Consider the following 288,358-nt stretch of genomic DNA (forward strand, 5'->3'; position numbering starts at 1 on the left):
CGTATATGGTATGACACTGGTGCAGAGGGTTAACAACAGAGTGGTATGGAAAAACTACCCATTATGTATTAAATACTATATTTAATAGGAATATCTTACCAACACTATGCTAACACTAGGGATGAATAATTAGCAGATGATAAGAGCTCTGGTACGTATTATGCTATGATAATTGTTTAAAGTTGAAAGTGATGATGATTGTACAACTAAGTGAAGATAATGTAAGAAACGGACCATTTATCTTGGGATAGAATATATATTAAATGAAGTTAGGAACCCACTACTTAATCAATTAAGCCCTTGACTTGAGGCTTGCTCTTATGAAACTTAGGGTTGTAAATAGGAGGCTGAGCCCTCCTATAATTGTGCCTAAAAGGCACCTCCAGGAAACCTCTTTTGTTGCTCAGATGTGGTCTTTCTCTCTGTAAGCCCAACTCAGCAAATAAATGCATTAACCTCCCCCTGCTCCACACACACACACGAGGGACATGACTCCCAAAGGAATGAATCTCCCTGGTGATGTGGGACATGACTCCCAGGAGTGAGCCTGGCCCTGCCAGTGAGGGATTGAACAAAAGGGGGAAAAAAGAAAGGTAACCAGCTGAAGTCACAGTAGCTGAGATATCCCAAATAGAGTCGAGAGGCCATCCTGGAGGTCTCTCTTATGCAAGCTCCGGCTAGACATCCCACGTGGCCACAGAATGCCATGCCCTTACCAAAAGTAGTTCCCAAATACCTAGGTCCCTACCTGCAATTCTATAAAAGATTCATTCACTAAGTTTTATTTTTCAGAAACTTAAATCCACCAAGTGTTGCTATACTAGACAAGTCCTAAAACCCAGAAGCAACAGCCTCTTTAAGATCAACAATTAGATGCAGCCCCCTTTCCCATACTGTCAACACCCCCTTTAATATGAACAAGTTAAGGTGCTCACTGCCTAGACACCCCTAAAGATGCAGAAAGAGATTGAGAGTAAGGAGTAGCAACAAACAAGATATGATTTAACAAAGGCCTATGAATACTGAAACTTTATATAATTATATACATATTTTTGGATGATGGGGTATTGGAAGGGCCGGAAGGAGATAAATGACATGGTGGAATTGTAGTCTCTAGCATCCCTTGAGATTTGCTCTATCTCTGCTGGTTGAATTGTGCCTTGAGGGTCTTCACCTTTCTGTAAATACCTTGCATTGAATAATCGAGAAGGAACTGAGACGGTGGAACTGTAACCCGTAGCAATTTTAGAAATTACCTGTATAACTGCTTGTTGAGCTGTACATCGAGAGTTGGCATCTTTCTGTATGTATTTTATATTTTACAATAATGGAAATGGCTGAAGTTGTGGAACTGTGAACCATGACATTCTTTGAAATTTGCTCTCTAACAACTTGTGAAATCGTACTTTGAAAGTAATCACTGTTATGTATATATGTTAAAGTTCATAATTAAAGAAATTGAAAAAAAAACAAATATCTAAGAATATCCCATAGTTCACATCGTACTTAACGGTGAAAGATTTAACGCTTTACCTCTTGAAAAGCAATTGTGAAGGGTGTGAGATTTTACCCTATTTGCAAGCTCACAAGTTGGCCTGCCACATTTCATGGAAGCTGCCGGGAAATACGAAACTCCTAGGCCAGAGACAAAGAACTTAATTACACACAGCACAATAGGCAGCAGGAATTTCATATTCTCACTGGTTACCCCTAGACCCCAAGTCCCATAAGGCCTAAATGGATGCTCTGCATGCAATAGGTTTGTACATCAGCTGAGGAACCCCAAGCTTAGGGAACCCCAATCTTTTAAGAGAGGTTGAAAGCAAACATGACCAACTTTTGCTCTGGAAGAACAAATCCTTGAACAGCAAACAAATCCACCCTCTTCTCCAAAGGGGAACACTCTCTCTGTCTTCCTAGGCTGTTCATTGAAAAGATAGTCAGAAGGAAAGGTGTCAGTGCTTCTACTTGTAAGATGTGCCGAAATGTGAGAGACCCAGGGGAATCATTTCCCAGTACTCCTAAGATGGAAAACAAAGCAAGAATATCTACTCGCACCTCCTTAATCTAAGGCATGCAAATTAGAAAAGAAGTAACTTGTTCCTATTTATAGAAGACATGGTTGTTTACCTAGGAAATGCTAAGGAATCTACAAAACAAATACTAGAACTAATTTAGGAAGATTATAGGATATAAAGTCAATACATTGAAATCAATTGAATTTCTATATGCAGCAGCAAACAATTTTTAAAATTCCATTTACAATAGCACCAACTAATAAAATCCTTAGAAATAAATTTTTTTAAAATGCTAGACCTTTACACTGAAAAATACAAAATATGTTGAGAGAAAGTAAAGGTCTAAGTAATTAGAGAGATTGGGCCATGTTCATGAATGGGAAGACAAAATTGTTCAAGTGCCAAGTCTCCCCAAATTGATCCATAGATTCATTGTAATCCCAATCAAAATCCCAACAGATTTTTTTATAGAAACTGACATGCTAATTTAAATTTTATATGGAAATTCATAGGACTTAGAAAACCCAACACAATCTTAAAAAAAAAGAAGCAAAGTTGGAAGCCTTATCACCTATCTTCAAGACTTATCATAAAAGCTATATTAATCCAAACAGTATGGACTGGCACAAGGATCAATGCATAGATCAATGGAACAGAATAGAGAATCCACAAATAGACTCTGCACATCTTGAAACATTTTATTTTTACCAGAGGCATCAAATCAATGGAATGGAGGAAAAGAAAGTCACAAATGGTCCTGTAAGAACTGGATATTAACATGAGAAAATTAAATTTTGGCCCTTGCCTTACACATACACACAAATTAACTTGATATGGGGCGTAAACTATAAAGCTTCTAGAAGAAACTGTAGGAGTATATTTTGTGAATGGGGGCAGCAAGGATTTCATAGACAGGATTAAAAGAAGACAATAACCATAAAAGAAAAAAAAAGTTAAATTAGACTTCATAAAAATGAAAAACTTTAGCTCATCAAAAGGCACTTCTGAGAAAATGAATAGGCAAGTCACAGACTGGGAAAATATTTGCAAAACATCTATCTGACAAAAGGCTAGTATCCAGAATATATAAATCATGCCTACAAATCAATAATAAAAATGCTAACATTCCAATAAAAGTGGGCAAAAGATTTCAAGAGACACTTCACAAAGGAAGATAAATGAATAACAGGAAGATAAATGAGCACCTAAAAAAGTGCTCAACATTGTTTGTCATGCAGGAAATATAAGTCAAAACCATGGTGATGTGCCCCTAGACACCCATTAGAATGGCTAAAATTAAAAACGATGCCTGTACCAATGTCAGTGAGGACCCATGGCTGATGGGAGTGTAAAATGGTGCAACCACTTTGGAAAGTTCTAGCCATTTTTATTTTTAAACTAAAAATATATCTAACCTATGACCAATAATATCGTTTCTGGGTATTTACCCAAATAAACTGAAAGCACAGGTCCACAAGAAGTGTCATGTAGATGTTCATAGCAGCAACCGTATTCATTATTGCCCCAAACTGGAAACAGCTTAGGCGTCTATCAGTAGGAGAATGGGTCATCAAACTGTGACATATTCATTCAATGAACTACTATTCAGCCACCAAAAGGAATGAATGACTGATCCACACAACATGGATGAAGCTCAGAAACAGTACACCGAGTGGTTACCTTGGTGGGGAGTGTAGAGATTGACTGGAAGGGGACATGAGAGAACTTTCTGGAGTGATGATAATGTCCCCGGGGCTTGGGTTATACAGACATGTGCGTTTGTCAAAACTCCTCAGTCGGTATATTCAAGGTTTACGCATTCACTATATGTAGTATTTACCTAAAAAGAACTGTGAGCAAATACTAAACTCTAGTTAATGATATGTCTGCTAAAGTATTTTAATGGTGAATTATACTGATGTCTATAATACACATTGAAATGCATCAAAAAATAAGAGGTATTAATGGATACATAGGTGAACGAATAAATGGAAGATATCCAATAAAGCAGATATCCTGAAATATTAATTGTACAATATGAGTATTAACTGAAAAATTCTTTCATCTTTTCAGTATGCTTGAAATTTTTCATAATAAAATTCTGGAAAAATATAAGGAAAATATTGCTGAAAAATATTTTTACATCCACAAATTTGTGGTAAACATATTTTTGCCCAGTAATGGCATATGCCAGCATGCTTAGTTTTTATAAAAGCAACAGATTTGCGGCAAAAGACTGCCCCAAAGAACAAAGATGACATGCATTAATTGAGGAACTTTCATACAAACTTACAACCTCAAGGCTAATCTTTTCAGTTTTTAGTGTGACATTCTGCCTTCATCAAAGTCATTAGTGGGAATTAGAATGTGATTTCTCTACACGTCTGTTTGCATTTCACAGCTGCTAGCCAGGCTCAGTCAACATTTTCACGTGCTAAAAATTGTAATCAACCCATTTGTTCATTTGAAACAAATAGATGATTACTCTTTGGGAAGGAAATACCTTAAGTCTTAATTGGTAAATTATTAGATCTTACGAACATTAGCCAGTTTTTCTGTTTTCCTCTCCAGACAGACAAAACCTCTAAACTACTTTTTTTTTTCTTTCCTGGAAAATTGTTTATTCTACTCCCCACCTGATTTGTAAATGCCCAATAAAAAGGAATATGCAGTGGATATTTTACAAATGCACACACATACAACACACATACACATACACTCACCACAGAGGATAATGGAAAGAAGGGAGGTATTTCATTTTAGTACAAATGTTATATTTTAAATTGCATTGAAGCCTTTAAAAGCATATTTTAATATGAATCCCAAGAGGCGCGCTACAACCATGGCGTGGTTGGTAAAAGGGACAGCCAATCACATTTGAGGACTTCCCACGCCCACTCAGCTGTGTCCTGGCCATGTCCTCAGGATCTCCGTCCCTCCATAGGAGAGGACCAGGTTGGAAGACACATATTCATCACTTTCTTTGGAACTGGAATGGGACCCCTTAATCGAAGACGTCCTTGCATCTCACCTGAAAGTGGAACAAAGGCTTATGGAAACTTATTGGCCTTCCTCCTCTGGGAAGTCTTCTTGGAAGAGGTGAGCTCTGAGATTAACTGAGAATGACAACAGAAATGAGAACTGTTCTAGTTTGCTAATGCTGCAGAATGCAAAACACCAAAGACGGATTGGCTTTCATAAAAGTGGGTTTATTTGGCTACACAGTTACAGTCTTAAGGCCATAAAGTGTCCAAGGTAACACATCAGTAATCGGGAACCTTCACTGGAGGATGGCCAATGGCGTCCGGAAAACCTCTGTTAGCTGGGAAGGCACATGGCTGGAGTCTGCTCCAAAGTTCTGGTTTCAAAATGGCTTTCTCCCAGGACATTCCTCTCTAGCAAGCTTGCTCCTCTTCAAAACGTCACTAACAGCTGCACTGAGTTCCTTCTCTTTGAGTCAGTTCATTTATATGGCTCCACTGATCAAGGCCCACCCTGAATGGGTGGGACCATGCCTCCATGGGAGTATCTCATCAGAGTCATCACCCACAGCTGGGTGGGGCACATTCCAAGCAAATCTAATCAGCACCAAAACGTCTGCCCCACAAGACTACATCAAAGATAATGGCGTTTGGGGAACACAATACATTCAAACTGGCACAAGAACCAAAAGAGGGAGGGAAAGAGATGGTTCTAGGAGGCTGTGGGTGAGAGTGGGTAGAGAGAAAGGACGCACATACGCTGACAACCATGCATACTGGGTAGATGGCTCGCCTTCCTGCACACCAGCCTGTTGAAAGTAGCCAATGCCGCATGGCATTCCTCTCCAGAGCCTGTCTGATGCTTTGAGATCCTCTAGGATGAGCAATGGACAATCTTGGTAAAGCTGTAAGGCCAATGCCCCACATCCCAAACCCTCGGTCAAGGAACGCCTTGCTTCCCTAGGACCCTTGGCATCTTCTTTAGAAGTTGGCGACTCCCTCTCTCATAGGTGCTCTTCAGCCCAGTATGGCTTGCTGTCAGCATCTGTAGGCTGTGGATATAGGGCTCTTACTTATTTACTTATTTCTTAAAGATGTTCCCTCACTTCTTTATGCTGGAACAAGTGCTAGACAGAGAACTCTTAACCCGGAAAGGTTTTTAAAGAGCAGCAAGAATATGGGAGCCCAGGGCCTGAAGCAGGTGGTACAAGACAGTTCTCTAGAGTGACCAGCTCATCCTGGTTTGCCCAGGACTTTGCTGGTTTTAGCCCTGAAATCCCCACATCCCAGGAATACAGCTCCCTATCCCCCTCCATTCCAGGCAAACCAGAACAGCTGGTCACCCTACAGCTCTCTGGGGCCGTTCAGTGGGACAGTACATTACTGAACCCCTAGCCCTAGACCAGGCACAGACCCCCAGCCTGGGAGATCCCAGAGGAAGTAAAAGTGGCAGAGCTGACATTCTTACCCAGCAGGGTCAGGAGCCTGTCTCTTAGGAGACCGAATCTCGCCAAGAGCTTCTCCCTTCTCTGCTCTCCTGACTGTCCTGGAGGCCGGAGAAGGAGTGGTGGTGAGCACATCTCTTCACTGTCCCCTCTGCTAGCATGGCCACAAAGGAATCTGAGAAGACACAGTTCCCATCCAAGTCTAAGTAACTCTGCCTTCTGGGCAGTTGCTCACAAAAGGGAAGCTTCCATTTTAGCCATCCTCAAAGTTTGGGCCCTAATTGCTTGGCGGCCAGTTGCGTGGCTCCTCGGGCTCTCCGGTGGCAGTGTGACAGGCATGTTAGCTCCGCATCAGACCTGCCTCCCTGGCTTCTACTCTGGCCACGGCAGCAGCCGGGATCACTGCTGCAAGGCACAGTCCACGTGCTGGCCGGAGGGCAGGAACTGGGATCCACACTCACGAAAATGCACACCTTGCAGGTGTGTTCCATATTGCCCACTGGTCAGGTGGGAAAGGAACCCCACACCTCGCCCGGTCTGCCCTTTCAAATCACCACTTCTATCGCCAATTCTACCCCCACCGCCACTCACAATCTTTCCTGGGGCAGGGCACTGGGGGATGACCTTGAGCCAGCATCCCAAGGCTTTCCTTGTGTTGGCATTACCATCTGGAAAATAGATCTGTAACCTAATCATGGAGGCCCTGAGAAACAAACTAACTGAAGGGAACTTTGGGTTGCTAGAGTTGGGATTTTAGGGGTATATAAGAGACCAGAGAGCCTGATTGCCCTGGGCAGGTTTACAAATTGCAATACTTGGTTATAGGTGCTCACTCAGCTGGCATCCCAGGAATGGGGCACCCAGGACATGCAGCCACCCTGAAGCTGGGCATGTTGATGGTGGGGAAGCAGGACTTCCCTTTGGTGATCGTCCCTGAAAACAAGAGATGGAGATTTTGTTAAGCAACTAGTACAGTACCTGGCATGAAGCTGGCTCTCTATAAACAGGAGTGACGGTTGATAATGCTTGCCACTGTCCTTATCTGGGATAGCAGGTTGTTAGGAAAAGAAGCCCCAGTTTATGATAAAGCTGAGAAATTCAAGCACTTTCCCACAATTGTATAGTCAGTTAAGGTTGAAGCATCTGAGATTTATTTGCAATCAGCAGGAACCCTAACTTCAAAGAACATGTGCTTTCTTTCTCTCTTGCTATTGCATCGCATGCCTAGTCTTCTGCAAGTAATAGTGTGAGTGTGTGTCACAATTAACATGGGAGCTCCCAGAAGGCAGGGGTTGTATCACCCCCATCAGACGGAACCTCTTTGAGGGTATGGACTGTATCTACTTCCTGAGGCCAGGAACCATGTCACCCCTGTCTGGGAACACTCTGCTTTTAACAGGGACGAAGGGGACAGTCCCAGAGTCCTGGGGGGTGGGGGGCTGTGACATCCCAAGGTGAGGAACAGCTGTCCTGGGCAGGGAACATAGTGTCGGGTCACAACCCTGTCGGATTGGGGGGCCCCTGCCCCCAGCCTGCTGCTTCCACTCCCCTCGGGGCTGCTGCCTGTGCCTTACACCCCACGCTGTTCCGGAAGCAGGCCGGGCCTCGTGGGAGGAACCAGCCCCCACAGAGCTCCATGGAGACTACAAATAAATGTGTTGTGCTCCCTGCTAATGCCTGAGTTATTGCTTTCCCTTCCCCTCAAACGAAAGGAGCATTTTATTGGTTCGGGTTTAGAAACAAAGCACAAAAAGTGATTTGTTTTTATTTTCTGACATTGTGAAGCTACGTCTGGAGGGGGAAGTGCTAAGGAAGAATGAAGAGGGATGGAGGAGAGAGGAAGGAGGGAAGGCAGGGGAGCTGTCAGGTAAAAGAAGGAAGAAATGATGGGGTGGAGGGCGAGGAGAACTGACAACACACACGGGAGGCTGAGGAGGAAGGCAGAGAAAGATGGCGGAGGAGGAGGAGGGGGAGAGAAGGAAGGAACTGAAGCCTCACAGTAAGATGATGGCACCCATCTCCCCAGCACCACCTCCCAAAGGGAAGGCACCAAGAGCCAAAGACAGCAGTCAATTTCAATGGGAAAAGCTCAGCTCCTGGCAGCGCTCTCCAGCTCAAAGGCCAGGTGCGGGACAGAGTGGCTTGCCGGCCCAGGGGAGGAGGCGGGGTTCTCTTCAGGTTATTCTGACTCTGGGCCACCATCTAGATTCCTGCATGTTTTTCTTTAACTTTGTACCTGGGATTTGGGGCTCTCAGGAGGAGAATGTCATGTTTTCCTCATTTCAAGGAGCAGGGAGAAGAGACATTCTTAAATTCAACTCCCTTGAAATGGCTCTTCTCCCCTGGTTCCTTAAGAGTGCTATTTAATGTTGAGAGCGGAGACGGAGAGGCAGAGAGCTGTGACTCCACGTTGGCACCAACCGCTGTTCCCCAAACCCACTGTGCCCCCACGCTTTGGCCCAAACCATTCCTTCTGCTAGACTGTCATCCCCAGCCTTTATGGCCTGTCAAATGCTGGCTCCCCTTTTATGTTTTCACTCAAACTTTGATTCCTTTCCAAAGTTTTTCATGTCACCTCCAATCTATATTCCCACATCACCTTATATTCACCTTGATCACTATTTTTGTGCTACTACATTTTAATTATCAGTTAATGTTATCAGTTAAGCAATAACTGTGAGCTCTTTGAGGAAAAGGACCGTATCTTATTTACATGGTAAGCATCTACTAGGGTTCAAGGAAGGAGGAAAAGAAGGACGTGCAAAAAGGCAGTATAATAATGCAATGGAAAATACATGAACTGTGAGTTGAGACGGCCATAGATATATATCTCTCCTGTTACTTAAAAGTTGTGTGACCTTGAGAAATAATATTATTTTTCAATGTTATCATGAGAACTAGAAGCAACATACGTAAATTGTTTAACACACAGCCTGGCACACAGTAGGTGCTCAATAAATAGTGATTTTATGTCAGACCTCCTGAATGTTAGTGTCAATTCTCACACACATCCCAATATCCTCCTTACACCCCCATCAGCTCCTCCCACAGACTCTGGACTGTTTTTTTCCAGGAGGCAGAGATGGATTTTTTTCATGGGAGGAACAGTTTTCCTGTATCATTGCCAGAGTCATCAGTGTGTCTGCCACAGGACTGTTGATGGGAGGTGCAAATATGTTTCCTAATTTGAAATGATGGTGTTTGAAATGCCTGGCACTGACTATATTTAGCTCTAAATCCCCGAAATAGCAACAGGGAAGAAGCACCTCCCAGCCAAACATCTCCAGTCCAACTGGAAAATACAACAATTATAATTATTATTTTTATTATCATTATTGTTATTTACTGACTAAATGAATTAATGGCCCTTGGGTATCCATTGGCATCTAGAATGATGGAATCTTAAAATATCTGGACTGAAGAATCCTTCAAAGGCATATAGTCAAATGTAATCTGTTCTACAAATAAGGAAACAGACTGAAAGAGGAGATGTGATGTATATACGCAACATCAGAGCCAAGACTAGGACCCAGAATTTTGATGCTCTTTGTTCTTATATAGAAAAGGGCTTCATGTGAGAGTGTTTATTGACTTTACCTAAGAAGTGAGTCATTCTCTGGTCCATCTCTAGAGCTGTGTCCACCTTTCAGTGTCTTCTCTCAGTGTTTTGGAGGCCATGCAGAGCACTGGGCTGGGAGTCACAGGCCTGCATTTTAGTCTCAACTCTGCATATAACTGTGTGATCTTGGGCAGGTTACTTCACTTCTCTGGGCTTCAGTTTCCTCCCTCACTTATCTATTATTTATCCATCCATCCATCCACTCATCCAGCACAGGTACCTCAGGGATCCTAGGGAAGCAATGGCATCATGCCTGCCTTCAAGGACCTAGAGCACACTGGTAGGTAGTGGAGAGTTAACTGACAAGTCCACAGAGGAGGGTCATGAAGGGCTGGCCACACCCAGAAAGGCCAGCAGAACCATGGAGAACTCAAAGTAATAAATACCTGATGGGCCCTTTCTCTCTGGTATTGAAAGGTAATGAGAAATGGCTGGCGGGCTCCTGCTTGCCCAGCACATGCATGTGTGTTTGCGGGCATACACATAAACACACACCACATCCACTCAGGTGCTCACACACATTGCTTCCTGCCTGTTCCCAGCTCCCCTCATTGAACTCCCCAAAAGCGATTCTGCAAGGAGCTGGGAAAGGAAGTGCCAAAGTTACAGATCAGCTAGAGCAGGTGCTGTGCAGCCCACAGGAAACCAAGGATGCAGGATGCAGGGTGTTCATCAGCCAAGGGTCACTTCCTAGAGGGTAGGAGCTGTACCTCAACACCTCTCAGAATCCCCCAGAGAATCAGGCACAGCATAGGACACATCACTGTGTCCTTGGGCAAGTCTTTTCCCTCCTTGGGCCTCAGTTTTCCCATCAGTAAAATGGGGAAAGGGTGTTAGAATAGATTCCATATGAGGTTTTTTCCAACCTTAAGAATCTGTTGTTTTCTACTATCTAATTTAACCTGTCTGGTCAGTTTATTTAAACAACATAATTACATGGAACCTAGAATAGGGAATGAGATCTTGTTATTCTGGACAGGCTAATGGAATACCCCGATACATCCCAGAGTATTTAGGGCAGAAAATAAAAAAAGTATTTGCAAAGTCCCCTTGAGGGACTGGGGAAAAAAGTGGAAATATTAAACTTCCCCCCTGGGGAATTCCTGATATTCTCACAAGCATTAGTGACTCCCAATTTAATAAGTCAAACCCTCAATCTTGGGGCTTGCCCTTATGAAACTTATTTCTGTAAAAGAAAAGTTAAGCCTTCTTATAATTATGCCTAAGAGTCACCCACAGAGAACCTCTTTTTTTACTCAGATATGGCCTATCTCTTTCAACCAATTGTGCAAATAAACTCACTACTCTCCCCACTACGTGGGACATGACTCCCAGGGATGTAAATCTCCCTGGCAAAGTGGGACATGACTCCCAGGGATGAGCCTGGCCCTGGCATCATGGGATTGAGGATGCCTTCTTGACCAAAAGGGGGAAAAGAAATCAAACAAAATAAAGTTTCAGTGGCTAAGAGATTTCAAATAAAGTTGAGAGGTCATTCTGGAGCTTATTCTTATTCATTACATAGATTTTCCTTCTTGGTTTCTAGTGTATTAGAATAGATAGAAGGTAATACCTTAATCTGTTGAACTGTAATCCAGTAGACTTGATTCTTGATGATTGTATAACTGTATAACTTTTATCATGTGACCTTGTGATGTGAAAACCTTGTGACTGATACTCCCTTTATTCAGAATATGGGCAAATGAGTAATAAAAATAAAAACAAAAAATATATAAATAATAGGTATGGGATATTTTGGGTGTTATTTTTACTTTCATTTTTATTTTTTTCTTCATTTTGGAGTAATGAAAATGTTCTAAAATTGATTATGGAGATGAATGTACAACTATATGATGATGACACTGTGAGCCATTGACTGTATACTTTGGATGGATTATATGGTGTGTGAATACATCTCAGCAAAATTGCATTTAAAAAAAGAATTAAAAAAAGAGTCTGTTGTTTTCTGAATGAGTAATTCCCAAAGACCTTCCTCCTGACTCTCAGCCTAAGTTTTCTTCTTATGTTCTACCCCCGGATTCCAGGGTCTGACGTTTCAACCATCTGACCCCTTTATCACTGCCCTTTCATCTTCCTTCCTTCACTGTCTCGGTCACAATCCAGTCCCCTTCCAGTCTCTTGGAATCTGTTAAACGAGAGCTCCCCCTACAGTTAGGGAGGGGTGCCAGGGACAGCCTTCTCCACTACGTGCACACATACACCTAGACCCGTTGGGGAAACGCAATGATCCAGGGATCCCAAGAGAGATTCCAGCTCTTGTCCAAGTTAATAGGAGAAGGGATGAGAGGAGAGGGACTTAATTTCAATCACAATGTGATTATTGGCCTTTTTGAAGTTTTGCTGAGATTTTTTCACCTGGTTGGCTCAATATTGCTAACCAAATGCTTATCTCACAAATCGGCTTTGGCTGCAATTCAAATTTAATTACATTCTAGTTAAGTGAAAGCAAGAAAGAAAGCAAAAAGAGCGAGAGAGAAAGAGAGGAGGAAAATATAGCATATGTTTATAGATCAGACAACTTTATCTTTGAGGAAGACTCATTCTCTCTTTCCTTAGATCTTCAAATCTCTCCAAGAATAACATTGTGAGCTGGACACAGATGGGTCAGTCCTGAGATAGATGTGAAGCAATAGCAAGCTTCTTGTAGTGTGGACACTGCAGGCCAAGGCTGGGGGAAAGCTGGGGAGTTGGTAGAGTTTGACTCAAGTGCTCCAGCTGCCTGATTCTGTGCCTGGGTGCTCCCCTTTGTTCTCCAATTAGCTACCATCTAAGACACTCAGGCTGTCTCCCTGCACCCCCTATCATATCCTCTCTCAGGAAACTCATTCACACTAAAGTGTACCTGATTGACAACAACTTGCCCTATAGCATCTTAAAATCAAATTTAAAAACTTAACCAGCAAATAAATGAGGGTGCATTGGATGGTTTTGAGAATAGACATATCACCATTTAAAAGGTCACTACAGATCCATGACCTCTGAGGAAGGTGGAGGGGAGAGGGGTATGAGATAAAGGGTGACTTGAGATCTTTGCTACAGGAAACTATGAAGACAGCCAGTTATGATGGAAAGGATGATAATTTGTGGGGAGGGTTGGATGAATTGAGGAGCATCCAATGGTGATGCTCATTAGGCCTCTGGATATTCTTGCCTGGTTCAGAGGAGAGATGTGAACTGAGATGTGCATTTGGGAGCAATTAACTAAGAGTGAAACCCAGGAGCATGGGCAGGTTTGCCCAGGGAGAATGCACAGGGTGAGAAGAGAAGAGGATCACGTGCAGGATACTGGGGAACACCATAATTTATGGAGTGCTCAAGATGCTGAGAAGGTGTTACCCAAGAGGTAGGGAAAAAAGCCAGTGTTGTCACAAAGATCCAGAAGAATGATTTTTAAAAGCACTCAAAAATGTGAGGTGGTAAAGAGAAACCAAGTGAGATACAGATTGGGAGGGAGGGGATGGCCCACTGGATGTGGCCATCACGGGTCATTGGTGTCTTCTGCAAACGTGGCTTCAGTGGGGCGGTTGAGCTGGAATCCACACGCAATGGGTTGAGGGATGAATGAGAGGAGAGGATGTGAGGCCAACGAATGGATGCTGCTCTTTTAGAAAACATGGTTTTTAAAGGCTAATGAGAGGGGAGATGATTAGCTAGAAGGAGCCCTTTATAAAATGGTAGGGTCTTGAACTTGCTTATACACTGAGGGGTGAGTATCAGTGGGAGAGAGTGCTTGATGAAGGAGAGGATGGATTGGTGATGGCACAAGTTCCTCACGGAGACGGAAGGAGACGAGCCCTACAGTCATGGGGAGAAGGGTAAACCTTGGCCAAAATAAGGGACACTTCCTCCTTCATGAGAGAAGGAAAGAGGGAACAGACAAATGTAGCAGCAGATGGATTTCTAATGGGGTTGAAGGAATTAATGTCTAGTAGCCAGATTCCTTACGATTAGCAGGGAAGCCCTGTCACCTACCGAGAGGAAGCTGGGGGAATGTAATGGTGTTCAGAAAAGTTGAGGAACATTAGCACAGCCACCACGGAGAGGGAGACAAAGAGAGGGCCCAAGTCCAAGTCTCAAGATGAGTTAAGGGACCAGATGAGTTGTGCAATCCAAACTCTGGTTCCAGTTTAGTATGCAACTTTTCTCCTTGGGGCTTAGCAGCAGAGAGATAGGGGAAGATGAAGGCTTTCTAGAGGCGTGTAGCAGGAGAACAAGGAGTCAAAGATGCTGGGGATTCCGGAAAGAGGTGGCGCATTTGATGCCCTTTGAGTTGTGTGTTGGGGGGGACAGGTTGTGAATACTGGGTGAAAAAAATAGATTTTCTTGCATGAGTGGAGTGGTTGGAGTCTACCAAATATAGATTGTCCATGAGACATAATTAATCCTAGCTAGCTACTTCCTGACTTTTCTCCCTACCTCTTAGTTTCTTTCCTCATTTAGCTGGGCCCAACATCAATTACAAAGATACGCCTGCAGCCCCTTCTCTCCCCAGAAAATGGTTTCAAATTCAATCCACACTCAAAATAGAAATTATTTTGTATTACATGCTATTTGGAATTCTGTGAGCTTCCTCTTCTCTTCCATTGACACAGATAATCAAAGCCAAGTTATATTTGATCTTCTTAAATAGCGGGTACAATCACATCAACTGAGCAATCTTGTTCACCTTCTGGGTCTCACATCCCCCACCTGTACCATGAAGGAGGTGAAATAAGCTATTCTCAAGCTCCTGCCCAGCTCTAACGATATTCTGAGCTTCTCGTCTCCAGCAACCTAGTCTAGTTAAGCCCAGTCCCACCCACTAGCCATCCCAGCCTAGGTTCCAGCACCATGGGCTGCACCCAGTAGTGTCAGCAGCTCTGTTTGAAAATAGCATACAGCAGCCTGCCAGAACACACAGTCAAAGCTTATTTTAACCTCTCTGGTCCCAAAGTCTCAGGAGAACTGTGTAATTAACCTGGGTCAGGGCTTCAGATCCCTGCTGCCCGTAGCTGGTCAGATAGGTGGAGTGGTGTAAAATTGTTGACAGCCAAACTATAGGGAGGAATCATAATGAGATGTATGGACTGCGGGTTTTTCTGCACTCGTTCACTCTTTCCCTCTTCTTCTTACGCCAGAACTAGTTCCACAAACTCCTAGTGGTGCATTCCCAGTAATATGTAAGGGGTTGCAGGAGGCATGTCTCAGGAGGAATGGGAGCTGGACTGAGTTGGAGATGTGCAGCTCCAGCTCAGCTCTGCCAGGTGTGATCCTAAACAGATCACTTCCCCTCTCTGGGACTTATTCATGAGATGGTTCAGCCAGATGACCTGTAAGACAACCACACAGGTTGTCTTAGCCTGACTTCCCCCAGAAGCAGACCCTGAGACCAGGATTCAAGTGCAAGTAGTTTATTTAGGAGGTAATCCCAGGAAGCATCAGTAGAGGAATGGAGAAATGAGACACAGAAAGAAGCAAATGCATGGTCAGTAAGAGAGCAATTTACCACTATGGGCAATGGGGGTTCAATCCCACTGGGAACTTTGGGAGATAGTGTAGGACATGTGTTCTAGAGTTATTACACTTGAGGGGTGAGGAGATAATTAACCATTCATCATTGACTGGGGACTTCTCTCAGGGTGTTAATTCCCCAGCATGATCCACCTTCTCTGTGTGTTTGCCAAGCACACTCTTAGGACCCGAGAAAGCCCTCTGGCAGGAAGATGCAGGTGCTTGCAATAAGATTCTCTCAGCAGGCACAAAACCAGTGAGTGCTGAGGGGATATGGGCAAAGCACCAACAGCATCTGCCATGCATTTTTAACATAATTAAAATTCTATGACTTCCTTTGGCCAAACAAAGGGTCAGAAGAAATATCCACCCTGGAGGGACTGGTAGGAGAGTTCTCCTTTATACATGGACCCACCCCTTCCTCTAAAGCCGAAAGCCCAAGAGTTCTGACAATCTTTCCTGGATTAAGAAGACAGAAAGCTTGTGATACAGTCTCAGGCCCCCTGGTTACCATGGGCAAATTATTCAGCCTCTGTGAGCTTCGATTTCCACATCTGCAAAGAGGGAATACTGATACTTATCTGGACGAGTTGTCATCAAAATTAAACATAGTGAGCAAGTAGGCAGAAGAAAGAAGCAGGGGATGGGTTGGGGGAATTTCTGGGAACACGGCTCATTCCTTATGCAGGTTGCCCAATATCCATGTTACAGCATAGAAAGGGGTGCAGGAACCAGAGCAAGATCTCAACCAGCTTTTTTTTTTTTTTTTTTTTTTTTTTTTTTTTTTTTTTTTAATCATCATTTTATTGAGATATATTCACATACCACGCAGTCATACAAAACAAATTGTACTTTCGATTGTTTACAGTACCATTACATAGTTGTACATTCATCACCTAAATCAATCCCTGACACCTTCATTAGCACACACACAAAAATAACAAGAATAATAATTAGAGTGAAAAAGAGCAATTGAAGTAAAAAAGAACACTATGTACCTTTGTCTGTTTGTTTGCTTCCCCTACTTTTCTACACATCCATCCATAAACTAGACAAAGTGGAGTTTGGTCCTTATGGCATTCCCAATCCCACTGTCACCCCTCATAAGCTACATTTTTATACAACTGTCTTCGAGATTCATGGGTTCTGGGTTGTAGTTTAATAGTTTCAGGTATCCACCACCAGCTACCCCAATTCTTTAGAACCTAAAAAAGGTTGTCTAAAGTGTGCATAAGAGTGCCCACCAGAGTGATCTCTCGGCTCGTTTTGGAATCTCTCTGCCACTGAAGCTTATTTCATTTCCTTTCACATCCCCCTTTTGGTCAAGAAGATGTTCTCCATCCCACGATGCCGGGTCTACATTCCTCCCCGGGAGTCATATTCCACGTTGCCAGGGAGATTCACTTCCCTGGGTGTCTGATCCCACGTAGGGGGGAGGGCAGTGATTTCACCTTTCAAGTTGGCTTAGCCAGAGAGAGAGGGCCACTTCTGAGCAACAAAGAGGCATTCAGGAGGAGACTCTTAGGCACAAATACAGGGAGGCCTAGCCTCTCCTTTGCAGCAACCGTCTTCCCAAGGGTAAAACTTATGGTAGAGGGCTCAACCCATCAAACCACCAGTCCCCTATGTCTGTGGTCATGTTAGCAACCATGGAGGTGGGGTAGGCGAATACCCCTGCATTCTCCACAGGCTCCTCAAGGGGGCACTACATCATTTTTTTTTTTTTTCCCTTGTTTGTCTTTTTTCTTTCTTTTTTTTTTTTTTTTTTAACTTTCCCTTCTTTTTTCAAATCACCTGTATGAAAAAAAAAGTTAAAAAGAAAACAAACATACAATAAAAGAACATTTCAAAGAGACCATAGCAAGGGAGTAAGAAAAAGACAACTAACCTAAGATAACTGCTTAACTTCCAACATGTTCCTACTTTACCCCAAGAAAGTTACATAATATAGCAACATTTCAGTGAACTTGTTCCTACTACATCCATCAGAAATTAACAGACCATAGTCATTTCTGGGCATCCCCAGAACGTTAAATAGCTTATCTGTTCTTCTTGGATTATTGTTCCCCCTTCCTTAATTGCTCTCTACTGCTAGTTCCCCTACATTCTACATTATAAACCATTTGTTTTACATTTTTCAAAGTTCACATTAGTGGTAGCATATAATATTTCTCTTTTTGTGCCTGGCTTATTTCGCTCAGCATTATGTCTTCAAGGTTCATCCATGTTGTCATATGTTTCACCAGATCGTTCCTTCTTACTGCCGCGTAGTATTCCATCGTGTGTATATACCACATTTTATTTATCCACTCATCTGTTGAAGGACATTTGGGTTGTTTCCATCTCTTGGCAATTGTGAATAATGCTGCTATGAACATTGGCGTGCAGATATCTGTTCGTGTCACTGCTTTCCGATCTTCCGGGTATATACCGAGGAGTGCAATCGCTGGATCGAATGGTAGCTCTATATCTAGTTTTCTAAGGAACTGCCAGACTGACTTCCAGAGTGGCTGAACCATTATACAGTCCCACCAACAATGAATAAGAGTTCCAATTTCTCCACATCCCCTCCAGCATTTGTAGTTTCCTGTTTGTTTAATGGCAGCCATTCTAACCGGTGTTAGATGGTATCTCATTGTGGTCTTAATTTGCATCTCTCTAATAGCTAGTGAAGCTGAACATTTTTTCATGTTTCTTGGCCATTTGTATTTCCTCTTCAGAGAACTGTCTTTTCATATCTTTTGCCCATCTTATAATTGGGCTGTCTGTACTATTGTCATTGAGTTGTAGGATTTCTTTGTATATGCAAGATATCAGTCTTTTGTCAGATACATGGTTTCCAAAAATTTTTTCCCATTGAGTTGGCTGCCTCTTTACCTTTTTGAGAAATTCCTTTGAGGTGCAGAAACTTCTAAGCTTGAGGAGTTCCCATTTATCTATTTTCTCTTTTGTTGCTTGTGCTTTGGGTGTAAAGTCTAGGAAGTGGCCTCCTAATACAAGGTCTTGAAGATGTTTTCCTACATTATCTTCTAGGAGTTTTATGGTACTTTCTTTTATATTGAGATCTTTGGTCCATTTTGAGTTAATTTTTGTGTAGGGGGTGAGGTAGGGGTCCTCTTTCATTCTTTTGGATATGGATATCCAACTCTCCCAGCCCCATTTGTTGAAAAGACCATTATGGCTCAGTTCGGTGACTTTGGGGGCCTTATCAAAGATCAGTCGGCCATAGATCTGAGGGTCTATCTCTGAGTTCTCAATTCGATTCCATTGATCTATATGTCTATCTTTGTGCCAGTACCATGCTGTTTTGGCAACTGTGGCTTTATAATAAGCTTCAAAGTCAGGGAGTGTAAGTCCTCCCACTTCGTTTTTCTTTTTTAGAGTGTCTTTAGCAATTCGAGGCATCTTCCCTTTCCAAATAAATTTGATAACTAGCTTTTCCAAGTCTGCAAAGTAGGTTGTTGGAATTTTGATTGGGATTGCATTGAATCTGTAGATGAGTTTGGGTAGAATTGACATCTTAATGACATTTAGCCTTCCTATCCATGAACATGGAATATTTTTCCATCTTTTAAGGTCCCCTTCTATTTCTTTTAGTAGAGTTATGTAGTTTTCTTTGTATAGGTCTTTTACATCTTTGGTTAAGTTTATTCCTAGGTACTTGATTTTTTTAGTTGCTATTGAAAATGGTATCTTTTCTTGAGTGTCTCTTCAGTTTGTTCATTTCTAGCATATAGAAACATTACTGACTTATGTGCATTAATCTTGTATCCCGCTACTTTGCTAAATTTGTTTATTAGCTCTAGTAGGTGTATCGTTGATTTCTCAGGGTTTTCTAGATATAAGATCATATCATCTGCAAACAATGACAGTTTTACTTCTTCTTTTCCAATTTGGATGCCTTTTATTTCTTTGTCTTGCCGGATTGCCCTGGCTAGCACTTCCAGCACAATGTTGAATAACAGTGGTGACAGCGGGCATCCTTGTCTTGTTCCTGATCTTAGAGGGAAGGCTTTCAGTCTCTCACCATTGAGTACTATGCTGGCTGTGGGTTTTTCATATATGCTCTTTATCATGTTGAGGAAGTTTCCTTCAATTCCTACCTTTTGAAGTGTTTTTATCAAAAAGGGATGTTGGATTTTGTCAAATGCTTTTTCAGCATCTATTGAGATGATCAATTGATTTTTCCCTTTCGAGTTTTTAATGTGTTGTAATACATTGATTGTTTTTCTTATGTTGAACCATCCTTGCATGCCTGGAATGAACCCCACTTGGTCATGGTGTATGATTTTTTTATTGTGTCTTTGGATTCGATTTGCAAGTATTTTGTTGAGGATTTTTGCATCTATATTCATTAGGGAGATTGGCCGGTAGTTTTCCTTTTTTGTAGCATCTTTGCCTGGTTTTGGTATTAGATTGATGTTAGCTTCATAAAATGAGTTAGGTAGTGTTCCATTTTTTTCAATGTTTTGAAAGAGTTTGAGTAAGATTGGTGTCAGTTCTTTCTGGAAAGTTTGGTAGAATTCCCCTGTGAAGCCATCTGGCCCTGGGCATTTATTTGTGGGAAGATTTTTGATGACTGATTGGATCTCTTTGCTTGTGATGGGTTGGTTGAGGTCTTCTATTTCTTCTCTGGTCAGTCTAGGTTGTTCATATGTTTCCAGGAAATTGTCCATTTCTTCTACATTATCCAGTTTGTTGCCATACAGTTGTTCATAATATCCTCTTATAATTTTTTTAATTTCTTCAGGATCTGCAGTTATGTCACCTTTTTCATTCATTATTTTGTTTATATGGGTCTTCTCTCTTTTTGATTTTGTCAGTCTAGCTAGGGGCTTGTCAATCTTGTTGATCTTCTCAAAGAACCAACTTTTGGTGATATTTATCCTTTCTATTGTTTTTTTGTTCTCTATGTCATTTATTTCTGCTTTAATCCTTGTTATTTCTTTTCTTCTACTTGGTTTAGGATAGGTTTGCTGTTCATTTTCTAGCTTCTTCAGTTGATCCATTAGTTCTTTGATTTTGGCTCTTTCTTCCTTTTTAATATATGCGTTTAGTGCTATAAATTTCCCCCTTAGCACTGCTTTTGCTGCATCCCATAGGTTTTGGTATGTTGTGTTCTCATTTTCATTCGTCTCTATATATTTAGCAATTTCTCTTGCTATTTCTTCTTTAACCCACCGATTGTTTAGGAGTGTGTTGTTTAACCTCCAGGTATTTGTGAATTTTCTAAGTCTCTGATGGTTATTGACTTCTAATTGTATTCCATTGTGGTCAGAGAATGTGCTTTGAATAATTTCAATCTTTTTAAATTTATTGAGGCTTGTTTTATGTCCCAGCATATGATCTATTCTGGAGAAAGTTCCATGAGCACTAGAAAAGTATGTGTATCCTGGTGATTTGGGATGTAATGTCCTGTAGATGTCTGTTAAATCTAATTCATTTATCAGATTGTTTAGGTTTTCAATTTCCTTATTGGTCTTCTGTCTGGTTGATCTATCTATAGGAGAGAGTGATGTGTTGAAGTCTCCCACAATTATTGTGGAAACATCAATTGCTTCCTTTAGTTTTGCCAATGTTTCTCTCATGTATTTTGTGGCACCTTGATTGAGTGCATAGACATTTACGATTGTTATTTCTTCTTGCTGAATTGCCCCTTTTATTAGTATGTAGTGGCCTTCTTTGTCTCTCAAAACATCCCTGCATTTGAAGTCTATTTTATCTGAGATTAATATTGCTACACCTGCTTTCTTTTGGCTGTAGCTTGCATGAAATATTTTTTTCCATCCTTTCACTTTCAGTTTCTTTGTGTCCCTGTGTCTAAGATGAGTCTCTTGTATGCAACATATTGATGGTTCATTTTTTTTGATCCATTCTGCGAATCTATATCTTTTAATTAGGGAGTTTAATCCATTTACATTCAACGTTAAAACCGTGAAGGCATTTCTTGAATCGGCCATCTTATCCTTTGGATTATGTTTGCCATATTTTTCCCTCTCTCTATTAATATCCTTTATTGTACCCATACCGAATCTCTTTAGTACTGAACCTTTCTCCAAGTCTCTCTGTCCTGTCTTTGTTTCTCTGTCTGTAGGGCTCCCTTTAGTATCTCCAGTAGGGCAGGTCTCTTGTTAGCAAATTCTCTCAGCATTTCTTTGTCTGTGAAAAATTTAAGCTCTCCCTCAAATTTGAAGGAGAGCTTTGCTGGATAAAGTATTCTTGGCTGGAAATTCCTCTCTCTCAGAATTTTAAATATATCGTGCCACTGCCTTCTCGCCTCCATGGTGGCTGCTGAGTAGTCACTACTTAGTCTTATGCTGTTTCCTTTGTATGTGGTGAATTGCTTTTCTCTTGCTGCTTTCAGAACTTGCTCCTTCTCTTCTATGTTTGACAGTGTGATCAGTATATGTCTCGGAGTGGGTTTTTTTGGATTTATTCTATTTGGAGTTCGCTGAGCATTTATGATTTGTGTATTTATGTTGTTTAGAAGATTTGGGAAGTTTTCCCCAACAATTTCTTTGAATACTCTTCCTAGACCTTTACCCTTTTCTTCCCCTTCTGGGACACCAATGAGTCTTATATTCGGACGTTTCATATTATCTATCATATCCCTGAGGTCCATTTCGAGTTTTTCAATTTTTTTCCCCATTCTTTCTTTTATGCTTTCATTTTCCATTCTGTCATCTTCCAGGTCACTGATTCGTTGTTCAACTTCCTCTAGTCTTGTACTATGAGTGTCCAGAATCTTTTTAATTTGGTCAACAGTTTCTTTAATTTCCATAAGATCATCCATTTTTTTATTTAGTCTTGCAATGTCTTCTTTATGCTCTTCTAGGGTCTTCTTGATTTCCTTCATATCCCGTACTAGGGTCTCATTGTTCATCTTTAGTTCTTTGAGTAGCTGCTCTAGGTGTGTGTCTTCTGGTCTTTTGATTTGGGTGCTTGGGCTTGGGTTATCCATATCGTCTGGTTTTTTCATATGCTTTATAATTTTCTGTTGTTTTTGGCCTCGTGGCATTTGCTGACCTTGATAGGGTTCTTTTAGGGTTTGTAGACCAGTTGAAGTCCTTATCTCTAATTTATCAGATCTACAGCTTCGTGGAGTACACTTTCTCTAACTAACCAGCAGGTGGCGACCACGAGCCACCTGTTCTCCACAAGCCAGATCTCCCCTGCTTAGCCTTTTTGGTGAGTGGGGGAGTGAGTCTTGTGGGGCCCAATTGGTGTCCCAAGCTTGCGTGTGTAGTTGGTGTTGCCTGCCCTGTATGTGGGGCGTGTTTCTGGGCAGTCGGGGAGGGGGGGGTGGCCCTAACAATCAAATCTCCCTGATGATCCTAGAGTTTTAAAGCTACTGCAATAGTCTAATCCTTCAGTTCAGTCCTGCCACAGTTTGTCTCTGCCACTGACCCACAAGTCTTTGGTATTGGCGTATGGCTCCTGAGATTTGCAAGTGGGCCCCTCTTCCAGGCTGTGCACCCCGGGTCCTCTGTTGAGGGATGACTGTGCTATGTCACAGGTGAGTGCCGTCCCCCCAGGGCAGTTCTGGGCTGCTGGGCTGTGTTGGGAGGCTCCCAGTCTGCTCAAATGATGGCTGAATGGGGCTCTGTTAATTCACACTGCTCCCCCTTCCCAGCTCTGGGACATTCAGCTGAGGTTGCAGGGAAGGCTAATGTCCACGCCCAGTTTTGTGGTGTGTGCCTGTTATTTGAAGCACTTCCGTCACACTGGGTTGTCTGGGGCAGCTCTGGGCTATGGGGCTGGCGATGGGCAGGAGTGTTTCCTGTCCACCAGGATGGTGGCTGTGAGCGGACACCCCCCTTTTCTTGGGAAGTTGTGTTGTTTAGTGAATTTTCTCAGCCACTGGATTATTGCCTTTTGTCTCAGAGCTCTCTTAGTTCTGCTCTTGACTTGACGTGCCCAAATTTCAATTCTTTGAAGCTTTCTGTATTGAGCTTCTTAGAGTAATTGTTTTAGAAAAAGCAAAAAGGATTTAAAAAAAAAAAAAAAAAAAAACCGGCCCTCCTCAGAGATCTAATGGGTTATTGAAATGCTAATAGACAAAGCAACCAGGGCCATTAAGGAAAGGTGCACAGGGCAGAGAGATCAGCCTTGCTTCGGGATTTGCATATGCGCCTCAAGGCCTGATCTCCGCCCTTCCCCTTTCTGTGTTCACCAGAACTCCAAAAATCCTCTGCTTTTACTTTGGAGCTTCTCGTGTTGTTTTCCTTCTATGCCCGTCTCCTCTCTGCTGGGCTGGCTGCTCTCAGAGTCTCTGGTGTCTGGCCTCAGTCTATCTATGGTTGGAGTTTGAATCAGTAGAATGAGTTTCCGATAAGAGCAGCCACTGCAATTCTCCCTTCTCCTTCCTGGAGCTGACAGCCCCTCCTCCCCCGGGACTGAGCCTGGCAGGGAGGGGCGCGGGTCCCCTGGCCGCAAAAACTTACAGATTTCGCTGATCTCAGCAGTTCCACGTTTTCATGAGTGTTGTATGAAGTATGCCCAAAGACAGATTGCTCTGTGGTGTCCAGTCCACGCAGTTCCTGGCTTTTTACCTACTTTCCTGGAGGAGTAACTAAAACATACAGCTCACCAGTCTGCCATCTTGCCCCGCCTCCATCGCCCCTGGACTTTTAATGCTTCTCTTCCAAAGATGGGGCTTGCTCTCGGCCACAAGGCTGAGCTGGGGCTGGACCAGGCTGGGCAGGCATGTGGGGCTGCCCTCCTGTGACTCACCTCCTGCCCTGCTCAACCAGCTTTTATAGTGGGACATGAGAGCTGTGGTAGTAGGAAGACTCTGAGTTCTGTTGAGAACATATTCTTGGTGGGACCTCTGGTTTGAAGAATCATATGTCAAACCAGATATGCTGTATATAAGGGTAATAGGGCTTAGACTCAAAGGAGAAGGACCCACCAAAGTTGGGAATCATATTCCAGGGTAGTCCCCACAGGAAAACCCCCAAATGAGCCATGACCAGGGCAAACATTTGGGGTAACCCTACTGGTAGGTGTGTAGGATTCTCACCAGAAACTGCACTTAGAGATGAAGCCAGCAGCAAATTTTCATTCCAAATCTTACTTGATGGGATTGGGAATGTGGCACATCGACTATGGCCATCCTTAGTCAAAACTGGCATAACTGGGAATCAGGTTTATGCAGGGGAATAACACAAGTATCTTCTTTGTTTGATGAGAAAAATGTTGGGGGTAGAGAGAAGTGATTTTTGTGCCTTCCAATCACATTCTTGGACTTGGATGGACACTGAGAAATTGGAGGTTTGCATGGAAGGACCTAGAAGAGGGTCTCCATCAGGGTGACATGTTGGAAGAAAGGGGAAGGTTTAGGGATTCAGAGATAGGCATGTCTATACAGTGCACAATATTGGGAATTGATGTCCAAAGTATTAGGTTCACGAGAACAGAGAGGAGAATAACAATAATGGGACACCAAGTGGTGAGTTAGCAAAGGAGAGAAAGCAGGACAAAACAATAGTGCATAGAGGATGGAAGACCAAATATTTACGAAGAGAAAAGGAAAGTCTTGTGTGTGGACCTGTGGGCAAGAGGGAACTGTGACCCATGCTGAGCCAGTTTGGTTGTGGTTACTGGTAAGGACTTTGATTGTTCCCTGGGGCCTGCTTTGCTGAGCCTACCACCTTAGCACCAAGCCAACCCAAGTATCACTGTGCTAGAGTCAAATCTCATTCCACTCTCATCACACTGTGTCGTGATAAGCAATCCAACTCCATCTCATCAAAGGCCTCTCTCCCCAACAGCCACTGTAAACCACCCTCAGCACAAATGGCATCTGACAGCTGGGGGCAAGGAACAGGGTTAGAGAAAAGAGAGATTCTGTCAGTGGGGAGTCCACCAAAATGGAGAGATGCGGACAAGTGGGGACAGAGGGAAAACCTTGGGAAAAGAGGAAGACAAAGAGGAGAAGTGAATAAAGAGGAGGGTTGTGATGCATAAGAATAAATGGAGAAACTCGTTCAGCAAGAGAGGTGTCCCCTTAGTTTCCAGAGTGGTTATTGCTCTACTCAGTGGTGTACTGTGTACCAAGCAGATGGAGAGCTGTCCATGACTCAGAGGAAGCTGCCCATGAGAGACCCAGGCAGCGGGCCCAGGAGGGTGACACCCCCACCCAAGAGTGGCAGCCGTCTGCCCCACTGTGTGAGGACACAACATGAGCCTACTCAGCTGTGCTTCCAGCACACTCAGTACACCTCCCCATTGGAGCCCTCATCACTCTGGATTACAGTTAGCGGTTTGTCTGTCTTCCTTCCCTGCGAGCCTGGGACTTCTTTGAAGGCAACCACCTTGTCTTATATATTGTTTATCTCTGAGAAAACTAAGATCTCTCTGGAACATAATGGGTATTTAAAAACATTTTGCAACTAAGTCATTTGTGCACAGGGATGTTGCTGTGTCTTTGTGTGGGTGCATGCATGCATGTGTGTGAGTGTGTTGCACAGATGTGAGGATGGAGGGTGTGAGGGCAGAGAAGTCTGGAGGAGAGGTCAGGAGATAGAGGAATGCAACTCTATCTTAACATGGAGAGGTGTTCCCATGCAATATTTCTTAAACTCCTCTTCTCTGACCAGTGCAGAAGAGTGAACTGGGATGCATGTTAAAAATACACGTTGTCCTAGGCTGGGACCCACTGAATCAGAACTGCAGCTATGGGCCTAGGAATCTGCCTCCTGTCTCATGCCACAGGCGATTAGGACAGTCAGCCAGGTCTGAGAATCACTGTTCTACTGGCATCTATTGCATTTACAAACAACCGATTCACAGAAGATCAGGACTCGGAGGGGCCTCTGAAAGCATATGAGACAAATCTTCGCTTCACAAACGCACGCAGCTGTCGGGCACTGCGGTGAATTAGGCGAGGGTGCGCGGCCCGCAGTGCGGACTGCTGCAGCGCCCCCCGCCCCGCCCCGCCCCTTGCACCCAGCCGCGCGCTAATCCCGCCGCCGCCGGGGCTCTCTCCCGCCTCACGTTATCCAGCTTCAGGCTGGTTATAAATGACTACAGCGTCGAGATGGTGACCCCGTCCCTAGCATATTAGTCGCTGCTCGTTGATGGATTCCCCTGGTAAGGGACTGCACAGGCACAGGAAGTAGATTAAAAATATAATGCATTACATTGAAATTTAACACAATGCTGTACAAAATATTCAGCGGGATCTGCATATTCACATCCCCCCACCCCCTCAATTTCTCCTAGAGGTTCCCATCGTACCCCTCTTGTTAAGCTTCCATCACTGCCGGACAAAGACATTTAATGACTTGAGGGGCTGGGAGGACCTTCCAAATGTCATCTAATCCAGCTCCCTGTTTGTGGGCCAAGGATATTGAAATCCTGAAGGGTTATTTGCTCTGCCCTTAAACTTGGTGAAGAGAGAAGGAGGAAGGTTGATCTAGACCTGTTGGGTAGTTTCCATCTCACCTTTGACCCACTCAGTTGTGTCTTCTTTCCAGCTGGGTCTTTCATGTTCAAAGCTCTTTCTCTGAGCTAGAAGCAGAAGCCGAGCTTTCTCTGTTGTCCTCCACCTTCCCCCTCAGCTGATTTCCTGGCCTCAGAACAAGCCCGGCCGCCTTTTCTGTTTCATTAGCATCTCTCTCACTTGATTGGGAGCCGAGCTCATGGGGGATAATGTTAGATAAATGCCGAGTCCCCAGAGGCTTCAAATGGTGGTAGGACAGGTAGAAAAGAACTTGATGTGTTGAAAAGAATGACAGCCAAAGAATCCCATTTAATTTGATGGCGCAATGAATATTTAAAGTTGTATAGAGAAATACAGGAAAGCAATCAGGCTTATTCAGGCGTGTGCTCCGGGGAACAGAGTATGCCGCTCCCCATGTGTTGGCAATGCTGGGATGGGAGCTGGGGGAAAGGGGGGGTGCACACATAAATAGTCCATATTCTTCCCATTCTTTGTATTGAGGTGGAAAAGAGCTTACCAGTGCAGTTCAAGAAGAAAAAGGGGGAAAAAATCCTCCCAGATAATTATCATAACGTGCTGACACCCTAAACAGTTCCTTTTTAAATTTGAATTTCTAATATCATCGCTTTGGAGATTAAAATATTGAGACATGAATCCCTTGGCAAGTGATTCTGGAATCCAACACGCTGTGTGATAAAGGCACCTGCCACAGAAACTGGAGAGGACATAAATCTCCCACTGTATGTGCGGAATGCCTAATGGTGCCACCCTTCCGGCAGAGCAGGGTCACAGAAACCTACCAAACTGCCACACCAAGAGCAGGTGACTCATTATAAACAGGTATTTTCATTTTATATCAGTCATTATGTCAGATCCTGGCACTAGAGAACTGGGTGAGATACAACCTCTGCCTTCAAAAAGCTTCAGTCCCTCAAGGAACTTTATCGTGACAGTAAAATGACAACCTACACAATGGAAGGAAATATTTGGAAACCACATATTTGTTAAGGGTTTAATATCCAAAATATATAACAAAATCCTTCAACTCAACAGGAAGAAGTCAAACAACCCAACCAAAAATGGGCAAAAGACTTGAATGGACATTTCTCCAAAGAAGATGTACAAATGGCAAGAAACACATGAAAAATGCTCAACATCATTAGCCATCAGGGTTTCAATGCAAATTGAAACCACAATGAAATACCATTTTTCACCCACTAGAATGGCTACTATAAAAAAAAAAATTACAAGTGTTGGAGAGGATGTGGAGAAATAGGAACACTCATTCACTGCTGGTGGGAATGTAAAATGATGCAGCTGCTGTGGAAGACAGTTTGGCAATTCCTCAGAAAGTTAAGTATAGAATTACCATATGACCCAGCAATCCCACTTCTAGGTATATACCCAAAAGAATTGAAAGCAGGGACTTGAACAGATATTGTCACACCAGTGTTCACAGTGGCATTATTTACAATTGTCAAAAGATGGAAGCAGCCAATGAATGGATACACAAAATGTGATATATGCACAAAATGGAATATTATTCAGCCATAAAAAGGAATGAAGTTCTGATACACGCAACAACAGGGATGAACCTTGAAGACGTCATGTTAAATGAAATAAGCCAGACATAAAAGACCAAATAGTGTATGATCTCATTGATATGAAATAATTAGAATAAGCAAACTCTTGGTCACAATCTAGAATATAGGTTACCAGGAGATAGAGTGGAGATAGGGTATAGGGAGTTAAGGCTTACAATATACAGAGTTTCTATTTTGAATGATGGAAAGGTTTTGGTAATGGATAGTAGTGATGGTAGCGCAACATTGTGAATGTAATTAATGGTACTGAAATATATATCTGAATGTGATTAAATGGAAAAATGTTAGGTTGTATATATGGTACTAGAATAAATTTTTTTAAAAAAATCTATGGAATTGCACAGCACAAACAGTGAATCGTAAGTTAAACCATGACCTATAGTTAACAGTACAATTATATAAATGTGCTTTCATCAGTTGTAACAAATGTCCCACACCAATGTAAGATGTTAATAATAGGGGGTATTGGGTGGGAATCCTGTATTTTATGCATGATTGTTCTGTAAACCCACAACTTCTCTAATAAAAAAAAAAAAGATTAAAAAATAAAAATCATAAAAACCTAGCCAAACAAAAACCTTCCAGTCCTCTTGGGGAGACAGAAATGCCTGTACACCACACCATGATGCTAGTCCAGCACAGAGCACAGAAGGGGAATCTTTTCATACAGATTGTGGGGAGAGGGGAAGGTTTGGTATTAATCACTATAGCAGTTGCTGCCAATGCCCTGCTCTTATCTCCTGAGCTTCAGCCACTACATAACTAAGGTGCTACTATGAACACCTGAGTCTTCATGCCTGCGGGCTTTTCCTGGTCAAGGGAGCCAGATGTGCTGGAGAGTTCCTGTCCCTGCAAGCCCTCAGCCAAGGGCAGGGGGCAAGTAGGTGGGTAAATACCACCCCGCCCCACCCCTTGCAAGGATAACTCAGGGTGTGCATCCCAGTGCCTCCCAAGAATCCCCAGCGGGAACGAGCTCCAGTTGGAAATACTTGGCTTGATAACACACCCTGTATTGGATGCTTTCCCTTTTTTCACTTCCCACTCCCTCACTAACATTTTCTAGGTCACCTCCCATATAAAATACTTGTGCTCAAACCCCTAGCTAAAGGTTTCTGGGGGAACCCAAGCTAGATCAATAACAACAGCTGCCTTTTATTAAAAGTCAACTATCCCAGGCATTGCTCTGGTTTTCATATTTTATATTCTGTTTTACAACAATTCCAAAAGGTAGGAATTATTGTTAAAATTTTACAGATGAAGAAACCGGGTTTGGGATGTGAAAGTGACTTTTTCAAGGTCACAGAAAAAGTTAGAGACCTGGAGTAAATCAGGTCCCTAAGACTACCAGTGATTGTTCCTTCCTCTCTCATGCCAGAAAGTGTGATAAACATGATCCCGCTCCCTCCCGCCCCCCTTTCTCTTTCTTTCTCTCTCTTTGTCTAGAAAAAAGTGCCCATGTGCATATACCTGTGAAACTGTCTATCTAATTTCAAGTCAGTCACAATTCCTCTTAGATCATCCATGGGCTCCAGATTAAGAAACATTTTAAAAGGAATAAGACTTAGTAAGAGGAGACAATGTAAGTCCCTGGAGATTTGGGGGTGGGTAGGAAAACTAGGAAGGAGATATAGTTCAGGAAAGGGCAGCAGGGAGCAGAAGACAAATGCATCATAGTTTGGTCAGTTGGTGGGACCAGTGAGGTATGGAGAAAGTGGTTGACTTGGGGAGATGTGGGAGGCAGATTCTCCGGTTGAATGAAAGGAATGTTTGGGGAAATAGCCTAATATACCAATAGAATCCAAACCCCAGATGAGGATGTGAGGGCTCCTATCTAGCCTCAATCATGGATTCTTACTCTGAACCCTTTTACCAACCTGAGCTCTTGGTTATTTGACCTCAGTACCCTCTTCCCCAAGGCCTGCCTCTCTACCCCACTTCAGCCATCCATGCACCCCACCACATCCTGGGCTTTGACATCAGGCAAGACAGTCCCATCTAGAAAATGGAAATCGCCCTAGGTATTTCCAACAGAGGGGAATTTAATACAGGGATTTTTTTTATCAAAGGTGTGGGTTAGATTGAAGAAGCAAAAAAGGGAAAGGTGCTATTACTCAGAGAAAGGTAACTGAAGGAAGCCCCAACTGCCCACAGGGCTGAAGGAGCAAAATGGGAAAAGTGATGGAATCCAGATTCCATGGTCCTATAGTCCGTAACATGGGGGGGACCACTGCTGAAACTGGGCAGAAACCCAGGAGCCCACACCCTTGCTCGCACTGCTCCCACATGCAGAAAATGGCTTCCACCTTCTTCATGCCTTCTAATCTCACGTGGGTGCTTCCCGTCGGCAGGCCCCATGCAGAATCCGGCTGGCAAGGGAGTCTTGGAAATGAGTGTTTCAGGCTCTCAAGCCCTGCAATGCAGGGGAGAGTAGGAAAGGGCAGGTAAGGGTCTCTTGCCAAGCAATGCTTGCCAGGCAGCATTCAGCACAGTCCCCCAAACCTAGAACTTCTATTCTCCTTTGCTCTGATCACAAATTCTTATCTTTCCATCTCTTACTCTACATCTTCTGAATCCCCAACTCCCCATCAGAGCCAGCCTGCCCTACTCTCCTGCCAGCACCCCATCTATCTTCACTTGACTGATTGCCCAGCACCCCACGATCCATCTTTCACAAAAATACTCAGTTCAATGCACGCCTGGTACATTCCTACTCCCTCCTGACTAACCCCAAACCCTACAGCACATACATTCATTCTTTCTGTTCTGGTTCAGAGCTGGACAAAGTTCCATGACCTTGCTGAGCTTCCTCCACTATTTAATGGGTACAATAGGCATCATTGCAGCTTGCTCTCCCTTCTGCCTGAAACACTTTTATGTTCATCCTGTTGCAGGCTGCCAATCTCACCCCCAAGGAACTGCTCCAAACCCTCCTCTCCCCTCAAATCCATGCCTCTCAACTAACAAGGTCCAGACCACACATTTCTCTCCATTCCAAAATATCTCTGCCACCTCCTTACCCTTTGTTCACGTCCTCTGGGCTCTGAGGAAGAAGGACCCCTTCTCCTTTCTAGGATTCGTGTCTGAAGCCTTCCTGCCCTCCCCTTGGAGAATCTCTCTCTTGCCTTCTCTCTACACTGGCTGCTTCACTCTGGCAAACACCCAAGTGTTTCCAGCCCCCAAGGATGTCTTTCCGCCACTCTGATTTCTCCCGAGCTCCCATCCCACCTTCCACCCTCCTTTCACAGCTTAAACTTCTCAAAAAGTATTTTACACTCACCGCCTCTACTTCCTCACCTCCCACTCAGTCCCAACCACCAACAATCTGGTTTCCACGACCATAACACTGCAGAAATTGCTCTCTTGAAGGCCACTAATGACCTCTGAATAGCCAAACCCGACAGCTCTGCTTTACAAGTCACCATCCTCCTAGACCTGTTTCTCTGCTGGGTCAAATACACCATTTAACCAAATTCTGTGCCAGAGTTTCTAGCCAGTGTGACAGGGCTCACTGGTGTGCTTCAGATTGGTCAAAGGCAGAGCCAGCATTCCCCATTCAGCCATATGTGATTAAAATATAGACCTCCATACCACTGCCTGAGTCCCCACATGTCCCCTTCCACTGCCCCAGCTGTCCAAGTCCCTGTTCTGCGACCCCGGGTTGGACCGGCTCATCATCTATCACTGAGAGAGGCAGGGGCTTCTGTTCTAATTGGCTTATACCTGAGCTGTACCAGTTGTTAGGTATTTTCAATATCACCCCTGCTTAATATGCTGAGATATTGATTCCTTTAATACTTGGAACAGCTACATGGGGTGAGGGGAGTCTGAAGAGCAAATGGCCTCTGGTGAAGAACAGCCTCGTCTATTTACCCTCCATGTGCCATGCAGATATGATAATTTTTTTTTTTTTTTTTGAGGCTTGGCATGGGGACATTTGAGAAGAAAAGAGCCAAGCCCCCTCCCCTTCCTTGATTCCCATGATAGGATCCTGTTCTTCTATCCCTCTGTGGGCTTCTTCCCCATCTCCTTACCTGGCTTCTCTTACTAACAGGGTGACCTTGGACAAGTCATTTAATCTTGTTGAGCCTCAGTCCCCTTATACACAAAACGGAGCTCATCAATTTCTGCTTTGCAGGAAGGGTCATGGGTAATGCATGTAAAAGGGCTAGCAGAGGACCAAGCCAAATAAGGGTAAGTTTGTACCCCACCTCTCTCTCACCCTACACGTCCTCCCCTGGGGATCTCCTCCACTCCCATAACCTTCCACCTTCTACCTCTGACTGAGTCTTCCAGATCCATTTGTTGGATTGTGTTCTGGACAAGAGGACCTCAGTGTCCCCAAGTTCTCAAACTCCACATACCATCTCATCATTCCCCAACTCCCCTCCCACCTTCTTCCATCCTCTTCCAAGGACAACAACCATTCTTCCAGTAGAGTAGGCTGTAAAATGTAAAGTGGGTTTTGACATCCTCATCCTCCTCCTTCTCAGACTCTACATCTGGTCAACCCTGGGGTCCTGTCCATTCTAATGCTCACATCTACCCCTTCTACTGTCACTACCATTTAACCCCCTTACCTGGACCCATTCCCCACCCCCTGCCCACTTACCTGGACAATTTCAATAAATTTACATCTGCTTTCCTTTACTTCAGTTCATTTTCCCTCCACCAAACTCCTACATAGCTCTGCTCAAATACTTCAATGGTGCCAAGTTCTCCATATAAAGGGATCTAGACACATCACCTTGGTATTCAAAGCAGCACTCTTCTGGTTTGCTAAAGCTGCCAAAATGAAATATACCAGAAGTGGGTTGACTTTTACAACAGGGATGTATTAGTTCACAAATTTACAGTTCTAAGGCCATACAAATGTCCCAATTAAGGCATCATCCAGGAATCCTGGATGAGTGAAAAGCAGCTCTCATCCAGGGTTCCTCTGACAGACAGCATGGCACATGGCTGGCATCCGCTGGTCTTTCACTCCTGGGTGTCACTGCTTTCAGCTTCTGGTTCTAGTGGCTTCCTCTCTGAGCTTCTGTGAATATTCTCTTAGTTCCTCCAGGGCTTTTGTCCCTCAGCTTTCTCCAAACATCTCTGGGTGTTTTTCACTCTAAACTCTCTGGGCTTTCTCTGTCTTTATCTTCTCATAAAGGACTCCAGTAAAGGGATTAAGACCCACCTGGAATGGGCTGGGTCACATCTCAATTGAAATAACCTAACCAAAAGGTCCCACCAACAGTAGCTCTGCACCCAAAAGAATGGATTAAAAGAACATGGCCTTTTCTGGGGTATAACAGCTTCAAATCAGCACAAGCACCAATCCACTCTGCACTCTCATCTCCCCACTACTCTCTTTAATAACAACAAAACAACTACCATTTCTTGAAAGTTTGCTACATGTCACACAATATTCTAAAGTCACTTATGTCATTTAATCCTCTCATCCAGTCCGTGATATAGTTGTCCTTATTATTCCCACTCCACTGAAGAAGAAATAGAAGCACAGAGAGGTTCAGCAACTTGCAGAAAATAACTTCCCTTAAAAGTGGGGAGACCTGAATTTCAAACCAGAGGGTCTGTATCCAGAGCCCATATCCTAACTACCAGTCTTTCTTCTGCCCTATGCTTTGGCCACACCAGAAAACTCACCATGTCCCCAAGTCCACTTTCCTCTTCTGCCTCTTTGCCTTTGCCTATACTCTTACCCCATCTGGACTGCCAGTTTCTCTCATCTCTATACCGTATAAAATGCTACCCATCCTTCAAGTGTCACTCAAATGTCAATGCCTCCTTGAAGTCTTGTCTGATTTTCCTGCTCAGTGATCTCTCTATTCTGGAAATTTTTACAGACTTTTCCCCAAACTTTTTATTTTTGCCTTATTCTCTTATATTATAGTTATTTGAACACAGCTCTACCAGTGTGTAGGATGGAGCCATAGCTCATCTTTCTCTTTAACCCTTCTCTGTACTTTTTACATGGAACCTAAGGAAGTTTTATTAGATTAAGTCGAATATTGTCCTGCTTGGACCAGCCATGGGTTAGTTCCCGTCCTGCTCTCCAAGTCTCTTTGGAAGGAAAGCCAAGGGCTTGATTAAGGAATGGAAAGAATTTTGTAGTCAGTCAATTCCTGCTGCGGTAAATCTCTTGGGTGAAGGATTCTACGACAGGAACATAAATGATGATAGCTGTGCTTCCACAGCTGACTGGATTATAAAACAAACCCCACACTTACATGCTCTAAACAATATGTAATAGGAAGCAGGGAGAAGTGAAGGAGGGGAGTGAGAGCTGGGATGAAAGAAGAGGCTCCACTCTGTCCATTCTGCAGACTGGGATGGTGCTTTTCCTTGTACTGGTTGTCCTTAAGCAAATTTACTTCACAACCAGTCGGTTCTACCACAGGCTCTGAAGTTAGACTACCAGGGCTAGAGTTCTGGCTCTGCCGCAAGCCAGTTTTCTGACCCAGCAAGTTACTTAACCTGCCTGTGCCTCAGTTTCCATATCTTCAAAATGGGGGTAATATTCTTAACTACCTCATAGGGTTTTGGTGAGGATGAAATAAAATAACCCTTCTCCAGGGCAGAGCTCTGTGGCTAGCACACAGTGCTCCCTAAACTTTGGTTTTAGCATGTTGATGGAAGAGAGAGGACTGGCAGGGCCAGGGTGGTCCAATGAAGCCCTCTCCTGATTTAAGCCCTGTTGTCCATCTTAAATCCTCCTGGGCACTTACTATATAGTCCACAGCATTTTCTGCTTCATTCTCCATCTTAAGATTTGGGGATTCCCCAGCAGGAGGCAGAATATCAATGATGTCAATGGCATCTGTTTTCTCATGTCCTGCTCATGTCACGAGACATGTCTGTTTTCTAACGTGCTCTTTGTTAGATCCTAGAGACACTTTAACCCTGACTTTTCATATTTAGAGAGGGAGAAACTGAGGCCCAGAGAGAGGAAGGGTTGCCCAAGGTCACATTAAAGAACCAGAATCCAAATCCTCTGTTGTCTCTACCACTGCTCATTCTACCACACTGCTTCACGGTTCCAGGGGCTCCTACTTCTGTGCACTAGCCAGTGTGGTTCTCTTGGGCTGCAAGGCCTCCCCAAGGCCTGCTGGGTTGCCTTGCCCTTCCCTTTGCTGGATGTCTCCTGTACTTCAGGCTGCACCATGTAATTTGTCACTTAGTGGCCCCCGGCTAGGGTTGTCCACTAGTACAGAGCTGCCTTGTATACAGGAAGGTCTGGTTTGAGTCAGAGGTTTGCTTTGAGATCCAGTGACATCACTCAACAGCCTTAAACTCTTAAAGCTATCTCATCATCTCTCTGAGACTCAGTGCCTTTGTTTGTAAAATATTGACCTATTTCATGAGATTGTTGTGAGGGACAAGTGAGGTAGCAGTTGAGAATGCTCTTTTTAGAGTGCAAGGCATGGTGCCAGTGTTGGTTTGTGTCTTTTCTCTCCAGGAAGAGACTCTGCCTTCTCCTTCTCTCTTTTTTCCCCTACAACATTTCACAAAGTGCTAGATGATTCTCAGCAAAGACTTTGCTAACTGATTGTGATGTCCCAGGATTGCTTCATTCTTTGATGTGTTAGGAACCCAATCCCAGATTCAGTAACGGGACAAGAGGATGAGACTGTGAAGGGAGCCCCTTGGGCCTGGAGTTAAAAAAAACAAAAAGGTAAACAGAGGGTTGGATGATGAAAAGTAAACTGGATTTAGAAGACAAACTGGAGCTAATGGCTGTAGGTGGTGTTAGTCATTCTGTTAAGGAATTTCGGAATACATATGCATACTAATAGGAATTTAATTTGGCTGCTTCTTACTCCAGATCTGGGAAAAGAGGAGGGGTAGAGGGCACTGCAGAATTGAAAGACACTTACTCTGCATCTCCAGAAAGTGCACTCCAGGGCTTGACTTCAGCTCCTGGGGATGCATTTGCCCAAGTTCTACAAGGTCTGTGGGATAAACTGGAGCTAGGTTGGCTGTTGGTCCTAGGGGAAGCTGAGTGAATGGGGTACAAAGTGTTTACAAGCTCCCAGTCCACTGAATAGACTCAGTAGAGGGAAATCTCAAGTCCTTATTAGACTGTGCCCTAGGAACTCTCTTATTCCACTGGCCTATAAAGTCACTTTTCCAGCCGTGGTGAACCAAGCGAAACTGAGATGTCATCTAATTCATCCCCGGATTAGAATGCACCTCTCCTTTTATGGAGCAGGCTCCACCCTGTGATTCCATAGCTTTAGGCACCTGGCCCTGCCTTGTCATCTAATCTGAATTCCCCTCACTGCTTTTCAAGCTGGCCGCCTCTTTTTCTCATATTCAGTAGACTAAGAGACTCACCACCATCTTTTGCGCAGGGTTCTTCCATTAGTTATGAAGGCAGCGGTGGAAAGAATCATGTACACCAGTCTGAATGTGTTCTTGGTCTTGGTCAGCACCCTGGTGGGTGTGGCCTCCATGCAAATAAGATCTCTTCAAGATGTTACTTCAGTTAAGGTGTGGCCCAACTGAATGAGTTTGGGGTTTAATCCAGATTCCTGGAGTCTTTTATAAGCAAAGTAAAAGCCAGAAGGAGAGAGAAGTCACAGGGAGCAGCACAAAGCTGGAAGTCAACAGGACCCAGAAGAGAAAGGAGAAAATGCTGCTACATGAATTGCTATGTGACAGAAAAGCCAAGAACCCCAGAGATTGCTGGCCCACCAGAAGATACCAACCCTGACAGGAAGCAAGCCTTCTGTCCTCTGAAACCAGGAACCAATCCATTGTTTGTTTTAGCAGCTGGGAAACTAGAACAAAGTCCAGGCCGACTCAGTCTTCTCTTGCCCATGCTGAGGACCTTTCCACCTTCAACCCGTGCTGGAACTCTTCTTGGAAGGTGCTGTGACTCCATTTAGCAAGTGAGTGTTGGAAGTAGACCACAAGCCCAGAAGTGTGCCAGGGGGGACTGGTGTCTGCAATCCAGTAAGAAAGCCAAGGGGTGAGGACAGCAGGCTGGGTCTAAGTGCCAAGGAGAGCTGGCTTAGCCTTGAGGAGACAGTGGATCCTGACTGAGAGTGGGGGTGTGTGAGAACTTTCCTCATATTGGGGTGTTGGCATCATATTCAAGGATGCAATGCAGCCTTGATGGGCAGCATGAAGCATGAGACACAGTCATTCTGCCATGGAGACATGAAAAGTTGTGTGAATAGGTATGTTCTTTATGTACCTGCTGGGAACTCTGTGATGGGAACACTCATCTGCCCTGTCCCTCAGTGCCTCGCCTGTAAAACTGAAACAAAAAGCATGTACTGCGAGCCTTAAAAATGTCATCCCTTTCAAATCAGTGATTCTACTTCAGGGAATGTAGCTTAAGCAAAGAAATAAGAATGTGGGCAAAGATTTAGGTACAAAGATGTTCATCACAGTGTTATTCAAAAGTGAGAATGCCCAAGAATCCAAATGCCCATCATTAGAATGGCTTGTATGCAAACTTTCCCCCTCTCTCTCTCTATTTCATAATTTTATATGTGTCATTAAGGATGATTTTATCATATATTTCTTTGTATATGTACATATATGTGTGTGTATGCTACAAATAACATGTATCAGTGGAAAAAGAGAAGTTCTGATTTTTTAAATTGGAAACAAAATGGAGCCAAAGGGGCTTGTGACTCCCACTCACCCCACCCCCCTCTTGGAAGCCCCCGCTCAGTTTTGTGGTCAAAAGCCAGTACTGTGACAGTGCCCCTATCCTGCCCTCTGGGCTTGCCCAAGGAACAAAGAGACCCAACATCCTTCCCTCTCTATTATCCACCTGTGGACCATCTCCTGGGGGATTTCCCATGGTAAATGGTATCTGCAGACTGGCTTTCTCATAGTCTCCAAAGATGCACCTGGGTTGCACAAGAGTTCTTAGAACTGGGCACGCCCTTAGAAAACACACAGCCAGCCCAGCCCCTTAGAGGGGAAGGGACTTGTCACGTTGCTCATTAGTATAGAGCCACGGTGAGCACCCAGGCTGCCTGACTTCCAGCCCGTACTCAGTTCAGGCTGAGGCAAGCGTAATTTGGGAAATAAACCCATTGCCCTCAGAATTACCCAATGAACCCTAAGGTGCAAGAAATGATCAGATTGAAGGCGAATAGGAATGAAAGGGGTCGTTTAAAGGCATGTTTCCCACAGACCAGCACCACAAATAATAGATAGGAGCTTGCATGATATACTTCTAAGGTACGACACTAGCACAGAGAGTTGACAACAGAAGGGTGTATGGGAAAAATCTACATATTGCATATTAGGGACTATAATTAATAGGAATGCCATACCAGTATTACACAAATACTAGGGACAAATAATTAAGGGCTGACAAGAGCTACAAGATGTTTTGGGGCATGAGAATTGTTTAAAATGGAGAGTGATGAGGATTGTACAACTAAGTGATGATAATGTAAAACATGGATGGATGATCGTGGGTATAATACATGCTATGTGAACTTAGGAACCTCCTACTTTATAAGTCAAGCCCTCGATATTGAGGCTTGCTCGGGTGAAGCCAATGACTGTAGAGAAGAGGCTAAGCTCACCTGTAATTATGCCTGGGAGTCACCTCTAGAAATCCTCTTTTGTTGCTCAAATGCGGACTTTTTCTCTCTAAGCCTAACTCTGCAAATAAATTCATCACCCTCTCCCTGACGTGGGACAGGACCCCCAAGATGAATGAGCCTTCCTGGCAACGTGGAACATGGATTCTGGGAATGAGCCCGACCTGGCACTGAAGGATTGAGAATGCTTTTTGACCAAAAGGGGGAAAAGAAAGGCAACAAAATAAGGTTTTAGTGGCTAAGAGAATTCAAATAGAGTCAGGAGGTTGTCCTGGATGTTACTCCTATGCAAACTTCACCTATATATACCAAATAACCACAGTATGATAGGCCTAAGTCAACAGTAGACCCCAAAACCTTAAAGAGTGCCCGGATCCCTATCTGAGACTCTATAATGGTTTCAGTCACTAAGTTTATTCATCAGAAACTTAGATCCTTCAGAGAGCTCCTATGCCAGCTAAGGCCCCAAATCCAGAGGCAATAGCCTCCTCAAGAGCATCAACTAGATGTGCCCCCTTTGCTCACAAAGTTGATGCCTCTTTTCAACATGAATAGGTTAGGGTGGTCACTGCCTAGACATCCCTGAAGATTGGTAAAGTGATTGAACTAGAGGAAGGGGTAGCAACAGACAAGACGTAATTTAACAAAGGATTATGAATACTTAATATTTATCTAATTTTCTTTTTCTTAGTTGCTAGGGTATTAGAATAGCTAGAAGGAAAGAATCGAAATGGTGGAACTGTAACCCATAGCATCCTTTGAAATTTGTTCTATAGCTACTTGTTAAATGGTAATTTGAAAGCTATACTTTTGTATATATGTTGTATTTCACAATAAGAAAATAGCTGAAACTATGGTATTATAACTCACAATAACTTTGAAAATTTTCTATATATCTACTTGTTAAATCATACTTTGAAAGATGTTATCTTTTTGCATCTGTTATATTTCATAATAAGGAAATAACTGAAACTGTGGAATTGTAACCTATAATATTCTTTGAAATTTGCTCTCTAACTACCTGTTAAATTGCTCTTGGAAAGTTGTCACTTTTTATGTATATATGTTATATGCTACAATAAAAAAATGATCAGGACTCACCTCTTCATGGAATATCCACATCCCTTCTCTGAGTTGGGAAAACTTTTGGATGGAGCAGGGATTGGTTCATCCTTCCAGTATCCCTGGGTTCCCTGGCCCCTCCCTCACACCATCCTGATACTTGACTAGTTTGGGGATGTGGTTCCATTTCTGCTCTGAGGCCAGCCTTGTTCTATCTCCGCAGTGGAGTCCAGTCCTCTCGGAGGTGACTGTGGAGTACAATCTGCTGCTCCCAGTCCTTGTGGGCTGCAAGGACTTGAACCCAGGCTGTAGTTCCTTCTTTCAGCCCTAATCTGAGTCCCTGGGAGCCCCCACATACAGGATGTAAAACTATAGGTAACCCAGAGGAAGACACTCACTGTGCACTTCTCCCCCTCCTCCTCCCTGCCCCTTCCTCCTTACTTCATATCCTCCCATTTCTCCTGGCCATCTCCTTCTGCTCACTTCTTCCTTCTTCTTTCCTCTCCTTCCCTTTTCTCTTCCCCTTCTCTGTCTCCCATCCCGTTTCCATAAGGCTTTTCCTAAGTCAACTCACCTCTCCACAGAGCTAGCCCACCCTAATACACCTTGGGCTTCATCCTGGTCATGCCCTTCTTCCTCCAGGCTTTCCAGAACCCCTGCAAAGAAGGGTCTGTTTGTAGTGATTGCAGCACATCCATCTGACTGTTCCCCTGTGCACGGGGAGGGTGCCCAGCCCATGAGACAAAGGACCTAGGCTTCTGAAGATACGCACCCATCTATGTGCCTAGACTGAGAGGAGGCAGGGCCCAGGTTACAGATTTATTCAGTGGCACCAACCCTGGGCTGCAGAGACACATCCACATGCCACATGTGCCTATCTGGAGATATCCGGGAGAAGCACATGGGATGTGTTAGCTACCAGGAGAGAGAAGATGGATTGAGAACATTGAGTGGATTCCAGGGGCATCTGAAAATTTCAGTTCTTTCAGTGGGAAAGGTATATCGCCTCTTGGAGAATCCAGCAACACAGAGCCCACTCCCCAGGAACTGGTTACTGATACCCAGTTACAGACAGGATTCCCAGAGGAAGAAGACAAAGACTTTGGATTCTAAACCCACAGTCTGCTTTGAGCAGGAACCAACCTACCTACATGGGTTGGGCCAGTCGCTATACTCTTCTGAACTTCGGTTTCCTTATATGTCAAATGGGGTTGCTGGTTTGATCAAATAAACGAAGAGTTGCAAGGTTCTGTGCTAAGAGTTGGAGCCACTGCACGCCTCACAGATTCCTGTGATACACACGAAAAGTTTTAAGTGTGTGTGCGTGCACCAGGCGCTCATTTTTCGCTGATCCCCCTCTAGAGTGAGAGGATCAGAGCTGGAACCCAGACTGGGTGGGCGCGATCCCTCCAGCCCCCACTCCCAGCCCTAGGCCAGCGCGGCCGGGTTTTCCTCCAGCAGGCGGCGGCCTGCACACTGCACGGCGCGCTCCGCACGTGAGGCGGCAGCACCCGCGATGCTGCAGCGGTGTTGCGCGGGCCATTGGCTCGCCTTGCGCAGGGGCTGCCTGCGCCGCTGGACCGCCGAAGCCGCCCTCCCGGTTCCTGGGGCCCTCGGCCCACCGGTCGCCCTAGCCCACTCCGCCGCTCCGCGTGGGCCCCGCCGGGCCAGTCCCCTTCCTTCGCCAACCTCGCGCCACCTCCGCCGTGGCGGCGAATCCCGCTGGTTTCGGCAACGGTGTTGGTCCGCGCTGAAGGGGGTGGGTGCGCTGGACGGCGGGCCCGGCGGCGGGCTCGGAGGCTGGCTACCAGCTCTTGCAGCTCCGCCAGGCGCCACTAGGGGCTGCCGCGCCGGAGAGCTCAGCGGGGACAGTGCGCACCGCCGCCAGATTCCTGGCGCCTCAGGCCGCTGGGCTTTCTTCACCTCTGGCCCCGCGTTGCCTCCGCAGCCCGCCCGGCTCCCTCCCGGATTTGTGCGTGTGGTCGCTTGTGTGTGTGTGTGTGTGTGTGTGTGCGCCTTGGAGTGTTTGTGTTTGTGTGTGTCTCTATGTGTGCACTAGAGAGTGGTCCGGTGCGCGCGTGCGTGGGGGGCAGTATGCGCGCGGGGGAGTGTGTTTGTGTGTGTGCGTGTGGGTGTGGGTGTGAGTGCCTGGCTCCCTCTCGCTGAGACACATACACACACTCATACACACTCTTACACACAACCCGGCTGGCTCGTCTGAACTTGAAGACCCACATTCCCAGATGCCCGAGGTTCCTGGGAATGCCCAGGGCTCTGCGAACTGGAAAATCCTACCAGCATCTTCCTAGAGAGGGATTATCTCTCTTTCTTTTTTTTAAATGTGGAAGAGAACGAGAACAAGTTGTACCTCCAGCCCCCTTTCTTTTTGCTAAATGCCATGGATATAACTAAATAAGCCTCCCAAGGCTTTCCCCGCGTGGACGTCGGAGGCCACCATCTGCCTGCGTTCGTTGGAGCCGGAGGGCTTAGCTCAAGCCTGCCTCGGGCGGGGAAGGATGCGTGGCCGAGCCGGGGAGCCCAGGCGCCCCGCGGAGCCGGCCTCGGTGCCTCCCAGCAGGGGATAGATGCTGCCTTGCCCAGGTGAGTGATTGCTGCCGCGTCTCCGCGTTCCCGGGTGTCCGCGGGAGCTTGGCGCGGGGCTGAACGCACCGGAGGGAACAGGGAACTTTGCATCCCTTTCTTTTTTACTTAAGGACTCCCCTCGCCCGGGCCACGCTTGTGGATGCCCCTTCTCTTTTAGCCCATCCTTATCTCAGGAGATTTTGTTTTCTACCCTCCTCTCCCGATCCTGAAGGTGAAACTCTGGCGGGGAGCTGGTAGAGCGGATCCGTATGAGGCCGGAGAGCAGGAGGCAGAGAGGGGGAGCGAGGGGCAGATGGAACCGCGGAAAAGAGCAGAACTTTGCCGCCAGACCATTCTGTTGCATCTCCCCACAATGGCCAGAGCCATTGCTGGGGGTTGGATGGGGTTGCTGGGGGTTCCCTGTGCTCTGTGGCCTGGATAGGATGGGGTAAAGACGGGTGGGGAAGGGTTGCTTCGGCGAGGGACGGAAGTCATCCTTGCAGTTTGGGGAGGCAGGTGGGCAGACTCAGGGACCCTATCCTGGCCTGAGGCAGAAGGCACAGGGAGCAGGGGGATTGGGTGTGTGTGCAGCTGCGGGCGTCAGAATGGCATGATGAAGCAATATGGAAACTGGCATTAGCCATGCCAGGTTGGTAGGTCTCTGTCTCCCACCCAGACCTTCCCTGGTGCTCCAGCTGGCTTGGGCAGGGAGGATGGAGAGTGGTGGACAGCTTGGAAGCCAGCAGCGGTGCGTTGCCCTGCACAGACCCTCGGCGGGAGACATCCTGCCCATGTTCCCTGTCGGCTCAGTACAAAGGACATAGGCAGTGAGTTTGAGGGAGACAGACCCCGGGAAAGCCAGGGCTGGAGAAAGAGAGAGGAGGGAGCCTAAGCAGAGACCGCAGAGGGACTGAGCTAGGCAGACACCAAGTGCACCCAGAGACAGATGCAGACAGGCAGACAGGTAGCTGCAGGGAGGTTGCTTGTCAGAGCCCGCACTCTGAAGGGAAGTTACAGGCATGGCTGTAGATGTTGACCCTCTGCCCAGGCCACAGCAGCATGTATGTGTGTGTGTGTGTGTGTGTGTGTGTGTGTGTGCCCATGTGCACATGTTTGTTTCGGGGTGGTGGCAGTGGTGGTGGTGATACCGAGTGGGGAAGTGAGTCTGACTGATTGGCCTTGTGGGGCTGGGGGAGGGGAGGCCTCAGGAAATTGACACCCCCTCCCCCATGGGTGGGGAGGAGCAAACCTAGGGAGGAAACTGCTCTTCTCAGGGCTGTGAAGTTCCCAGGGACCAGGGAGAGAAATCCTAGGTGGGCTGCTGTATTTGGGTGGGGGACAGTTTGGAACACATGCTGGGGAGACCCAGGCGGGAGATTATGGGGAAACTGAGCAAAGGAACCCAGCCCTGGGGTGTGCCACCACCCTCTGCGAGGAGCTTATTACAGGCACACGCAGTGGAGCCCAGTGGGCTGTGGGACTTGCCTGCAGGGTACATTGGAGGTTGAAGGGATCAGGGTCGTGCAGGGAGGACTCGGAAGCTTGTGAGGGCCTGCACTTGGAGATGTCAGGCTCAGTGGACCACGCCAGCTGCCCTGCCCTTCCGCTGACGCTGGAATGCCGTCTTTCCCTTCTGACTCTGGCTGGGAATGCAGAGTTCCATCTCTCTCCTCCTGGCCATTTCACATGCTTCTGCTCAGGCCCCCTGCCCAGTCCTCAATTTAGTTTCTGGTCTAATTTCTGCCTAGGAATGTAATTACTTATCTTCCTGTCCTCACCCTGGGAAATACAAACAGCAAACTTGGCATTTCTGTTCCAGCCTCTGGCGGCGCTTCTCCGGGAGGTGGGCTCCCAGCTCCATCTCCTGTTGGGCTGCACAGGGTGCCTACCAGTGGCTGGGGGGCTCCAGCTCCCTGCTTCTCTGACATGCCAGTTCTTTTCCCAGGTCCAAAATGTGAGGAGCTGGAGAATCTTGTTTCCAGGAGGCAAGATTGGAGAGGAAAAGGAGGATGGATGAGATGGGAAATGCAGATGGGGTGAATGGAGCCAAAGTCCTGATCTGGCTAGAGCATTCTGGTCTCTAAGTGTCAGGCTTGCCAGGCTTCTCCAACCTATGGGGCAGAGTGGGAACTGCTCTCTCTCTTTTTTGTTGGGGAAGAAGTCCTCGGGTTTCCAAGCCTCTCTGGCCTGGGGTCTGTCTGCTCAGGACCCTTTGAGAAGTGAAGTTGGAATTAGAATTGTTTTCAGAAAGTCTCCCATCCTAAGGTGGAGGTGAGCACAATTATTGATGTCTAGGGAGCTCCCAGTCTGATGGGGGAGGCTACTAGACTTAAAACAGAGATTTAGAGCAAACAGTAATCAGAGATGGCCAAGTGAAATTGGAGCCTGGATAAAAACAACAACCATTTGGGCATTTTGTGATTTTTCTTTGAGCAGAGGTGGAGTTTTAGGGTCAAATTTTATATGAAGAAACAGAGTTGTGATATAATGGAATGGAGCCTAGACTTGGAGGGCCTCAAATTCTGGCCCTGCCACATCTTTGTTAATTAATCCCTTGACCCTTCTTTTCTCATCTGATGAAATGAAATATGACTTGTCTTACAGATGTGTTATGACTTGATGTTTGTCCTGGAGGTCCCCAGAACCCTTTTCAGATCTGAGGGAGTGTTTGGGAGGAGGGTAGGAGAGAAGGAGAGGCCCTTAGAGACATGGAAGATAGTGCCCCAGTCTCCCCCCAGTCAGGGAGCTCCAGGAGGGATTGAAGTCACCACTCTTAGGCTGATCAATAAAAGACTCCAGGAAGCCCTCCAGAAAACTTTGGGAATTGGTATTCAGAGAAACAAATTTTACCTCTGGGGCTGTGCACCTGCTTCCCTCCCCTCTTCTCTCTCTTGTTTGCTTTGGATTTTTACGGCCATGCACATTTGCTCAGGAAGTGGGGGCTCTGTGTTTTACAAGTGTTGTCTGTCACCCTTTCCTATCTGAGGCTTGAGTATGAAATATCCCCCAGAACCCGGTCCCCGCCTTCCCTGATTCCACCTCCTGCTGCCTCAGTGGTGGCCTCACAGGGAGGGTGTCAGGCCCAGGCCTCCTGAATGGACACATCTCCTCCTGGGGTCTGTGCAGTGACAGTGATTGGACCTGGGTCCTGTCTGCAGGGCTGGGCTGCACACCCAGTTGGCAAGAGGGGCTCAGACCCAGATAGTGTTTAGCAAATGCTTTAACAATGAACCAGTTGGAACAAGGGATGAGAAGGAGGTGTAACCATAATGGGCAAGCTTATAGAAAGGTGTTTTCAGGAAGAAGGAAGTCAGGTCTGGAAATGAGGATCAGAGGGAGTAGCCACGTTCCGCCTGCTTAGTGTGAGAGCAGTCAGGAGGGCTTCTTGGAGGAGGTGAGGATTTCAGGAAAAACAAAAGCCCAGAGAAAGCAGGTACTTTTTCTTTTGAATTCTCGGAGGTCATTGGGAGTTTGGGAAGTTTTAAGGGTGGGAGCACTGAAGAAATAGATTATATATTCTGAGAAATTTCTTAGGTCAACAGGACCAGGTCCTTCAAACAAATTAACAACTTCTTGATTGCATATTATGTGCCAGGCACAGTGCTAAGAGCTTCATAGTATTATCTCATTGGATTTTCACAATCCTGTGACATTGCCACTGTTACTATCTCTACTGCTACAAAAACTGAGGGTGAGAGAAGTTGGGTGCCTGCTCTGTAGCTAGTAGGTGGCAGAATTGTCACTCAAACCTCATGTCCACGTGGAGTCAAAGGCCACAGTCTTTACCTCTTTACCCAAAAGTGAGGTATGGTGGGCACCACCCAAGAGCACCTCTCTAAGACCTTGCTGGCCCCCTGGCCTGCCTGGGGAGGTGACTTCAGAGTCTCCATCAGGGCCCTGCTGACCCCAGCCTTCCCTGTGGTAAGCTCACGCTCACCTGTTTTGAAGATCCCATCAAACAATCTGCAGTTCTGCTCTAGAGAACGTGCTTCCAAGTGCCCTCTTGAAATTAGCCCTGTAGACGAGGCAGCAGGTGGTGCAGTGTAGTGAGCACTGGACTGAGAGTCGGGGAGACAGTTCCACCTCATGTGTGACTTGGGTGGGGGCATATCCCTGAGCTACCCCAAGGCCTGCTTCCTTATTTATGGAACAGGATGCTAGTGCCTCCCGGGTGGCTGGAAGGGCAGAGCATCTGTGCCAAGGCACTGTATAGATTGAACAAGCCCTTTAGAAGTCAGGGTTATATTTGTGACTCCTTCCTAATTCAGATGAAATCACTAAAATGTCAAATGTATGAAGTAAAGGTGGGCTTTAATGTATCAGTTTCATGCAGTACTCCAGGAAACCAGTAAGATAACAGGCCAGGCAGGTTGACAGTGCCTTCTGGAAAAGGCGGTGGTAAAGAACCTGCAGAAAAGGGGTAGTGTGGTCCAGATAATTGGGTATGGATGGTGGTGGGCAGCTAGGGAGGGGGACGTTGCCATATGTATCATTTCATTTTGTAATCAGGTGGCCATCATTGACGGAGGGCCCAGGAGCTGGGCTTTGAGGGGGTGGGTTGGGGGAGGTATTTTCCTTGGGTCAGTGTTTCTCAACCTTTTTTTCATTATCACCTCCTCTAAGAAGCTCTTTTGGACATTTTTTTTTCCTAACTGCCCCCATTCCCTGTGAAATTTTAATGCCACAGATATGCTGTGTATCTGTTTATATACAGTAGGTATATCTGAGCTCTGGACATATGAAGAGTAGGATCTTCCCCCATTTTTTCCTCCCAGGGGGTGATATCAGCTGTATTGAGGATGCATCACCTTAGGCTCACAGTCTAGGATTAGAGAAAGAGGTGGCTCAGTGAGGCAGGATCCAGGGGTTGGTGGATAGGACAGGGTCACCCTGATACCTTCTTGGGACATGCAGTGCCCCCTCACCTGGGAGCTCGTAAACAAGGCAAAACCTCCTCCAGACCTCCTGAATGGGGATCTCCATTTTATCAAGATGATGGTGGATGGAGGACAGGTTGGATCTCCTGCATTAGAGCACAAGGCTAGTCTCTGAACTGAAGGTCAAAAGAACAAACGTAAGAAGCCTTTGGCCTTGCTTCCGAGCAGCAGAAAGAGCAAGGTACCTTAGATTTGGACGGACTTGGGCCGCTTTTCTTGAGTATCCTCAAGGGCCAAGGCTAATAAAGACCAGACCAACCTGAGGGACAGTCTGGAGCTGTGGAGACAAGACTTAGGTGTTGAACTGGGTCGAGATGGATTAAGTCACAAAACTGTTCTTGTGATTCATCAGCCTGCTTGGGGTTGTCTGAAATAGAGCCTGGGTTTCCCTTGCAGCAGTCCCGTATTAACAGGTGAGACCTGAAACATGCGAGATTGCAAAATCCCAAAGGTGAGTTCGTTAGAGTTCAATTTATTATTGGCAATTTATTATTGACATGTCCCACATTAATTCACCAACCAGCAGGAGTGGAGTCACGCTCAATCTGTCCAGACAGCACCTGCAGAAGCAGAAAGCTGAGTGTCTCTCTCCACCGTTCTGCCCTCTGGGTTTTCTTCCGAGGCCATCTCCCCTCAATGTGTCCGCTCTTCTGCTATACTCGGTGTAGGCCAACATGGAGCTGTCTATGCCTCTTACCTTAACTCAGGTCTCTAAATAACTTCCTGGGGAGACAATATCTACTTGGTCCTCCCATCTCCCTTTCTCTCGACCCACTTCCTGTTCCTTTTCCCCAAGATCAACCCTCCCCCTCCTTATCTGTTCCCCTATTAAGGCAGCTTTAGTCAAATGCGTTAGGAGGGCTTATATATAGTTACATTATAGCTAATATTGTGGGCCCAGGGGTGCTCCTACTTCAGAGTTATAAACTGGGTCTTGCTGTTTCGTGGCTCTCTCTCATCCCCCAAAATGCGTGACCTGCTGTCACTCAGCCTGCAGGACTCGGAGAAGCTTGGGGAGTAAGCTGGGCCCAGACCGTGGCTTGGGGCTCACCACCTGATAAGAGGGATGTGGAGCCCCCAGGGATGATGGCAATGAGGGTGAAGGCACATCTGCCTTTCTGAGCCCCTGGAAACACCTAGAAATGACCATAAATATCGTACGATGAGGCCCTCCTTATCCTAAAAGGTATTGAAGATTTCTGGGTGGGCAAGGTAATTCCTTAACTCAATGTCCCATATAATGAAGCCACTTTAATATCCAGATGGGTCCTCCTGGGGCAGAGGATGGTTGACCACCTGGGGTCATGGAGGTGAAAGTTCAGAGGTCCCTGTACAGCACAAGGCGCCACAGGCTGGTCAGGGAATACTTGCTGGGGTGCTGGGGGAACCCAAATTAGTTCTTCTTATGGCTCTCCTGGGAACTTGCTGAGTGACTTTGGCCATTCCCTCTCCCTTTTGGCCCTCACCTGTGCAATAGGGCCTGTGCGCTGTCACAAGTCCTTTCCAGTTCAGGTATTTGATCCTTTTATCTATGAGTCCATGAACCAGCTTCAGAGCAAAGGTGCATCTGCTGAGCCATCCAGGCCCTGCAAGTGATCTGTTTGGGGTCCTCCTGCCTCTTTCTCATCCTGTTCTCCTGACAGGCAGCATTGACCTGATGCTTCTCTCTGCTTGACGCCCTCTGACTGTCGCTTAACCTTCCCCAAAGCAGTTACCGGGTTCAGTTTTGAATGACCAGGATCCCAGGGCTGCAGTCTGAATGGAAGCATCTCATTCCACACACCCCCCACTACAACATATGCATACACACATACACGCTCCTAGATACTCACACGTATGTGCACACACATTCACACATGCACACACATACTGCATCCCCCACACACATGCATACTCTCACACATCACACACTCACACACATCCACAAGTACACAGTATACATACACACACTTCTGCATACACCTACATACACACGTACACACGTACACACTCACACCTACGTACCCAAACACCTGCACACATACATGCATGTACTCCCACATCCCTCACACTCACACACGTACACTCTCACTCCTTTTGTCCACTGCCTTGGCGTCTCCCTCAGAGGTGTAGGTACGTGCCATCCAACCCCGCAGAACACTGTCCACTTTACGAAGAGCGTTTCTATACATGGTCTTTTAGAATTCCCGTAGCCTCTGAACTTAGTAGGGCAAGTATGAGTGAAAATTGGCTCAGATTTGAGCAAGCCCGTGCAGTTAGCAGAGTCAGGGTAAGAATTCCAGCCTTCTGAGCCCAGTCTGGAGGCTTCTCCATCACGGCAGAGTTGTCACAAGACTTTCTCATCCTTTATGGGGTTTACTCTGTAGAACAATCCTGGAGACAGGCAGGGTATATTTTGTCCCTGTTTTAAAGATGGGAGACTGAGGACCAGGGAGATTCATGCACTGTGGGTGACAGAGGCAGCACCGGAGCCCAGAACTGGTGGACTGTGGGCTCTGCGCTCTCGGCTGGGACGGAGACCTACTCCTTCAGTCCTGGCTCTCAGTCTGCTGGGAGCGTTTAGTCACATCAAACCTCAAGCAGATGAGGAATGCCTCCCCACGTCAGCCCCACAGCCACAATGCCAGCCCCGGTTCTGACTCCTTAGAATGTGGGAGAGGATGGGACTGCCTCTGTCCTCCTAAGGCTTGTTAGGGATTGCGGGATGTTCATGAACTCGTCCTAACTCATTGCACCATTTATGGTCTCAGCCCATCCCACATCTTGAGACCATTATTTCTGTACTTTGCTGCCTGCTATGGAAGTAGGGCTTTCTTTTATTTATTCTAAGGGGCCCCTTCTATCCCTTCAAGCTTTAAGATCCTGTGACCCTGATAGTTTAGGATTTGGTGATCAAGCCCATGCTCCTTCAGCCTTCTCTTTCGTGACTTGATAGGCAACTGTCCTAGCTTATTCCATTTAATTCAACAGGCTTTATTGACTGCCTACTCTGTGCCCCCCCAGCAGGCCAGATGCTGCCAAGATGAATCATCTCTCCATTTTGTGAATGCATGTAGGCCCTCCCTCTCATCTATCATTTGATTTATCTTGCTGAACTTTCTCTAGCCCTATGGACTCCAGGACTTGGGACAGTTGGGTGATGGCAGGGTGGTGGTGGTCTCCAGTTCTAGCTTGTTTCTAGTGCCCTTCCACACCTGCACAGATATGTGTGTGTGTGTGTTTATTTGTGCATAGTATTCATTGTGGAAGACTCAGCCGAAGGCCACACATGACTGCTTCATGTAAAGCAGATGGTGGTGGTGGTGGTGGTGGTGATGATGATGATGATGACCACTTGAGAAACAGGCTGTCAAGCTACTTTCCCAGATACCTGCTCACCCCCACCCTGCCACCAAGCTGCCATCTTACCATCTCACCCAAATATAACCTGATGGGATGAAGAGATTTGGGGGTCACAGTCCTAATTTAGGGGCAGCTGGCCCTGAAGGAATCACTTAATCTTCCTCCTAGTCTGAGTATTTGCATCACAGGGCCTGAGCTGGGAAGAAGGAGGATTAAGAGGAGAGACCCAAGAATAGACACAAATCCTAGACCCTCTTGTCCAGGGCCTTAGCTTCTAAGCACATGACAAAGGAAAGCCATTGCCTTGGGGGAGGAAGGTTTCCCAGGCCTCAGAAGGGCAGGAAGCTGGCTGGGGGCTGCTGGCTGTGGAAGAGCACAGGGGGTTGCAGGCAGGCAAGGCAAGCTTCTGCATTGAGACATCTTCATCTGATGGCGGAAGGCCCTTACCTTGTCCTCAGTAAGTTGGGTTCTAATGAGGAAGATAGGGCAGATAAACATGGTGCATTATTGGGGTTAGCTTAGGCACCAAAATACATGGATGCAGCATCCTTCTTAGGTGGGGAGCATGTGTGTGCCTGGAGTCCCCATTACTGAGGCTTGCACTGTGTTCTGTCTTCCTGGTTGTGTGAACTTGAGCGGGTCACTCTCTGTGTGCCTCGATTTCCTCATCTGCAAAACGGGGTTCTTATGAGTACTAAATTAACTACTGTATGTAAAAAGTGCTTGGAGTGGTGCCTGGTACATAGTGAACATGATATAAGTAGGAGTTATTAGTAGTAGTAGAAATAGTACTTGTATTTTCCTAAGCAGGGAAAGGACTCGCTTAACCAAAATTACTTGCAAACAACAACCCCTTAAATTGTACAGCAACTTGGGGAATTTCATAATATCCTCCATGTGATCTCATTTGACTCTCCCAACAATCCTCCCAGGCAGGCAGGGCAGGCATTTTGATTATGTCTATTTTACATGGAGGAGAAACTGAGGCACAGAGGCTAGTAGTGGTTCCTGGTCCAGTGGGGTTTTTTGGTACACCTCACAACCATGCTGTGATTCAGATGAGGGGCTGGGAAAGCTGGGGTGGAGGGTCTAGGGTGCAGATAGCTGATGTGTGCAGGACTGGATGTTCAACCCGGGCCTCATTAGTGTCGGGTTCTGATCACTGGGGAAATAAACCACAAGTGGTTCTCCCACACCTGGGAGGAAACTCATGTCACATTCCAGGCTTGTGTGCGTAGGCTGGGTCTACACAGCATGGCTTGAGGGAAAGTGGGCTGCATCTACACGCACAGCAGGTCAGTGGTTGACTCTCTGGGCCAGGCCATATGCAGATCCTTTTGAAACCCTACTGTATGTCCTGCAGTGGGGGTGGGTGGGACTGTCTTGGGGGCGAGGAGGGAGGATGAAAGGGTTAGAAGCTGGATGAGGGAATCTTCTGTCAAGGAAGGAAGTGCCTGATTCAGCCTGGCCTGGTATGTGGGGAACAGGCGAGAAAGTGCCATCCCCTGGGCCACAATCCCCATAACCCCACAACACCCTTTCCCCAGGACTGCTCCTGGTGGTGGGAAGATGGGCCTCCGGGATCTTTTGGTCTGAAGGCACTGAGGCAACAAAATGAGCACGTTGAGCCAGGACACCGTGGGGTGCTGTGGGGTGGGGAAGACTTCCAGCTTGTAGAAACCAGACCCAAGGCGGGAATGCTTCTGGGGGTGGGGTTTCAGCAGCCCTGGGGCAGCCGAGGGTGCAGGAATGGATTGTAGGGTCAGTGTCTAGTGGGAGCCATGGGAAGATGATATGGGGGTTGTGTGTGGCCATGGGGAGGGGATAAGAGGCAGCGAAGCAGTGAAAGCCAGAATTGGGCAGCAGCATGTCCCCCTGGGATGCCACCCAGCCACCCCCAGCATGGAGCCTGGCTGGCCAGAACCCGAAGCTCCAGCCCAATGCCACTCTTGCAGGAAGGAGAAATCAGGGCCCCAAGCTCGTTTCCAGGGCTGTGTAATCAGCCTGTTCCATAAATCTCAGGCCCTGTAAGTATAGCACACAATTGCAAGGCGCTGCAGGTGCCAACAACTCCAGGATAAAACCCACGCAGGGGCAGGGAGCAATGGATCTTGAGTTATGGGGAGGCGGGCAGGGCGCATTGGTGGCTGGCCCGGCTTGGGGCGTGAGTTATCTCAGGCCGGGCCATCCTGTGCGCTGCTACTGTGCAGTGCCGGGCTGATATTTACTGTATATTGGTTTTTAAATTACAGTACAACATTGATTCCCTACTCTTTAAGTTCAGCCCTCACTCTCTGTCCCTGTCTCACTCTGCCTTTCTCTGCCTCTGCATTTCTCCCTCCATCTGTCTTGTCCCTCGCTCAATTCAGTTTTTAATGCATGGAGTATTATCTTGCATTGTATCATATTACTCTGTGTATTACATTTATATTGTGTTGTATTTATTAGCGTATACATTATACTCATCCCTTCAACCTATGTATATAGCACTTTATACTTTTGAAAGCTAGACTTGCAGCCATGTTTATCTTATTTTTGGATGCCTCGGCAGTAAAGAAGTAGGGCAAGCAGTGTTTTCTCCATATAAAGGTGAGGGAACAGGAGCTCAGAGAGGCTAATGGAATGACCAGGTCATATTTGGATGGTGTTATATTAAAGCAGAATGATAATGGCTCCTGTGTATTGAGTGCTTACTGTTGGCCCAGCGCTATCCTCCTATAAGCTTCATGTACTCATTTTATCCTCTAATTTTGTGGGGTGGGTGCTGTTATGCATTTTATTGGGGAGGAAAAAGAGGCCCAGAATGGTTAAGTAGCTTGCCCAAGGTCACACAGCTAGCAAGAGGACAGAGCTGGGATTCAAACCCAAGCAGCCCTGCTCCTGAGCCCACACTCTTAACCACTCTTCATACTGTCACCTGTTGTGCTCCCTGAGTTGGGGTGGCCCTGGGAGGGAGGGGACAGGATGGGATGGCTTCACAGGGTTATAAGAGGCCTCATTCTCCTCGAACACCCTCAATTTCTCTAATAGATTCACAGCACCCCAGGGGAAACTTGGGGGAACCTTAGGGCACTTGGAAATACCTCCAGGCAAGGCTGCCATGTTCTGGGAGCTGACTGGGGACCTGATATCTGCAGTGTCAGCCCCAGGGGAGGGCTAAAGGGCAAATGCAGAGTAAGGGTGGTGGGAGCCTTGGCTGGGTGGCTCATTTGGGATCCACCATCTTCCTCCCTCGCGTCCATAGAAGAAGGCTGCCTGACCCCCATGCACTCGGCCCCACCTTTATGACATCCTTTGTGCAACTATCCTTGCTTTTGGGTTTTGGCTCCTATCAGAGGCTGAGCCGCCTGAGGACCAGGCCTGTCTCTGTGCGGGGCCTGGCTCCCAGGGCAGGAGTAGCCCCTCACTCCCTGGTGGAGGGCACTGTCCCCTGAGAGTCCTTGTGTCTGAGCAGACAGTGGGAGGAGGGACTGGGTTGAATCTGGACTACAGCGCAAGGTCCTTCCTCTCCAGGGTCCTCCTGCTTCCTGCCCTGCCCCGTCCTAAGGAGAGCTCACCATTGGTTGAGTCTGGACTACCCTGCACAGCTTGCCATGGCTCAGGGCTCATCTCACTTTCCCCCAGGACTCACCCGTGGACAGGGATCCCCTGTCCATCTGCATGTCCCTTATGGAGCATAGGGGATGCAGGGGCCTGAGCCTCAGGATATTGGTCTAGGCCTGACTTCTTGGAAGTGAACCATAAGGACTCCAAGAAACCACCCCAGTCCTGCATATCTGCAGTTTTGTGGGTCTGCTGTAATGTGGGGCTTTGGGGCCTCCTCCCAGGCTCCCACTGCACTCTATCCTCTGCCCCTTACCCTCCCGCTTCTGGGCTCCGAATCAACAACTCTTTCTCCTGTCCTAGACACAATGTAACTAGAGGGGCAATACTTTTGCTGTTATTATTACTGACTGCTACTATTTATTGAACACTTGCTAGGGGAGAGGAAGGCTTGCACAGCGATTGAGGCCCAGGCACCACACAGCCTGGGTTCAAATCTAAGCAATTCCACTTCTGAACTTTTTGATGTCCAGCAGGCCACCTATCTCCTGGAGCCTCGGTTTCCTTCTCTGTAAAATGGGGCTAGCACCAGTGTCTAACATCTAGGACCATGAGTATTAAATGAGTGAATATCTGCAAAGTGCTTATAACAGTATCTGGCACACGGTGCATATTTTTAAGTTTCACTGTTATTATAATTTACATGCATTCTCTCAGTTTGTTCCCATACTAACATTACAAAGTAGGTTTTACCTCCTTTTGTGCAGATATGGAAACTGAAGTTCAGAATAGGAATGGGATTTGCTTCAGGTCTTTGCTTGGATGTGAGGGAATTCCTGGGAAGAAAGTCCTGGGCAAGTGGGATGAGTTGGTTACCCTACCCAGGTCACACAGTCCGGGCATGTGGCTGAGCCAGGATTTAAACCCAGTTGAGTCTGCTTCCAATAGCCATGCCCTTATCCACCACTCTAGTGGGAACCAGGGAGTTGCACATTTACTGAGCTCTGGTGCCTCTCTTAGCTGCCCACATTAACTGAGCCCTGGCAGGTTTTAGAGACACCAACCTATTTCACCCTCACAAACCCCTGTAAATTAGATATTCCCATCCAAGTTCTACCAAAGGGGAAGCTGAGACCCCAAGAGATGAAGTAACTTGCTCAGGATCACCCGGCAGGTAAGTGGCTGAATTGGGATTTGTGCCCAAGCTCGCTGGTGCCAGTGCCCCACACTCCTAACCACCCTGCTCCAGCTCCTCTTGCATCTTTTCCCAAATTCCGTCTACCTGTACATGATCTCATTTCTTCATCACAGTAGCCTGTGGAGTAGGTGGGGCAGGTCCTTTTATCCCACTTTTAAAGGTGTTAAAACCTCAAGCTCAGAGAGGCTAGGTTACTTAGCTAGAGTCATAGAGCTTGCAGGTGACAAAAGGAGGATTTGGTTTTCTCAGGGGTTCTCAGCTAATGCATCTCACTGTGTTGTTTCCTTGTCTGATAAATGGGGCAGGAGGCTCCAGCCTCTTCTATGAGTGTGTAAGGCATCTATTGTCACTGAGTGAGAAACTCAGGGCAGTTTTAGGAGGGACCCTTGTTCTTCTTGTCCGATTGCTCTGAATATTCCATCTGATCCCTTTGTCATCATCTGATGCCTTCCCCAGAGCATGTGGCAGAGGCACTTTGCTGCAGAATGGACATGCCTGCCAGCCACGTGCCCTGCTGAGCAGTAGGGGACCCCAGCTCCATGCGAGGGTTCTCCGTGGCCATCCAGCTGCCATCCCTCCCACTGGCTGGAGAATAAATGCAGAGTGGGCTGCATCTCCCTGGGCCAGCAGCAAAGACTCTATTAACGTCGGGCTTGCTTCTAAGGCAACTAAATAGAAGAATTGGGAAGGACAGTGACATGAGTCTATAAATTCTGAATGATGTTCAGGAAAGTGGCCTGGGCTCCCAGGGCCCATAAAAGCCAGGCAGCCTGCTGGGCTAGGGTGATTTATGGGTGCCTTCCTCTGCTGCAGGGTCACCTGCCCATCAAGCCTCCCACTTGTGAGGTACTTTTCCTTTTTAACTTCTGAACTATTTTCATAATTCTTAGCATTTCCTGATTATTCTCGAGTTGCAGTTAGGGATGAAACATTGAACAGGTGGAGAAACTGAGGCACAGAGTGGGTTCATGAATTGCCCAAGTTCATAGGGACCCCAGACCCTTCACTCCAACCTAGGAAGTGCTCGTTAACATCTATACTGATTCAGCATTACCTGCCGGGCAGTGTTCTAAGTGCTTTACCCACATTAACTCCTTTAATCCCCACAACAACCCTAGGACATAGTTACCATCATTGTCAGCTTCATCTCTATTTTATGATGAGGAAACTGAGGCACAGAGAGTTTAACTTGCCCACAGCCCCACAGCTAGTAAGTGGCAGAGTCTGAATCTGAACCCATTCCTTAAATCTCATTCTGTTAGCAAAATATGAAGGCAGAACAGCCTCTAATGGTGAGGAGGGGCTCCCACGGTCCCCGAAAGCACCTGGCTGTCTGCCTCTTCCTAGGAGAAAGCCGGGTTCCTCTGTTCCAGGTGCCCTGTTCTTGGGGTAGCATCAGCTCCTCCAGACACAGGGATTCCTAAAGGAGCAGCAAGGGCAGGTCACGGGCTGTGATGTTCAGTGGAGAAGTGCTGTGAAGAGAGCACTGGACTGGGAGTCCAGACACCTGGATGCCAGGCCCAACTCTGCCAGCAACTTGCCATGTGACCTAGTGTCCCCCTCTTCCTCCATTGATTTTGGAGGAGGTGGGATGACACCTAGCTTTGGGACCCTCCTGGTGGTGGTGATTGCAGGAGCAGGAGGACCACAGAGGCTCTGATGCCAGGCCTAGCCAGGAGCCCGGGGCCGCAGCTGGTGCCCAAACTGCTTCCTACGGACCTGGGCTATTTCAAGCAACTGGTGTTGGTTCTGCTATTTTGGGTGGCCTCTGGCTCTGACCACCTCCCTCCCCATATTCCTGCCTAATCTAATGGTCTTTGCTGTGTGTATGTGTCCAGGGGGTTGGGAGGGGTGGGGTGGGGCTTGGCAGCTGCAGATTTCTACAGCTCTGATGCTGCTGTGTGTTCTCCCATCAGCAGTGGTGGATGCTGAGCCACGAGATGAGGTGAGGGGCTCTCTGGGGGTCAATGGGTGCAACATCCCTTCTCCTGACCAATATCTGTGAAATCTCAGATCTATGGAGGAGAAGGTGAGCTGAGAGACCTCTCCTAGTTTCCTCCCTTCTTTGAAATTCTTCAGGGTGCTGTTGGCCTGACCAGCCGGGCATTTCCTTTCCTTTGCAGGTAACAGATGTTTCCTGAGCCCTTATTATGCGTCAGGTGCTAGGCTACAGAGGCCAGTTCAACTCCACCCCTGCCTTCAGGGTGCTCTCAGTCTGGTGGGGCCATTATAGTGCACTGTGCTGATGCACTGGAGGTGAGGAACTGGGCAGGCTTCCAGGGGGAGGTGATTCCTCTCCATCTCTGCTGCCCGCACCGCTCAGTGCAGTCTCCCCGTGAACTGAATGGCCTCCCCACTTCCCTGAGCTCCTCTGACTCACACTAAAGATGCACTGTGGATCCCTTGCTAAGATTCTCCATTGCACTCAGGATGAAATCCTAACTCTACGTTGTCCACAAGGGCCCGTCAGCTTTTTTGCGTCTCCTCACTCCCCCAACGCCGGACTTTGACATTTCTAGACAGGCAATCCTCTTTCTCACCTCTCAGCTTTGTGTGCACTGGGCCCTTTGCCTGGAACTCCATCTCCCACTCTCTGCTTGCCTAGATCATTTTTTGTTTTTTGGCTTTTACAAGGATGGTTTATTAGCTTACTATTTACAATTCTAAGGCCATAAAAATGTCCAAATTGAGGCATCAACAAGAGGATACCTTCTCTGAAGAAAGGCTGCTGACATCGAGGACACCTCTGTTACATGGGAAGGCACATGGCAGGTGTCTGCTGGTCCTCTCCCGGGTTTTGTTGCTTTCAGGTTCTGGCTTCAGTGGCTCTTTTGGCTTCTGTGGGTATTTCTCTCTCTTTCTCTAATGCCTGGATCATTTTTACCCTTCAGGTGTTGGCCTAAATGACACTCCTCGGGAAGACCAGGCCACCCAGTCTAAAGTCGACCCCTTGCTGCTCTCACCCAGGGCAGCTTCTTTGTTTATTGCCATCCTCTTTTTTTATTTTCTTTTTTCTTGGAACTTCTCTCCCATGGGCTCTGTGAAGGCAGAAACGGGGAAGAAGCAGGCTGGTGTGGAGTTTAAGAGCACAGGCTCTGGAGTTGACATTGGCTGAGTGCAAATCCCTGCTCCACCAGTTACCACCTGTGTGACCCTGGGAAGTCACTTAACCTCTCTGTGCCCCAGTTTTCCTACTTATAAATTAGGGGAAATAATAGTAACACCTCTAGAGGTGTTGTGTGGGTTAAACGAGTCAATAACTTAGAAGGGTGTCTGGCATTTATATGCTCAATAAATATTAGCTATCATTATTATTTTTATATCCAGTGCTTAGAGTGGTGCCCAATTCAATAAATATTTGATGACTGCATGTGACACCTAGGCTGAATCTTCTGGAGAACAGGGCAGGGTCAGTTAGAGAGACAACAGTTGTTCTCAGCCCTGACCGCTCATCAGGGAGCTTTAGATAATACGGATGCCTGGGCCCCACCCCCAAAAGAGTCTGATTTAATTGGTTTGGGGTGTGGCCTGGGCATTGGAGTTTTAAAAGCCTCCTTGGGATTCTGATCTGCAGCCAGGATTGAGAACCACAGAGATGGGGAAAGGACTATGTTCCCAGCACAAAAACTATTATGAGGCTATGAAACCCTTGCTGGAGGAAGTAGGGCTTGAATGGGGCATGTATGGGGAATGAGGCCAGAAAAAGGAGAGTAGAATGATGGGTGGCACGGAAAGGTGGAGGTGGAGCCAGGCAGGACCTTGCAGGACATGCTAATTTGCTTGGGCTTGGTGGGGTATTCTATGGGGAGCCTGGAAGGCTTTTAAGCTGGGGATGACATGGTCCGATTTGCCTTAAAGGAAATTGGGCTGGGTGCATGTGCTGAGGATGGATTACTGGGGGTGAAACTGGATACATGGAGATCAGAGTGCAGAAACAGAAACCTTCTGCCACAGCTAGAAAAGTTCAGGGCCAGTCTAATACAGGGAAGGTGGCTTGCTGGTCCACAGTGTAATTACGTAATCCTCCTTGTCATGTCTGAACAGTGAAAGCTGGTCAGTGCAGGATTCCTCCTTGCCACCCTCACCCCCAACTGCAAGTCCAACCTTTGTCACTCTAGGTTGACTTAAACCCTGTCTCGTCCTGGCTACAGAAGTCTGCACTCCCAAGGTGCCAGCTGAAATTCTCTATTCCACAGCTCCTGGCACCCAAGCCAGGTGTTGCTTCCTCACATACAACATGGAAGCATTGGGCTAGAATGGTCTCTAGGGCCCTCGCAGCTCTGCAGTTTAAATGCCTCTGATGTCCCAACTCTTCTCCAGATTCTAGGCCAGTCCACCTTTGAATTCCTCCCAGTAACGGGCACAGGGGCTTCTCTCCCAGTGGTGCTTGAATATTTTCTCAATCCTCCCCTGTCACCTGGGTCCTTGGTGGGGGTCACACTTCCTGACTCCCAGCTCCCTGGCTACCAAGTTATTTCTCTCTAATTGTTCACTTGGTCTCCTACACATGAGGGTGGGTCTCAGAGTGACTTTGGATGTCAGGACTCTTGGGAAAGTGGCTCATGTCCTTCCCACCGCATCACACTGCTTACCACCCCTGGGAGGGGTAGAGCTGGGTGCTCCATCCTGGCTCTGCTACTTGCTAACTGTGAGATCTTGGGCAAGTCATCTGACATCCTTGTGGCTCCGTTTCCTTATGTGTAAAATGGAAATGAAAATTCTACTTAAAATTGTCATATAACAACTCAGAGGCATTTAATTAGTCTGGTACCACCAGTGGTGGTCATGGGTTTGGACTGACTCTCCCAATCAGAGGATACCATTGGCTTTTTTTTTTTTTTTTTAACACTGTGCTATTTTAGCATCAGAGAAGGATTCAGGGCAGGGAGTAAAGCAGGCACAGCATCTTTATCTCACGAGGAGGCCCAGCAGCCACCCACATACACAGCTTTTTTTCTTTGTCTCTCACTCACCTGGGGCATGTCAGCTGCTGTGGGCAAGAGCTGAGATGCATGAGTCTCTTTGGCACAGAGAAGCTGCAGCCTCAATTTCCTGCCATCTTTATACTATTTTTAAGATGCAGACCCAAGGCCTGCGTGACAACTCCAAGCTGCCCAGGCCCACAGATCAGGGGTTTCACAGTAAACAAGGCAGATACCCCATTCCACTTATATCTTAACTGCACCGAGGTCATTTTCCCAGGGATGCTCAGGGAGTTCAGGCTGATGTCCACCTTCGACTCAGAATTAGATATTTGTACACATTTCTTATGAGCAGGACAGTCAATAGACTGTTGTCAGCTAGCAAAGGCAAAACTGCATTTCTAAGGGAGAGAGAAGAGAAGGGAGGGAAAAAACAAACCAACAGACCTCCTGGGAATAGTAAGTCTTGGTTTTACATTTTTGGAGGGAGACTGATCAGCTGGCAGCTGGCAACGTGGCTGGTCTGGGCATTTCTCCTCTTGAACAGGCTGTCTGGGGCATCAGAGAGCACAAGTCAGTTGTTCATGGATTTTTGCAAAGATCCTTGGGAATTTACCTGTGGAGTAGAGTCTCTATGTGATGCCTGCCAGGGCTCATTTACAGCACCTCCACCCTGGTTAGGCCAAGTCCTTACCTTTCCTGCGTCAGGTGGGGAAGGCTAGAGACTCCAGATCTGCTTTGAAAAAAACCACTCTAATTGCATTGTGGAGAACTGACTGGAAGATGGCAGGAGTGGGTAAATATAGACCAGTGAAGAGACCATTGGAATAGTCCACAAGAGAGCTAATAGTGCCTTGGGTGGTAGAGGTAGGGATGGAGAGAAGTGGGCAGATGCTGGAGGTACTTAGGTGGTACAAGCAACAGGACTTGGAAATGGTTAGATAATACCTTAATCAAATTGAGGGAGCTGCAAGTGAGAAGGAGATGTCAAAGGTGAACAGTAGGATTCTGGTTTGGGCAACTGGATGGTTCATTAGATTATAAGCTCCATGAAGACTGGGATTTTGTTTTGTCCACCTCTATCCCCAGGCCCTCCCGCAGCACTTGGCATATGGTAGATCCTCAATAAATGTTAGTTGGATAACTATTGCTGTCAACTGTTGGACCTGAACATGATGGAAACTGTATATAACAATTTTTGGATCCCTTGTCTGTCTCCTCCACTGAACACCAAACACTGTTGGAGCTGGCCCACAAATGGTTAATGGTTAAGGTGCTGGACCTTGGTCTCAGATGAACCTGATTTGAATGGCAGGGCCTTCCTTTACTGGCTGCATGATTTGCGGAAAGTTAACTTCCCTGAATCTTCATATAGTCATCTCTAAATGGAGACAGAAAGAATCCTTACCTCCCAGGGTTGTTACACCAGTGAAATGAGATCATGTAATGGGCAGTGTTGTAAAGCACTTAGCCTAGTGCCCAGACCTTGGTGAGTGGTGGTGGTCATTTAAAAAGTTAGTCATCTGTATCTCTCGCATCCAGCACCCTGCCAGCCCACCGAGGGTGCTTCATACATGCCCATGGAGTGATGGGTGAGGAAATGAGTGAAGGGGTGTGTCAGTGGTAACCATGGTGATAGTGAGGGCAAGGAATCAATAGAGTATCTGGGGACAGTGCTGGGGATTGTGGGAGACTGATGCCAGTTCCAGATCCACCCTACCACTTTCACCCTGATTCTATCATTGTTTCTCAGTAGTCCAGGAGACGAGGCTGTTTGTGACATGGCCCCCGGGCTCATGGCAGGGCCCCCGGTGCTGAGAGGGAAGGCAGACCCTCTGGGGACTCAGCTGCTTCCATATCTACCTTTGCCTTGGCTTAGTCCCTGCTTAGTCACAGGAAATGTACTTTAAAAATAGCAACAGGTGATGTTCATCCAAATGAAACCCCCTAAGAACAACTGCTCCCTCATGGTCTTTGTGCATGATAAATGACTGGATTGACAGGGAGCCCCTGGCAGTGCCTTTCCTCCCTTTGAGAGTGAAGATCCAGCAAGCCCGAGGACCCTGGAGCACCCCGCAGAGGAGGAGGTGGAGGGAGCACATTGGCCCAGCTGTTTCTGCTGCTGTCATCATGCCTTTGGGCTGCAGAAAGAAATTGTGAGCAGCAGGGCGTTGAGCGATTGGCTAGATGCATATGTTTGCATGGACAAGGGAGGCTAAATAGTCAATTTCTAGGTAAGTCTTCACATCCAAGCAGTGACAGAAATAGACTGGGTTTCTTTTCAGAGAGCTTTCTCTAGCTGGTTTATTAGCGTGTGTTGGCAGGACCGGGAAGCCCCATTTCTACTGCTTCTCCAGTGGTCTAAGTGCTTCTAAAGGTCCTTAGAGTTTCGGGAACAGCAGAGGGGAACCCTGGCAGGTGCCTGCCTCTGGCTGGATCCAGAGGATCTTAGGGAAATGGTCCATTCCTTGGGAGGACACTGTTTCCTCTTGGGGATGTGAAGTTGGACATATCTCTTTTCTCACTCCCTGCTGTCCTCCTCACTTCACCAAGCTCCCACCCCTTCACCTGGCCATTCCTCACTGTTTCAAACCCAGGAAGCCTCCTGAGGCCCTCCAGATCTGCATTAGATGCCCTTCCCCCATGCAGGCATTTTATATTCCCCCAGGCCTGGCACTGCAACATGAAGTCATGGCTCCTCCTGTCCAAACTTGGCCTGACCCTCAACCTCCACCTTCAGGAAGCCTGTGATTGCTGCATCATTTTAGCCCTTCCATTCTAAGCAGCTTCTTCCCAACCCCCTGAGCTGAGGTGTCCTCTCCCTGCAAACTCAAGAGGAGAATAACCAGCGAATCCATTCGCCCTGCCTGCTTGCACAGCGGGCCAGCCCCTCTGGCATGCCTGGGCAGCAGGGCTTGGGGCACGGAGGTGGGCAGTGCTCCTGGAGGAAGTTTTAGGAGACATGGTTTGTATTTCCCGGGCAGATCCAGTCTGGGCCCTGACCTCCCTCGGTGTGTGTATTAGGTTGGGGGTGGGGTGGGGGGAATTGCTTCAGTTTCCCACCTACAAAATGAGAGTCCCAGCAGAAGCTTCCTGGGGTCCCTTCCAGCCCTGACCTTCTGTGACTGTGTGGGGGCCTGGGACTAGGCACCTCTCCTTCAGCCCAGTGGACATTGTTATTTTCTGTGCCTCTGAGAGCAGGGGACCATTTCCCATGATGAACTGCAGAGAGCATCTCGGCACCCTTCTCACTGGGAGTAGCGTGGAGGGGCTTGGGACTCCTGTCCCAGCTGCTGTTTCCCTTGGCCCTGAGCTCCTGATGCCACCTCATAGCCCTGGAGCTGTGTGTTCTGAGGTCCCATGGAACGTGCCTCCCTGCTGAACACGCTCTGGTCATGACTCCAGGTGGAGGAGAGTCTGCACTGGGGCAAGGGTCTGCTCAAAACAGCCCTGTGCAGGGGACGATTATTGTAATGGTCCCTAGACTGTAAGCTCTTACAGCAGTCAAATCTATTCCTGAATCGTAATGGCTATCTCCAAACTCTGAGATGATGATCCCTTTGTGTATAACCTGATTGGTCTCTGGAACGTTGGGTATCTGTGTGACACCTGAAACTGAGAGCTAGAGCTCGGCAGATATGAGTGTCAGTATTAGCACATACAGCAGCTGTTTAAAAAAAAAAAACAAAAAACTGAAAAAGAGCCCAGACTTCAATTAGAGAGATGAATGAAGCAGATCTGGTTAAAACTAGGGCAAATCGGGCCAAAGGGTAAAGGTTGAAATTGACTGTGTGTTAAACTTCAACTTCCATGTGAGACCAAGGGAAGAGATGTTCATTTGGTGCAGGATCTATATTTGCTAAACAATATAACTTCTACAGTCAGTTTGTTCAAACACCACAATTACATGGAACCTTGAATAGGAAGTGAGATATGGTAGGTTTGTATAGGTTAGAGTGACATAGTAACAGATCCCAAAGTAATTTGGGCAGAGAATAAAAATATATATGCAGGGCACCCCTGAGGAGCTGGGGGAAAATGCAAAAGTGTTGGACTTCCTCACCTGGATTGTTGCTGATGTTCTCACAAACATTGAGGACTGGCGGTTTGATGTGCCGAGCCCTCTATCTTGGGGCTTGCCCTTATGAGGCTCGTTACTACAAAGGAGAGGTTAAAACTGCTTATAATTGTGCCTAAGAGTTTTCCCCTGGGTGCCTCTTTGTTGCTCAGATGTGGCCCTCTCTCTCTAGCTAAGCCACCTCCCCAGGTGAACTCACTGCCCTCCCCCCTACATGGGACCTGACTCCCAGGGGTGTAAATCTCCCTGGCAACGCAGGATATGACTCCTGGGGATGAATCTGGACTCAGCATCATGGGATTGAGAACATCTTCTTGACCAAAAGGGGGATGTGAAATGAGACGAAATAAAGTTTCAGTGGCTGAGGGATTTCTAATGGAGTCGAAAGGTCACTCTGGAGGACATTCTTATGCACTATATAGATAACCCTTTTTAGGTTTTAATGTATTGGAATAGCTAGCTGTAAATACCTGAAACTACCAAACAGCAACCCAGTAGCCTTGACTCTTGAAGATGATTGTATAACAATGTAGCTTACAAGGGGTGACAGTGTGATTGTGAAAACCTTGTGGATCACACTCCCTTTGTCCAGTATATGGATGGATGACTAGAAAAATGGGGACAAAAACTAAATGAAAAATAGGGTGGGATAGGGGAGATGATTTGAGTGTTCTATTTTACTTTTATTTTTTATTCTTATTCTGATCCTTTCTGGTGTAAGAAAAATGTTCAAAAATAGATTAGAGTGATAAATGCACAACTATATGGTGGTACTGTGAACAGTTGATTGTACACCATGGATAACTGTATGGTATGTGAATATATCTCAATAAAACCAAATTTAATTTTAAAAAAAAGGAAAAAACAGCCCTGTGCACACTCAGACCCTCCACACATTTGCTAAATAAGGAAAGCAGCTCTCAGTTAGGGTGAGGCAGTTTTGGGGGTGGTCTAGATCGTCTTCATTAGTGGCTTTCAAAATTTTTTGTCTGGACCCACAGTAAGACTCAAAGCCTAGTATATGCATTTGATGCACACAAACACCCAACACTACTATAATGGAATCTAGTTTGAAACAACTCTCATTCTTACTATGTGCAGTGCCCTCTGATATTTTTCATTCTCTCCTATCCTTTTCTATCAAGCATGCTGGTCATGACCCACGGCATTGATTTCATGACCCACCTGTAGTCATGAAGTGCAATTTGATAAACACTGATCTAGAATAATTGGGAAGATCTGACTTGATGGGTGTTGGGAGCTTCTGTCTATTCCAATGTGGAGTTAGTAAGAGAAGCTTTGGCCCCTGGAGCATATTCAGTGTCTGGCTGATCATGTAGTAGTAGCCTGTCAGCAACTGCAAAGCCCTTTGCCTGCAGGCCTCGGGCATGCCCTCCTCCATGCCATCCCTGCTCCTTGAACTTCCCCAGTGCTACTGTGTCACCAGACACCATCAGCATTTCTGACTACGTCATGATCCCTCATCTCACATGGGCTGCCCTGGCCAGGGACGGTGTCTCAAGTATCATAGCCTCCTGGTGCCTTTGGGAAAGAGCCCAGAGAGCCTGGAGAACATGATCTCTGTGCTTTTGGCTGGAGCACTGTCCCCAGGCCTTGGCTCAGTCAGAGAGGGCCTCTGGAGGAGCTGTGTTACCAGTGTGGAGTCCATTCAGTCCACAAACATTTATTTAGCACCTTTTCTGTGTTTCCACAGAAATGAATATTTCTTCCCTCAATATATGTTTACTGAGGTTCCACGAAGCGTTCCGTCCAGGGCAAACCAAGACCATGCAAGAGACCCAGTCCCTGCTCTCAGGGTAGGAGAGACCTGTGAGGACAGAGTTAACAGAGCCCTTGGGGAGGAGCCACGCAGGACTGTGCCTGGGGGTAGGAAGAGGGAGGGAGAGAGGCCGGCCCCCTGTGAGCCAGCTGCTCCTGGTTGAGTGAGATTTGGAGGAAGAGAAGAGATTGGTGAAAGTGAGCTGGGGGATTCCACCCAGAGTGGGAAGGTGGGGTTCTGTGGAGTTGGGGGTGGGTGGGTGTGTTAAATGCAGCTGGAGACAGATTTGCAGGGGTGCTCTGGCAGGGGTGAGGGGTAGGGTAGGCAGCCAGGGCAGGACAAACGGCACCCCGCCTTGCCCTTTCTGGACCCCTGTTTCCTCCGGATCTCAGAGGCTAGACATCCAGGGGTAAAAGGTAGGGTATTAGCAGGAGGCACAGGTAGCCCCTTCTGTCCCTTCTCCCTCCCTAACACTTCTCCCAACCCAGCCCCAAGCCCCCAGCCCGCCGAGGCTCCCCACACTCAGGCCTGGGGTGGGGGATTTGCCTCCCCATCTGCTCCGGGCAGGATTTACAGTGGAGGGAGACATAAACTAAATTCGAAGTAACATCTCAAATAGTGGCATCGGGCACTAGACTGAGCGCTCCTGCTTGGTAATGGGTTTACTTAGGAGCCCTGATTTACAGCCTCGTCAGGAAGCTCCCAGCCCAGTTCTTTGCAGATGGGATGGAGCATTTAGAGGCTGACCCTTCCCTGCCCGGCCTGCAGGCTCCTCCCTGTTTCTGCACTTGACAGAAGCAGAAGACACTGCACAGGAGTGGCCTTAAGGGCATTCCCTCCCTCACTCCCCCCTCTCACCCTCCCACCCCCGCAGCTTCATGCCTCGCCATCCTGACAAGCTTTTCTGCTAGGATTTGCACTCCTTTTCCCACCCTCCCTCCGTTAATCCTTGTCCCTTGCTTTCAAAAGTCACTCCTTTGGGACCCCTTCCCGGCCAGGTTCCCTGCCCCCTGCACCCTGATGCCCGCTCATATGTAATTTGGGTGCTGCTTGGTTCCCAGGGAAGTACAGTGTGGTGGTTAAGCCTGGACTTTGGATCCTGTGGATCCTGTGCTGCTTCTCTGTGGCACCTTGGGCAGGTGACATAACTTCTCTGTGCCTCAGTTTCCTCATCTGTAGAAAAGAGATAACATTACCTGGTTTTGTGTGCGTTTAATGACATGATGCAAGTAAACTGCTCAGAAGAGTAGAGAAGGCACTCAATACTAACAGGAGTAGGATTTATGACTATTGCTACTAAGTGAATGATTCTAACATCAATATAGCCCTCATCTCCCTGCTCCAGCTCCAAGGCCACACCCTCTTCCCAACCCTAGGTGCAAAGTAGGGGCCTTAGCTGGGGGCAGATCCATCCCTGCCAGACCCTCAGCGTGATTCGAACTCAAGAATGGGGATTCGATAATGGGTCTCCCAGGGAAAGGAGACCCTGGTTGTTCTTCCACCAGTCCCGGGCTGGAAGAGAATCAGTGCACTGTCCACTTGGGAAGCATGGGGGTAGGGGTAGGGGCTGGAGTTTACTCCTGTCCCCCAGCCTGCTGCAGCTGAAGGGTCCATGGGAAGAGGGTGTTAATTGGGGGAGATGGGCTGAAGGGGGCGTTGGAAGATCCTCTGGGCTCTTTCATATCAGAGCAGCTTTCCTGGTGGCCTGGCTTAGGCATAGCCAGGAGCATAGAGACAACCGCTCAGCCAGAAGGCACCTCTGGCCTCCACTGCTCGTTGGCTGCAATCTTTTACTTCTTTCAGATAAGCAGGCAAGGGAATCCTTGTCCAACATATAGAACCAGGTAACAGGGAAACCATTGGGAATTCAGTTAGAAAAGACATCCCTGCAATGACACATCATCAATAACAATAATAATCACCTATATACATAGCACTTATTTTGTTCCAGGCACTATTCTGGGCACTTTGTAAATATTAACTCATTTAAGCCTCACAGTGATCTATTACGTAGGTACTATTGCCCCCATTTTACCAGTGAAACACAGAAAGGCTAAGTGACTTGTCTGAGACTGCATAGCAGAGCCAGAATCCAAACTGGTGTCCACACGCTTAATCACGAGTGTAGGAGCATCATGAGCTTTTGGATGCAGTGACTGAGTCCCAGCTATAACTGCCCCAGTCTCTTTCCCTGGGCACACCTCACTTTAATCTTCACCTGTAGATGTCCTGCTGGGCCTTCAGGGCCTTTCTCTGACTCCAAGCCCTCCATGGAGCCTCCCTGACCCTCACCCAATGGGATCGCTCACTCCTTTAGGCCTGACCACTGTGCCCATGGTTCTTGTCTTCTGTGGCACTGGATGAAGGCCTGTAGTGGCAGCCTTACCCCTGCACAATAACCACCATCATTGCCCCTTCCTTGACTTTTAATGCATTTCTGCCCTTTACAGTCTGACTGTCAGTGTCTTGAGGATAGGCCTGTGTCCTCTGCATCTTTGGAGCCCTCAGAATGTTGGATCCAGGGGGGCCTGGCATTTTCTTATTGATTATAGGCCTCGTTATTGTTGTCTCTTGTTCTTAGGGAGCTTCCAGTCAGAGATGACATGGCAGAAACAGAAAGATGTCTTGGCTGGATTTGTATCTTGGGAGATCTAAGCAGTGGTTGCCATGGCCTCAGGAATTCTGGGGCTGGGCCAAACTTGGAGGCCCTCAGACAGGAGAACAGGGGTCCAAGAAATCAGCCCATTCTGAAGAGGGCCCAAGGCATCGGTAGGTGTGAGTGGCAGGTGTGTATGCGTGTGCGTGTGCATGTGTGTGGGTGCAGGTTCTGGTTCCCTTTCACCACTAACCAGCTATATGGCCTTGAGCCCATCACCTGCACTTTCTGGTGCCTCATCTGTAATAATTCACCATCCCAGGAAGTGTGGTCTCCTCTGAAGACTCTAATGGTTGGAATCTCAGGTGGGATCAGGGTGTGGGTGAGATCATTCTGATCCCCTTCAATCACACTACAGTTGTCTCTCCAACTCCCCTCCCTCTGCCCTTTCAGAAGAAGGATGAAGGGGCTTCATCTCCCTTATCTTCACTGCTCAGCTGCCTTCAGCACGGCCTCAGATCACACTATCCTTTCCGGCAGAAGGGCTCTTGCCCCTAGGCCAGGGGCCTGCCAGAGTGTCCAGGCACCAGGCAGGGGCCTGAATTTAGAGAGGGCTGGGTCCCTGTAGGCTGAGGTAGTGCTGGACTTGAAAGCTGACTACACAGTGGGGAGGGAGGCTGGGAGAGCCAGGGAGGGCCCTCCACTGGCTGCAGCTCCTCCCAGGCACTGCTTACCCCAGTCCAGAGCCACATGCCAATTCTAGACTCCCCAGCTGCCAGGGCCCTTTGCAGGTGGCTCAGGTGGGTAGGGGCTGTGGAGCTCGAGGAGAACAGGTCTGCAGAAGGCTGGGCTGACAGAGAGGGTCAGGGTGCCCGGGACATGCTTGGCACAGTGCCTGGAACAGAGTATGTGCTCAATCTATTATACTTGTTAAGGATATCCTGATTTTTATTATGTGTCTTGTTCTTAGGGAGCTTCCAGTCTGAGATGACACAGATGTGGGCAAAAAAACAAAATGATTTAGCTCAGCAAAACAACGAAGACTATATGGACAACACGTGTGTCAGGGATACCTATAGGTAGAGGTGGGTGGTCAGCAGCGGGTGTCCCGAGTCAGGGCAGAGCAGGCTGAGCCAGAATCACTACTGACTCTCATCTGTTCAATGCGGGAAGGCTTCCTGGGGGAGGGGAGGAGAGGTTTCTGGAATCTTTGCAATGATGAGAGAAACAGGCTGGGAAGAGGTTATGCCAAAGAAAACTGGTGAGTGCAGGATGTGGGGATTTCTCTCAAAATGCCAGGAACTGCAAAGTCCTTCCGGTGCCCTGGAGGAGCAGGGGCCTCTGAGGAGGGGGCTCTGAGTGTCCACTGCATCTGCCTCTTACCTCCCGGATGGGGCCCAGACAGCCCATCGGTGGCTGCCACCTCCTTCCCTCTGTGATCAATACTTGAGAAAGGTTTCCTGTATCCTGCCGGCTCAGTTGCAGGGTGGAGGGGAGAGAAGGAGCAGGGTCTCCTTAGCAGGGGGTGAGCTCATCTCCGGCCTGGCCTCTTTCCCCCTTCCCGCCTCAAACCAGTGCCCCCCATCCTCCCGGGGCCCAGCCCCCCACTCTCACCAGGGATGACCTCACTGTTTTGGCTTCTTCCTGGAGGGCGTAGACAGGAGCCTTAAGTTCCTCACACTCTCACCGCAGCCTGCCTGCGCTTGGGGATGGAGAGGAGCAGGCAGGGGAAGCCGCTAACATCAGACGCCTTTCTAAAGCTGGTGAAGACAAGGTCTTACACAACCAGGGCAGAGAGAAACCAGGTGAAATTATTTAATCAACTCTAAAGAGAAGGTTGGAGTTGTGTTAATTGTCAGGAAGAACTTTCTAGCAGCGTGCAAGGAAAAGGATCCTTTTTTACACATTATAATTAATTATACGTTATTGACAATGGTTTTGCTAGAAACAGAATGTCACCCTCACCTCTTGCTTTTGCTGTGGAAGCAAAAAGTGTGATTTACACTGGGGTAACTTTTAGCCAAGAGACTGGGGGCAGAGATAACAGATAGATGGATGATACAGAGGCAAAAGTCAACACCAGGACAAAAGTGATTTTCAGAAAGTGGGGGAGAAAGATTGTTAAGAAAACAGTGTTTAAGACTTTAGCCAATCATCTGACCTCCTTGGGCCTCACCTTGCTCACCTGTACAAGGAGGGCTTGGACCTTCTCTGAAGGTGTGATTGTGAGTCGGCAACCAGAATACAAAGTGGTGGGCTGGAGAACTGGGCAGTTGCCTTGAATTAATGGTTGCTCTTGAGAAACAAACAAAGGGATAAAAATAACTACCGAGTCCTTTGGGACCTTTCTGTTTCCTGTCAGTTTGTCCATCCCGACTGCCTCTTCTCATTTTGTCTTTGTACCTGTCCATCCATCTGTACACCCACTCATCCATCCATCTACCCCCCAATCAATTCATCCATCTGTACCTTCATCACCCACCCATCCATCCACCTGTCTATCCATCCACTCATCCCTCTGTCCATCTTGATTTCTAGCTGACTCCTGCCTGTTGGAACCAAGACAGGGAAGACAGTTTTGGGGGAGAGGCCTGAAGAGAGAAGACCCTCAGGAGGGTCTAACGGTAGGCCATTGAGCAGAGGCCTCCAGAAGTGAGCTGAAATCACAAATCAGGCCCTGGGTCCATTTAGCACACCCCTACCCGGAGTTCTGGGCAGCGTATTCTTTGACAAACTCCCTTTCTTGCTGCAGGCAGCTTTTGTAACCCTTGAGTCTTCTTGTTGGGGTGTATCATGAACTCTCTCTCTCCCTCCCAGGATCGTGCAGGGGATAAGGGGCAGGAGTGTCTTCCCAGCAAGGAGCCCCTGATTCCCAGGTGGTGGTGGTCAGTAGATGGGGTGGGGGTGGTAGAAGTTCCTTCTCTGAAGGCCTTAAGAGGACAGGTCAGTTGAGAGAGGGGAGGCCTGTCTGAAGCCATGGGAGGAAAAAGGGCCACTCGGGGTGCTGTGATCAGCGTACCCAGGCCTCCAGGGCAGGGCAGGCCCCCAGAGCCCCCATTGTGGCTTGCTGAGAAGACGCTAGAGATGAGAAGCATGAGGCCCTGTCCCCAGCTCCCTAACAGAAAGCATCATTTTTCCACCTGTGAAGTCAAAATAAAACCTATGTTACTGATTTGTGAGAATACTTATGGAGATAATGTATGTTTAAGTGTGTTTCATCTTTATAATGTAATTAAATCTGGGATGAATTCATTAGGAACTGTAGTGACCTATTGACCTCATTCATCTGTTCACTCATTTATTCAATTCCTTGCATATTTGCAATGTGCTGGGCTCTGAGCCTGGAACACGCTCCAGAATGGCCTGTCCCTATAGACCTTCCCATCCTGTACGCAGTTGGGAGAGAACTCGTCTGATTCCAGATGGAGTATCTACAAGTCCTGTCTTTCATTTATCACCCGGACATGACATTTCCTCCACAACCTAAGAGGGCTAGTGTGGGAAATGCCTCCATCTCTTGGAGAGTACCTGGCTTTCTTTTTGCGTGTCTCAGTTTCCACTGCTGCTTTATGGCCCTCGACTATAGTCATATGTTAATTTTCTTCCCTGCATCAGTTTTGTTGATTATAAGAGAATTGGATTGTGTCAGACTCATAATTGCTTTATCTACTAGTTTAACCTACATTGCTTGACATTTACCATATTTACCAGCTGATAGACCTCATATTTATCAGGTTTCTTTCAAGAGTCAGGTGGCAAGATGGGTTGAGCCATTTAGAGGCTTCTCCTCAGGATGTGGGTTAATTAGAAACATGAACAATGTGCTCTCCCCCACCTAACCAGCAGAGGAGACAAGCGAGAGGGAGACAAGTGGTTGCTGGGAAAAAAAAAAAAGCCAGAGCTGAGGGGCACACGCCTGCCAGGAAAAGCATCAGACCTGTGAATTCAAGAAATTGTAGCTCTAACTAGCTTGCTGAATAGCTGAATATATTAATGGAATGATTAAGTACAGGATTTTTACTGATTAAGATAAACGAGAATAGAATGAGAGCACTCCAACGCAGAATTATTATAGACAAGAAAACTCCACAGTACAGGAGAGGAACTGCTTTTTTTTTTTTACTTTGTTCTTTCCTTCTTCTTTTTTTTTTTTTTTAGGATACTTATGGACAAAGGTCAAAAGAATATGCAAAAATAAAAATAGTGGCCATGCTAGTGTGATGAGAGTTTAAGTGCTTTTCTTCCTTTCCTTTTCCAGAAATCCTTTAATAATATTGATTTTATAATGAAAACTTTTTTAAAAAGAAAGAATGAAAAGAAACAGGTTTTCAGAACTTAGCAACCTATATTGTATATTTGAATTATCTTTTTTTTTTTTTGCTATAAATATGACTTGGTATAAACATCGCTTCTTTTGTGACATGGTAATTCTTTGAAATTTTTTTTTTTTTCAAGTCTTACACAATTGTGTCTGCTCAGCTACCTGTCTAAGATGTCCCACATGGCATAGATGTAAACAGAGTTTTAATATAGTGAGCCATGCATGGACCAGCAGCCTCTGCCTCAACCGGAAACTAGTTAGAAATGCAAATTATCTGGCCCCTCCTCAGATACACTAAATTTGAATTGGCAGTTTAGCAAGATCTTCAGGTGATTTGTGTGCACATTAGCAGTGGTTCTCAAACTCGAGCATGCGTGAGGATCACCTGGAAGGCTTTGTAAAACAAGGATTGCTGGGCTTACTTTAGAATTTCTGTTGCAGAAGGTCTGGAGTGGGACCTCAGAATTGGCATTTCTAACCAGTCCCTAGTTGATGTTACTGCTGCTGATTAGGGACCCCACTTTGAGCATCACAGCTGTAGAGGATGGAATAAAAACGACATGGCCCCCAGTGTGCTCACAGTGTGGGGACCGTTGTGCACCTCATCGTGTGTTTATGGATTGTTATGTCTGCGTGACTTGGGTGGGTCTTTTCTTCCCCACTGCCACCCCCCATCCTCGAGCTTCAGTGTTCTTATCAGTAAAATGGGTGAATTGGACTAGATGGGCTTAATTGTTTTTCCTTCCTCCTTTGATCTTTCTTAGCATTTGATTCTATTATGTTTCCATGTCAGAGCATATCAGAGTAATTATTTTTCCCAAACATTCTACTGTTTGTAGAGAGTACTCTGTAATTCTTCTCTCACCTTACATTGTTCTGTTTACTGCTACTTTATAATTTTAGCATTATGGCCAAAATAGTTCTGTCCTGGAATAAGCCCTCAGTAGCCACTTCTTACTCATACGTTTAATGCATTTGTTTATTCATTCAAGACATATTTATTGACCACTGTCAGTGTCCCTGCCAGTGGATTAGGTGCTGCTGTGGAATCCAAAGAAATAATTTAAGCTCAAGAGATACATGGCACAGAGTATCTTATAAATACAAATAATGGAAAACCCAACTCAAACTAGGTAAAATAATTGAGGGTTTTCATTGGTTCATGTATTTGAAAAGTCAGGCAGGTAACGTGGACTTCAAGAGCTGCTTGGGTAGGCCTCTGGCTCCATTTCTCTCCCAGACCTGTCCTCGTGTGCTGTCTTTGTCCTCCGGCTCACTTCCCTCATGGTAGCAAAATGGGTGCAGCAGGTTCCTGGCCTCACATCTATGTCCCATGCTTTCTTGAAGAATACGAGTTCCTGGAGGGCAGTGTCCAACCATGTCTATGCTATTCATGACAGTATGTGCCAGTGCCTGGCACACAGTCAGCCTGCTATAAATACTTGCTACTTAATGCTTTTGTCCTTGAGAGTCATTCTAAATGGACTGACTTGGATCTCAAGTTCCTCTGGAAATAGTGTCTGTGGCTAGGGTCAAGGCCCACTACTGACTAGCCCAGGGTCATGCACATGTTCCACTCTGGGGCTGGAGATTAAACTGGCTTCCCTAGACCCACAGAGTGCCTAAGTGGAAATCAGGAGCTATGGTGGTGATGCTTGGAAGGCAACTACTGATGTCCACTGCAGACCACCTCTTTGGCTGCCAACACATACTTTTATATATATACACTTTCAAAACCATCACTACCTACATAAAATGCACTCACCCCCTGCCCAGATGGAGACTTTGTGAAGTTTCACCTAGTTGCCGCCTACAGCTCCAAGTCCAGCATCTTGCAGTGCTGTGAAACCTCTTCATCCTTTCCAGAAATAATAATGCCTTTGGTTTAAGGATAATTTGTTAAATGTGGGTTATCGACATCTCAACACACCCAATATGCATGAGTAGAGATAGAATGTGATAATCACAAAAATAGAAAAAGCAAGCAAACAAAAATCTACCCCTCCTACCAACACTTATGGCTTTCAAATTATATTATAATACCATGGTAATGAAAACGGTATGGTAATGGTACAAAGACAAAGAGATCAGTGGAACAGAATTGATTTTTGGCGGGGTGATAAGTACATGCAGTAGGGAAATAGCATTGGGAAAACTGGATATCCACAGGCAGAAGAATGAAGTTAGACCTCTACCTCACATCATATGCAAAAATTAACTCAAAATGGATCCAGGCCTAAACATAAGAGCTAAAGCTATAAAACTCTTAGAAGATAGCATAGGGGCAAATCTTCCTGACCTGTGGTTTGGCAATGGATTCTTAGATGTGACACCAAAAGCCTGAGCAACAAAAGAACACTAGATAAATTTAATTTCATGAAAATTAAAAACTTTTGTGTATCAAAGAAAATTATCAAGAAAGTGAATTGGAGAAAATAATTTCAAACCATATTAGATAAGGGTTTAAAATCCTACAACTCAACAACAAAAAGCCAAATGACTCAATAGAAAAGTGGGCAAAAGTATATGAATAGACATTTCCCCAAAGAAGATAAACAGATGGCCAATAAACACATGAAAAGATGTTCAATATCATTAGCCATTAGGGGATTGCAAATTTAAATCACAGTGAGATATCACTTCACACCCACAGGGATGGCTATTATTTTTTTAGAAAATGGAAAATAGCAAGTGTTGGAGAGGATGGTGGAGAAATTGGAATTCCAGTGTATTGTTGGTGCAAATGTAAAATGGTGCAGTCACTGTGGAAAGCAATGTGGCGATTCCTCAACAAGTTAAATATAAAATGACCATTGGACCCAGCAGTCATACCTTTAGTTATATACCTAAAGAGGGTGGAAAAGGGTAGCAACAGATACATGTAAACCAGTATTCATAGCAGCATTATTCACAGTTGCCAAAAGCTGAAAACAACCCAGTTGTCCATCAACGATGAAAGTGGAATGTTGTTTGGCCATGAGAAAAAATGAAGTTATGAGACAGGTTGCAACATGGAAGAACCTTGAAAACATTATGTTCCATGAAATAAGCAAGACACGTAAGGACAAAAGTTGTGCAATATCACTTATAAGAGATGACTTAGAAATATGAAATTTGCAGAGATAGAAAGCAGATTAGAGGCTACTGGGGCAGAGGAGAGGGGAAGGGCTTGTTTAAAACAACAACAATAAAATATACAACAAAATACCCCTCCCATTTGGAAAAGAGTAAAATTGGAAAAACCCATTGCAGTCCCCGCTCTGTGGTCCATAGCCTCTTCTGCTGACAGCGAGTGCCTTCCTTGGTTGGTTATCCAGTCTGGGCTGGGAGGGTTTCCATTGCCTGTTGTCCTCTTTGGCTCCCCTCTCAAAAGGACATTGGAAAGGGCATTTCTTCTGCACTGCTTTAGCAGTTGCCTTCAGTGCATGAGCTGGGAAGTTGGGGATTGCCTTAGGGTTTGAGCAATCAAAGGCCACTGTCAGCCAGGCTTGACAATGTAATTCTCTCTGAAAACCTTAGATTTCCAGTCTGTTTACTTCTCGGTGGATACCATGTGCCAATAACCACAGCCAAGAGAGAGTGCTGAGTCAGTCTTAAGTCTTAGAAGTGTTGTCTCCTAGCAACAGGCCTTGCTCTGCTCACTCTCTGGCCCCTAGGTTTGAGAGCTTCTACTTCCATATTGGGCTGCACCTCTCAGGGGTCTCTGCTTTGGAATAGGGAGGCACCACCCATCTGTCCTTTGCCCACTGGCTAGACCAGCTGCATCCTTACAACAGAAGTGATTGCCCTCATTGCCAGGAAGGGAGCTTATTTCAGGTGTTTGTGTGTGGTCTGAGGAATCAGACTTCCTGCTGATTCCAGTCTTATGTTCCACTCTGGTCCCCAGCACCTTCCTTTGCTCACATACAACAGCACCACTTTCCCATCCCAGCCAGGCCAGATTATCATCATCCCAGGCAATTTGGATAATAGGCCACAGGCAGCAATAGGCTCTCTTAGCAAAGCCATTTTTTCTCCCCTCTCTGCTTTCAGTGGGCCACCTTGAACCAAAGGTTATCTTTTTTATGGTAGGTCTTCACTTTTTATTAAAGGCGGTAAGAAGTAGCCAATTTATTCCAATATCTTAAATAGTCTTACCTACTATAGCTTTATCAGGCACAAGGTCTGAGACCCAAGGAAGAGGAGAAAGCAATTTAACCACTTGCTTCCCTGTTGAAAAACAATAGAAGCAACAGCCCTACTGCTAGCACAACTGGCATCTTTTTGCAAATTAGAAAAATCCACCCCTTCCTCAAGTCACTTTACTGCCATCTGCTAGAAAATTGTCTTGTAAATATACAAATCTTTGATGACTGTGAATGCCAGTAGGGCTCCAGAATTGTGAAAGGCACAGTACATGGCAGCCCTGAATAGCAGCATCTTTGCTGTGTTCTGCCCCACCTCTTCGGCTTGGTTGTATACATCTGCCTGACATTGTAGGGTCTATTAGTTCAATATCCCACTTCTGGTACCAAATTCTCTATCCACTGGAAGCAATTGGTTGCAAGAAGTCAAAAACCCAATTTGATCTGACTTTAGAAACTGAACTTTTATTGGCTTGTGTAACAAGAAGGTGATGCGGACCTCAGATGTGGATTGACCAAAGTTTGGCTCCATTTCTCTCCTCTCTGCAAAAGGGCTTTATCCTTAGGCTGGCCTTTTGCATGGTAGCAAGATGCTGTCTATTGCAGGTGTAGGCTGCAGATTCCTGGATCAGACCATCTGGAAGGCGATGGCCCAACGGTTTTGGAAACAGTTCTTAGTTCCACTGTGTTTTGACCGGCCAAAGATCTTATTATACTCCTCTCTTAACTGATCACTGTGGCCTCTGGAATTAAATGCACTGATTGGAGCCAGGGGAGGAATCAACTTCCTAGAACCACATGACTCCCCAAACAGAAATCGGGCTTTGGGGAAGGTAGCCACACATATACCTGATGTAATTATAATGCTAATAATGCTGATAACTATCTTTATTGAGTTCTGCTGTATGCATTGGCTCCTCAAAATTACCTATCAGGTAGGTAATATTTTTACCCTTAATTAGAAATAGATGAGAAAACCAAAGTTCTTATCTAAGTCACATGGCTGGTAAATACTAGAACAAGATTCGCCCCAATGTCTGCCAGACTTTAATGAAAATGATCCTTTCTGGCCTTCTCTAGTTGAAGCTGTCTGTTGGTCAAGGGCCCCTCAGGAAAGAGATGACACACTTTAGTGGGTTCTTTGAGGAGTGTTAAAAGGGAACTGTTTATTGGGCATGTATAAGGAAGCCACAGGATTAGTGCAGTATCCTGGGGCTAGCAACAGCAGAGAGCTGTTACCGTCCCTAAACTTGAAGGAGGGGTAAAGCCAGGGAGTAGTTCTTGAAACTAGAGTGAGTCAGTAGTATTGAGATGGCTGCCCAGTGGGAGCTGAGCCCTTTGGGTGCGGCCAGACCCACAGGGAGGGAAAATAAACAGCCCGTACTTGCTCCCCTTTTCCCTGCCATCTCCTGCTAGTCTTCCCTGTTGGCCCCACCCAAGCAGAAGCCAGAGTGCATGGCACCCATTGATGCCGGGTGCAGTGATGGGCCTCCCGGACAGTGGCCAGGTCAGAGAAGGGAGGACAGTGACAGTGGGTCTGGAGCAGCACACACAGCATGACCAGCACTGGGGCACTAGATGTGATAAGATAATGTAAAACTGTAATGGAGGAGCTATTATGAGGCAGGAGAATCACTGTGGATTTGGGCCGTTTACTGGCATTAATCAAGATTTGCTTTATTGCCGCTTACTTTTTATGGCAGAAATACTCTCAAATCAGTAAAATATAAGACTGCAGTTTATTGACTCTACTTTACCAAATACTTTATATATGTTCTCTCAAATCCTCTCAGTAGATACCGTTATGGGCCTCCTTTGATGAGTGAAGAAACCAAGGCTCAGGAAGGTTAACTCAGTGTTGTAGAAGTTAAGAGCAAGGGTCTTGGAGCCAGCATGCTTGAGTCTAAATTCTGACTCTACCACTTACTTGCTGTTTGACTCTAGGCCTGTTATTGTACCTCTCAGTGCCTCAGTTTCTTCACTGAAAAATGGAATGACACAGTACCTGCCACATAAGATCGTGAACCAATACAAAGCATTTAGAACAGAGTAAACAGTCAATAAACACCAGATCTTACTATGTTCTAACTGGCTTGAGGTTGCATGGCTTGGAAGCTGCAGATCTGGGTTTGAATCCACATCAGCCTACCTTCAAATCCAGTGGATACCACACCTTATCATCTGTTCTGCATCACAAGAGTTGGCCAAGAAAATGAGGACATGTCATCAGGAGCTCCCCTGGGCTCCCCATCACCATTAGCCAGGAGGTGGCTTATGGATTAGAGCCCAGCTATTCACCTCTGTCCCTAATGAATCTGAGTCCAGCAGTTGAGGGTTTTACTTTGGCTGCAGTGAGGCCAGGGTCAGCACAAGAAGGTCATTGGAGTTAAATCCTTCCATCTTCTTACCAAGTGTACCAGTTTGAATGTATTATGTCCCCCAAAATGCCATTATCTTTGATGTAATCTTGTGTGGGCAGACATATCAGTGTTAATTAGGTTGTAATTCTTTGAGTGTTTCCATGGAGATGTGACCCACCCAATTGTGGGTGATAACTCTGATTGGATAATTTCCATGGAGGTGTGGCCCCACCCATTCAGCATGGGCCTTGATTAGTTTACTGGGGCACTGTATAAGCTCAGACAGAGGAGCGAGCTCGTACAGCCAAGAGGGACGCTTTGAAGACTGCACAGAAGCTGAGAGAGTAGCTGCAAAAGAGAGACTGTTTGAAGAAGGCCTTTGAAAGCAGACTTTTGCTCCAGAGAAGCTAAGAGAGGATAAACGTCCCAAGAGCAACTGAGAGTGACATTTTGAAGAGGAGCTGCAGCCTAGAGAGGAACGTCCTGGGAGAAAGCCATTTTGAAACCAGAACTCTGGAGCAGACACCAGCCATGTGCCTTCCCAGCTAACAGAGGTTTTCCGGATGCCATTGGCCATCCTCCAGTGAAGGTACCTGATTGTTGATGCATTACCTTGGACACTTTATGGCCTTAAGACTGTAACTGTGTAACCAAATAAACCCCCCTTTATAGAAGCCAGTCCATTTCTGGTATTTTGTTAACAACAACATTAGCAAACTAGAACACCAAGGAAGGATGAGCCCTTTGGTTACAGTGTGCAGGGTTTTGCACAAACCCTTTGGAATGTGCCATACCTTTAAGACTGAGTGGACACATCAGAACTGCATCTCCAGCTGGCCCTCGTCTTTCTCCACCATCTCCCTGCAGTGTCTGTAGTCAAAGCCACCTCATCACCCATTGACTGGGGACTGTCGTACTGAACTCTGTCTGCCTCCCCTCTGTCAGCCTTCTCTCTTCAGCCAGGCTGTGATCCTCAAAAATAGCCATTGGACTGCTCCCTCTCTTTGGAGTCGTCCCCTCCCCACCCCCCACCCCCACTCTCCCAAGTATGGTGTGGAGCCCATAAAAGTTGCTCAGCTAAAATATGGTAGTTGATTGCCCACACTGGGATATTTCATTCAATGGTAGTTACTGAATGCTTTCCTGGAGCAGGCAGGCATGATTCTAGGGCCTGAAGATACAGTACTTTAAAAGAATAGAAAGAAAGAAAAGAAAAATAAACAGTGAAGCACCCCTGCCTTCATGGAGCTTACATTTAAAAATATTTCTCCATTCATGTGTCGAAGGATGTTCTCAGCCTTTTTTTTAATTAGGCTGTAGTTTACACTTTCAAATGAAGAAACCCAGGCCCTGGGCTGCTAGCCCTCTCCTACCTTTTCTTTCTTCTTCCTTTCCCTGGTTTTTCATCTTTTTCTCCCTCTTTACCTTCGATCCCTTTTCCCCCATATTCCTGTCTTCCACCTTATCATCCTCTCCCTCTCTCCTCTCCGGTCTGCACTTCTGCTTCCTAACCACCCCCTTTCCTCTCCCTCTTCCTCCTCCTCAGGCAGCCACTGCCCATCTCTACCTCTGTTTCCCCCTCCTGTCTCACCCACTCCCCTCCTCCACTCTGCTGCAGAGAGAACCCACTTAACATGCTCTGGGGGTTGCCCCAGGACTTCAGTGTGGGAGATGGGGGAATACAAATTGTTCCATCAATTTGTTTTCAGTGAAGGCAGCTCGCACTCTCCCCCTTATTTGCCAATGACGCATTGTTGTTTCAGCTCAGTGCCTTGTGGCTGCTTGGCTTTGCATTACAAACGAGCAAGCAGCCTTGCCAGGGGCCACAGAACTCCAAAGCCTGCCCTGACCAAGGAGCCCAGCTTCATCCTTGCCAGGGACTGTGAGGCTCTGACCTCCACATCCCCAGGACCTCTATCATGGCATAGTCTTTTTTTTTTTTTTTTTTCATTTTTTTCCTGCAGTTTTATTGAGATAGAACACATAACACACAATCATTCGAAGTGTACAATCCTTTGTTCACACTATTGTCATATAGTTGTGCTTTCATCACCACAATCAAACTTTGAACATTTTTATTACTCAAAAAAAAATACAAATTAAAATAAAAAAGAATATCCAAAACATCCCATTCCCCTCCTCTCACCATTGTTCATTTACTTTTTCTAAAATACAGTTTAATTGAGATATATTCACACACCATGGCTTAGCTTTTTAGCATTAGAGAACTCTCCTTACCATTGGTCAGTTTCCAAGAGGAGAAAATAATATCTATTAAGTGCTAGGTATGTGCTAATCACTTTGCATGAATTAGCTGATTTGAACTCACGATTCTAGGAGGTAGGTACTCTTATTATTCTCTGATTTGTAATGCGCAAACTCTGACTTAGAGATGAGATGTGACTTACCCTGGGATATCTGCTAGGTTGTGGCAGAACAGGGTTTGAATTTAGGACTCTGTGCTTCTAACCACTATTCCATAGTGCCCCTGTTGGCAGCTCTTGTTCAGTTGACATTATCCTAAATGGTCACAGCTGCAAAGGGCCCAGTTGGGCATTTGCTTCACCTCCTTTATTATAAAGATGCAGGTTTGGGGTTGAAAGAGGGAAGGCAGCATGCCTGAGGCCACCCCAAGGATTGGATCCAGGCACTGAGCTGGGACCAGCTCCCTCTGGCCACCATGGCTTTCTCTACACAGAATTGCAGACATGCTCAGTTCTGCTCGGCTTAGGGGGATGGACCATCCCTTTAAACATCCTTTTAAAGGTTTGTCCTTTGAAAAGAAGGAAGAGGGATAGGTGACTGTTACCTTCCCCTCCACGTGAGCGGGGACCAGTGTCCTTCCCTCTTATCCATCACAGGAAGGCCTCAGAGCAAATGACTTCGCAGCTCTTTCCAGCTCAGACATTCTGGATTTGGGATTTGGGAGGGGAAGGTATGGGCTTCTTTACCTTTGGGGACAAGGGCCTGTGGCCACTCAGGGGCCCCTTGTCCCCAGCCTTGGCCCTGTATAGGGAAACACAAGGATACACATGGCTGTTGACTCAACTCCACGTGGAAGTGCTCAGATAGGGAACTTGAGGCCTGGGGCCTGGGGCACAAAGGTTGGCTATTTTTGCGGCTTCAGGTTGACAGTGAAAGTTTGTGCTAAAAAATAAATAAACAGGCCCAAACAACTCAGCTTTCAGGTGACACTTTCAGGCCTGGCTTTAGGGCGGGTGAAGGAGACACTGCAGACTTTCCTGGGAATTAGGACTCCAACCCCTATCACCAGTTGCCTTTGTAACCCTGCCTTGTCTAAAGGGTGTTAGCCTTTGATGCCATTGGGGCAAATGTGAGTATACTGGTGAGCTCTCTCCTGCTTGACCGTCTCCCTCTTTCTCTTTTCTTTCTCCCAGCTGGCCAGATTGCAAGGTCCCTTGCAGGCTCGGTGGTGAGACTGCCTGATTGGGCCTTTGTGTGAGTTCCCGGAAGGCCCTGTCTCTCAGTTGGTGATGGTAGAGGAGGGGGCTGGAAGCCGGGAGCTTCCCCGGATGCTTCCCCATGCTTTGACCAGGACAGAGGGAGTGTGCCAGGCTCTAGTCCCTCTGTGGCTTGTGAGCTGAGCATTTAGAAGCTGCCTGCAGGCGTTTGCTACACCAAGAACAAGGACAGGACACACTCAGCGGGAGCCCTGCATTTCACGAGGGCAGGAAATGGAGAGAGCGAGAGGAGGTGAAGGCCCAAGTCTCATCCCTTTTCAGCCTGCCTCTAGGATGCCCCACTCTTTGCTGATGCAAAAAATGCCCAAGCCAGGGAAGCCCCCAATGCCTGCAGCTACTTCCCACCTGGAAACTGACCCATAATCATAATCCTTTTCTTTTGATTTTCTTTGTGAAAACAGCAACATTCAGGCTAGGCTTCAAGCTGAAAAAGGAAAAAAAAAGCCCCATGTAAAGCTTAAGAGATTTATAAACACAGTGAAAAATCACAGGCTTGTTTTCGCACAGCTTGTTTCTGTAGGTGAGTGGAGGGAGGGGGGGAAGAGAGGACAGCGGAGACAGGAAGATGGGAGTCAGGAGGAGGACTGGGGAGGATACAGATGTGCAAGACACCTGGGTGTGCAGGGACCAGAAGCTGAATATAAGTCAAGAATGGAACTCAGCTGACAAAAATATAGCTAATGTCATCTCTGCTAGCAGTGACGTAGGTGTGTATGTATCCATATGCGTGTACGCCTGGCTTTGTCCAGAAAGGATTTACAGGGTTGGCGTAAACAGGGAAGTCAGGATGATTCCCCCACTAGACTCAGCTGAAAGGGAAGGGGCTGAATAAGCCAGGGAGATGTCCCTACCTTGGAAGGGGGAACACATAGGTGGTCTTTTCGATGTGCCTGATCATGCCTGAAGGTCCATCTTTCAGGATTAATTCAGCTTTTGGAGCTGGAAGGAGCCTCTAGAGGTCATCAGATCCAGTCCCCTTCTATGAGGGTGGTTTGCTGCCCATTTTGCAGATGAAGCATCTTAAGTGGCAGGATGGGGCACAGGGAATTAGGGTCCTGATCCCTAGCAACAGTTTCCTTTGCAACCCTGCCTTGTCTAAAGGGTGCTTGGTATTCAATGCCCTGTAGATACCCACCTTGAGGAATAAAAGCTCCTGCTGCATCTGCAGAGACCTGGGGGATTTGTCCCAAGCAAAGAGACAGCCCTCTGGGGATTGGGCTTCAGTAGATGCTTGTGGGACCCTCATTCAGGCTGAGCTAAGAGGGGATGTACCAGGGCCGGCTTCACCTGCTGAAAGAGACAATGCTTGGGCAGAGGGGGAAGGGCTAGGTACATAAGAGAGGGTCTTTTAGTGTCTTCCTTCCCTTCACTCAGTGGGCTCTGGGACCCAGGGGGCAGAGTCCCTACTGGCAACCCGGGTGGCAGTAGCCCTTGTGGGAGGAGAGCGAGAAGCCAGTGCTGCCCCAGGGCTGCTGGCCTAGGCTGGGGTGTGGGTGCCCGGCGGCTCAGAACTCTGCAGATGTGTCCCAGTCCCTCAGAAAGTCTCTCCATGGCTGCTGTGTTCACTGCAAAACCTCCCGCCCACCCATCTGCCCACTGCCCCCAGTTCATTCCTCCTCCTAGCCCAGCACTGCAGGGGCTGCATCCTTAACGACCCCTGCTGCCACCACCTCCTCTCAGGGCTCCAGTTTCCTAAAAGGAAACCTCACAGCCTGCATCCCCTGCAAGGGCAATCAACCAGGGGTGTAGGAAGCTCTCTGCAGAGAGTGCAGCTGGGGTTGAGGGAGGGGTGCATCCTCCAGGTGCTGTCCTCTCCTTATGTTAGAATTAATGTGAGTGCACCTGCAACAAGTATTCTACTCAAAGCAGCAACCTGCCTGGAAATGGAGCATGTGTGTGCATGTGTGCATGTGTGTGCACACATGTGCATGTATTTGAGTCATCAGTTCTCTGCACTTTTGTCCACATGAGTGCAGGTGTCTGTGTGCAGCAGAATCGCTTCTGGTGGCTGTGAGGGTAGAGACGCACACTGGGTATGGAGGCGTATACCTGCAGGTGGCATTGACTTGTGCACGTGCATGCATGCATGCTTGTGTATGATGTGTGTGTGTGTAAAAGAGATAGCTGTCTCTCTCTATGTGAATCTGCAGGTGCATGCTTGCAATTTTGAAGGCGTCTTTGTGCCTCTCTGTGTTCCATGTTGCAGGTAGGGGGCGCCTTTGGATGCCCATCTGACTTTCTGCATGCTGCTGCTGTGGTGTCTGATGGATGCACGTGTTTGAATAACATAATGAGAATCTCTGTAGGAGTCTGAAGCCAACTGTGGGGCATGTGTACAGGGGAGGGGGTGCTGGAGGGACAGAGGCCTGTGGCTGGCCTGGCAGAGGTCCAGGTTTCAGCACAGCCGTGCGTCCCAGGATCCTCTGCAAACGAGAACGTCCCCACGGGTGGCAGCCAAGACCTGTCACCTACACCTGTGGTTGGCCTCGCCTTGCCAGTGATCCCTGTGTCTCCCTGGGTTCTGCCTCATGTCCAGAGCCTTCTCTCTGCTCCAGGCCCTGGCCCCACCCCATGACTCATCTGTCTCACCTTCACTTTCTTGGTGGGCAAATGAGACTCCTGGGGGTTCTCCAGTGCCTTCAGCACCCCTGATGTCTGCCCCCATCATTGCACCCCCACCACATTCCATCTGGAGCTTCAGGACTCCTCACCCAGGTCCCTATCACTTCTCGGCACCTCAGTGGAACAAGGCTTATGGCGAGAAGGCCCTCAGACAGCTTGCAGCTGGCCCGGGGGACACATTCTGCCCGGCTCAGCTGTGATCTCCTCGGGAGCAGGGCCGTCTCTTACTCCTCCTGCCTCCCTGGCACTGTGTCTGGCACCAACAGGTCCTCTTGAGGAACATTAGGTGAATGAATGAATGGACCAGGACATGCCCACATGGTTGGTTGGGGGATGTCACCCTAGATGGGTTGTAAGAGGAGTATATTTGGGCTGCCAGTCTGTGCAGTGGCAGTATCTGGGTGGGTTCAGCCTGAAATGGCCACTCACCCCAAGGACCTGGGGGCCTGTCAATGTCTGGCTAGGGGAGGGGGCCAGGGTCTGCTGGTGATGGCAGAAGTTGTGGGGTGCTGGCTGCAGAATTAAGGCTCACCCTGTGTCTGTGCCTGGCTCTGGACACACAGCAGTCCTGCTGCTGCAGAGTAGTGGAGGGGAGTTGGCCCCGAGGCTCACAATCACCGACCTCCTTTCCTGGGGAGAAATCTCATTCCCCTCTGACCCCAGTGGACTCCTGTGGCCTCAGACAGGCCCCTTCTGGCCTGAGAAGGAGCTGGGGAAGGATTTTAATTTACTAGGCTGCCCTCATTCAGCATGACCCCTGCCACCCTCCTCGGGCCCCTGGGGACAGTGGTGTGTGGGTCCCCAGCACTGCAAGCTCCCGCCGCCACCTGGGTGAGCTGCCCTCCCAGAGAAGAGGGAAAAAAACAGAATGCTCTGCAGAAGGTGCAGACTTGTTCTGCATTTCCCTTTCATAATGAAAATACCATTATGTTTTCTGCTCTCAATACCACAGCAGAGGCAGCTGGTAGCCCCTTGGGGTGACATCCCCCTTCCCCTTGCTGCCGGTCACAGCAGAGTCAAAGAAAACCACAAAATCCAAATGCTCTCTGGCTGCCTGCTTCTTCCTAGCCAAGTACCTGGAGGTGGGGAGAGGCCTCAGGCTTCTGCCTGATGGGGAGGGAGTGGGTAGTTGAGGGGCCCTGAGGGTCTAGTGCTGGAGGCCCAAAGGGAACAGACTCCATTGCTTTTCAGAAGTTTAGGGTCTGGAAGGGAGCTCAGGGAACTCTGGTCCAACCTGCTCATTTTACAGATGGAACACCTGAGGCCCAGAAGAGGCCTGGGCTCACCCGAGGTCACACAGCAAGCTCATACGTATCAATATGTATTTAGCGTGCTATGTGCCAGGGAGTATTCTGAGCATTTTATTTACAGTAACACTATCAGGTGTATATATTTTCCCATATACCTCATGAGGAAACTGAGGCACAGACCAGAGAGGCTCTCCCAAGCTCACATAGCTAGTCAGTAAGAGCTCATGTTCAGACTTGAGTCAAATGCACTGTCAGTTCTCTCAGTCACCGTACTCCATGGCCTGTGGCCGAGCTGGGATCATGACCCTGACTTAGTGCTCTTTCTCCAATTGGGAGAGATTGACAGATTTCAAGAATTACAGCCTCCGTTCTTTCCTGACATTCTGGGGAGGTGATGGGGAAGAGAGGGGAGGCATGGAGGATTACTTCTGTGGGGCACGGATGGGGAAACTGAGTCAGGAATCCCTGCATCAATGACCTGCCCAAGGTCTCACAGGGAGTAGGGCAGGGACCAAAATCAAACTAAGACCCTGGCCACCCCCACACATCTAAAACCCCTTTACCCTGCATCCATGTTTAGATCTCCATTTATTCTTTGCTGAAAATACAAAGGCACAAAAACCAGTTATCCGTTGCTCCCTAGTGTGATAGGGGCCCATCTGTACCCAGTAAAGCGGGGTGCAGTCTGCGTAGGTTGGAGGTCTGTGCCCGTGGGATTGTCTCCCACATTGAAATATGAGCGGAAGCTGCGAGGGCAGGGAGTGTCTCGTGTTCACCGCCATATCCACAGCTCCTAGAACTGTGCCTGATGCACTGTAGGAGCTCAAGAAATGTTTACGGAATAAATGAATGAACTGAACCTGGAAGCTTCTGGAGGCTGCAGAGAGTGGCTGTTTTCTCCATTGCGGAGGACTCCCTGTCTATTTCTCTGTTTTCCAAACAGTTAGTACTGGCTCACACTGAACCTTTGTCAGTGGCTGTCAGGGAAGGAACATCAAGATGATTAAAGTTTGGGAAACGGTGCCTCTGGGGCAGTGTTGACAGGATGGGGGTCAGTGACCCCAAAAAGGGAAGACAACCTCAAAGCTCTGCTTAGGAAGTTTTGAAATACCTACGGCTAACAGCTATTCATCGGCCTCTGCCCTCTGAGGTCTGCAGGCAGGCAGAGGTGGGGATCTCATTTTGTAGGGGAGTTGGTGGGCTTGGGATTGGGGAGGGGGAGAAGGTGGGAGTGAGTATTGGGCTGTCAGCTGCCCTGTGTCTTTAGAGATGGACAAGTCTAGACTGCAGAGGGCCCAAGTGGGGCCAGGCGAGGGTGAGATGAGGGTCTCAGGTACAAAACTGAAGGGGGTGCCAAAAGACTGTCATCAGGATAAACAACTTTTTAATGTAATATTTTTAAATAATAAAAATTAATGCAAGAAACTGATGATGAACAAAATATCAAAATTTTAAATAAAGACAGGATCCGACCCTGCACTTTCACACCTCCCCTCGGCACTCACCTCACCCTGGTTCCGGACTTGGACATGAGACAAAGTGGGTGGCCCTGAGCCCTGGAAAGAGGGGACGGGGAGTCAGAGACAGGGGTGACAGGCCACCAGGGCAGGTTGGGGATGGTGCGGACGGCCCTTGGGAGGTGCCAAGAGAAAGCTGTATTTTGAGGGGAAGGGGAGTGTTTGGGGATTGTGGTGCCTGGGGTTTCCTGATGAGAGGTGGTGAGCAGTGAGGGGACTGAGTGGACAGTTTTTCTGTTGCTGTAGAAAGGAAGGAAAAGGGGCTGTAGATGTGAGGCTTTTTCTTGGTAAACCAGTCAATCTCGCCACCTAATTGGACCCATTGTGTTTATGGTAATTCTCACTGCAGAGCTGCAATCCTGAGCTGGGGTGGGGGCTGGCAATGGGAAGCTGCCAAAGAGAAGGTGGTGGGTGGGTTGTTGGGGCCTTGGAAAAGGGGGTTGCCAAGCACAGTCCTGGGAGGACCTGGGACCCTGCATCCCCCCTCCCAGCCCTACCCCATCTCCTGTCTCCTTGCCTCTTTCCTGGAAGCCCCTCACTTCCTGCCTCTCCCTGGAGCACTGAATGACCAGGGCTCTAGTTTCATTACCTTCTAATGCTAAATAAATCATTGTTTCTCCTGGAGCTGGAAGAGGAAGGTCCTTCCCTGAGCATCCTGAGGCCCAGAGAGTGATGGGGTCCTGGGGGCTGGGCTCTGGGCTTCCTCCCTCCATAGACCCCCCTACTGAGCAAGGTGAAACTGGAGCCACGTGGAAGGTGATGGGCACATGAGAGGGGGCCCCATGGGCCAGCATGCCCCCAGCAATCTGTGTGGGGCCCCAGGTTTTCCATTTGCTGCTGGGCAGTGGACGGGTTGGGATGGGTGATGTCCCCCATGAACTCTGCTGTCAACTCATCCATTAACACTGAGGGGTCCTCCACTTTGTCCCCAAGGCTCTCAGCCTTAAGAGCTGCCTTATGCCAGGTCTCTGCCTTACTGGAGTTTGGGGTCTAGGAAGGAGATGAGCCTGCCTGCAGACACGGACCTACCCCTTCAGGAGTGGCTCAGGGCCAGGGGAGAGGTGAAGACTGTGGGAGTCTGAGAAGGGCTGGGGTGGTCTGGACGCTTCCTGTGGGAGGGAACACCGAGCTGAGCCTTGCTTCTGGTACCCTCATAGCAGCCCCCTCAGTGCCCACTGCACTTGCTCCTCAGGAATTCCTTGGTTTGGGTGTCCATTCTTGGGGCTGGTTCTTCTGGCCACATTTGGGTGTGGCATGGTGGGGGCACACCCACAACCTGTGGCCAGGCCCTGGTTGTGGCCCTGGGTGAAGGGATGTGCACCCGGGGGATGCTTCTTTGGAAAGGACAATCATTGCATAAATTCATCCCATAAATACTCCCGAGGGCCTTCTGTGTGCAAGCACCGTTCTCTTGTTGAGCTCTCAGCCCCCATGGATCTAGGGTGATGAGCTTCAGCTCTGCGCATCAGACATGCTAGAGGGTCCTCTAGTAATAGTCTTTTGAGGTTGTGAGCTCCCCGTCTCTGAAAGCAATTAAGTCAAGAAAGGAAAACCACCATGTCAGATCACCTGGGTTCATATTCCAGCTCTGCTTATACTAGTTTCATAACCTTTGTTAACTTACTTAAACCCTTTGTTTAGGGCCTCGATTTCCTTGCCTGGGAAATAGGAATAATGATAATATCTCTCTCATAGTGTTATGAGGTTTAAATAGGTTTGTACACGTAAGCACTTTAAACAGTGCCTGGCGCGTGGTAAACATGCAATAAATGGTATCTTTATAATAATAGTGATTACTCGTGTTACTGTCCTCTAAGGGGGTTTTCTCCACCTGGGGGCTCTGGGGAGGTGGGATTCGAGGCCTCTGAGTTCCCACCCCGCTCCAGAGTCTCCGGGGCTCTGGCCCCCTGAGGGGCTTCTGGTTCCTCTGTGGGGGCTGCAGGCCGCCACAGCCCCCCAGGCCAGCTCTCCGCAGCTTGTGGGACAGGCCTTGGAGTTTCCCCAGCTCTTACCCATCTCCTTGTGGTTCCCAGGCAAGGGCATCCTCCTCTCCTGCCTGCTCCTCCCTCCCTTTGTCTCCAGTTTCCCCCGGGCCTTTCAGACTCATCACTCTGGCTCTTTTCATTTTCCTAATTCCACGCAGCTGAGGGAAGCTCATCCACTCATTAGTCAGCTTTTGTCATTGTGTTTGGTTCTGAACACATGTAGAAGGTCACATCCTGACCTTGGGGAATCTTTACTATTTAATTCATATCTTTAATATATGTCCCTCGTATCTCTTTGGAGAAGGCAGTGACTTTGACTACTAGAAGCTCCCTGAAAGCAGGGATCCTGTCTTCCCCCACCAGTCTAGAGGCTCCCAGAGGCCGGGGCTGTATCTCCATTAATGGAGATAATCTCCTCTGACATGGAGCTGCTCCACCAGTCTGAGCTCCCTGAGGGCAGGGCAGTGTCCCCCTCAGACTGGGGCTCCCCGGGGTCAGGGCTGTGTCCCCCTCAGACTGGGCTCCCTGAGGACAGGGCTGTGTCCCCCTCAGACTGGGGCTCCCCTGGGGCAGGGCTGTGTCCCCCTCAGACTGGGGCTCCCCGGGGTCAGGGCTGTGTCCCCCTCAGACTGGGGCTCCCTGAGGGCAGGGCCGTGTCTCCCCCATCAGCCTGAGTTCACCAAGGACCTGACTCTCTCCTAGACTCTTGCCCATGATCCTTCCTTCCTGCAAGAGCCGAGGAAGCCTTTCCAGGTCTCTTGCCTGCTTTGCGTCTGCCTGAAGACATGCCTCCCGTATCTGGTCCCACACAGCTGGACCGCCAAAGCCTGTATTTCTGTCTTCTCACCTGACTCCTCCATCCTGGGCTTGCAAGTAACTCCCTAACATTCCCACTTGGGCCAGACCCATCTGCTTCCACATCGCTGAGCCAGCTGCAAAACCAGGTCAGCCTCCCCTCCTTCTCCTTGTCTTTCTTGTCCCTTTTCCGTAATCAAATTACTTTTCCCCTGCACTGTGCACGTGAAACAAAGCTTCGATACACTCGGGTTATCTGCACTCACTCAAAACACTCTGAGCACAGTGATGAGATGGGCATAATAAGAGTCTTGATGCACAATCAGCAAAGTGCTGGGCCTGCACCCCTTCCTGTGTCCCCTTCTCCCCACCTGCCCCTGCATGGCTAAGCAGTTAATAGATCTCAGGCGGGCGGTGGGAGAACAGGAGGGCTCCCCGCTCACAGCCCTGCCACCTGCTGAGGAGGTGCCAGGATGGGAGAACAGTTCTGTGTGGTTCCTGGGGTCATGCCAAAGCCCGTGTCTGTAGGCTGCAGCGGGCACAGTCCCTACCCATCCCCAGGGACCCCAGGGCCATGGCGGGAGCCACCCAGGCCCCACTCCTGCCTCCTCTTTGGGACTCCCAGGGTCCAGGTCACAGCCCTGAGCTCCCACCAGTCCTTCAGGGCACAGCTGCCTGCCCACCTAGTCGGGGTGAACCATCATAATCATCATGATAATGATAATGTTAGTGCTAATAATCATGCAGCCTAGCTGCAAATGCTGTAAGTGCCTCTCCCAAAGGGCATTCCCTTTCATCCTCCCATTTGATGGGCAGGTAGGGCAGCTGAGGCGCAGAGAGATCAAGGGAGTTGTTTATGATCACACAGCAAGGCAGCGGGCGTTGAAGCCACCCATGTTGGGGAAACTCTTCCTTTGGTTGCAACTTTTTCTCTGGGATGACCCACGACCCCAGGCCTGATCCGGGGCAGCCCGAGGGAGGTAGGGTGGGGTGGTGGTTAAAAGCCTGGGCTTTGAAGCCAGACAGACAGGCACCTGAATCCCAGCTTGCCACTCTCTGGTTGTGGGCCTTGGGCAAGGTGCTTCATGGCTCTGAGCCTCAGTTGCCTCGTCTGTGAAATGGGCTAGTGGTACTGATCTCCAGGGATTTCATGAAAGACATGTGCAGGGTGCCGGGCACTTCGTAAGCACTCAGTGAATCGTGGCTTTCTTGATCTTGTCCAAGCACTCCCCTGTCCCTTCCTCCTCCTCAGGCTGACCCCACAAGGTGGCTCCTAGCCTGTACCTGAGGGTCCAAAGGAGAGTGACCACAGAGGGAAGGTGAAAAAGAGTCCAAACAGTAGCACTAGCAAAGCTAAACGCGTATTCATCTCTTACTTTGTCCCAGGCCCTCTTAGGCACCTTCATGGTATTTTCTCTGGAAATCCTCATAAAATCTTTAGGAAATATCTATTATCATGAAGCCAGTGTTCCAGGAGGGGAAACTGAGGCATGGGAGGTTACATCATCTGTCCCGGGTCACACAGTCAGCTTCAGAGCTGGTGCAGACCTTGTCTGCCTGTCACTGCAGATCGGTGCACTGCCAATTCTATGACTTGAATTTTCCATGGAATTGCTAGTTCATGGATCAGCAGCAGATGGTTCCCTGGTTGCTGGGGAGCCCCTGCATGATAGGCACATTTCTGTGAAAATATGCAGTTCACATTTTCTTGGGGCAAGCTCTTCCCAGATCCTCACAGGAGTCCACGACCACCGACGTGAAGAACCACTCCCTTAGTCCAGGGAGGGCAACTTAGAATGGGAGCAAGTGACAGACTAACACTGGGCCTCACAGCACCCACCCTCCTTGAATGCCTGGAGAGTGGGTTGGAGTGCAGACTGCCCGGGTCCACCACCATGGGCAGGCCACTTAGTCTCTGTGTGTCTCGGTTTTCTCATCTGGAAAATGGGGAGGATAGTTGTGAGAGTCTCTATGACATGAGAATGAAATGAGCTAATCCATGTTAAGATCTTAAAATAGTGCCCAATGAATCCTAAGTGCCCAAAAAATTGGTGCACAGAAAAAGTCAGCTGTGAATGCCACTTGGAAGGGTAGGGAGAAAAAGGAGGGGTCAACAATGGCTCCACGGGCAATTGGAATTCTCCTGCGCTGCTGGAGGGAGGATGTGTAAGAGCTGACCCTGAGAAAACTGTTGGGTGGAATTTACGACGGCTGTCTAGATGCACACCCTGTGACCTGGCAGTGCCCTCCTGGGTGTGCATGCAGCAGAAATACACACGTATGTCCCCAAAAGAGGTTCACAGCAGCCCCCACCGGAGACTGCCCGAATGCTGTCAGCATTGGAGAAGATAAATGAATGGTGCTGTGGTCACATAACGGAATACTAGGTGGGAATGAGAATGAACAACCTACAGTTACATTGCAGGACACAGAAGAATCTCCTGAACATACAGTTTAATGAGAAAAGCCAGACATCAAAGAGTACATACTGTAGGGTTCCATTTGCATATAAATTACAGGAAGAGATGAAATGAAATCTGTTCGGTGCTCAAAGTGGGAAAAGTGGTTACTCTTGCGGGGAGGTGGTTAGAAGAGGGTATGAGGGGGGTTCTGGTGGGGAAGGGGGAGTTGGGCTGGCTATGCTTTTCATCTGGGTCTTCATTTGTGTTTATTTTGTGCAAATTCATTCAGCTTACAGTATTTCCCTTTTGTGTATGTATGAATGTTATATTTCAACAAACACATTTTTAAAAATCCCTCCTCCAGTTCCCCTCGTGGCATCAAGGATTCTGGTTTGGAGCAACACGGCAAGCAGCAAACAGTGATGACCTTACCCAAGGCCAGGAACACAGGATAGCAGCAGGCTATGAAGGAGAAAAGAATTTGGTTTGGATCAGGTTGTGTTTCGGGTGCCTGTGGAATACTCGGGGGAAGATGTGAACTGGGTACTTGGAACTGTGTGCGGGGAGCTCAGGCCCGGCCAGGGCCAGGACCGTAGAACTGGGGACCACTGGTATGGTGGGCGCTGTGGGAGAAGAGGGTGGGTCACCCGGGTGGAGTATAGAGAACCAGGAGAGCAGCAGGCAGACGGCAGGGTCCTGGGGAGCATTAGGGATCAAGGGCAAACAGAGGGTGACCATCCTCAAAAGCAACTGGGAAGAGGTCCTCAGAGGGGGGCAACAGAGCTCAAGAAGGGTTGGTTTGCAGAAACTGTGGGAGGGGAGGGTTTTGTGGGAAAAGTGTCTGACAGGACCATATGCCACGGAGAGACCGAGCATCATCATTTAAATTTTTTTTTAATTTTTCCTTAATTTTTTTTAATAATGCAATTTTATGGAGATATATTCACACACCATACAGTCCATCCAGAGCATCATCTTTCTGCCTGTCACATCACCACCACCGTTACCTCTTCCCCCACTCCTTTCTTCCAAGCCTTTTCCACTGTGAAGTTGTCTCCTCATCCATGAACCTCACCACTGGCATTTCTGGAACTGCTCAAGAGCCAGGGGTCCCTTTATCCTTTGCCTGTGCAATTGATTGTCCTAACCCACATGTAGCACTTACCATTTGTCCCTGTTAAAGTTCACCTTTTATCTGGCTAAGCCACAGAGGAAGGGGGAGCCATCCCTCAACAGGACTGTATACTCAGGTGGCCCAGAGTCCAGGATCTGGGAGGGGCAGGCAGCTGGTGTCCTGAAGAGAGGAGGGCAAGGGCCTTGCTCAGTGCCTTCTACATCCACTGACCCCTGGGACTTCAGTTTCCCCAGGCTGAATGCATGCCCCCATGGGGGCTACCTATAATTCCTTCCCGGGGACAAAGGGAGGATTTGCAAGCAGATGTAAATCTATGCTATATTTGGGTATCTGCATTATAAAATGAGGAAGTTCAGACAAACAAGAAGAATCCTTTAAATTAGGATAATAATAACTGCTGACACTTATTGAACCTTCCCATGCACACACATGTTCTGACTGAATTGTCACATCTACCCTGCGAGGGAGCTGCAGTTATGGCTCCTGCTCAGCAGCTGGGGGAATTGAGCCACAGGGAGCCTCAGTACTTTGCCCAAAGTCTCTGAGCTTGAAAGTGGCAGATCTGGGATTTGAACCTAGGCAGCTCAAACTCTCCACCACCTTTCATGAAATATTACCATTAATGTGAATAGGGAGTGGTAGCAGAAAACTATGCGTAATCTAAATCCATAGACAGTACTCAGGCCCTTTATTTGGGGGTTTTAAATGCACTACTTGATGGCTTGGCAGCAGATTTATTTCCTTTCTCTATTCCATTTGGTTTAAGCAAATATTAAAATGAGTTATACTTCCCCTAAGCCCGCATCGACTGACTGCAGGAAAACGTGTATGGTTGGTAGGCAGCCTAGTCCATATTTAGGTGGGACAATAAATATCACGGTTCATTTATTTTACTTACACTGACATAAAACTTATCTTGAAACCCCCTTCCCCCTATGAGTAGGTGGAAATTTCAGTTACTGTTGTGATTGTGACTCTCCTTTCCCGCTCACCTCAGGATTATGCAAAGCTCCTGGGGTTCCTTGCAGTGCTGCCTGATCTCCCACCTCTACCCAGTGCCTTCACAGCTGCATTTCCCTCCCTGCTTCTCCTTCAGAAATCCCCCATTAATTTCTCCATCAAGTTTAGGCTTGTATAAAAGACAGGAAGGGCAGCAAATCTTACATCTTTGATTTTCCATCCTGAAAACATCCACGAGGCCTGGGAAAAAAGCCGGGGAGGAGAGGGATACGGAGAACCAACACTGATTAGTGAGTTTGTTTCTGTGGGGAGCTCTCTGCCTGCTAGAGGAGCAAGAGCCATTCATACAGGGCCTTCCCCAGAAGTGCAAAAGAACTGAGCTCAGAATGTGTCCTAGGGGCAGCGGGCATGGGGTAGGGCTGTGACTGGGGTGATCAATCCAGGAGGCTCTGAGAATCCCCTGGGACTCGGGGAAAAGGATCAGACAGCCCAGAAGACTGCTCCCTTGGGAGGGAGAAATAAGGAGTATTATTCTGAGACTCGGGCCCTTGGCCTTCTAGAGTGAGCCATGACCCCCTGGCTTTGATGGGGGTTCCATCTTGGCTCTCCCAATGTAGGGAGCCTAGGCAAGAGGCATCTATTTCCCACCGAGGGGAATTCCCAGAGAAGTTATGGGAGACAGAAGTGTGGGCTCCTAAGATCTGAGCACTAGAAAGTCTTAGGGCCAGCTAGTCTGGCCTCCGCCTGATGTTGAGGAGCAGGTCCGTCTTTAAGAGCTGGGATAAGGCATGCCTTCCCATCAGGTTACTATGTTGGCTCTGCCATGTCCACACAGTCAACTGGGGTGTCTGGAGATCCAGGCATTCCTGGTGCTCGGCCTGGTTTCCCTGGCGCAGCCGGGCAGCACCACCTTGCAGGCTGCCAGGGAGGAGACAGGGCTTGAATTGGATGGTGTGCCGGTTTGAATGCATTTTGTACCCCAAATGCCATTATCTTTGATGTAGTCTTGTGGGACAGACTTTTGGTGCTGATTAGATTTGCTTGGAATGTGCCCCACCCAGCTGTGGGTGGTGACTTTGGTGGGATACTCCCGTGGAGGTGTGACCCCACCCATTCAGGGTGGGCCTTGATCAGTGGAGCCGCATAAATGAGCTGGCTCAAGGAGAGGAAATGCAGTGCAGCTGTGAGCGATGTTATTTGAAGAGGAGCAAGCTTGCTAGAGAGGAATGTCCTGGGAGAAGCCATTTTGAAACCAGAACTTTGGAGCAGACGCCAGCCACGTGCCTTCCCAGCTAACAGAAGTTTTCCGGACGCCATTGGCCATCCTCCAGTGAAGGTACCCGATTATTGATGTGTTACCTTGGACACTTTATGGCCTTAAGACTGTAACTGTATAGCCAAATAAACCCCCTTTTTATAAAAGCCAATCCATCTCTGGTGTTTTGCATTCCGCAGCATTAGCAAACTAGGACAGATGGAAACTGTGATCTTTACTACTTTAGAGTTCAAGGGTTGGTCATAGGAAATTAAAGGTTTTCTTTAAGATACATCTTTAAAATTTTAGGATATGGTATAGGGATTAAGTATTTGAACTCTGGCATCAGAGAGAGCTGGGTTTGAATCCCAGCTCTGGCCTTACCAGCTGTGTACCTTCTGCCATTTACTTACCCTCTCTGAAACTCAATTTTCTCTTCTGTAAATAGGAATAATAATATTCACATAATAGGATTACGTAAGTTAATTGTGCTTAAAGCACTTGTACTTAGTAAGCATATTTTGTAGCTATTTAGTTATTAATTACTATGCCCACTGGCAGGAGGTTCCTTGGTCTGCTTTATATGATTCAAACTGCGAATTGAACTTGGCCCAAAATCTACAACATAACCATATAGTTTGAAATGCCTTATGGGGTTTTTTAAAATTATATTTAAACAGCATCATGGGATTATTAATGAGTAGAATAGTCTATGTTGCTGATTTTCAAACTCTGCTGAAGTGTATCTTTCTCCTTCATCACTTTCCTATTAATCATAGCTACATCCTGATTTATATCATTTCTTTTTCTAAAATGACCTTGAATCCAACTTTCTTCTCAGATTTCAGCTGTCACAATATCTATAGTGGCACTAGGCCTTCTGTTTCTCTGATTGGAGGCTTGAAGGGACTGGAAAGAGCCCAGGCTTTGTGATCAGACAGACCTGAGTTCAAATTCTGGCTCTGCCACTTGCTAGCTGTGTGGCTCTAGGTGAATCTCTTAACCTCTCTGAGCCTCTTTGTCTCCCTTTGTTTAACAGTACGTTGCCTCACAGATGACCAGGCCAATTGAATACAATAAAATCTGCTAAGCCCTTGGTGTAGAGTAATCCTCAGTGGACACTGATCTCTTCCTCGCCCCCTTTCATTCTTTCATCGTCATGCCTTGGCTGGCCTGGAACATTCTGCTGCAGGAAAAGAGACCTGGTAGAGATGTCTCAACCACCTGACTGCAGCTCTGGGCTTTCATTCTGGCAGCTTCTGGAGAAAGGTTCTCCACTGCTAAGGAGACCACTTCCTGTTTTATTTTGGGGATGAGTCAATGCCCATCTTCCAAAGGAATTTCTAGAAGTGCTGCAGACTAGGTTTAACTGGTCCCCTTCCCTTAGCCGCCGTGGGTGTCACAGCCTCCTTTTGCTGAGCTGCCACTGACGAACCAAGTTTATGACCTGGTGGAACCTTTTAATATAAAAACACTGAATAAACGCTTGGCTTTTTGTCTTGATAGAGCTATAATGGGCTTCATCAAAGTCCTGCTCACCCTCCCTTCCTGCAGCTCTCTTCACCAGGAGCACATCCCTTCATGCTGCCGTGAGAGGAGAGAGATCTGATAGAGCTGCAGGTGACTTGGGCTCTCACAGATAATCCCTGTGGAAGAGGAGTCCCCAGTATTTAATGGTGTAACATAAGGTGGTGAGGAAGAAGGACAGGGAAGATTTGGGAGTGGCGCTTCTCAACCCTTCAGGATACCCGGCTTAGGCATTGACCAGTCCTGCCCAGGAGAATAGATCCTGGTGCCGAAAAGACCCGGACTGTAGGCTGTCCTGAATATGTGATGCTGTGAGCGCCACCTTACCTCCCTTTCATCTATCAAATGTGGGCTGATGGTGCTTCCTAAAGCTTGGGGTTCATGAGGCGCTGGGTGTGCAGGCAGAAGAGGGGCAGGAGGAGTTTGAGTGGGCAGAGATCCTGTGGCCCTGTCAGAAAGGAGGCCGATCGCTCGTCCCATGTGTCTGCAGAGTGCTGGGCATGCCGGGGGCCGCCGACCTGGGGACGAGCTGGTCCTGTCCTCGGGGGCTTACAGTGGGCGGCAGGGGTTGGACATGGAAAAAAATAAATGCTGTCATGGGGAGAGCCTGGGAGCTCAGCTGGTGTGAAGAATGGATGTGCTGGAGAGAGTGGTAAGGAGATCCAAGGGCCATACCCATCTGGAAGGGCAGGCTGTGAAGCCAGGCAGGATCAGCAGAGCGGGAGAAGGCTGCCATTGTTTGTCTTTGCTAAGGGTTGTTTTTTGACGTCTTTGAGGAGATGCTGTGAACAGGATTTAATTTGGCACTCTGAATAAGACCACATATGCACACCCTGGCTTTCTGCTGACTGTGGGGTTTAGGAGACTACCTCTGGCCAGTCTGCCTGGCTTTGAACTCCAGTTCTGCCAGTAGTCACCTGTATAACACATACCCTCTCTGAAGAGGCTCCCATCATCTGTAAAATGGGGGCACCGGTGGTAAAGTACCCTCTTCACAGGATGGCTCTGAGGAGTAAGTAGGTAAACCTACAGGGAGTGCTTAGAACTGCTCACGGTCAGTGGAAACGTCAGCTCTTATTAAATCAGGAGCATCTTGAGGGTAGGGACCATTTTATCCCTCTCTTCTCAGCATCCCTGCATGCTCAGTGTGTGTTAAAGATGACATTGTTTAGGTGGTCCTTGAAGGCTATTTTCAGTACACATCACTGTGAGATGTGTGGTCTTGGGAGCAAAGTGCCAGGGCCAGAGAAAAGCAAGATTGTTCAGGACATGGCAGAGAGGGCCCCTAGGTGGAGGCCTAGCAGCGTGGAAGGGCTGGGGGTGCAAGGAAGGCGGGCTTCCTGGAGGAGAGGAGAAGGGACGTGGAATAAGGAAAAAGCGAGAGGAAGGTGTGGGAAGAAGGAAGCACCGAATGAGCCAAGGGGCAAAGGGTAGGCACAGAGCATGTGTAAATCTCAGTTCCCTCTGCTCATAAAGTTCCACCGACGCGTATTTCTGTCAGTTTTATATTAACATTTACATAACAAGTAGATTGAGAGATTGCATTATTTACATATATATGGAGGCCAGCTGGAACCCGGGATCCTCGTGCCTGTACATGACGTTTTATTGATTAATAAATTAGACACTTACAGATCAGGCACAAATCAAATCCATCCATTTCAGACACCCATCAGGTGCAAATGAATGTAAATTGGCGGCTTCATTTGCATAGGAAAGCAAACCGTTTAGTCTTCATTTGTCATATGCACCCTTGAGAGGCTGTAATTTGCCTCTCTGAGGCTGCCTGCAGTGGGGCTGCCCCTGTTCTCTTGGGTGATTTCAGAAAATGGAGTTGGGGGGGGGGGGGCTGCAGCTCCAGGCAGGGCGGGTACCAGAGTGGGTTATGGAGTGTTCCTGTCTCCAGCTCCGCCCACCCCCCACCCCGAATCACCAGCATCTCCCCAGAGAAGAACAGTGGAGTCGGAGCCCGTCTGACTTGTTAGACACTGAATCCGCGTCCAGGTTGCCAAAACTGGGGGGCTCCTGTATCCGTCTACACCACCCCCTGCATTGTTTAGGTGATGAAGGGAAGTCCGAAGCGGGGAGGCAGCTCGCCTAAGGCCACACAGCAAAGTGGGAGCGGTGCCGGGACTAGGACCCAGCTGTCCTTACCCCAATTCAGCACTCTTTCTATGATGCCACTAAGGTTCATTCTAACAGGAAAGAAAGGGAGAGAGCCTAGCCTGCAGCTTCGGGAACTAGGGGTCTGACTCCTTGGGTGGGGTTGGGGGGGGGGGGGCTCCAGGATAGGGATGGCTTTTTACCACTAGGATCCCCCTTTTCCACCAGCCTCTGTCATGGTCTGATTTCAGGGCACCTGGGGGGCCTCTCACCCCAGAGAGTGCTTCCCCCACCATCCGTCTCCCTCTACAAACTCGGGTATATATGGAAAGGGCTTTTCATCACTTAAGAAAAGTGCAGCTTAAATGGCTGATTGGGCTGAGGGGAGAGACTATGAGCTGGAGAGACTTGATCCCCTGCCTTGGTGAGCCCGGCCACCAAGAAGGATGAGAACGTGCCAAAGGGGGGACACCAGAGGCCAAGCTTCACTAACTTCACAGTTGGTGGGAGAAGAGGATCACCGCTGTGTGTGTGGTGGGGGTGGGGGATGGATCCAGGGCAGCGGGAAGTGGCCGACCCACAGGGCACTGCGGCTCTGCCCTGGTTATGGGACACCTGTTGGAGACAGGTGAGGAGCCAAGTTGACCCCAATGGGATTTTTCTTTATTTTTAAATCTGTGTGTGTTTTTGACAGGTTAGAATATCAGGGTTTGGATGTGATTTTATTTTATTTAAAAAAATTTTCTCCCTCCTGTATGTAAAGAAAACAGGCTAATGGGGACATTATCCCCCAGGTTTCCTGTACCCCTGCTGCTCACAATTATGAGGAAAACAGTGTGTCATTTCCCTGGAATTGCTGGGAAGTGGCACACAGCTTGGGCTGCCCCCCCCCCCACCCCTCTGCCTGCCCTCACCACACAGACCCAGCTGGGTGGCAACAGAAAGCCACCAGCTGTGGGAAGACCTGACTTTGGGCACCAGCTTGCCTCTGGCCAGCTCGGTGACCTCAGGCCAGTCAACACACCTTTCTGTGGGAGTCATTGAGACAGAAGGTACCAGAGCTCAGGCAGGAGTGTGTCCGCCCCATCCCTGCCTCGCCATGGGCTTTGGGCTCCTTGTTTAACCTTTCGCAGCTTCAGGAGCTCCTCAGTAAAACAGGGCTCACCGCAGCCCTTACGGCTCATGAGGTTGCACATACCATTGCCTGGGATGAGGCTGGCACCTAGTAGATGCTCAATAAACTGAAGTCATTATGCATAGTATCTCTTTCGTACAATAAAGGCTCGTTATGCTTACTTCAGAGGGCCATAGGAGATAAAGCACCTGAAGATGCTTCCGGGTCTGTAGGGCACCCAAGAAAGAGTAGGTTTTATGACAGTACTATTCGCCTTCACCACTTGGAGCAATAGGGCTCGGGCACCAGACTTCAGGAATGGACTGAGTGCTTGCAAAACTGACTCTTGTTGAATTAGGTGGTGATGCTATCAAGTTGCTGTCCAAAGGGTCAGAACTAGAGGTCAGGATCCTCAGTGGGCATTCAGAGGGAGGAGGGAAGAGGGGTTCACATCCACCAACAATGGAGCATTTATTGAGCACCTACTATGTGCCAAGCACCTTCACAGGTATTACTGCATCTGGTCCATTGACAGAGTCCTTTCTTCACCCTGGGCTTTAAACAACCCCTGAAGCTACTGAAGGAGAGACAGACCATTGTAACAAAATGGTCTGTCTCTTCACAGCCACTGAGACTCCCTACTCCACAGTGCACTTTTACAAACTCAATTACTCGAATGTCATTCTGACAGCAGCTGGGTGAGCCCAGTCCCATGCCTGCCTGGACTGCTCCCCACTCCTCTTCTGGATGTGAAAACATCTGATGGGGCCCTCACATCTGATGCTCAGCCCCAGCTTCTAGTCCATCATCCCACAGCAAGCTGGAGGCCTGGAGCAGAGAGAAACAAACATGAAGCAAGGCTCAGGGAAAGCATCATGCGCTCTCATCCCTGATGCTCTTTGTATTTTCCCTTTGAAACACTCATGGGTTTCCAGGTAACTGCTGCTATCTCATTCTAAGTCTGTGGTTTTCAAACTGCCATGCTCATAAGGTTCCTGGGTCCCAGCCCCTGGGACTCAGAAGTAGTGGCTAGACCAGAAGCCCAAGAATTCAGATGCTGATAGAAAAAGTGACCTTAGCTAGTCCCCTTGTCAGCCCTGGCTTGCTTCAGTTCCGCCCCAGCTCCCAGCATTTGAAATGGGTCATCTGTAGGTTCAGGCAGGAGAGAAGGGGTGGTGGGGAGGGCAGTTGACCTCTTAGGGGTATTCTCAGCCAGGAGTCTTTCCACTGTTACCTTCCCACCCCCAACGTGAGTCCAGCAACCTGACAGCACTTCACTTCCCATGAGATTCACAGCAGGTCCTGTGCCTCAGGTGGTAGGCTGGGGCCCTCCGCCTTCTCTTCTGACCCCATCAGCTCTCACTCCTCTCACTCTGAGCACCCAGATCCCCCCTGGTTGTTGCTCAGATCCCTACCTGACCCCACCTTCCTGGGTGCCTTGCATCTGGTTTGTTCCTCTTTTTTTCCCATGCTGTCTTTCAGTGTTTCAGCTTGTCCCAGCTCCCTGCCTCCCCTCTCTCCAGCAGGATCTACCAGCATGCCTTGCAGCCAGCGGCACCACCCTCCCCATCTGACTTCTCTCCCTCCGCTATTGTAAGGACTCATCTGCTGTGGAGGCCATCTGATTTCTCTGTGCTTCCATTAGCAGAGCAGCCACCCTAGCACTCCATAAAGATTCCCTCTTTTCCTTCGGGTCTTGGTGGCATGGCCTCAATCCCTGAGAAACCCCCAGCCAGCCCATTTCACAGGTGGAAAACCGAGCCCATGGAAAATGGAACAGCCTTTGTCTCAAACCCCATAGCTTGTTTAGTCTCATGGTGGGCCCTATTTGGGAAGGGCTGTGGCTTTGCTAGTGGCCTTCCTGTGAGCTCTGTTCAGCTTCTCCCACTCTCTTCATCAGTGTCTTTATTTTGTTCCATTCCAAGATGTAAGAGATTGAGAAGAGGAGGTGGGTCAAGATGGAGTTGCTCACACAGGATTCAGCACAACCCAACCCGGGCTAGAACCTTCCTGTCTGGACACCTCCCCGGCCCTGCCGGCTCCCTGCCACCACTGCCCCAGCCTCACTGTCCCTCAAGGACAGAGTCCCAGAGCATCTTGTTGCTGTTTTGTGAATCTCGAGTGATAATTATATGTATAAAATTCAACTGCTTAAACCGTTCAGGATTAATCGGCACCAACACACAGAAATGTGCCTTGCCTGTAATTAGCGATTCCCTGGCAAATGCATTTTGCAAAATAGCACTTGATTTTAATAACAGGCTGTTAGTATTAGAACGTTGAGCCCATTTTATTTCAAACTGTCAAAGAAGCCCCCTCTCTCTGGCCACCCCAGCCTCCCACTTTGCAGGTGCTTGGGGCTCTGAGATCCTGGCTGGGGGCCCTGGCGCCCTCTGGGAAGGGTCTCTTAGTGATGTCTCCAAGTTCTGCCATTCTAAACGCCTTCCCCCTAATTCCAGCGCCACAGGGCACACTGAGAATTCAGCTGCTGGCATATTAGCTGTGAGACTCTTGACCCTCCTCATCAAGGATTCTTCTCCCCTGCCCTTTCCTTCTGCCCCCTTTCCTTTTTGATCCATAGCTCTCCTCTGACTAGTTACGCCTCTCTCCAGGAGTGGCTTTGCCACTCCTCGCTGCCTCTCTAGTTGCTTTTCCCTCCTGGTCTCTGTTTCTGTGCTCCTCTGGGCTTGTTCTCTGACTCCCTGGCCTGCCTAGGCCAAAACTGGAGAGGATGTGCCACTGGTGGCTGAGAGTTGGCCCTCTGAGGATACGCAGAGGGAGTGGGGTGCTCCCTCCCCGTATTTGCAGCCAACCATCCACCAAGGAGAAATGAGGGGGCCGAGTTGACCAGGGCAGAAGGGGGCCAGGACCCAGGTGTAGCAGCCACCGGCCCCTCTCTCCTCCTGCGGCCCCCCCGCCCCTGCCTCCAGAGGCTCCCGCCTTGCTGGCAGCGCTTTGTCAGCACAAAGCCAGCTGCTGTCTTTGGAGTGTATGGACAGCATGGCTATCAGAGGGACCTTCCCGGCGGGGATAGAGCTGGGAGGGGAAAAGACAGGAAGTGCCTCTGGCTGGGTCAGATTGCTGAATGATGGGGCCCCTTCTGCAATGGGAGAAGTATTGTCCCTTCTCTCCACCTCTACCCCCCAGAACTATTTTCCCACAACAGCCACCCAAGCTGGAGGCCAGGACAACCTCCTGACTCCTCCTCCCTTCTCTACCTCCTTTAGTCCGAATCCAGAAGCTGCCTACTCTTCCTCCCAAAGCCCTCTGTGCTCCTGTCTGCAGCCCCTTCATCACTGTTGTAAGTCAGAACTGCGGCATCCCATCTGGTCAGGTTCCTTGCCCCCAGTCCTGCCTCCTGCTAACCAGTTCTCCTCGTGGCTGCTGGAGGGTTCTGTCTAAAATAAAGCCAGGTCTCATCATTTCACTACTTGAAATCCTTTAGAGGATCTCAGTCATCTTGTTGTGACCTGAACTCCTCCACCTTACCCCACCTGCCTTTGCAGTCTCACCTCCCCTCTGTCCCACCCCGTTTGCACTGCAGATACAAGACTACACTTAGAACCCCCATGCTTTTGCTTAGACTGTTCCCTCTGCCTGGAATGCCCTTCCCTGTCCCTCCTCCTCTGAAAAAGTCTAGTGCCTAGAACAGTGTGTGGCTCATATATGGACTCAATTAATATTTGTTGAATGAATGATTAATCTCATCGTTCTAGTCCCAGTTCAAATGTCTTCTTCTCAGGGAAGCCTTTCTTACCTGCACTAGACTAGCTGTTCCTCCTTTGTGCTGTCAGGGAACTTTTTACATATCACCATTCTTACCCTGAAATGAAAACAGACCATTGCATTTGTCAGCTATTGCTAAGTGTGCCGGTTTGAATGTATTATGTCCCCCAGAAAAAGCCATATTCTTTGATGCAATCTTGTGGGGCAAGCATAATAGTGGGGATTAAGTTGGACTGTTTGGATTAGGTTGTTTGAATGGAGATGTGTCCCACCCAGCTGTGGGTGGTGACTCTAGTGGGATACTCCCATGGAGGTGTGACCCCACCCATTCAGGGTGGGCCTTGATCAGTGGAGCCATATAAAACATGCTGACTCAAAGAGACTGAACGGAGTGCAGCTGTGAGTGATGTTTTGAAGAAGAGCAAGCTTGCAAGAGAGGAATGTCCTAGGAGGAAGCCATTTTGAAACCAGAACTTTGGAGCAGACGCCAGCCACGTGCCTTCCCAGCTAACAGAGGTTTTCTGGACACCACTGGCCGTCCTCCGGTGAAGGTACCTGATTACTGATGTGTTACCTTGGACACTTTATGGCCTTAAGACTGTAATTGTATAGCCAAATAAACCCCCATTTTATAAAAGCCTATCCATCTCTGGTGTTTTGCATTCTGCAGCATTAGCAAACTAGAACAGATTTTGGTACCGGAAGTGGGGTGCTTTTGCTGCTGAGTTTGCAAATACCAAACATGTTGGAACGGCTTTTTAAATGGATAATGAGGAGTTTCTGGAAGAATTGTGAGGAGCTTGATAGAAAAGGCCAAAACTGCTTTAAAGAGACTGTTTGTGGAAATATGGACTCTAAAGATACTTCTGATGCGGACTTGAACAGAAATGATGAATGTGTTGTAAACTGGAAGAAAGGTGATCCTTGTTTTAAAGTGGCAGAGAATTTGGCAAAATTGAGTCCTGGTGTCAGATGGAAGGAAGAATCTGGAAGCAACAACTTGGAATACTTAGCTGAGGAGATCTCCAGACTACGTGTGGAGGACGTATCCTGGCTTCTCCTTGCAGCTTATAGTAAAATGCAAGCAGAGAGAGATAAACTTAGAACTGAACTCTTGGGTTCAAAGAAACCAGAAGTTGATGGCTTGGAAAATTACGGGCTTCCAGTGGGTAGAATCCCAGAAGCTACAGCCCAACCTGAGGACAAGCCAAGATTGGATAAGGAGTTAAGCAGAAAGGATTTGTGGAAAGTCCTATTGTCTGATGGCTTTGACCCCTGTGTGCTTCATGCAAAGCCAACAGAACTTTTGCAAGAACTTTATAGACAGAGCCGCTGCCAGTCTGGACTGGAGGAGACAGACAAGGAACAAATTGCAGGAAAAATTTCTTCAAAGACAGAGCCATGGAGGTTGAGGTCTGGAGTCAAGAGGCCTTGGGCTGGGAGAGTGGAGCAGCCCACACGCATGGGAAGGGTGAGTTTGCCCCGGAGGTCGAGGGCGGGCATTTCACCTCGATGCTCTGGAAGTGTTTTGCCACCTCAGGTCCCAAAGAGGTTGGAGCACATTCCCAGGGAATTGGGGAGAGCCTGGCTGCCACCACACTGTTCTGAAGGGGTTGAGCGTGTGCCCCGGAGATGGAAAGGAATCCGGGAGCTGCCCCGAGGTTTGAGGAGGGTGGGGCCAAGAAGGTGGTCTCCCCAATGTGTGAATATGTTGGAGCACTCACCCAAGCGTTTGGAGAGGAAAGGGCTGCCACAAAGGCCCTTGGTAAGGGTTAGACTCCCACTCTCTCAAGCCCCAAGGATGCCATGTCGTTCTGTAAATGACTCTCAGACTTTGAAATCTAATGGAGTTTGTCCTGCGGGTTTTAGGAACTGTTTTGGTCCTGTTAACCCTGCTTTCCTTACTCTTTCTCCTTATGGCAATGGGAATGTTTATCCTGTGAATGTCCCTCCTTTATATATTGGAAGCATATAACTTGTTCTAAGTCCACAGATCCAAGCTAAAGGAAAAGTATGCCTTAGGACTGACCACGCCTGTATTTGATTTTGATGGGATTTTGTACTTAACTTTTGTTACTGAAATGGTTTAAGTTTTTGTGATATTGTGATGAAATGAATGTATTTTGTATTTGCAAAGAGTATGTTTTTCTGGGGTCCAGGGGGTGGAATGTGCCGGTTTGAATGTATTATGTCCCCCAGAAAAAGCCATATTCTTTGATGCAATCTTGTGGGGCAAGCATAATAGTGGGGATTAAGTTGGACTGTTTGGATTAGGTTGTTTGAATGGAGATGTGTCCCACCCAGCTGTGGGTGGTGACTCTAGTGGGATACTCCCATGGAGGTGTGACCCCACCCATTCAGGGTGGGCCTTGATCAGTGGAGCCATATAAAACATGCTGACTCAAAGAGACTGAACGGAGTGCAGCTGTGAGTGATGTTTTGAAGAAGAGCAAGCTTGCAAGAGAGGAATGTCCTAGGAGGAAGCCATTTTGAAACCAGAACTTTGGAGCAGACGCCAGCCACGTGCCTTCCCAGCTAACAGAGGTTTTCTGGACACCACTGGCCGTCCTCCGGTGAAGGTACCTGATTACTGATGTGTTACCTTGGACACTTTATGGCCTTAAGACTGTAATTGTATAGCCAAATAAACCCCCATTTTATAAAAGCCTATCCATCTCTGGTGTTTTGCATTCTGCAGCATTAGCAAAATCTGTCCTAGTTTGCTAATGCTGCAGAATGCAAAACACCAGAGATGGATAGGCTTTTATAAAATGGGGGTTTATTTAGCTACAGAGTCACAGTCTTAAGGCCACAAAACGTCCAGTAACACATCAGCAATCGGGTACCTTCACCGGAGGATGGCCAATGGCCTCCGGAAAACCTCTGTTAGCTAGGAAGGCAGCTGGCATCTGCTCCAAAGCTCCAGCCTCAAAACGGCTTTCTCCCAGGACGTTCCTCTCTAGCAAGCTTGCTCCTCTTCAAAACATCACTCCCAGCTGCACTCTCAGCTATTGCTAAGTAACAAATAGCACTGAAACTCAGTGACTGAAAGCAGCCATGTTAGTCTGAACTGGGCTGGGGAGGCTTGACTAGAGTAACTGCATCCACATCTCCATCCTGTTCCAGGGGCCAGCGGGCTAGCACAGGGCTATTCTTTTTTTACTTTACTTTAATTAATTAATTCACTTTTTACAATTTTATTGAGATATATTCACATACCATACAGTCACCCCCGGTGTACAATCAGTTGTTCACAGCACCGTTATATAGTTGTGCATTCATCACCACATTCAATTTTTGAGCATTTTCATTACCATACACAAAAAAGAATAAGAATAAAAGTTAAAGTGAAAAAGAATACCCAAAACATCCCATCCCCCCCATCCCTCCCTATTATTCATTTACTTTTTGTCCTCATTTTTCTTTTCATCTGTCTATACACTGTATAAAGGGAGTGGGAACCACAAAGTTTTCAGTTTTCATAATCACACAGTTACACAGTTTAAGCTATATAGTTATACAATTGTCTTCAAGTATCAAGGCTGTTGGGTTGCAGTTCAACAGTTTCAGGTATTTCCTTCTAACTATTCCAATACACTAAAAACTAAAAAGGGACATCTTTATAATGCACAAGAAAACCTTCAGAATGACCTCTTGACTCTATTTGAGATCTCTCAGCCACTGAAATTTTATTTTGTTTCATTTCACTTCCCCCTTTTGGTCCAAGAAGGCTTTCTCAGTCCCACAATGCCAGGGCCAAGTTCATCACTGTGAGTCATGTCCCACATTGCTAGGGAGTTCCACACCCCTGGGAGTCATGTCCCACATAGGGAGGAGGGCAGTGAGTTTGCCTGCTGAGTTGGCTCAGAGAGGCCACATCTGAGCAACAAAAGAAGTTCTCTGGAGGAGACTCTTCAGCATCATTTTAAGTAGCCTTAGCCTCTCCCTTGTAGTAACAAACTTCATAAGGGCAAGCCCCAAGATCAAGAGCTTGGCCTTCTAATTTGGTAGCCCCCAATGCTTGTGAGAATATCATTAATTCCCCAGATGGGGAAATTTAACACCTCCACATTTTCCCCCAGTCCCTCAAGGGGGCCTTGCAAATACATCTTCGTTCTCTGCTAGAATTGTTCTGGGATGTATTGGGGCTTCACACTAACCTGCACAAACCCAACCAGACCTCACTCCCCAATCAACGCTCCCTGTGATTATGTTGTTTGAATAAACTGACTGTATAAGTCAAATTATATAATGTATTACAAAAATATATAGAACTTGCAGTTAATAAACATCTCTTCCTTTGGCCCCACACAGAAGCCAAAGCTTCAAAAATGCCATCAATATCATCCTTTACCCTTCAGTCTGACCCGCCTTAGTCCTAACCAAGTCCATTTTGTTCATATCTCTAACCGAAGTCTGATCTCCTCTCTCAGTTTCTTTAACATTTGCTGTATGGGGTAATGCTGACATTCATAGCTGCCAGACTCTGGCTCCGAGTCTCAGGCATCAAACAGAGACTCAAAGTCCCATGGACTGACCAGGTGACACACAAATTGCCCAGCATCTCACAACTCAGAAACAACCACCACGGCTCAGGAATAGATGTAACTGCTGTAAGAGTTTATAATCCAGGAACCCCCACAACAAGCCCTCCTCCATCAATCCATGCTCTGAGACTCAACTCCCAGAATTTGCACATCATATTTAGCTCATAATAGTGAGGCATTACAATATTTTCCTTCTCATTTCTGCTTTATTTCACCCAACATACTGTCCTCCATGTCCATTCACCTCACAACTACACTCCCTCTTGTAGCAGCTCAATATTCCATTCACAGATTGCCATTGCATTCATCAGTCTATGCACCCCTAGGTCACCTCCATCCACTGCAAATTGTGAATATTGACACCATAAACCCCACTGTGTAAATGTCCCTTCATGTCCCTCTTTTCAGTTCTTCAAAGTATATACTCAATAACCAAGTTGCAGGACCATATGGCAACCCCATGCTTAGCTTCCTGTGGTACCACCACACTTTCCTCGAGCTGGGCTGCACCATTACACTTCCCCACCAATGGTGATTAAGTACATCCCTTTCTCCACATTTTCTCCAGCACTTGTATCTCTCTGTTTATTTTTCTTCACACACCATACCTTCCATCCTAAGTAAACAATCAATGGTTCCCTGTATAATCACATAGTTATGCATTCACCAACACTATATAAGAACATTTCCATTTCTTCCACAAAGAAAGAGAAAGAGGTGAAAAAAGTAAAAAGAAAAAAGAAAAAAAGAAAAAAGTGACAACTAAAAAGCAACAAAAGAAAAAAATAAAATAAAATGCAATAAAAAAGTTAGATAACAACACCAACACCAAGAATCCCCATACCCCTTCCTTATATCCCCCTCTTATAGACATTTAGCTTTGGTATATTGCCTTTGTTACAATTAGTGGAAGCATATTACAATGTTACCATTATCTATAAACTTTAGTTTGCATTGATTGTATTTTTTTCTCCAATACCGCCTCATTTTTAACACCCTGCAAAGTTGACATTCATCTGTTCTCCCTCATGTAAAAACATATTTGTACATTTAATCACAATCATTGACCACTCTAGGTTTCGCTAAGTTTCATAGTCCCAATCTTTATCTTCTATCCTCCCCCGTCATCCTCCCTGCCCCAAACCTTCCTCCCTCAACCTTACTCACAGTTGTCTTTGTTCAGTGTTCTTACATTATTGTGCTACCATCACTCAATATTGTGCTCCAAACCTCTCTCTCCTATCTTTTCCAATCTGTCTGTAACGTTCCCTTTAGTATCTCCTATAAAGCAGGTATCTTGTTCACAAACTTTCTCAATGTCTGTCTGTCTGAGAAAATTTTAAACTCTCCCTCATTTTTGAGGGACAGCTTTACCCGATATAGAATTCTTGGTTGGTAGTTCCTCTCCTTCAGTATCTTAAATATATCTTACCACTGACTTCTTGCCTCCATGGTTTCTACTGAGAAATCTGCACATAGTCTTATTGAGCTTCCCTTGTATGTGATGGATCACTTTTCTCTTGCTGCTTTCAGAATTCTCTCTTTGTCTTTGACATTTGATAATCTGGTTATTAAGCATCTTGGCATAGATCTATTTGGATCTATTCTCTTTGGGGGATGCTGCACTTCTTGGATCTGTAATTTTATGTCTTTCATAAGAGATGGGAAATTTTCAGTGATTATTTCCTCCTTTATTTTTTCTGCCCCTTTTCCCTTCTCTTCTCCTTCTGGGACACCTATGATACATCCATTCATGTACTTCATGTTGTCATTCAATTCCCTAAAACTCTGCTCATATTTTTCCATTCTTTTCCCTATCTGCTCTTTTGTGTGTAGGATTTCATATATCCTGGCCTCCAGTTCATGACTCTTTTCTTCTGCCTCTTTGAATCTGCTGTTCTATGTCTCCATTGTGTTTTTTTTAATCTCTTGTACTGTACCTTTCATTCCCATAAGTTCTGCCAATTGTTTTTCATACTTTCAATTTCTTCCTTATGTTTGCTCAATGTCTTCTTTACATCCTTCATCTCTTTTGACATATCTTCCCTCAACTCATTGATTTGATTTTTGGATTGATTTAGGAGATTTGTTTGGTTAATAATTAGTCGTTTCAATTACTGTATCTCAGTTGAAGTGTAAGTTTGTTCCTTTGATTGGGCCATATCTTCATTTTGCCTAAGGTGATTCAAAATCTTTTGTTGTCTAGGCATCTGGTTTCCTTGATTGCCCCAATTAGATTTTCCCAGACCAGACAGACCCAGGTATCAGGAGGAAGCTGTAATCAATATCAAGTTTCCCTGAGGAGCAGGTTGTCCAACTTTCCCATGATGCCTCTAAACTCGAGGTTTTCCCATCCTGCCCAGCAGGTGGCACTTGTTAGCCTGCAGCTCCCCACCAGCGTAAGGAGGTGTGGCCCCTTTAATTCACAGTGGACACTGTCCTGGCTAGGGGCTGAGAGTGTCAGAAGCCAAGCTTAAGTTGTTTTCTCATTCATTTCTTTTCATTCATTTTTATTAGAACAGTTGTAGGTTTACAGATACCCCGCTCACATGTTCACTTTTCCCTATTATTAACATTTTGCATTAGTATAGTAACTTTGTTACAATTTGTGAAACAGTATTATTATAGTTGTGTTATTAACTTTAGCCTCTTGTTTACATTTAGGTTCACTCTTTTGTTGTACAGTTCTATGGTGTGTGTGTGTGTTAATTTATATACAATCCCTATTTCTCTTTTTATCCCTTTTTGAATATACAAGTCAGTAGTATTAATTATATATGCAAAGTTGTGCTCCATCCCCATCATCCATTGCCAAAGCTTTTCCATCACCCGAAACAGAAACTGTATACCAATTAAACAGCAACTCCCTGCTCCCTCCCCTACTCTATCCCTGGTAACCTGCATTCTAGTTTCTGACTTGATAAATATACATATTCTGCTTATTTAATATAAATGAAATCATAGCGTATGTGTCCCTTTGTGTCTGGTTTATTATACTCAACATGATGTCTTCAAGGTTCATCTGTGTTGCAACTTGTATTAGAACGTCATTCCTTTTTACAGCTGCATAATATTCCATTGTATGGATGTACCACATTTCATTTATCTGTGGATGGACAACTTGGGTTGCTTCCACCTTTTGGCAATTGTGGCACAGTTATAATCTTGTCATGGCTTTGGTAAAAGCACCAGAGGCAAGAGGAGCCCCCTGAGGCCTCTGGAGGCCTCGGTTTAGAACTAGCATCTCATGACTTCCACCTTAATCTACTGGTCAAAGCAAGTCAAGGAATGGGGAAATATACTCCGCCCCTTTATGGGAGGAACTGCAAAGCCCTATGAGAAAGAACATGAATACAGAGGTGCGGCAGGCAGATTGGGGGCCAGACCAGCGTCCTGAATCCCGGTCCCATTGCTGATCACTATGCACAAAGCATTTCACCTCTCTGAACCCCCATTTCCTTATTTTGAAAGGTTGCTGTGAGAATTAGAATCATTCACTCATTCATGTAGCACATGTTTATTGTGCAACTACTAGGTGTTGGACATTGCTCTAGGTACCGAAAATACAGCAATGAACAAAACTGATAATACATGTAGAATGCTGAGCTCTGTGTCAGCGTGGACAGGGAGCCTCTGTCTCTTTCCCCCACCCCTGCAGAAACAGTAGCTCCCCTTGATTAGGACCCACCAGGATCCCCCATGATCAGGCCCTGACCAACTCTCCACCTGTGCCTCTCCACAGCTCCCCTGGAGCTGGTCATTGTAGTCACCCTGAGGGTGCTGGACTCTCTGCTCCCTCCTCCCTCCACGTGCTCTCCACTTCCAGCTTCTCTGTCTGGAATACTCTCATCCACCTTCACCTGGCCAATTCCTGCCTGCTCCCTTTGGCCCCCGATGGGAAGCACTTACTACCCTGTATTGTAATACAGTGAACCTTCCAGGAAAGAAGCCACATCCTATGTCCTATTCATCTTCATGTCTTCAGTGCCTGGAGCACAGTGGGTGCTCGTTATAATACTCCTTGAGCAAGAGGGTGAATAGATGAATGAGGGTGTCCCAAATTGTCTTATCAGTACAGGCTCAAGGATGGGTGGTGTGGGGGCCACCAGTGAACAGAAATCAGAAAATGATGCTGGCTGCCGCTTTTCAGCATTTACTAGGTGCCTCTCCTGGGCTGGGCTCTGGAGTGCAAGAAGGACCGAGGCCCTGGCCCTGGCTGACTCCCAGCTCAGTAGATCATCTCGGGAGGGGGCGGCATAGGATGTGAGTGTGCAGCCTCTAGGACCAGACTGCCCGGAGTCAGACCCAGGCTCTCCGTTTACTAAGCTGGGTGAGCCTGGCAATTTACTTTGCCTGTTGTGCCTAAGAGTCCCCCTCTGGAAAGTGGGATTATAAGAGCACTTGCTTTATAGGGTGTTGGAAGGAGTCATTGAACAAATATTTATTGGTTACCAACTGTGAGCCAGGCACTGGCGAAAGAGCAGAGAACAAAGTAAAATCAACATTGGATGAAATAAGATGCTGCATGAGAAAGGCTTAGCCCAGGACTGAGCTCCTAGCAAATGCTCAGTAAGTGTTCACAGTTGTTCTTGTCATCTAGTCCAGTCCTGTCATTTGACAGATGAAGAAACTGAGACCCAGAGAGGGCTAGCCATTCACCCCAGATCACACAGCAAATTAGGGACAGGACTGGGACTAGAAACCAGGTGTTCTGATGCCCATGATGGCTCTCTGTACTTTGCTACCCACTTCTACTTGGAAAGGGGTCAGCTGGGAGATGAGGAGTCAGCGAGAAGGGGGTGGGAGGCAGGGGAAAGACAGGCCTGATCCACCCTCGTTCCCCTCTCAGCTCATGTAAACCTTGATTGAGTGATTCACTTTCTGCTGTCATTGCCCAATTGTCTGCACTAATGGAGCAGAGATAATCCCAAAGTGCAGCTAATCCCATAAACCATTCTCCCTAGCTCTGCTGTGCATGCGCACACACACACATACACACACACACACTGTGCCATTGCGTATGTGTGCTACTGGTGGGTGTGTAGGTGTGTGAAGGGAGTCTGCTAATTAACCTCCCTAATTAGGCTTTGCTCAGGCTGATATTGCAATGAATCTGCCTCCTATGAGCACACATGCATAGGTTCTGGGAAGACAGTCCCAGTGAGGGACCCTGGTTGGGATGAAAGGGCCAGAGATGAGTGGGGAAATGGATGAGCCACATGGAGAGCTGGCTTTGCAGGTGCAAGGAGGCTTTGGAACCTTCTCTGCCCAGGGTCTGTATGAGGGAAGGAAGGTCAGTGCTCTGCACAGAGTGAGGATCAAACGGAGCTGCATGATTTTTGATATAAGAATCCGAGGTTGGACCATTAGAAACATGTGCACTTTAGGAGTGATTTGCCTCCCTGTCTCCAAGCATGACCTGGGTTCTCTGTTTCAGAATGTCCCATCCTGCCTGTTTCCCAAGGTATAACTCACATGGTTTTCACTCCCTGATAATATATCTTCTACTTGATGCAGAGGTCTTTGGGAGATCTTGTGATAATTCAGTTGAATGGATTCAGGCTGGTATTTGGGGTGTTTGTTAATCTGGGGGGAGGAGGGTACTTCTCTCATCAGAACAGCTGCAGACCAAGTCCTTTTGCCGGACAGGACTGCCCTTTCCAGCAAGCGCTGATTTCTAGAGCTAGAATGTAAGTACTCTGTGAGAAGGGACTTTTTTCTGGCTTATTTGCCAGTGTATCTCAAGCACCTAGAAGAGGGCTGGCACATAGCAGATGCTCAAAAAATAACAGTAGAAGAAATGAATCACTCATCATAGATGAGCCTGAGATATTTCTAATCCTCAATCCCCTCCCTGCCCTTTTCTCAGATGAAAATGAGCTCCAGAGAAGTGCTGGTATTGCCCAAGGTGACACAGCGAGCAAGGTTCAGATTGGGGACCCTGGCCAATTGGGGTTAAGCCTTACTCTTGTGCCCACCTCATAATCTTCCAGGAGCCGAGTGGCTTGAATGGGAACAGCCTAAGGCCAGCGGGAAGGCATGTGTAAGAGTCAGCTGTGGGCAGAGAGGTCAGGGAGTTGCCGACTGACACCGTGTCAGCGAGATGGTGGACAGACGCTATGCTATTACCCTTTGGCAGGTAATGTCCTTAATTAGGAAAAGGTGGCATCAATCGGAGATTCCTGCAAATTAAATCAGGTGACCTCTTCCCACCCTTCCATGATCATGTGTGTGCTCAGCTTTCCCTGCTGCCTCCAGACGTCTGAAAAACACATCCTTTCTCTCACCCAGTGTCCTCAATCCTGTTTCCTTGTGGCTGTTTCCAGTCAGCTTCGTGGCTCTCCCACACCTGACCTGGTATAAATGATTTTGGTACAGATAATAATAGGGGCTCTTATTTCTTCAGCATCTGTTGGAGCCTCTGTGACCTTCAGAAGAAGTGGAAGGAGCAGGAGCCATGTGCCTTCTTTAATGACTGAGGAGGCTGGGACCATGCTAAGTCCTTGTCCACGGGTCACGTGGCCACTAAGTGGCCACATGGGTTTCTTGGTTTGTGTTCCCTCAGAAGCGGACCCTGAGATGAGGATTTGAACGTGGGCAGTTTTTTTGGGAGAGGAGCCCAGGAAACATTGGTCGTGGGGTGTGTTGCAAGACAAGGCAGGGAATACAACCAAATGAGGATGGGTTTTCAAGTCAGCTGTTCCAGATGGCAGCTGGAGCTTAATCCCACCGGGAAACCCTAAGAGCCAGTAAATACCCAGCCTCCAAATTATACCACCAGAGGGGCAAGTAAGCTGGCGATTTATACCCCTACGCCTGCAGGCGTTGGTTAAGTTCTTCTTGGGTTAGGGAGGGAGTGTTAATTCCCTGGCACCTTGGGCCTGCCACTTGGGCAGGCAAAGTGGCTTTGGTGCCAGTGAAGGCCTCGGTTAAAGAGGTGCAGGTGCTGGCAGGTGGGCGTCAGTTACTGACATGGATGTGGTGGGACACCAATAGCATCTGCTCCACTGGGATTTGAACCCCAGTCAACAAGACCCTCAAGTTCATGCATTTTGCACCACCTCTCACTGAATGACACATTCTGCTGGCTGTTTTCTGAAGCTGCTATTTTGGGGGACCAGATCAGCACATGGTTTCCAATTTGGAGGTCTTTTCAACATGCCTTTGAGGAAGGAGATGCTAGCCACAATGTGTACGAGAGTCCTCAGCTGGCTTCCCCAAGCATCTCTCTGAGTCCCCTGCCCCCTCTTCACTCAGAGAGTGTTCAGAAAAAGCATACTCGTTTTAGCATGTGTCTGAGTAAGGCCAAATTAGGAAGGTAAGGCTGAAGAAAAAACACACTCGCTTAAGCATGCTGAAAATAAATGGCTTTTGGATTATCTGCTGCTTTGGGTTATTCTAAGCCTGTGCAGAATGACCATGCCAACATGCTCACCTGCTGCATGCTAAGCAGGCTGAGAGCTGTGCAGGTGGCCACCCCAGGGTGAGGGTGCTGCTGGGGAACTGTAGGAATGGGACCTTGAGCCAGGGAGAGAGTGGGCCACGTGAGCTCTATAAGGAAAAAGAGACACTCTTTGGGAGATGTAACTATTTGGCAGTGTTTCCCCCAATCTTCTACTTCTGCAGGGATTGACCAGGTATTAGGAGGAGAGAGGTGGGGAAGAGAGGGATATAAAAAGAGTTATGTACTCAAGTTAGGTTGAAAATGGTGGAATTGACAAAGTAAAAAGTTTACTACAGACCTTCTCAGATCCTTTGCTGTGCAAATTAGCATTAGGACATGCTCCCCAAAAGGACTATAATTCTTATATTTTGCAAAACTCTTTCTCTCACGTGGCATTCTTAGGACTTGATTGAACACCCTGTGGAGCATACGTTGGGGATGCTGTTTGGCATTTTTCCAGAGATTTTTCATACCCAGTTCTCACTGGATCCGGTCATATAGAGAATTGCTTCAAATCCTTCAAGACTCCCCAAGCTCGCTGGATGATGCTCAGACTTTTTTTAAAATTCAGTTTTATTGAGATATATTCACATATCATACAATCATCCATGGTGTACAATCAACTGTTCACAGTACCATCATATAGTTGTGCATTCATCAACCCAATCTATTTTTTGAACATTTTTCTTATTCAGAAAAAGTAAAAATAAGAATAAAAAATAAGAGTAAAAAAAATCACCCAATTCATCCCTCCTATCCCGCCTTATTTTTCATTTAGTTTTTGTCCCCATTTTTCTACTCATCCATCCATACACTGGACAAAGGGAGTGCAATCCACAATGTTTTCACAATCACACTGTCACCCCATGTAAGCTACATTGTTATATAGTCATCTTCAAGAGTCAAGACTATAGGGTTGCAGTTTGATAGTTTCAGGTATTTACTTTTAGCTATTCCAATACATTAAAACCTAAAAAATGTTATCTATATAGTGCGTAAGAATGCCCACCAGAGTGACCTCTCGACTCCATTTGGAATCTCTCAACCACTGAAACTTTGTTTCATTTCACATCCCCCTTTTGGTCAAGAAGATGTTCTCAATCCCACAATGTCCAGTCCAGATTCATCCTTGGGAGTCATATCCTGCATTGTCTGGAAGATTTACACCCCTGGGAGTCAGGTCCCATGTAGGGGGGAGGGCAGCGAGATCACCTGCCAAGCTGGGTTAGCTAGAGAGAGAGAGAGAGAGAGGGCCACATCTGAGCAACAAAGAGGCACTCAGGGGGAGACTCTTAGGCACAATTACAAGCAGGCCTAGCCTCTCCTTTGCAATAACGGATGCTCAGACTTTTTAACCTTGCATGCCAGCCCCTCGTGACCTAGCCACTGCCCATCTCTCCATCTCCTCTCTGGCCAAGCCACCTGCTCTTCATGGGCTCCTCAGAGTTGCCCTGAGCTTTCTGACCTCTGGGCCTTTGCATGTACCGCCCCCCTCCCCCTCCCTCCCCCCTGGCAGGAGGGCCTTCTCTCTCCCTCCTTTCTGCTTGGTGAGCTTCTGCTCATTTTTCAAGACTCATCCAGGCATCACTTTGGAAACTTTTCCTTATCTTTCCACTTTGGAATGAGACTTTATACTGGTGGCTCTTAACATTGCAATCCTCCCCCACACACACCGAGCTCCCTGTTGCCCTCCCTGCTTTATTTCTCTCCTTGGCACTTAACCACATTCACAGAAACTATGTAATTACCTTATTTGTTTTCATAACACGTTTCCTGTCCCCAGGGTGTTTATGCCTCAAGGATGGGGCTCGTTGTCTGTTTTGCTCTCTGTCTACAGTGCATGGCACATAGTAGGTGGTCAAAAGTATTTGTGAAGTGGGAGGATATGGTTACATATTTCCTCAGCTGTTCTGCCTTAGTCCCTTAAGCGCACAGTTTTGAACGCTTGGGCTTCCTGCCTCCCCAGCACTCTGGCTTCTGGCTTCTCCTGGCTACCTACTCTGGGCCCCACCTCCATGTCCCAGAAATTAACAAGCCTCTGCCCTCTGGACATGCTAAACAAATAAGTATTGCAAGCATCACATCTGATTTTTATGAACAGAAAAGCCAGCTCTTCACCTGGCTGCACTGGGAGGTGGAGGACTGGATCTCTTGGGCCTCTGATCCCGTCCAGCCCAGGGGGCTCTCTTTGTATTTCTAGCTGGTCTCCCAGGCAGGCTATTGTTTCCACATAGGATGCTGGCTGGAGGTGATTTCTTCCTACTCAGAAGGTAAAAGCGATTTTCTCTCCCCAAGGGCTCAGCAAAGGTGGGGGTGGGGAGTGGCATAGCGACCTCTTTGTGGGTTTTTTTTTTGTCTCAGTGTAGGCTTGAAAAGTATGGGTCCAGGAAGCTGTGGGACACCCTGGAGGGGCTCAGGAGGGATCTAAGGCTTGGGCCATTCATTTTCAGTGAAGCTGAATCCACATCTGCCAAGGGGAAGAATCTCCAGGGCAGATGCGGCCCACCTGCCTGGAGTCGCCAGGAGGAGCTGGCCTGGCCTGGGGGTGTTGACCGCCTCCGCCATCAGGTTGTGTCTGCCCTGGGCAGGAGGCAAGGGAAACTGGATGTCTGGGGTTTTGCAGGACAGCACAGAGATGAACCATTTGTTCTGCTCTCCCATAATTAAGGGTTCATGTTGGATCACGTCTCTTGATCTGGGGATTCGAGACAATGGTTAGTAGGACAGGAAACTGAGATGGGGGTGGAGGGTGTTGGTGCTTTAATGGTCTGGCCCTGAAGGGTTCAGGTATTTGGCATAGCCAGAATTCTCATCCCTGAGAAATTCTGTGCTACCCACAATGACTTTTAAACACCCTTCACTGACCTGCTTTGCCCATTTCTATGTCTAGCCACGTTCTCTGCCCGTCCCATGCCCTTCTTTCCCCCTTAGTCCTCTCTCCTTCTCTCTGTCCCCACCTGTCTTGTTAGTGACAGTTACACTTATGTGAAGCCCACTCCCTTCCCTTTCTCCTTTATCTGGCTGCATCTGGCTGGAAAGGCAGGTCATCTAAAATCGCAGCTCACCATGTGTCCTTCCTTCTCCTTCAACTCCTTCTCTACCTGCTGCGATTGGTCCTCCTTGCCGGCCCCCACAGCTGGTTCTCAGTCACCCCTCAGTGTTGGTGCACCCCAAAATCCCTCTCCAGATTGTCTTGCCTACTTCCTGAAACACGTATCAATACCATGCCTCATCTCCAAAGCCTACAGCTGTGAGGCACCCTGCCGTGACATCTCGCAGAGGTAGGCTGGCTTGGGACAGAACATGTGCTCCAGAGTCAGGTGTCTGGTGTGAATCCCCTTGCCGCTCACTAGTGGTGGGACTGGGGGCAAGTTCCTTAACCTCCCACTGCCCTCATTTCCTGTGAATAACAGTGCAATATTCCTTCAATTCTAAGGTGTTTATTTTAACATCTCTGAAACTGGAACGCTTCCCACAATCAATGACATGTCAAAGCTTCATTAACATGGCTTTTCTTTCTTAGGAATACAAAAAACAACAGCCCGTCTTCTAATCAGAGGAGTTTTAGATTCAACGAAGTATTGTTTTTTCTACTCCAATGGTTGTGAGGAGTAAAATGACTTCACACATGCAAAATTCTTAGCACGATTTCTGACATGCAGCAGGTGCCCCATATATATATATATATATATATATATATATATATATATATATATATATATATATTTATTTATTATTATTATTTCAAGTGTAAACTGTCTGACCTTCATCCTTCATGTTCTCCTCAAGGTCTCCTCTCCTGTCCCCCTATGGGCTTGATGACTCTGCTCTCTGCAGCATCCTGGGCCCGGCTCTCCCCTGGCCCCCTCACCTCTGGTCCCCGTCTTGTGTCCTCCCCTGGAACACCGTCTCGCCTCCCATTTACCGATGACTTCTGTCTGTCCTTGCAGAAAGCGATTCCTGGCCACACTCCCACTTCTTCTTTGACCTGTAGTTAACTCCACCCCATCCAGCCCTGTAGGTGTTTGTACAGCTTTCCCCTGTTTCTGGGGTGTAGTCCCATCTTCCCAGTGCTCCTTCAAGCTGAGAGCCGTATCATCGTCACATGCTTTGTCCCTGTACCCAAACCACCACTGATTGGGCAAGAATAGGCCATCAGGGGCCACCCAACCCAAAGAGCATCTCTCTCTGCCCTTCGCTGTGCTTTATTCCCTCCAGCACGTTGCCTGGCCTGGTGCTGCGGTTGTCTTATTAGCATCCCATTCTGGAATGTAAACCCCATGGGTAGGGACCCACCTATCACTCATCACTGTGTCCCAGCACTGAGCCCAAAGCCTGGCATAGTGTAGGGTCTCAGTAAATGTTTGTGGGATTGACCTGTGCTTCCATACTCACTGACTGCTCGGTTGACTGACTGGAGACTGAAGGTTTGGGGGTTGACTCACCTTACCGAGGGTCACAGACCAGGACAGGGATGGGGGCTCCGGACCAACCAGGGCAGGATGAATTGGGAATCTTTGGCCTTGCCAGGCATGATGCTATTCTCATGTTAACTCCACAAGATTCCTTCAGGTATATGAGGAAACTGAGGTCTAGGAAGTCAGATTGATGTGCTCTAGATGTGTAGCTTTTACACTATATGGACAGCATTGCACAGAAATACATAAATTCACATAACAACTCAACTTCTGCACTGAACATGCACTATGCCTGCCCCTTACTCTGTGTACCACACTATGTCCTCTGTTCTGTAATTTTGTGTTTTTGTTTTTCTTTTATCATTCTTTTTTAATTGAAGTGAAATTTACATAACCTAAAATTAATCATTTAAATCCAGTGGCACTTAGTATGTTCACAATATTATGCAAGCACCACCTCTATCTAGTTCCAAAGTATTCTCTTCATCCCCAAAATAAAACCCTGTACCCATTAATCAGTTAATCACCATTTCACGCTCCTCCCAGCCCCTGGCAACTACCATTCTGCTTTTTGTTTACATTGTTGTAAAGCCAGACATGACCCGCTCTGTGGAGTTCATGATCCACAAATGGGTTCTGATCCACATCCTGGAAATCACCATCTGCTGCCCCAGAACCGCCCTGTGTGGCTGTGGGAGGTGGCCGCCAGCCCAGGACGCTTGGACATAAACTTGTGCTCTTTCCAAGGAGCTGTCCTGCCTGGGAGAACACCAACAGAAACTCACGTGTGCTAAGAGAGCAAGATTATTCTTAGAAAGCAAGTGGGAGGCTCTGCTAGAGCTGGGGAAGGAAGCTCACTGGGGTGTGTCGTCTCTGGGGGGTCATTGTCTCTGGCAGATGCGCCGAATGTTTGCTGTATGAGTGAGTGAGTGAGTGAGTGGCGGAATGGATAACTCCCCTTGCCTCTGTACCCCAGCCTCCAGAGCAGACCCCACAGGTGGAGGGGGTGGATATGCCATCCTTATGTGGTCCTCATAAGGAAAGGGATTTCAAAGTCCTGGACCTTGTCCAATCCCATTATTTTCCAGATATGGGAACTGAGGTTCAGAGGGAATATCCAAGATCATACTGTGTTCACTTGCAGAGTGAGTTTGCTGGCTCCCCGGCTGGGAATGAGACACAATGGGAAGACTGGGGAGAGTCTTTAGGGTTTAGGGCCAGACTGTGCTTTTACCGTTACTATTAATGTTACTTAGAGCAGCATAGTTGAGCATTTATGGAATGCTAACTCCATGCCAAGCTTGGCTTGAAGTGCTTGTGTATGTTAAGTCTTTAATTCCTTATGCCAATCCCATTTGCAGCCCCATTTTCCAGAAAGGAAACTGAGGAACAAAGAAATAAAATCCCTTGTTCATGGTGATCCAGTTGGAATGTGGTAGAGCAGTGATTTGGATCTAGGTGGGCTCTGGAGCCTGTGCTCCTGAAGGCTTGTAGGGGGAAGCAGAGTATCTCTGGGTACAGACAAAATACCCAGGCCTCTTGGGCAGATTCCTCTTCCCTATTGCAGATCAGATCCTCCAGAAATCTCCATAACTCCTCCATTCACTAGCAGAGGAGAGAGCGAGACTTTGAGAGGAGGAAGACAGAGGACAAGGCTGATGGTTTAACAAAAGTAGGAAAGTAGGAGGGTGCAGGTTGGGAAGAAGGCAGAGAGGGATCCTTTGAATGGGACAGGGCTGGATGGCTGGGCAGGAGGCTGAGGCCTCGCTTTGTCCCTTACACACAGCATGTCCTTGGGCAGGAAAACCAATAGCTATTAAAATGTCTATCATGGTATTAGGTGCCGGCTACTGGGCTCAGCATGTTGCATGGATTATGCGTCCCAGGTCTAGGAGGGAGTAGGGGTGCAGAGGGCAGGTTACTAGGCCAAGGTGACAGTTGGCAAAGGGACAGAGCCAGCTTTTGATGCCAACTCCATCTGACTCCTGCGCCGCTGCTATCAACTCTGTCCTTTGCTGCAGGCTCCTGGCCTGCTTCATGCCTCAGTTTCCTCACCTTTCCAGTGGGGAGAGAAGCTCCCTCCTTGAGAACTGTCATGATCTCCATGCAGTGTCTGGCTCATGAAAGGTCTGTACCATTTGTCAGCCATTGTATCCATTTTACTGTCATCATGGCATCAGAAACAGAATCTCTGACTCCGAGCTTTGGCTTGAGGTTTAATCAGCTTCAATAGAATCTGATACCACCCAGGGCTGAGCATTTTGTGAACACATCACTAAGAATCAACTAGCAGCAAGACCAAAAAAAGAAAAAAAGAAAAAAAAAATTATATCAAAACCAAAATGTTACAAGCATTTCTTGGCACCCACAATGTGCCAGTCATCACATAAAGTATTTTCTCCTTTATGTCCTTATTTCCTCTTCAAAACCTGTATGCAGGATAAGTATCATCCTTTCCAATTTCCAGATGAGAAAACTAAGGTTCAGAGGGGACCAAAAACCTGTGTGCTTGGTGTTGAGGCCAAGAGCAGGGGCTTTGGAGCCCCACTCCCTCCCCACACCCCCGCCCCGTGTCGCCTCACTTCTCTGCACCTCGGTTTCTGATGATGCAGCCCATCTCAGCAGGCCGTTGGGAAGATTAAATGGGATGCTGTGTGTTCAGGATTAGCTCCATGTCTGACACGGAGCAAGTACTCAAGAAACGGTAATAATCAAAATCCCGTCTGTGTTTCATTAGGGTACAGAAGACAGGGGAAAAAAAATCCCTTTTCAGATCATGAACTAAACTAAGGCAATAGCAGTCTGGCTCGGTGGATAGTTTGATGCCTCTGTAGATGTTTATTAGGAGCCCACCACGTGTTAGGTGAGTCCAGGCTCTCACGCTCCAGCAGAGATGCTGAGCCAAGCAGGCATCCGACCCTGGGCTCCTGACTCCAAATCCAGGGCTCAGCACACATCACCCCACTCAGGGGTGGAAACAGAGTTCTAGCCATTTAAATACAATCACTTGGCTTACCATTGCAGTGTTTTCTAAATCAATAATGGTACATACACTGTTTACTACTTTATCATTTGAATAGGGCATCCCCCTTTACAAGTATAAGACTTAAAATTTGGTGATCCCTACTTTCAGCTTTACATCCCTGCCAGGTAAATTTTGGACAGTTAGTCCCATGTGGCATCTGAGAAGGCTGAGACTCAGAGAGTAAAAGTGAGTTGTCCAGATCCTCAAGGCCGGTTACTGGAAGTGTGGTGGGGTGCGGAGCTCAGATCTCCGGATCCAGGAATCATCACCACCATCACTCGCATAACGGGCCTCTTCTCAAAATGGGGTGTGGCTGACCCCAGCTTTGGGGACAGAGACATCTAGCAAGAGACAGCTTTAGTGCTGGGACAGCAAAGCTCAACAGTTGGGGGCAAACCATACCTGATGCCTTTCTACCTCAAACTGATTTGCAGGACACATGTGAACATGCCTTGGGTCCCACCAGCTTGCTGGGACTTCCCAGGGGACTAGACTTGCCTTACTGGAAAGCCACTCCCGTCCTAGCTTCATAATTTTAGAATATATAGGCGTGCAGTTTTGGCCCAGTGCACACTCTTTCTGGGGGTATCCTTTTTAAAAATATATATATATAGTTCCATCCATGGTTTGGACAGTTAGTAGGTTCATTCCAGTCAGTACTCTGCCTTCAGAAGTTCAAGATCCTAGGCAAATCTCTGCATGAAATGAGAATCAAAAATCCCTGCCTGGACAGTTTTTATTCTAGCTTACAAATGGCTAAATAAAACCATGACGGTGGGGTTCCAGGGAAAACATCTTAGCCTCAGAGGGAGAGACCAGCGTCTATACCCATTCTGCCCCCAGTGACTTTTGTGTGACCCTGAGCCAGGCGTCTTCCTACATCCTGTGTCTACCCGGTGACAGTGCTAGAATAAGATGCTCTTGAAGGTTCCCTCTGGCCCTGGGGTGGTAGAAATGGTTAGAGGTCCATGCAGTGCCCAGGCCCCTGGCAAGGCCTGGGCCCCTCCCTGCTGGCCCCTCAGAGCTCAGGCTCAGCCTGCAGGATCCTGCATATAGACAGGGAAAGACCTGGGCCCATTTCTTTCAGTGGCCATGTGGCCACACCCTCTAATATCCAGGTCATTTGGGCCCCAGACCCCCTCCCATATCCATGCATCTTGGGGCTCTAACTGACCAGCTGGCAGAGGCCACCATGCTGAGGAAGCCTGCCCTGGGGAGCCACAGCTAGGACCCCCAGTCCCTGGCAAGAGGCGTGACCTTAACACATAGGGGAAGATAGATGATCCCTGTGTGAGCAGAAGTCCTGCAGCCAGCCCCACCGAGCAGCAGGCCTGCTAAGTGGGAGCACCATCTCCTAAAGGCCATAGGGCTGAGGCCGCCTGCCCAGGCTGCCCAATGATTCCAGAACAGCTCCCTGTCAACCAAGGCTCCTGGGCATACTGTATTTTCTTCCCTCTTCCTGCCCAGGCAAAGGGAAGCTTTTGTGTGGCAACTTCCTGATTTCACATTTTAATATTCAAAAAGGAAATATGTTCTCTCCAGCCATAGCCGTAATTGACTTTGGAGTTGTGGCTTTATCATGCAAATGGTTATTTGTGGACTTTTAGAAACCTGCCTCCTGGAGCGAAATTACATACTTAGAGACTTCTGAAACCATGGATTATGGTCCCAACAGATCCTAATGATTCTCTGGGTGCCATTAGGGTATAACGTGAAAATGCATATTTAGAGGATGATTAAAAAGCAAATGAGCATGCACGGTGAAATTCCTTGTGGAAAGTGGTGATTAGACTCACTGTGCAGTCATTTCCTTATGTTAGGGATCACATCATCCTGCCCTCCATCCCCATGGAGCCCAAGCCCTCGGTCACCCACTGACAGGTTATAAACAATCAAAGAAATGCCTAAGCAAGAGAAACCCGCCACACCATGCAGCACTCCCAAAGATGGGGCCCACTGGCCGCTTTGTGGCAGCCACCAGAGTAATCAGGGATTGTCGTCTCCAAAGATCCCAGCTTATTTCTATGCCCCCACCCTCTGCCTCCATCAGGATGCCAACCCTGGAAACAGCTCAGAGTCTGAAATTGCTTTTGCAGCTAAGTGAGGGGCTTCTCCATCCAGCTAGGAAGGGGCAGTTTGCAGAACACGGAACTTTGGTCTCGGGATAAGGAGACCTCAGTTCCAGGCCCAGTGCTTCTGCTAACAACGTGCCAGTGCGACTTTGGTCACTGTAACTCACACACGTGAAATAGTGGTACTAATATCAAATGTGTGTCTCTCTATAAAAGAGCTTTGAGAATTGTAAAGGGCTGAAGAGCGAGGCTGGTAATTACTCTCTCCATGCCTGTTTCTTGGTCTTGGAGAAAGCAGGGCCTTTCTGTCTGGGCCCCAGGTTGAATCCCCTGCAAATATGGTGCAATAGATTGAATTGTTTACCCCAGTTTGGACGTGTTCTTTGTCTTGGTCAGCATCCTGGTGGATGTGGACCCCTTGCAAATAAGATCTCTTCAAGATGAGACTTCAGTTAAGGTGTGGCCTATCTGAATGAGGTTGGGCTTTAATCCGGATTCCTGGAGTCCTTTAAAAGTAGAGTGAAAGTCAGAGGGAGAGAGAAGCCACGGGGAGCAGCCAGAAGCTGGAAGCCAAGGGGACCTGGAAAAGAGAGAAGATGCTGCTGTGTGCATTGCCATGTGGCAGAGAAGCCGAGGAACCGCAGAGATTTCCAGTCAGCCAGAAGACACTGACCCTGGGAAGAAGCAAGCCTTCTAGCCACTGAAACCTGGTGCCAGTAAATTCCTGTTAAGTCAACCCATTGTACGGTGTTTATCTTAGCAGCCAGGGAACTCAAACAGGTGGCTTTCCACAAAAATTTCTGGCCTGTTTTCTCCATCCTTTCACTGACCCTGACTCAAGTCGTTTCTGTGGGAAGGAGGCTCACTGTTACCCACAGCTCCAGAATGTTGTTCTTACCTCATTCCTGCTCCCATTCTGATAAGGAGTATTCACCAATCTGATTTCCTCACAAGGCTACTTCTTCAGTAGGGCAGTGATTACTTTATTACATACGGAGGACTGGTTACAGACACAATTTATTGAGCACTTTCAAGACACACACTGTGCTAAGCACTCGATATGTAGGCTATCTCTTTTAATATTTATGATAACCTCATGAGTATTCCAATTTACAGATGAAGAAACCAAAGTCCAGAGAAGTTAAGAAACTTGAACAAGGCCACACAGCTACTAAGTGACTCCATCCAGGACCTATGTCAAAATTCCAGCTTTTAACCTCTAAGTTATGGGCCCTCCCTTGTAGGTCAGATGTGACAGCCAGCTATGGAGTATGGTTCCATGTGGATCTCTCCTGCTGTGTGGATCCATCTCTTCTGGGCAAAACCCTTATCCTAGCTCCCAAGACCACTCATCCCTGATCCTCAACTTCTTCTTCTCTCCCTTCTCCCCACATCCTTTCCAGGGACCACCCTAACTTTCTCCACTCCTGCACAAACATTTTAAAGAGTTGGCTCTGCTTTCTGCCTTCAGCCCTTTACTCCTGAATTGGCTTTCGCTTTACTTCTTCGACATAAGGACCCTTTCCAGTGTCATCACTGGCCTCCATGTCTCTAAATATAATAGGCATTTTAAAGTCCTCTTTATATCTGACTTCTCAGAAGCATTTGACTTTTCTGACCACTTCATCCTTTCTGACACAGCTTCCTCCCTTGCCTCCATGACACCCCTGTCCTGGTTTTTCCTCCTGAATCTTGGGCTTCACCTTTACAGGCTCATTGGTGTTGGGGCCACACAAGGCCAGGCCCTCTACTCTCTGGGCGATCTTGTCCATGCTTGGGCTTTGTTGTCTATCCACATGTAGATTATCTGCATACGCAAATCTCCTACCAAGACATCTCCATTGAGCTCCAGACCTGTATATTCAAATGTCTGCTTGACATCATGTCTAGGATGTCTCAAAGGTATCTCAAACTCCACCTATCCACAGCAGAACTGTGGTGTTCTCCAACAGTGGTGCTCCCCCAGTATTCTCCGCCTTACTGAATGACATCACCATCTACCCAACTGCACAAGCGAGAAGCTAAGGGTCATTGTTGGCAGTACATTCCCCCTCCCCCTTTACAACCAATGCATCACTGTCTGTGGTTGATTTTACCTCCTGGTTAGCTATCAGATTCACGTACTTTGCTCCTACTCCTCCACTACAGCCTCCTGACTGGGCTTGCAGTATCCACTCTTGTCTTGCTCAATCCATTTTCCACACCACAACTCTAATCATGTCACACACATACACACACCTGCTCACACACACCATCCCTTCACCCCATTGAAAACTCTTCCATTGGTTTTTGGTTGCTTTTGAGAACATTTCCCAAATCTGCTGCATGGCACTTGAGGCCTCACGTGGCTGGTCCATCTCCACTCCTCCAGCCTCATTGCCGTCCCTCCCCAACTCCTTACTTTCTGGACCACATCTGTGTTTGCTCCTCTGGGCATGCCAGTACCTAGGATGGCGCATTCAGTCATTCACTCAGGCCATAAATACTTACCAAGCACTTAGGATGTTTTAGTCACTACCTAGACTCTGGAAGATTCAAAAGTGACTAGAAAATGGCACACAGGCAGACTCAAAGAACAGTAGTCAGTGAATGTCCCTTTTTGTGACCTACTGTGCAGCTCTGCCCCTATCTTCCCAGGAAGGACAGGGGTGGGGAGCCTCAGCAATTGACAGATGGGGAAGGGACGAGTGGATACATGTGTGCTTGGGCCAACCTCCTGCTGTGGACATCAGCAAGTCTTTCCAAGGGCTTGTAACCTCAGCCCTTTTTTTCTGACTTGGTCCTGACAGTTGATTTTGCCTGGAAGGACTTCCTTTCTGCCTCTGAAATCTCTCTCACCCTTCAAGTCATCCTTGAAGCCCTGGGAGGTGACCCTGCTCCTCCCATGAACTGTCAGGGTCTTTGGCTTCCCTTGCGCTGTCTGAATGCTCCGTGGTCCAGGTGACTCGCTGAAGCTCCCTGGGCTTCTGCTCCCTCATCAGGAAGAGGGATGACAGTGCCTGCCTGGAAGGTTGCCGTGGCACTCAGAGTAACAAAGGCCGGGGCGCTCTGTAAGCTTTATAGAGGGAGAGATTAGTGTCTTTGTCGAATTGTCCTTTAACACCATGGGCCGCTTCCTTTTGCGTGTGGTTCTGTCTCTGCAGCCTTATCTGGATCGCCACTGGGCTCAGAACAGGGACGGACATATGGAGTCAGGATGTGCTCACGGAGGGGACTGGTAATAAAACCCACAGAAACAAGGCAGAAGGTTCAGACCACCCGGGTTCTCTAACTCCACTTCCCTCCTCTTGTGCTCAGCCTCCCGATCCCTTTGGGACTTCTGCCTTCACCTTGTCATACTCATCGGGTTGCCCCAGCTTCATTTTTTATAGTCCTAATGGAGGGGACACCCCAGCTGGCGTAGTGGGGGCAGAGAAAGGTACGTAGGTACAGAGCTGGGTCCACACCCCAGGATATGCTGGCCTAAAGTGTCCCTGGATTTCCCAATGCATTCTTTAAATTTTAAATCTGATTATTGAAAAGCCAGTGCTTAACTGTGGGAAGTTTAGGGAACACAGATAAGTATAAAACATTACCCATAATTCTAATTCCATCATCTTGGATAGTCTTGGCTAACAATTTGTGCTTCTTTCCACTCTTTTTAAAATAAAATATTATATATAAAAATGAATGGTATTTGGATTGTGTTAGGGGAGAGAGATAGATAGATAAGATAGGTAGAGAGAGATTTTGCTTTTTCCACTTAACATTTTATAGTGTTTATTTTCCATCATTTCCACCATTTGCACCTGTATTATCAATAACTTCTTTTCTAATCAGTAGAGTAATATATGTTCAATGTAGAAAATGTGAAAAAATGCAGAAATGTACAAACACAAAAAAATTACCCATAATTCACATACTCAAGGATAACAGTTGACATTTTGATATCTTCCTTTTCCATACCTTCTCTTTCCAAACCAGAAATAATATTTTTGATGAGATTGGGCTTTGGGTCCTGTTGTTTTTCTTACAGGTGTATAGTAACTATGCCCCAGGATCAGTGAATATTCCTGTAGCTCACTATTGTTCTTAAGAGTTGATTCCAGTGCACTGTCTGGATTACTGTGGTTCAGTCACCCAATGCAATGGATGGACAGCTCAGTTTCTTCCATTTCTCGTTATTACAAACAACACTGTGATGAACATCCTTGTATGAAAACCTTTGAGTACAGCCATGGCTTTTTCTTTGTACGCTGCTGTCTATTAATATTTAAGGAAGGGACTCTTTACAAAGGTGTGTGCAGGGCTGACAGAATCAGCAAGGGACATGGAGACACCGAAAGACTAGCAATGGTGGGAAACCACTAGCCTCCTTCCCCTAGGCCTGAAATGATGGAAGGAGGAAACAGGAATGCCCACCCTCACTCTCCTGCTGCCCTCTCACCTCCTGCTGGTGCACCCATTGGCCACACCCAACTGGAGATGAGAGAGCAAGGGAGCCTGGGGGATGCTGCCGCAGAGGCCAGCCTCGCTGAAGGGCAGGCAGAATAGCCAGTGTGGCAGTGTCATCCTTAATGCCCTGCGGGGAAGACGGACCCTTGTGAGAGCACTTGTCTGACAGAGTGGCACTGAGGCCCCAGGACCCAGCCATTGCCTGTCTGCAGTGGGGAAACCTAAGGGGACCTCTAGGGATGGGGGCTCCACCTCCATGCATTGTGGAGGCAGGGAGCTGAGTGCCAGAGATAAGGATTGGGGAAATGACAACAGCCAGCAACATCTGAGGGCTTACCAGAAACTCCTCTGAGTGAAAGAATTAAACAAATATGGAGATATTGATAGATATAATAGTCTATGGTCTATAATTTGGAGACTGTATGTGTATATATATACCCATAGTCTATAATTGGATATATATATAATAGACTATGGTGTACATATGTGATCTTGTTTAATCCTCATAACAGACCCATGAGATAGGTTTTACAGAAGAGAGAACTGAAGCCCAGAGAGGTTTTTAAAAATCTTGCTCCCACAGCTAGGAGAAGGTAGGGCTGGGATCCTAACCCCGCAGATGGCTCCAAATCCTCACTTGGCCCTCCACACTCTAAGGGGTCCGCGGGTCGCTGGCTGCAGGCCGGGACAGGCAGGCACCCGCCCTCCGCCCTCCCCACTCTTGGTGCTGCTGCCCTCTCCACACGCACGCTGCAACCTGAAGAGGAGCCCCGCAAAGCCCTAAATCCACTTCAATTGTGTTTTCTCTCCATCCCTGGGAAAATAAAAATTGCTGAGTGCCTGCTATTTTCCCTGAAACTGTGTAGCAGAAATCTTCTCCTGGGCTCTGACCCTGGGAGTCAGCTTTCCACCCGAAGCACATTTTTACAGCCAAGTTATTTCTGATTCTTTAAAAGCAAAAGCAGGAGAGAAAAAAAAAGTCTGGAAGGAGCAGGCTCTGTTGTAATGTAATGTCTCAGCAAAAACCCCAGCAGCTGGGCCGCTTGGCTCCTGTCCTGACGGCGGGAGGCTGGAGACAAGATGTCTTGAGCAGGACGGTGGGGAGGGAGGCTGAAGGCTGCAGGCAGCCCCTGGTGATTTAATTATTCCAGGGACATGATAGGGAGGGATGGGGATGATGTGGTGTTTAAAGGAGAGGAATGCACAGCCAGGGAGAGGAACAGACAATGTGCAGATCTGACTTTGAACTTGGAAGGGCCCCACTCTTCATTTTAAGTGAGCTGCTTCCTGGGGTGTCATAAAAATGCCGTGTGTATGTGTGCATATGGGTGTGTGTCACATCTGCAAGCATGTGAGTGTGTCTTTGTGGGCATGTGGTGAGGGCGGCAGGAACAAGGTTGGCCTAGCTCACCTGTGTATCTTCAGCCGCAAGCTTGCTTCCTGGAAGGTAACAGGTGCTTAGTACATATTTGTTTGTACAGTCTGTGAGCATCCACACGTGTGTGAACACGTCCATGTTCAGGAATCAGAGGGGATGTGTCTGTGCCTCTCTGTGGGTGGCACATTAGAATGTCAGCTCCCTGAGGGTGGGATCTTGGTCTGCTTCATTTATTGATACATGCTGTCATGGGTTGACTAGTACCCCTCCAAACTCACATCCACCCTCAGAATGTGACCTTATTTGGAAACAGGGTCTTTGCAAATGTAACTAGTTAAAGATCTTAAGATGAGATCCTCCTGGATTTAAGGCAGGCGCTAAATCCAATGACAAGTATTCTTGTAAGAATGATATAGAGAAGACAGCCAAGTGATGATGGAGGCAGAGGTTGAAGGGATGCATCCACAAGCCAAAGAACGCCAAGGATTGCCGGCAATTGCCAGAAGCTTCCAGAAGAACCAACCCTGTTGACAGCTTGATTTTGGGCTACTGGCCTCTAGAACAGTGGGAAAATACATTTCTGTTGTTTTAAACCTCGGCTTCTGTGGTAATTTGTTGTGGTAGCCTTAAGAAACTGAAACATGCCCCAAGCACCTGATGCAGTGAGTGTGCGATGCGTGTCCATGTGGGTGTCACAGACCGGGCCTGACGTGAGTGTGTGCAGAGTTGTAGGTTCAAGCATGTGAGAGCAAGGGCCTTTGGACATCTTCGTGCCTGTAGATATCAGGTGTGGATGCATCTGCTTTGGGGTACAGGTGTGCATGCTTGTTTGATAAGTGGTAGGATCAGGGATAGGGCAGGTGACTGGAAGGAGATCATCTGAGAAGTATCTAGAAATATCTTCACGAATATGTCAGCTTCCTTTCTGGGGACTGTGTTCTCTCCACCAATGGCACTGGCATGTCTGAATTTGGGCCCTTCTCGTAAACCCCTTCAACCATGAATGCAACTTAGATTCAGTCATTGGGAGGAAACTGAGGGCAGGACACTGGAATTTTTGGCACGGAGTGACGTTATTTACCTCTCTAGCTGTGACAGACCCTTCCAGCTGTCTGCCTTCTTCTATTTACAATTTCAATGCTTCTCCCCCCCCCACTGGATCTCTCCAGGGCTTCCTGTGAGGACTCAGGCCTTTGGGCACACTGTCACCGGGTCAGCAGCCCCTCTGGATGCCTGGACCCCACCCCCCTTGCCTTGTTCCTCCAGTCTCCACCCTGCCCTCCCACTCCCCTGGTCCCCCAGCAACCCAGTGGATACCCCCATTAAGTGATTTTCTCCTTTCTCAAGGTCAGTCTTGTCTCAGGACTGCTCCCTGACAGGAAGGATGATAAATGGCTATTGTGGCCCGAGACTGGGGAGGTGACATTTCTCCAGCCTTCCAAGAATCCCCTGTGTGTTCGCTGTTGATGTCCCAATCTTGTTTTTTGATCATCCGTGCTTTCTGGGGAGCCCAAGTCCCTCTCTGCAAAGGCCATGCATCAATCCTGGGGAAGACAGGAAAGCAGGGGGCAGGTGCTATGGAATATCTAGGGCACACGTGCTGCAGAAGCCTCCTTGATGCAGACATGGAAACTGAGGCACTGTAAAGCACTCAGCCTCCTCTGTTCTCCCCATCCCTGTCCTATTGTAAGTGTATTCTTTTCTGTTCTCCATAGACATGACGTCTCCATGCTTTCTGTGTAGCACAAGGGACTTATTAGATGCTAAATGTGGTAATGGGTGACTTGGAGAAAAGGAAAAAATAGAGTGCTTAGATGACTCCTGCAGCTAAACAAAGCCATAAGACGGGTTTGACAGTAGGTGTCTGGGTAGGGGTGGGGACTGAGGGGAAGCACAGAGAACAGAACTGAAGACAGAATGGGAAAGACAAGGCAAGTCGGGGTGAGCAGGGATTGACAAGGGGAACAGGTTGGGCCCAGTCGGCTAGAAGAAGATGCTGGAAGGGAGGGATTTAGGTCCTTGCAGGTGAGAACTGGGGAGTGGGCTGCTGGTGAGGGTCATGGTTAGGGTTCTTCAGGGGAACTGCTGAGCCTGCTCTAAGGCTGGGGTAAGGGGCAGACACAAAAGTGAAAACAAAAGTCAAGCAGGCTTCTGAGAGAGGGGCAGGGGGTGATGGTGGCATGGGAGGGTCGTCCCTTGGGGTAGTTATACCCTCCTCCCTGCAGAGCTAGGTATGGGGCCAGTCTCCTTTGTGTGGTGCTTTACAAATTGCAAAGCTCTGCCACATCCAGTAACCTTACACCAGCCCCTGAAGGCATGTAGATTGGGAAACTGAGGCAAGGAGGGATTAATTGGCTTTTCAAGGTAAATCAGCAAGGAACTGGGATTATTAGCCAGGACTATCCATCAAGTACCAGAGACATTTTTAGGTTCTGGAATTAAATGAGGAGCCACACAGATGGAATCCCTGCCCTCAAGGATCTTATGTTCTAGTGGGAGGAAGCAGAGAATAACACACAAACCAGTCAGTAACATGCTTTTAAGTACAGAGCAAGAAGATAAAATAGGTTAGTGGGATGGTGGGTGGCAGGATGTTGGAGAGTGGGAAGGACCCTTTGACCAGGGTGGTCAGGAGAGGCCTGTCTGAGGAAGGGCACTTGAAATGAGATCTAAATGAGGAGGGGGCAGATGTGTGAAGACTGGGGCAGAGAGAAGAAGGTTCCAAGTAGAAGGAATGACCATCGCAAAAATCCTGAGACCTGAATGAGCTGGAGGGGGAGGCAGAGGCCGAATCACGCCGGGCCTTGCAGGCTGCAGTGAGGACTGTGGATTGTATCCCCAAGTGTAATGGGGCTGTTGAAAGGCATCACAGCAATGGATGGACCTGTTCTGATTCTGGTTTAGATAGATCGCTTCGGCTGCTCTGTGGAGAACAGTTTGGAGGTGGGGCAGAGTCACAGGAAGGAGATAAATTAGGATATTTTTGGGGGTTCAGGGGAGAGATGGTGGTGACCCAGACTGGGCAGTATCAGTGGAGAGGGTGAGAATGGATCAGACGCGGGATACATTTTGGAAGTAGAGGCAACAAGACATTATTGATGGATGGCATATTTGGTGTGTGAGGGAAAGAGATGAATTAAGAGTGCCTCCTAGGTTTTTGTCCTGAATAACTAGAGGGATGGATGGTGAGGCATTTCTGAGATGGGAAAAGCTTTGAGGGGAGGGGCTGCAGATTTGGGTGGGAAGAGGGGATTTATTGTTCTGTTTGAGTTTGAGATGCCTAGTGGACAGCCAAGTGGAGGTGACGGGTTGGTGGTCAGATAGGCAAGTCTGGCAGGGTTGAGGGAAAGGTCTGGGCTGGAGGTAAAATTTCAAGAGTCTTCATTAAATAGAAGGTGTTGGAAGCTTTAAGACTGGATATGAGCCTGGGAGGAGAGTGTAGCTGCAGGAGAGAAGCAGGCTAGAGGACAGGGCCTGGGGCTTCTGAGCACTTCAGGCCTGAGAACCGGCAAAGGAGTCTGAGGAGGAGCAGCCTGTGAGGTTGCTGCAAACCAAGGGAGCGAGAGGCCAGAGGAGTGTTTCAGCAAGGAGTCACGGTCGACCATGTCCAATGCCATGGGGAGATCAGGTAAGAGGGACGCAGAATTGAGAAGATGTTGGAAGGTCCTTGGTAACCTTGATAAAGCTTTTTCAGTAGAAAGGTGGAGATAAAAGCCCAAATTGGAGAGAGTTGAAGGATGAGGAAGTAACTAATCAGTAAATCTTTTTCTCTGAAAGGGGAGGGGGACAGGGAAATAAATAGAGTGAATGGAAGGCAATGTGGGGTCAAGAGAAATATATATATGTATTTTTCTTAAGATTTAAAATAGTAAAACACATTTGTCAATGGAAATGATTCAAAGGGGGAGAAACCGAGACCTGGGTTCCACACCTGCTCTGAACTTGCATTCCTGTTCTGTATTCTGTTTCCCTAAGGTTCCTAGTACTCTCCAGCCTGTTCCTGGCGAGCTCCTTTCATTCTGCCTTTGCCGGAATTAGAGGACAACACTGTCCTGTCATGATGGGTTATTAGTGGCTATGCTCAGGTGAAAGGATGTTAGGATAGCTGGGGAGCTCACTCAGCTATAGGGCCTCTCTTGGGGGTTGGGGTTGCACATCAGGGTGCAGAGAGTAACTGAAACCTAGGGCTTGGCCAAGATTGGGGTTCTTGAGCCTGGGCTGGGCATGGAGGTGAGGCAGGATTGACCCACAGCTTGATAGCCAGTGTCTAGGGGTGAAGCCAGCATCCAGCCACATGCACTATCCAAGGAAGATATCAGTTGGCTGAAAGGCAGAAGCCAGCTGCAAGGCAATGGGACAGAAACCAGACTCCAAGAGAGGGAGGGTAAGAGAGAGAGCTAGAGGGCTTTCCAGAGGTGCTGGAGAGCACAGGGAGCTTTTTATAGGGCCTATTCAGCCTCACTCATGGTAAGGAAAGTGCTGGACTGGATTCTGTATGGGGAAACTGGAGGCAGTACTCCATCACTTCATTATTTTGAGCCACCATTCCATGCACAGTGAGACCCCACCTTGCCTGAGATATAGAATATAGCATCTATTGCCCCTGAGAAAGGACTGGAAAGCATTAAACAAGTGTCATTGCCTCCTCCAAATGAGCCAGTATTCAAGTCAGGATTCCAAGTACAGCAGCATTCTAGGCAGGGAAACTGAGGCAGAAAGCCAGGATGGGCTGACCCAGGCATGGGAGCATCTATGCAGGAACACCTTCCCCATCCAAAACCTACCTTAGTTTGGGGTTCCAGTGTATAGAGGACTCCAGACTACTTTCCCCCCAGACTGTGGCCCAATTTGATCTCTGCTCACACGTACCCTCCTCAGAGTGACCTTCCCTGCCCACCCCATCTGAAAGAGCTCTCCTGCCTCATGCCTCATTCCTCTGTGCCCCTGTAACCTGCTTTATGTTTCCCCGAAGCACGAGCTGACATCTTGTACCATATTTGCTCACTTGTTTGTGTCCAACTCCAGCTCTGGCACACAACTGGAAGCTCCCCCAGAGAGCCAGTTTGTTTCCCCTACCTCCACGGATCATAGGACGAGGCGCCCAGCTCAGCAGTGATTCCAGAGGGATGCTCCTGTGTACCCTCCATCCTCCTCCTCCTCCTGGCCTCCATGGGCACTGTTGCATTGCAGGCACTTTTGCTCTAAGTGCTTCTGCGCTCAGGAGCTGTTTTGAATTCTTCCAGAGAGGCCGCCCCATCCTGTCCGGGGTCCTGCTCCCTCTGCCCTCGGTCCCCAGCAGAGGCGGGGAGCCCGGCTGCAATGCTGTGATGTGGACCCCTCCCTGGGAACGGGCCTGCAGCAGGCTGAGGGTGGGAGAGCAGCCCTGGGCTCCTGGAAACCCCAGACCGGTTGTATCAAGGCCGACAAGCCTCAGTAAGTGGCTCTAAAGATAATCAATTGTTTTCATTCTGAGTGAAAGAACCGGCTCCGAGGAACCTCTATTTAAAAACCACACACATATGCCAGATCCATCTTTTGTTAAATTGTTGCGCCCGCTGATCTGATTTAACCTGGCAGGTCCAATGTGCTTCCTGTTCATTGAGAGAGAGGGCCTGGAAGGAAGCTGGGAAGCGGGGCTGGTGAAAGGAGCAGAGAAAGCTGCAGTGGGGAGTGGGGGGCCGCTGAGCAGGAAGGGGGGGGACCCTCGCCTCCCAGCTTCCCCCACCTTTGGGATTAAGGTGAGGTTTCACCTCCTTTGTGAAATCCTGCCCAATTACTCCCACCACCCCAATCCTCCTCCTCTGTTGACCTATAGGAATTTGTGTCCTGTTGGAAGGGACATTAGGTCATTGCGTCCAAATCCTTGATGTTCCTCAGAGGGAAAAAGAGACTCAGAAAGGGTAAGCTACTGACCTAAAGTCACACAGCAAAATACTAGCAGAGCAGAGCCAGAACCTGGGACACAGGAGACCCACGTGGCTCCCGGTTTCTTCAGAGTAACAGTTAACAATGTGATCCCAAGCCCACCTCATCCCCTCTCTGACCCATCGCTGCTCCTCTCCCTCCTCCCCAACCTGCACCCACACTGGCCTCCATACCTGCTCCCCCATTTTTGGGGTGATATCCTGAGCCCCAAAGACCCCAAAGGATTCAAGGGCATAAGGTGTCTCTCAAGGCTTGAAGAGAAGTCAGGCCAGGTGGAAGCTGGGGGTCTGGGAAGTCAGGCCAGGTGCCAGGGCAGGCAGGAACCTGAGGTCCTGGAAGATAAGGGGCCGTGCCCACCCCAGGCAGGCGGGAGCAGAGGGAGCCTAAGCCCAGTGCTCCCAGCCCAGGAACAAGTCCTCTGATGTCCTTGGCCCGACAGGGATGGGAGGTGGGCATGAGCGGACCCAGGCCTAGAGATGAGGGTGGCTGCTGAGGGACAGCCTTAGGTGCCGTGGCCTTTAGCAGCCACGGTGAGCTCTGGATGGAGGGCAGGGAGTCATCAGGCAGGAGAAGGACTGGCAGGGCTGAGGAGGGGCACAACCAGCGAGCGGCACTTGCAGGGAGGAGCTGCAGGCAAACTGTGGGGGTATCATAGGGGTCCTGGGGGTGTCTGACTGAACCCTGAGCATCTAGGCCAGGCAGCCCTTGCTCTCTCCATGGGCAGCTGTGGCCGCCCCTGGTCCTTCCCTGTCTTTCCACACCGGGGGTGGCCTAAGGCATGAACACAGCGATAAATAATAGTAAAAATGAGGGAGTCAGTTCCAAGTAGAGTGATTTTATGAAATTACATTTTTGAAAAGGTTAATTCTTCCATCTTCCCACTTGTACTCCAATCTGGAGAGGCAAATGTGGATTAATTGGTCCCATTTCCTCCCCAGCCTCCACAGAATCCTGGCAAGGTGTTTGCTTACCCCTGGGATCTGGCTGCTTCTGCAGACTTTGCTGGGCCCTTCGTTCTCTGGAACCGACTGACCACCCTGCCCCAGCCAGACGCACGGACCCACAGCCATGCCTGGGAATCCTGGCAGAGGGGGAGGCAGCCTGGATGCAAGAGGGGAGGCCAGGACGGATCATGGGGTAGAAGTGGGGTGACTGGAACCTGGCAGAGGGCGGAGGGGCACCCAGGCACATGCATGGGGTGGGCAGGATGGGTGAGTCACAGAGGGGGAAGTAAACGGAGGCAGATGGACAGACAGACAGGAGGGAGGAGCCAGCAGCAGGGTGCTGGGGCCCTCTCTGTGGTCTCTGCTTTCCACCTTGTGATTGTTATTTTGCCGTAAATCAGTTAGAAGACATACTGGGAAGGCCCTGAGGGGAGGCGGTTTACCTGAGAGAGAGGCCATGAGAAGGGGAAGTGTGTTCCTTTGAGTGTGATGGGACCTGCTGCCCCCACCCCCGTCCAGTCCTTTTCCCTCCTTGTTCACATCCCACAGTGGCCCTCCTACCTGCCCTGGCCTGTCTCCCAGGCCCCTCCTCGGCTGAGCCCACTGCCCCAGGCTGCCCCCAGCCCCTACTCGTCTGTCTTCGATGCCCGCCTCCTGGCCTGGGAAAGATCTTCCTCCACAGCCAGGCCAGGCAGGGTGGGGGGCCTCGGCCAGCCTCAGGAGGCTACATCCTGGTGACACTGTCACTTCTTGCTATGTGACCTCAGGCCGCTACCCGACTCGGGGCCTCAGTTTCCTCATCTGCAGAGTTAAGGGGTTGGACTAGCTTATCCCAAGTCCCCTTCTAGCTCTGAATTGTGAAGATTATTTGATTGAAGCATAGAGGAAAGGGCATTCTGTTGTTCTGTGGTGTTCTGGTTTTTGTTTTTGAGGCAGGAGATAGATCATCATGGGCTTTCAGGTACAATCTAGTGGACCAGCAGGGACCGAGAGGGCGGTGAGATGGAGGCAGGCTGTGTGGATGTCTGTGTGTCTGTGTGCTCTGAGGAATAGTGTGCCTATGACATGTGTGTGTGTCTCTGTGTGTGTGACTGTGAGGTGTGTGTATGTGTATGTCTGTCATATGCATGATACATATCTATAGAAAGAATAAAGTTTACACAGGCTACGTGAAATGCTCACCGCAGCAAGTTGAGGACGAAACACAATCAAACATCCAACACTTCAGCAACGAGTAGTTTTTGTTTGGCTGAGTCAGTCCCCTTCCTGGGGTGACCCCTAATCCTGGCCATTCCTGAATCCCGCTGTGTGAAGCCCTGAGGGTACAGACAGGCCCCCGTCCTGAAGGAGGCAGAGGAGGGGGCAGTGTAAGTGCTTCATCCTCCTGCCAGACCAGAAGGCATGTGCCGTAACTGGAATTACATCTGCTCTGCCATGGGTACAAATGGGCAGCAAGCACTGGTACCACCCGAGGGTGGTAGAGATCAGGGAATACTTCCTGGAGGAGGGAGGCCCTGAAAGTGGGCCCTGAAGAATAAGAGCAGTTCCACTCTTTGGGCCAGGCAGGTTGGGCGAACAGCTGGGTAGAGGCACAGAGCAGCAGGCAAGTGCCCTGAGTGGGGGGCAGATGGAGAGGTGGTCTATTGCCTGGCTGTGACTCAGCCAGTTTCTGAAAGGGAAGGCTTCTCTTAGAATGTGAGACATGGAAGAGAAGGATGGGGTTTGTTTCGGGGGAGCAAGAGCACAGTTTTGCAGAGGTGGTGCTGGAGGCAGAGGGAGGGGAAGATGAGTCAGGGAGGACTGAGCATGGGTGAGGAGGGGTCAGGCAGGCGTCCAACAGAGTTGCTGACCCGTGGTCAAGGAGAAAGAAGGCCTGGGCTGGAGCCAACATTTTGGACTCCCCTGCACCTCCTCCTTGTGGGCTCTGTGTGGGGTCCAAGCCACCCATTCCTTGGTGTAAGTTCTCCTCTGACAGATGCTTTCCATGTTTGCTCCTGTTCAGAGAGCAGGGAAGACCTATTTCCCTCCCAAGAGCCCATTTATTCTGCCCTCTCATTTTCCAGTCCAGTGACTTTATGGCTTGCCTCCGTTTGGCTTCGTCTTCTCAACAGCAAGAGAAGCCATTCCCTTTCCCTCTTGACCCCCAACTGTGGAAGAACTAGGGGCCACTGCTCTAGCTTGGGCTCCCGGGGCCTCCTCTGCTGACCCCCAACCCTGCCTTCCAGCCCAATGGGTCTGGGGACCCTACTCCCCACACCAGACCATTCAAGGCTGGGGTTGGGCTCACGCTGGAGCTGCTGCTCATTAAGGAGGAAGGGCTGATGTGGGGCAACGGGGTACAGAGGCATGGGGGACTCTCACTTCTCACAGCTCAGAGGTGGTGGGGAAAATGTGGGGTTTGCATGAGAGAGGGCAGCAGACACTTCTAGGGGAGAGGAGTGAGATGGGGAGGGTGGGGGGGTCTGAGTATGGTGATGGCTAGTGGGCTTAGGCACTACCTTCATTTGGTTCCTGATATGCCACTTTTCACACCTCCTAGGGTGGCCCCTAATCCTAGTTGTTCTCTAATCTTGCTATCTTTGGGTTTGTTGATGGCATCTACTGGCTTCCCACCATCTACTTCACGGTATCTTGGGCTTCCATCCCTTCTCACATTCATCTTCACATTCATCTTTTCAAAAGCAAGAGGTCACTGACTTTCACAGCCGTCTACCTTCCCATCCCATCGTTCACTTTCTCTGGACAGTCTAATATTCGTTTTGTGGAAATGGAAGGACAGACTCCGTGGAGTTGGCATTCACTGAGAGGAGGCAGATGCAGGAACAGCAGGCTTAGGAGGAAGAGCTTGTTCATGGCCCTGTTGGGTCTGAAAGCCTGGAGGGTTCCCAGTGGAGGTGTTCATGAGGGTTGCATTGTGAGTCTGGAGCTCAGGGCGATGTCAGGGCTGGGAACATGGATGTGCAACACGGATATTTCCAGCCATGGAATCAAATGAGTCCCCTAAGGGAAGGAGAACAGATGAAGAAGAGAAAGCACCAGAAAGGCCTTTCTAGAGGAGCCAGCAAAACAGAGAAGGACAGCCCGGAGAGGAAGGGGAAACCAGAGGCATGTGACGTCTACTTATGTTTTCAATGCCTTCCTAATGTGGTTTGTCCCTGGTGGTCTTTGGGCCACTTCACACACTAGGTTCTTGTCCTCATGGAACAGACCAGAAATAACACAGATGGAATTAGAATCCCAGCACCAACCCTTCCCAGCTGTGTGGCATTGAGAAACTTAGCCTCTCTGAACCTCATTTCTTCATTTTTAAAATGCAGAGGATATGTCCAGAAGGTTCAATAAAACCTAAGAAACATCTGGCACCTAGTAGCCACTCCATAAATGTCAGTTCCCCTTCCTCTCCTTACACTTACTAAAATAAAACTGCCGTGGCGTACATCATCTTAGAAGGAAGTCCTGTAGAGTTTGAGATATTTGTCTTTAAATACATTATCTTACACTTGCCCACACCGAATCTCATCTGTCACTTTTCTGCCCACTCACACACACCCATGTAGGATTATGCAGCGTATCCCCATCGGCTTGACATTTCACTTTCCTCAAAAAACTTAGTGCCATTTGCAGATATCCAGCTTTCGTTGTGTACTCCCTCTTCCAGATGATGTATTGGAATTTCAAATGTGATGGCCTCATCCTAACTATGGGGTACCTCTGTTGGTCATTCCCTACCCAGGGAAGTGGGGCCCAACAAGTCCTCCAACCCTGCTCTTTCTAACCTGTGAATCATTCCATGAGAAGCTCAGAGTTCCCCACTGGGATTGAGCTCCAGTTGCCCACCATCATGGGCTTGCTTGGTTACATACCTTTAATTGGCTGCCCTTTCTTTCCAGTCTCACTTCTCCCCTCTCTTCCCAGTGTTTTTAGGGACCACCTCCCAAATAAACTACATGCCCTTAAATCCTTGTCTCAGGGTCTCCTCCTGGGGGAATATAAACCAAGACTCTGGCTGCTCGGCCCCGATAGCTAAGTGTCCTCGGTTCTTGGGCCCCAACTCCCCTGAGTCACCCCTGAGTTCTTTCTGGAGCTTGAAGTCCACACCCTGGCAGGCCCTACATCTGAAGTTCCCCCCAATCCTAGGCAGCTGCCTGGCCTTGTGCAAGACTTTGTGGGGTGCTGGGCCAGAGAATTCCTCTCTGTGTCAGGGCATTTCTAAGCGTTGCCTGTCTATGTTGGAGGAGTTTATCTTGTCACTAGCTGCATTGTCTGCTGATTTATCTCTGTCCAGGGTAGCAGGGCCCAGCTGCAGACAGCAAACATATTGAGTAAATTCCTAATGAACTGATTACTCAGCTTAGCATTTTAGCTGCGGCACTAAGCATCCTCTCACCCTCATAAACATGTTGAACTACTGACGGGATTATGGCTTCCAGGCCGGCCACTCTGTCACGGGGAAAAATTCATCTCAAGATTGAGTCAAAGCCAAAAACCAAAAACCACAAACCTCAGTAGGGAAGGGGCTTTTTCTCTCCAGGATGCCCAGGGAAGGGTAAGGAATTCATAGATTCCTCAGACTTGGGAGTGACCTTGAGATGTCATTTGATCCATCCTCCTATATCTGGGTACATACAGACCTTCTTGGTCAGCTGATTGAAACCTTTTCTAGACTTGACCTGGGTGAGAAATGCCTCTATTGTAGATAGAAGTATATAGCCAAGACAAAGTAGGTCAATGACCTTTCCTAGAAGAGGTTGGAGTGTGTGTGCTAAGGAAAACAAATGTCAGGTTCTTACCTGTTTTTAACCTCTTCTATTACTTATTCACTATGATCTTCAGATCCTCTTCTGGGACTTTTGAGGGTAGCCAAGGCTACCTTTGGACTCACATTGTGTCTTCTCTGAGCTGTGTCATCTCTTCTGAATTTCATCATCTTCTGCTTTATCAGGCTGAGGAGCGAGCGTGGATGGCAGAGCCCACCTGGGCAACCCTCACCTGGGCATGTTTGTCAGTGCTAGAAGGATCTGTAAGGACTGCATTCCTCCGAGACAGGGATCAGTTGTTACTGCATTTCATGCTATAGGCTTGAATGTGCTCATGTGCAGGCCTGTGTGACTAGTAAGTGGCGGCTGAGAACAGTTGTCTGATGCCTCGTTCCTGAGGGAGAGATCCCAGAAGAAGGCTGAGGGTTGAGGTGGAGGAGAGCCTGTGGCTTCGGAGACCCCTAGACCTTGCCCCTCCAAGTCTGCAGTCCCAGGTCATCTAGGCCCTTACTACTCTGAGTGTGGTCGGTGTAAGGTGGCATCAGAATCTCAGGTGCCACACAGACCTCCTGAATCTGGATCCGCACTTTTATGGCATCTCCAAGGTGACTCATGTGTGTTTTAAAATGTGAGAGGCCCCGATATAGTCGGCTGCTGGGACAGATGGCTTTGGAACTTAGAAGGTAGGGGCAGGACCCAGCAAGGGGAGCCCTCCCTCCTCAGTGTGGACTTGGAATAGAGCAGGTGAGACTGAGAGTAGCCATACCCAGGGAGAGGAGTACAGGCTGATGAGCAGTAACTGGGTGGAGGCCCCCGGAAATTAGAGATCTCAGCCAGCCTGTCCCCCAGCCCTGTCACCACCCTTTATCCCTATCAGAACCACCACCTGCTCCTGGAACAAAATTGTTTCCTTTGCAGTGGAGGAGGGGACTGGCTTGGGAGTGAGGGTGAGGTGCTCGTGTTGTCTCACTGCTAACAGGCAATGAGAGCCAGGGGAGCCAGCCCCTGGTCCCCAGGGCTGGCACGGGCAACAAGAACCGCCCCCCCGCCCCCGCCCCAATCTCCTCTGTAAAATCTTTGCTAAAAGGAGATTGAAAGTTCTGCCTGCTGTGCCCTCCTGGTAGGGAGAGGATGGAGACCCTCTCTTCTCTAGCTGGGCATGTGGACAGGCTCAGGAGGTTGGTGTTGGAGGAGACCGCTGTGAGCGACCATGAACCTGGAACGAAGGGTGCTCTTGGGGATTCAGATGCTCCTCAGGGGTGTTTGGAAGATAATGGCAGAGCCTGAGGGCAAAGGAAGGGAAATAAACTAGCTTCTGCCTCTGAGCTGCTAGCACTCCTCCTTCTCCCTCCCCAGGCCCTGCCTCATGGAATTACTGCCCCTCATTTCCTGCTTCTTCCTGGCCTCAGTTTCCCTGGATATAAAGTGGGGATGTCAGTAGCAAGCACTGCCTCAGGTCACTGTGATGACTAAATGAACTGATTCATGAAAAGCTTCTCAAATAGAGCACCCATATGCTCAGCACTCAGTAAACGGGGTCCTTCTCATCTTCCTTGTGCTTCCCAGGACCATCAGAGGTCAAAGGCTGTCCCTCCTGGGGACCAAGAATTTCCTGCCCCACCTTCCCCGAGAAGCCCCGTGACCCCAGGAAGTCTGGGTGAGCTCCGAGCAGTGGGGTGTGGCCAGCCCTGCCAGGGGACAGAGGAGTCTGGAGGAGACAGAGGAGGGAGGGCAGGGGAGAAGAGATAAAAGCAAGATGGGTTCAAGGGGAGAGCAGACGGCAGAAGAAAGGGGGAATGAAAGTGGAAAGCAGAGAGAAGAAGGGAAGGGGCACTGTTCTGCACTGGTATTTTCACACAGTGTCTTGTGTATGCCCCACAGCAACCGTTAAAGTAAGTCTTAGCTGCCCATTTTGCAGATGAGGAAAGTGAGGCTTTGAGAGATGAAATAACTTGCCCAGGGTCAGACAGCTAAGAAGTGGCTGAGTGAAGATGCAGACCCAGTTTTCTTAGGTTCTTCTTCTTAACCTGGAGCCTTCTGGGCCTTGTTAGAAGAAAGAAAGAGCTCCACAGGGCAGAGGAGAGGTGAGGGGAGTAGAGGGACAGTGGTTGCAGCAGGGTCAGGGAGCTGGGGATGGAGCAGCACAGCCCCTTCAGCGGCTCAATCATGTCCGGGTGTCCCTGGCACGCCTGCTGCCACCCGGGAGCTCATTACTGTCACTTGCCCAGCTGTGTGCCAGATTCCCCTGAAGTCCTCCTCCACCCCAGCCTGGCTGTGGTGGATGCCTGTGCGGGCAGGGCAAGGGTGGGGGTGAGGATGCAGTGGGGGAGGCCGCTGAGGCTGCTGGAGGGAGCTGAGTGCTGACTTCAGAGAAGCTGGCAGGTGTCGCCATGGCAACCACAGGCAGGCGACATCTTTGAAAAACTCAAAGGACAACAAGTTTGGGGATTTTGTGTGCTGTTTTTGCAATCTTTGCCCAGAGGAGAAGTTGAGATCTTGGAAAGTCCCCGAGAAGGTGGGGCAAGCAGTTGGGCTGCCTCGAGGCAGGTATCTCATTAGGAGAAGATGGGGTTCACCTGACCCCTCAGGAAAGTGGAGGCTCCTCCCTGTGGGCCTCCGAGCTCCCCAGGCCTGGGTTTCGCAACCTCTGCTGATTCCAGTCCATCCGCATTGGCGTTTCAGGACCTATCTGAGAACCAGACCCCTCTAAGGGGCTGTGCAGACATGCCAGAGGAGCCTCTTCAGATTTGGGCCCACCAGGAGGGAATTTTGGAGGCCTAGAAGACTTTCCATTCCCCACCCTTGCCACTTCTGCCTAAAAGTACCCCCTTCATCAACATGATCATTGACACCCACACAAGTGATGCAGGGGGTGAAAACTCAGGCCCCTGAGTCACACTGCCTGGCTTACAACCCCAATGTCCCTTCCAGTGGCTTAGGTCAGCTGGTTAACTACTCTGTGCCTCAGTTTCCCCATTTGTGAAATGGGAACAATAATAATACCTACACCACTGGATTGTTACAAGGATTAAAAGAGTTGATAGAAGAACAGTACTTAAAACTTCACTGCTTGGTCTGGAATGGTGCTGTAAGGTTTCTGTAGTTTTCAACTTCAGGGCTGTGGAATTGAGGGCTTTGGGATCTGAGAAACAGTGATAATAATACTAACCTGGTGCTATTGACACATTAAATGAATTAATAAATGCAAAGTTCTAAGAACAGAGCCTGGTACACAGCAAGAGCTGTATCAGTGTTTGCTTTTATTCTTTCTACCAGGCCATGAGGCTTCTCCATATGGACCTGGAAAAGGGAAGTAGACCCTTGCCTGCACCCAAACATCACTTCTTGAGAGAACTTGACATTTTCCTAGAAGCAGACTTTTTTTTGTTTTTTTTAACATCACAGGTTTTAAGCCAAAACCATTTTCCAAAACTTCTGTCACAGCAGCACGGGTTCTTGGGACTGGCAGGGCCCTGCCTGGTAGAAAGAAGACAGAATGTGGAGGCAGTTGGATTATGTTACACTCTGGGTTCCTCCCTTTAGTAAAAGTGTGACCCTGGCACATTTCTCAACCTCCCAGAGATCCAGGGCCTTCTAGGTGGGCTCTGTGGTGAGGACAGAGAGTCAGGACCCCAGACTCAGGACTAGACCTGTAAACTGAGGTGCTTGCTCCAAGTGTTTTTTTGTTTTTGTCTTTTATATTTATTAGGTTATCATACATCCAACACAAAATTTCCCATTTTAACCACTTTCATGTGGACAATCCAGTGGTATTAATTACTTTCACAATTTTGTGCTACCATCACCACCATCCATCACCAAAACATTTTTGTCACCCCAAAACAGAAAACTTGTACCCATTAAGTAATACCTCTCCATGCCATACCCCCTCCACAGCCCCTGGTACCCTGTAATCTAGTTTCTGTCTCTATGAATTTGCTTTTCTAGATATTTCATGTACATAAAATATCTGTCCTTTAGTGTCTGGCTTATTTCACTCAACATGGTATCTTCCGATTTCATCCATGTTGTTGCAGGACTCAGAACTTAATTCTTTCTTATGGCTGAATGATAGTCCATTGCATGTCTACACCACATTTTGTTCACCCTTTCATCTGTTGATGGACACTTGGATTGCTATCAACTTTTGGCTATTGTGAATAATACTGCATGAACATTGGTGTACAAATATCCGTTCAAGCCCCTGCTTTGCTTTCAGTTCTTTTGAGTGTATATTTGTAAGTGGGATTACCAGGTCATGTGGTATTCCTATGCTTAAATTTCTAAGGAACCACCAAACTGTTTTCCACAGTGGCTGCACAATTACCATGCACCAGGGTTCCTATTTATCTGCATCCTAGCCAACACTTGTTATTTCCATTTTTTTATCCTAGTAGTTTTAACAAAACAGACTCAGGATTACCGCCTCCACCCAGAGTGCCCCTGGGGACCCTGGGCGGCAGCACCCGATACTCACAGCGGGAAGGAAAACACTAGAGAGATTTCTAGGAATTCTAGAAAGTGGAGGGGGGGGGAACCTTATAAAGTTACTTAGTGCACTCCTTTTTACAGCTGAGAAAACTGAGGTGCCAGTGTGGGGAGGGGACCTGTCCAGTGACAGAGCTGCAGCCAGATTCATGTGTTCTGTCCTGTCCTTGACACTGGAGCCACCATCAGCTCTGGAGTGTCAAGTCTGAGACTGTCTTCTGGGGCAGGCAGTTCCCACGTACCAGCCTGAGCAAAGCGAATCTTCCCAGGTGTGCTTCGGCACAGAGATTGAGAGAGACACATGTTATATTAGCTGTGATGATGATGATGACAGCTGCCATTTATTGAGGGCTGTGTGCCAGACATTGCTCTAATTGCTTTACGTTCATTTAATCCTGGGAAGTGGGAGCCATTATCAACTTCACCTCACAATGAGAAAACTGAAACAGAGAAGTTAAGCAATTTGCCCAAGGTTTCCCAGCTTGTAAGTGTTGGAACTTGGTTTGAGTGAGATGTCCAATTTCAGAGCCTGCCCCTCAACTAATTGTCTACACTGATTCCTTGGAGTGTAATTTTTCTACACTTCAATCCCTAGAAGTCCAGGAAAGGGGACAGTACTGGATTTGATTCAGCTTAACTCCATTAGTATATTTGTTGAGACCTATATGATTAGCCAGATAATCAAATACCAGTGGCTGGTTCCACATTAAATTTATCAATTCAAAACTACTTTGAGAATGTGGTGTCTCACAGACCATACACATGTTCATGTGTACACTTATACATGGGTCCACATGCTCACACACATACACACACACACACACACACGCACACACATACTAGAAACGGCTGAGAGCATGATCAAGCTGGAGATATACTGAATTTAGAAAACGAGAACTCCTCAATTCAAGTCCAAGTCTAGCCGCTTACTAGTCATGATGTTTGGCAGGTTAATTCATCTGCTCTGTGAGAGAGGGGGCTGTTTCTACACGGTTCACCCCTGAGTCTCCAATTGTTCTCAACCAGCAAATGAATGGACTCATTTCCTCCCTGCCACTTTCTAGCTGTGTGACTGTGCGCAAGATATTCAACCTCTCTGTTCCTCAGCTCCTCATCTATAAAATAAGGATAATAATTGTACCTACTCATAGGGCTGTTGTGAGGATTCAATGAATTGACATGTGTAAAGGACTTGGAGCTTGGCATACAGTAAATATGCACAAATATTAGCCACGATGATGGTGCTAATGGTGGCAATATTATTATTATCACTTTTTGTCTGTAAAATGAGTCAGTGATAGCTTATATATCCTAGAGTTGTTTTGAGGACCAAATAAGATAATAGCACAGAGTAGGGGCTCAGCACCCAACTCATGGGTCAGAGAGGGGCAAAGGAAAGGGGTGTAGGGCCCTAGGGCACCCTTCCCCTCCACTACAGGAGCAGGGATGGGCCCTGCTCTGGAACTTGGCACAGCAGCAGATGGAACATTTCATCCCCTTGTGCCAGCTTATTCCTGTGGCTTCCCGCCCTGATGCTCCACTTTGCACGTGTGACCCAAACTGTCTCTTTAATTATCATGCGGAGGAGGAGAAGCCGCAAACAGGTTTGTGATGTGCATGCTTTGCTGCGTCTGTGTTACAGCTCGTGTGCATGTAAACAACATCTTATGACATTGTCTGATAAATTAAACATCTCTCCTCCTGAGTTTGGAGAGGAGCCTCGGGTCCCCAAAGAGGGGCACCGATGACTCATTGCCCCAGCCACTAAAGAGCTTCGCGTGCAGCTCTCAGAGCAAAATGCTTTGGAAGGAACAGTGAGTGGAGAGCTGTTGACAGGGAGGAGATGACAGGATGACGTGCTGAAAGCTGGCCACTTAGATGAGGCCTGGGCAGTTGTTGCTGACAGAGATGGAGCTAACTCACATCTACTTCTGCAGTGCCCGGATTGGGGGGTGGGGGTGGCGCTGGGCACACAAGCACTCCACACTATCCCCAAGCCCCCGGACCCTGCCCCACCAAATCTTCCATTGAAAAGAACCTGACTTAACAACTCAGCTCTGCTACCCATTGACTGTGTGACCTTGTGAAAAAAACCTAACCTCTCTGGGTTTTGGTTTTCTTCTGAGACTGCAGACAAAGGCTGAAGACAGGCGGATCACACCTTCTCTTGACATCCCTGTCGGCCTGCAGAGCCATGAACCTCTTTCCAGCCTCCTAGGGGATCCCTCCACTGAGGAAATGAGCCAAAGAAAGACATTATGGGAATAGAAGGGAGACACTTTTGATTAGAAAACTTACCACCTAGATACGTGCTTCTTATCCTCACTGAGAATCTTTTTTAAACAAAGTACCAAAATACTGGTGCTGGATCCTGCACCCAGAAATTCTGATGGAATCGATTTGCTGGAAGCCTGGCACTGGGATTTTGTTAAAGCTCCTCCAAAGTCTAATGGGCATCCAGGTTTGAAACCACTGACCTAGATAGTCCAATCCCTGATACTTCAAAAGTTGAGGTGATTTTAATTCTTGGGGAAGGTGGAGATTCTGGGGGACCAGACATCTAGGCCTCTTTGCAGCCAGGCCTAGGACATTCTTGCGCCCCAGCCCAGGTAGACGAGAAACAGGGCACTGCTCCTGATGCTTCTTCCCACTGAGTATGGGCTGGAGTAGGACAGGGTAAGTCCCTCAGGTCCCCAGCAGTTCCAGAGGCCTGTTCTGGGCCATGGGCCGGGGTCTGGGAAGAGTGAGAAATGGAGCCTGCTGCTGGGAGACCTCCAGTGTGGTAGAAAATGGCTATGTAAAGTGATCAGGGGCTGCTGTGATCTGTCCTCCAATGGGGTGTGCATCAGGAATTGCAGGAGGAGAAATTAATTCCACCTGGAATGGTAAAGGAGGGCTTCTAGAGGCAGGGAGGCTCGAGCTGAGGTTTTGAAGGATGAATATGAGTTTGCCAGGCAGATAGCAGGGAGATGGCAAGATTCCCAAGCAGGGAATAGGGAACAGCAAGTAGTTCAGTGGATCTGGCCTAGAGGCTGCTCCAGCTAACTGAGCACTTATGGGGCTCCGCATGTGCCCAGCCCTGTACCAGGCATTGCTGGTGGTACATGTGGGAGGTGGCACACACACAGCAGAACACGAGTATTTGAAGATCCAGTCCCTGGGGTGTGAGCAGGGCAGTGAGGGGCCCAGGTGACTGAGGTAGAAGGAGGGGGTATGTGGGTTGGACCATTCTGAACTTTTAGGGTTGAAGAAAACGTTTTAATTTTTAAACCAGCCTGGATTATATTCATCTTTATGCCAGTGCAGCCATAAAATATAATTATTTATGGAGGAAGGAGCCTGCGGAGGCAAATGGGCCTAGGGCTCGTGAAAGCTGCAGTGTGGCCCTGGAAACAGCTGCTTGACTAGGCTGACTGGGCTCCTCCTCCAAACCGCCCCTTTAACTAGCTGTGTTCTTGGACAACTCGCCAATACCTTTCCATAAATTGAGAGTAATAGAGCCATCTGAGAGGCAGCACAGCTCCAGGGGGCACCGTGACCTGGGATACACTGAGAATGCTGCCCCCTGGAGTTGTGCAGCCAGCAGAGCCGCTCACAAGAGAGAGGCGTCAACGAAACAATTAATGTGAAACTGCCTTGCCCTTAGTTCAGAAGGGATCAGGGACCCTTGCTCAGCTTCCCTATCCCCATTCTTCCCATGGGAACAAGGATAATCTCTGCGTGTTCAGGACTGATCAAACCCCTGGTGGGCATGGCCTGTGGAAGCTCTTTGTTCTTCCTCTCCCCACCCACTGGCTCCCTGAGGCCTGGGGCCTGTCTTGGCACTCCCCCACACCCCGGCCATGCACACAGCCTCGGCATCCTGCAGGAGCTGGCAGAGGCCCCAGTGCTGCATGTCTGTGGTACAGAGTGGAATTCCTCCCAGGCAATCCCCCAAGTCCTTCCTTCTCCACTTTTGCTCCAGGAACCCTGCCGGGCTCCCATCTTGTCTCTGTTCCTTGTGATGCTCTCGGGGTCCAGCTGCCTCCTCTGAGTGAACAGCTACATCAATCAGCCCCTGCTGTGCTTGGGCTCGAGTTTCTCCAACAGCTTCTCGGCGCTGAGGCCTGGCCTGCAACTGGCTGGTTCTGGAGGACGGGTCCCCAGCCCAGCCCAGAAGCTGGTTTCCCCCACCCCTGGGGTCCATGCTGAGCTCTGACAGCTCCTCCCCCATGGGTGCGGTGCACAGTGCCTGTCCCCTCAGGAAGCTCCAGTCTCCAGCAACTGCAAGTGAGAGCTCAGCTGGGCTCTCTCGTTAGTCCCCGCCACCAGTCCCCGTCGAGAGGATGCGATACTTCCTCAGAAAAGGCCGCTTGCCACAGACCCAGGAGGTCACGGGGTCTCCCAGCACCAGTCCCTCTTTTTGCAGAAGCAGACGCCCAGACCCTTAGCAGGGTCATGACTTACATGAAGGTGACCAGGACTCCGTTTTCCCTCACTTCTTCTCAAATACCTTCCCATTGACCTGCCTGACCACACCGCCCCCCCCGCCCAGGTCTGAAACAACAAGAAGAAGAAGAAGACCTTGCATGAATGGAGCACCTGCTGTGTGCCAGGGGATGTCTCAGTGCCTGCAGCCCAGGGAGCAAGCAGGGCATGGGTTAGAGGCAGTGTGAGGGGGGATTAAGAGCATGGTGGGTCCAGACTACCATTTTCTGGCTATATATCCCTGGGCAGCTGATTTAACCTCTCTGCACCTCGGTTTCCCTTCCAGTAAAATGGGGGTGGTCATAGTAATGCCCGCCTCACAGGTTGTTGTGAGGATTCAGTGAATGAATTTGGAGCCCTTGCAACGGGCCTGGTGCTAGGTAGGTGTTGACTGTTGTCATTGCCCCCTGATTCAGGTGAACAAAGGGAGGCCCAGGTGGGTTCTGTCACTTTCCCAGCACAGCTAGCAGCTAGCTGGCTGGGCTGGAGTTTAAACTCAGGTTTTTGTGACTTTGAAGCAGAGGCCCCTTCTAGTCTAACACACTCTCTCCTTTGTAGGAACTTCCTGGAGATGTGACTTTTAAGTGAGAGGAGGCAAGATGTTACCTGAGATGCCTAACAGGCCTTCTGGCTAACAGTGGCAGCTGCGGGTGCTGGTCAGTTTGTAACCCATCATGCCTGGCTGCTACCCAGCAGAGACTGGGGCCTGGAGCTGAGCTGGGGTCCCCAGGTCACCTTCCTTGGGGAGAAGGTAGGGAGGGGCGGGGCCCCTGAGGCATGGACCTGGGCAGGTGGGGTGTCATCTGCATTGGGAGGAAGGAGGGAGCTGGATCAGAGGAGCCGAGATAAGCCAGGTGTGCTGTGTGTCCTTCTCTGCCACCAGAGGTGGAACTGTGTCTCAGCATCTCACCGGATGAGATCCATTTCCGTAACAGCCAGAGGAACAGGTGCTTGGGAAACTGCTGGCGGATGTAACCCTTATGTGAACACCAGGTGGGAGGAGACAGGAGATTCCAAGCTGAGGAGAACTGCATATATGGAAGGTTTAGAGCCAAACTCTAAACTTGCTTGTCAGCGTGTCCAGGTACCCGTAGGAGGTATAACAGCCACAGGTGGGGGAAGAGGCTGAGGGAGAAAATATGATGTCCTTGTGACAAATGATGCTCAGAGCCAAGACATCCAGGGCTCCCCTTAGGATCTTCCTGGAACCAAAGGATGCGGCTTCTTAAGCAGTTTGTAACAATCCCAGCATCAGGAGAAGGGAAGTGTGTGAATATGAGGGGGTGCACTGGCAGGCTTTCGGAAAGAAGGAGGCTGTGTGTCCATAGCAGGTAGATTTGGATGCTATATGGGGAGACAGTTTTCAAAGGTCATTTGGCAGGACCCCCGGGTATGTTAATTAGGCTGAAAATGACCTCAGTAGCCACTCTGCTTCCTGCACCCCGAAAGCCCCCTTCTGCTGCTGCTGAGTTGCCACTGCTTGAACAGCTCAGGATCTTCAGATGCTACCTCAGCAGATAGAAAAGTGGAAAAGTGCAGGCAGGCAATGAATGGGTTCTCACATTGCAAGAATAAATTCCCAGATTCCTGGTTTTCTCAAAGACTCACCTGCCACATCCCTGATTTAGTAGAATTGACCAGTTTTGCCCTGCAGACACCCAGCCAGGCCTGGGGAAGAAACCAAACAAGAGAAACTGTGAAGGTCCTGGAGGGAGGGCAGAGGGACGGTGAGGAGCAGAGACACAGGGAGGGGACAAGGGAGTGGTGGGAACAGTTCAGGGTTTTTATAACGAGAGCCTGATGCTCTCCATCCTCTGCACACACACAGGGGAGCCTCTCTTCAAGACCCCATGTGTGGGGTGGGGGCATCCATTTGTACAAGTGCTCAGGTCCCTATGGTGATACACTCCAGCATGCGGGGTCCCTGGGGCACAGTGTTCACTGGATGTGAATAAATGCGCCCTCACTGCCTCTGGGCAATTGGGCATCCTCTTGTGGGCCTGATCTTGCAGGGATGGGGTCCCCTGTTCACACCTCTCCCTTCAGATGAGTGTAGTCTGGCTGTGGGCAGGTGACAGCCCGTCATTGGAGAGGGCACCCCTCTTCGTGTAACACAACATGAAGTTCTTTCTGATTGGTCCGGAGGACAGTTACTGGCTTGGTGGTCATTCTGGCTGTGCCACCACTGATGTTTCTGTTAGCACTTTACCTAGTACTTGAAAGCTTGCTTAGCCTTCACATAAGCACTGCACTTTGAAGGCGGAACAACTATTTTCACCCCCATTTTACAGCCAGGGGATTCACTGAGCTGTCCAGAGTCCTAGCAGAGCAAGGATTTGAACCCAGGCCTTCTGGCTCCCAAGTCCTCTTGACCTCCATACCACACCCCTTTACAGAGTAACCAGCGTAACACACCTTTACAGAGATCCCCACATCAGCATCCCTGATCTGTGACTGTCCAGCCTTTGCTTGAACACATCTAATGACAGGCTGCTCATTACTTTGCTAGGTGGCCAGCCCCATCTTCAAACACTTTGGATTTTTGGAAAAGTCATTGTGATATTGAGACCCGACCTGCCTCTCTCTGACCTCCTGCCCTTGGCTCCAGTTCTGGAGCTGCAGAGAAGAGGTGCACCCTCTTCCTTTTGACAACCCCCACCCCCTAAGATATTTGAAGGCATGCCCCCTAGCCTACCACTGCCTGCAAACTTGGCTTTTGCAAGCTTAGCATCTCCAGGATTAGAAAGAAAAGCATCTGCCAGCTGAGGGGCCATGCATGGTGAGAATTCAAAGGCAGGGTCTGGCTCTGAGGTTACCAGTCTGACCTTCCACTCAGGCTGCTGGGCACTGTGGCTGTGAAGGGCCCCCTTGCAAGCAGATGACCCACTCCAAGGGTTATCTGTAGAGATGAATGAAGGGGTTGTTATCAGAGATGCGGGCAGGGTAGACAGACCTGACAGGGGCTGGTACAGCTCCCAGGCACTCCAGTATCAGCAGCAGCTCCCATAAATGTTCAGATATTTCATTAGTTGTCTTCAGTAATGGAATAAGTACCCACCAACCCACCACCCAAAACTCATCTGAGTATTAGTGCATACAGCCACTGTCAAAAAAAAAAAAAGAGCTGAAAAAGAGCCCAGACTTCAATTAGTGTTATGAATGAAGCAGGTCTGGTTAAGACCAGGGCAAGCCAAGCCAAAGGGTAAAGGTTGAAACTGATTGTGTTTTAAAACTTCAACTTCCGTGTGAGACCAAGGGAAGAGATATCTATCTGGTACAGTATCTAAATTTTCTAAATGGTACAACTCTACAGTCGATTTGTTCAAACACCACAATTGCATGGAACTTTGAATAGGAAGTGAGATACGGTAGGTTAATATAGGCTGGAGTGAAATAGTGACACATCCCAGAGTAATTTGAGCAGATAATAAAAAATATATTTACAGCCTCCCCCTCCCCAGCCCCGAGGATCTGGGGGAAGGTGTGGATGTGTTGGACTTCCTCACCTGGACTGGTGTTGATGTTGTCACAAACATTGGGACTGGCGGTTTGATGTGCTGAGCCCTCGAGCATGGGACTTGCCCTTATGAAGCTCGTTACCGCAAAGGAGAGTCTAAACTTGCATGTAATTGTGCCTAAGAGTCTCCCCCTGAGTACCTCTTTGTTGCTCAGATGTGGCCCTCTCTCTCTCTAACTGAGCCGTCTCAACAGGTGAACTCGCTGCCCTCCCCTCTACGTGGGACCCGACTCCCAGGGGTGTAAATCTCCCTGGCAATGCAGCATATGACTCCTGGGGATGAATGTGGACCCAGCATCGTGGGACTGAGAGTATCTTCTTGACCAAGAGGGGGATGCAAAATGAGACGAAATAGTTTCAGTGGCTGAGAGATTTCAAATGGAGTCGAGAGGTCACTCTGGTGGACATTCTTATGCACTATATAGATAACACCTCTTAGGTTTTAATGTATTGGAATAGCTAGAAGTAAATACCTGAAACTACCAAACTCCAACCCAGCAGTCTGGACTCCTGAAGACAATTATAGAATAATGTAGATTACAAGGGGTGACAGTGTGATTGGGAAGACCTTGTGGATCACACCCCCTTTATCTAGTGTATGGATGAGTAGAAAAATGGGGATAAAAACTAAAGGACAAATGGGGTGGGATGAGGGGATGATTTGGGTGTTCTTTTTTCACTTTCATTTTTTATTCTTGTTCTGGTTCTTTCTAATGTAAGGAAAATGTTCAGAGATAGATTGTGGTGATGAACGCATAACTATGTTATCATACTGTGGACAGTGGATTGTATGTCATGGATGATTGTATGGTGTGTGAATGTATTTCAATAAAACTGAATTAAAAAAAAAAGTAGGCAAGGAAAACACCTCAAAAAAAAAACAAAAAACTCATCTGAGGATTGGGGTGGGGTGGGGTGGGGTGGAGAAACAAGGCTGTACCTTCTGCCTGCTGTCTCGGTTCAAGGGAATCATTCCCCAGGAGCCCACCATATCCCTTCCCACACCATGAAGTGTTGTGCTGGTATGTGACAGAGACTCTTCAAGGGGATTCTACTTCCTCACTCTAGGAGTTCCCTGAGGTCAGGGCTTTGGGAATCCCTCTGAGGTCAGGGACCCAGTATCCCTCATCAGAGTTGGAGATTCCTGAGGCAGAGGCTGTCTACCCCATTAGACTGGAGGCTGCTTATGGTAGGGACTCGGTCTCTTCCATCACACTAGCAGACACCAGAAGTCAAGCTGGCCTCCTCTATCAGACTGGGGCTTCCTAAGGTCAGTGTTTTTCATCTGATAGGTCTTCCTGAAATCAGAGTCTGATTCTGCCTTCACCAGCAGTTCCCTGAAGGTGGAGGACTGTATCTCCCCCATCAGATTGGCAGATCCAAGAGGGTAGATTGTTTTTTCTCCCATCAGAGTCATAACCACCTGTGGTCAGAGCTATGTCTCCATCATTTCAAAGGGAGGCCACATTTTTTTCCCCCTGTGTGCTTGCAGAGAGAGGAGCCAGCTCCCTGCCTCCTTGCCCAGAGATGTCCTTCATCAATGCCTCTTCTCTCTGAGATGTCCTTGTTTTCTCTTATTATCATCCAGCCTAGAGATCACTCACTTGTGTCACTCCTGTTCATCACTCTGGACTTTGCCAGGAGTCCCCCACCATGTGCTCCCCACACTGAGTCTCCATGTCCCTGAAGCTGAGGAGTGAGCTGTTGAGGGACTCAGTTGAAGGAGGGGAGGCTGTGGCCTCTAATCCAGGCCTGGGCTCTAGCTCAGAGCTGCTGCAGGGTCCACGGCCTGAGTCCAGCCTCCAGGGACACAGGCAGCAGGGCCTGCCCCACACGGGATCTGGGGAAAGCGTTCCTGTCGATTCACCAAGTGACATCACAGAAGAAACATCAGGGACCTGGGAAGGGCGGCAAATGGGAGGGGGACCAGAGCCTTATTTTTAGAACAAACACACACATAACACCTCATTTAAGTTTCCAAACAGTGAGGTAAGTAAAACACATGCTGTCTTCATTTTGCAGAGGAGGAAATTAAGGTGGGGAGAGAAGTGGCTTGCCTGGGGCGACATGAATAGGCATGGAGAGGCAGAAGTAAACCTTAGTCTGTGTCCAGCCCCAGACCTTGTGGCTTTGTCCTCTAGAAGGACCAATCTTGGTGGGTTCTGGGTCTTCTCCATTCACATTGCCTCATGGTGGAGACCCCTACCCACTCTGGCTTTGTTGGATGTATGGCCAACAGGTATCTTTCAAGTGAGTGTCCTGGCTCCCACTATTACATGAGGGGATCCTAAAAGGCAGGGCTGAAACTCTGCCCTTGAACTGGGAGCTCCCCAGGACAGAGACCTATTTTCTCCATCTCCTGGGCACTGGCCTAGGAGACAGGATAATTGCAGAAAGACACCTGACGACATCAGGGAGACCTTCCTTGTTTAGCACATTTACAGGTTCTGCTGCTTTCCCCTCTTTGCCCCCTGCTGCCTGCTCCCTGGTGGTCTGGTCATCTTGTCTTATGGTCATAAAATCTCCAATCTGCAGGTTAGAATGGGCATGCAAAGGTCATCCCATTTGTTATAGTTCCTTGATTGTCTGCAGAACACACCTACTACCCCAGACCCAAAGGAAGTGCTTTTAGTGGAGAGCAAGAGCGAGGGTGAAAGAAAGAGAGAAAGAGAGAGAGAGAGGGAGAGAGAGGGAGGGAGAGAGAGAGAGAGAGAGAGAGAGAGAGAGAGAGAGAGAGAGAGAGAGAGAGGGAGAGAGGTCCACATCCTGAGATCTGACTTCGCTTGTGGCACCACTTTCTCTTTCAATACTCTGATTCAGAGCCCCTGGTAGACTGTGGGACCTTGTGTTGCCTTCAGCTTCTCCCAGCTAAATGTCCTTCCCCAACCTTTTCTTCTCCAGGTTAAAGCCTCCCATTCTTCACTTGTACCTTTTTGAGGAAAGCAAAGGGTGGGGTGTGGGTGCTTCCATCCTTCTCTGGGTGGGCAGCCTGAGCCCACTCTGTTCCCCCGACTTCCCTTCCCTCTTTCCAGACCATCCAGCTCATCTGTCCCCTTGGACTCTAACTCAGCTCAGTGTCTAGAGCTGTCTTGGTCTCCCCGATCTCTCACTCCAGGTAATGGTGTGTGTGTGGGGGGATATCTCTTGAGTCTCCGCATTCCCATGGATTTGATCATCTTGGGAACTTACAAGGTATCAGATATCAGGAACAAGCTACCAGGTATCAGATCTGGGTCAAATCTTAGATCTGGATCAGAGTAGGTCTTTGTGGTCAAATCCTCCAACTAATTAATGTTTTATGCTGGGTTCCTCCAGAAGCAAACCGAGTCAAGGCTGTGAGGGTAAATAGTTTTTTGACAGGTGATCGCAGGACACATTGGTAGGGAAGTAGGGAAGAGGGACTGGGAAGGACAGGAAGCCAGTATGGGGTGTGTTAATGAACAAATCACTGGTTTGAACAACCAGGTCTCTGTCTCACTGGGAACCCTCAAGGTGTATTATTTTCCTACTGTGACTGTAATAAATTACCATACACTTAGCAGCTTAAAATAACGTATTATTTTATAGTTCTGTTGTTCATATGTCTGGAAAGGTCTCACTGGACTAAGATCAAGGTGTCTGGGGGCAGGGGAGGCTATGTTCCTTTCTGGGGAATCTTTGTAAGGACACTTCCCTGAGGTTGCCCATGCTTGTACTATTCATAACCTCATCAGCCAGAATTTAGTCCTCTGGCCACACCTAGTTGTAAAGGAGGCTGGGAAATGTTGTTTTCTTTCTATTACTACAGAAGAAGGGCAGAATGGACACTGAGACAACTGGTTATTATGGAGTAATGGTGGAATTGCACACGGTGGCCTGACCAACCTGGCTTCTGCCTTCTGGCACCTTGAGCTCCTCCTCTGAGCCTTGGTGCCTCCATCTGTAAATGGAGATGCTAACACCCGTCATGTGGGGCTGTTGTGAGGATTCAGTGAGGTAACAGACACAAAAGTGCTTTGTGAACTGTAAAGTGCTGTCACTCGTGAGTTATCATTGCTATAGTGTGTCTCTTATGGTCCATTGATGAGCCAGGTTTGCTTTACAAAGACTAATTGAGAGATACGTAAATGCCTAAAGAAAATGCCTAAAGAGAAATAAGTATAAAAAGCTTGGGTTGGGGGAGGGAGGCGTAGGACTTCTCCTAGACAGGGGGGCTTAGGGAGGGAGGCTGTTGAGTTCTGAGGGGAACTTGCAAGTTCTCCTGGGATGGGATCCACACGCCACTGGAGGATGCATCTTCAGCCAAAGCCAAGAGCTATACCTGGAATCTTCTGAGACTGTGGAGGGACTTCTACAGCTTCCTGCCAGCCACCCTCTGGGGATCTCCTCCATCATTCTGAGCCCACCTACACTTCTGTCCTCTGCTCAAGCCAGGGTTAAGAACCGGAACAGAGGGCAACCATTTCTGGACTCATCACTGAGGCTCTCTTTTTCTTCTCATTGGCACGTGAGACCATTCTTTGGTTTTAGCCAAGGTGCCTTAGTTCTTTATAGTAATTACTGCTCTATCAGGAAACGGAAAGGTTTTAATTTCACAAGGATGCGTGCAAATTGCTCACGGTTTGCATTTGCTCAGTCTTAATCAATACTGTAACAGGAGTAAGAGGCCCCAGCAAGACTTGTGATCTTACTTAAGCTAATAAAAAATGAGCCTACACAACTACAAACAGGACCTTCACTAATGCATTTGTAGATACCAGGTGACTGCATTTTTTTTTTTTTCCTGTCTTGCATCAAATTTTCTCTATTCGTTTAGGTAGTGACTAAAGAGTGTTGGTGGGGAGGGGCAGTCTCATTGCTACTACAGTTTAGATTTTATGTCTTCTTCTTTCATGTCTTCCAAATTACATTACATTTCAATCCCTAGCCCTGATAATCCCATCGCCTTTCCTGCTTTATTTTTCTCCTTAGCATGTATCACTTTCTAATATGCTGTATAATTTATTTGTCTCATTTATTCCCCGTGTCTCCAAACTGTAATGTAGACTCCATTGAGAACAGGGATTTTATTTTTTATTGTTTTGGAATCTTGCTCACTGCTGTATCCCACTGCCTAGAACAGTGCCTGGTATGAGGTAGACACTCAATAAGTTATTTGTTACAAAAAGGAATGAAACCACCTGGCACAATGTTGGATACGCAATGTGTCTAATTTCTAATGTCACTTTGGGGTTCTGAAATTCTGTTCCCAGATGTTTGGTATATAGTGTATGCTTCCTGAATGCCTGGCTGGTTGATTAAATAAATGGACGAATCAAATGTTACATTACAATGATGGAAAATCATGTTGTTGTCCCATTCAATAGCCTCCCCTCTCCCCTAACTATTTCACTGACCCAGCTGGCCAGGAGGAAGGAGGCATGTAGAACAGCATATTTTCTCTGCCCTTATCTCTCCAGTCCATGGCCAATTTTTAAAATAGCTTTTAATGACCATTGCGTAAAGATGTGACTGCCTCAGCACCATTCCTGAGCGGCTGGGAGACTGGGAAGCCCCCTTGTCTTTGTGTGACGGTCCATCCCAGGGGCCATGATGGGGGGGCCTCCTGAGCCGGCTCACCTACTTCATTTGTAACCCAGCTCCCTGTATAGAGTTTTCTGCTAAATACTCCCTCTCCTTTATTGGCCTCGCCTATGGTAAAGCTCTTACTACACGCGCCAGACAATTAGAGGTAATTGGGATAATCGTCATTTATTATGGCAATTTGCATTTCTACAGCTGGCAGCACAGAATTTACAACCCTGAGTTTGGGAATGCGCTTTTTGGATCTGGGCTGAATTCTGCTCTCCATTCTAATGCACGTTTTACAGCCGCACAGAATTTGTCCCTCCTGTGCTCCTGGGGGGGATTCTTAGGAAAGGATTAGGTGTGCGGCTCATCAACCAATCAGAGAGGAGTATGCAAATTAGCTACTGGGAATTAGAGACGCATCTCTCCCATCCTCAGGGGCCTGTGGCCAGACTCCTGGTGACTGATTTTTTGCTATATTGACCAGACGTTTGACTTAATTGACAGAATTGCTTCACTGTCTCAGTTGAGTTACTCAAACCTGAGGCCTGCTATTGATAGGAATCACAGCAAGGAAACTCCACATAGGAGCCCACCCAGGGGCTTTTGAGCTTGCAGCTGCTCCTGTCTGCTGCCTCCTTCTCTGGTATGTCCCTGGTGCCCAGCTTTCCCGGCACCCACCTGTCCCGCTCACGAATGAGTATAGTGTTGCGCAGTCCTCCTAAATGTTGGCTCAGGACTGCAGCCTCCTAGATTTGAATCTCTTCTCTGCCACTTGTTAGTTGGGGGGTCATGAGCAAGTTACTTAACCTCTTTGTGCTGCAATTTCCTCACAGGCAAAGTGGAGATAATAATCATACCTGCCTCATAGGGTCGACGTGAGGATTAAATGAGATAATATTTACGGGGCCCCTAGCAGAGTGCCAGAGACAAATGTTAGATGTTCTCATTAATAGGTCTTCCCTCCAGCCCCTCAACAAGCATTCACTGGGCATCGTTACCCACCCATTCTCAAGGTACAAAGTGCCAAGTGTGCCAAAAGAAGCATAGTTAAAGTTTCTTTGGGAGTTTGGAGAAAGGAGTGATTGATCTGGTTGTGGGAGACAGGCAGGATTGTTCTGAGTCTTGAAAGACTGGAAGGATTTGGACCTGGAGAAATAAGGTGGAGGCCATGGTGAAGCAGGAGAGAGTGGGGTGCACATGAGCAGAAGTTCACAGCCAAGGGCCATGTACGTATCTGTACCTAAAATATCTCTGTACAGTAAAAAGTGCTTACCGTTTACCTGCAATTTTAAGGGAATTATTCATCACACACAGCCTCCCTGAGCCTCTTCCTCTCTTTTGCTGCCCCTAGCAGGGACACCAGGGAACATGTCATCTTCTGCAATGGTGGTTCCTCTGGTCTGAGACTTTACTCCTGAGACAGCCCCATCTTAGATTTTGTCCACCTTGTCAAGAACATGATGGCCAAGGTGGAGAAACAATTTCTTTGTATTACTGGGGGAAATGAGGAGCATTAGATAGCATGGTTTACAGATTGCTAGACCCTTCAGGGACCCTCCCCCCACCCCGCCTACCCCAGAAAGGGATCTGGCTTCCATTCTTAGAGAAGGCAGAGATCTTTAGCCAAGTTTACAGATAAGAAAAATTGCTTTTGTTGCTGTTGGTAGTATGGGTTCTTGGAAAGCATGTGTGAAGTGAACTAAACCATTTGCTGTGGCATCTTTTTATCCAGTGTATTAGTTAGGATAAAGGAGCAGCTGTTCTAACAAAGAGTCCCAAAAGATGGTAGCTTAATTAAGATGAAAGTGTATTTCACTCTCATATAACAGTCTAGCTGGTCCAGGCTGATCAAGCAAAGTCATGGACCCAGGGTACTTCCATCTCGTAGCTCGACTATTGCCTTGGACATTGTGTTCATCTGCATGCTTCAGGCTGGGTTGCTGGCACATTTGCTTTCCAACCCATGGGAACTGGAAAGAAAAGCATGATAGTTTTTCTTTAAGGCAAAGGATGCAGAAGTCACATTCATCATTTTTGCGCACCCTCCTTTGGAGAACACAAGGTCACCTTGTCAAACCTACCAGATGCAGAAAAATGGAGTCTCTGGCCCCTACCATGTGTCCAGTTGAACCTTGGAGGAGGGGTGGAGTATTTTGGCATAAGGAAAGAGGGCTATGAATGTTTCTGCTCTGTATCACTGTTGGGAGAATAAAAAAAGCTGAGAGTTACTTTGTGTTGCTCTGGGCTGTCACTTACTAATATAGCCAGGATTTAAAACCCAATGTGTGATTTCAGTGGACACCTTGGGGCTGGACACTAGAGAGAACATGTGTTGCTGTTTTCTGAGATCTTTGGGCTTTTGATGTTCCTAAGTAGTACCTGTAAGTTAGAATATCTGCTGCCCGGCTCTTCCTGGCCCCTCATGCACAAGGGTCGTCACTGCTTGCATAGGAAGAACACCAATTGGCAATGAAACCTCCATTCTGGCAAATTGCCCATTCTCTGATTATCCTTACATAATTTATATATTCATGTTTACAAAGCGGTTGCCTATGGTTTCAACTGCTCCTCACAACCAACCTAACATGATGAAAACTGGACAGGTTTTCTCTGCAGTTATAGAAAGAGAAAATAGGCCCAGTGAAGTTAAGTGATGTATGAGTTAGAATAAGCTAGTTATGCATTCTTAACAAGCAATCCCCAGTCTCACTACCTTGACATGACAATAATTTACTTCCCACCCACCCAAAACCCACTGTGGGTGGGCCTAAGAGACTCTCCAGGGCAACAGTCTTTCATATGGTGGCTAAGAGATCTGGGCTAATGTTGGCTGCATCTTCTTGTAACTGCACCATCTGAAACATGTAACTTCTTTGGTCCTCGTGACAGGGCAGAAGACAGACTAGATAATCACATATGAGCTTTTCATTTGATTACCCAGAAAGTCATATACCTCACTTCTGCTCACATTTCATTAGCTAGACATCATCAAAGAGCTCACCAACCTGCAAGGGGATTGAGATGTGTCATCTTCTGCAGGCCTAGAAGGTGAGGAGAGCTGGATTTTGGTGAAAACACTAGTCAGATCTGCCACAAATGTTTGCTCAAGGTCCCATGGCAAATTGTGGCACCTTAAGCTTTTTAGAGAGTTTTCTCATTTCTGATGTTACCATTTAGGGTAGGCTGACAATAAGGCAAGCTCCACCTTTTCCCAAAAATCACAGCAAATATTTACACCTGTGATTGATACAATAATCATTTTAGGGAGAAAAAAGTTCATCCTATACCCAGAACCTCCTTCTGGGATGCTGGGCTTTTTTCCAGAGCAGGCAGCAACCTGTGTTTCAAGGCCTCAAATCCACATAATTAGGATCTCTGCTTTGAATTACGGCTGTGGAAAAACCCTCTTAAAATACACGCATCTCTGTTGGCTTGGAGACAGGAATGTACAACCATCGTTATCCATTCATACCCCCATATGGTGATGATATTCTTAGCAAGCAGAACTGGGAACTGGGAAGGGTAATTGGGAGGAGGTGCGTGAGGAGAGCCTGGGGTGCCTGGAGAGGAGTGGATAATGTCCAGGTAACCACTTATGGAGTAAGATGCTGAAAAGTGGTATGATCGACCTGCTGCTGATTGGGGAAAGCACATGTATGGGCCTTCTGGGAAGCCACTTTTCCCCATGTGCAAAATTACTCTAACTAAGTGTCAGTAGCGGTGACTCTGAGGCTTGGTCTTATGGCTGTTACCCAAGGAGCACAACTACTCCTATTTCATTCCTTTCTTTTCTGTCCCTCCTTGGAGAGAGCCCCAAACTTAGATCTGGGTCCTGGACAGCCATTTAATAACTATGTAACTCTGGAGAACCCTCAACTGTCTGTCTTCATTTTCTTCATTTGTAAAATGTAGAGGAAATTAGTCCCTGCAGTGCATTCTTGGAGAATCAAACCAGCCAAGAAAAACACCAGCTTTTTTTAACTATAAGGGGCTGTGCAAATATAAGGGGTTAACGTAACATCATTGCCACCATCACTATCCCTACCATCACCACTGCCACCATCACCATCATCTTCATCAGTATTTCACTCCCTACCTGGGAGCACAGGATACAAAAGATAGCTTCAATTTCAAGCACCCAGAGTAGCAACAGAGTCTGGCTCTTTCTGGCTTAGGAAACAAATCTCACCTCATATCTTGGTCTAGTTTCTCCCCGTGTCTCTCTCCTAGATCCACATCCTCAAGTGCAATGTCTTTGTCCTCTGGTTTTCTGAGCATTAGCTGTGTCCTTCTTTTAGTCTTTAATGAATTCATGCTTCTGGCTATCTATGTTAATTTTACATTGCTGTGTAACAGATTACTATAAACTCAGTGGCTTAGAGCAACTCAGATTTATTAGCGCACAGTTTCTGAGGGTCACATGCCTGGCACATTGTAACTGGGTCGTCTGCTCAGGGTCTCTCATGACTGAAATCAAGGTATCAGGTGCCTGCTCATCTGGAGGCTCTACTGGGGAAATACCTGCTTGCAAGCACTCTCATAATGTTGGCAGAATTCAGCTCCTTGTGATTGTAGGACTGAGGACCCTGCTTTCTTGCTGGTGTCCACCAGGGGTCTCCCATATCTCCTAGAGGCTGCCACCATTTCCTGCTCCTTCAATACCAGCAGGAGAAATCTCTCTCATGCTTTGAATCTCTGACTTCATGAAGGTCTGAATCCCACCTAAGGATTTACCTAATTTGGTCAGACCCACCCTGGATAATTTCCCTTTTGATGAACTCAAAGACAATTAAATAGGGAGCTTGATGTACCTGCACAACACCTTCTGCTCTATAATGTAGCATAATCACAGGAGTGATATCCCGTCGTATTTACAAGCCCCACTCGCTCAAACTCAAGGGGAAGGGACCATCTAGGGAGTGGGAGTCTTGGAGGCCGTCTTAGAGTTCTGCCTACCACAGTATCCATCAGGTCTGTATTTCGTGACCTTGCCACTTCTCTCAGACCAACCTGAGCTCCAGTGCAGCAAAGTATTGAATCTCCTCTGTTTGGAGATGCAATCCAGCCTAGAAACCAGAGCCTGAGGCAGGGATTAAGTGCTGATGCTTGTGTGGGAGTTAGAGTTCCAGGGCAGTGAGAGTGACGGCAATGGAGAAAGGCAGGGAAGGACGGGAAGCAATGCCAGAGGAGGTGTCACTGGGATAACAGCTGCTTCACAACAAGCCACAATGAGACAGCGTTGATCATTTGTCAGGTGCAGCTGCTCGGCCAGGCAAAAGACTCCTGGACCGGTTTTATGGAGAGCCCGTATCGTGGGGGGAAGAGGAAATGGAAGTGATGTGCCTGACTTCCTCCTATCTCCTGATTTCCTCTGCCAAAATGCCCCATAGAGAGTTTCCTCCCTTGCACTTCCAGGTTTTGCCATTCGAACTACTTGAGCAGCCAGATCCTGTGCCCTGGGGTGGAGAGCATGATGCTTGTCTGCACAAAAGCGTTCTGCCATGGGGGGAAGGCAGGTGAGGCCAAGAGGACACAATGTGCTTGGGAGAGTGGTGCGAACTAATCCCATGATGATGCAAAGGCAATCACACATCGAGGCATAACAGAAAGAGGCAACAGAAAGCTACTGAAATAGGCCAAGTAAGAGAAAAAAAAAATAGCTCCAAGGCAGAAGCATTGGGAGTAAGGAGGAGAGGAGAAAGTCTACTGGTATTAATTTATTTCAATCAGTTATTTACTTTATAAGTACTTTTTTATTATAAAAGTAATACTTTTAAATTAAAAATGGAAGCAGTGCAAAAGTGCATATAATAAGAAGTCTTTTTCTGTCCTAGATTCCCAGTTACAGTTCCCAGAGAAACCACAGTTCCTTGTGCCCTTTCAAAAATTTTCTGGCTTATACAATTATAGATAGTAGATGATGGATAGATAGATAGATAGATAGATAGATAGATAGACAGACATATTATGTGTGTATATGTGTCCTTTAGGGAGGTAAAAGTGGGATCTCACTATACATTAGATTTTGCAACTCAGCATTTCATATATGGTGGCTATAGGTAAATATATTTATTGTAGGTGAATATATATATTATAATATATAATGTTTTCATTGGGAGACACACCCTTGGAATGTCAAGCTGAGGGAGTGATGGTTGCAAGAGTTGGTGCCCTTGTAGGTCTTTCTCCTTTCTAATCTGGAAGGGGGCTGTGATGTGTTTCCTCATCGTCTCTCTGGAGCCAGATAGGTCCAGGCCCAAGGCAACATCCAAACAAGGCTGTCTTTTGTACTTTGGAATCTCCTAGAAGGGGCTTCTTGCCTCCCCTGGTTACACAGAGCCACAGATGCGACTAGGGGTAGAAGAGAGTGCAGATGTTTCCAATAAGGCAAGACTCACACAAGGAGGCTGCCTGGCACTCCAGCTCCTGTCTGTAATTGTCAGCAAACCAGGAGCAACACAGCTCCTTGGAATTCTAGTAATGAAATGTCTGCTCTCCCCAACACAAGGTCCTGTGGCCAGTCCAGAGAGATACTCATTAAATGAAAGAGCTGATAATTCAATCACCGCGGGGCCAGACATAAGCAGAAGGTCTTGCTTTCCCCAAGGGAAGAGCCAGCCTACTGAGTGGGGGCCCAAGATTAGGCCTGGACTCAGATCTCAGGCATTAGAGCTGAGGAGGAGCCCTTTGTAGAAATTGCCTCCCTCTCTTCATAGAGTGGTTTCAGTCAGACAAGTAATGACCCGAGATCCACTTCTAGCACAGGGGTTCTTAACTTCAGGGAAATCACCTCCCACCTGGAGAATCTGATGAAAGCTCTGAACACTCTTCCCAGAAAAATGTGTAATCACACAGAATTCTGCATACAATTTCCAATAAATTCTTAGACCCAAGAAACCCTTCCATGGGTTAAGGGTTAAAGCAACAACAACCACTCTGTAAGATTACGTCACATTTGACTCCCTTAGGTGCACTTCCCTTCAGTTTTGGGGGAGCCATAATAGTAAAGCTGATGACCATGTGGGTGGAAATGCTTTCAGGCTGTCTTTTACATGAATGACACAACCCACATCTTTGCATGTCTGAATGTTGTTCCTCCTTTAGGTCTCATGGCAAGTTCTCCAAAATTCTTACCTGATCTTCCTTCTCCCTCCTTTGTTTGAATGTCAGAGAACTTTCTACTCCTAATATGAAGATCATTTTCTTCTTACATCCGGTTATATGTTTGTACACCTTATCTCAACTCTAAAGGAAATCCATTCCTTGGAGGCAGGGACCAAACATATTTGTTCCATCATTGCCTGCCCCTCAGTGCCTATTAGAAAAACGTTTGTATGCAGTAAGTGCTCTGAAAATGTTTTCAGGATGAATGAGTGTCCTCAGGTGGGGGCTGCCCAGGTATAACCGGTTTGCCCACATGGGATAAAGCTGGACTTTGAACAAACATGTGATCCTTGGCCTTCCCTGCAGATTCCCTGCCCAGATGCATTCCCTGACTCACACCCACTCCGGGATACAGGGAAGGCTCTCCATACGAGGAGGTGCTCCTGCCTCCCTGCCTTGCAATATGCTCAGGGACTCCTGACATTTAACTCTAGTGCAATTTGTTTATTTTCACCCAAGTTGAAAATACCAACAAATGTCACCCGCCTTTGCTTCCCCTCTTGTCATGTGAATTTGATGGGCCAAGAGTCCACCACACTAATGAGTATCTCAGGTATCCAGGAATTAACAAGGAGGTGCAGAGCTCCAGGTAGGTAAGAGTCAGCCTGAAGGTGGTTCAGGGAAGAGAATGGTGAGTGCAGAGTTAGCAATGGTGGGGCGAGGATGCTGAGGTCAGAGGCTGAGTAGGGAGGTAGGGGAAGACAGTTCTACCGATAGCACCCAGCAGCGTCAAAGGGAAAGGTGACTCAGTGGTCTGATGACTCTATTGTGCTAAAGGACTTTTCCACATTGTCCTGCAGGCTTTCTAGTTGTTCCCTGTATCTGTGCCAGTTCCTTCCATGTACAATTATCAGGAACGGAGCTGGGTAATGATATCAGTTAGAAATACTTTTCGTTTTGAGTGATTAAAAACCCCAAATAAAAGTGACCTAAATTGATAGAATTTTATTTATTTCTCATATAAAAAGTGCAGGGAGTAAGGGTCTGTGAGTTAATAATATGGGACCAAGTCAGTTTCCCGTTTTGACAACGTACTATAAGATGTAATCACTGGGAGATGTGGAGTGAAAGATACACAGGAACTCTCTGTATTATTTTTGCAACTTCTTAGAAGTCTTAAACTATTTCAAAATAAAAATCAATTTTTTAAAAAGTACAGGGAGTTTGGGGCTATATGGTGGTGCCATGATAGCCAGGTCTATTTTCTATTCCATTGTTTTGCATCCTCAACCGATGGCTTCCACCTCATGGTCCAAGATGGCTGCTTAAGTTCTGTCCATCCATCCACATTTCAATCAGTAGGAAGGAGCAAGGGGCAAAGAAGGGTGCATCCTTTCTTTAAGGACACTTCCAGGACATCATGTACTACGTGTTTACTTACTTACTGTTGTCTAGCACTTTGTCACATGACCACACCTGGGCACGAGGGAGCCCAGGAAATATAGTCTTCCATCTGAGTGGCCTTGTGCCCAAATAACACATGGGCATTCTTACTGAGGAAGAGGGCGAGAATGAATATTAGAGGCCAGATGGGTCTCCACAGTCACCTCCTGGGAAGAGCCCAGTGCTGGGTGTCAAGGGAGAGCTGGTTGATTTGACAACCGTCCCAACCTCCAGCCCGACCTCCCCATTACCCATCCCCGCCACTGCAGGAAGTTGCCCTTGTTTCCTTCCTGCAGCAAAACAGAACCAGCCCTTCCTCCCTGATCTACGGCACTTTCAACCAGCCTCCTCGGCTCTGCATGGGAACTTAAGCCAGGGGCGATCGTCTCCTCTGGCTCTGCTTTATGTAAAAGGACAGGAGGCACCTCCATGGTGCGAATTAGGAGAAACTGTTAGACGTTTCCCATCCAGCTCTCTCTCTAAGTCAGGGGATAATGCCTAAAATTTCTGTAGGGACTCAGTCCCTTGGTCTAAGCAGTACAAAATTCTCATTTAGCATAACCAGCCATTAATAATTTAGCCACCAATATATTTGATCTTTTTGAGTGTTGCAGTAAGTTAAGGATCCTCAAAGGTCAGGGCTGGAAGGGGATTCAGAGACCTCATTGTCCCGAACACCCTTTCCCTTACACGTTTAAGCAATGGAGGGTAGTAGGAGTTCCGTGGAACGCTGCGGCCACATTGTGGCAGAGGTGGGTGTCTCTAGGCTTCAAGCTCACTCTGATCTGATTATCACGATCACTTTTTTTCACCCTACCTGAACTAGTGCTGAACACACTAAACTCTGTGAACTGTGGAACAAGAACCAAACTCACTGGCTTCAGCCAAGTGCTGATTCTGCTTCTCCCTTCATAATCGGGTATAGATTACATTTAGCACCTGATATTACAAGGAGAATAGATCAAACCTTAACTGACCTAGGTCAAGCAAACTGCTGTGTGCAGTCTTCAAGAAACTTGGGGGGCCATCAGCCATGCCCTGAGGACAGAGCTTCTCTCCCCTGGGCCGGAGGCGGCCCCAACACACTGCACCCAAACCTACCCTGGAAGGAGGAGCCACTGGGTTGGAGGAAGGTTGGATTATTGCTCCCCACACCAGCTTTACTTGCATTATTAACCCCTATCCATAAAACCTGCAAGGACAGAATTTTTTTAACCAGTGGCTGAAGTCCTCTGGGAGACCTCAATTCTACAAGTATGTTTTACATTTTAGCTTTTTATTTCAATGGCAATCTAAAATCCCCTCTTTACCACAGTTTCACTTTGAGAACAGCCATTTGCGATTTTAAGATAGTCCCTAGAATAAGAATTATAATGAGTGACATAGTTTGGAGATTATGCCCTGCCCTGCTTGAGTGTTTTATACATATTAACTCAGTTAATCCTCACAATTCTAAGAGATTGTTCAATTTTAGAGATAAGGAAAGAAGGTCCTGAGAGGTCAAGCAACTTGCCAAAGATCACACAGCTATTAAGAGGCTGAGCCAGGACTCACATTTCAAACTGGGGCATTCAGAAGATTCTGTGAGAGATGTTTTCCTTTAAAAGGCTTCCATAATTGTGCAGCTCTGTTGTATTACTTGCGGGTTTCCCCTCTACCCAACTACAATACCTGGAATCTTTGTTCTTCCTTCTAAAACATCCTTTATCATTTCAAAGTCACTATCAGCCACGTCTCCTCCCAGAAGCTCTCAATTGTCCCAGTTGTGGGCAAGGGATGGGGATCTTCTACAGAATTCTCATAGCATTTTGTCACTTTCTCTTCTCTACCTTGAGAGTAGTGTCATCTGTGATGCAGTAGAACATACCCAGGCCAGGATCCCAGCTCTGCCTTTTGTCATAAGCTCCTGAGTAAGTGATGTTAAGTTTCCTGAGCCTCAGTGTCTCCACCAGTAAAATGGGCAGATAGTATTGCGTGATCAAATAATTTAAGTGAAGATAATATGTGTAACATGCCAGACCCAACATAGACACTTCCCTCCTCTGCTGGATTGCAGTTCTCCTGGTGCGTGTTTGTGAGCCCCCCCCCCCCCCCCGAGAAGAGCGCAGGGGTGGCATCCAGCTCTGTCTCCCTGCCACCATGTCCTGGGTCATGCACACAAGGGGCAAGTTCTCAACAGAAACCTGATTGAATGAATCATGGCTGCCGAGTAAAGCATGTCCACGTGTCCGTGTGGGTTAGGTGAAGAGGGCACAGGAAGAAGGGGTTGGTTGCAATGTTCCAGATATTAGCTCCAGACAAAGTCCCCAAGGAGGAGGCCAGTGGAGAAACAAAGAAAAGGAGGAAGAGACAGAGGCAGAGAGAAACAGAGAAGGAGGGAAAATTATGGAGAGGAAGGAGAATGGGAGTGGAGGTGGAGGTTAGAGAAGAATATAAAGGGAAGAGAGAGATGAGGCAGCAGACTGGGAAAAAGGGAGAAATGAAATTCTGAGGTTCAGACTTGAACAGAGGCTTCCCAGGCTTGAGTGACAGGGGTGGGGATGGACGAGAGTGGTAGGGTGGCCTGAATCCTCATTGCTCGCCACCCAAATCTCATCAAACCAGGATGGAAATGGACTTAATTGATGATATGTCTCCATCCACCTAAATTGCCCCAGGTGAGGAAACTGAGGCACAAAGAGGAGACGTGGCTTGCTGAGATCCAAGGCAGGGCCAGGGTGGGGACCCAGGTCACCGAACCCCATTCTATCCTCTTCCTGCTGTATCAGGCTGTAGGTGGGAGTCCGGACTCTCCCTCTCCAACATGAAGAAAGACAATATTAGGAATGCAGAGAACAAATCCCAGGGTAATGGAGCCTGGTGTTTGCAATAAAAATTTAAATGTGCCATCCTGGTGGCAACAGCGGCTTTTATCTGTTCAGCCTGGCAGTGCGTAAGAAAGCTGGGTTCTGTAAATGGTAAAAACAAATTGGATTCATATTTACTGCCCTTGAATCTGTGGGGTTCATGGTTTCCAAAGGATTCATCTCTCTTCTCCTTTTCCTCTTCCTCCTTTTCCCTTCTCCTCCCCCTTTTCCTCCTTTTTCTTATACTCCCAAGTGTTTTTATTTTTGAACAACTCATTGGGAAAGTTGATAAGTGGGAGAGTTGGTAAGCTAGAGCTCTCTGGGCTAGTTTATTTTCCGTTCCCTCCTCCAGATAAACTCTCCATCCTTATCCACTTGTATGCACAGCATCATGCAGCTCCCTTGCCCTCTGGCTTCGTATTGGGCTTGGCCACTGGCAGGCACCAGAGGAGGTGAGAGGATGGGGTGAAAGAAAGGTGGTTATTCCCTTGGCCGGCTCCCATCCAGGCTGAAGTCTGTCAAGGGGGTTGTATTTGTCTATTTATGGCCACTGCTCCTATGGCTATCACCCTGGCTGGGTTCTGGAAACTGCCGTCTGCCTTTATCCCTTCAGGCCTAGAGGTGAAAGCCTCCCCTCCCGTTGCTAGCCTCTGTCTGCTGCACCATCCCTGTTGGCTCCCTGCCCCTAACACAGCTCTGTAAATGGGCCCACCATTATACTTCCTTCAGGCACTGCTTTGAGTCCATCATTTGTTTCCTTCCAGGACTGACAGCCTGTCTCTCTGCCCCTTTTCCCCATAACTGGGAGTTCACGGGAGAGCACTGTAACACAGGCGCAGCGAGGGGCACCCTGCTCTGTTTGCTCTTTGGAAAGAGAGGAAGCAACAGAGGCTCAAGTTGTCCTCGGTCTTTGGGGAGGCTTTTAAAGTGTGAGCAGAGGAGACAGGCGTGGGGTGCTGGCCTAGCACCCCCATTCCCTGAAGGACTTGGAAGACTTTGCCCCACATCCCCTCCTTTCCCTTTAGTGGGGTCTTGGTGAATACTCCCAGAGCTGACGGGGCATGTGAGATAGGGCCTCCTCTGTGAGATCCTGCAAATGGCCACTATGGTAGTTTTCCCCGTGACTAGGTCTGCTCAGGGAATTTGTGGGTGCTATAAAATAATAAAGGTCACCCCACTGAAAAGTCCCCTTGCTTTTATGTGCCCTGGTTTCCTTTAAGCCCAGGCTGGCCAACAGGCAAGGGCTCTGTTCCAAGAACCTATGCACGCAGCTACAGGAATCCCTCTGCTGCCCGCAAAGAGGCAAAATGGAATAAGCAAGTAAACTCCCCTCAAGAAGCAAATCTGATTTTCTAAATTCTTATGGTTTTAATAATGAGAGGAGCCCTCTCTCATTATTAAATGATGAAATATACTGGGCTTGGTGTCATACCAAATGCACAGTAATAGGGCCAGGTAATAATAGGTAATGAGACAGTGTCCTCAGAGCAGCCTGGGAGCTGTAATAAAACTCAGCTAAGGCCCCTGCAGACTCACAGGGAAGGGCAGCTTCGAGGAGGCCCCGGGGCTCCAGGAACCCCAGGAGTGGGGCACGGAGGAGGCTACGAGAGGAGCAGGAAGACACTCCTAACATCAGCCACAGCCCCACAACGCAGAACTTTGGGTCGATGCTTGGAATATAGAGGAGACAGAGCCCTGCCCTCAGGGAGCCCCAGTCTGAGGGGGACCCAGCCCTGTCCCAGGGAGTCCCAGTCTGAGGGGACAGAGCCCTGCCCCCAGGGAGCCCCAGTCTGAGGGGGACACAGCCCTGCCCTTGGGGATCCCCAGTCTGAGGGGACACAGCCCTGCTCTCTAGTGACCTTCAAGTCTGATGTGTTGCTTATATGTCAGTCCATAGACATGTGCTTGAGCCACAGTGAACTTTACCACTATGCCAGCCTTTGCCTTCTCTCCAGCCTGTAGGGCTTGACAAAGAAAAGCCAATTTTAATTTTAGCCTGAACCAAACATAATGAAGAGAGTTAGTCACAGAGTGAACAAGCCCCAGCCGAATGAAATGAGTTTGGGATTATCGGCCTCTTGGAACTCCCCGCCCGCCAGTGCTCCCCATTGCCCTGCCCCAGAGAGGACCACCCGCCAAGGTTGCTCACCAGCCAGAGACCAGGGTGGGTGTGCGCTGTGCTGTGGAAGTGGGGAGGATGTGCAATGGTGGGTGGGTCCTTGAATAGGGATCTGCTGGGGAAGACCTTGGTGAGGGAGAGCGGGCTGCAAAGGCCCTGGGGGAGCTGGGGGTGCCTCCCAGGGTGTCCACATTCCCCCCGAGGTCAGAAGGAAGGGTTCCATTGTCCGGGTTCCCAGAGGTGGATCCCTGCTTGAGACTTCAGGCTGTGGAATCTTAATGATGCTAGACATAGGGGCTGGTCGATTTTCGATATTCTTCAACATCATAACTGAATTAAAGCAGAAGTCTCACCATGTGACCCCAGAGTACCCACCTGCTCATACGTGAGGGCTGAGTGGAGGCTGATGGGCGGGGCAGGGATGAAGGCTGAGGCCTGAGCTGGTGCTGAGGCTGCCAGCCTGTGGGCTGCCTGTGTCCCCAAAGCAGGGGCAGATCACAGGCAACCATGGAGATGAGTCCATTTCAAGTCAGAAACAGCAGCAAAATAGCATTTGTTTCCATCAAAGCAGAAGAAACAAGCGACACTCCCTCTGCCTTCCCCAGGTACACTCAGCTCCCACGTAGTGTCATTCACCTGGGGCCTCCTTCTCCCACACAGCCCCCCATTCATGCAGACACGCCCCGTTCACTCACTCTCTCACCTCCATTCATGCGACACCCCCCTCATTCTCTCGCAGAGGCGTCTCCAGTCGTGCATTCAGCCCGGCACACCCACTTTCGCACATCTACGCTCCACACATACACACAGACACACACCCCTCTCCATTCACGCTCAGCCTCCCTGTACACACCATAAACCCCACATACACGAGCCTCCCTCCGTTCACGCACAAACAATCCTTCACACACAGGCTCACACGTGTCTCAATGTCGAAGACGGTTGCTGTTCCACGGCCCGGGTTGTTAAATACGTTGAAGACATTTTCCATTCAATTGTGTCTAAGGTCTCCTTCCTCCGATCTGTTACTAGTGTTTGTTAGTTATTGATGATAATGTGCATTGTCTTCATAGCATTTCCCCCCACCTGTCTTACCCTTCCACCATGCTCCAGGCTCATTTGGCACCTTAGGTAATGTCAGTTATAATTCAGATGTTTGCCTTGGCCTCGATTCCTCAGAAATGGACCCTAAAAATAAGGGTTTGAGAGCAAGTGGTTTATCTGGGCAGTGACTGCAGGAAACAGAGGGAGGAGTGGGGAGGTATGAGGGAGGAGGGGAGGAAGCTAAGGGTGCGGTAAGGAACAGGTGACTGCTAAGGGCAGCTGGGGCTCAGCACCACTGGGGTCCCCTGGGAGACTGTGTAGACCACGCCTGAGAGTTGTCGCACTCAAGGGGTGAGGAAGTGAGGCATTTTCCTCCATCCCCCTCCCTGTTAGTGGTTGGGGGCTGCTCCCTGGGGACAGTAATTCCCCAGCATGTCCACACAGGGACAAGGATGCTCCGCAGTGAGTGAGAATGTACATGTCAAGGGTGCCAGAGGTTCTGACTATTCATGCTAGAGCACTGATTCCTTCCTTCCTCCCTCCCTCCCTCCCTCCCTTCCTTCCTTCCTCACTTATTCATTCTCTCACCACCCATGTACCAGGTACTGAGCCTGCTCCTGAGGATTCAGAACTGAACAAAATACAATCCCTGCCAAGAAGCGGTTCCCAGGTGAATGGGGTAGAAGACAGGCAGACACATAGAATTACATCGCAACACAATAAAAGCTATCATGAATGTGTTAACACCAAGGCCTAATGCTGTCATTGAGAACCCAGAAGAAGCAGTTCTGAGCGTAATAAATTACTTATGACAACAACTGCATATCTTGCACAATAGAAGTTTAAACAGAGCCTTAAATGCTCTTTCCACCCTTTTGATCTTTTAAATACCATTTCCTCTTTTCTTTCCTGTGGCCCATGCTACCAAATACAGCTCTTTTTACCTAGTTTATGAAGAAGTTTGGGGATTCAGGATGCAGCCCCTATCTCCATGGCTTTGTTTGGGGACAGCACAGGAAATGTTCTTGCCCATTCTGTATGGGCATCTTTCTGCAGTTACGAAGATACAACTTTCCTTAGGGCAGGGGGCTCCCTTTAGATTCTGCTCTCTCTTTCCCTTCAAACTAGAAGCTGTGACTATAACATCAAAATAGGAGCTTCCTGAGGTCGGAAACTATGCCTCCCCTGTCAGACTGGGAGCTTTCCGAGGTCAGCGGCTATCTTGTCCCTCTCCAATACTCATATGGAGCTTGCCCACCCCTTCCCACCCCACCCCCCACCCCTGCACAAGGTTCTGTACAGAGCAGCTTGCCCACTGGGGAGGGAACTTTGGGAAATCAGCTCCCGTATGCTAACTCATTTTTCTTACATTTAAAAGAAGCCTCAGACTCTCCCTTTCCGAGGGTCTCAGGTGGATGAACTGGGCAGGGCAGGGATAGAGGCTCCACACTGGAATCCACACGTGGCATTAGTGGTCATCTAACCACTTGACAATTCCTAGACCAGAGAAGCAGCCCCACCAGCCGGTCTGGGCCCTGCACTCCCCCAACCCAAGTGCAAGTCCCCATCCCCTTGGCCCAGAGCCAAGCCCTCTGAGGCCTTCAGTGGTGTGATTTATGGGGAACAGCAAGCACTCTGGGAGGGAAAGACTGCAAAGAGGTGAAGGCAGCTGCCTCGCCTTGGCAGATCGAACCCCTCCCACTCATTAATTCACACTCTCCAGGCCCGGAGCACCCTGGAGGGGCCATTCCTTTTTACCTGATGCGGAGACAGGCATCTTGCTTGGCATCTTGCTCGATTTACAGGCTGGAGGGGCGGGAAGCTCCTTGGCTGGTTGCTATGGTATCTTTTAAATGGAAATCAGAGTGGAGAGATATCACATATATCGTGCCAGCGATCTGCTAAATGTTGCCTCTTCTGCCTGGAACAGCTCTAGGTAGTTCTGACAGGGTGGCAGGGCCGGGTAGCTAGGGGAGGGGGGGCAAAGGCTGGGGTGGGAGGCACATTTGTGGGCTCCAGTATTCAAGGCGAGGCAAAGGAACTTTCCTTTTCTGCTGCCATGTTCTTCATTTTTCCACTCTCTGTCCTCCTCCTCCTTTTTTGTTTTAAATATAAAATCCCATCTGGAGACTCTGATTACAAACCAGCAGCCTAGTTCCGACAACTCTATCTTTATTGCCAGGATAATAAGTGTGTGTGTGGGGGGGGGGGGGCATATGTGTGTGTCATCATCATCAGGGCCTGACAGGTGAGTCTGTCAGAGCCTATTAGGGCTCTGCTTCTGAGATCACGGGAGCGCCTTCCAAGCCTATCCCCAAGCAGGAAGCAAAAGTGCCCACATTTGTTGAAGAGCTGGACCTTCACCAGTTACTAAGCAGTCCCATAGTGGAAGCAGCCACTTCCTCTGTGCACACCAGGCACATGGACACCTCTGGAGGGGCCTCCCCTCCTCTGGGACCACCCAGAGTGAGACAATCCATAGTTCAAGTTGTGATTCCTTCCAGGGTAGCTGTGGGGGGCGGGGAAGGGTTGGACAGGTCCAATCCTCTTTGGACCTCACTTCCTGGGATAAAATGGGGATAACAATACTCAGGGCCGCAGGGTATGGTAGAGCGGGTTGGTCACTGAACAAGGTTGCTCAGACTTGCACAAGGGCAGCAGCACCCTATGGGCTAGGGGGAGTGCTGACATTGCAGAGCGGTCATGAAGACAGCATGCAGAAATCCAACCAAGGGAGGGGTTCCAACCTTGGGTAAGCTTCCAGAGACCAGCTGATTCTCTTGGGCACCTGTAGTTCTAAGGATGAGAGCTTTACCTTCTCACCCCACTCCTCTGTTTCTGCCTCTCCTGGCAACACCCATCTCCCCGCCAGGCCTCCCCTATGCTCCCTCAGTCCTACTCATAGACATTCTGAGCAGACAAGCTCCTGGCTCCCCTGCAGATGGCTTCCTCCTATGAAGGCTGATTCTGACATTTGATACCAGCATCCTTTTCACAGCCTCACTCCTGATCCCTTTGCTCCTCCCTCAGTTTTGCCCACAAATAATCCTGCGGACCCTCCCTCCTACTTGCATTTTTACTTTGTTCCTGAAACCAGCCCTCTCCTAATCTCCACTTCTCCTTGCTTTCCTCCACCACCCACACCATCCCCAGATGCTTAGAGGGGCGTAGGCCTGGGATTCCTCCTTCCAACATTTGTTGGAATTCCTGCTCAGAAGAGAGCACTTCCTCCCTCCTCCCTGCCACCCCACCCCACCCGGGATTTGCACTAATTACATGTATCCATGGAGTCCCCTCACCTCCCTCTCAACTTGTGGTTTAAGCTGCCTTTTGTTTGGCTGTTAGGGGTAATATATTAAGTGACAGTGCTCAGAATACAATTTTAATTAAGATTCAGTAGTCACGCCTCTGTCAGTAATCTTCCACGCTGATTACTTAAAATATATTTACCCAGCTCTATTATGTCACAGATTTGAATTCATTAGGCGTTTGTTAATCCTTAACAAACTTGTTTTTCCTTTCCTTTTCTTTTTCTTTTTTTTTTTTTTTTTTTCATGTGGTTTGTTTAGCATAATTTACAAGAACAAAACTGTTTGAGACACTGGGCCCTGTGCCTCTGAGGCTCCTGGGTCTGCACCCCTGGGTGTCCGGGTCTTCCTTGCATGCTGCCGCCACTGTCCATCAGAGGGCAGGTGATGGAGCTGTAGATGGAAAGGCCTCAAAGGACACCAAGGACAGAGTCCATGCAGGCCAGCCGGTGCTCCAAGGGCACAGTGCAGGGTGGGAGAGGCTGGAGACAGGGTCTGGAGGGGCAAATGGAAGACAGCCAGCACAGGCCACCAACGCCTTGTCCATCCACACAGGTGGGCCTGACAACTATTTTCATTTCCAATGTGTGCCACGATGTGAAAATGCTGGGAAGTCCTGCTTAGCCTTACAACGCTGCAGCATTTCCTGATAAGCCCTCACAAGGAAGACAGCCTACTCATGGGCTTTCAGAACACTACCGCTTCCCCCAACACACACACACCTATACACACAGCCCCCTCCAGCTTAACCAGGGAAGGACGCCAGTACGTGAGGCCATTGCTGTGTCCCCAGTGGGGGTGGGAGCATTGCTTAAGTCTACTTGGGCCTAGTGACCAGAGAACTATGGCCTCCTTCACTCTTCATCCAGATGGCAGGCAGAAGACGGTGCCAATACTTCTGCTGTTACCAAGCCACTCGGTAAAGACGGTTTTCTCTACTGAGCAGCCAAATGGACCCTGGGCTGTGTTTGATGCAGAACTCATAACCTCAGTGCAATGCCAGAAATTCACTTTGCTCCAGCACCACCTTTCATTCATTCATTTCTCTGTTCATTCATTCATTCACTCATTCATCAGATATTTAGCGGGCACTTACTATGAGCCAGGTGTGGTGTTGGGTGCTGGGGGTACAGTGGTGTGGGGATAAGACAGAGAAAGTCCCTGTCTTGGGGTTTACAGTCTAGGAAGGCAGACAGGTAAGTAATATTTAAAAGTGTGATGAGTGATATGGAGAGTAAGTATAAGATGATAAGGGGCAAAGAGCAGGAGAGCTTACTCTGAGCTAGGATTTGGAGAGTCTTCCTGGAGTAGGTGTTGCTGAAGCTGAGATCTGGGGTCAGAACAGGAGCTTAGCCAGGCAGGAGTGGAGGTGGGGGAGAGGCCAGGGAGAGACAAGGGCAGTAGGAAGTCCTGGAGAAAGAGTGAGCATGGCATTTAAGGAGGTGAGAGGGGTTCAGTGTGGCTGGGTATAAGGAGCAAAGGAACACAGAGTGGGAAAAGGTAAGCTGGAGCAGTGGGCAGAACGAGCCCTTGGAAAGACTGATTCTTGTGCTAAAAAAAAATTAGAAGATGGTCAAGGCACATGGAGAAGATTCTTGTTTGTTTTATCACACCCCAGCTGAATATGGATCTAGGTGGCCAGAACACATTTGAGCATGGAGAAAGGTGGCAGGTGGAAAGTTTCCATATATAGACACCTCTGGGATGGATATATCTGGTGAAACCTGGATTGGGGTGGGCTGGTATGGAGAACCCAGAGCAGCACTGTGTATAATTAGGCACTTTGATAAAGGCTTTCAATAGGTGGTAACAATAATGAGGAGATGAAAAAAAAAACATGAATATCCATTAGAACATAGGTCAGCAAATGTTTTCTATAAAGGGCTAGATTATAAATATTTTAGGCTTGAGGGCATATGGTTTCTGTTGCAACTACTCACCTCTGCCCAAGAAGCCATAGGCAATACATAAATGAATGACCATGGCTGTGTTCTAATAAAACTTTATTGACAAAAAAGACGGGGGGCCGGATTTGGCTGGCAGGCTGTTTTAGCCAGCCCCTGCTCCAACAATACTGTCCACTGTGGTAGCCTCCAGTCACAAATGGCCAGTGAGCACCTGACATGTGCTGTAAGTGTAGATTTTTGAAGACTTAGTATGAATTAAAGAATATAAAATATCTTAATAATTTTATATTGATTACTTGTTAAATAGTAATATTTTAGCTATAGTGGATTAAATAAAATATGCTATCAAAATTAATTTTATCTGTCTCTTTTTACTTTTTTTTTATATGGCCACAAGGAAATTTAAAATTGCATGCCTCACATTTGTGACTTTCATTATATTTCCATTGGGCAGCGCTGCTCTAGAACAATACTCTCACCAGGTGAAATGTGGGGTAAATCTTTGGTCCTGAAGGGTCCCATATGGGGGCTTTACAATAATGCAATTCAAATCTGCACAATCAAATCACATCTGATTGGAATATGTTTTTAAATTTAATATTAATATTCTTCAAACTGGGATCTCTGGAATGCTACTTTCTTGAGAAATTCATAGCTGTTACTCAAAAAGGGGTGTTTTTAGTGAAAAATGGGAGTAATGCAGAATTAAACATTAATCCGATTTCTTTATTGCAGCAGAATTTCTCAACCCTCTGAACTTGCTAATGTGTATGGCGCTTTTGCAAGAGCGTGAAAGAGTAGGCTGCACTTTTTAAACTTATTGGCCTTAGAAGCCTTGTTTTTGCAGAATCCTAATTAGCACTCCTAGAAGGCAATTTGAGGTATGCTGGTCTGCATGATGCTGTACAACCAGTGGCAGATTTTTGGTGCTACATAAATAGAGCCATGGTTAGTATGACATGGACTAGTGAGATAACTGTGAGCTTTGGAGAAACAAAGACTGGGGCCAAATTTTTATTTATTCTCTCCCTAGATACTTCTTCATATCTAGCACCTACTATGAGCCAGACCGTGTTTTAGGCTCTGGGTGTATAGTAGTGAATAAACACAAATCTCTACCACTTGGGGCTTTGCTTCCAGTGCAGAAAACAAATAATAAGCAAGACAAATAGATAAAATATTGAGTAAGTTAGACAGTGATAAGGTCTAAGGAGACAATACAAAGCAGAAAAGAGGGATATGCAGAATGGGGGGATGGTTGGGAATTCTAGATTGGAGTCAGAGAAGACCTCCTTGAGAAGGTGGCGTTTTATTGAAGACCCCAAGAGGCTATGAGGCCAGGGGCAAGTCCTCATATATACACAGAGAATTCCTTTCCTGCGAGGGGTTTTCCTGAGGCCCAAGTGAGCTGGTATACGTGAACATCCTGGCAGAGGACCCAGCACATACTAAGTGCTCAGAAGAAGCGAATTCCTTTGCCCCAAAATTCCGCTCCCTTCTTTGATTCCTTAAACTCTCAAGTACTCCTCCACTATGTGGATTCTCAACAGTGGGGAATTCATCCAAAGCCAGTTCCTCACTAACTCTGGCATCTCTCAGTGCCAACTCTCTCTATCCACGTTCTTGTTCTTAAGGATACTGGTCCAGTTGAATTTCATGCTGAACCTAAACCAATTAAGAAGGTAAATCTGTGCTTTAAAATATAGCCATAAATTAAAAAAAAAAAAAAAAAAAAAGGCAAGTCCTGAAGAAATTAAGAAATGGTTCCAGCTTGCTAAAATTGGCCAGGACTGTTTAAGGGACTAGTGGGCACCAGTTCATGGTTGTAATAAGATGAGATGTAGAGACGATTGCAGACCCAGGTGATTATATATAGGGTACAAAAAAAATATATAGCCATAAAACACTTTTAAAATCCAATGATTATTAGACAAACCACTAGAATTTTCCATCCATCCATCCACCCATCCATCCATCCAACAGATGTTTATTGAGCACTTATAATGTTCCCAGCACTGTGCTAGATGGTTGGTATATAGCAATTAACAAAACAGACAAAAGTCCCTGCCTCATGGAGCTGACATTCTAGTGGGGAAGATGGAGAATAATCAACACACATAATAAATAAGTAAATGAAATAGTGTGTTTGAAGCAGAAAAAAGAAAAAGTAGAGCTGGATTAGAGGATTGGTAGAAGGGATTAGACCTTGCATGAACATATACGAACAGATGCCCTTTTCTGCTGCTCCCTAAGGCAGAGGGTGAGTGTGAGGGAGGAAGTTCTGGGCGAGGGAAGTCACCTCCTGACCTTGACCTTGTGCCCCTCCCTTCCAGGCACCGCGGCCTGAGCGACCAGACCATGGAGACCCTGCTTGGTGGCCTGCTGGCATTTGGTATGGCGTTTGCTGTGGTTGACGCCTGCCCCAAGTACTGTGTCTGCCAGAACCTGTCTGAGTCACTGGGGACACTGTGCCCCTCCAAGGGGCTGCTCTTTGTGCCCCCCGACATCGACCGGCGGACAGTGGAGCTGCGCCTGGGCGGCAACTTCATCATCCACATCGGCCGCCAGGACTTCGCCAACATGACGGGGCTGGTGGACCTCACCCTGTCCCGGAACACCATCAGCCACATCCAGCCTTTCTCCTTCCTAGACCTCGAGAGCCTCCGCTCCCTGCACCTTGACAGCAATCGGCTGCCCAGCCTCGGCGAGGACACCCTCCGGGGCCTGGTCAACCTGCAGCACCTCATCGTGAACAACAACCAGCTGGGCGGCATCGCCGACGAGGCCTTCGAGGACTTCCTGCTGACGCTGGAGGACCTGGACCTGTCCTACAACAACCTGCCCGGGCTGCCCTGGGCCTCGGTGCGGCGCATGGTCAACCTGCACCAGCTGAGCCTCGACCACAACCTGCTGGACCACATCGCCGAGGGCACCTTCACCGACCTGCAGAAACTGGCCCGCCTCGACCTCACCTCCAACCGGCTGCAGAAGCTGCCCCCGGACCCCATCTTCGCCCGCTCCCAGGCCTCTACTCTGACGGCAACACCCTTTGCCCCACCCTTGTCCTTTAGTTTTGGGGGGAACCCACTGCACTGCAATTGTGAGCTACTCTGGCTGAGGAGGCTGGAGCGGGATGATGACTTGGAGACCTGTGGCTCCCCGGCAGGCCTCAAGGGCCGCTACTTCTGGCACGTGCGCGAGGAGGAGTTTGTGTGCGAGCCGCCTCTCATCACCCAGCACACGCACAAACTGCTGGTTCTGGAGGGCCAGGCGGCCACGCTCAAGTGCAAGGCCATCGGGGATCCCAGCCCCCTCATCCACTGGGTGGCCCCCGATGACCGCCTGGTGGGGAACTCGTCAAGGACCGCCGTGTACGACAACGGCACCCTGGACGTCCTCATCACCACCTCGCAGGACAGTGGGGCCTTCACCTGCATTGCCGCCAATGCTGCCGGGGAGGCCACGGCCATGGTGGAGGTCTCCATCGTCCAGCTGCCTCACCTCAGCAACAGCACTGGCCGCACTGTGCCCCCCAAGTCCCGCCTCTCGGACATCACCGGCTCCAGCAAGACCAGCCGGGGAGGTGCGGGCAGTGGGGGTGGGGAGCCTCCCAAAAGCCCCCCTGAGCGGGCCGTGCTTGTGTCTGATGTGACCACCACCTCGGCCCTGGTCAAGTGGTCCGTCAGCAAGTCGGCGCCCCGGGTGAAGATGTACCAGCTGCAGTACAACTGCTCTGACGATGAGGTACTGATTTACAGGTGAGCCAGGGGCTGTGGCAGAAGCAGGGAGGGTGTCTGGCTGCACAAGGAGAAGGGGAGATGTGGAGGTGCTTCCACCTATGCCCCTCCGGAAGGTTCTGGAGGGATCTGGGGGCAAATTGTGCCATAGGACCCCCCCAGGATTCTCCTGCAGGTAGGAGGTAGAAAGAACACCTGCAAGTTTAAGGAGAAAAGAACTTCCTCGTGGGCAGCTTGAAGGGATGTGTATCGGAGGGACCACATCTCCAGATAAGAGTTTGTAGGAGGTGGTCGTGTGGCTGTGAGCCTCGGAACTTTCTGTTTTGAGGGCTGGAGGGTAGACAAAGAACCATGAGCAGATCTCCTGGCTGGGGGATGTGATTCCTCCAAGGAGGAGTGAATCTGGCCCTCGGCTGGACTTGTAGGCCGCGGTGGTTAAGGCTCTCAGGTTGGAAAGAGTGCAATGCAAATCATGGCTCTGCCACTTGCTAGTCATTTAATCTCTTAGCCTGTCTCAGTTTCCTCATTAGTAAAATAGGGATAATACATACATGACTTAGTCTGGACAGTTGGTTGTAGGTAATTAAGGGAGTGGGAGAGGGAGAGGAAGGAAGGGAAGAAAGAGAAAAACAGACAGAAAAGAAGGAAAGGAAGGGAAGGAGGGAGGAAAAAAAGGTGTGGGGATTTGTTGGCTCATGCCATTAAAAAGTCTGGGACTTGCTTCAGGCACAACGGGATCAAAGGCCCCCAGAAAGAATTCTGTGGACTCAGCGTTTCTTACCTCCCCTAAGTTCCATTTTCCTCTGGGCTGGCTTCACCTCCTGCACCCCCAGTGGCTCCTCTTAGCAGCCCTGGGGTGGGGAGAGCCCCCCTTTGCCAGCTGAATGAGGTTTGCTTAGCCAGAGCAGGCTGGGGATGGTGTCATCCAGCCCACCTGTCCGCACCTTTCTGCGCTCCCGTGTCCTCACCTGGAAAGGGAGGCAATGATGTTAACTTGTAAAGTTGCTGTGAGGATCAAGGGGTCCTTTCCTAGGCCTGATGGGGAGGGGTTAAGACTGGAGAGCAGCAGTGGAATCCCTAATTGGTTCGGAGGGAGGAAGCAGCTCACAGAGTGACAGAGGCCAAGGGAGCCGGAGGGCTGCCTGCAAAGGAGGCCCCTCCTCTTTCCAGTCTCCATTTGTATTAAAGAGGACAGACATGGCCCCGAATCTTACCCCTCGATGAATGCAGAGATCCCTTTGAAATCCTATGTGTTTTATCTTATGCATTCAAAACCATTGTTCTAAGAAGGGATGCCGTAGATTTCATCATATAGCCAAAGGGTTCATGGTGCAAAAGAGCTCAAGAACTCCCAGATCCTATATCTCAATAAAATTGAAAAAAAAATAAAGTAAAAAAAAGAAAAGAACCCTGGGATCCATCGTGGAGGTCTCTATCAGTTCTGACTTTCTCAGATGAGGAGCTTTGGGGCTAGGAGGTGGGGCGGGGCGGGGGGGAGGCTCACAGAAGGAAGTCATTCATGCATGAATGGAGTCAATGTGACTGGGGCGGGGGTGCATGGTGGAAACTGCTGTGGTGGCTGTGGGCCACCCAGGGCCACCAAGTGCAGCTGGAGCTTCCCTTACCTGCCATCTGCTTGGCTGGAATGGACAGCAGTTACGTTTCTCAGGATGGAGAGAAAGCAGCCCTGGAACTTAACTAATACATAAATACATATGTGTACATGTATGCACATGCATATATTCATATACATATATAATTAAACATATACATTTATACATACCTTTCTAATTATAAAAGTAATAAATGGTCTCTGTAAAGAAAAAAAGGGAAGTAGAGAAAATTGTAAAGAAGAAAATAAATATTACATGCAACCCCACCATCCAAAGTTAACCAGAGGCAATTTGAAAGTGCCTTTCATTTTTATTTCAAATCAAAATGATATTTATGGTCACTATAGTGTATACTTTGGGACCTTATTTCTTTCCACTCAGCATTATAGTTTGCTTAGTTCCCATGGTATTCAATATTTTTCATTTGACTGTACCGTAATTTATTTAAGCAGTTCTCTATTGTTGAACATCTAGGTTGTTTACCATTTTTCAATATTCAAAATAATGCAGTGCTGGATAATTTTGTACATACATGTATTTGTGCAACTTTAATAATTTTCTAATCATATTTTCCTAGGTGTTGAATTACTGATTTAACAAATAAACTATAATCTTTATATACTACGTATAAATATTTATTTACCCTCTCATCAGCGGGAGGGAACAGGGCCCATTTTGATCACACTTTTGGCAATATTGACTATATTATTTTCATCCAATTCGATAGGTGAAAAATGGAACTTACTTTAATTTGCATTTCTTTGATAACTTTTCAAAATAGTTGACCTTTTGAAAATAAGTATATTTCTTCACTTGTGAATTTATTATGTAGTCTTGACTTTGATAAAAAGTGTAAAGGCGAAAAGCTACTGGCTCCGAGGCTTGCATGGGCAGAGAGTGAAGGCAAATGCAGTTTTTGAGAAGGTAGGGAGGATGTCAGGCACCCAGGGGGGCAGCACAGTGAGGTTGCCAAAGGGCTGCCCCTCCCTGGGGGGGGGGTCTCAGAAATACTGGGGGGAGTGGGGGAGGGTGGGCAGGAGATGGGACAGGGCTGTGCTCCTGCAGTCACTCAAGATGGGAATTTAATTGCTTTTATTTGGTGGTTAAGAACATGGAGACTAAGTTTATAGAGTATAAATAAAATGAAAGCATCGGAAACCTTGGAATTACAAAATTGCAGGTGACGCAGTGGCTTCCTCTAAAATGTTCATGAGGATTAGAAGAGATAAAGCATGGAAAGCTTTTCCAAATAGTGTAGACACGTAATAAGTGCTCAAGAAATGCAAATTAGAAGTGGTAGTGAGAACAATGGTGGTATAAAGTAAGGCCATTATGTTGTCTGTCATCGGGGGAAGGAAATGGAAAGGAAGGTCAGACATGCTGCTCAATCTTTAAGAAGACAAGTTTTCACAACTTTAGAGAAAAAAGCAAGTGTGAGGATGTACCCAGGTGACAGTAGCAGCAGTCGCTAGCCAGTGTTGAGAAGCTACCGCGTGCTCAATGCTGAGCTTTGCAGGCAGTGTCTCATTTAATCCTCCTGAACATACCAAGAGGTATAAAACTGAGGCTAAAAAATGAAAAAAACAAACAAAAAACCTCTCCCAAGTTCATGCCTCCAGAAAGAGGCAGGGCTGGGACTGAACCCAGGTCTTCTGGCTTCTGGGCCCAGACTCAACCACTGGCCGTGTTGCCCGATGTCCTAGAAGGGAATATTGCTTAAAAGAAATAAGAAACTAAGAAATGAAAAGTGGAGTTTTAGAAAACGAATTGTCCCCACAAGAAAGAGAAGAAGCCAGCAGGCAGCACAGTGGCTCTCTGGCGCACTCAGATTTTAACAGTACGTGAACAAATCAAGGGAGCAAAGTCCTGTCTCCAAAGATGAATGTGAAAGAGGTGGACAAACTACAGGTAGTGCTAAAGGCAGCCAGAAAGGTCGTTTTAATCCATGTGCATAGCAAGAAGAAAAAATGACGAAGGTTTGCCAGTTGGAAAAGGTTGCCATGAGAGTAGACAAGAGCCAGCAGGCAAAGCCTGGCAATTTGCATTTCACCTCCATCTTCCCCAGCCAGGAGAACAACAATGATAGCAGCAGTAATAGTACAGATCTGCAACAAGGGCGGGCACTCTGCTAAGGGCTTTAGCTGTTCTAACTCGGTTGGTTCTCAAAAATTCCCGGGAGGAAGACTATTGTCATTCCACTTTTCATGTAAGAAACATATCCAAGGTTACACAGAGGGTGAGTAGCAGAGCCAAAATTTGAATCCCGGCATTCTGTGTGTTTGCCAGGAGCCTCAGCTTGGGAGGGACAAAGTGCATCGCACTGCTGACATGAGTTAGGGACCCCAGCCCCAAAGGGTCTTATCGCAGGGCTGAAAGATGTTACATGAGAATTCCAAGCCTGTGGCAATAAACTGAGACCAGCCTGGACCAAAATAAAAGAGGAGCCCAAGACTGGAAAAGGGCAGATGTTCTGCTTTCCAAAGAATAAATCCTGTAAAACATAGGGGACTAGGCTGGGCATGGAGTCCCTACAAAATTCTAGAAAGGATTTCTCAGTAGATGGCTGCAAGCCCATGGAAGTGAGTGCTGATTGCCAGGACCCAGCATGGGTTCACTAGGGGGGAAATCCTATCAAATTATTGAGCTTTATCTTCGGGAGACACCATGGACCAGTAATGCTCAATCTTTTTTCTGCCTCCTCGTCAAGGGCAACACTCGTCAGTGATGTCGCTCCTGTCTTAATTTGCTGGCGCTGCCATTGTAAGAAAGTGCCACAAACTGGTGGTTTAAAACAACAGAAATGTACTGTCTCACAGTTCTGGATCCTGGAAGTCCAAAGTCAAGGTGTTGGCAAGGCTCTGCTGCATCGGAAGCCAAGCCGGCAGAGGAGAAGCCTTCCTTGCCTCTTCTACCTTCTGGAGTTTGCCTCAATCCTTGGCGTTCCGTGTCTTGTGGCTGCATCTCTGCCTCCACTTCCACATGGCCTTTCTTCTCGTCTCCATCTTCACATGGCATTTCCCCCGTCTCTCTGTCCCCTTCTTATAAGGACACCAGTGATATCGAATTAGGGTCTACCTAACCCAGTTTGATATCATTTTAACTTATATCGGTTTCACAGACTGTATATCCAAATACATCCATATCCACAGGTCTGGGGGTAGGACTTGAAAATGTCTTTTTGGGGACACAGCTCAATCACACAGTGATTTTCCATCATAGCCCTGTCCCCACGCATCACTGTAGGAGTGGACCAGAATCTCTGGGGTGACAAGTGCAGTTGAAAATTATCCTCGGAGTCTCCACTGGCTGTGAGTCACTGCCACATACAGAGTGCATAGGAATTTCATAGGATGTTTGACAAATTCTCATACTGTCTTTGAGGATAAAGTGGAGAAATGTGAACTGGTGAAGTGGACTTGTAACTAGTTGAATAACCAGACTGATTAATAAATTGATGTGAACATGCAAGAAAGCTGCTGGCTTGTTCCTCAGTATCTGCCCCCATTTCTACACTGCTCAATATGTTTTCTTATTGACATAGATAAAGACACAGAAGACATGCTTGGCCAGTTGGCATATCCTCAAAACTAGGAACACTCACCAATATAATCAATGACAGAGCAAAATGTTAAATGATATTGATAAAATAGTACCCTGCAGTGTAACCACCATAATGGATTTTAATAGAATATTTGCGCAAGTTCAAGATGAGGAAAACCTGGCTTAGCTGGAATTTTATGAGGCATAGGCTCAGAGTTTTAGTTGATCTCACGGACAACATGGCCTCACAGTGATGGAGCTGCTAAAGGACTCACAATCTTTGGTTGTGTTAACAAATTTATGGTGCTCAGATCTTGGGAAGTTATGATTCTACTGAGTTTCAGAGTTGGTCAGAGCAGAGCAGTAATGTATTTAATCCAGGATGGCACATTCTTAAGAGTACAAGGCACCCAGAGGCAAGTTGATGAGAACGGGACTCTGGAAGCTCATGCAAGATGGATGAAGGTTACTTTGAAGGTTAGAGGACTTAGATAAGGTGTTCTCTGAAAATTTTTGGAGAATTTGTACATGGAAGAGGGGAAATACACACACGTGCACACAAACCACAAAGTGATAGACATCGTGAGAAAAAATTTGCAACTGCAGCAGCTTTACATACCTCCTCACTGCTCTTACCATCTGGTAGTGATATGATTTGGCTTTGTATCTCTCTCCCTCTCTGGCATGTGCTATTCATGTGTACTTGTTTCTGTACCCCAGCCCCTAGCGAGTCCTGGCCCACAAGAGCTAGTCAGTCAACATTTGGTGCACTGAACAGAATGGAAATGAGCATCCGAGTTGCCCAACAGCAGAATGAGTAAAAGCTGTTACAGAGTAGTGAGCTGCCCGTACCAGAAGGGTTCAAGCAGAGCCTGGCTGACTCCATGTCAGGGGTACCGAGGGGCAGCCTGACTTCAGATAGGACTGGAAACTTCTGGCTTAATGGTCCCTTCCCTGAAAGTCCAGGGATACACTTTTAAGACTTTCATATTCCCACAGTTAAGTCACTATGGCTACCATTGTTGTTAAACCCACCTGCTTTTATGAACTGAGGCCGCTATGGCATCTTGCCTCCCAGGGTTAGGGTGCCCTGTCTTATAGGAGTCTGAACCCCAGGGCCTGAAGTCAGAGGCAGGGACTGGGGCAGAAGCTCAGAGAATCCCACCAGACCTGGACACAGGTCACTGCCAGATGACCATCGACCCACCCCTGGGTCCCACAGAAGCCCAGGGAAGCTGTGAGCCCTGTCTGAAAAGATGTTTCTAGTCTCCATACCAGAAAGAGGGGTGCAGAGACATGGGTAATCCCAAATCATGGGTAACTCAGGATCCAAATTGGCTGCTCTTTTATCAGACAATTAGCTCCCTAATTATCTAATGATTCTGGCTGACCTCCCGAGTCATTTGCCAGGCCTGAGTGCACATGGTTATGCTCTGCAGGCAGGCCCTGGGCACTCTGGATACAGACAGTCCACAAGTGGGGCCCGGCACAAGCTGGACAGGCTGACTCTCACATCTCTCAACCCAGGGCCTGCCCTTTCAGGAAGGGGCTGGCATCCATGGAGACAGAATCGAAGGGGAGAGGAGTAAGCATGGGGAAGGATGGGGAGAGGGAAGTCAGAAGAAAGGGGGGCCCCCCCTGCCCCTCTTTCCCTCTTCCCCTCCCCTGGAGGGGGCAGCAATCCAGTCCAGCCCAGCCTCATCCCTGGTGTGACATGAGAAGGTAAGTGCCCTGCATGTCATTATCAGTCCATGTGACTTTCACAAACATGTCTCCATGAGCCGTCAGGAACATCTGCCACCAGGCGTGATGTTGGAAAAGTCCCCAGGAGGGCCAGGGGAACAGCAAGCAAGCTTCTAAAGCACAGTGTGGAGTAGACGGATGCAGCCTTGTCTTCGTGTGGCATATTACAGTGCCATCGTCTCTAAGTAGGGAGAGGAGGGGTTATGAGGAGAGAGACCCTGAGGGTGGGGGAGGATAGTAGCACTAAATCCCCACTCTGTTCTGTCTGCAGAATCTGTCCTTGTGCCATATTCTTTCATGACCGTCATACCTACCTCCTACCCTGGGGAGGCTACGCCACTCCACTGAGTTTTGCAGGGTTGGGGTGGGAAGGCCTCTTCTGCTGCTACTCTGTCTCCCACCTGGGGAAAGGACAAAAGGGCAGATTCAGCCAATTTCCACCCCATCTGCCTTTTACAATCAAAAACCCAGTGGAGATCTGCAGCCCCTTCCCCTGCCATGAAAATGCAGCCATTGCCTCCAGAGGGTAGAGGAAAACTGACGAATGACTCACAGCTTCATGGGGTTCAGAGGAGAGGCTGGTGGGGACAGGGCAGGTGCAGGAGGGCAGTCCTCAGGTTCAGCTACTTCCCCAGACATTGCAGCTTCTAATGAAGGGGTGGGTTGATCCCCCACAGGCAGAGGAACAAAAGGAAAATTGGGGTGAAGGGAGAGGAAAGGCAACTCACTGGTCAGAGCCAAAATCAGCATCAGACTGTCTTGGATTGTATATATTTGTTTTAAATTTCTTTTGGGCATCTTGATCACTGAAATCTAAAATCCACAGGTGGGAATGGATAGGATAGGTAATATTATGCCCATTTTACAGATGGTGAGACCAAGTTTCAAATGAAGTAGGTAGATTTCTCAAGCTTACACAAGCAGAGATGAGAACTGTGGTCTCCCGAGTCTAGTGCCCTTTCCACCGAGCCATGTCCCGTGCTGAGGGGCACATCTCACTCACGCCCCAAGGGGTTTCCATTGAGGCTGGAGGCTTGGGGTGGGGGGCACCAAGTGTAACCAGCTGGGACCTTGCTGGAACTTTCTCATTCAGCTTAGTTGCTGCCTCCACATTTCTAAGTTCCAGCAATGTTGGAGCAAAGGAGGAATAAGGTGCCAGTGAAAACCTTGGTTCCCACCCAGAAACAGCCACCTGCAGTCAGCTAGCAGAAAATATAGGCAAGATAAAGATTTCTAGGTTTTATGCCTCACCAGACAGCCATTATAAAGTGATAGAGTTGCTGGAGGTATTATAGAGAAAAGTGAATCTTGAGACAAAAGTCCAGGACAGCAATTACGATGAACAGAAAATTTTTAAGGGTTTATATTTCTCTCATGTAAAATTCAAGAGGTAGAGCATTCAGGTCTGATTTTCCAGGCAGCATGACTATCAGGGACTGGCTCCTCCTATTTTTCTTCTCTGTCATCCTGAGCGCAGTTTGTGGACTCAAGGTTGCCTCATGGTCCAAGATGGCTGCTGGAGCTCTAGCTAACGTATCTCCCTTTTATGTAGCAGGAAGGATGAAAATCAGAAGGGTAAAAGGGCAATGGGGACTTTCTCAGAAGCCCCACCTGATAACTTCTGCTTACATTTCATTGGCCATGCCTGCCTGTGAAAAAGGCTAGGAAACAGAGTTTTAATTTTAGCTAGGCACAATGTTTTCCCAGCGATACAGGGAAGATGGAGGTGGCAGCTTGCAGATTCTCCCATAATCTGGATTTGTGCCCCAGCGCCACCATTTCCAAGTCATGGGGCCATGGGCAAATCACTTCCCTGATCTCAATCTCCATGCTCTCATCCATAAAATGGGAATAGAGATTCCTTGCTGTGTATTTCGTAGGATTCTGGTGAGGACTGAATGGGATTGTGTATGTGAAAGAGCATCCTTCTTGGGAAACTATGAAGTACCAGCTACATGTAAGCAGTTACTGTTGTTAGGAGCCAGCCTGCTCTCCTTTCTCAGCCCCCTCCTCATGGCCCTGTTCCCAGGCTGTCTCTTGGGGCTCCATGCTTCAGGAACCTTGATCCAAGAGAACTGTGAACCTGGAAAATGAGCTTGATGAGGTGTTAAGAGATCAAGATGTGAGATGTAACTCATTATAGAAATATTTGCAGTTCAGTTGAGAGCTCTGAAGACCCCAAAGAAGTGAATCTCTAATGATGGAATTTCAAAACCCACAGCAGGCTTTACAGAGGGGAGACAGTTTTCAGGGTTGTCTTCCAAGAGTGTCTCAAATCAAATCACCACCTTTTTATCCTGCCCCTCTAGCACTGCACAAAGAGGTGGCACCATTCAGATTCAGAATTCTTCAGGGCATCTGCTCAGAGGTGACTAGTTTCTCAACATGTCATTCCCTCTTCACCCTCAAAAATCTCTGGCTGGAGACATCTCTGAAGATAGAAATAATTAGTAGGCATAAAGGATTACAGAGTACATCCAGCCTGCCACTCTTCTGAAATGTAGCTCTTTCCTTTTTCCCTTTTAATAAGAGGGAATCAGAGAACCAACCCACTGTTAATTTTGTGGGTTTTTCGTTAGATGTGGAGGGTGGGGTATTGTTTATTTCACATCAGGAAAATACCGAAGAAGGTTTACAGAGGAAAGGATTGCAGTAAATCCCATGGCTGTGGGTTTGGTCTCCGAACTTTGGATGGGGAAAGAAGCCAGGGAGACCTGGGTCCCAGTCCCAGCTCCACCAGCCACCAGCTGTGTGGCCTTCAGCGAGTCATTTCACCTCTCTGCGACTTTGCCTCATCTGTAACATTGGAATGAAAAGCCCTTCTGTATGAGGTTATCTCTAAAGATACCAAGTGCATGAAAACATTTTGGAAACAAAAGTACCATGTGCATTTTGGTTGCTGGAGTCATTTTTCTTACCTAGTTTGAGTGGTTAATACAAGGAGGACAGGACCAAGGGCTCCGGACTTGGGGTCTTGATCTTTCCAGGCCCCTCTCTTTCCTCCTCTGAACCTCAGGTTTCTCATCTGCAGAATGGAAATAATAACCACCCTGCCTACCTCACAAGGATGTTGTGAGATTGGAAGACGATGAAGGTGTGAAAGGAAAGCATCTTTGTGAAGTGTAAAGTGCTTCTAGTAGCAGAGATCTGACTGCATTGACTTAACTAAATCTGGGGTTTGTTTCTGCCATGTAAAAGAATTCCAGAGAGAGGGAGGCAGGGGCTGGTGTGGGGGCCCCACGGGTATCAGGGACTGAGGCTTCTTCTGGATGCCAGTTGTGCTCACTGTGTGAGCTCGCTGTTCCTAGCTGGCAGGGACTCTCCACCCACCCAGCTCCCTCACCCTTGGGGGAAGAAGGACAACTCTGAGGCATGCCCTCCATGATCTCCCAGAGGTTCCCAGTAGGGCTGAGCACCTGTTGCCCAGTGTTAACCTGCTTAGTAAGACCCTCTATATTGGCTTCCTTCCCCATTTACCTTCCAGGGCTCCCTGAGCCCACCTCAGGGTCTACTTTGGGGGAACCCAAACCAAGACAGGAACCAACCTCTCAGATGATTCAGCCCCTTTAAGAACCTTCCAGAAGTCTCACCCAATGACTTCTGCTTATATCTCATTGTTCTTCCTCCAATCTGCAATGGAGGCGCGAAAGGTAGTCCTTTATCCAGGCATATTTCCTCCCCAAATAAAATCAGGGTTCTGCTGGGAAGAGGTTGTTTTTATGCAGCAATTAGCAGGAGTAAAGGGATTACAGAGTACATCCAGCCTGCCACTCTTCTGAAATGTAGCTTTTTACTTTTTCCCTTCTAATAAGAGGGAATCAGAGGACCACCCCCTGTTAATTTTGTGGATGTTTGGAGAAAAGAGGTTGTTGGGGAGGAGTACAGCCATCACCAAGCTGTATGGAGAAAGGCATCATTGTCATGGTTATTTTTTGGCTCCTGCTCACAGAATCCCAGAACCCAGTCGCCAGTTTGTAGCTGAAGCCAGCCTGGGAAGGAAGGCGATGTGGGCTGCTTTTCTGCCTCTCTGTGAGTGCTCTTTTCTCATTGCTGGAGACACTGGGACACAGAGAGGAGCAAAGACGGATGTCTTAGTTCTTGCCGAATAAGCCTATGATCGGGCATGTGGGTGTCTGACAGGTGGGAGTGGGCACCCTGTGGATGACAGAAGGTTCTGGGATGCCCATCATCATCGGAATCTCAGAGATCAGGTGAGTGGACAGACTCTCATAAAACCACGGGAAGCAATGTGCCAGCCCAGGGTGAGAACAAGCCTCAGAGACTGCAACCAGCTCATTAACTATTAACAGAGGAGAGCAGTTTGGAGCTGGGGTGGACTCCAAAGATTGGCTCTGGACTTACTCTGTAGTTGTAGGAATACGGAGCCAGACATGGGAATTCATTTATATTGCATAGTAAAGAAGGCAAGTGGCAGAAAAGTAAACATCAAAGAGATCTAGTAAATATTTCACCTTCTCACTAGGTACTTAGTGGTGGTACTAAGGAGCTTTTCAATTAGTAATTAACCAACAGAAAAGGTTAAAATGTAAATGAATTGCTTGCTGAACTTTATCCGCTTGAACTTTTCATGAGTTAATTAAGGTGAGTTCACATGCCTGGGCCTGGAGGGGTGCATTCTGGGGAGCAGGTGGAGTGTAAACTGTGTTTTGGGGTACAGATGGGATTTGGAAGAAAGACGAGAGGGAGTAGCTGTTTCAGGTGGAAGCAATAGAGAGGCAGCGGCAGGACTGAGCAGGCCTGGTTAAAGACCTGTGAGGGCCCCTGGCGTGTTAGCTTTTGCCACATCAATACTGCATAAAAACAACCTCAAAATCTAGGTGGCTTACAACCACCTACATTTACTTGTTTACTCATGACTGTAGCCTGGTTGGAGTTCCCCTGGTCTCAGCTGTGCTTTGCTTGGCTCCAGGCTCCAGGTCTGGTTTGGGTCTTCTCTGTGTGTCTTATTCTGAAGACAAGGTCGAGGGCAGTGGCTCTCCAGGGCATGTGCTTCTCATGGTGATGGAAGAAGTGCAGCAGAGTGCCAAGCCTCTGCTAAATTGCATTGACCAAAGCAAGTTACATGACCAAGTCCAAAGTCAAGAGGTGGAGAATACACTCCACCCACCATAGGCCACCACAAGGCTGTGGACATATTACTTTAGGTCATGGGAGTAAAGAAACAGGACCAGTAATTCAGTCTACCACACCTGGCTTACCTAAAGCCAAGGCTAGTTTGAGGGCGATGGTTCTCAAAGTTGAGCATTCATCAGAACCACCTGGAAGGCTTATTAGCACACACATGCATGCCCCTCCCCCTCGGGTTTCTGATTCAGTAGATCTGGAACTGGTGTCTGAGAATTTGTACTTCTAACAAGTGCTCCCAGTGGAGCTCCTGCTGGTCTGGAACCACACTTTGAGAGCTCCTGGTCTAGGAGAATAATAGGAATTTTGTTCAGAAAGGTGGGAAGAGGGCAGCTTGCTGGTGGCCTTCAATGTCACACAGAATAGCTATGTTCACTGAGCTATTACTACATTCTAGGTTCTGTTCGAAAGACGTTTTGTGTGTCCTTTTATTTGGTACTCACACTAATCCTATAAGGTGTGATCCCTTATAGTCATTTACAGATGAGGATCTGAGCCAAAGGAAACTGAAATAACCATCAAAGTCCTACAGCTTGGAGATGGTGGAGCTGGAGCTTGTAGCCACTGCTCTGTCCAGACTGTGGGCTCTCTCCTGTTGGCAGGGTGGTTTCAGGACTGAGCTCTAAGCAGAGGAGTGACCTGTGGTGGGGAAAGCTCTGGATTTGGAACTTGATGATCTATAGGCAAACTATAAATGGATTTCTGGTGTTCACTTACTCACTCAAATATCTATTCAATCAACAGATATCTGCTTTGGGGCAGGCTCTGGTTAAGACCCTAGGGTTGCCTTCAAGGAGCTTACATTCTTATGGGAGAGACAGACAAGATGTGAAAAATGTGTACTCAGAAGAAAAACGAAGTAGTGTAATGGAACAGAGACTGGAGGTTTCCTTTTTTATATGGGTGGTCAGAGAAGGCATCTTTAAGAAGTGACTTTGGAGCACAGACCTAAATGGAGTGAGAGAAAGGTGGTGGAAGTGGCATGTGCAAAGGGCCTGGGGTGGAAACATGCTTGTCTTGTTGGAGAAGCAGCGAGGAAGGAGGAAAGGGAAAGAGTGGCAGTGAATGAGGTTAGAGGAGTGGGCAAGGCCAGGATCATGTAGGGCCTTGTAGGCCATGGTGAAGCCTGAAATTTTATCCTGAATGACATGTGAGCCAGTGGAGGGTTGAAAGCAGGAGAGTGGCATGATGGATGAGATTTGGAAAGAAGATTCTGGCTGCTGGGTAGAGAATACTGCATACTGCAGGGGGGCAGGAGTGGAAGCAGGGAGACCAGTTAAAAGACGGTCTTTAGATGTTCTTCAATGTCCACATCTATAAAAGGGGAGAAGGGCCCTGTTCCAGTTTGCTATAGCTGACAAGATGCAATATACCAGAAATGGGTTGGCTTTTACAATGGGGATTCATTAACATACAATTTTACAGTTCTGAGGCTGTGAAAATGTCCAAATCAAGGCATCAACAGGATGCTGCTTTCTCCCTGAAGAAGGACCTTGGAGATCCTCAGTTCCTCCATCACGGGACCAGGCACATGGCAATGTCTGCTGGTCTCTCCCTTCTCTCCTGGGTTCTCTTGCTTCCAGCTTCCTGCTTCAGTGGCTTCCTCTCTGTTTCTGTGGTTTCTCTGTTTTCTGTGTCCTCTCTCAGCTTCTCTGACTTTTCTCTGGGTCTTCTTTCCGTCTTTTATCCTCTTATAAAGGACTCCAGTAAGAGGACTAAGACCCACCCTGAATGAGGTGGGTCACATCCCCACTTAAGATCCCACTCACAATGGGTCCACACCCACGGGAATAGATTAGATCTAAGAACATGATCTTTTCTGGGGTATATACAGCTTCAAACCTTCACAGACCCCTTCCATCTCTCCCCTGCGGGCTTGTAATGCGGGCAGAAGGAGATCGGGGTATGGAGGTGCTTGGTAAGCAGGAAATCCTCAGGAAACCAAGCAGCACTTTGTGACGGTTTTTTCTGATTGGAATTGTTGGACCTGCATTTGCCTTGTCCAGAAAACCATGCTGAAGGCCAGCCCACAGCCTCCAGGGGAGAGAGTTTCTGATTTCCCTCTCCAGAGCAGAGGGCAAGTCTCTCCATCACGGGTCCCAGCTCCTCAGTTTGCATCCTCCTCTCGTCCCACTCTGCCCACGTCCTCTTACTCTGATAGGGAGTAATTATTTATGTTCTTGTTTAAGTCACTCATTAGGCATGTGCCGCAGTGTTTCTGATAATAAATCACATCCTCTAGTGGACTCTTAAGTGCATCTTTGGCTGGTGCCTGGCCATGGCGATGGATGCGGGCAGTTGTGGGGTTGTGAGATGGTTGTCTTCAGGGAACGGGTGATTGGCGTCCCATCTCCTAGGGCGTGTGTGGACAGGTAGGGAGGCTGCCGAGATAGGATCCTGGAAGTTGAGAATGGTGGCAGCAGCAGCGGCACTGAACACCAGAGAGAAATTCTTACCGCCTGTCAAAATGCCACTGTGGTGAGCCGTGCCAAGGGCTGCTTCCCAAGGCTGCTTTGCTCTCCTCCCCCAAAGCCAGCTTTGATTGTTGCCTGGAAGAAGTTCTGAGTAGAAACAGGGAGACTTGAAAAAGACCCAGGTTGGCTTGCCTGGTACTCAGCTCTCCTTTCCCTCAGGGGGCCGGGAGGAAGGAGGGAGCTGGAAAGAAGCTTCTGTCTTGCAGCAAAAAGGTGAGTGGGCTGGGGGCATGCCCACCCCAAGCAGGGAAAGCAGGAATGCTGGGGTTCACACCCCAAACCCCACTCCTCTTCCATACCTGCCTACAGTATGCCGGGAAGCAGGATCCCATGCAAAACTACCTCCCTCACAGAAGATCAGAGGACCAGCGATTCTACCTTTGTGGGTTTTGTTTTTGTTTTTGTTTTTGTTTTTGTTTTTGTTTTGCATCTTTCATGGTAAAACGCTGGGAGATGCTGAAATGGTTTCCTCTAGACTGGCTGACAGAGGATGAGGACACGGTGGAGGGCTGATTGAGGCCCGGGCTGCAGGAGGAGGGAGGGTGTGGAAGGGGTCAAAAGACAGCTCAAAGCCTAGTTACCCCTGTGTGGACAGTTCTTCTAAGGGCTCGAGAAAGCTGAGGGAGAGGGAGGGAAAAGCCCAGCCCTGAGGACCAGCCCCGTATTCACCCATCACAACTCTGTTGACCCAGTTCCCTTCCCTTTAAAATCGGCCAAGTTCCTGGGACTCTCCTAGTGTAAACAAAGTCCAGAGAAAGAGACAGTTCAGGGTCATCCGGGCCAGCTCTGGCTTCCTGAATCCTTATGGTGCCCACCACCCCTCCCTCCCATCACCCCCACTCCCACCATCACCTTGGGATGTTGACTTGCCCCATGCTGGGGTAACTTCCAAGGACAAAAATGCACCCACCCACCGCCTTTTTTCTTAATGAGCCCATACCACTGTTGGGTCTGCCTGGCTCAAAAGGTTTTCCTTAATACAGGCCCAAAAATCCACCTCCCTTCACCTCCTGCCATTAGATTCTGCCTCTGTCCTCATCAGGAATAAAACTAATTCTTCTTTCATAATATGTCCCTTTAATTTTTTGAGGATAATTTTCATGATTCATCTAATTCTTTTTATTCAGACTCAACATCCTCTCTCCCTGCCTTCCTCCATTCTTGCCTTCTATCCTTAATCATTCAAGAGATTTTTATTTTATGTTTATGATGTCAGTTCTGGACCACTCATGGGGGAAGCAGCCACGAACAGGACCCTCCGGCCCCCTGCAGCTCACATTTCTCAGGGGGACAGACATTAAACAACTACATATGAGGCATGTCGATTGGTAACTACAGCCATTATAAATGCTGTGCTGGGGTATGTAAGAGCAGGTCCTGGGAGACTGACCTAACCCAGGGAGGTCAGGGAAGGCTTCCTGGAGGAGGTGGCCCAGAAGGTCAAGTTGGCGCTCAATCAGTGACGAGACATGGGAGGCAATGCAAGTCAAGGGATTGGCACATTTGTGTCTGGAGCAGGAAGGGACCTGGAATGTGTCCTGCGCTATACATCCCCTGGCCCCTCATCTCAGATATGTGCTAGGTGTGGGGTGTCCTCCATGTGTGGGGTCCCGCGGTGGGCAGGCTGCTGGATGAGGCACGGCCAGGGCTAAGTGAGTGGATGCAGGCCCTTACAGGGATGCGCCTCATCTGAAGGCAGCCTCAGCCCGCCCTGGCGTAACAAAGCCACTGTCCTCACACTGCCCTGAGGGCCGCCCTGCCCCTCCTCCCTAGCTTATCCCAAAGTTAAAGTGGCCCAGGGCTGTGACACCTTCAGGTCATGCAGGATTATAACTAGAGTCAGTGCTTGGGTGTGGTAATGAGGCTCAAACCTTCTTACTCATTTTCCATCTGCCATAAAACTTTATCAGTTTTGCTTGTCTAATCATAGACATGTCTTCATGTCGCAGATCATCTCTTAACTTTTGTTGGAAGTAAGTGGCTTATAAATCATAAAACCAATTGATGGAAATTGGGTCAAAAGTGCCAAGTAAATGCAGGTAGTTTCTTCTCCAGTAATGATGATGATAATGAAAGCGAGACTTTCTGAGAAATTATTAGGCACCAGGTACTATTCCAAGTGGTTTCCATTTATGGGCTCATTTAATTCTTATAACATCCCTATTAAGAAGGTACCATTATTACCCTAATTTGACAGATGAGAAAACTGAGGCATGGAGAGGTTGAGAAGCTTACCCGAGGTGTCCCGGCTGGGATTTGAACCTAGGCAGGCTGACTGTAAGGTCTGGACTTGACTCCTTGACAATGTGCAGGTAGCATTTGAGAGCTTGCACTGCTTGCTGTATGCTCCCCACTGTGCCAAGCACCGTCACGACCACCCAGGGAGGCAGCCCACTTTATAGATTAGGAATCTCCCGGATCAGAGAGGAGAGATAAATGGCCCAAGGTCTCCCAGCTAGGAAGTGGCAGAGTCACACTTCAAACCTAGGACGTTCATGCTGCAAAGTGCTCCTAACCATTCTTCCTCCTCCCAGAACATGGAGGAAGCGTGTGTCTTGGGTCACAGGGGATCTGTTCAAAATAGAGGCCAGTGGCACCTTTTCCCTGGTAAACTGTCCCCTTGCCAGCTCCCTAATCTATTAACAAATCCAGAATCACCAGCCTCTTATCAATCAGACCACCATGAGGAAGCAGGGGAAGTGCCAGCCAGACTGACCTATCCCCACCATCTGCGGATAAGGAGTAAACAAGAGAAACCAAGTGGGTATAGCAGGAGGGAATCTCAGTCAGACAAGTGGAAGAACTTCCGATCAGTACTGGTGATGTCTGGCCAAAAAACCCCACAGCTGCTTTGCAAGCAGAAGGAGGCTTCAGTTACCTAAAGTGCCTGGAGGATTCCATTTGCGGCAGGCAGTCTGATGAGTGCCTTGCACCCCTGCTCCACACCAGGAAAACCAATGGCCATGTCTGGGGCATTCTAATTTATTACTTGCCTTTTGAACCATAGCTGCTCTGCTTCTCCATTGCTGCCTCCTCCCAGGACTGAAATGAAACCTGGGTCATGGTGCAATCCCCGTGACGGGGAGTGGTTAGGAGAGCAGAAGGAGATTTATGGCTTTGTCTCTGTCCTCAATGAGCCATCATCCCCCAGAGCCAGTGCAGGCACTGCCTCCCAGGCTGAGCAAGGCTCAGGCCCAGTGCTGAGGGCAGGTGGGTGTGCAGGGCTGGAGGATGGCGCAGTGAATCTCTGACAGCCAAGGGGCTCCCTGGCTCGCGGGTGTCCAGCCGAGAAGCAGCCTATAGATCACAGCTGGGCTGTTGACCTTGAGTCTTAAGCAAAGTGAAGAAAAAAAGGCCATATTTATTCCATCAGAGCCGCAGGAGCTGTGAAGTATCAGAGTGTGAATAAAGACAGTGGTAAATCACTCACCACTCTGGGGAACTTGGCTGATCTGTCATCTGGCCTTGTCACCCACTGGGCAAGCCGGCAGTCAGTGTGAGCAGAGATGGAGAAACGGAAGAGATGGGGACCCCGGAAGGCACTCTCTCTGGAATATAGCAGACCTAGGAATCACTGAGATTCATGGATTCCTGGAACATAAGATCTCTCTCCCTTCAGAGGTCTTCTTTCTAATGAGGCCACCCCGGACCACCCCATTTAAAGCTGAGCCTGCCTTCCCTGCCCTCTTACCCTTTTTCCTTCTCTTGTACTTGCTCTGCTTTTCCCTTTTCTCATAGCACATTCACCTTTCTAAGATACTGAAGAATTCTCCAGTTTTGTTTACTTTCTGTCCTCCCCCTACTAGAAGGTCAGCTCCAGGAGGCAGGGACTGGCCTGCTGTAGTCCCTGCCTTAACTCCACAGCCTACATCAGTGCCTGGCACATAATAGGTGCTTCATAAAAATTTCTTGGGTGATTGAGTGAGCCTGGAAAGGACCTAAGGAAAGGTCTAATCCTAACCCCTCACATGCCAGTGAAGAACAGGGACCCAGAGAGGGGAAGTGACGTGTCCCCAGCCACATAGCAAGTTAGGTGTTCCAGAGCTGGGAGAAAAGTACGGGCGTCCGACTCTGGCCAGCACCTGGGTCCTGCTTAGTCCCAGCTCCTCTTATACCCAGATGAAATGTACTTGTCAGTCACATTCTGTTAGCAACATATAGGCCTGGGGTCTATGTTGCCCAGGGCAGAGTGGGGTGGGAGGTTTCTCACTTCCTCCCTTGATTTTAAAAAAAAAAAGAAAAAAGAAGTTTACTAGAAACTAACTTCCTAACTCAAAGGAGACCCAAATATATGGGTTCCATGACTGGGGGAGAATTTTCTTTCCTTTTAAGAAGTGGGGTGGGAGTAGAGCACGAAGCATTTATTAAGCACCTCCACCCCCAGTGACAGCCACTGTGCTAGATCCTTCAGAGGAACCAATTCATTTAATTAAACCACACCCCTAAGCTGCAAGGGAGTGTCATCATAATAGCTCACCTTTGTTCGACTTGAGCCACGCCCTGTTCTCAGGACTCAATGGCCATGCATTCATTTAATCCACCCAACATCCCTAGAAAGTGGATAGTTTCTATTATTGTACCCATGTTACAGATGAGAAACTGAGGTGTGACAGTTTGATGGTATGTACCTTAGAAAAGTATGTTCTTAAAGTTAATCCATCCCTGTGGGTGTGGACCCATTGTACGTAGGGTCTTTTGTGAATAGGATCTTAAGATGTGACCCACCTTATTCAGGGTCTTAATCCTCTTAATGGAGCCCTATATAAGAGAATGAAATTCAGATGAGAGAGAAAGTCACTGAAGCAAGAAGCTGAAAGCAACAAATCCCAGAAGAGCAGGGAGAAACCAGCAGATGCCACCATGTGTCTTGCCATGTGACAGAGGAGTAGAGGATCACTGGCAGCCGGTCTTCAGGAAGAAAGTGTCATCTTGATGATGCCTTGATTTGGACATTTTCATGGCCTCAGAACTGTAGTCTTGTAAACTAATAAATTCCCATTGCTAAAAGCCAATGCATGTTATGGTATCTGCTTTGAGCAGCCTAGGGAACGAGAACATGAGGCATAGGGAGTTTAGGCAGTTTGCCCCCCGTCACTCAGCTAGCGAGTGACAGAGCCAGTTGAACCTCTTTCTGTCTGGTTCCAAAGCCCTTCATCACTGCGCTTCGCCCTGTCATATGGTACACATCAAAGGAAGGATGGCCACTCCTCACACTCACTCATCTCCTGTGGAAACAGACGCACTATTACGGACATCCCTCATTTCTGGGTCCCAGGATTTAGCTGACCGATGGCACCCGAGAGGAGTGACATTCACTCACTCGACAAATACACCATAAAATAAATGTGACTATTTTAGGTGCTTAGGATGCATCAGTGAACAAAATAACTAGAGACACTTGTCTTCATGGGGGAAGCAGGCAACAAGCACAATAAATGAGTAATTATATAAACGTGAGGAGGCAATGAGTGCTCTGTGAAAATGAAAATTTGAGCAGGATAAGTGGGGCTGTGTGCACGGGGTGGTGCAGAAATTGCAACATTAAATAGGTTGATGTGCCAGTTTGAATGTATTGTGCCCCCAAACGCCATTATCTTTGATGTAATCTTGTGTGGCCAGACATTATCAGTTTTGATTAGATTTCTTTGAGTGTTTCTTTGGAGATGCACCCCACCCAGCTGTGGGTGATGACTCTAATTGGATAATTTCCATGGAGTGTTGGCCGGCCCATTGGGTGGGCCTTGATCATTGGAGCCATATAAATGAGCTGTCAGGCAGAGGGAACTCAGTGCAGCTGTGAGTGATGTTTTGACGAGGCGCTACAGCCAAGAGGGACACTTTGAAGAAAGCACAGGAGCTGCAGATGAGAGAGAGTTTGAAGACGGCCGTTGAAAGCAGACTCTTGCTCCGGAGAAGCTAAGAGAGGACAGATACCCCAAGTGCAACTAAGTGACATTTTTGAGGAACTGCAGCCTAGAGAGGAATGTACTGAGAGAAAGGCATTTTGAAAGCAGAACTTTGGAGCAGATGCCAGCCATGTGCCTTCCCAGCCAACAGAGGTTTTCCAGACACCATTGGCCATCCTCTGGTGAAGGTACCCAATTGCTGAAGTGTTACCTTGGACGCTTTATGGCCTTAAGGCTGTAACTGTGTAACCAAATAAACCCCTTTTATAAAAGCCAATCCATCTCTGGTGTTTTGCATTCTGGCAGCATTAGCAAACTAGAACAGTTGGCCAAGGCAGGCCTCACTGAGAAGGTGAGATCTGAGCAGACTTGAAGAAGGTGAGCCAAGCAGATGTCTGTGGGAAGAGTGTTCCAGGGAGAGGGAACAGACAGAGCAAAGCCTCTAAGGCTGGAGCACGGCTGAGGGGCAGCGAGGAGGATCCTGTAGAGCCCCTGGGCCCCTGCAAGGATGTTTGCTCAAATGCTCGGACTTGTTCAAATGCTCACTCCTTATTTATGTGCTCATATGCCCTCAACCTCGAGCCAGCACCCACCTCTCATCTCTATTCACATGCTCAGGGATGCACACTCACTCACTCACCACTCACACCCACACCAGCCAATGGGCACATGCTCACCACTCACACCCACATGCTCACCAGCCAATGGACACACACACACACACTCACCCCACACACCCACCTACACACCAGCCAATGGATACACTTATACACTCACATTCACACCCAAACACCAGCCAGTGGACACACACCACACCCACATACTCACCGATGGACACACACTCACACAGCTCCCCAGTCGGGCTTCACCCTCCATCCCCCCTGTGTGGCGAGAGAGGCAGAGGTGGTTCTTCATCAGCCTCCCTCCTGCTCCCACCTGCAGCCCAGTGTGGCCTCTCCAGCTGGACCAGGAAAGGGAGGACTGCCAGCTATTTTTTGGGGCCTCCAGACCCATACACCCCAATAAACAGTGCTGGCAGGACTCCAGGAAATCACAGGTATGAATAAGTCTGTGGTTTACTCACACATGATTTACTCACAGATTATTTCTGTACTAAGATCATAGACCCCCGTGGCGATCCTCCAGGGATATGGAAGTGCATTTAGTGGATCTATTCCATGCTAACTGCCCCCAGACTTGGGAAGGAATGGGGAATATATATTATTCTCATTCAAAACCAAGAAAGTGCACCTCTAGGCCAGGCGCAGATCACAGCTCCTGGCTAATGCATAAATTCCCATAATGAGGCTCACCTTCCCACTCAGCATGGAGAGCCCAACCCCAAGACTACTGGCACTCCCAGATAGCTCACCTTCTACCACTGCAGGAGGGCCCACTGGGGTTAGTATAGGACCGTGTTAGTATTCTCTGTAAATAAAGATTAGCAAGATGGATGACGATAGATGGCGATAGATGATAGAGGTAGATAGGTGGATAGATTGGTGGATAGAGTGATAGAGCAATAGATAGATATATAGACAGATGAATAGAGAGATCGAGAGAGAGAGAGAGAGAGAGAGAGAGAGAGAAAGATGATAGTTAAGGAGATTAAGCATTCAGTATATAATGTGTTAAGTATATACTGTGTGCAAGTGCTTTGCATATATTCTTTCTAATCTTCACATGACTCTGCAAATTTGATGTGTAATCTGTTTTTACAAAGAAGGAAAATGAAGCCTGGAGAAGTTAAGTAACATGGTAAAGGATATCCATGTATCCTTTAAGCAGAGTGTGGATATGAGCCCTATAGGATTGTAGTGAAAGTCAAAGAATATGTGAGTCCACCTGAACGCCTATATAAGTGATGAAGCATTCACAACTACAAGGCACTGTTTTTTATAATGGGGCACTCAGCTCCCATTCACAAGTGAGTGACCAAGGAACCGGCACTTCCCTTGGGGTTCAGGGCTGCGTGCCTGGAGGCTGACTGGACCCCACCACAGAGTGTGACTGCAGGACATCTGGCTTCCTGGGTTGCAGCTCCATTCTGCCTGCCGCCAGCCTCCCTGACTCTCCCACCCCCACAGAGACATGCCCTTTCTACCTGCTGTTCTGGAGGAGCCCACTCAGCACTTCTGAAACGCTGGGCTGCATTTCTGCTGATCCTCCCCAGATGCTGTCTGCCTCTAACAAGCAGGCTGGCCAGGAAGGGATTAATTAAAGGTGGAAGAGAAACAACCTCTCAAGTAGACCTTGGGTGGGCAGTGAGGAGGCCACTCTGTCCAGCCAAATGGGAAGTCCTGACACAGTCCCAACCCTGGAGCCCAGTGGGAGGGAGAGTGGGGGTGGGCAGAGCTGTCCCCACCCAGCAAATATCCTCAGGCCCATTCTGGAAGCATGAAGCTCTAAACCTGGCTCTGTCACAGACTTGCTGTGTGTCCTTGGGCAAGTCACTTTCTCTCTGTGCCTCCCTGTCCAATGCTGCTGTCATCATGGCTACTCTTTATTACAAACCATATCGTAAACACTGTGCTCAGTACAAAACAAATACTACTGCATTTAATTTTCACAAAGACATTGTATGATCAATATTATTAATCCCATATTGCAGGTGAGAAAACTGAGCGAGGCTTGGAGTAGTGAGTGACTTGCCTAGGATTGCACACAGTCAGCAAGTGACAGGACCCCATGCTTTTTTCACTATGGCACAATACAGTTTTTTCTCCAGGGAACTTCTAATCTGACAGAGGGAGGGGATTATAACTGATGACCCCAATATCCATCCATGAAATGACTTAGGACTTCAGGCAGGATGAACTCATTTCACCCTGATGTGTTTTATCAAGGGTCTCCATTGATTTTGCTGTTGTCATTGTACCAAAAGCTAGTGTTGACTGTGCACTCATTTATTGCCAGGCACCATGCCAAGAGTTTAACATCCTTTACCTCATTTAATCCTGACAATAGTATTCTGAAGTAGATACTAGTATTCTTATTTAACTAAAGCAGAGAGGGTTAGATAAACTGCTTAAGGTCATGCAGCTAGTCAGTGGCAGAGCGAGATTTGAACGCAGGGTCAGCTGAGTTCACAGCACAGCTGTGAGCCCCTGGGCCTTAGCTTCAGCAGCCTCTTACCATGCATTTGATTCATGCCAAGCTCTTTTCTGGAATCACTTTATTCTTCATCAGGACACATGTGGAAGGGCTAACAGCTGGCCAGGAGGCTACTCTCTCCACCACATATTCCTCCCCACATGCTGCCCACTGCCCCAGAACCACCAGGACCAACCATGCCCATGAATGACAGAATCAAGAAGCTCCTGCCAATGGTGACTGTCACTCAAATTGTGGAAGTGTCACACTGAAGTGACTAGTATGTTTCCAACAACCTCTCCACTTCCTGCCCATCTGGCAGAAATTGCTCTATGGTGGCATTTCTGAGGAGGCTGGTGCTGCAGGTGAATTTGCCCCCAGGTGGTGCCCCCATGAGATCATGGATCTGCCAACTGGGTGAATTCTCCAATCAAGTTCATCTTCAGCTGGAGTTGACTTGGCGTCTGCCAGTTGTTCTAGTGCTGCTCAGACATGGCTGGTGGGGAATCTTCATTTTGCATGCTCCTGAGTTTACAATGAGATATAATTGGTCTGACACCTGCTGCGTTTCTTCTGTAAATGATGAATTGTTATTGAACAAGCTCTTCTCAGCTCCTCCAGAAGATAAATGACAACTATCATCATCGTCTTTGTCATCACCGTACCAAATGGCCCTGGGAAGGGAGGGAAAGGAGCATCAGTGGTGATCCATAGGGCACTTAGTTCCTCATGCTCACCAGATGAGGTTGGCATCACTATCTCCATTTCACTTGTGAGGAAACTGAGGTCTGGAGACAGGAAAAAAAATGGTCTAGAATCATACTGCTGATCAGGGGCAGAGCCAGCCTTCAAAGAGAGATTTCTGTCTGATTCTGAAGTCCATTCTCTTTCCTCTAAGACACACTGACCCCATCTTTGGGTGCTGGAAGCCAAAGGACAACTGAAAACAGAGAAGGGTTCTCCATTCATAGAGACGTGGATAAGGAGAGATGGAGAGAGACAGCAACAGAGAGAGGTCTTGCATGCACTGTGGAGCACGGCTGGGTCAGCCCAGCCTGCCGTGATGGAAACACTGCTTAAGAAGAACAGAATGGGAGCTACGTGGCTTAATAGCAACCCTGGAGGGAAAGCACAGGGGGCATTTTCATTGACAGTCTACTCTGTGTGAGCCACTGAGGGGATGCAGCTTCCAGAAAGTCGAACGTACTCTCAGGGGCCTCATGTGAAATGTGGTGTCTGACTGGGGGAAGGTGGGGTCTGATGGTTCTCTGCTGCTCAGATCCTCCCAAAGAAGAGGGCTAAAGGCAAATTTGCATGTGATCAGATGGGAGCAGCTGGGATGCCAGCTAGAAATGCTATCACAAGGAAATGGCTGAAAGCAATGGATGTGTTAATTCTGGAGAAATAAAACTCAAGGTGGGATGAGACAGCTGCCTCACAATTTGGGAAGCACTGACATATGTAAAAGACAGAAAGAGACTTGTTCTGGGTGGCCCCTCGGGATGGAAGTGGAGCCAGTAGGAGGAAGTAGCAGGCTGTCAGAGCACAGCCCCACAGAGCAGGGATTCTCAGCCACACAGAGTTATGCAGAGCTGGAATGTGTGGCCTTGGCATGGAGTGAGCCTTCTGTCCCAGGAGGTGGGTGAGCAGACTGCTGACAGCCAGATGGGCCTGTTATGGAGGGACTGATGAGCTGGGTGACTTTCGTAGCCCCTCTCCACCCAGAGTTTCTCTGGTCTGTGGATGGAGATGGCAGAGAGAGACAGCAAGAGAGCACCTGGGCCAGAGGGCAGGCTGGACCCAGCAGCCTGGCAAGACAGATGGTCAGATCTCAGGACAGCTGGTATCCCGAGTGGGTTGGGGACCTGCCTCACTTGCCAGCATTGTTTGCTCATCTCACCTCGTCCCTGGATTCATTTCTCTGCCCTCATTGGGACCAGAAGACTTCCTCCATAACGTTAACTAACATTAACCAAGCACTCAGCGTGCAGCAGGCATTGCTCAATTTATAGGGCTTTACTCAGTACCTCAGCAACCCTGTGAGGCAGGTTCTACCATCTGCCCCAGTTTACAGAGAGGGGAAGTGGCTTGCCTGAGGTCACACAGCTAGTAGGTGATGGAGCTGGGGTTTGAACCCTGGTCCATGGTACCAGTGCCTGGGCCTCTGCAACTCCTTGCTCTAACCTCTCCACGAAGCAGCACCGTGGCACTGATACCATCATCTCATCTGAACACAGGCTGGCAACTTTCCCAAATTCTTGCCAAGCAGCTGGATTTGCTGTATTTCCTGAGTCAGGGATCAAAGACAGTGCCTCTTCAGGTGTGATACCCACCTGTCACCAGATAAGCCCTTACTTTGGGGAGATGAGTGTGTAGGTAGCCTGCTGGGGCTCGGCTTACTTTGGCCTAATTTCTAGTAATCTCTGCAATCCTTCAGCCAGGGCTGAACTAAAACCGTCACCATATGTCTTCTGAAAAAGATTTTCCGAGTCACATGTGGAGGGAAAACACAAGAGTGTAGATGCCACAATGGCCTCCTGCCAGCCCAGCCCCAGTCTCCCAGTCTCCAGCTTGTACAAGGTTGCAAATGTCTGAGGTCTGGATTTCCACCATCAGGCATACATTTCTTCTGGTTAGTCATTACCCATGCCTTTATTTAACCAACCTCCATGTGGCACTTACTATGCAGCAGACACTGACTTAAGAAGTTCTTTATGAATCATGATTCGTTGGATCTTCCTAACAACCCTACAAGGCAGAGACTATGAATGTATGATTTTATAGAAATAGGATATTTCAAGGAAATTAAGGCAAGAGAGGTTGTTTGCCCAAGGTCACACAGCTGGTAAGTGGCAGAACCAGGATTTGAACCCAGGAGGTCTAAGTGACAGAGTCTATGCTCATAACCACTGTGCTCTGCTGCCTCTTCAGATTCTCTTCCTAATGGTAGGTGTTTCTGGGAAAGGTGATATTTATAATTATTATTGGATTTATCAGGGATTTTTCCTGATAGAGACTAGTGTATCAGAAGTGTCTACTTCCCTTGGAGAAGGGAAGCAGAAAACTAGGAACAAGGATATAGAAACAAAGGAAGAGAGGGACCCAAAGACTCAGTTTGGCCAAGGGCTGGTGCTGTCTGCTGGTGGGACTGGAGCTTGGGAAGGAAGCCTGAGTGCATAAGGAGGAGAGTCGGAACACCGCTGGGGGCAGATGAGCTTGAGGCAGGCCTGGGGGAACCCCAGGGACAGCCCACTGAATCCAGGGGTCCTAGGATCTGAGGGAAGCTAACAGAACCAAAGAGAAGGAATGAAGCTCATCAGAGCCATGGAGAGAAAACCAGGGGAGACACAGAGCTCAAAGGCCTGGATCAAAGCATCTGAGACCAAGTCTTCCCTTGGTGTGAGCTGTCCTGGAACTGGACAACATTCTCTGGGCTGGCTGCCTGTTTGCTCTGTCAGGGCTTACATGGAAAATGGTAGTATTTCTACAATATGCTGGGGTATGTGGATAAGGCTGCTTCATGTGTACCAGAGCAGCTCTGTCCAATTCAACTCCCCACGATGATAAAAATGCTCCACAGCTGTCCAATATGGTAGCCACAAGCCACGTGGGATGATTGGGCACTTGGAATGCAGCTAGTGTGATTGAGCAACCGAATTTTTAATTTTATTTCATTTTAATTAATTTAAATTTAAATAGCCACATGTAGCTACTGTATTAGTGTAGATATAGAATGCTCACTTCATTCACCTTCCAGCAAATGTTTATTGAGGGCCTACTATGTGCTGAGCTTTGTTTTAGGCTCTGGGGAAACATCGGTGAACAAAACAGACAAACACCTTGTCATCCTGGAGCTGACATACTAGTGGGAGAGGGAGGGAGAGAAAGACAATGAACTGTAAGCATAATACATAAGTAAATGATATTGTCTGTCTGGTATTGTTTCAGTTTGCTAAAGCTGCCAGAATGCAATTTACCAGAAATGGATTGGCTTTTATTAGGTCACAAATTTACAGTTCTAAGGCCATAAAAGTGTCCAAACTACAACATCAACAAGAGGATACCTTCACTGAAGAATAGCCAATGGCATCCGGAACACCTCTGTCAGCTGGGAAGGCAGATGGCTAGCGTCTGCTGGTCCTTTGCTCCCTGGTTGCAATACTTTCAGCTTCTTATTCCAGTGGCTTTCTCTTTAAGCATCTGTGCATTCTCACTTAGCTTCTCCAGGGCAAACTCTGGGCTTCATCTCTTATCTTAGCATCTCCAAATGCCTTTCTGTCTGCATCTCTAAGCGTCTCTCCAAACTTCTGGGTCTGTGTTGGCCCCTGTCCTGAGCAGTTAAGGACTCCAGTAAACTAATTAAGACCCACCATAGAAATAATCAGACCACAATTGGTCTGCCCCCACAAGTGTGGATTAAAAGAATATACTCTTTTAAGGGGTACTTAACAGAGTCAAACCAGCACAGGCATTAAAAGTGCCACTGGGAAAATGGAACAGAGTAGGGGGTTTGGGGAAGCTGGGGGTGGGATCAGAGATGGTGGCTTTTGAGCAGAGTCTTGAAGGAGGCGAGGCAGGGAGTCATTTGAACACGTGGAGGAAGGGTGTTCTGGCAGAGGGAACAGCCAGTGCAAAAGCCCTGAGATGGAACGTTTGGCAGATTGGAGGAACAGCAGGGAGGCTGGGTGACTGGCACAGAGGGGAGTAGGAGGAGAGGAACTGAGATGTGAGGAGGTGGGTCACATGGGCCTGCGGGCCCTGTGAGGACTTTGGCTCTGCATGAGACGGCAGGCCCTGGAGGGTTTTGAGCAGAGGAAGGACAGCATCTGACTTGGGTTTTTAACAGGCTCTCTCTGGCTGCTGGTGGAGGAGAGGCTGGGAGGCCGGAGTAGGGGAGGGCACCCAGAGGCCAATTCAACTGGAGATTTTGATCCCCAACTCTGCCCACTGTCCCAATATGGGAATTGATGTCTGGACACCCTGAGGATTGAGGCTCCGTTTGGGGTGCTCTGCCTCAGAGAACCTCATCATGTTGAGCAGAGCCTGGTTCCATTTACTCATCAATGGGGCAAGGTAACTGCAATAAGCAAGGGGTGTCTCAGAACACCTGAAGGAGTCCCATGTTCCCAAGAGAGCAAAGGGTAGAGCCAAAACAAAGCCTACCCCGTGGCTCCTGCCCAGAAGTTGATAAAAGGCTTCTGATCCTTGGAGTTGGCACGGAGTCCCACCAGCTCCGCAACAGTCCCTTGCTAAAGTGCACTCACGTGTCTTCCCCTGTACTCACTCAGGGCCATGTATTTAGAGAAGGCAGCACTGGGTACCAGATACCAGAAGAGAGGATTCTAGGACTTCAACTGGTAATTCTCTTTAACTATTCTCTGATCACTAGACCAGGAACAGCAAGTATGAGACACAGGTTCTTCCAGATCTGTAGTACTCTGTTCCACCAAGATTGAACACAACCTCAGAATCCTTCTCAACACTGGTGCCCAGCAATCAGCACTCACTACCAGTTCATCAGAGTTGGAACACAAGAGTGAATGTATTTGCAAGCCCTCCAGAACCTGGCACCTGGCTACTACCTGGGTGGCTTCGTTTCCTTCCACTCCCCCATTCCATCTCTCTGCTCCAGCCGCAATGGTCTCCTCACTGTTTCTGCCTCAGAGCCTTTGCACTGGCAGGTCCCTCTGCCTGGAAACTCTGCCCACAGATATCCATGTGGCTCCCACGTTTCCTTCAGACCTCCCATGAATGTGCATTCAGAGGCAGGGAGAGGACCTTCACCACTCTTTGGAATCCCATGTCCACCCCTAATTAGCTCTACAACACCAGGGCCATTCAGTTACTCACTGTCTCTAAGATAGGAAATTACGAAAGCAACTACCCAGGGTTATCGTGAACATTAACTGAGGTAATGTGATAGTGCTGGGTTTAAATCTTGGCTGGGAACAAACATCCTCTCTGTGAGACCTTGGGTAAGTCACTTAATCTCTTAGAGCTTCAATTTTCTTATGGATAAGAGGGAGGTAATAATAGCACCACCTTCACAGGTGGTTGTGAAGATTGAATTAGTTAATATATGCAAAGTATTCAGAACAGTATCTGGAACACAGTAGGTGGTCAGTAAATGTTATTTGTCATTGTAACGCAATATATAAGGGTTTGGGTATTTTTTTTTAATATGTAGGTGTATTTTTCTAATGCAATTTTATTGAGATATGTTCACACACCATATAATCCATCCAAAGTATACAATCAATGGCTCATCACATAGTTGTCCATTCATCACCACAAACAATTTTAGAACATTTTCATTACTCAAAAAAATAATAAAAATTTAAAAATAAAAAATAAATAAAAAAGAACACCCAAAACATCCCTTACCCCTTATTCCCCCTGTGCTAGTTTGCTAATGCTGCTGGAATGCAAAACACCAGAAATGGGTTGGCTTTTATAAAAGGGGGTGTATTTGGTTACACAGTTACAGTCTTAAGGCCATAAAGTGTCCGTCAACAAAGGGTACCTTCATTGGAGAAAGGCTATTGGCATCTAGAAAACCTCTGTTAGCTGGGAAGGCACGTGGCTGGCGTCTGCTTGCTCCTAGGTTGCATTTCAAAATGGCGTGCTCCAAAATGTCTGCGTCAGCTTGCAACAGCCAGCTCCAGCTACCTGTGAGCTCCTTTTGTCTGAGCTTATATAGTACTCTAGTAAACTAAACAAGGCCCACACTGAATGGGCAGGGCCACACCTCCATGGAAATTATCCAGTCAGAGTTATCACCTACAGTTGGATGGGTCACATCTCCATGGACACAGAACCAATATGTTCCAACCCAATCCACATAACACGTCTGCCCCCACAGGAATGCATTAAAGAATATGGCTTTTTCTAGGGGACATAAATACACAAACCGGCACACTACCACCACCACCACCCCCATTTATTTATTCTTTGTCTTTATTTTATTACTCATCTGTCCATACACTGGACCCAGGTTGTGTCAGTCACAAGGTTTCCACAATCACACAGTCACATGATAAAAGCCACATAGCTGTACAGTCATCATCAGGAATCAAGGCCACTCATTGTGGGATTGAGAAAATCTTCTTGACCAAAAGGGGGAAGCGAGGTGAAACAAAATAAAGTTTCAGTGGCTGAGAGATTTCAAATAGAGTTGAGAGGTCACTCTGGAGGGCATTCTTATGCACTATATAAATATCCCTTTTTAGGTTTTAGTGTATTGGAATAGCTAGAAGGAAATACCTGAAACTATCAAACTGCAATCCAATAGCCCTGATTCTTGAAGATGATTGTATAACTATGTAGCTTACATGGGGTGACAGTGTGATTGTGAAAACCTTGTGGCTTATACTCCCTTTATCCAGTGTATGGATAGATGAGTAGAAAAATGGTGACAAAAACTAAATGAAAAATAGAGTGGGCTGAGGGGGATGATTTGGGTGTTCTTTTATACTTTTGTTTTTTATTCTTTCTGGTGTAAGGAAAATGTTCAAAAATTGATTGTGGTGATGAATGCACAACTATATGATGGTTCTGTGAACAGTTGATTGTACACCATGAATGATTGTATGGTATGTGAGTATATCTCAATAAAACTGAATTTTTTTAAAAAAATGGGAAGGAAAAAAAAAGAATCAAGGCCACTGCATTATACTTCAACAGTTTCAGGTATTTCCTTCTAGCTATTCTAATACACTAGAAACTTAAAAGAATATCTATATAATGCATAAGAACAACTTCCAGAATGATCCCTTGTCTCCATTTGAAATCTCTTAGCCACCAAAGGGTTTGGGTATTTTTTAATTGCTCTCAAACAGTTGGCCTGACTTTAAGACTTGCTTGATCCTAAAATCTGATTCTACTGGACTCAGTTCAAGGTGATTCAATGTAGGGAAGATCATGCTTAGTGGCCGGCAGACCTGGCCCACCATACTGGCTTAGCCACTTCCTTAGCAGCTGTATGTACTTGGGCAGGCGACATAGCTGCCTGAGCCTCGGTTTCTTCACCTGCAATGTGGGGTTAATGATTCCTATGTCATAGAATTAAGGTGCAGATTAAAAGATACCTGCCAAGTGCCAGGCATGTAGTAGATACTCAATAAATTGTGTATAAGCAAGAAGCCACCAGGTCTCCTCTACTTCCTTGCAACATGCAGGGAAGGAAGCAGGCCCCTGAGGTTTGCAGGGAGAGGGAGAGGCTGGGAAGCCAGGGCTGCTTGCCTCAGTTAATGAGGCCCTTCATGTGAGATCTCATGGCTGGCCAGAGAGGTTGGCAGGCTGGTGGTTCTGTGAGGAGCCAGTAATGAGGATGCAGAGCTGGGGCCGTGGAAGGGGAAGGCGTGATGTCCTCGTGCTAGGATTCACTAGGCTGCTGTGGTACATCACTGATGGCGGGAAGGGGAGAGCACCTAATAAAAGGTGGTGCTGGTGTTGCTGAGGGGGAAATGGAGGCTTGAGGAGACTTGCAGTTCAAAGGGGTGGCGTTTGTTGAGAATTCCAGGAAAGCAAGGATTTCATTTCTTGTGTAAACACCAGCAGCAGTTTCTTCTCTGACACAAATATGCACACACATACACACACTTTCAGTCACCCCAACACTCACCTTCTCTTTTTCTCCCACACACCTCCACACAACAGACTCCTCAGGCTCACTCACCTTATCTGCAGGGGGTTCTATCAGTCAGGGGAAGCTGACTGTTGTTACAAATGGCTCTAAAAGTGCAAAGGCTCAAACACAATAGAGTTTCATTTCTTGCTCCCTTAACAGTGCAGGGCAGGTAGACCAGCTTTGTCAGTCGACCTTTCTCCCGTGGAGACCTGGGCCCCCAGTGTCTACCACCTGCATGTTGTCACCTTCATGGTCGAGGCCGGTCACCACACCAGGGTCAGCCAGCAGAAGGGAAGAGTTGTGGGGAGGCACACTGCTCTGAAGAAGGCCCGGCCCAGAAGGGCACACGCCATACCACTGCGTTCCATCTGCCAGAACTTACCACCTGGACACACCTAACTGCAAGGGGAGGCTGGGGTGTGTAGTCCAGACATGAGGCCAGGAAGGAAAGAGAGCAGATTTTTGTAGTCACTCACAGGCTTTGCTGCGAGGCCAAGGTGGAGTGATTACCTGCCCCTTGGAGACCCTTAGAATCCCTCCCATTCCTATTCCAACGCCCCAAATGCCTTTAATGTGTGGCAAACCCTTGGGAGAGGTCACTCGGGGAGTCACCTAGAAGTGTTATGGGCCATGTGGGGACCTCTGGGGGGTGGGGGGAGAGGTTCTAGGTGATAAGAGGGGCAGAGCAGTACCTAATTTTGCCAGAAGAAAAACCGCATACATTGAAACATTTACACTCCAACCCCCTTCTCGCACCACGCATATACTCATAAATACACACAACATCCAGCTCTAAGTACTTCTTAGACACACGGACATACCCCACGCACATTGTTTCACACATGTGCTCACACTCTCACCTACACATTTGCACTTACACACCCCAAACACATATCTATAGTCATATCTATATGAAGGTCTTTGAGGTTGTCCATAGGGTTACCTTCAAGGATATAGAAAATTGCCTTTCCAGAAAGATCTCAACACCAGTCACAGCCTTTGAAAGTTCATCATTAGCCAGCCCTTAGATTTAAACAAGAATCCCTTACATTTGTATAGGCCTCAACATTTCACCAAGCACTCTTTCATTTACTGCTCAATCATAGGGTAAATGTTTACTCAGCAATGACTCTAGGCCAGATATCCTGACTGGCAGTGGAGATACAAAGATGAATAAGACACAGCCCCTGTCCTCAAGGGAAACACGAATAAACATGAAACTACTACGTGAGAGGCACTCAAACAAGGGAATGAAGGAGAGCAGTGGGAGGAGAATTCCCTGTGGGGTCAGAGATGATATTTGAGCCAGCCTTTAAAGGATGAGGTCAGTGGGTGGAGAATGAGGGAAGACGTTTCCAGAAGAGGGGACTCTGTAAGCAAAGGGGACAAGGTGGCCTCCTTGGGAAGTGAGGAGTGATTCAGGAAGACTGGCAAAGCGCTTCCTAAAACAGGAGTTCCACCAGTTAAGACCAAGATGTGCTGCTGCTGACATGAAGTAATGACAGCCTTTTCCAAAGTGCAAAGAAAAGATATAGAATATTCTTGTCAAATTAAAGGTATCTCCTTGTATCAGTTAGGATTCAGTAGAAAATACATAAATATCAATATATATCAGTATCCTTTCAAAAGAGGATGTTGAGGGCAGGGATTTGTTTATACAGGTGGTAGGATTGCTGAGTGGTCAACCAGGGGACAGTGAGCTTCTAGAGATTAGCAAAAGCAGGAAGCCACTGTCATCCACTTCCCCATCCATTACCCCCTACTTCCCCATCCCCGCCCAGGGCTGGAGGAACCAGGGCGGGGGTGTTGTGGCCAGAGCTTAAGATCCAGGGCTATCTGGGGGGAGGCAGAACTCCAGTGAGGTCTGCTCTGTGGGAGCTAGAATCATAGGGGAGACCCAGCTTCTGACAGGGAGACCCTCCTTGAAGCAGAAAAGGAGAAAGGTACCAGGCTTCTCCCCATCTCCCACTCCCTAGACTTCCTCCACATTGGCCAGCTCCGCCTGGAAGCTCGAGGGCAAAGGAGCCTGGGAAATGTAGTTCCCTGCCACATAGAGCAGGGCAGGAGAAAGGTGGAAAACAGAAGTGAGAGCAAACAGTGAAATAACTGGTGCACTGCTATGATTTCTTCTTAAACCTCTGGTATCAGCTGTAGATTGCGATGTTAAACTGAATGAGCAAATGCCAAAAGAATATTAACGGGGAAAAAAAAGCAACTCAGAAGCAGCCACTTATGCTTGTTTTGTTTTTCCTGGGCATGTGCTTGGGGTTGCAGTTTTAAATTGTGTTTTGGAGCATGTGAGCTTAATTAAATTTAACACTGTGGAGCCACTTAAAATAGCAATTTGTGCTTTCTGCTAACAGAGTTGCCACTAGTTTATTTGATGGAAAGAAATGTATCAGGCTTTCAGAATGTCTTTCACAAAGAAGGCTATGACCTGATGATTGTACCAGACATCACCTTTTGCGTCTCCCCACCCCACTCTGTAGCCTGGAAGACTGACCAGTGGATGCCAGAAGCCTGGGCTTTTGGTTGGGTTCAGCCTCCGGGACAAGTGGTAGGAGATCAGCGGGAGGAAGTGCGGTGAGGGTATTTGCCTGGTCCCCACCCTATGGGGTCACCCCTGGCTGCCTGGGTTTGACCTTCTTCTCTGGACCAGTGTTTCTCACTGAGGTATGGGAGAGGGGGACAGATTTTGTCCCCCAGGAGATATTTGGGAATGTGTGGAGACATTTTTAATTGTCACAACTTGGGGGAGGAGGGGATTCGATGGCACCTAGTGGGTGGAAGCCAAAAAGGATGCTGCAAAACATCCTACAATGCAAGGACAGCCTCGACAACAAAGAATTACCCTGCCCAAAATGTCACCGGTGCCGAGGGTGAGAAGCTCTGCTCAGGACCAGTGCTGAAGCTATTCATGGTGTATGGCCAGTGGCATTTCCCCCAATTCACTGCAGATCCATGATCCTGTAAAACAGAACACAAATAAATTATCAGATAACATAACCATGCCCTTGGACCTCACAACCACTGACGATTTGCTGTAACACTTTCTTAATGCCTGCTATCAATCTTTGTACTCTCTCATCATGAACCAGGATCAAACAGCTCATGGGTCTGCACTGATCTGCGAACCATGTCTGAGTAACACTGATCTAGATGATTCTTTCCCCTTCCTGGATTCGATAACCTCCCCTGGTACCCTCGGGCCTAGGTGTGGTAACAGCTGGGCTGCTGGTAGCCTTAGGTTTTTGCACTTTCCCTTGTGGTCCCCTAATCTCCATCCACCTCTTTGTAGTTAGTTCCTTTATAAATAAAGTCTTCAGGTGCCTTTTGTCCTGAAGGAACCCTGATTCTGAGGTTTTACTGTACCTGGGCAAGTTTTTAAGAATGTGGGCAAATTTAGAGGGTGTGTCGGTGGGAAGACCAGAATGTGATGAGACAGCTGGTCTGGGGCTCTGTGAAGACGGCATTTGAGAGCCCTGGGGAGGAGCTTGGGCTGCCTGACATAGGTTAGTGTCAGCCCTCGAAGGCTGTTTCAGTGGGTACAGGGCATGGCCAGCACCGTGTTCTGGATGGAGCACTCTGGAGATGGTGGCGCTGAGAATGGCCTTTTAAGGGAGCAAAACCAGAGGCCGAGCACCTGTTTGGAGGCTGTCGCATTCATCCAGACGAGGAATGGGAAGGCCTAAGCAAAAGCATGTGGGCAGAGGTGGAAGGGAGGGAGAAGTTTAGAAGGTGGACTCTACCAGCCAGAATGATGTGAAGGTGGCAGAAATGAAGGGGGACCTGGCCCACTCCAGTTCTAGCTTGGAGGATGGGTGGATATTTTGTTGTCCTCCCTCTCTCTACCTCAGAGGGTTGCTAAAGGACTAAGGCACTTAGAACAGAGCCTGGCACACAGGAAACCCAAGTCCTTGCTCCTACTGTCACTTTTCCAGGCACTTGTCACTGCGCTCGTCACTCCTGCCTCTCCAGTTAGCTCCACTACATCATTAGCTCCACTCTGTGGGGGGCCTTGGAGGACTCTCGTGTCCCCCATAGCACACAGGGCTTCTTGGGCCCTGCCTGGCAGCTGACCCAGCAGGCCAGGGATCCTGCTGGCGGAGTCGTGTGACTGGGGGTTCTGAGCACCGACCCAGGGAAGGGGGTGGCTGACCCAACTCTTAAATGCCATGAGGACAAGCAGCCCATGCCTGTCACATGGGATGGGACAAGCCCAGCCTGTGGCCCTGGAAGGGTAGTGTTCAAGTCCCAACCATCCCTTCCTAGCCATCCCAGCTGTGTGGTCTCAGGCACATCGCTCAGCCCGCCTGAGTCTCAGCCATTCCTCCTCCAGAATAGGAGCACTGATGTCTATCCTCATGATGTCCAGATGAAAGTGTGGCTGTGAATTCCCCGACCAAAGGGCTGGCCCGCAGGTTAGCCGGATCCGCCCCCACCTCCCCCACTTGGGCCTCTTCTGCCCCACTTCTGGCCATGCACTGGTTTCCTCCTGCATGGCTCCTCCAGCAGCAGAGTGGCCTGGGAGGGTCTGCAGGGACGCAGCAGCCGCTGGGGCTGCCCACTGACAGGACATCAATATCTGCCTGTCAGCTCCAATCCTCAGTGTGGATTTCCCGGGTGGAAGTTTTCAGGCTCCAGTATTTCATATTTGAGATCTCAATTAAGCTGCCTGGTTCCAGGTATGAGGGATTGACAGAGCTGATAGAACCCTTTTGTTCTGGAGTGGCAGGGAACAGGAGAACGGGTTGCTATTTGGGAGTGGGGGGCTACCAGCAAGGCTGCAGAGAGGGATGTGGTACTTTCAGGCCTAGATGAGCGTTTCTGCAGAAGCATTTATGGGGGTGACACAAGCAGAAGGCAGATACCTCGACAAGGGCCTTAGAGATCAGGGTTTGCTTCCAGGTTTTCTGAAGTTCCCCAGGACAAAGAGGCCCAAGCTGCAGGGTGAGGAGATGACTGTCCCATCAGGCAGAGGAACCAGTCAAGGCCTTGCCCAGCCAGAGAAACTTTCCCCAGATTTCTTTGACTGAGCCTGGTCTGCTATGATGAAGGGATCAGGGATCATCTCTTCCCTCTGGAATGCAGAATTTCCCATGTCCTTAAAATTGAACTGCCTTCTCCACTTCCAGGCAGCATGCTTGCTTAGCAAGCCCCTGCCACCCTTCCCATGCCCCAGCCTGCAGCACAAATATTTTTAGGAAGCCCCTTGGAGGTGGTTCCTCAGGGCAGGATCCTGTCTCTGACTCAGCAGATCCTGGCCCTGAGAAGGGGCTCAGCAAATGCTGCTACTGATCCCAATGAATGGCAGGGGACAGGACAAGGGAAGGATGGTGCCTCAGGGGCAGGCTGGAGTCGGGGCCACGCCCGGCTTGACTCCACCTGCCCCTCCCCCCCCACTTCCCAGCCAACTGAGAGGACATTTGCCGCAGACATGGCGGGAGGGGGGACGTCCCTTTGTTTAATCTCTGCTGGTTCACGCCTTTAACCTCTCTGCCTCTCTGTGTCTCTCCCTCTGCTTCTCCCTGTGTCTCCTGTCGCTCATCTCTGCTTGAGTCCTTCCCTTTTCTTCTCTCTACCTCTACCTCTAATCAACTCCCCTTGGCCCTATTTTTAATTATCCCCTTTCTCCTGGCCTTTATCTTCATACTCATTACCTCTCTACTTCCACATCCTGTGTGTCATTTTTCTGCACCTGATCTCCGCGTACCATGAATCTTCTCTGCCCGTCTGCCACTTCCACCCCTGAATCCTTCTCTCTCATTCCACTTTCACCCCAACCTGCTGCTCTTTTCTCTGACTTGTTCTTTCTCTTCTCACATCTCTTTCTGACTCTCATGATTTCCTGTGCCCTGCTCCTACCACTTCCTCTCCCCCTCTCTCTCCGCCTCTCTGTCTCTCCATCTCTCCCCTTTGTGTGTCTTCACTTCTCTGTCACTCTTTCTTTGGCTCTGTCCCTATCTCTTACTGTGTCCCGGTGTCTGTCTGTCCATCTCTCTCCCCCTCCACGGCTCTGTGACTCTCCTCTTTACCGTCTGTCACTCTGTGTCTTCATCCCTCTCTGTCTGCCCCCATCACCCTGCCTCTCCCACCCCACACTCCCTCACCCTGTGTCTCTGCCCCTATCCCCCCAGGATGATCCCAGCCTCCAGCAGGGCCTTTGTGGTCAACAACCTGGTGTCAGGGACTGGCTACGACCTGTGCGTGCTGGCCATGTGGGACGACACGGCCACGACACTCACGGCCACCAACATCGTGGGCTGCACCCAGTTCTTCACCAAGGCGGACTACCCTCAGTGCCAGTCTATGCACAGCCAGATCCTGGGCGGCACCATGATCCTGGTCATCGGGGGCATCATCGTGGCGACGCTGCTGGTCTTCATCGTCATCCTCATGGTGCGCTACAAGGTCTGCAACCAGGAGACCCCCACCAAGATGGCGGCCGCCGCTGTCAGCAACGTGTACTCCCAGACCAACGGGGCCCAGCCGCCGGCCCCGGGCAGCGTGCCCGCTGGGGGCCCCCCGCAGGGGCCGCCCAAGGTGGTGGTGCGGAACGAGCTCGCGGAGTTCAGCGCCAGCCTGGCCCGAGCCAGTGACTCCTCCTCCTCCAGCTCCCTGGGCAGCGGGGACGCGGCGGGGCTGGGGCGCGCCCCCTGGAGGCTCCCACCCCCTGCCCCCCGCCCCAAGCCCAACCTGGACCGCCTGATGGGGGCCTTTGCCTCCCTGGACCTCAAGAGCCAGAGAAAGGAGGAGCTGCTGGACTCCAGGACTCCAGCCGGGAGTGGGTCCGGGACGTCAGCCAGGGGCTGCCACTCGGACCGGGAGCCCCTGCTGGGGCCCCCCGCGGCCCGGGCCCGGAGTCTGCTCCCCTTGCCCCTGGAGGGCAAGACCAAACGCAGCCACTCCTTCGACATGGGGGACTTCGCAGCTGCGGCGGTGGGAGAGGTGGCCGCGGGTGGCTACAGCCCCCCTCGCAGAGTCTCCAACATCTGGACAAAGCGCAGCCTCTCTGTTAATGGCATGCTCTTGCCTTTTGAGGAGAGTGACCTGGTGGGGGCGCGGGGGACTTTGGGCAGCTCTGAGTGGGTGATGGAGAGCACGGTGTAGGCTTGGGGAGGGGGCGAAGGCATCCTCCCTCCCACCCTTTCAGGGTGAAAAAAGGGGAAAGAATCTTTACTGGCAAGGATTTGTGGAGTTTCCATGGCGATGTTTACATCCAGGGACAGCTTCGTCTCCCTGTCAACAGCCTTTTCTCCCCGTCCCCACCCCACCCCACCGCATCACCCGCCCGGGCCCCGCCCCCACCACCCAGCCAGGGTGTGCTCAGGGAAAATGGACTCGCTAAAATGTGGGACTGAGCCCTGAGTGTTTGGAAAGGCCAAACTCTCGCCTTTCTAATCACAAATGTAGCGTATAAGCAAGTGGCTTTGGATTGCTTATGGTTCCAGTGTTGTTTTGTTTCTTAATTATTTTTTTCTTTTCCATTTCCCAGACTCTGCTTTTTCATTCACATGGATACTTGAGAGTTTACTTTACATAGGAAAGTGTATTTCCAGCAGTCCCGGTAGTGGATGAGTATTGTCGGTTGATGGGAGAAAAGAGTGATTCCAGTTCCACACTAGTTTGGGGGAAGACGTGGGAGTCCCCCGCCCAGGCCCCTGATGATTCCCAAACCACCACCACCCCCACCCGGGAAGGGTGAGGAACCCTCCTGATCTCTGGCCCAGTTTCCTTTGCTTCTGCAACTTAACACCCCACACCCAACATCTCATCTCCAAGCAGAATACTGGATGATGCCCAGGACTTCTTATGTGTGGTGGATGGGAGAAGGGCTTGAGAGCCTGTAGGGCATGAGAGATCTTAACTTTCAGGGGGTGATTTGGGATGCTTGCCTCTTTTTCCAGAAAGTTGGGACGGAAAGTCTCCATGAGCCATGAAGACTTCTCTGAAGGAAAGCAGTGTGGTATGGCAGAAGGAGCACTGAACTTTGAGTCCAAAACTCTTAAGTTTGGGCTTCAGAGCTACCACCAAACAACCAGCTGAATATTTTGGGCAAGACCCTTTTCTCTCTTTGGACCTGTTTCCTAATTTGCAAAATACTGGGGTTATACTAGAAGGTTTCCAATTCCCTTCCAATTCTAAGGACCAATAACTTTTCCTGATTCTAAATATCATGGTTTCCAGCTCAGCAGTAGCAGTGGCACAAGCTGGGAGAGCGTTCCCTACCCTAAGCCTCTTGGTGTACACAAGGGGAGGATTCTAGAGGCTTTTAAGGGCAAAAGCTGAATCTTTTTTAGAATCATAGGGTTTGGAAACTTGGGGAGGTGTTTGTGATCATCTTATCCTTAACCCCTTCCTCCCTCCCCCCACTGAAAGAAAGCACAAGGGACTTGCCCAAGGTCATATGGTGAGTTAGTGACCAAGTGAGGGCAGGAACTGAGGCCACCTGCCTCCTAGGGGTGGCGTTGGGGATCTGTCATCCTCTCTTCACCCTGGTTGGGGCAGTTCTGTGTCCAAAGTCTGTCCCTTGTTCCTTCCTGAAGGAGGGCTTGGGGTAGGACATGGGGGATGCCTCCTCTTGATTCCCTGAAGGAGGGTTCTCATCCATGGAAGAGACAGGATGGGAATGGGAGGGGTACATGGGCTCCTTTCCATCCAGAAATTAACCCCCACATTCCCAGACAACGATAAGAGAAGGGGCAGAGGAGATATGGCCAGGGAGAAAGTATTTTAGATGAATTTAAGTGACCTTGCCCCCTGTGTCTCTGTCTTTCCTGGTCTCCCCATCTCTCCTCATCGCCCTGACTCATTCTTTCCTCTCTCCAACCTCCTCCATTGACCTCTACCCTCTCTCTCTTGTTCTTCTCCCTCTTTCTTCCACTTGCCAACCATACACGGGTAACAGAGCATATACATGAGTCCATTTCAGGCTTAAAAGTTCTGAAGGCTCAACTCGGGAACTGAGCTGTTGGTCCCCAGTGCCCGCTGGAACAGGCAAGGAGAGGGGCGGGAACTCTCTATGCAGGACTGCCTTGTGGCTCCAGCCCGGGAGCCTCCAAATCCAATACTTTCATCGTTCTTCACCCTCCTGCCTCCCTTCCCTGCTCCTTTTCTCTCCACTTTCCCTCCATTTTTCTGTCTCTTTTCTTCTTCGACTTCCTGTGACTCTCTGCCCTCCTCCAGCCCTTTCTGGCCCTGAAAAGGTCATTAACAGATCAGGCCAGGCTCTTACTGAGACCATAGTTAATTTTACAGGCCTCCTCCAGTCATAGTGGCACCAACAGAATTGGGCGACTTGAAAAGAAATCTCTCCCACCCTCCCTCTTCTCCCTTCCCCTTTTTTCCTTCCTCTCATTTCTCTGCATCTTTCCCATTCATCCCTTCAAAATGTAGCCATTGAGGAAGTGGCCTCAAACACCACCTTTCTGTTTGCCTTTTGGTGCTGACACCCAGAGGCAAAGTGATGGACAGTGGAAGGGGAAGAACCAGCTTCCCATCTATTCTCATCAGAGGCTCTGAGCTCTGTCGCGACATGGATATGTACTTGCTCTTGTGTTTGTCATGTTTCTGACTTAGAGTATTGGAAAACAACATCCCTGTGGTCAGATTATAAATGCCAGTCTTCTTTGCTAAAAAAAATAAGTGTACAGTAAAATGTACAGTTTAAAAACAACCAACCATCCTTCTTGGGAGGGAGGAAAAAAAGAACCTTTTCGTGTCTGTGAATGTCTGCTGTTCATTTCTCTGGAAACTCTGGGGTTGGTTTTCTAAAGATGGCTTTGACGTGGCGTTTTCTCTTGCACCTGTATTTGTCACTGCCTGGTAGGAGCCCGCTTCCTGCCAAGTTCATGCATCAGGTGGGGGAGCATTCTGCAATAAGAGAGGATGGGGCTCGTCCTCCCAAAGTAAAGACCACTAGAGGAATCTGGAATGAAGCTCCAGGCTGAGAAGGGATTATCCTTGGCTGTCCCCCTCACATCTTGAGTCTCTGCCATACCAGCTCTACCTACTTTTTCCCGGACTGAGGCCACCACCACACCTAGCCACTAGGGGCACATGGATATCTTCTACCCATTTTGGTTTAGTCCTGATTAGACTTTTCAGAAGGGTCTTTTACTGGAAAACTGTGGGAGGACAAAGCCAAACCCAAAACCAAGGTATATAGATAGATGGGCTTCTAGAACACAGCTTCTCAGTCCTATTTTTCTCTAACGTCTACATTAGGCCTGTCCAATAGGATAAAAATGTGAGCCACATTGTGATTTTAAATTTTCTAGTAGCCAAATTAAAAGAAGTATGAAGAAACAGGTGAAATTAAAATATATGTTGTTTAACCCAAAATATCCAAAATATTATTACTTCAAAATGTACTCACTATAAAAATAATTAGGAAGATATTTTACCTTCCATATATATATTTAAAGCTTCAAAATCTGGTGTGTATTTTACACTTAAGGCACATCTCAATTCAAACTAGCCGCCCAGAAAGGGCTTGACAGCTGCCTGGGGCTACTATTGAGCACCATATTGAACAGTGTGGCTCTAGACAGATGATTGATTTGCAAGCACATCTTTTGAAAGGGGAAGGAAACTAACACTGAGCACCTACAGTTTCCAGGTACTGTGTTCAGTGCATTTCTCACTGAATCCTCACTACAGCTTCTCAAGGAAGATATTATTGTGCCTATTTTACAAATGAAGGGACTGAGACCCAGGGGGTTGAATAAGTAGCCAAAGGTTGCAATGAGTCTGGCCGCCAAGCCTTGGTTCTTTCTGTGACATCTCACTGCCTCCTCTATCTTCTCATCATCTCTTCAACCCATTATAGATTGTATTTTACACCAAAATGCTCAAACTTATAGCCTACTAGGGAAAGCCCTTGGTTTGGCCTCAAGGTCTGGTGGAATCCTTAATGTTGACCCCTTGGTTAAGCGGTTTCTTCTGATCTTACACCAGTCCTTCTTGGCTTGTAACACATTCCCTCCCAGGCTTCAGACTGCCCTAAGCTTCTCCCCGCCTTGTGACCTTTAGGAGGTCCCTTGCTTAATGAACCTCCCATCTCCCTCTCCACCTGGACCCCATCTCTCTCCTGACCCCTTTGCTTTGAGAGCTGGAAACTTCTTCCCCTTAAGACTTTTCTGCCTCACACCAGCACATTCCAGTGAACGAACCCACTTTCCTTCTTCTTCCTATTCCCAAACTCTCGTCCCATCAGCAGAGGAATTTGCCTACCCCAGGTCCTCTTTCCTGATAGAAGGAAACCTTCAGCCCTCTGATCATGTTGCAGAAGAAAGCTGATACACTGTGAGCCCAGCTGATGATTAAGTTTTCTGGTAAGCAGTTCAACCCCTTTTCCCAAGTTCCTGATAAAGATACATCCCTCAGTTTCTCTTCAAAGGGGATGTTTTCCATTTTCCTATCATTACAGTGTTGAAATCCCAAAAGAGCTTTGGCACACTTTTTTTCTTTTTTAAGAGATACAATTTCCAGCCAAGTAAAAGGAAGGTCACTGTCTCAGATTACCCCCTTCTGATGGAAAGTAGCTTTTCTCCCAAAGTCTGTGTGTATTGATTTTTAATAAGCAGAGCCTGGGTACTTAGTCTTCTGTTCTCAGTGTGCCTGTGGTGAAGGTCTCAGGGCTTTCAGCAAACTGCATGGGGCTTCCTCTCTTCTTGCAGTCATTGGGGTTTCTGCAAACTGCTGCTGGAGAAAGACATGCTTATTCAAAAGAAAAGACTGCTGGCAGGCAGCAGTCAAAATCTGAACACTCAATTTTAAATATCACACCTAAATTCCAAAGCCCAGCCATTCCATGTGATACAGTTGGCGGCAGGAAAAGTTTGTTGTGACAAAAAAAGGCTTCCCACAGGTAAATACCTGAGCTTTCCACCTTTGCATAAGAGAATCAGACCCACCCGGGTTGCTCTGCCAACATCTAAAAGGAGCACTGCCCCTTTCACAATTTTAAAATACCTATTTGTGTGTTCAGGCTTTAAAACAAAGATCTTAGGTTTCTCAGCTTCCATAATCCCAATTGAGGTCCTCCCCTCACAACCAGTCAATTTTTCTTTCCTAAGGTGCATGTGTTTCCCTTCCCTGCAGCCTCTAGCAGAGGGAAACTGGCATGCTTCCCCACAGACCAAAGAGTGGGGCTGCCCTTTACCTCCAAAGCCATCCCTACACCTCCACCACAGCCATCTAGGATCCTCTGACAGATCCAATGTTCTTGCCCCATGTCCTCATTTTGGACAACATTTAGCATCTTTTTCCTGCTCACTGACTCTGGGGAAATGAGCCTGGATTGTAGGCTCTTTCCTGGTCATTTTTCCATTCTAGTTGGGATAATTGATGTTCTGAGCCCTTTGGCCAGCAAACAGATGTGCTTCCGGCCCATCAGAGCCAGCATTCTCCCCTGCCATCTCGTGCTGGGGGCTCTCTGGGGGGTGGGGCAAGAGAGACCTCAGTATCTAGTTCTTTGCTGAGATGTCAATGGATCCTGCAGTTACCTTTCTGGTTCCTACTGATGAGGGAGTTCAGCTGGACCAGCTTCAGTGGGATCCCCAAACCCATCTGGTCTGCAGTCAGCCCACTGCCCAGCCTCCCACTTCCCCAGGCCCCTCCATCCAGGCTGCCATCTGGCTAGGAAATGGGGAACACACCCCCTCTTCCTTTGCCACCTCCTCTGTAGCATGTGTTCTTCAGTACTCCCTGGCACACCCAGCAGCAACTTCAGCATTTATATACTTCGCAGGGGTGAATTTTCTTTCCCTTGAATCCCCTATGCTGTATCTGAGGGGTCTCTCTCCTGTTCCCCCAACCCTCTGTTAGCTGATCTCCCTGACACTGTTCCCACTTTCTCAGAAAGTAAAACCTCAGAGCCCCACACCTCTCCCCTCCATCCCCGACTCTGCGTCCCCTGCTAACAGGCAGGTATCTTGCTCACCTTTTGAAGACGAATATTATTAAGAAGAAGGGATTTAAGCCCTCTGTTCCACCTGTCAGTCCGAAATATTTCCCTCCTGCGTTCCCCGTCATGTTCTTTCCATCAGTTCTTTGGGGATCTCTTGTGGACACAATTCCGCCTGTCCTCCGAGGATGGGCTGGTTGCCTTACCTACTCAGACTAAGTTATGGGGAATTTCTTATCCTTTCATTAGGTTGGCACAAGGTTGGCATTTTTCAAATGGATACTGAACAGCAAAATTAAATTGACAATCAGAGCTGACATTTATGGAGAGTTTCCTATGTACCATGCACTGTTCTAAGAGCTTTATGTAGAATATCTCATTTAGTCATCCAAATAACATGATGGAGTAGGTAGGTATTATTATTATCATCATCCCCACTGGGGAAGCTAAGGTAGAAAGGAGGTAAGTAACTTGCCCAAGGTCACAGAGTTAAGTGAGCAGTGGAGTTGGGTAAACACTCAATAAATGGATTTGCTCTGAAGTTACCTGCAGAGCTGCAGAGGCGATTAGAAATGCAGAGTAGTCTGGGTTACATGTCAAAGGCCTGAATTCTGACATGTGAGCCTTGACTTTTAGAAGACTGATTCTGGCAGAAAAAGTGAGGGAAGTAGAGAAATCAGTGCTGCACTCAGCATGCATTTGCAGACCTACTGTGTCTGTTACTGGGCCTGTTCCAGAGGAAAAAACAAACAAAAACGGTGGATCAGGGTGGGGGGTGGGGCACTGTACCTGCCCTTGAGGGCCTTACACATTTCCCTGAGGGATGGGGTCTTAGGCTGGTTTCTAGGTCTATGAGTTTATAAAGATGGGTGCGTTGTCACTCATTTCAAGATTAATTATTCCTCTGGGGAACCCACTCTCCAGGAAGGGATGGAAGGATGGATGGGCCAAGGGTCACATAGCCCAAGGTGGCACTTTGGGCTGGAAAAATTCAGTGGATTTTAAATTCCAAAGGGGTCTTGACTCATTTCACAGAGTTGGAAATGAAGACCTGGGATGGGGAAGTGACTGGCTTTGTGTCAAAGGCAGCCCAGTTAGGCCTGGAAATCTGTACCTGGACAATCAGGGACTGAGGAGGCAGCTCTAGCCATCCCAGGAGCTTCTGAATGGGGAGGGGTAAAAAGCAGGCCTGGGAAAAGGGTGGTTGCAGAGAACTGGAGGGTCCTGAGTAATCCAAAGCAAGTGTAGCTGCTCCCACGGTTGAGGGGCTGTTTAGAGGGAGGAGCTGATGGGAACCTGTTTCCTAGTCTCAATTTACTTTTTGGTAATGTCAGTGGTAAGTATTGGCTTCAGAAAGTCCACCTGTGGAATATTATGTAGTTATATAGATCACACATAAGATTGGAAAAGGCAGAATGATGTCATCTATTATTATTAATGATATGCATCATTGGTAATGTTATTACAAATGACAGCATATTAATGATAATATTGGGTATGTCAGGCTCGTAGTACATCAGAGCTGGCAAAAGATTTCTAAGGTCATCTACTCCAGCCTTCCTTAACTGGTATTAGTATTCCCTGTTCAATATCCATGAAAACTGTTATTAATTTTATTACAAGCAAAATTGTGTGTGATGGATTTCAGAATTCACCCAAGGCAGGAAGTGGCTCCCTGTGCTCTATTCAAACTAAGGCCTGCTGGTTATGGCTCCATATTCTTGGTGGGGCCTTGTGGATTTACAATTCCTGCTTTTACAGGAAATCCAGAGCTCAGACAGAAAGCAGCTCCCAGAACCTGCTGAGGTCAAAATAGGGTTAGAAAACTAAGTAGAGAGCCAGGGCCCTGGCTTGGAAAATCTCGGGGATGACTACTCTTCTCTTGCCAAATCAGCCCTAGTCTCCATGACACCGAGAGAAGAAAGGCAACCAGGAAGGGGCAGAGAGCACATGGTCACCTCTGCAGCCCCTAATGCTCCTCTGTGTTCTGGAATCTACTAGAAGGACTTGGAAAATTCCAGGTTTCACCTGTAGGATACAGTGAAACCAACCAGAAGACATCCATACTCTTCTAGTCGCATGCATATTATCCAGTGAGAACGGTCATTATGCCCTTCAGTCATCTGTTCCCCCATCCCTACCCACCTGTCACCCTTGTTCTAGAACTGGCAGAATAGCTAAAATATAACAAACGAGACTCTGGAATGACCCAAACACTGCCGCAAAAACCCTCACTCTGGCTTCCTTCATTCGTTTGGGCTCACATACTTCCCCCTCCCCCCACTCTTGAGACAGGCAGTGAGTACCCCCCAAGGGGGATGTGGGATGGTCCCAAGCAGCCTTCCTGCCTCCCTGTAATGCCCAGGTCCCCTCTAACCCAAACACCATCCACCTGCTTAAGGTGGGAAGATTAAAATGGGCTCCCAGCATGGTCTTCTCAACATAAAGGAAGAAGGAATGTCAGAGAAACTTTTTGAGTTCATGAGTTCAGAGGGAGTTTGTTGGAGTATACGTGGCTGGAAGGGCCCTTGTGCCCTATGAGTAGAGCTGGCACACCAGAGATTTCTTCAGGGTAGCACTGAGCTGTGACAGGACATGCTGGGGATAAGGCGACCCAGGCACGTGAAGAGCCTGGCTTCCATGTTGAAGGTAAATGGAGAAGACTGTGGGTCACCCCCGAAATCTGGAGGTGGTGGAGAAGAGAACAACAGTGATCAAGTGAAGGGGCCCAAGTCTTCCCTGGTCTTCACTGCCTTTAAGAGTCCAGGCGAGATTACACCTTCCTCTTGCAACAATTTTAGATTAGTTCAGCCTTGAACTGTGAGGGAATCAGAGGCTGAAGCTTTCCTTGGGACTTTACTCTTCAGACCTAGGCCCTTCCACTCTCCCTCGGGTTCATGGAAAATGGGGATCTGTGGCAGGCAGGAGAAAATGAGAGCAGAGATACCATTTTTATTTTCTACCTCAAACTAAGGGTGGAGGGGGCTTGGGCAAGATGGCCTCATTCCAGGGGTGGTCACATGGTGTCCTTGTCCTAAATCCTGCCTGGAGAATGGTGGGCTCTCATTGTTCATGGGGAAGAAACCTAACTGGAGACACTGGATATTTAGAAATTCAACAGCTAAGTCAGCAAGACTGTATGGCATCTCACTGTCCCAAAAAACAGTTCTTTTACATGGATTATCATTCCAATCCTTCCCCCCAAATTCTGACTCACACATTACTGTTTTCCCTATTTATATTATTTTCTTAGGGCTGCTGTAACAAATGACCACAAACTGGGTGCCTTAAAACCACAAAATGTTATTCTCTCACAGTTCTGAAGCCTATGAGTCGGAAATCAAGGTGCCAGCAGGGCCATGGGCCTTCTGAAGGTTCAAGGGAAGAATCCTTTCCTTCTTCCTAGCTTCTGGTGGCTCTCAGTGATCGTGGCATCCCTTGGCTTGCAGCTGACTCACCCCAATTCTGCCTCCACCACACATGGCCTTCTTCCCTGTGTTTCCTCTTTTCTTCTTATTAGAGCACCAGTCATTGGATTTATGGTCCACCCTAATCCAGTAGAACCTATCTTAACTAATTACATCTGCAAAAACCCTATTTTCAAATAAGATCACATTCTGAGGTTCCAGGTGGATGTGAATTTTGGGTGACACAACTCACTCACCACATCATCCTACAGGTTTTCCAAACTGAGGTTCACAGTTGGTTTTTTAGTTTTTTGAAGTTCTTATAGATGTTATAGAGCAGGAGTGGGTCACAAACTTTAAATCTTCTGACCCCAGAACTAGAATTCCATTTACATCACACACCCCATACTTAACCACTACAGCAACAGCTGGCTACCACATCAGGAAAGAGGGCAAGAAGTGAGGCTGAGATGGCAGCCCAGAGCTAGGAAAGAAAATATCCATACCAGGGTTAGGAGACTCAAGCTGGGAGAAGTGAATAAAGGCTACAGACCCTGAAGTGTTACAAGATGGGGTTGAGAAGAGCATCTCTGCCAGGGGTTTATCGCAGATATGAGGATGTCTCAGCTCTCCACGGCCAGTCCAGGTGGGACTGGAGTCAGAGACCACCTCGTTGGGCTAGGCAGAAAGGAAGGGAAGTGACGGGTCTAGTCAAGGGCAAGTAGGGAAGGGGAGGGGCAGAAACAGAAGAGTCTGGTTGAGAGGACACAAGTTGTCCAGGTTCAGGATGTGGGTCCAGCCCACCCACTGTCCATATCGAGAGCTGGGGGGAAAGGAGCAGAGTCCTGGGATAGGGCTCTACCTGGAGGTCCCAGTGGTAAAGCCAGGAGGTGATGAGGGCCCACCAGGAGGCCTGGTCATTCTCAGGCTGAGGGTGTCTGTCCTGTCTGTTTTAGGCTCTATTTCCTCCCTGTGAGGTGGCAAAGACTCCCCACCCCAAGTAGGGAGAGAGGGACACTGGAAAATCATAGTTGTGTCTACTGCACTTCACGGCCTTGCAGAGGAAGAAGGGGATGCTTCTCCATGTATCCTGGAGGCTTCGGGGCTCAGCCCCACCCCTCCAGTCACAGCACCACTGACCTATTGCAGGTCTCGTGAGGGGATGGCTGGAGAATGGCTGAGGGTGAAGACCCAGGCCTTCGCTTCCAGATGGCTCTAGGGCACATTAATTTGCCATATCTCATCTCCTTGGAGGAAGACTGTTGCCTAATAGGATGGAGTCTTTCAGAAATTTCCCGGAGTCTGGATTGGCCTTGAACTGCCACCAGCTAGGGAAGGGGAGGAGTTGTGAACGCAGGACTCATGACTCTTTCCCCTTTAGGTTTGGAGGCAGTTCCAAACCTTAGTAGAATACAAAGGGCTGTCCAAGCAGCGGAGGGAGCTTATTTTAATTACCAAGCATGTAGTAAGCACCTATTTCATATATTTCACATGTGCTATTCCTATACTTCTCACCAATCCCTATAATGTAGGGATTAGATCACCCATTTTACAGCTGAGGAAGCAAATTCAGGAAGGTTAAGCAACTTGCTGAAGGTCAAACAACTAATTAGGGGAAGAGCTGGATAATTACTTAATAACTGAGTTTCCCTGAAGTTAACTAAGGAACAGCAAAAGACATGAGAACTTCAGTGAATTTTTTGGAAGGAATCATAACATGTGAGCAATGAGGGATAAAAAAGTGAGCCTAACATAAAAAAGCAGAAGACATGGAAAAACCCATTGAGCAAATCTTTAGTCACTTCTTTGTGCCTGTCCCAGTGCCTCATATGATGAGAAATAAAAGGTCCTTAAAATGTGTCCTGAAAAACGTAGCATTAAATAGTTCCTGGGTCATTATTCTTGTTGAGGGTGGGGGTTAGAAGCGCAGGAGGAGTAAGGAAGCATGCTCTGAGAAAGCACACCTGAGGAGGCCCCCTCCCCCAACCAAGGCCAGTGCACTGCATACCCTCCCCTTCAAGGGCGATGAGAGTCTTTTTCCTGGCTTAGGGATCTTCATCTGTAAAATGGCCATGGTAGGTATCTACCTCTAATGGTTTCTGTGTTTGAAAATTACAGAGCTCTATGTAGCTACACATATAACCCTCAGGATTTGAGGAGTCACCGACTCAAGATGATTAATGTAATGGATCAATGATAACACTGTCATAAATTATAGGACATCAATGATTATTATATATGTGTTTAGGACCATAGGGTCTCAGGGCTGGAAAAGATCAGAGGTCTCCAAATAACCCCCTCCTCTCATTAGTATCCCTGGCATGTAGTATTATTCTGATTACGAATAATTCCATAGTTTTCTCGATTTCCCAAAAGAAGAGCCTGTGAGCTCAGTGCATAATGGTGCACAATGGTGGTTCCAGGTTTGTGTTACAGACTCCACCATTCCTGCTTCTTTGAAGACGGCAGAGCCATTACAGAAGATAACTCCCAGAATCTTCTATGGTCACCATTGGGGTAGGAAAACATGTAAAGAGCCACATAACCCAGATTGGAAGTCTTAGGTATGTGCACTGTTCTCTCAGCAAATCAGCTCTAGTTGCCAGGGCATGGAGGAAAAGCAAGAAGGGGAAAGTGGGCAGGGGCTCTAGGCAAACTCTGAGGTCCCACTAAGTGGATGCTTTGGGTTCTGCTATGACTCTTTACTACCAATTGTGAGGTCCCGGAAAGTTCCCCACTGACTTGCCAGTGCACAGCACAGGCCAATGACGGGATACCAGTGTTCTTGTATTCACACTCTGAAGGTAACAACCCCCTCCCACCAGTACTGTATTTCCTAATTAGTCTCCCTTTACCCTCATTCAAGGACCAGAAGAAAGTTATAAAAGAACTAATAAAATTCCAGGACCTCAATATGACTATTTATCCCCTCCCACATCCTTCAAAATGACCTGACATTCTGATGGACAAATGTATTTAGTTTTTGCCCTGTTACAATGAAAACACTCAAGAGAAAACTTTGTCAGATGTCAGAGTATGGGCCAGGAGTCCCTCCCTGAGCTAGTGAGGAGTGCTGTTCAAAGTGGGGTGGGGGTGGGGGAGCAAGGCAACCTTTTTAACAGGGCTCTCACCCTCCCCTCTTTGCCCATCTTCCTCTAGCACACCATCTACCTGGTTTGGGTGGAAAGGAAAAGTAGGACCCAGATTTTTCTGAATCACCACATCAAACACAAATCAAAGCTGAAAAGAATGGCATAAAGCCCTTTATTAAAGAAACTTTTCCACTCCATCCTGAGGTATAAGGGGCTTTTGGGGGGACTGGGGGACTGACTGGGCCCCTTGAGCCCCACAGGCCTCATTCACAGAAGGGCAGTTCTGAGGAACAAGATGATGCACAAAAGAAGAAACAAGCCTGTGTGAAGAGCCAAGTTTCCATGTTGATGGTAAGTGGAAAAGCTTTGGGGTCAGAGCTGAGCTCTGGGACAAAAACAGAAAAGAAGAGTGATGAAGGGAAAGGACCCATTTTCTCTTGGCTGATTTTAAAGAGGAGCTCACCACCCAGCCGTCTCTATGGGGCTGTGAGCTTTGACCTGTGAGGGAACATCACCTGTGAGGCTTTTCCCCTGGAGCCTAAAGCTTCATCTTCCCCCTACAGGTAGAGTACTGGATATTTTGAGGAGGAAAAAGGGTGGGGTGCAGGGAACAAAAGTCCCAAGTGTGACTGGCAGATCCTTTTCCAGATGGCTAGAGCCCAGCAGAGGCCGGGAAGGAGTGTGGGTGGGGTCCCACGGCCATGGTACTCCCAAAGGGTGCCTCCCCAGTTCCTAGAAAATAGCAGTGCTCTTTGTTATAGCTTGACTGACAATCACAGGCAGGGACCATTCCTGTGAAAGAGAAAAGAAAACTCAAAGGCTTGATACATAGAAAAGCAGCAGCAGGGAAAGCCCACAAACTAACAAAAAGTAATTTGTAGCGCAGCTGATTTCAAGACATTCACAAATCACTCCCTTTTCTCACAAGATTTCTGAATTAGGCATTATTATTTTGTTCATTTTTCAGGCGAGAAGACTGATGCTCAAAAGGGATTAGGTGTATCTGCCATGATTATTCAGAGCTTAGATGTAAGACACTGGACTTAAAAGCCAGGTTTTCTGACCCCAGACTTGGAGTTCCATTCACCCCCAAACTCCAAACCTTCACCACCCACAAAAACACACAGGGAACAAAGCAGGGAGGGAGGTGAGAGACGGGACTGAGAAGAAAGCCTCGAGCCAAGGAGGAAAATAACCCGCGAACTACAATGGACAATCAGGCCTGTGACAGGCAGGCAAGGGGCACAGACTCTGGAGACCTCGGAAATGGGCTTGAAGGGCAGCTTTGCCAGGAACGTACTTGTCCTCGGAGTCCTGAACTCTTTCACAGCGCGGACATGGAGTGGGATTTAAAAGGTAAAGGGAGAAAGGTAAAGTGAGGCTCGAGACAAGCGGGGAGGGGCCTCAGGAGGGGATTGGGGTGGCTCCTGCAAACCGCCCATCCCCTACTTGGGTGAGGAGGATCCACGCTCCACACCTCCGGGAGGGGACAGGACGGCGACCCTGGGGGACTCTCCAGCTGCAACTCCCGCAACCAACATGGGGAAGGAGGAGGGCCCCCCCCAGGTGTCCACATCCCCAGCCTCAGGAGTTTTCTTGAATCCTTATTAGCAGCTCTTATCATCCAGGGGGTAGTCCCGATAAGCGCAGCTGCCAACCAAGAAGACCGGAAGCGGAAAGACGCCTTCCTAGAAACAACTGTCGAGAGGCAACGCTTGCTGTTGGCCCCACCCGTCGCCCCGCCCTCTCTACAGTCTTCCTCCAATCAGAGACCCCGCTCTTCTCTCCACCCACACTTGCTTGGCACGGGGAGCAGAAGCTCGGACTCTCCAGAAAGTTCCGCAGCCTTTCAATGGACCATGACCAGCCTTCTTGGCAGGAAGTGGGTGGGGATTTGGCGCGGGAGGGCAGGGCGTTCAGAGTAGAGGGAGCGTCTGGGCAACGTCTCGGGCTTATTGAGTCCTGCCTGTTGGGAAAGGTGGTGGGGTGGGAGGCCTGGGGCTATACAGATAAGGTTTTCTTCCAGAATGTAGGTCAGCCATGTCCTGGCCTCTGAGGGGAGAGGCCGGACTGTAGCCTGTGACAGCAGTGTCTCCCACTTTGTATTTACCAAGCCATTGAATCACCTGCCCCTGGGATCCGGGGATCCTCATTCCCACTTCACCCCAGAGGAAAGCAAGGTCCAGGAGGCTTTTGGCCTGAGGCTACACAAGAGGTAGGGGCGGGGCTGCAATCCAGACATCTTATTTTCCTTTTCTCACCAACCAAAGCCCTCTCACTAGAGAGAAAGGCTTGAAGGAGCTCATCCAGCTCGTAGAGACCCCAGCCCCTCAAGGAGGGTCCCCCAGCCCTCCTGTGCCGGCAACAGCAGCCATTGGGAGAGAACTTCCGGGCGGGGGAAGAATGCCACTGACCAATGAGAAGAGCAAGGTGTCTTAGGGGCCAGTCAGAGGAAGCCCAAGTATTAATATTTATTGTCTTGAAAAGTTCAAATGCATCATCGTATCTAAGCTACCCATATCCCTTTTTAAAATTGACATAAAATTCACATTACATGAAATTTACCATTTTAAACCATTTTAAAGCTTACAATTTAGTGGGTTTTGGTACATTCACGAAGTTGTGCAACCATCACACATTAATTACAGAACATTTTCATCACCCACGAAAGAGAGTCCATACCAATTAACGAGTCACTCCATTACCCGATTCCTCACCCCCTGACAACCTCAAATCTGCTTCCTGTCTCTATGGATTCAGTTATTCTGGACATTTCATGTAATGGAATAATTTAACATTTGACTTTCTGTGTCTGGCTCCTTTCACTTAACATAATATTTTCAAAGTTCAAGCTTTTTATGGCTGAATAATATCTCATTGTGTGTCTATACCATATTTTGTTTATCCATTCATTTGTTGGTGGACATTTGGATTATTTCCACTTTTTTTGGCTACTAGGAATAATGCTGCTATAAACATTCAAGTACAAGTGTTTGTTTGTTCTTTTGGTTATATACCTAGGAGTGGAATTGCTGGATCATACGATAATTCTGTTTAACATTTTGAGGAATGTCAAACAGCTTTCCACAGTGGCTGCACAATTTTACATTCCCACCAGTAATGTGTGAAGGTTCCACTTTATCCACAACTTCTCCAGTGTTTGTTTTCAGTCTTTTGAGTCTAGCCATCCTGGTGAGTAGGGAGTAGTATCTCCTTGTGGTTTTGATTTGCATTCCCCTAATGGCTAATGATGTTGAGCATCTTTACATATGCTTATTGGCTATTTATAAATCTTTGGAAAAATGTCTACTCATTTTAAAATTAGGTTGTCTTTTTGTTAAGTTGTTAAAGATCTTTATGTATTAATATATTAAATCTTAATAAATTAAGATATTAAATCCTTATCAGATACATGATGGGCAAATATTTTCTCCCATTCTGTGGTGCCTTTTCACTCCCTTGAGGGTGCCCTTTGTTGTACAAAAGGTTTTAATTTAGATGAAGTTCAGTTTATCTATTTTGTCTTTCGTTGATTGTGTTTTTGGTGTCATATTTAAGAAATGCTCGTTATATTCAAGGTCATGAAGATTTACACCTATGTTTCTGTGCTGGTTTGAAGCTGTTATGTATCCCAGAAAATGTCATTTTCTTTTAATCCATTCCTGTGGGTGCAGACCTATTGTGGGTAGGACCTTTGGGTTAGGTTATTTCAATTGAAATGTAACCCACTCCATTAAAGGTGGGTCTTAGTCCTTTATTGGAGTCCTTTATGAGAGGATAAAAGACAGAAAAAGCCTAGAGAGCTCAGAGAGAAACACCCAGAGAGAGTTTAGAGAGAAAATCCCCAGAGATGCCAAAAAGAGGACCCACAGAAGCTCAAAGAGGAGGCTGCTGGAACCAGGAAATGAAAGCAACAAAACCTGGGAGCAAAGGACCAGCAGACACCAGCCATGTGCCTTGCTATCTGACAAAGGATCCCTGGATGCCAGCAGCCTTTCTTCAGAGAAGGTGTCATCCTGTTGATGCCTAAATTGGGACATTTTCATGGCCTTAGAACTATAAATTTGTAAACTAATAAATCCCCATTGTGAAAGTCAACCCATTTCTGGCATATTGCATTTCGGCAGCTTTAGCAAACTAAAACAGTTTCCTTAAGTATTACAGTCTTGGCTCTTACATTTAGGTCTTTGATCATTTTGAATTAATTTTTGTATATAGTGTGAGGTGTGGGTCCAAATTCATTATTTTGCATGTGGATATTTAGTTATCCCAGCACCATTTGTTGAAAAGATGATCCTTTCCTCATTGAATGATTCGCACCCTTCTTGAAAGTTAATTGACCATAGATACATGGGTTATTTCTTGACTTTCAATTCTAATCTGCTGAGCTATATGTCTATCTTTATACCAATACTACATTGTTTTGATTACTGTAGTATGTAGTAAGTTTTGAAATTGGGAAATGTGCATCCTCCAACTTTCTTCTTCTATATTATTGTTTTGTCTATTCAGAGTAACTTGTAATTCCCTAAAACTTTTAGGATCTGCTTGTCCATTTCTGTAAAAATGGCATTGAATCTGTAGGTATATTTGGGGAGTAATGTCATCCTAATAACATTAGATCTTCTGATCCATGAACATGAGATGTCTTTCAATTTATTTAAGTCTTCTTTAATTTCTTTCAAAACTACTAAGTTTTGTAGTTTTCAGTGTACAAGTCTTGCACCTCTTTGGTTAAATGTATTCATAATTATTTTGTTTTGTTGATGTTATAATAAATGGAATTGTTTTCTTAATTTCATTTGCAGGTTGTTCATTGCTAGAATGTAGAAATACAACTGATTTTTGCATGTTCATATGCAACTTTGCTGAAATTTCCTAAGAATAAGGATATTCTCTGACATAAGCACAGGATAGTTATCAATATCTATTGTATTACTATTATCTAACCAACTATGCAATACTATTATCTATGCAATACTATTATCTATGCTTCTAGCTCTTCTGGCTCCTCTGATTTCATCTGAATTTCCTCTCTTTATAAGGCCTCCTGTAATATAGAATTAGACCCATCCTGATTCAACTGGCTACACCTTAACAGATCTTATTCACAAATGAATCCACACTTTAACTGATAATACATCTCCAAAGGCTCCTATTTACAAATGAGTTAATAGCCACAGGAAGATGGATTAAAATTAAGACCATGTCTCTTGTTGGGGTACATGATTCAGTCTACTGTAGTCAATAATAAAATTGATGTTTGTATATTCATCTTGTGATATGCAAACTTGTAACCCACTTATTAGCTCTAGTAACTATTTTTGTAGATTTCATACAATTTTCTGTATAGAAAATCATGTCTTCTGTGAATAATAGAGTTTTACTTCTTCCTTTGCAATCTGGATACCCTTTATTTTTCTTGCCTTATTACAGTGGCTAGTACCCTTCAGTAAATTTTGAAAAGAAATAAAAAGTGCAAGCCTGCTTGTCTTTTTCCTACTCTGAAAGGGAAAGAATTTAGTCTTTCACTGTTAAATGATTTTTGTTTGTAGGTTTTTCAAAAATACTCTTCATCCGGTTGAAGAAGTTCCCTTCCCTTGCTAGTTTGCTGGAAGTTTTTTTATCAGGAATGGAAGTCAAAATTTTTTCAAGTGATTTTTCTGCATCTATACAGATGACAACATGGTTTTCCTTCTTCATTTTCTTAATATGGTAAACTACGTTGATTGATATTTTTAAAGGTCAAGCAATCCTTGAATTCCTGGTATAAATCATTCCTGGTCATGACATATTATCCTTTTATTATTTTGTTGATCTTTATTTGCTAAAATTGTTTTAAGAATTTTTACATCTATGTTAACAAGGGATATTGGTCTGTAGTTTTCTTTTCTTGCAATGTCTTTGACTGGTTTTGGTATTAGGACAATGCTGGCATCAGAAAATGAATTGGGAAGTAGTCCTTGCTCTTAAATTTTCTGGAAAATTTTATGTTGAATTTGTATTATTTCTTCCTTAAATGTTTTGTAGAATTCACCAGTGAAGTCATCTGAGTCTGAAGTTTTCTTTCGCGGTTTCTAACTTTAAGTTAAATTTCTTTAATACATATAAGATATACAGGTTATCTATTTTTTTTTTGCATATGGTTTATGAGTTTATGTCTTTCAAGTAATTTATCCATTTCATCTACGTTGTCAAATTTATTGGCCTGAAGTTGTTCAAAATAGTCTCTCATTATCCTTTTGATATCTGTAAAATCTATACTCTTTCTTGTTCCTGATATTGGTAATTTAAGTTTTCTGTTTTTTTTTCCTGATCTATCTAACTAGAGCTTTATTGATTTGAGACTATTTTTTTCTTCTAATATAGATTTCTAGAGCTATAAGTTTTCCTCTGAGTAATGCTTTAGCACATTTTACAAATTTTAATAATTTTTGCTCTCGTTTTCATACAGTCCAAAATACTTTCTGATTTCTTTTTTGATTTCTTCTTTGACCATGGCTTACTTAGAAGTGTTTTTTATAGTTTCCAAATATATGGAGATTTTAATGATCTTTCTATTATTGGTTTCTACTCTAATTCCACTGCACTAAAGTTTATATTTGACTTGAATCCTTTTGAAAGTATTGAGACTTATATTATGGCTCAAAATAACTGGTAAATGTTCCATGTGCACTTAAGAAGAATGCATATTCTGTTTTTGTTGGATGGAGTAATCTATAAATTTCAGTTAGGTCAAGATGGTTGATTGTGTTGTTCAAATCTTCTGTATCACTACTGATTTTATGTCTATTTGCTGTATCACTTATTTAGAGAGGGGTATTGAAACTTTTGACTATAGTTGTGGATTTATCAGTTTTTGCTTCATTATTTTGAAGCTGGGTGCATAAACAAGACAGTTACATCCTCTTAGTGGCTTGAGCCCTTTATTATAATGAAATTACCTTCTTTATCCATGGTAATATATTTTTCTCTGGAATCTACTTTGATATTAATATAGACACTCTAGCTCTTTTGATTAGTCTTAACGTGGTACATATTTTCCCATTCTTTTGCTCTTAACTTATCTGTGTCTTTCTACTTAGAGTGAATTTTATATAGGTAGCAATAGGAGGACTTGCTTTTTTATCAAACCTTACAATTTATGCCTTTTTATCAGGATGTTTCTACCATTTACATGTAATATTATTATTGATATGGTTGGGTTTAAATTATATTGCCTTGCATTTTGTTTTCTATTTGTCCCATCTGTTCTTTATTTATACTTTCCTCTTTTTAAAATTTTATTTTGAATTGAGTATTTTTATGACTCCTTTTTCTCTTCTTTGTTGGTTTATCATCTATAACTCTTTCGTTTATTATTTTAATGGTTGCTTTTAGGGCTTACACTGTACATCATTAATTTATCACAATTTACCTTCAAGTTATTTTATACTACTTCATGTATAGTACAATAATGTTACAATAGTATATTTCCATTTCTCCCCTCCTGGCCTTTATTTAATCTTACTTTTACCTATGTTATAAACTTCACACTATACTACAATATTTAGAGAAAACAACAAATTTTTAAAGAGATATTAAAAATAAGGGAAAACCCCATATATATTTCTTCTTATCGTTACAAATTCCTATCTCTTTATTCCTTTGTGTAGTATTGTAGGTCTATCTGGTATCATTTTCCTCTTACTGAAGGACTTCCTGTAACATTTCTCATAGTGTGGTTCTGCTGAGCATAATTCTTTCAGCTGTTGCATGTCTAAAAAGTGTCTGCATTGGTTTTTTGAAATATGTTTTCACTTGGTTTAGAATTCTAGACTGATAATTTACTTCTTACAGTATTTTAAAGAAGTTACTCCATTGTCTTTTCAGTTGCACTTATTTTTCTGACTAAAAAATCTTCCATCACCGTTATCTTTGTTGTTTGTAAAGTGTTTTTTCCTCTTGTTTTTAAGGTTTTTTCTTTATCATTGGGTGTTTAGTAATTTGATTATAATGTGACTTGATATTGTTTTATTTGTGTTTCTTGGGCTTGGGATTTGTAAAGCTTCTTGTATCCGTGAATTAATGGTTTTCATGAAATTTGAAGTATTTGAACCATCATTTCTTGAAATATTTTTCTTTCTCTCTCTCTTTCCCTTCTCCTTTGGGGATACCAATTATGGATATCCAAAGCTGCATGAAGTTGCCCCACAGCTCACTCATGCGCTCTTCATTTTGTTTTCTATTCTGTTTTTTTTCTGTGATTCATGTTGAATTGTTAATACTGTTAAATATTTAAGTTCACAGATCTTTTCTTCTTCAATGTCAGATACTGTGTCACTCCTACTTCACTCTTATTCAATATTATGTTGGCTATTCTGAGTCCTTTTCATTTCCATACAAATTTTAGTATCAGGTTAATGATATACATAAGGTAACTTGCTGGGATTTTGATTGGGATTGCATTGAATCTATAGATCAGGTTGGGAAGAACGATACCTTAACAATATTGAGCCTTCCTATCCATGAACATGGAATATCTCTCCATTTATTTAGATCTTCTTTGATTTCTTTTATCCAAGTTTTGTAGTTTTCTTCATATAAATCTTGTACATATTTTGTTGGATTTATACATAAATCTGTCCGTCCGTCCTTCCTTCCTTCCTTCCTTCCTTCCTTCCTTCCTTCCCTTCTTCCTTCCTTCCCTCCTTCTTTCCTTCCCTCCTTTCTCATTGGTGCTAATGTAAATGGTGTTGTGTTTTTAATTTCAAATTCCAATTGTTCATTGCTGATATATAGGAAATCAATTGACTTTGATATATTAACTTTATATCTTGCAACCTTGATATAATCACTTTTCGCTGTAGGAATTTTGTCAGGTCTTTGTAATTTTCTACATAGACAATCATCCCACCTTTGAACAAAAACAGTTTTATTTCTTCCTTCCCAATGTGTATCCCTTTTATTTCTTTTCCTTGTTTTCTTGAATTAGCTAGGAGTTCCAGTATGATGTTAAATAGGATAAGTAAGAGGAGAATGTCCTTGCTTTTTTCCTGACCTTAGGGAGAAAGTATCTAGTTTCTCATCATTAAGTATGATTTTTAGCTGTAGGTTTATTGTAGATATTCTTTATCAAGTCAAGGAAGTTTCCTTCTATTCCTAGTTTTCTGGGAGGTTTTATCATGAATGGGTGCTGGATTTTGTCAAATGCATTTTCTGCATCTAATGATATGGTCATATGATTTTTCTTCTTTAGCCTGATGATGGGATAGATTACCTTAACTGATTTTTGAATGTTGGACCAGGCTTGCATATCTGAAATAAATACCATGTGGTCGTGGTGTATAATTCTTTTTTATACACTGTTGGATTCAATTTACTAATATTTTGTTGAGGATTTTTACATCTGTGTTCATAAGTTTCCTTTTCTTGTAATATTTTTGGTTTTGGTATTAAGGTTATGCTGGCCTCATAGAATGAGTTAGGAAGTATTCCTTCTGCTTCTATTTTCTGGAACAGATTGTGGAGAATTGGTATCATTTATTCATTTATTCTTTATGTGTTTCATAGAATTTACCAGTGAAACCATCTATGCCTGGTGTTTTCTGGTTTGGAAAATTATTTGTTATTGTTTCATTTTCTTTAATAGATATTGGCCTATTAAGATCATATATTTCTCTTTGGTTGATTGTATCTTTCAAAGAATTGGTTTATTTCATCTAAGTTATCAATTTTGTGGGCAAAGAGTGTCATTCATATATTCTCTTATAATACTTTTTATTTCTATAAGTTTAGTAGTAATATTCACACTTTCATTCCTGATTTTAGTAATTGGGTTTTTTTCTCTCTTTTCCTTAGTCAGTCTAGCTAAAGGGTTGTCAATTTTATTGATCTTTTTAAAGAAACAGCTTTTGGTTTTGCTGATTTTTTTCTATTGTTTTACTACTTTCAGTTTCATTGCTTTCTGCTATAATTTTTATCATTTTTTTCTTCTGCTTACCTTGGATTTAATTTGCTCTTCTTTTTCTCATTTCCTAAGGGTTAGCTTAGATTTGATTTTGGACCTTTCTTCTTTTCTCATATGTAAATCCAAAGCTGTTAATATTCCTTTAAACCCTGCTTTTGCTGCATACTACAAATTTGGTAAGTTGTATTTTCATTTTCATTCAGCTCAAAAATTTATATATATATATATATTTCTCTTGAGACTTCTTTGGCTGATGTATTATTTAGAATTGTGCTGTTTAATCTTCAAATATTTGGGGATTTCTCCGCTATCTTTCTGTTATTGATAACTAGTTAAATTCCACTGTAGTTTTAGAACAAATTTTGTGTGATTTCTATTCTTTTAATTGTCCAGGATGGGGTCTAGCTTGGTGAAGGTTACATGTGAGCTTCAAAAGAATGTGAATTCTGCTGCTGTTGTATGAAGTGTTCTATAAATGTCAATTAGATCCAATGGATTGATGATACCGTTAAGTTCAACCATACACTTACTGATATTTTGCCTGATGGATACGTAAATTACTGATACAGGGGTGTTAAAGTCTGCAGATACAATAGTGGATTGGTCTTTTTCTCCTTGCAGTTCTATCAGTTTTTCTCTCATGTATGTTGACACTCTTTTGCTAGGTACATAAACAATAAGAATTATTATGTTTTCTTGGGGAACTGACCATTTTATTATTATGTGAATCCTCTATGCCTGATAATTTCCCTTGCTCTGAAGTCTTTGTTTGAAATTAATATGGCTGCTTTGACTTTCTTTTGATTAGAATTAGCATGATATTTCTTTCTCTATCCCTTTACTTTTGTTCTGTGCCCTTATATTTAAAGTATGCTTCTTGTAGACAACTTGTAGTTGGGCCTTTTTTTCCACTCTGTCAGTCTCTGTCTTTTAATTGCAGTATTTATACCATTCATATTTAAGTGATTATTGATATCTGCCATATTTATAACTTTTCTATTCACTTCCCTTATTTTTTTATCTTGTCTTCCACTCCTTTTCTGCCTTTTCTGTTTTTATTTGATCATTTTATATGATTCCATTTTCTCTCTTAGCATGTCATTTTTTTTTTTATTATATTTGTTTGCTCTAGGGTTTGCAATATGCATTTACAACTAATCTACATCCACTTCAAATAACACTATCCTGCTTCATGGGTAGTGCCAGTGTCTAATAGCAGAGTCTCCTCAGTTCCTCCCTTCAGTACCCATGACATTGTTGTCATTCACTTCACTTATGCATATGTTACAATAACCCAATATGTTGTTGTTATTTTTAATAAATTTTATCTGTTAGATTAATAAAAATAAGAAAAATAAAAGGCTGTATTTTACCTATATATTCCTTCTTTAATGATCTTCCTTTCCTTATGCAGGTCTCAGTTTCTCACCTATATAATTTTCTTTCTCTCTGAAGAATTTCTTTTAACATTTCTTGCAAGTCAAGAATGTGGCAAGAATGTTTTTATTTGCAACAAATTCCCTTAATTTTTGTTTGTCTGTGTTCTAGTTTGCTAATGCTGCCAGAATGCAAAACACCAGAGATGGATTGGCTTTTATAAAAGGGGGTTTATTTGGTTACACAGTTACAGTCTTAAGGCCATAAAGTGTCCAACAACAAGGGGTACCTTCACTGGAGGATGGCCAATGGTGTCCGAAAAACCTCTGTTAGCTGGGAAGTCACATGCCTGGTATCTGCTCCAAGTTCTGGTTTCAAAATGGCTTTCTCCCAGGACGTTCCTCTCTAGGCTTCAGCTTCTCTCCAAAATGTCACTCTCAGTTGCTCTTCAAAATGTCGCTCACAGCTGCACTGAGTTCCTTCTGTTTGTCAGCTCATTTGTATGGCTCCAGTGATTTAATTTAGACCCACCCTGAATGGGTGGGGTAACACCTCCGTGGAAATTATCCAATCAGAGTCATCACCCACACTTGGGTGGGGTGCATCTCCATGGAAACACTTCAAGAATTACAGTCTAATCAACACTGATACGTCTGCTCACGCAAGATTACATCAAAGATAATGACATTTTGGGGGACATAACACATTCAAACTGGCACAGTCTGAGAAAATCTTTATTTCTCCTTAACTTTTTTAAATTTAAATTCAGTTTAATTAAGATATATTCACATAACATTCAGTCATCCACAGTGTACAATCACCTGCTCATGGTAGAGTTGTGCATTCATCACCCCGATCAATTTTTGAACCTTTTCCTTACTCCAGAAAGAATAAAAATAAGAATAAAAATAAAAGTAAAAAAGAACACCCAAAGCATTCCATCCCCCCATCTCACCCTATTTTTCATTTAGTTTTTGTCCCCATTTTTCTACTCATCTGTCCATATACTTGATAGAGGTAGTGTGAGCCACAAGATTTTCGCAATCACACTGTCATACCTTGTAAGCTACATAGTTATGCTGCCATCTTCAAGAATCAAAGCTACTGGGTTGCATTTCCACAGTTTCAGGTATTTTCTTCTAGCTATTCTATTACACTAAAAACTAAAAAGGGATATCTGTATAGCACATAAGAGTGCCCTCCAGAGTGACCTCTTGACTCCATTTGAAATCTCTCAGACACTGAAACTTTATTTTGTTTCATTTTGCTTCCCCCTTTTGGTGAAGAAGATGTTCTCAATCCCATGATGCTGGATCCAGGATCATCTCCAGGAGTCATGTCCCCCATTGCCAGGGAGATTTATACCCCTGGGAGTCATGTCCCACATAGGGGGATAGGCAGTGAATTCACCTCTTAGGGAAAGAGGTTTTGCGCAACAAAGAGGTTCTCTGGGGGAGACTCTTAGGCACAATTGTAAGTAGGCTTAGCTTCTCCTTTGCAGTAACAAACTTCATAAGGGCAAGCCCCAAGATTGAGGCCTCAGCCCACTAAATTGTTAGTCCTAAACGTTTGTGAGAATATCAGTTATAACCCAGGTGGGGAAGTCCAACATTTCCACATTTATCCCCAGTTCTTCAGGGGGGCCTGCAAATATATTTTTATTCTCTGCCCAAATTACCCTGGGATGCATTGGGATTTTGCACTAACCTATACAAACCTACCAGATCTCACTTCCTATTCAAAGTTCCATGTAATTATGGTGTTTGAATAAACTGATTGTACAAGTTAAACTATTTAGTGTGCTGCAGAAAATATAGATCCTGCACCAAATAAACATCTTTTCCCTTGGTCTCACACAGAAGTTGAAGTTTTAAAACACAGTCAATAACATCCTTTACCCTTTGGCCTGATTTGCCTTAGAACTAACCAGCTCTGCTTCATTCAGCTTTTTTTTTTTTTTTTTAACAGTTGCTGAACTCTTTTTCAGTGTTTTTTGTTTGTTTGTTTGTTTGTTTTTAACAGTTGCTGAATGAGGTAATACTGACATTCATAGCTGCCGAGCTCTCATACTGAGTTTCAGGTGTCACACAGATATCCAGAGTTCCAGAGACTGATGAGGTTACGCACAAAGAGCTCAGCATCTCAGAATTTGAAGATAACCATTACAACTCAGGAATAGATGTGACTGCTGTAAGAGCTTACAATCTGGGGACCATTGCAATAAGTGTTCCCCTGAGAAGCTGTGCTCTAAGAGAAAATTCTCAGAGTTTACATATTATAGTTAGTCCATATTAGTGAGGCATTATAATGTTTGTCTTTTTGTTTCCGGTATACTTCATTCAAAATGCTGTCCTCAAGATCCATTCACCTAATTGTGTGTCTCACAGCTTCATTCCTTCTTGCAGCTGCTCAATACTCTTGTGTGCATACACCATTCTGTGCATCATTCTGTTCATCAGTGTTCAACAGTCTGTTCATCAGTCGATGTACCTTACTTAGGCCACCTCCATCCATTGCAAATCATGAATACTGTTGCCATAAACACCAGTATGCAGAAGTCCATTCATGTGTCTGCCCTCAGTTCTTCCAAGTATATATCCCATAATGAGGTTGCAGGATCTTATGGCACCCACATTCTTAGCTTCTTGTGGAAACACCACACTGTCCTCCAGATCAGCTACACCATTCTGCTTCCCTACCAACAGTAAATAGGTACATCCCTCTATTCATATTTTCTCCAGCACCTGTATCCCACTGTTCATATTTTTCCCTGCAATTTTATGGAGATTTATTCACATACCATGCAATCATCCATAGTGTACAGTTAGTTCACAGTATCATCATATAGTTGTGCATTCATCACCACAGTCAGTGCTTGAACATATCCATTACTCCAAAAATTTTTTTAAATAATAAAAAACATAAAAAATGCAATACAATATGATACAATAATAAGTTCAGATAACAACACCACTACCAAGAATCCCATACCCCTCACTTATAGACATTTAGCTTTGATGTGTTGCCTTTGTTACATTTAATGGAAACATATTACAATGTTACTGTTAACCACAGCCTCCAGTTTGCATTGATTGTATTTTTTGCCCAATAGCATCCATTTTTCAGCACCTTGCAAGGTTGACATTCATTTGTTCTCCCACATGTAAAAACATTTTTATATTTATACATTTAGTAACCATCATTGACCACTCTAGGTTTCACTAAGTTATATGGTCCAGGTTTCACTAAGTTGTACAGTCCCAGTCTTATCATCTATCTTTCCTTCTGGTGTCATACATGCCCCTAGCCCTTCTCTTTCAGCTTTACTCTCAAACATTTTTGTACAGTGTACTTATGATATTGTGCTGCCATTACACAGTGTTATGCTATCCATTTCTGGATCTATACAATCAATCCTGTTGAACATTCTATACTCCTTCAGCATCAAATGCCTGATCTCTACCCTATTTCTATCTCCTGATAACCTGTGTTCTTAGCTTTAACTCTCAAGTTGGCTCATTCATGTTAATTCATATTATTGAATCCATATAATATTTGTCCTTTTGTTTCTAGCTAACTTCACTCAACATAACGTCCTCTAGGTTCATCCACGTTGTTAAATGTTCCATGACTTTGTTGTCTTACAGCTGCATAATATTCCATCATGTGTATATACCACAGTTTGTTTATCCACTCATCCGTTGATGGACATTTAGGCTATTTCCATTTCTTGGCAATCACAAATAATGCCACTATAAACATCAGTTTACAAATGTCCGTTCACGTCTTACCTTTCAGTTCCTCTTCATATATATCTAGTAAATGGAATTGCTGGATCATATGGCAATTCTATAATTAGTTCCTGAGGAACCACCACATTGCCTTCCTGAGTGGCTGCACCATGCTACATTCCCACCAACAGGGAATGTGTACCTCTTTCTCCACATCCTCTCCAGCACTTGTAATTTTATATTGTTTTTTTTTCTTTTATAATGGCCATTCTACTAGGTGTGGGATGATATCTCATTGTGGTTTTGATTTGCATTTCCCTAATAGCCAATGAAGTTGAGCATCTTTTCATATGTTTTTGAGACATCTGTATTTCCTCTTCAGGAAAGTATCTAACCATGTCTTTTGCCCTTTTCATAATTGAATTGTCTTTCTGTTGTTGAGTTGTAGGAACTCTTTCTATATTTTGGATATTAAACCCTTATCTGATATATGGTTACCAAATATTGTCTCCCATTGCGTAATCTGCCTTTTTACTTTTCTGACAAAGTGCTTTGATGTACAAAAGTGTTTAATTTTGAAGAGATACCATTTCTCTCTTTCTTCTTTGATTGCCCATGCTTTGGGTGTATGGTCTAGGAAACCACCTCCTATCACAAGTTCTTTAAGATATTTCCCTACATTTTCTTCTAAGTCTTATGGTCTTAGTACTGATGTTTAGGTCTTTGATCCATTTCAAGTTAATTTTTGTATATGGTATGAGATAGGAGTCCTCTTTCATTCTTTTGGATATGCATATCCAGTTCTCCAAACAGCATTTATTGAAGAGGCTGCTCTGTCCCAGTTGTGTTGGCTTGACTGCCTTATCAAAGATTAATTGTCTGTAGATGAGAGGGTCTATTTCTGAACACTCAATTCTATTCCATTGGTCAGTATATCTTTCTTTATGCCAGTGCCATGTTGTTTTGACCACTGTAGCTTTGTAATATGCTTTAAAGTCAGGTAGTGTGAGACCTCCCAGTTTGTTCCTCTTTCTCAAGATATTTTTGGCTACTCAGGGCACCCTGCCCTTCCAAATAAATTTGGTTATTGGTTTTCCTATCTGCAAAGTAAGTTGTTGGGATTTTAATTGCATTGCATTGAATCTATGAATCATTTTAGGTAGAATTGACATGTTAACTATATTTAGTCTTCCAATCCATGAACACTGTGTGTTCTTCCATTTTTTAGGTCCTATTGATTTCTTTTAGCAGTTTTTTTGTAGTTTTCTCTGTATAGGTCTTTTGTGGCCTTGGTTAAGTTTATTACTAAGTACTTGATTCTTTTGGTTGCTATTGTAAATGGATTTTTTTCTTGATTTCCTCCTCCTGTTTCTAATTATTGTGTATAGGAACACTACTGATTTTTGTGTGTTGATCTTGTAGCCTGCCACTTTGCTATGTTCATTGATTAACTCTAGTAGGCTTGCTGTAGCTTTTTCTGGATCTTCTACATATAGGATCATGTCATCTGCAAACAGTGAAAGTTTTACTTCTTCCTCTCCAATTTGGATGCCTTTTATTTCTTTTTCTTGCCTAATTGCTCTAGCTAGAACTTCCAGCACAATGTTGAATAACAGTGGTGACAGTGGACATCCTTGTCTTGTTCCTGATCTTAGAGGGAAAGCTTTTAGTCTCTGCCCATTGAGTATGATGTTAGCTGTGGGTTTTTCATTATTGCCTTTATCGTACTGAGAAAGTTCCCTTCTATTCTAATCCTTTGAAATGTTTTCTTCAAGAAAAGGATGTTGAATTTTGTCAAATGCCTTTTCTGCATTGATTGAGATGATCATGTGATTCTTCCACTTTGATTTATTGATGTGGTGTATTACATTAATTGATTTTCTTGTGTTGAACCAGACTTGCATACCTGGAATAAATCCCACCTGGTTGTGGTGTGCAGTTCTTTTAATGTGCTGCTGGATTTGATTTGCAAGTATTTTGTTGAGGATTTTTGCATCTATATTCATTAAAGAGATTGGTCTATAATTTTCTTTTTTTGTGGTATCTTTGTCTGACTTTGGTATTAGGGTAATGTAGGTTTCATAGAACGAGTTAGGTAGCTTTCCTTCCTCTTCAATTTTTTTGAAGCGTTTGAGCAGGATTGTTAGTAATTCTTCCTTGAATGCTTGGTAGAATTCACATGTGAAGCCATCTTGTCCTGGGCTTTTCTTTTTTGGAAGCTTTTTGATGACTGACTCGATCTCTTTATTTGTGATTGGTTTGTTGAGGTCATCTATTTCTTCTCGAGTCAGTGTTGGTTGTTCTTGCTTTTCTAGGAGGTTGTCCATTTTGTCTAAGTTTTATAGTTTATTAGCATATAGTTGCTCATAGTATCTTCTCATTATGTCCTTTGTTTCTGTGGGGTCTGTAGTTATGTCCCCTTTCCAATTTCTAATTGTGTTTATTTTCATTCACCACCCCACCCCCTTTTTTTTGTTAGCCTAGCTAAGGGTCCATTGATTTTATTGATTTTCTCAGAGAAACAGCTTCTGGTTTTGTTGATTCTGTTGTTTTCCTATTCTCAATTTCATTTATTTCTGCTCTAATCTTTGTTATTTCTTTCCTTCTGTTTGCATTGGGATTAGTTTGCTGTTCTTTCTCTAGTTCCTCCAGATGAACGGTTAATTCCTCAATTTTTTCTCTTTCTTCTCTTTTAATATAGGCATTTAGGGCAGTAAGTTTCCCTCTCAGACCCGCCTTTGCTGCATCCCATGTTTTGATATGTTGTGTTTTCATTGTCATTTGCCTCTAGGTATTTACTAATTTCTCTTGTAATTTCTTCCTTTGCCCACTTGTTGTCTAAGAGTGTGTTATTTAGCCTCCATGTATTTGTGAATTTTCCAACCTTCTGCCTGTTATTGATTTCCAACTCCATTCCATTATGATCCAAGAAAGTGTTTTGTATAATATCAATATTTTAAAATTTGTTGAGACTTGCTTTGTGACCCAAAATGTGGTCTATCTTATAGAATGATCCACGAACACTTGAGAAAAATGTGTATCCTGCTGTTGTGGGGGTGTAGTGTTCTATAAATGTCTGTCATATCTAGTTTATTTATCATACAATTCAACTTCTCTGTTTCCTTATTGATTCTCTGTCTAGATGTTCTATCCATTGAGGAGAGTGTTGTATTGAAGTCTCCAACTATTATTGTAGAGGTATCTACTTCTCCCTTCAGTTTTGTCAGTGTTTGCCTCATGTATTTTGGGGCACTCTGGCTTGGTGCATAAATATTTATGATTGCTATGTTTTCTTGATGAGTTGTCCCTTTTATTAATATATAGTGTCCTTCTTTGTCTCTGTTAATTCTTTTACATTAGAAGTCTAATTTTTCTGATATTAATATAGCTACTCCCACTTTTTCTGGTTGCTGTTTGCATGAAATATCTTTTCCCAACCTTTCACTTTCAGCCTATTTTTGTCCTTGTGTCTAAAGTGAGTTTCTTGTAGACAGCATAGAGTTAGTTCCTGTTTTTTAATCCATTCTGCCAGTTTGTGTCTTTTTATTGGGGAGTTTAATCCATTAACATTTAGTGCCATTACTGTAAGAGGAGTACTTTCTTCTACCATTTTGTCTTTCGGTTTTTATATGTCATATTTTATTTTTTTCTGTCTCTCCTTTTACCCTTCCTGATATCTTCATTTCTACACTCTTCTCCAAACCTCTCTCCTGTCTTTTCCCATCTGTCTATAGCACTCGCTTTAGTATTTCTTATAGAGGAGGTCTCCTGTTCACAAATCTCTCAGTGTCTGTTTATCTGTAAATATTTTAATCTCTCCCTCATATTTGAAGGACAGTTTTGCCAGATATAGAATTCTTGGTTAGTAGTTTTTTCCTTTCAGTATCTTAAATATATCATACCACCACCTTCTCATCTCCGAGGTTTCTACTGAGAAATCTGCCCAGTCTTATCAAGCTTCTTCTGTATGTGATGGATCACTTTTCTTTTGCTGTTTTCAGTATTCTCTCTTTATCTTTGACATTTGATAATCTGATTATTAAGTGTCTTAGAGTAGGTCTATTCTAGTCTATTCTACTTGTGGTATGCTGTGCTTCTTGGATCTGTAATTTTTTTTTAATTAAATTCAGTTTTATTGAAGTATATTCACATACCATACAATCATCCATGGCATACAATCAGCTGTTCAAAGTACCATCATATAGTTATGTGTTCATCACCCAATCTATTTTTGAACATTTTCCTTACACCAGAAAGAATCACAATAAGAATAAAAAATAAAAGTAAAAAAGAACACCCAAATCTTCTCCCCCATCCAACCCTATTTTTCATTTAGTTTTTGTCCCCATTTTTCTACTCTTCCATCCTTACACTAGATAAAGGGAGTGTGATCCACAGGTTTTCACAATCACACTTTCACCCCTTGTAATCTACATTGTTATACAGTCATCTTCAGGAGTCCAGACTACTGGGTTGGAGTTTGATAGTTTCAGGTATTTACTTCTAGCTATTCCAATACATTAAAACCTAAGAGGTGTTATCTATATAGTGAATAAGGATGTCTACCAGAGTGACCTCTCAACTCCATTTGAAATCTCTCAGTCACTGAAACTTTATTTTGTTTCATTTCACATCCCCCTTTTGGTCAAGAAGATGTTCTCATGGATCATTTTTTTGTCTTCATTAGAGAAAGGAAATTTTCAGCAATTATTTCCTCCATTATTCTTTCTGCCCCATTTCCCTTCTGTTCTCCTTCTGGAACACCCATGACACATATATTTGTGCACTTCATGTTGTCATTCAGTTCCCTAAGGCCCTGTTCATATTTTTCCATTCTTTTCCTATCTGTTCTTTTATGTGAATGATTTCAACTGTTCTGTCTTCCAGTTCACTGATCCTTTCTTCTGCCTCTTCAAATCTACTGTTGTTTGTCTCCATTGCGTTTTTCATCTCTTCTCTTGTGCCTTTATTCCCATAAGTTCTGCCATTTATTTTTCAAACTTTCAGGTTCTTCCTTATGTTCACCCAATATTTTCTTTATATCCTTCATTTCTTTTGCCATATCTTCCCTCAGCTTATTGATTTTATTTTTGAATTGGTTTAGCATGTTTCTTTGGGCATCTTTAATTAGTTGTTTCAGTTCCTGTATCTCAGTTGAAGTGTTAGTTTGTTCCTTTGGCTTTCTGTATTTTCATGTTTTCTAGTATGGCTCATTATTTTTGGCTGTCTAGGTACTGATTTTCTTGATTAGTTTGTTCTGGAGCTCATTTTTACTATTTTACCTAGGGCTTTCTTGTTGGTTAGCTTTGTTCTCTATCTGTTCTTTGGTGTTCAGTTCAACTTATTCTGGACCTCTAACATAGCTTCTGTTTAGTTGATAAGAATTTATCACCTCTTGTTTGTCTGTTTCTTGCCTTGCCTCTATGTAACCTTTTTATGAGAGGGTCTCCCCAGGTATGATCGACCCCAATCAGATTTTCCCAGTCCAGACAGGCCCAGGTCTCAGGAGGTGTGCCAGTTTGGGTATATTATGTTCCTCAGAAAAAGCCATATTCTTTAATGCAATATTGTGATGGCAGATTGTTTAATTTTTTTTGGTTACGGTGTGACCTCTTGATTGAATGTTTCAATGGAGATTTGACTCACCCAACTGTAGGTGAGGCATGACTCTGAACATTCAGTGTGGGTCTTAAATAAATCATTGGAGCCCTATAAGAACTCAGAAAGAAGGAACTCAGTGCTGCAGCTGAGAGAAACATTTTGGAGAAGCCATTGAAAACATTTTGCTGATGCTTTGGAGATGCTAGCCCAGAGTTTGCTCTGGAGAAGCTAAGAGAGGACAAAACATCCCAAGAGCAACATTTTGGAGAACACCATTTTGAGACACAACCTGGGAGCAAAGGAAGAAGATGCCAGTCATGTGCCTTCCCAGCTGAAGGTGTTCCAGATGCCATTGGCTGTTCTTCAGTGAAGGTACCCTATTGTTGATGCCTTAGTTTGGACACTTTTATGGCACCCTTTATAAACACTAATCCATTTCTGGTATTTTGCATAATGGCAGTATTAGCAAACCAGAACAGTAAGGTATGAACTTTCTCTGAGAATGAGACCCCGCAGGTTGTCATGCCCTCCTGTGAAGCCTCTAGACTCTGTGCTTTTCCTATCCTGTCCAGCGTGTGGCACTTGTCAGCCTACAGCTCCTCACCAATGTAAAGAGGTGCCACAGGTGCCTTTAATTCTCCAGAGACCCTGTCCTTGCCAGGGGCATGACTGACTTAAGCTGATTTCTGTTTTCCAGCCCCTGGGGTCTGAGTTCTTTGAAGGAGGGCCATCACTTGAGCTGGGCCCTGCATCCCCTTTTCTTGGGGAAGTTATACCATTTAGGAAATTTTCTCCCCCACTAGATTCATTGCTTTGTCTTTCAGACCTATCTTAGTTCCACTCTTGCCTGGGTCCAGCGGCCAATTGCATATATCTGAGGCTTTCTCTAACGAGCCACTTACAATAGTTATTTCAAAAAAAAAAAAAAAAAGAAAAAAAAGAAAGAAAGAAAGAAAGAAAGAAAGAGAAAGAAAGAACAGAAGAAAAGAAAAGAAATCCCTTTTCAAGGCCTTTCCCCAGCCTCCAAGTTTTGTCAGTCCCAGTATAGACTATTTAAGGTTATGCCCATTAGGCTATTATATATTTCACCTGAGTAGTTACTCTCAGGCAACTTTAATTCTGCCCTTGCCCAGGACAGTGCTGAAGCAGGAGCTCTGATAGGCTATTGAAAAGTAAAAAGATACAGAGTCAGAGAACAAAAAAAGAAAAGGAGAAGAAGGAGAAGGAGAAGGAGAAAAAGAAAGAAGAAAGAAGAAAGAGAAGAAGAAGTAGTAGTAAACCCTTTTTCAGAGCCAGACCTCAGCTCCCTGGGTTTGCAAATGAGAGCCCAAATTGGTGCCTGTTTCTGTGTGCCCCTTTTTCTTAGAATCCAGCCCTTTTCTAATATTCTGAACACCTCCAACTCCGTAAGTCCCTGTTTTTTTCTGTTTGTTTTTTGTTTTTTTGTTTTGTTTTGTTTTGTTTTGCTATTGTTGTTAACCCCACCTCCTTTCTGCCAGACCTATTCCCCCTGGTTACTTTCTTGCCTACTCTTGGTTTATCTGTGCTTGAAGTTTTTATTCAGCAGTCTGAATTTGTTGATTATTTCTGCATTTGGGGCCAGGTTGAGCTCCTCTCCTTGCTCCCAGCACAGATTGCTTCTTTTTCCCTCAGGGAACCAGCTCCAAGACAGTCTGCCATGCCTGTGGCAGGGAGAGGCACCAGTCCCCTGACCAGGGAAATTTACTGTGCAACTTTGCTGCAATCTCAGCCATCCCACCCATTCCAGACTGGTGTACGATGCATGACTGGTCACAGAAATCCCCAAAACAACTGTTCCATACAGTTCCTGGCTAGTTGCCAGCTGCCCTAGAGAAGTAACTAAATTCCACACCTCACCACCCTGCCATCTTGCCTCTCCTTCACTTTTTAAGAATAATTTCACTGGTTCAGAATCCTAGGTTGATTTTTTTCTTTCAACAATTTAAATATTTCATTCTGTTCTCTTGCAAGGTTTCTGAAGAGAAGTCTGATGTAATTCTTATCATTGTTCTATAGGTAAGGTGATTTTTTCCTTTGGCTTCTTTCAAGATTTTCTCTTTTTTTTTTTTTTTAATTTTCTGCAGTTTGAGTATGATATGCCTAAATTTAGGTATTTAACTTGTTTCATGTTTTCTGAGCTTCCTGCATCTGTGGTATGGTGTCTATCATTAGTTTTGGAAAATCTCAGCCATTAATACTTCAAATATCTCTTTGTTTCTTTCTCTTGCTCTTCTCCTTCAGGCATTCCCATTACATGTATGTACATCTTTTGTATATACCCCAGAGCCAGAGTTCTTGGATAGTCTGATCCATTTTTTTTATTTTTTTTTCTCTTTGATTTCTTATTTGGGATGTTTCTATTGATATATCTTCAAGCTCTAATTCTTTCCTTGGTGCTGTCCAGTCTACTGATGAGACCATCAGAGGCAGTCTTTATATCTCATAAAAGTTTTTGATTTCTAGCATTTCCTTTTGATTACTTCTTTGAGTTTTCATATCTCTGCTTCCATTACCTAGGCTTCTCAAAGCAAATACCATGAAATGGGTTGGGTTAAGAAATGAGAATTTATTCACTCATGGTTTTGAGGTCAGGAAAATGTTCAAATCAAGGCATCATCAAGGCAATGCTTTCTTCCCAAAGACTGGCTGCTGGCAATCCTTGGTTCCTCTGTCACATGGCAAGGCACATGGAAGTGTCTGCTGGTCTCTAACTTCTATTCCAAGTTTCACTGATTTCAACTTGTTTCTATGGCTTCCTCTCTTTCTGTCTGAATATCATTATTTTATAAAGAACTCCAGTAATAGGATTAAGACTTATCCTGTTTGAGGTGGGTCCTAGTGTAACTTAAGTAGCCTCATCAAAAGGTCCTACTTACAATGTGTTTACAACCACAGGAATCAATAAGATTTAAGAACATATTTCTCTTGGGTACATGGAGCTTCAAATCCATACTCCACCCTCTGGACACCATAAAGACATGTTCTTTCTGTGTGCAAAATATAGTCATTCCATCACAGTATCCCAAAAACCTGAAGTCATTTCAGAAACAATGCTTAATGCAAAAGCTCATCAAAACTGGCTAAGTGTTTGTTCTGTCTTTGGACATAATTCCCCTCTGTGGACCTGTGAAACCTAGAGAAGTTACCTGCTTGCAATAGACAAAGGAGGTCAAGGCCTAGGATAAACACTTCCATTCCAGAAAGGAGAAATTGGAGGGAAAACATGTCATGGGTCCCAAACAATTCTGAAACCCTGCAGAACATACTCCATTAGATTTCAAGGTCTGAGAGTCATCTATGGATCATTTTGTCCTCTGGACCTGATGAATCGGCAGCCCCAACCCTTCCAAGTACTTGCACAGTGGCCATGTTCTCCCTAAACACTGGGGTGAAGATTCCACCCCCTTCATGCACTGGGGTGGCAGCCAGACTCTTCACAGTCCCCAGGAGCCCTCTCAGAGCATTGGGGTTGCAGCACTCTTTCTGGACAGTGGGACAGAAGGCCTGCCCTCTCCAAGCAATGGGGCAGATGTACCCTTTCCAGACACATGTGTGGGTCCGCTCTCTTGGCTCAAGAGGATGTCTTTGGTACAGACCAGAGCTTCCAGGGTTCTGCCCTTGATGTGATTTTTCCCTCAATTTGTACCTTCTCTGTCCCTTTTAGTCCAGGCTGTCCAGTGGTTTCATTCATACAGATCTCACAAAAAACTTGTCAGTTTTGCATGTGGTACACAGGGGTCCAAACCATCAGACAAAAGAGCTTTCCACAAATCTTTCCTGGACAACTGCATTTCCAATCCTGACTTGCCCAGAAATGGATAACTGGATCCATGTTCAGTTAAAGCTTCACATGGAGCGCTACTCTCTGAGAACTTATTTTCTGGAAACTCAGAATTTTCCAAACCATCAGTTTCTGTTTGTTTGTTTGTTTGTTTGTTTTTTATGCCCAGGAGTTCAGTTCTCAGCTTATCCCTTTCCTCTCACATTTTACTATAAGCTGCAAGGAGAAACCAGGTTACACTTTCCAATCTTAGCTCAAAATCTCCTCAGCTAAATATCCAAGTTCATTACTCTCAAGTTCTGCCTTCCACCCAACATCAGAACTAAATTTTGCCAAGTTCTCTGACACTTTAAAACAAGTGTTTTCTTTTCTCCAGTTTCCAGTGACACATTCATCAGTTCTGTGTAAGGTCTCGTTGGAAGTACTTTTAGCATCCATATTTCTACACATAATATCTTCAAAGCAATCTAGGCCTTTTCTATCAAGTGCCTCACATTTCTTCTAGCCCCTACCCATTACCCAATTCCAAAGCCATTTCCACATTTTGGTACTTGCAATAGCAATACCCCACTCTCCTGGTTCGAAAATCTGTTTTTGTTTCCTAGGCTGCTCAAAGCAAATACCATAAAATTGTTCAGTTTAAACAATGGGATTTTATTCACTCACAGTTTTGAGGCCAGGAAAATGTCCAAATCAAGGCATCATCAAAGCAATGCTTTCTTCCTGAATACTGGCTGTCAGCGATCCTTGGTTCTTCTGTCACATGGCGAGACGAATGGTGGCATCTCTTGGTCTCTCCCTTCTATTCTGAGTTTCACTGATTTCAGCTTCTTGCTTCCATGGCTTTCTCTGTCTCTCTGATTATAAAGGACTCCAAAAATAAGATTAAGACCCATTCTGATTGAGGTGGGTCACACACTAACTGAAGTAACCTCATCAGAAGATCCTACTTACAATGGGTTTCCATCCATAGCAATTGATTAGATTTAACAACGTGTTTCTCTGGAATACATACAGCTTCAAACCACCACATCATCTATTCTTGCATGTTACCCACTTTTTCCATTACAGCCCTTAGCATATTAACCATAGTTATTTTAAATTTCCCATCTGCTAATTCCAAAATGTTTACCAGAAAAGAGTCTAATTCTGGTGCTTGCTTTGTCTCTTCAGACTTTTTTTTTTTTTTTTTTTTTTAGCAGCATGCCTTTTAATTTTTGTTGAAAGTGGGACATGAATCAGGTAAAAGGAACAGTTGAAATAGGCCTTTAACGTGAAGTTTTATTTTCATCTGGCTGGGAGTTTGGCTGCATTTACTATCTGCTGTCACTATGGTGTCATCTTGTATTCTTCTATTTGTTTCCCTTGTTGTTTCTGGGTTTCCCTAGAGACTCCTTCTTAAATAGGATCTGAGGTTTGCAGTTCTTTCATCCACAACCCCCTGTTATTTATTATAGAGGAGCTCTCCTGGTATTGTAAGGGATAGGGAGAGGGGATGCGTTCTACAATCGTATGAATAGGTCTCAATCTTCTAGTGAGTCTGTGCCCCTGGGCTGTGACTTTCCCAGGTGCTTCTCCGGTTGCCCCTTCCCCTTTGGCAAGGCAAGAAGGGTAGAAGAGGCTGGAGTTGGGAATTTCTCTTCCTTCACAGCAAAGTCTTGAGGGGAGTAAAATTGAGTATTTCTCTTCTGAAAGCAGGTCAGTTAGGCTCTGATAAAAACCGGTAAAATAGTCTTCCTTGAGGGCAGGCTGTTGTTAAGGAGAACAGAGTGCTCTGGACATATTTCCCCTCCCATGTCAGAAGCATGAGGGGATTTTTCTCCAGTCTTCACCATGAAAACCTGGTGGGGTTCCTGGAGGTAAAACTGATGAAAGCATAGGATCACCCCCATGGCTGGGCCCTCAAGAGTTTTTACCCCTCAAGATAGCCCTGACTCAGTTTCCAGCAATTAGTCAATTACCCTTTAAGTGTTCCTACCAGGCTCCAGTGGCAGCTTCTCCTCACAGTAAGCTGTGATTCTCTGTATTCATTGTTCTCTCCATTTTTGGTGTGGCAGTGTTTTGGTTTAGTAAAACTGACAAAATGCAATATACCAGAAATGGGTTGGCCTTTACAATGAGGATTTATTAGCTTACAAGTTTACACTTCTAAGGCCATGAAAATGTTCTAATTAAGGCATCAGTAGGACAATACTTTCTCTGAATACCAGTTACCAGTGAGCTTGGGCTCCTCTGTCAGATAGCAAGGCACATGGCAGTGTCTGCTGGTCCTTCTCTCCCAGGTTTCATTGCTTCAGCTTCTGGCTTCAGAGGCTTCCTCTCAGCTTCTCTGGGGCTTTTTCTGTGAGCGTCTCTTAATTTCATCTCTTAACTTCTGTGTGTGTTTTGTCCTCTCATAAAGGACTTCAGAAAGAGGATTAAGACCCACCTTGAATGAGGTAATATACATCTCAACTGAAAAAACCTAATCAAAAGGTCCTCCCTACAACAGGTCTACACCCACAGGAATGGATTAAAAGAACATGATCCTTTCTGGTGTACATACAGCCTCCAAACTACCAAAGGCAGTTTGCCCTATAACCTCAATTCTCTGATGGATCGAAGAAGTGTTGTTGATTTTCAGTTTGTTCAGCTTTTTTCTTTTTGTGATGATAGTTGCAACAGCTTTCAAGCTCTTTACATGTCAGATGGGAAGTAAAATTTGTTTAATACCCTTTGCCCTGAATTTTACATTGTCTCTTAACAGGATTGATAACCCTGTTTTATAGCTGTTCCCATTTGGCCGGTATAACTTTTTCCAGCCTTTTATTTCTGTTTTTTTAGCCTTTTAAAAATCACTTTGTTTTAAATGTCTCCTGCATATAGAATAGGCTTCAGTTTTGCTTTAAAAAATATTTTGAAAATCCATTTCTTTTATTATGCAAGTTAAGGTCATTCATATGTATTTGTATGATTAATATATTTGGTCTTAACTCCCTATGTCATTTTATATTACAATTATTCTACATTATGTTATTTTTATTATGTTTCTCTTTATGATGCATATTCTTTGCTCTTTTTCTTGATATTTACAAACATGCACATTTTTGTTCTAGTGGTTACCTTTGCATCAGTACCTTCTAATATGACCTTATTCTCCTTTATTCTTACTTAATCCTTTACTTAGATTTTCTTACTTAAACTTTTTCTTACTTAATGTCAACTTTAAATTGTATCATTGGATTCTTACTTATTTCCTATGCAACAGCGACCTCATTCTCATTTTCTCCTTTTGTCTCCCTTCTCCTCTCAAATTTTAAGCTACATTTTTCTTCTTTATCAGACATATGACATTTATAGGTTATTTTCTACCCTTGTCCATGATCCTTGTTTAAATCTTAGATCTACACTTAAATATACTATAGACTCATCTTCGTTTATTGTGCCAGTTTTCCCAGTTGTATCTTGGTTGGATGGAATTCATCCTCTAGATTATACAGGAAGGGTTCATGTGTACAGAATTCGCTTATGCCTGCATATATAATTTGTTGTCCTATAGCCTTGATAATTGAATTATGGCTTTTTTGCATGTGAAGTCCTTGGCTCACAAAGATTTGCTTTCCTTTGGTACTTGAAAATAATATTCCATTTTTGTTTTGCTTTGCATATTGCTCTTCAGTATCCTGATACAATATAATTTTAATACCTTTGTAGGTATTATGGGTGTTGTGCATGGAGGTCTTTAGTATGTTTCTTTGTCTTTTAAAGTTTTATAGGCTACGTCTCAGAGTTGATCATTCTTAGTCAATTTTACCAAGTTCATGGTTGGCCCTTGCATAAATTTAAGTTTTTTATTTATTTATTTTTTTTATCTTCATTTTATTGAGATATATTCACATACCATGCAGTCATACAAAACAAATCGTACATTCGATTGTTCACAGTACCATTACGTAGTTGTACATTCATCACCTAAATCAATCCCTGACACCTTCATTAGCACACACACAAAAATAATAAGAATAATAATTAAAGTGAAAAAGAGCAATTGAAGTAAAAAAGAACACTGGGTACCTTTGTCTGTTTGTTTGTTTGTTTCCTTCCCCTATTTTTCTACTCATCCATCCATAAACTAGACAAAGGGGAGTGTGGTCCTTATGGTTTTCCCAATCCCATTGTCACCCCTCATAAGCTACATTTTTAAACAATTGTCTTCGAGATTCATGGGTTCTGGGTTGTAGTTTGATAGTTTCAGGGATCCACCACCAGCTACCCCAATTCTTTAGAACCTAAAAAGGGTTGTCTAAAGTGTGCGTAAGAGTGCCCACCAGAGTGACCTCTCAGCTCCTTTTGGAATCTCTCTGCTACTGAAGCTTATTTCATTTCCTTTCACATCCCCCTTTTGGTCAAGAAGATGTTCTCCGTCCCACGATGCCAGGTCTACATTCCTCCCCAGGAGTCATATTCCACGTTGCCAGGGAGATTCACTCCCCTGGGTGTCTGATCCCACGTAGGGGGGAGGGCAGTGATTTCACCTTTCAAGTTGGCTTAGCTAGAGAGAGAGGGCCACATTAAGTTTTCTCTTATTTCAAAAAGTTTCTTAGATTACATTTTTAAAATATTAGTTCTATTCTATTTTAAAATATTATCTTTATTCCACTGTTCCCCACACTTCTGAGGGATACTATTGTTCCTGAGTATGTTAGAAGATATGGAATATAGTAGACAAGTATATGAACTGGCTTTAGATACGAGCACAGATACATCATTTATAGGCAGGAAAGCAGAGAGTATGGATACAGATGGTGATAGGTGGGAAGATGTGGAGGTGGTTACCTAAGGAAGTGCTCCTCTAATTGCTTTGGTTTTCTCAGTGATAAGGAAGCAAGATCTAAACTAACTCTCAATGTCTCCCCACATTTACAAAGGATTCACATTAGGGCATTTTCCAAATGTGAATCATTTACCAAATTCCATGAACAATTTTCTAGAAGGATCTAATAGTACCATTAGTACCTGTTCCTTCTACTTAGTAAAAGACTTCTATCTGAACTGAGGAGGATACCAGACACTGGGAGAACCTTGGAAACCTATTTCTGTGTCAGGAATCTGAAGGATTGTCCCATGGAAAGTGGTGGAAACCTGATCTGTATTTCTTTAGGAACAGTGAGATAAAGATACAGGAATGTGGATTTTGAGTGAGTATAAGAAAGAACTTTATAGGATTGGATAAGGCTCTTGTGTGAGATAGTGAATTATCTGTCCCAGGGAGTATTCATTAAGTGACTAGAAGTCATGATGCCAGGAATGTGAAGGAGGGGACTGCTGGGTCAGTGTGGTGACTGCCAGATGATCTCTATGGGAACTAGTCTGTAAACAAATCTTGTTCACTGTACCTTTCAACATATATTCAGAATCCAACCATTTCTAACTTCCCCCCACTTGAATCATCTTGGACCAATACACAGTTTTCTTTCATGAATTATTTCAATAGCTTCTCATATGACTTTTCTTCTATTCTATTCTATTCTATTCTATTCTATTCTATTCTATTCTATTCCTCCCTGCTGGCTCCTGCACTCCTACTCCAATCTATTCCCTATTAAATTGAAAGTCACATAAGTCACTCCTCTGTGCCAAACTCCACATTGGTTCCCAATATCAGAGCAAAAGCCAAAGTCCTAACACTAACCGACCATGTCAGATGTGATCTGCCTCCCTGCCCCCACCGTCTCTCTGACCTCATCCTCAACTGTACTTCCTCCTGCCCCTGTGATCTATGCCTTCTCTTGCCTCCTGACTGTACCTCAAACATGCCAGGCATGCTCTCTCTTTCTCAAAAGGCCTTTGAAATTTCTTATTCCTAGAATGCTTTTGCCTCAGATATTTGGAGACCTCACTTTTTCTATTTCTACCTCAGATGTTGTTTTCTATTCTAAGAGTATCTGCCTGTCTGCCTGTTCCAGTTTGCTAATGCTGCCATTATGCAAAATACCAGAAATGGATTGGCTTTTATACAGGGGATTTATTAGGTTACAAATAACCTAACTTCCAAGGCCATAAAAGTGTCCAAACTAAGGCATCAACAAGAGGATCTCTTCACTGAAGGAAGGCCAGTGGCACCTGCAACACCTCTGTCAGCTGGGAAGGCACATGGCTGGAATCTGCTAGTTCTTTGCCCCCAGGTTACATTTCAAAATGACTTTCTCCAAAATGACTCTGGGCTTCTGTCTCTCTTAGCTTCTCTCTCTCAGCTCCTGTGCATCTTTGCTTGAACTCCCAGGGCATTTCTCTAAGCATCTGGGGGTCCTCTCTTAGCTTCTCTGGGGCAAACTCTGGACTTCATCTCTTAGCTTATCATCTCCAGACATTTTTCTGTCTGCATCTCCAAGAGTCTCCAAGCTTCAGCCTCTGTGTAGGCTCTTGAGCTCTCTTGAGTACTCCAGTGAACCAATCAAGACCCACCTACTCCATGGAAATAAACTAATCAAAACGTCTCACCCACAGTTGGGTGAGTCACATCTCCATGGAAACAATCAAAAGGTTCCACCCAACAAGATTGGGTTAAAAGATCATGGCTCTTCTGGGATCCATAACAGTTTCAAACCAGCACACAACCCTCTATTAAAAAATACTCCTATCCTTTTACTTTATTTTTCACAATAGCACTTATCATTCAAGTTGTATATTTAATTATTAGTCTATATTTTTATCATGCTGTCTGCCAGTGACTTTTTTTTTCCTTGCTGTATCTTTAATATCTAGAAGGGGCCCAGCACAAAACAAGAACACACAAAAAGTGTTGAATGAGTGAATTAATGAGTGTGATTGGGTTTTTATGGGGATAGAGGGCAATATGACAATAAGCCAGGGCTTGTTTCCTTCCTCCTGGTAGGGGGAGGGACTGAGGGTTTTAGAACTTGATAGGGCTTTAAAATCTTATTGTGTTCTGGTTCCAGGTAAGATGAAGTAAATGCATGTCACTATAAAATCTGGACAGAATGCATAATGCAGTCTTTGAAGTATCTGAGCAGTAAAAACTAGCAGGTGGATTGAGGGAGAAAACCAGAATTCCAAATACTACCAAACAGGCAGTGAGTTTACCATATATTTTTCTCCATTATACTGCAGGCTGAATTCAATGCAGCCAAAAACCCAGTAGTGATCACAGACAGAAAGAGGTATAGGAGAAACCCATTAGTTATGGCTCAAGGAGTGAAAAAGGAAACCTGTAAAACTCAGAGAGAGCAGGGGAAGGGAAATCTTCCATTTTTTTCTTTCCTTTTTTTCCATTCTCTCATGCTCCAGCCACCAGAGAATCTTCTGGTGAGAGTAGCAGTAGCAGCAAAAGTGACTGGCAACAAAAAATTCAAGAGCCAAAACTCTGAGGGAGGTAAACTTTCCTCTCCATTTGGTGGATTTGTGGCCCTGAGAGTGCAGGTCCAAACACCCATTGTGTTTATTCCCCTCTCTGTGTCCTCCTGTTGTGGTGCAATCATGGAAATGGCAGTTTCTTGCCAGAGGCCTAAAAGGAAAGTGCCTGGGGACCATAGCCGGAGAGGGAGATGCTCAGGATAGCAATTCCATAAAGCTGTTCACGGACTCCTGGGATCATCTGTACCTGTGCAAGTGTGGAGCTGATCCTAATTAGCATACCGAACACCTTAATAATGAGGCCAATGGATGGATCTCTGCTCAGAGCCCAGATTGACCACTGGCTGGGGCATTGGCAGGACAGAACTGAAAAGAACTGCAAAGGCTTTGAAAACCAAACTGACATTGAACCCGTGGCTACACAAGGTGGGTTAGAATTTGCAGCTTGAACCTAGCTAGGTCAAGTGCTTGCTAAGATAAAACATGTAATCATTCCCCATAAGATTTAAATAAGACCCAGAATCTCACAACATAATATTTAAAATGTCCAGGATACATTCCAAAATCACTCAGCATATGAAGAACCACAAAAATCTCAACTCACGTGGGAACAGACAATCACAAGATGCCAAAGACAGATGTTGGAATTCTCTGACAAAGACATTAAAGCAGATTTTATAAAAGTGCTTAACAAATAATCATGAACAGTTTGAAACAAATTTCAAAAAACAGAAAGTCTCAGCACGTAAATAGAAGATATAAAGAAGAATTAAATGGAAGTTTTAGAATTGAAAAATACAATAACCACAATTAAGAAACTCACTGGATGGGTGCAATAGCATAATAGAGATGACAGACGAAAGAGTCAATAAATTTGAAAATAGATAAATAGAAATCATCCCTGAACAACAGAGAGAGAAAAAAATGACTGAAACAATGAACAGACCTTCAAGAACTTGTACAATGAAAAAATACCTATCATTTATGTGATTGGAGTCCCAGAAGAAGAGGAGAAAAAGTGTCATCATGCTAGAAAAATATTCAAAGAAATAATAGTTGATTCTTCCCAAGGTTAGCAAAAGACACAAACTTACAGATTCAGGAAGCTGAGAGAACCCCAAAACAGAATAAACCCAAAGAAGCCCATGCCTGGAGACGTCATAGTCAAACTGTTGAAAACTAAAGACAAATAAACATTCTTGAAAGTATCTAAAGACAAATGACACCTTATGTACAGGGGAATAATGATTCAAATAACTGCAGATTTCTCATTAGAAATCATGAAGGCAGAAAGGAAATGGCACAACGTTTTTAAAGTGCTAAAAGAAAAACAAAATTCATCAACTCAGAGTTCTCTATCCAACAAAAATATCCTTCAAGAAATGAAGGTATTCTCAGGTGAAGGAAAGTAAGAGAATGTGTAGCCAGTAGACCTATTCTAAAAGAATTGCTGAAGAAAGTTCTTCATATAAAAGGGAAATTAGAGGAAGACTTAGAACGTCAGAAATAAAGGAAGAGGAACAGAAGCAGTAAATAGATAGGAACACAAAATAGAGTATCTGTCCCTAGAGTTCCTTGAAATACGTTTGTGATTGAAAGCATAACATTGATAGGGTTTTCAATGTATGTAGGTATAATAGATAAGACAACTATAGCATAAAGGAGGGAAGTAAAGGGAACCTGTATGGTAAGATGTCTATATTCCATTTGAAGTAGTAAAATATTGAGATTAGGGCCTTGAAAGGTGTGCTGGTTTGGATGTATTATGTCCCCCCAAACGCCATTATCTTTGATGCAGTCTTGTGTGGGCAGGAAATGTATTGGTGTTGATTGAGTTGGAGACTTTGGTTGTTTCCTTGGAGATGTGATCACTCAACTGTGGGCGAGATCTTTCACTGGATAATTTCCATGAAGGTCTGGCCCCTCCCATTCAGCGTGGGCCTTGATTAGTTTACTGGAGCACTATATAGGCTCAGACGGAAGGAGCGAGCTTGCTACAGCTAAGAGGGACACTTCAAAGAATGCACAGGAGCTGAGAGAGGAGCTTCAAAACAGTTTGAAGATGGCCGTTGAAAGCAGGCTTTTGCTCCGGAGAAGGTAAGAGAAGAAAAACGCCCCGAGAGCAACTAAGAGTGACGTTTTTGAGGAACTGCAGCCTAGAGAGGAACATCCTGGGAGAAAGCCATTTTGAACCCAGAACTTTGGAGCAGACGCCAGCCACATGTCTTCCCAGCTAACAGAGGTTTTCCGAACACCATTGGCCATCCTCCAGTGAAGGTACCCGATTGTTGATGACTTACTTTGGACATTTTATGGCCTTAAGACGGTAATTCTGTAACCAAATAAACCCCCTTTATAACAGCCGGTTCATTTCTGGTGTTTTGCGTTCCAGCAGCATTAGCAAACCAGAACAAAAGGAGAAGAGATTTTCTTTGACTCCAACCAGGTATCAGTTAGGACTGGACTGTTGTTTCTGAGGTGATATGAGATTGAGGGAAGAAACTCCGGCTTTGGGAGGGATGTGGATATAGGGGTTTGGGAGGAGGAAAGGCAAACAAAGTCATTCAAAGGCTGTTGGGCCTGGGGAAAATAGGAAGTCCCTTTAGGCACCCAAATTGAGGGCAGTGCCTGCCTCTTCATGAGTGAGGGGGGTGGGGTTTTATTTCATGGCTCCAGTTCCTTAATTTGTAAAATGGCAATGGAAAAATATCTAGCTCAGAGGACTGCATATTTGTTTACTGAGAAGTACTGAGTAACTAAATGTATGACACAAAGAACTGGAGAAGTGGAAGTGCTAGGAGTTGCCACTGTATTAATTACATGCATCATAAAGCACATTATACCTAATTAAAGAATATTAATGATAGTATTGGATAGATCAGGTTCTAGAAGCACTGGATTGGCCACTCAGTTTCCCTCATCTGAAGTTAGAATTCTCTGTCCAATATTTGTGCCAAGGAGGACTGATCTTGTCCCGCATAAGAATGGGCATGCTGAATTTCAGAATTCATCTGCAGACTGGAAGGGAGAGTTATAATGCCCAGGATTTACCAGATCCATTGTTTTCCCCTTGAATCCCTGAGCACAGACAGATTTAGCATCCAGACAGGCTATGGCCAGTATCTGAACATGGAAACCATCTCTGGGTCAGGGCCTGGGCTGGAAAAATTTTCTGTGGTGTCTACTCTAATCTCACCCCACACCAAGGAGGATAGGCACAGAAGGCAGAGGTAGCCGCCGATTTCCCCAGGCCCAGAAGGAAACTGAGCCCCACTGTCTCAGGAAGCTGAAATGCCCCACAGAGCTCTGAATCTCAGTCCAGAGATAGCAGTCCAAGGACACGGTCTTGATTCCCTGAGAACCACACTTCCCATCCAAATGAGGACAGCACTTCCCACACTCAGGTACTGCCTGAGAGCCATCCCCTTCACCATTATAGGCACAGTCACCAAGGAGCCACACCAGTGAACGGCACTGCCCCACTCTCCCCAAGCTTCACCCAGTACCTGCACTGGTGGACAGGCCCATTTCTTTGTGTTCATAGAATCCGCCTCCACGAGATGTGATCACTCACTGGAGATTTTCCCTACCCCTTTCAAGTATGTTGTACGACTGCTCTGAGGACCACTGAGGGCAACAGAAGGTGCCCACTACCTGAGAGGGAAGAGGGAGTCCCCCAGGGCCAGGCCCTCTTCCCATTAACGTCTGTCTCCTTGCTTGGGGGTGGAAAATAAAAATAGACTTTTCCATAATCTTCATCACCTCTAGCACAACTCCATGCAGTAAGGAATAAGATATTTAAAAAACTTCTTCAAAGAAACCTTTGCACCCCAGCCTGATGCAAGAGGGACTGTACTGGAGCCTGGGTGTTGGCTGGGCCTCTTGGGCCATGGGTGAAGCAGGTGTTCCAGGGTCAGCTTCCAGGTGGGCTGGGGAGCACCTGGATGCTTCTCTGAGGAGCGTGACTTCCATTTGGATATAAGTGGAGAGTCACAGCTGACCTCTGGGACAGGGAAGGGAAGAAGGGGAACAGTGCTGAAAGGAGGGGCCTACCAGTGCCTCACTTTGGGATTCCAGCTCACAACCCAGCACCCCCTTCTGAGGAGGCAGATAAGCCTTCACCTGAGAGCAGGAGGAGCTGGGGCTGTTCTCCTGGTGCCCAGGCTGCCCCTCCTCGCTGAAGCTGGGGACTGGTGCTGTGAGGTGGTAGCAGATCTACCAGCAGATCCTTTCTCAGGAACTGGGGCTTAGAAGGTGCAGGGCAGGAAGGAGCCTGGGAAGGGTCAGGGAACTATATGCACTATTGGAGGTGGGGGCTCCCCAGACCTTAGAAAAATGTGACTTTTTTTTTTTTTTCTTGCATTCATCTCTTTGTATTCATCTCTTTAATTTTTTTTTTTTTTCTTTTTCTACATTTATCTGTAGGGTGCAGTGGTCATCTGCCCATGTTCTTGCTGGACTGATAATCATGGGCTTTGATTCCCATGAAAGAAAAAGAAAATCAGGAGACATTTGAAAGGAAGGCAGCAGCAGAGAGAACAGACATAGATGAGGTATTTGTGACGTTCACAGTCCGTCTTACTGTGCCCCGGTTAGGCAATCACACAGATTATCACACTCACAAAAACGCAGAATTAGGAAATTAGACATTGTTATTTTGATCAATTTAAAGGAGAGGAAACTGTGATTCAGAGAGGTTTCGGTGTTTTGCTTCAGGTCACATAGAGCTTAGATGGCAGAACAAGGACTCGGAATCAGGTCTTCTGACCCCGAGCCCACCGCTCTCCCCTTCACCCATCACAGCCATAGCAGGTGAGCACACAGGAGAGAGGTAAGGAGGCAGCCCTGAGCCAAGCAAGAACATATCTGCAAACTGTGAAGGAGAGTCAGGCCTGCGAGAGGTGGGCAAGGGGCACAGCCCTGGAGATTTTGGAAATCGGCTAGGAAGGATGGCCCTGCCAGGCACAACTTGTCCTCTGAGTTCTGGCTCTTTCATGGCATTGAAATGGGATGGGAGAATGGAATCCTTCTTCCAGAAGAGAAAAAATAAAGAAGTAAAGGGAGAAATGAAAGGAGGTGAGGCCTGAGACAATGGGAAAGGGGGTTCAGTAGGAGCTCTGGGGGCAGCTCTTGCAAACCACCATCCCCTGCCTGAGTGGGAAAGAGCCAAGGTCTGGCCCACAGGTAGGGGAGAATGATGGAAGAGGGTCCCTGGGACTCCATTTGGAATCTCAAAGCCACTGAAACTTTATTTCATTTCATTTTGCATCCCCCTTTTGGTCAAGAAAATGTTCTCAATCCCATGTTCTCAATCCTCAATCCAGATTCATCCCAGGGAATTATATCCCATGTTGCTAGGGAGTGTGGGATTTACTTTTGTTTCTCATGTCATCCTCAACAACTCTCTGAGGAGGGCATTATTCCCATTTTGCCAACAAGGTCCCCTGGTCATAGGGGGCAAGGTTGGACTGGTTCATAGGCATCTGGCCCAAGATGGTTCTTGATGCTTTGATAAGTCGATACTGGGCAGAGACTCTCAGGCCACATGACTGGGTGCCTCTGAACCGTCCCTGCTGCCAGATTCTTGCCTCCAGCCAAAGCTTCCTGGTGGGCTGAGACTCCAGGGGAAGCATCCCCTGGGGATAGGGAAGAGATTTGGGGCACCAGGAGCTCTAGAGGCTGAGACTGACCAAAGGACAAGAGCATGGGGCTTGGCTGATTGTCTTGGGGACCTGGGCTCTGCACATCCTCTCTCTGGAGAGCTTGGCCCAACCCCTTGTGGCCAGTGCATGTTTCTGAGGAATCTTTCTCTGTGAAAGTAGAGGCTTTGGGATTTGTGAGGCTGATGAGGACTAATCCTGCCTCTTGCCTATTAGTGACTAGTTCTAGAATGTGTTCCCACCTGTGCCCCAAGCTTCTGCTCTGTGTTACCATCATATATTTAACTTCTTCACCTTTAACCAGGCTGGGGGTGAGTGGGTAGGGTCTGCTACTCCTACTGCCTGAATCACCCCCTTCACCACCACCCCCACAAATGTGAGGGCTTTAACAGCACTGAAATTGATAAGCCCTGAGTGCAATAGAACAAGGGTCACATCTGCTAGAGTTCGGCTATACTTCCATCACCAGAGAACACACATGGTACATGATCCTGTACTTCCCAAACATCAGCTATCTAGAATGTAATGCCCCAGTTCAGGTCAGGGTCTGGATCAGAATCCATAAGCTTAGGTTCCTGCTGCTCCTCTCCCTCTGTCTTCTTGTCAAGGGCAGAGAAGGTATCCCTTTCCCACAGATTGAGCTGGGAGTAGTAAGGTGGAGAGAAGGGAGCTGGGAGTGGGAGTTCCACTCTACCCTATCTGACCTCAGACCTGCCTCCTTAGTGCCCTGCACCGGGCTCAGCTATATTTGTGACCTCTTTTAGGTAACTGGAGCAACTGGGCCACCCAACCCCCTCCCTTTCCTAGGATCTGGATGGGCAGGTTTCTCATGCTTTGTAATCAAGTCTTCCATTTCTCCAGGCAACTGACACAAAAGGCCTGGACCAGTTGGTGGAGATGCTTGGGCTCCCATACAGAGGTTCTATTTTCTGTTCTGCATTCTTCCAGGCCCGGTAATTATGAATGCGTCCAAAGCAGAATTCTGTTTCTTCGCATCGGCTGTTAGAAAGCCCATTTATGTCTAGCTGGTCTTCCCACTTCTTTCTGTTATTAAACCACAGTGTACTATGTCACAAACACAGTATACATCTGTGGCCTGACGTCAGTGTGTTTGAGCATACACACCAGTATGTGCACAGTGTGTGTGTGTGTGGGGGGGGGCGTGAATAGAGCACTCACTGATTAACAAAGCTATGTGTGCTGGACTGGCTGAAGTGTGCTAGGTACAGGGCATACTGCAGTGAGGTAGGAGGGCAAGCCTGCTGCACGCATGGTGTTTACATTCTAGTGGTAGAAAGAAATAGTAAACAATAGACCATGGACTCTGGGATCAGATTACCTGGTCTCAGTCTCCACTGAGCCACTTACTAGCTGGGTGACCTTGGCAAGTTACTTAACCTCTTTGGGGTTCTGAGGGTAATGACAGTACCTTCATCAGAGAGTTGTGATGAGGATTGAACGAATTAACATATGTAAAGGATTTAGAACACTGCCCAGCACATAGTAGATGTGTTATAAATGTCAGCTGTTGTTACTCCTAAGTACCATTTTTATCGGTAGGATTGGTATTGTAAGAAAGGAGCTTGAATTTTAAGAGTTGTGCATATGTCTGCTGAGACAAGTTCTAAATGGGAAATTAGGAGAGATCTGAATTTTAGTCCCTGTTCTATCATCAAATCAAGTCCCTTTTAAGGGGTACCAGACAATTCTGTGAGGCCTCAGCTAAGTTACTGACATGGAAGTTGGGTTCTAAGAGTGGGATCTTAATCAGAGGATGAAGTTATTACCCAGAAAATGAGTTCAAATCTTGTCCAAGGCAGTGTAAGGGGCAAATTAAAGCTCAAAGAACATATCTGGGCCCCGGGAGTGTGGTAGTCTTGGGGATAAAGTGTCTGTTGGAGATAGAGAAGATAGTTTTGTTAGCTCTGGCCAGAGGCCTGCCCTGTGACCAGGCCTCTTAGGTGGGTAGCCAGCCAGCTCTGAGAGGACTTCCATCTGAAATGCTTAACCCCATTCCACAAAACTAGATAAAGAGAGGTGCTGACAAGTTCTGCGTATTTACCAACACACCCATACCACTAAAATGCGTGGGCTTCTGAAAATTTACAGGCAAATCAAATTTTTGCAAATCAGATTCCATTTTCAATGCACTCTGGTTTCTTGCCATTTAAAGAAGCCCGGTTACAATTCTGTTTGTGAAGCAAATAGCTCTCCCCCATAAATGTAAGTGGTCATATTTAGACTTTCGAAGTATGGCAGCACCTGTCTGTTCATATGTATGTGTGTGTGAGTGTGCATTTGCATTCACTCTGGCACATTAAAGGATCCATGATTTTTTTTTTCTTTTTCTCCCAGGCTTTGTTGTGATATGTTGCCAGAAAAAGACAAACAAAGGGCAGACCCTGAGAGGCTCAGATCTCTGAGTGTCTTGCTCATTTTTCCTGGCATCTGAGGGCTGCTCCCCATGGGCACCATCCAGCCAAGGAGCCTCTGGAATGACTCTTCATTTATTAATGGTCCCTGGCCTCATGCCTGAAATAATTAGGGTCAGGATATTTTCATATCATGCAGTTAACTGCCATCTTCACTGCTTAACTAGTTAGGGCACTGGGTAGTGATCTGGGGGCCAAGTGAGGACTGTGGGGATGGGACGTGAGTCATGCCGTCGGCTGCCACTGCCTGGGGGTGTGGGAGGTGCCAGGGGCTCTGACTAGGCAACTTCATCCCTCATGTTCACAAGGGAGGTGCTAAGAACCAGCGTCTCCTCTGGGAAAAGAGGGAGACAAGATCCTGGCTAGGTTCTCACCACAGCAGGCACCCACAGGATGCCCCAGGGACTGTCTCAAGATTATCCGGATTTGTGATCAGAAACCCTGAGTTGTAGCCCTTTGTTTCTGATTCCTAGAAGCAGAGTCTGAGATGGGGATTCTTGTGTGTGTGGCTTGTTGAGGGAATGCTCTCAGGGGAAACTGAGGATGTAAGGGAAGCAGGAATGGGGTGGGGGGCTGGAATTTGGCAAGATGTCAGAGATGTCCCTTGAGGTGAGGTGTAGCCTCAGCCTGGTCCTGCAGGGAACTCTGGAGTGTGACTGGCACAATGGAGTTTGTTCTTCCTTAAGGCAAAAGGGAGCAGGGGCTGTTGGGGATCAGCTAGGCAGTCTGGAGAAGGGAGGCAGATCAAAGTCCACCAACATGATGGGGGAGGGCAGCATGAAAGAGGCGGAGCTTCAAAGAGGCAGAGCATTTGCATTTCTGGGGAAGGAGAGGAAAGAGGAAAATGCACAGGTAGAGGAACTGAGTCAGCAAAAGTGCAGCAGCAGAAAGGAGAGAGGGCTGCCTGGCTGGGAGAAAAGGTTTCTTATCTTATCATTGGAGCTAATACTAACTGAGCACCTACTGTGTGCCATGCACCATTCTTGAAACTTTACATATTAATTTATGTTATCCCCACCATAGCCCACTGAGGTTACAGAGGAAGACACTGAGGCCCAGAGAGGTTAAGGTCACACAGCCAGTCAGTGGCAGAACCAGGTTTTGAACCCAGGCGGCCTGGCTCCCGTGCCTCTACTAACCAATATACCTCCATACAAGCCAGCGACACTGAGCACTTAGTGTCAGGCACCATTCTGAGCCCTCGATTCAATGATTTTTCATTATTAAGCCCAGTTTACTAATAAGAAAACACAGACAGAAAAGTTAGGTAAATTACTCAAGGTCCCACACAGAGTAGGTGTATTCATTTCTTAAGGTTGCTGTAACAAATTACCACAAACATATTGGCTTAAAACTATAGAAATTTATTTTCTCACAGTTTTAGAGGCCAGAAGTCCAAAATAAGTTTCACTGGGCTGAAATCAAGGTGACAGCAGAGCTGTGCTCCCTCAGAGTGCTCTAAGGGGAGAATCCCTTCCTTGACTCTTTCAACTTGGGGTGGATGCAGCACTTCGCAGCTTGTAGCCACATCACTCCATTCTCTGCTGCCGTGGTCACCCTGTCTTCTCTGTGTGTGGGCCTGCAGTCAAATCTCCTTCCGCCTCCCTCTCATAAGGATATGTATGATTGGATTTAGGGTCCACCCTGATAATACAGGGTAATCTCCCCATCTCAAGAACCTTAACTCCATTACAGCTGCAAGGTCTTTGCCACATAAAGTAACACTTACAGGACTTGATATCTTGGGGGTCATTATTCAGCCTCCACGTGACCCCAGGCAGTCTGAGTCCCTAATGACCACCTGCCATTAGACCAGGAGGGAAGGGGAGGAGGTGGGTGAAGTCTTTGGACATGGTACTCACTGGGAGCTCTTGAGGACTTTGATTACCAAGAGGGAGCAGAGACAGGGAAGATGCAGCCAGCTGGGTCGTGTGCCACGAGGCTGCTCAGTACGTGTGGGCTGGAGACAGCCCAGAGATGAGCTTATTAACAGCAAGTGAAGCCTCTCCTGGAGACCCCACTCAACAAGACTCTCTACTCTCTCCCCGAACTCAGGCTCCACTCCCTGGGAGCTGGGGCAGGGGTAGGGCCTGCCTCCTCTGTGAATCCTGTGGCCTAGTTTCCAGGCGGCCGCCAGGTACTGGGACCTGGCAGGCAAGTTATAAATATCCCCGAGTGACAGCAAGGCCTCCTCTCTGATGCTGATGTGGATTAAGCTGGATGTACAGCCTCAAGGTCATTGGCTTTGTTCCTGCTGTGGATGCTCTGGAAGGGGTCTGGTTGAAAGAGGATGCTCAGGAGGAGACAGCAGGCAAGCCAGGGCCTGAGCCCATAGGTCCAGCCCAGCTCAGATCAATGGCTCTTCCTCATGGGTAGTCCAAGTTCTTCACTTCTGCCCTTACCTGCCCAGAATTTCTCTCCAAACTCCTCATCCCCCACCCTCCTTTTTCCTCCCCTAGTCTACCCTCAGCAGGTTTCTTCAGCCCAGTCAGGGCCCAAAGATCTTCAAGCTCTTTGGTGGGGGGATGGGTTGCCAGGTGGGGCACTTCCTGGCCTCCCTTACTTCTGCCTCAGCCACACCTACCCCAGCACCTGTCTTCACCCCATCCTTCCAGAGTGGAGTTGGACAGTGACACTGGGTTGACCCCATAAAGTTGTGCCCAGCTCCTGGGGGATCAGGCATGTTTTATGCTGTTTGTGTATGCGTGACCACATCCACTCTGCTTATAAAGAGTCTCTCAGAGATGTAACCTAAGGGAAGAATTTACGCTGGGATTGAGGCTCAGAGAGAGCACATGATGGGTTTACAACTAATGACCAGGCTTTCTGAACTTTCTGAACCCCAGGCCAGTGCTCTCTCCACAGTGACAGCCCCTTTGGATTTGGTTTCATCCCATAGGAGGCCCAGGCAGGCCCAGAGACCTAGGCTGGGGTTGAGCAGGCCTAGGCTTAAGGAGGTGGGTGTGGGTGGGGAATGGGTGGGGCTGAGACTTCATGCTGGTTGAACGAGGATGGCCACTGGGGACCATGCAGCAGAGGCAGGACATTTGGACAGTCTGGGCAATGACCAAAGACTTGGTTAGGGCTAAAACCAGCCTGGGACTGGAGGACCAGCTGGAGTCTGAGGAGTTCTGGGGTGTACTAGAAGTTGTCCATCGGCACTTGGCATCCACTTTTACCCCCTTCTTTGTTCACTCTGTGTCACAGGAGTTAGGAGAGTAAGACTGACATTTCCCAGAGTCCCTTGGTGCTAGGATTCTTGCCATAATTTACATTATGCCAACAAGATGCATCCATGTGAGATTTAGAAGGTGGCAGGGAGGGGAGGCAGAGGCCATTCCCTTTGCAGTGGTGTGAGATGGTGAGTGGGCTTGCAGCTATGTGTATATCCATGGCCTTGTCACCGGCTTCCTGGGTGTGGAACAGCTGTGGCTGCTTCGATGGTCAGAGCGCTGGCATCCACTGTCTCCTGGTCATAGGCTGACAGCTAGGGAGATGTGGCCTTAAGCCAAAAGTTTAGCAGTAGTCCCTGGCTGCTGGGATGATGTTGTAAGCCTTATTAAATTAATTGCCTTATTAAATCCCTTTCTGTTTGAAACATCTCAAGTTTCTACACTGAACACTGACGCATAGGACACGAGTGGTTCAGGTGGACACTGGGCTGACAGGAGGCTTACCTGGACTGGGGCCTGACTCAGAGGCCAAGGCAGACGCTGAGCCGGGCACTTTAGCATGGAGGTGATGTGATTGGGATGAAATGCAAGCTGCAGCAATATGGTGAACTTGGGTGAAAGGTTTTCTGGGTGGCCATGGGGGGATCACAAACTGGGCTTCAGAGACATGATGTGGACACTGCAGGAGATGGGCAGATATCACAGCAGAGCCTTCCAAAAAACGACCTTCTCTGGTGGCCCCTCCTCCTGAGAATTGAAGGGAGTGAGAAAACAAATCCAGTGCAGAACTCATCAGAGCCTGGAGGCCAAATCAGTCAAGCCTGGGAGACAATTCTGGTATAGCCAGGGGAGAACAGGTGGCCCCCTTCAGGAATTGCTGGGTGGCTAAACACACAGACTGTCAAGAATATTTCCTGGAGAAACTGCCCAGGCTGCATTGGTCCTGCAGAACCCACCTCCACCCCCTTCCTGCCTCCAGGCAACCCAGATGGCAGGCCAGCCCGGAAAGAGGAGGAGCTGCAGAACTCCAGTGGTCAGGGGTGAGGGTCCAGGCCCTGGGCCTGTCACCCCTGCTCAACTGAGGCCTGCACCCAAGGGGAAGGAGAGGCTGAGGCTGCCCCAGGACTTGCCAACTTCCTGCCAGACCCACATCTGAGCTCTCCACACTACTCCAAAGAAAAATAAAAATACAAGAGAATGTGAGAGGCTGAAATGCCTTGGATAATGGAGTTAGGTGTGAGCTTTGCTGTTCCTGGCAATTTATCAGATTGGCACATGCCCCTCAACCATGCAGTGCTCCCTCCACATTGAACTAAAGAGGCCCTCAAGCAGCCCACCTAGTTCCAATCCTGAGTCCCCCAGCTCCGAGTTTGCTTACCCACCGTCTGCTTTACATTATATGTCTACAAAAGGGGGTAATAGTCAGACCCACCACCTAGGGTTGTACGTGAGGATTAAACCTGAGGGTTAAAGGTTAAATGTCAGGCAGCACCTGGCCATAGCAAATGCCTAATAAATGTGAGCAGCTATCACTACTGCTGTTATTAATTGAATCAGTTAATCAGATGATTGCCCTAACTCTCCATTATTCCTGACCAGTGATGTTACAGTATTTGAACAGTCTGGATTTCTTTCCACAGGAGGCCAAACCTCAAAACAGAGATCCAAGGTAAAGGCTCAGTGTTCTCGCTGTGCATCAAGCTGCCCATCACTGGGCACTTACAGCTGGACACAGATGACCCATGCCAGGAGCGTGGACTGGGCGGCCTTCAGTGGGGGAAATCAGAGATACTGTTTGCTGAGTGCTTACCACCTGCCACTTGACCTGCAGATACCATGCCACTCAGTCCTAAATGGAGTTGTCATCACCTCAGTATACAGATGAGGAAACTGAGGCTCAGGAAGGCTAAGTTGTCAAAGGTCACAGAGCTAGTGAGCAGAGGAGCTGGGATTTGAACCCCGTTTGTGTAGTCTGGAGCCCCCGGAGTAACCACTGGGGTGTACTGCCAAACAGAGCAGGGTGCCTTCTGGGTGCCTGCCATGAGTCTGTGAGGCCGTGCCAGCACCCCCTCCTGACCTCTCCCTGCAGCCACCTCTCTTTCCCCACCCAGCTTCCTCCCAGCCGCCCTCCAGCCTGAGCAAGGCAGGTGAGGGGTTAATGTGGAAAGGGAGGGCTTTGTACTTACCTCCTGGCCTGGCTGGAAGGGAGCAGGTGACTTTCTCTTTCTCTCTTTCTCTTTCTCTTTCTTTCTCTTTCTCTTTCTCTTTTCTTCGTTTCTCTTTCTTTTTTTTTTCATTTTAGGCTGGTAACTGTCATGCTGCTCTGATATCATCTGCTGACATTTAAGTCCCAAATCCAGTTTCTAAATATGGAAAGTCAGAGGACTGGGCTTGGCTTGTACTGGGGGAGGTGGCTACCAGCCAAAGCTGGGTGCAGCCAGCCTGCACTCCCTCTGAGAGGAGCAGGGGAGGAAAGAGGCGGCCCCAAGGAGCCAGCTTTCCGCACGCTGGTTTGTGAGACTTGCAGCTGTCCTGGCATGATCAGAAGGTGGAGGGAAGTGCTGCTGCCCACCCATGCTCATTCCAGAGCCTGGAATTCCACCACTCCATCCACCCTTGGTCTCAGGGGTGGCCAGTTGGGGCCCCATAGCCAAAGATTTTGTTGGGCCAGCATAGTGTTTTAAATGAGAATGTGAATGTGTGTCATCTCTCATTGTTTCTGGTCTCCCTCACACCTTATTGCTCTACGTACTACTATAAACAGTCACCTGCTTGTGCATAGTGCCATCTCCAAAGTTCTTTCTTATAAATACAAGTATCCCTGGGAGCGGTAGAACCTATTAATTCCTGTGAATTATACTGTGCGGGGACTAATTTATTAGCAGCCACCCTCTGACAATTCCCGTTGATGTGGGTCTGTGGTTGGGGGTGGGCCCATTTTGGAGCCTGGGGCCCTGCCTTGCAGTAGCACGGGGTGGCAGAAGGGAGAAGTGGGGCCTTGGCAGGGAGAGGTGGGAGATTCTGGGCCACCCTCACTGTTTTTCCCAGACCTCAATGGGAGATTCTCTGCCACCAATTTTTAAGCACACACTTTGGGCCTGGGGTTGTGCTGGGCACTTCAGAGACATCATCTAAGTCAATTCTCTGAGGTAGGGTATTATCTTCACCCCACAGATGGGAAAACCGAGGTGCAGAGAGGAGGAGTCCCTTGCCTGAATCCTCACTGTGGACACAGTCTTTGCACCCACACTCGCCGTCACTGACTCCTGCACCCTTCACGGCATCACTGTGATGTGTCATCGCCCACACGGCGGTGTCTCTTTCACTGATTCATGAAACCTGATTGTCCGTTTCTGGCCAGGACCCAGGCTGGATACGGTCGCTGCCTCTGACAGTGCCTGAGCTGATGGGAGAGGCAAGATGGGCAAGCAGGAACATCCCAACCCTGGGAGGTGGATTCTGGGAATATCCTCCCCATCCACAACAACCACCATTTCCTGTGGGCTCTCCATTCACGTGTCAGCTGTCCTAAAGCTCTGCATGGACTAACCCGTTTAATCCTCTCACAACCAGGGAGGTACTGTTACCATCTCCGTTTTCAGTGGGAGCTAACAGGGTCTCAGAGAGGTTCAGTAATTTGCCCAACATCACACAGCTAATAAGTGGCAGGCCCAGGATTTGAGCACGGGTCTTAACCACCATATTTTATGACAGAGGTGGTCACCTAACAGCATAAGAGATCAAGCAACCACAGAGAAAATCCCTGTGTGGCAAGATAACTTAACCAGAACCTGGAGCAGGTAATTGGTTGGGTTTTCAACCCAGTTCTTCTTCTCAGAGACTTTTTCCATCCCTCTACCTGGAAGGACTCACTGGCTCCCATGGTGGAGGTGATCTGAAGTGCTGCTGAGAGGAGGTGCCTTTAGAAACTCCCAGCTCTGCTGTCTGTGGGGGAAGGTTCCCATCGCTGGGTTTATGAAGTGCTGGGCCTGCCGATCTCAGTCCGCTGCAGGGGGCTTTGCCGGCAGCCTCCATCCCGTTTGAGATGTGCCTCCTTCCTCTCTGACTGACGCCATCTGAGCTTCTCAATCCCCAAATGTGATTCAGTCTCATGGATGAGAGCCTCCGACGTCTGTATCTGGTGGGTGACAAATCAGACGCACACTGCCTGTCTAGTTTAGAGATGCATCAGTTCCGATTAGGCCGGTGAACCTGCCTGCTGCTCACGGATCCCTTTAGCTGCAAACCACCGAGATAAAAGAAGATTGGGAGCAATTCATGCCGGGGAGTTGCCAGGTGACATGTTATGAAGGATCTAGTTGTGGGGACGTGGGGGGTGGGGGTGGTGGAAGGACACCGCCAGTGTGAGGCTGGGGTGGAATGAATGACCACACAGTGCAATGGAGGGGGCCCTGCACCCCAAAGCCCCAGACCCCAACAGGTGTCTGATATCCAGGCATTGGTATCTGCCACCTCTGGTGACTCCGGCAGGGACTGTGCTTGTCTTTTATGGCCCTTCTCTCAAGCTTGGCAGGGAAGGCGTGCGGGAAAATGGGCAGCCTGAGCAGAAGTATCTTTGGAGAGCAAACTGGTGACATGTGCCACAGCCAGGCTGCTCTGCTTCAGTCCTTCAACTGGATTCCATGTCCTCACCTTGGATCCCTTTTTAACCAGCAAATGCTCTTGGGATGGGGCAGCCCTGGCACCTTCTTCCTTAGCCCTTCTTCTCCAGGACTGGCCAGCTCCCTGCAGAAGGTGAGCTGCAGGTGGAAAGTTGCCAAGGGTACATTGTACCCTGCTTCCCCGTGGGGCACAGGGCTATGCTGGGTTCAGCCCACCTTGTCCTCACTGGCTAACCCCGAACTTCACCAGTGCCCCCATCCTGTCTGATCTCAGGTGCCCCCTGCTTCCCCCAGTGATACCTTAACACGTACTCCATAGCAGCCACCAATGATGGCAACACTTCCAATCCATTCCTGAGCGTAGCACTTTTTCCGAGTGCAGGAAACCTGCCTGATATACCTGTTTTACCCTCCGCATTCAAAGGGCTGGAATAAATGGGGGAAAGGGGTTGGTTCAGTGGGTGACGGCTTTGTTAAATGCTGCTCCTGGTCCACTCCCACACTCTGCTGCAGGTGGGTGCCCCTTGCCACCTCTAGAGGGCATCTGGACTGCTTTCAACCTACATCTGTTGAATGCCCTTCCTCTGTTTGGAATTTCCCCCTCTGAGAGCAATGCCTCTTGATGCAGAGACCGTCTTTCCCAGCCTCTCTTGCAGCCAGGCCTGAATACAGAGTTTGCTAATAGGACCCGCCTGCAGGAGGCTTTCACTGGAGGCAGTGCGCTGCAGCACGTTTCCTCATAGGAGCCGTCTGGCTTTGGGGCCATCTGGTGAAGGTTCTGCTGCGATGTGTGTGCCCAACAGCAGCAGTGGGGGCTCAAGTTGCTGAGCCGAGGGGTGGTTTGGGCGTCATTCTTGACTGTGCAGCTCCAACCCTGAGTCTGGCTCCCCTGAAGATTGAATATATTCATTTTCTGCTTAAACTAGCCAGAGTAGATTTGCAAACTCCCTAAGTGATGCAACAGCCCCTTTCCCCGCCCCCTCTCTGGGGTCGATCTGGGGTCTGTGTCAACAGAAAGGGCATGTGGGCACAGAGATAAGTGAGATACAACTCCAGCCCTCAAGGACCTGCAAGCTGCAGAAAGGTGATGATGAAGATGATGATGATAATGACAGCAAAACTGCGTCTTGTCTAGAAGGAAGAATAGAGCAGGAGGCAGAAGAATATGATAGTATCAGCAAGAAAGAACTCAGCAGGACTCTCTGCTCCAGGCAAACTGGACAGCAGCCCACCTGGAAATGAAAGGGAGGAGAAGTGAGCATGGCAGAGTTGGAGCAAGATGGGCACATGGGGGGATGGGGCACACTGGTTGCCCTGCCTGGTTGGACATGTCTGCACCAATGAACTTGTCCTGCTTCCCAGGCCTGGACTCTCTCACTAACCCAGCCATCTCTCGTGCCTGCAGAGCTGCTCTCCAGGGCTCTCCAGCAGGTCAGCCTCCTTAGAAGGGAACTGAGTTGGAAGCTCATGGTGGAGGCTCAGCCTATGGACTGCCCCATCCCAGGAATCTGGGCTGCAGGCCCCAGGATGTTCTGGAAACATGCTGGCCCTTCCCATTGAGGCAGCTCCACTCAGTAAAGGCTGTAGGGGCAGCGGCTGTTGCTGGACAGTCCTCTCGAAGGCCTCTCCTTTAAGCACCAGAATTGCCCTCAGGGGCTCTCCTAGCTCTGAAACATGTGTCTGGAGAGGCCTCTCCTGCTTCTTTCCACCTCCTCCTCCCTCTGCCCCACCCCCACCAGCTCTCCCTTCCCTCTCTCTGGCATTCGCTCTTCACATCCCTCTCTCACCTTCCCCTCATTTATCCCACATCAGCCCTCTCGGCCCTTCTCCCTCCCCTTTCTTCCTTCTCTCCCTTATCTGCCCCCACCTCCCTTAGCCACTTCTCTGCCACCTACTTTCCTCTCCACCTCAGCCCCCAATCTGTCCCTCTTTTTCCCTCTCCAGCTGTTTCTTCAACAGAAGCCCCTGCCCAGTTTTCAGAGGACATAGCTGATCTCTTCCATTCCCCAGGGAATCAGGGCAAGGATTTCAGCTGAGAGAATGTAGGATAAGCATTAAGATATAAGCAAGAACAGTGGAGACTGGGAGATAAAATTCAGAGCTCTGAGAGGCAGGAGCCCCCTCCTCCCCTCCAGCCAGGGAGAAGGGCATCCCCCACAGAGGCAGGGCGGGGACTGAGGCGGCTTCGGGGAGAAGCCTCTCAGGCTTTGCTAAGAGGTTGTTTGCATCCCTTTCTCTCTTTCCATCTCACCATTTCTTCCTCTGTGTATCTCCATCTTGGGATTTCTCTGTGTCTAATTCCATCTCGGCCTCTTTCTGTCTCTGTTTCTGTCTCTGTGCTGGTAAAGGGCAAGTTGGAACAACATAGGTATTAACCACCGCTTCTGCACAGGGAATGTTATCTTAATTGAGTCTCAGCTTGTTCACAGCCACTCAACTGCCATAAATAATGGATGTTCAAACCAACTGTAAACCCGAAGGGCTGAACAATGCCATACGATGAAATCACCACTGGCTTCAGCCGTCTGCAAGGAGCCCAGCCTCCCTCTTAATTATGCATGGTCCAAGCCCACCACAACCAGATGCCCAGAGATTCCCAATTAGGAGCCTTGTTACCCTAGGGACCAACGTGAAACTGGAGGAAAGAATCGAGAACTGTGCCCACCCACTGATGATTTTAGGGTGAGAGCAACAAGAGCCCCACAGATA

The 288,358-nt window shown here is 47.0% G+C and overlaps 1 protein-coding gene across 1 annotated transcript; it reads left to right on the forward strand.

Annotated features, from left to right (window-relative positions):
- Positions 1 to 42,812: 42,812 nt before the first annotated feature.
- Positions 42,813 to 226,006, forward strand: LRFN2 (leucine rich repeat and fibronectin type III domain containing 2). Its single transcript, XM_037843731.1, has 3 exons — positions 42,813 to 42,867; positions 184,994 to 186,418; positions 224,678 to 226,006. The coding sequence occupies exons 2-3, from the start codon at positions 185,019 to 185,021 to the stop codon at positions 225,648 to 225,650; spliced, it is 2,373 nt and encodes a 790-aa protein (XP_037699659.1). The 5' UTR covers positions 42,813 to 42,867; positions 184,994 to 185,018; the 3' UTR covers positions 225,651 to 226,006.
- The last annotated feature ends 62,352 nt before the right edge of the window (positions 226,007 to 288,358 follow it).

Source organism: Choloepus didactylus, chromosome 7 (genome assembly GCF_015220235.1).
Source record: "Choloepus didactylus isolate mChoDid1 chromosome 7, mChoDid1.pri, whole genome shotgun sequence".
Taxonomy (NCBI): Eukaryota; Metazoa; Chordata; class Mammalia; order Pilosa; family Megalonychidae; genus Choloepus; species Choloepus didactylus.

Excerpts from the sequence above, each read along its gene's own strand:
- LRFN2 (XM_037843731.1), top strand. The coding sequence starts at position 185,019 with ATGGAGACCCTGCTTGGTGGCCTGCTGGCATTTGGTATGGCGTTTGCT. Across the intron at positions 186,419-224,677 it reads GATGAGGTACTGATTTACAG|GATGATCCCAGCCTCCAGCA; the intron begins GTGAGCCAGGGG and ends CTATCCCCCCAG.